The sequence below is a fragment of the Lissotriton helveticus genome, chromosome 2_1 (assembly GCF_964261635.1).
Source record: "Lissotriton helveticus chromosome 2_1, aLisHel1.1, whole genome shotgun sequence".
Classification (NCBI taxonomy): Eukaryota; Metazoa; Chordata; class Amphibia; order Caudata; family Salamandridae; genus Lissotriton; species Lissotriton helveticus.
The window spans coordinates 19,614,111-19,864,358 of record NC_136059.1 but is presented as its reverse complement, the minus strand read 5'-3'; the positions used below and the strand labels follow the sequence as shown (position 1 = coordinate 19,864,358).

The 250,248-nt window shown below is 46.0% G+C and overlaps 1 protein-coding gene across 1 annotated transcript; it reads left to right on the top strand.

Annotated features, from left to right (window-relative positions):
• The first annotated feature begins 107,732 nt into the window (after positions 1-107,732).
• Positions 107,733-243,558, top strand: LOC144819182 (avidin-related protein 7-like). The gene is made up of 4 exons (XM_078677154.1): positions 107,733-107,827; positions 122,137-122,332; positions 168,998-169,115; positions 243,266-243,558. The coding sequence occupies exons 1-4, from the start codon at positions 107,756-107,758 to the stop codon at positions 243,303-243,305; spliced, it is 426 nt and encodes a 141-aa protein (XP_078533280.1). The 5' UTR covers positions 107,733-107,755; the 3' UTR covers positions 243,306-243,558.
• Positions 243,559-250,248: the final 6,690 nt, after the last annotated feature.

Genomic DNA, 250,248 nt, shown 5'->3' with positions numbered 1-250,248 from the left:
TATCGTATCAGCTTGTACAGAACTAACAATATTTATGTATCCCTGTATCCATTGTGTACTTGAGAAGTCAGGACATATTAAGTTGTAGAATGGTTTAACTCATTCTGCGTAATCTGGAGTTTATGTTCTGCCAAAACGTAGGAATCCCAATATAGATTGTAATATTTTCAATGTTGTAGGTGGTTGAAGGAACACACATTTCTCTAAGAAGTGTGCTGCAATATATTGCAGAAAAAGGGCACTGAGGTGGGCAATTTAAAAATGTTTAAAGTTGAATTTGTAGCCCATATCAATAATTCCCACAATTATGCAATCTACTCTGTTATGTTTCCCTTAAGGTCATTATCTGTTAAATAAATGTTGTCGACATAGGACAATACCTGATCAGCCAACCTTTGTAACAGCTGTGTTACCCTGGCTGAAAACAGCTGAAGGCTATTCTGATACCTCTGGGGAAATCAACAGATATGCCTCTGAGAGCTTAGCACACTCAAGGGGGCCAAATATCTGCTTCCAGGCACTAAATGATGGGAGCAAAATCAATTCGAGATATCTATTGTTGTTTTCTATTTTTTCCAGCACAATGTTTTCCATTAGTGTGACACAGTGTACATGTTGTACTGCAAATGTGAGAGTAACTGTTTTTAATTGTCTGTAATCTAATACTAGATGGTATAAATGGTCCGGTTTCATTACTGAAAATTGTTCATACAAGACGTGCAACTTCCTATTACACTTGGTATTCGAGTTGGTGTCTCATGCTCCTCCAAACTGTCCTCTAAAGGTCCTCCTCCCTCCGAACGTTTATTGGGTGATTCCTGAAAGGAACGAGGCAAACGTGTATCAGTATTTTGATACCTGTCGGGTGGTGTAAGATTATCACGGTTACGAAGATTATATTTTTTTTCAGTGGCTTACTGTTGCCTATTCTCTCCCTGTGATTAAATCTTGTCTTTATTATTTTTTTGTTCATTGTCCTACTTCTTCTTTGTTGAAGAGTCAGGTTCTTGCTTAGAGTTATCCTTCTCAGAATTAACCTTTACTTGAGGTTTCCCAGGTCTAGCTCCTAAATTATCCCTACCGAGCACCAAGGGTGCCTGTGCCGGCGCATGGCAGAAGTTTGTGCGACGGCGCAGGGGGAAGCACAGAGATGCAACATATTATTGTAGTGTGTGTATTGATAAGAATCCACACACTGAATGATCCAACCCCGGTTACCTGATGGAAAAGAATGTAAGTCTTGTCTGGGTCTGGAGCTGGACACCCTCTGGAGAGATTCTGCAAGTTGCTTGGCTGAAGAGTCAGCATGGAGAGAGAAACCTCGCCAATGTCAGCAAAAGCGCTCCTTTAGCTAAAATCCAGAGCCGCGTGTTTATTTAAAACAAAATGCATCCTTGAGAGTTTTGGGCATGCCAGCATTGTTTTGGTCTATAGATATAGAGGCCCCGTGGATGAAAAATAGAATGACATTTGCACAATATATGTTGGGACATTGTATCTCTTGTACAAGGAATTGTGATAATGTTATCTGAAGCAGAATCTGTACGCAAAGCATTTTCGGAGAAACAAATCCAACATTGTTGTAAATATGTTTCATCCCTGTGCTTTGAAACTAACAGAGTGTGGCCCAGCAAAACGACTTGCGACACTGCGCTGCTTTCGCTTCTTGTAAATCTGCCTCTTCGTTTTTTGTGCAATCCAGAACAGGATCTCCTCCTGTCTGACAGGAACTTTTCCCAAGACTATATTTAGTGTTTGTGAGCTGATGCCCGGGGTAGGCAATTGTGGTTGTGCAGCTTGAACAGAAAAGAATGCAGGCAGCAGTCTGCAAGCAATGTGCACTGTTCCCTGGAAAAAACAATTTTACACTAAAATTAACAAAGGTGATAAATCTTTACTCAGTATAACCTTTTTACTGCAAAAAGTCATCACAATTCAGTCATCACAAAACAAATTCTTCATTATTTCTAAATATACAGTACATTTTGTGTACATACAATCGTGGATACTGAATATCTATCTATCTAAATTAATACATTTGTATGATTTGACATTACGAAACATAAAACAGCATTTTATCACGAAAATCATGTTTGTGAAAAAATCTTCATGTTTGATATGTCAGGGGCGATTTCCTAAAAACAAGAATGAAATCAAATTTGTATCTATGTAGGTAAGAGAGTGAAACTTATTAGAAACAAGACACTGCGGGGGGGTGCCGTTACTGACTGTGAGTAAGAATCTCACATGCAAATGCGTCATAGAAGGAAAACAGGAATCGTGATATAGACGTGTATAGAACACAAAAGAAGTAAGTCGCGAATAAAGAAGCCAATAAGTGTTACCATAAAAGTGGATCTGGGTGCTGGTATTTAGAATTTCATGTGAATGGTGTTCTCGTGTTAAGAAAACCAGTTCCCGTGCTGCCTGTGGTGTTGAAAACTGTGCACCCTTTGTACCTGAACTTGATGCAGCAATAGACAGTCCTCTTATAATACTCTGGTTTCAAAATTGCTAATGCATACAGCAATGTGCTCCTGTAGTGAAATGCAAACAAAGTATAAATAGCTACGAGTACATATGTACTACTTATCTACAATATATATTACTGTTGCCAAAACACTGTATAGCTAGAAATAAGAAGTTGACTAGACCCCCTAATAAATGTATTCTACGTAAACTTTGCAAAATGGAATACTTGCAACCTAGCTAATCAATACTCTTGCGATGGTGACACTTCCACAATGTAAATCAACCCGATGAATCCCACCTTCATGTCATGACTCTACCATCTTTTCATAATAAACATTCACAAAAAGCACACAACAACGCTATCCCTTGGAACCCAAAAAAGATGAATAATCCTCTAGCGGCAATGTCCAGACAAGAAGGTAATCTACAAAAAAATAGCGTTACATCACTGTTATGATAATAAACGTGTGGCTAGTGTTAAGCTGCTGTTAAATGTGCATACCTGCTCAGTACCTTGATGCACAACTTGAGTGGAGGCTGGTGACCTAGGTTACACATCAGCGATGAACTAAGTTCTCCTATTGGTAAAAAATACCATTACTGTCTGTTGCCAGTGCAATGTGCAACCAAACAATCAAGTACATGTAGCTAAGAAATAAAATAAAAGGTGAAGATACCCTTTGTGTGTATTCTCTGTATAAAAAGACGACCACAGTATCCTGGAAACCCGATATCCAATGTTTAAACCAAACATCGTGGAAGGATACCATACAAGAATAAATAAGTGCTAACAAGATCCAGTGAGTGAATTGTGGGAAATGTAGTTTTAGTATGTGTTCAGTAAGCGTAACTTCAAATCAACTTCCCTTAACAAAAACCTTATCAATACAAACCATATACTGGCCAGTACCAACTTCTACCACAATCATGTGCCTGAAATCTGTAAACAAGATGCTAACTATCCAGAACGCGAGTAGTAAGTTTACGGGATATATGGTACTCAAATTCGTGAAACTCCCACTGACAAAAGTGAAGAGCAAAAGGTGTTCTACTACAACAAAATGTTAATAATCGCTGCAAATGATCCTATCAAATATAATAGTATCTCATGGATAAATTGAGATCACCGCGTGCCATAAAGATGGAAAAAATATGTGCGCCCTTATATGTTTAGAGACCCAGTCTTAATAATGTCCAAGCAGTTGGTATATATACGAAGTGGTCAATATGGAATATATGAAAGTGGTTCTAGCCAACACATAATTACTTCAGTTGTACAGAATATACTCGAACAATGTACAAATACATGAAATCCTGTGGATATTGTCTACTCGTGAATACATTACAATTGTCAGGGTTATGTACAATCTGTGGAAATAAAAAAACTAGGTGCAATGTAATTACTTCAGTTGTACAGAATTTACTCGAACAATGTACAAATACATGAAATCCTGTGGATATTGTCCACTCGTGAGTACATTACAATAATCAGGGTTATATACAATCTGTAGAAATCAAAAAGCTAGGTGCAGTGTAAAATAAAAATGTGAAAAGCTTCTCGCTTCGATTATCTTCACTATGCCTCTGTATGTTCCTGTCTGTTCGCATTGAGTCAAGAGTGCTTAAGTATCTAGTGCATTATGAGATAAATGATAGTTTTGGTTACAAGAAACAGCTGAGATCTAGCCTGTCATTCAATCCAGATGGCATTAACGTTTGCAAATGATCTATCCAGTATGCTTCTCTTTGGAGTAGTCTTAAACTATTGTCCTGTCCCTCGATTTTTGGTACTACTTCCACTATCCACGACATAGATTCCACCGCTGCTCCACCAATATAGGAAGCTGGCTCTCCAAATAGCGCACAAAAATGTACACTGCACAGATAGTCCACTGTGTCCCAGATTGGTATACTGAGACCAAAGTAGATAATGCTAACACTCTATTTGTGGTAGTGTGGGTGAGCAGTTAGGCTTATGAGAGAGTAGTGCTACGCATTTGTTGGACTCACAGAGGTGATAAATGAGGCAAACACTCAAAAATAAATCCAAGACCAAAAATAACACTGATTTATAAATACTTTTTAAGACCAAGTACTTCGTTCATAGGTAAGTACTTATTTTGTTCTGAATTTTTAAAGTTCAGAAAATAACTCCAGTTGTGCGAAATTATGCACATTAAAAATCTTTGGAGCAAATAGCAAATATCAATAGAAAATCTTACAGTTAATTGTCGGGGTTGTGCTTCTGGATTTAGGTAAGTACGAAGGCCAGATCCAATATTCCACCAGTGGACTGTCAGGAGTGTCCTGGATTCTGCCAAGAGCAAGGTGCTGAGGCTATTTGTAGCAGGCACTACGGAGACGGGGACCACCCGAAAACAGCCTGAAAAAAGAGACTCAGAGGTAAATCTGGGGGAGCCCAAATGAGGGATCAAGGGCCTCGGGATCACGGGAGCATGGATGGTTCATCATTACCCAAACTGTGGAGGACGAGTGCAGTGCAGTTAGGTCAGCCAGGCTCTGTGCGCCAATATGGTCCTCGCAGTCATGAGCAGGCAGGTTTCAGGGACTATTCCAGGACAGCTGGGCTCCTCACTGAGTAGGTCTCAGGTGTTTTGATGTCCCTCAACTGGTGCTTGCATCCTGGGCTGCTGGAGGCGTGATTAAACTCTTTGTCTCAGTGCCTGTTGCAGAGAGTTCGGTGCCTAGGGTTTTGATATGGCATGCCTCCTGAAGGGCCTGGTGTCCTCTCACTTGGTAGATGGTCAGATCTGACCTTCTGGAGTTGGTGTACCTCATCTGGCTTGGATGCTGTGTCAGAGTCACCAGGGAGCATGTCAAATGTCAAATTTCAAAGGTTCTTATATAGCGCCTTATCACCGCAAGGTCTCAAGGCGCTTGCTTTGGGAACCCGTCCTGGCTTTTTCCCTGTGAGATAACCCGTACTGGGCATCTCCAAGGTGAAAGCCAGGCATCCCGCCGCGGGGGGAAGTAGTGGAGATTAAGCAAGCTATTGCCCAGAGTTGCAGAGTGTGAACCCATGATTCGAGTAGGCACCGAAGCGAGAATTATCGAGTCTGTGGACATTTGGGCTCAAGACCCTGCTGCGTCGGGAATTGAACCCTGGTCCCGGGTATGACCTTTGCTTCAGGGTCTGCCTCCTCTAACCAGTGAGCCACACTTCTCCACATCAAGTCAATAAACCGGATTCTGCGATATTGGTGCCTGCGGACTGAAGGAGAGTAGGTCTTCCAATCCACATGAGTTCTCTGGTGATTACAGAGTCAATAGAGGCCTCAGGCAGCAGGATGAGACAGCTCACCATGATGGCCGTGTCCTTAGGGCAGCAAGCAGGGTTTTCTGCCAACATCAGGTCCTCTGTTCTTGTGTCAGCAGCTCATCTTTTTCCATTTTATTCTTATTTCCATCGAATCTGAAGTTCAGGGTCCAGGGGCCCTCCTAAATACAAATTATGGGGCACTACAGGGAAAGATGGGTAGTATCCAATGGGCTAACAACACCTATGTGACCACTTTCTTTGGGGCGTGGTTCAACCCTGACCCTAATTGGCTAGTTCCCTCTAAAGCAAGATGGAGAGAACTGAAAAGGGAGGTCCACATCATCGGGCCACCTTAGGGGTGGTCCTGGCTGAGGGTGGGCCCAACTCTGAATTTAACTAATGTTCCCGGCTGTCCTACCGGCAAGCAGAGAGCAGAACAGGGGGACTGGCATCCTACACTATCTGGAGATGGCTGGGTTGCATTCCAAAGGCAGCATCAACTTTAAAGCTTCCCATGTTGGAATTCCATTCCTGCCTGTGGAGGCGGGAAGCACCTACGCCCAGAGCAGGCTCTGTTTCTGGCCTCTGGGAGCACTGGCTCTCAGCTCATGTAAATGTAAATGTCATGGTACTTATAGAGCGCACTGTCACCAGACGGTCACCTTGCGGTGTCGCCTATTCGGCTTCCGGGTGCTGATACTCATACAGCTGTGGAACCCCTCCTGGCTTTCCCTGTGAAGTGTCCACTCCTGGGCACCCCCAGGGTGAAGCCAGGCATCCTCGCGCTGTTGGGGCCGGTGTGGAGGCTAAGCAAGCTATTGCCCAGAGTTGCAGCGTGGGGCCCGTGATTAGAATAGGCACTGAGGCGAGAATTAGCAGGTCCGAGGAAATTGAGCCCGAGACCCCGCCGAGGTGGGAATCGAACCCTGGTCGCTCGCCAGAACTCTGCATCAGGGTCTGTCGCTCTAACCATTGAGCCACACTCCTCCACTCATGAGGTCAGAAACCTGTTTGGTGGTGGATGGCAGGCACCAGTCAACCAACACACTAGAAGTTTGTCTTTTTTCAGGCCTGGAGGAGGTTTGAAGCACCGCCGCCCAAAGCAGGTTTTATTCTTGGCCCCTTAGAGCGAAGATTCTGACCACATGAGGACAGAAACATGTCTGGTGGTGGCAGGCTAGCTAAGCCTTGTCAGAGACCACACCAGTCCCGGGTAGGTTTTCATGGAACCCTCTGAAGTGTTCCCAGTGTGCACTCATTAATAGAATAAATATGCCACTGACATCAGTGAGGATTTATTAAGACAAGATGCTTGGTACCAAACATCCCTGGGTGCATTGATGCCATCATGGTGCTGGGAAACTTGTAATGATGGGCGTCCAGCCCATGTACTCTCTGTGGCTACCCCGGTCACTTGCAATGTCCAAGAATAGACTTTCACATTGCAGGGCCATATCTGTTCAGATATTTCCACAGAAGGGATAGAGTGCACCCTGCCATAGGGCTGTAAAGCCTGCATTAGGGGTGACTTATCTATGGCCACTGGAATTATGCGATTGCTGCAATTTTCACATAATTATAGATTTGCCGCATTTGCTAGATAATCCATCATCTGCTACATAATCTGCAGATTTTACCCCAAAAAAATTGTTTCTAGCTCAAATGGTTCAAACGCTACTAAAAACACAGCGACACATGTTGCCACTCAGAGAAAGGCGGTTTGCAAAGTTGGACTAGTTACATTTCTGTATCTTATTGCTATTTTTGGGTGTTACATGGGCACTAAAAAGGTGCAACTAATGCCCCGACTATGTTAACAAGTTTAAAATGTGCCACATAATGCCACATAATTTGGCTTTTCTTGTGACATAATATACTCAACCTTGCTGCATAATTTGGCCCTCCTTGGCTGCATAATTCCAGTGGCCCTGCCTATACCTATGCAATGTCAGTGGGCATGGCCATGGCGACTCTTCATTTTTCTTCGCACCAAGACACGCAGCATGGACAGTTGTCATGGTCTTGCTGAGGGGTCCCAAGGGTGGCCCATTTGTGCTGCAGTCCTTGAGGACCTGCTTCAGTTCCAAGGTCCTAGGTACCAGGGAACCACCTACTAGGGTCTTAGATGGAGGCTGAATTTCTGCCATTAGTGGTACAGTTTTAGGGAAAGAACACTGGCACTGGGAACCTGGTTAGCAGGGACCCAGTATACCTCAGTTCACGTTTCATCAAAAAACAGGCAAAAAGTGTGTGTGGGGGTGCTGCAACCAGAACCAACTTTCCCACAACATTCATGCACATATGTTGTTTGCTTGTGTTAGCATATTAAAACCACAAATATTGGCAGTGTGTGCTCTCATACAGGCTCTGATGATGTTTCTACGCACATTGTGTGAAAAGTGTGCCCTACCAGTGTGGCTTAAAGAACTGCCCCACCTAAAGTTCAGATTTAGTTGCGACCCTTGATGCAAGAAACCTGGACCATTGATAAAAAACTATTTCCTGTCTGCATGTTACTCCCACCCAAGGATACAGCAACTGGTGATTTCAACTCTTTTTAGGTTTATTACAACACCACTTTCCCACTTAGATATTAAAATACTTTTTCCAAACATTTCAATTTTTTTATTATCCATTTCTATAATGATTTACACGCTAGGCATACACAATGCACTATCTATGGTTTATTTTCTGCATTAGAGGTGCCAAGGCATACCTCTAACTTAGTTTTGAGTTATTTTAATGTTATTTTAAGGAGTGAGTTTACAGATAAAGTGGACTTTGTGTCCAATTTTTCAGCTCAGTTTCAGGCAGAAATCGTAGCTGTTGGTATAAGCAAGTGTCTCTGTATATACTGGACCAAAGTGAGGTACAGTGTGCACAGAGTCCACAGGCCCCAGAGTTTTTGCAGAGGCTAAAGATAGATATGACCTTACTCTCTAAAGAGGTAGCTTGGTCGAGCAGTAAGGCAGGAACAGAGGACAGTGTAAAGCATTTGTTGTACACACTCAGTCAGCAAATGGTCTCACACACTCAAAGACTAAACTCTAGGCTAATTATTTTGTATATAAAAAGATATAGTTACTTTATTTTAGAACCACAGTAGGTATCATAAATACTTTCTCAGAATGACATGTTGCAATTGAATACTTTCAAGTAGCAATAGACTTTTGAATGCAATAGTTACTTTTTGCAAAATGCAACACAAGTTAAGCACAAAATAACTTTGAGCTCAATGGGAAGTTTTAAGTAAATGCAATAAAATCACTTTCCGAATGTTTTTCTTACTCCGGTCTGGATCCTGGATCCAACCCTGGTGCATTTCCTGTCAACAGTTGAAAGAAATCGTTTTTGTTACACAGGCGATTTTTAAGAAAAATGTGTATGTTTTGAAAATCGACACTTAGAAGAACTTCTGGTAAAAACCAAGCAATGTATCCCTACGGGAGAAAATTGGGTTAACAGTAAATCCGTTATAATTACTTTTTAGGTTCAGTGCTGGGCTCAAAGACACAGCACTGGGATCTCTCCTGATTGCAGGTGAGTAATCTCATTTTTGATGTTCCGACGATTTTTAAGGAATATTTCAAAGTTGTGAAAATCGACACTTAGAAGAAATTCCAAGTGAAACCAGTCAATGTTACCCTACGGAGAAAAGCAAGTTATCGGTCTTGGGGTATGTACTCGGCTGGCAGAGTTAAGGTTCTGGGGGTAGACTCAGCATCTCCCAGGGTCATGTAAGTACAGTGGTTACACCCTCAGCGGCACAGGGGCAGCCGGGTGCAGAGTGCAGAAGCCCAATGTTATTCTATGGAGGGTAGGGGGCCTTCGGTTGGTGGCTGCTATCAGGCAGGCCACGCGGCTGTGGGAGCAGAGCTCCTGTTCATGTATACAGGGCAAGGGGGAAGTAGAGTAGGATAGTTGTTGCACTCCCAGTGGCACTCGGGCAGCTGGGTGCAGAGTGCTTTTGGGCCTTCGGGCGCCCAATGTTATTCAAAGGTAAAGCTGGAAGTTGAACAAAGACAGAGATTCTTCAGGTGCGATCACCACTTCGAGCGGCTGGGTGTGGGGTGTCTTTTTACATCGGGAAATCTTACCCTCAGCTGGTCACAGTTGGAGGAGTCCCTTGTTGTGAAGCTGCAGGCGTCATCAGGAGCATCGAGGAGGGTCTTTGGGCTCTGGATTCGTGGTCACAATGACCGGAGGGATATCCTTGTGGTCTTTGTTCACTCAGGCACAGGCCGGGCTCGGCGGGTGCAGAGTGTTCTGGATTTGCGGTTCCTGGCTGACACCAGGGGATGTTGCTGTTTGAGCAGAACCACTGCTCATGGGAGTCCAAGTCTTTAGATGAGCAAGGCAGGCAGGTCCTCTGGGGTTTTCGAGGTTGCTGTCCGCAGGAGACTCCGGGATTTAGCAGGAGCAGGTTCAAGGATTAACAGGCCAGTAGGGCTGGGGCCAAGTCAGTTGGTGTCATCCTCTTGTTAGCAGCTGCACAGCAGGTCTTCTTTCTTCTTGTTCTTCTTGTAGTTTTGAAATTGCGATCTGAGGGTGGAAGGTTGAGGGTGCCCCTAAATAACAATAGGTCCCTGTCCTCGGGTGAGCACACCCCCTGAGCACACCCCCTGTCCTCCTCCTGTCCTGTGGGAGGGGGCAGGAGCCGATCTCTGATTGGGCAGGGCTCCTCATCCTCAAGATGAAGGGAGCCCGGAGTTGTACTTCACCTCGCCTTTCTCACCTGAGGTGTGGGGTTGGCAGAGGCTGGCACACCCCCTTTCCTCACTTAGGGTTTCTCTCCTGTCTTCCCACCAGAGTGGGGATCAGAACCGGTGGGGGCCAGTTGCTTAGTACAGAAATTGGCTTGGAGAAAGCTCACAAAAGGCAGCATGCCTTTGAAGCTTCACCTGCCCATCCTGGGGGAGGAGGCTCGGCATCTCGTCCCAGGATGTGCATTGTTTCAGGCCCTCCAAGCAAGCCAGGGGTCCAGAAACATGTCTGGTGGTGTCTGGTGGTGGCATTCTCGGTAGCCACGCAGTCAGGACACTGGGAGGTGGTTAGGTTTCAGGGGGTATCTCTAAGATCCCCTCTGTATTGCATTTTACATTGAATACCATACTCGCATCAGTGAGGGTTTAATGTGCTGAGAAGTTTGATATCAAACTTCTCAGTTTGCAGTGTAGCCATTATGGTGCTGTGGAGTTCGTAATGACAACCTCCCAGCACCATATACTCTTAATGGCTTCACTGCACTTACAGTGCCCAGGAATGGCCTTGGGTACTGTAGGGGCACAGGGCTCATGCACCTGAGCCCACACCGCTGGCATAGGGCACCCAGCTAGAGGGCTGACTGAGGTATGCTAGGGCAGTGTGTTTGTGGTCATGGCACACAGGGATGTGTAGTGAACAAGGGGGTAGTCACTAGCACACCTCTTAATAGGTGATAATCAAACTTATAGTGAGGTCAAGCTAATATTCTGTCTTTAGCGTGCTTCTTGGTGTCATAGGGCTGCCTGTCCCTAAGGTATCTAAATCAAAGGATGTGGGTACAAGAGCACAGCTTGGGTGAATCTACATAACACTTCTTGCACAAGTATTTTTGTAAAAATTCAACTTCTTACATACAAAAGAACGCACATTACAAATAATCTTTGGGGTTCTCAATGATTTTGTAATTCCGATTTTCATTGATAATTATTTTTTCATATATTTCATATTTAGATATTGTTCAATCAAGTCACTCCTTCATGACTAACTTAATACATGACTCAATGATTCATAAACATAGTACAATAGTAACATCAGTTTTGTTGACATGAATACACCGATGACAGCTATTGGTGATGGTTGGCCCGATGCATTTCAGGACGTGTAGTCCCTTCCTCAGGGGCCACTGTAAATGAAATAATATTGAAAAACAATTCAATTACAAATTCCATGATAACATTATTTTGCTTCTAAATATCTGCTGGATAAAGTTATACACAGCCAACATTAAACAATCGAGTCTCACAAATTAAACGGGCTGAATCTGTGTAACAAGACAAAGCTAGTGAATTTTCTTTTTTCTACCCCTTCAATCTAGAAGGCATAAAACCAACGTAATAGTTTAACTATGCTGGACTGTTATACAAAAAGTGATTGTGACGCTGCAAACGTTAAACGCACATCAGAGAGAGATTGGGTTGCTTATAAAGTTACATCTATGAGGAAGCTACTGTGTGTAACGACGGGTGAAAAGGCAGCGGTACTTCAGTAAAAAAATAGATTATACGGAAGTCAAGGCGAAAACGAAACGTTTTCGGTCAACATGCGAGTGAACCCCCATAAACGTAGAAGAATCACAAGTGTGTGAGTATACAAAGAGTAAGCATGTGGGTGAGAACAACGTGTTGAAATACAACCGAAGGGACCATGAAGGAATTCATAAATAAAGCCAACAGGGGCTGACCTGCTATATAGACGTTTAACGTGGTGGAACCACACGGTAAAAAGAATATTGCCAAACTGTCTAAAAGGGAAAATAGATCGTCGGATTGAAAGACATGTGTAATAAAGCTGGGAACATCAAATGTTGATTGAAGGAAGTAATATATTTATTCTTCAATTAGATCTAAGGTAAAGTAACGTCCTATCCACACAGCATCATATGAGTAACTGTCGCAAATAACATTCTGAAGGTATTACCTCATATTTCAGAACACACAAGTATTAGGTTCTAAAACAGAACAACTACAAGTAAGGAATAATCAAGGATAAGCAAATACAAATAGAAGATATTACAACATGCTGCCCAAAAAGATGTAAAAGGAGGTCGATAAAACATGTAATGAAGGTACCTGTGCAGGTCTTGGCTCGAAGTGACAAATCTGCCAGAAAGGCATAAGACGGGGTGATTACTGCATGCGGTAGAAAGCGTGAGTATGAAAACATGGAGGAGGCTCGGCAAAGACACTCACCTGTACTGATGAGGCTCATGGAAATGTTCAGAAAAGTACTCCTAGCTTGATCAATCCGGTGTTCGGGTGCGGGTGAATTACCCGCAAACTATAAACTTGTTACTGATCATGTGGGAAGTGCTAAACATAAAAGAAAGGAGTACAGGATGATGGTAGATACGCGGTGGCCATCTGGGTGAAGTGAATTAGGTGTAAATTTGGGTGTAGGTTTAAACGAATACTCAAGCTACGACTAGTATGAGAAAAATGTTTTAACAGTCCAAATTAAAACAGTACTATACAGGTTATAGATAAACAGTGGAGTGAAACAATTGACTCATATTACCAGCTATGGAACCTCGATACATGAGTAAGTAAGTAAGTAATGTTTATTGTTTAGTTAGTTAAAACCATAACAATTTAAAACAAGTAGCAAAAGCACAACATTACGATAAACAGTTAAAAGCAGAAATTTAAGTATAAAATCATTTTGTTTCTTAAAAGTTCAATGCAGAAAGTTAGAACTCGTTTGCCCAGCTTCCGACCCTTTTAAAAAAGCTTTTTAAAGGCTTTAAGAAATTTGATCAGTCTGCCATGCAGTGGGGGGTCTGAGGGGCTTAGGCACGCCACTATTGCGGCTCTGCAGGTTCTAATACCTCCTTTGTAGAAACTTGTCTTTAGAAAGATTACACGTTCAGCCCGCAGTTTTTTACATGTGCAAATTATATGGATAAAGTCTTCTTTGTGATGATTGCACAGCCGGCACGATTTAGGGCCTGTGTACAGCCAAGCTGGCTTCTCAGCCTGGGATGGTAGCGTTCCAAAACGCAGTGCCATAAGTTGTTTATTTACGTTAATTGAGTAAGTTTCGCATAAATAAGCCGCCGGTGCAAGGGACTTATAGTGGTTTATCACCATCCAGGCGTGCGACCTTGATCTTAGGATATTTTTGTCCAGTAGCAGTGAATGGGTTTTTGATGCTTTATTTACAGCTTGTTTAAACGATTGGTACGGCAAGTTTTGGTTCCATATTTCCGTCGTACATGTGGCCGAAAGGGATTTGCAAAGGTATTGATTGAAAGGAGAAGATTTGTCTTGGTTTAGTTCAGACCAGATGGCCTCGTTGATTTTTGATGTAGCAGAGTTTAGCATGAAGCGATACCAGGTTTTCACCGTCGCGTACATTCTGCCAACTTCTTCATAAAGTAAACATGATCTATGTATCTACAATGACAGAAAGAGACTAAACTCTTAGTGAATGTATCAACAAAACTCATCATGTAAGGAATCAACTATTGCCTGCAGGAAGGTCAGATGTTAAAGTGGAGTAAAACTCATGAGATAGGTACAACATATATATGAGTGTCACTAAGGTAGATGTGCCTGCGGCTAAGTTAGAGGAAACAACTCAGATCCATTTTATCATTCAATCCAAGGGGTTCCATTGTTTGGTATTTTTTGATTAACATAACATTATCACTTCGCGTTGTGATAGATGCTGGCTGGAGTCCTTCCCTTACTAACTTTTCAATCACCATGAATCGAACTTGAGAGATTTTATGTTGGTGATTAAGCCAATGTTCTACAAGATTGGAATTTGTGTTTTGGTTGCGTATCATACTCTTGTGTTCTCCAATTCTTACTTGTATTTCCCTTTCTGTTTTCCCTATTTACACAGGTCCACAGGGACACTTAATGCTGTAAATTACGAAACTTGAATTACAGTCCGCTGTAAAACATAAGACCATCTTTTCTCCAGTCCTTGGGTGGGTTATGAAATTTTGCTGCATTAAATTGTTGCAGTGAGTGCAATTGTTGCACTTCCTCATGCCTTTATGTTGAGTATTGTCGATGGATTTGGTGAAGGACAATTTTTCCTTAAGGTTGAGACTCCTAGTATATGCAAAAATGGGTGTCTCTCTGAAAATGTTGTTAAAGTCTTCATCTTTTTGGAGCAGCTCCCACCTCTTCAGGGTGATTCTTTCAATATTCATAGATCTAGTTGAAAATTTAGACACAAAAACAATCTGATTGATAGTAGTTTGTTTAGGTTTTGTCACTAACAGGTCTTTGCACTCAATTACTGGTACCCGAGATTCAGCTTTGTCAATGCAGTCTGGGGATAATCTCTTTCATGAAATCTTGTTCCTAATCGTTCATTTACAGAGGCCCCTGAGGAAGGGACTACACGTCCCGAAATGTATCGGACCAACCATCACCAATAGCTGTCATTGGTGTATCCATGTCAACAAAACTGATGTTACTATTGTACTATGTTTATGAATCATTGAGTCATGTATTAAGTTAGTCATGCAGGAATGACTTGATTGAACAATATGTAAATATGAAATATATGAAAAAATAATTATCAATGAAAATTGAAATGACAAAATCATTCAGAAACCCAAAGATTATTTGTAATGAGCGTTCTTTTGTATGTAAGAAGTAGAATTTTTACAAAAACACTTGTGCAAGAAGTCTTAAGTAGATTCACCCAAGCTGTGCCCTTGGTCCGATCTTGACAGTGTGTCTTGTACCCACATCCTTTGACACAGGGATGTGAGCCGTGTCGGCTCTCTGTTTAGTTCTGCACCAAGACACTCAGCCTGCAAAGGCAGTGTGTGTGTGTCAGGGTACAGGGCCCCCAATACGTGCTGCAGCCCTTAGGGGCCTTCTCTGGTCAAGGGCCCTGGGTATCTAGGGTACCATTTACCAGGAGCTTACCTGTGGCCAGAGATGCCAATTGGGTTTTAGTTTCAACACAGTTTTAGGGAAGGAACACATGCCCTGGGCACCTGATTGGCAGGAGCCCTGGGCACACTCAGTCAAAGTACATTAGCAATTCAGGAAAAAGTGGGGGCATACCATGCACGAAAGATGGCACTTTGTCACACTTAGTCACCGAACTAAACTGCAACCTTTTTTAGGATGAAGTCACTAAACTGCAACCTTTTTTAGGATGAAGTCACTAAACTGCAACCTTTTTTAGGATGAAGTCATGGGACAGTAATTGATTCTATTTTTCGGTCTTGCGGTGCATATATATTCTTGTCCAGTCTTGGAGAAGTAGGGAAACTGGAAATAATGATCACAACCCCAACGAGATGGGACTTGGGATACCAGAGGACATCCAGAGGCCTCCCATAAAGGGCATCACTGACTTAGAAGTGAGGGTTTGAGGCTCAGATGGAAGACCCTGGACATTTCAACACTGAACACGAACGCTAATGTAGACCAGGTAAATGCTTTCACTCATCTTTGTCTTATCTCTTGTAGCCCCTTGGCCATCACTACTTGCACTATTGCAAACCTTGAAATTAGCAAGAGTGCACAAGGTACTGAATAAATGAGACACCCAGGGGAAGGCCATCTGTACTCAGGTCCTGATCTTTCAACATTGTGTGCCGGTGCAAAGTCACCAAAAGTGATGCACAGCTATTCAGGGAGCTGACATGGGATTCTGTACAGACAAAACCAGCTTCATGCTGGAAATGTTTCTGAAAGTAACTCAAAGTAGTGACAGATGTTACTCAGCGCTCATGTGACCACCCACAGTTTTTTACATCAAACTCTTTTTCACTAATGTTTGAAAGAGAAATGTTTTCTTTTCTCCAAACCTTTCTAACTTTGCTTGTGTGCTGCTCTGTACAACACAAACACAAAGTGGGAAATATTTACAAGAAAGTCTAAGGATAGTGTTTTCTACGATTCCAGAACACATCCTTTGTTAGACTCACATTGACACTTTTACACTATGATACAAAGGTGTGTGCTTGGAACAAGGCAGCCAAGTTGTGCACTAGCGCTTAGGTACTGAGCAGCTGTACTCACATACAGTGCTGTCCTGTGTGCTAGCTCTCGCGCAGCTCTGATATATGGCGCTCTCCTGCGCTCTCCCTGTCGCGCAGCCCAGGGTACTGTGCTGGGCTTGGTGGGATTTCGGTCACTCCGCCCCTCAGTGTCTCTGGACCGTCCTCTCACGGCTGCTCAGGAGCACACGCAGGTCCCTCCTGTCAGCGTTGCACCAGTGCCCGCTGAGTCCTCCACATGTGACTTAGATGCCATTGTAGGACCACTGTGCACAGCCTCGCTCACTATCCTCAGGGTCCAGAGCCGGTAGGGACAGCTCGCGCCCATGGCTGCAGTCATCTCCTCAGTGCCACAACCAAGGAGTGGCGAACAACATGCTAGCGGAGGGCGTGTTGCTCCATCGACATGTCTGGTGCACGGCGATAGGAGGTGAGCCTGTAGTGGAGTCACTGTCACCCATGACGGTTTGAGGAGGAGCCTGAGCCTCGCTCCTCTTCCTCTTCCCTCTGCAGTCTAATGTCTTCCAGGTCACTCCTTCTAGCAGGGGGCTGCTGCTGTTGCTTTGTTCTTCTTCTGGAGTCTATCGAGTCTGCCTTCCTTGCTTAGAATGGCTGTCATACTCCTTGAAGACTTTCTGAGGGGACTCCAGATGTTCTAGTAGAGCTCTGTGCTGGGGCTGTACCCAGACCTTCTTCGTGGATGATATATACTACTGTCTACTTCTGTTGTAAATCAGTTTCCACACTTGCATCAAGTTCACAAAGCCATCTCATATTGAACTCTTTCCCCACCGGAGGCTCATGGGAGCCTGCCTCAGGAGCTGGTGACGTCAGGTGGGGAATCTTCAAAGACTTCGACCACATCATGCTTCACGTCCCTCACTACTCAGTCGTGACTCCATCCTATTCCAGTGAATGCAAACACATACACAAACACACACACACATGCAGACTCAAAACACACGCATGCATGCACACACACACATGCATGCATGTAGACACAAGAACACATACAATCGTACACACACATGCATGCATGAACACACAAAAACACACACACATGCATGCATGTAGGCACAAAACACATGCATGCATACACACACATGCATGCATGTAGACAAAAAACACATGCAAGCATATACACACACAAACACATGCATGCATGTAGACACAAAAACACACATGTATGCATAGAGGCACAAAACACATGCATGCATACACATGTAGCAATGTAGACACAAAAACACATGCATGCATACACACACATGCATGCATCTAGACACAAAAACACATGCAAGCATACAAACACATGCATGCATGTAGCCAAAAAACACACATGCATACACACATATCCATGCATGTAGACACAAAAATACACACATGAATGTACAAACACACACACATGCAAACCAGTGATGTACTGTCCATCAAAAGAAGTCTACATTTTTGATCTGTATGCCATGATAGCGAGCACTACTGCGGAGGACGATTGAAGAGGCATTATCAGTGGTAAATGTATTAAATTCTAATTTTGCACGCAAAAGGTCTGGTGAAATATGATTGTCTGATGAAGTATAAAACGTATGTTGCAGGGCTTCAATATGTGTTAGAGAAGATTTGCGTTTCTGAAGATAATATTTCTTTTTCTTAGATACAAAGTCAATAATGAATCCCCTTGCAGAGGCTTTAAAGGAATCCCAGAGGATATAAGGAGGAGTTCTAAGGTCGGAATTAAATAGAAAAAAGTAATTAGTAAAGGAATGAAATGAAGAGGAGAAATTAGGATCAGTGTGAAGCGTGCTATTAAAACGCCAGCGAGATGGCCTGGGACGCGGTGGAAGCAAATCAAGATCCATTACAATGGGAGCATGGTCCGAAATAACAATTGGTTCAATAGAAGAAGAAAGTAAGTTTTGAGATAGAGTTTGAGAAAGGAAAATGTTCTACAGTCGAGAGAAAGATGTGTGAGGAGGAGAGAAAAAGGAATAATCCAAAATATCAGGATGGGAAAGTCTCCAACAGTCAGTAAGATGTGATTGTGAAATAGTGTCAAGAAACTGTTTATGTGTTTTGTGAGGAATGAAACGTACTGAGTGTGAGAAGTTGGCCTGATATGCAGTGCTCACTATTCTAGTGATCACTATGTATCAGTCCAAACAACCCTTATTGATGATTGGTTGTAAGTCAACCTTATAGACCAGCTATCCTAGTAGCATGGATACGAGCAGTCTAAGGCTAAGACTCTAGAGGGCGTGTTAAGCCAGCTGTTTTACCATCACATTACCCCTTGAACACCAAGTGAAAGGACACCACACAAGTTGTTATCAAAAATAAAGTGTATTTATTTATAACAGGACTACCCTGGCTCTTTATGAGACAGGGAGCTAAGCACACAACAAAACTCTTAAAGAAACACCGAAAGTCGCACAATTTACACAGATGCCCGAGGGGCACGAAAAACCATATACTATGAAAGTGGAATGCGAAATTACTAGCAGGTAAGTAATACTTTTCTAGACTTTAGAATCGCTAGGCCTACAATACTAAACACTTAGGTTAGGAGCAGGAGGCCTGTGGACATCGTGTGCAGAGTGGGAACTCTCACGCGTAAGGCAGGAAAAAGTCTATGGATGCTAGCAATTGCAAAGTTACTGTTCTCGGGCGAACCCGACTAGGTGGGTCGAAAACGGGAGTGGATCCGAACACCTAGGGTGTTGGACTATGCTGGAGCACCGGAGTACTCAGTTTACCTAGCCCAGAGGCTGCGGCTGCATAAGGTTGAAGTTGCATCGGAAACCCTCGTTGAAGAACCAGGAGCCTGAAGAAGAAAGAGTTGCTGGCAGGCGGCCAGTGAAGAAAGTTCGTGGAGATCCAAGCCTGGATCAGGGAAGAAGAAACCTGTAAGCAGAGGGGACCAAGTTCTGAATCACTAGCCAGTGATTTGAGTGGGCACCAGGATGGCACCGGACGAAGTCACCTCAGCCAGGTGAGTGGGCGCTGCTGGGCTCTGCAGTCTCTCGGACCAGGAGGCGTTGTCGGCGACCAGGATGGAGGTGCGAGCTGTCCCACGTAGGTACTTGCTGTCGACGTCGCTGGACCCAGGATTGGGGCAACAAGTCTTGGCAAATGCAAGGCCCACGCGGTGGACCTAAAATGGCGTCTTGAGTGGACCAGGAGGGTCCAGGGTGCTTCTCTGAAGTCTTTGTCGTCGTGGAGCGTCGTAAAAGGGCCACTAGACAACGGGCAAGTGACCGGGACAACGCGGTGAGCAGCAAAGAGCAGAAGGGCCCCACGCAGATCTCGTGGATGCAGGGGGGCTGAACTTCGGTGCTGGAGCTGCTCAGGGTCGGGGCTTCTCTCACCCCAAAGCACTCGGTCGAGGGTCACTCGGTGGTCGTGCTGGACAAGCGTCGTGCAGTTCTGAAGATGGCCGGTCCCTCGAGGTCTCGTCGCACCCACGGATCACAGCTGGGCTGATGATGTAGGTTGAGGTCAGAGGTGCCAGGGAAGCCAGTTCTCGTCGTGCTGGAGCAGTCTTGATCCGAAGGAGAGACTGGCAACAAACCGCGATGCTTGGTTGGTGCCTGCTGCTGCAGGGTGACTACTCCTTAGTCACAAGGGAGAAAATCTTGAGAAGAGTCTTGAGTTCTTCGGGTAGAAGGTCGGTTCAGGATTCAAAGATTGATCTAATTTGGAAGGGGGCCTGCTCCTACCTTTATCCTGAAAAAGGGGGCTGGCACGCGACTAAGTCCTGCCCTATGGGTGGGACCAGGAGGGGGGTGGTTACACCCCTCTCCTTTGGCGGGCTTTCCCCAGCTCAGGGTCTGGTGTGCCCCTGGAACTGGTTCAAGCCGGCCTATGCACAGTGAGCACCGGGGTGCCACTTGCAGTCACCTTCCTCTAAAGCCCTGCCTACCTAGAATACACAAAATCCTGTCTGGGACGGTGCTGGCACCGCCCCTGGCAGGAAACCCTTTGTCCTTGCCTCCTGCTCTGGGAGGACTCCCAGCAGCAGGAGGGCAGACTTGTGTCTCGGTGGCAGCATCCATTTTGTGGAGCTAAGGCTCTGTCTGACTTTAACCGGGGTTATAGGTTACATACATGTCGTGTCCCTCTAGAAGGGTGGAATGCTAACCCCGTCGCCAGAATTGGCGAGGGGTTAGTATTCCAATTCGTATGACACCTTACTCGACATGTTTTGATAAAGCGATACCAGAGTTGGCATATAACCGCGAGGATTATAATGCACTTAAGAGTATATGTATGCGATATCATGGAAACGGCTAAGGGATGGATCCCGAAAGCCGCAGACAGGCTCAGCTCATGCCAGAGCACCATCTCACACGATTCCAAGCACTCTGCCTTCAGGATTGTCAAGGCCTGCCATAGGAGTGACTGATAGGAGATCTGTGTGTCCATTTAGGTTTAGATATAGGTATACTATATCTAAAGCAAAGGGTGATTACACCACCTTGCCCCAGCTGTCAAGCAGCCAGTTGTGTCTGTTTAGTTAGTCAGCCCAGGGGTGGCATAATACATTCTGCAGCCCCTGGGAGACTTCTGGGTGCACCTCAGCCCTGGGTACAGGGACTTAGAGAGGGCCCAGTGCCAATTCAGTACCTGGGTACAATTTGGAATAGAGAGAACAGCTAGGCTGTGGGTCTGATTAGCAGGCCCACAGCCAGGGAAGTCGTAAACCAGTGAAGCAAAAAGCAAAAAATCTGGGTGATCATAGGATTGTAGACCCTACTCTCCTACTCCTACATGACCCCCCCCCCCAAACTTTGGGACAATAAACTAACCTTGACCAGGTGAATCTTCTTGCTCTAAGTGGAAATACCTGGAGAGCCCATCAGCATTGCCATGATCAGTACCAGGTCTGTGCTCCACTGTAAAATCCATCCCCTGTAGGGAAATGGACCACCTAAGTAGTTTGGGGTTTTCACCCTTCATCTGACTTAGCCATAAGAGGGGCTTATGGTCGGTCTGAACTGTGAAGTGAGTTCCAAACAAGTAGGACCTCAGCTTCTTCAGGGCCCAAACCACAGCAAAGGCCTCCCTCTCAATAGCTGACCAATTTTTCTCTCTGGGGGTCAGCCTTCTGCTAATAAAAGCAATGGGCTGGTCGTTACCATCAAAATTCTGAAAATACTTTATTCGAAACAAGTTTCATAAAAGTACAACACACAATAACAAAAATAAGCTATACACAAAAATAAAATATTCCAGCAATAAACAATTTTAACATAAAAATAATTCAGACAGTGGGCAAGAATTTCGACCTGATGAACCAAGCATTCGCCACATATTTAGCCACCCCACAAATCATATTCATTGAAATGACATTTGTTTGTAAAATACGCATGGCCAATCTATGTTCCCTCACCCCTAAATTCCTACAAACCGGTTTCAACCACCTATCTCTTGGTTTTTTGTAGGCTACACAAGCAAAAAGGAAATGTCCTAATGATTCTTTCGGACAGGGACAACCTGGACATTTAACCCCTGTTCCACTATATCCCTTCCAACCTTCTTTGAATGTGTTGAGAGGTAAAATACCGTATCTGAATTCCAGAAACAGTGTTCTATCTCGAGGGACCTGGATAAAATCCAAAAAGGGCTCCAATTTTCCAAGGGGCTTATGGTCAAGAAAGTTGCTGGTTAATTTACCCCAATTTTGGTTCCTAAGATCTTTTGCAGTAACCCAATCCCAATATAGTTTTTTTACAATTGTTTTTGGGGGTGGCATTTGAGAAGACCAGCTCTCCTCCAGACCTATGGATTTCACGAGCCTCTTTAGGTTATTCAACCATTTAATTTTGTTGGCTACATTCAGGCCAATAAGCTCATCCAAAACCTTGGCATAATTAGAGAGTTCTGGGGTCCTTCTAAGACGAACCCAGAATAACAAGGGGCGAATTTGCACCAGATCTACTATTGATTTTTTGCCCAGGTCTAAAAATAAAGGTTTCAAGGGGGACGATAAAGGTAGCGAAACCATATCTCTAATAAACTTATTTTCCGCCACTAATAAAACTTTTGTATTTTCCGCACCCCAAAGTTCTGAACCATAAACTGCCGCCGCCAGTGCTTTCCCTTCATATACTGCCAGGGTAGGGGCTATGGGTCTACTAATAGAACATCGCTGGTTTTTAAGAATCACTCCTGCCACCCTTTTAAGGTTTAAAACCATTTTAGTAATATGGGCGGACCAACTCAGATTGTTACAAAGTCTTACTCCTAGGTAGTCAAATTCTTGTACCACCTCCAACGCGGTGCCATTCAACAAGAGGTTAACCTTCCTATGTTGCTTTTTCGATGTTAACACCATCAACTTTGTTTTAGAGGTATTTATTGTCAACCCTCTTTCTTTACAAAAACTGCAAAACCGATCAAGCAGTTTCTGCAGACCCATAGGGGATTTAGACATGAGAAGAGTATCGTCGGCAAAGAGGAGAGTAGGTGTTTTCTCACCCGCAAGGGTGGGGGCATCAGCCTGGTCCTCCCTCAAATGGTCTACCACCCCATTAATGAAGAGGGAGAACAAGGTTGGGGCCATCACACACCCCTGTCTCACTCCCCTATTTACCGGAATCTTCTCAGTCAATTGGCCCTGAGATCCCCAGCGGATCCTGGCATAATTTCCTTCATGAAGTTTAACAATAAATTGTAAAAGGTAACTAGGAAATCCCATATCGGATAAGACCGACCAGAGTTTAGTCCGTGGGATGACGTCAAATGCTGTCTTCAAGTCTATAAAGGCCAAGTATAGACTACCCTTCATAATTAGCACTGACTTCCAACAGACTGCACAAAATCTGAAGACCTGATCTATTGCACCTATATTACTTCTGAACCCGGCCTGAAAATGGGACAAGATGTCATTATCCATGAGCCACGATTCTGTGCGATTTATGATCACCCTTCCTACCACCTTCTGAATGGTGTCTATCAGACTTATTGGTCTATAATTGGAGGGGTCATCCCTTTCGCCCTTTTTAAAAATAGTTATCACCTCAGCGCCTTTCCAGGAGTCTGGAACAGGGTGACCAGCCTGGATCGAGTTCATCAGACACACAATATATTTGGACCATACATATGGATCATGTTTTAACAAATCCCCTGGGAGACCATCTTGACCAGGGGCCTTCCCGGGCAGTAATTTAGAGATAGCATCTAATACTTCTCTCTGCGAAAATGGATCTAAATTGTGGATCAAAGTTTCACAGAGCATATTTCCAGGGGTATTAGCTGGTTGTAGTAGCAAACTATCCACGTTATCATCACAGTACAACTTTAAAAAATGGGAGTACCATTCCTGCTCCGTTATATGATTTAAAATCAATCCTGCTCCCTTGCTATCTAAGATATTAATTAATTTCTAGAAAATTACAGCATTTTTCCCACATGCTGCTTCCTTGAGCTGTTGCCAGTGCTCTTCCTCCCAGGCTCGTTTAGCCAAATTTATACTTCTTGTATAATCTTTCCTGGCAGCCCTAACGGACACAGAATCCTTGCTTCGTATTGCTTTAGTTATTGCTTTCCTCTTGATTCTACAATTACTTGTATACCAAGGGTTACTTGTGGTTTTAAAACCAATAAGACCTGATTTTGCTGGTTGCTTTTTACAAAAATGGGCTCCTATTTTACTTATTAAGTTACTGTAGGATACCGATAAACTGGGACCAGCTACATTAACTTCAAAGTGGGGCGAAGCAGTCAAACTACTAATCTCTTTGGATACTAAATCCGTGATATTTTGAAGCTTCCCCTCATCACGTTTGACTACATTCCATTTTAACCTCCTGTTATTATTTACAGGGAAAATTTCTTTGGTTAACATCTCTGTTACCCGGCTAGGTTCACGGCCACATACCCACCTGAGCTGCATACATAGGGGGTTGTGGTCACTATATGAAGACTCCCTGACCACCATGTCTATTACGTCGGGCCATGAGTGCGCATCTAAAAGGATGTAGTCGATGCGTGAGGGGCATCCCACCCTATTAAAGGTCATAGCACCTGCGCTATCTGATTTTGTACGACCATTTAAGGCCCAGAGATTATGATCTAGCACCAGGGCATTCAGCTGGATAACTCTTGATGACCATTTCTTAATTGGGTTAAGATTTAGCAGGGGTATACCTTGTCTACCTTCCCCAACGTTCGGACCCAATACCTCTTCCACATCTAGGGGTTCGAATGTGCAGTTGAAATCCCCCCCGACCAGTATTTTAGCACTGGTCGGGAGTTTTGACAATTCCACATCCAATAATTCCAGTATCGGGGAAATAAGCCCTCCCTGAAGACCTCTAGCATAAATACAAAAAATTTCATATGTATAGCCCCCTATACTATTCTTTAGAGTGATGTGCAAGATGTCATTAGAAATGGGTTTATTAAAAATAACACGGCAATTCAGAGATATTTTCACCCAAATCTGTAACCCACCCGAAGGGCGGCCTCTTCCCAGTGAGACAGCTGGAACATAGAATGTGGAATAACCATTCATATATTCGGGGGATAGGCACCACGTTTCTTGAAACATACAGATATCAAAGGTGTTAATAAAATTGTTCCAATCAGGATTTACTAAGTTTTTCTTTAGACCTGCAATGTTCCATGATAAAATATTAATGAGGGGACCCGGGGGCTTGGGATCCAATTGACCTGCGGGTACTATATCTTGCATACAGCTACCGACTATAGCTGTTGATGCAACAGAATCTGTACCAACACCGGTTGAGCCTACCATAACCACACTATCTACCGGTACATTAACTTCATCTACAGGTAAAGCCTGCACCACCCTACTACTTAATCGATCAATAGGCTGCTTTGTAAGTCAATCGACTTCCTCCAGACCATTGAAACGATTATAACATTGAATCGGGTAGTCCAACTGTGGGCCCAGCCATCCCTCCTTAGGCCTATTACCACCATGGTAGGTTCTACCTCTACCTCTACGCACTTCTTGCCAATCTCCTTTTCCATCATTTCCCCAATTGTCGAAACGATGATTTCCCTGGGATTCAGATCTCCTCCAACCTTGTATATGCGGGGTGGGTCTTAGCCAGCTCCATCTATTATCATGGTTCCCCGTGGGCATATAAAAGTATGACAAAGGTTTAATTTGAATCTCGGAGTCATTAATGCGGCTAGGCCCAGAGCAAATAAACTCAACAATACAAGGGTCTTCAAATGTAATTACCACACAATCTCCTTTAAGATGTTTCTTTTTCTCTCCCACCCATGGTGTTCTCTCTACCATCAGAATATTCTTATTCAAATTGGGTGGGGATGGGAGGTTTCTGTCCAACCAATGACAAACTTTATTTTTAAGCCCCCAGAATGTTTCGGGGATATCTGTAGTGAGCTCAGGGACACCTGTTAAGACTACCACGAATGGGCAGGCGTCAGATGGTAAATTAATATTCCGCCGTACCCGAGGAGTCTTCACAACGGGTTGGCGCTGAATAATACCAGACGCAGTTGCGCTGGCAGTTCCTGTTTGTTTATTACCATCTACAATAACTTGATTAGTAGTCACTTTACCAACCTTCTGCACCATAGTAACGGTTGGACAAGTCTTAGTTTGCGGAGTGGGTACTATTGGAGGGATCTTAACTAATTGGTGTGGGCTTCCCATTGTACCAGGGGTATTCTTCTTAGTTTCTTGATTTGCTTTAACCCCCTTACAGTTTAAATCATTTGATATAATTCCCAATTGGTTTTCTATACCCTGGAGTCTAGCTTCCAAGGGCGAGAGCAAGGACCTAATTAGGGTTGCTAGGGTATCAAAAAAGGGCGCATCCACATCCTCTTCACTCTCTCCAGACTCATCAAGACTACCATTATCAAGAATGCTAGCCAGACTTGTGTCGGAAACAGATACATCTGGTAACTCTAAGGGTAGGGGGTGTGAAGCACGAGATTGCCTAACAGTGGTTACTGGGGCATCCACACTTAAATCTCCCTCCTGTAAACCATTTCCCCCACCAACCGTATAGCCCATACTAGCTGAGATATTTTGACTAACTACAACAACACCAAGCCCTTCTGTAGCAGATGGTATTGGAGGGGGTGTTTTCCCCACAATAGAGGGCCCCTCTAACTCCAGGGGGTCTGAGTGTATAATAGCTGTAGTAGCCATAGGTGTTATAAGAGTTACAGACTCAATTGTGGGTACTGGTAATGGAGATACCGTGGACAATACAGGGGTCATAAGAGTAGTTGGTAAATGGGACGTGTCCGATAAACGCGTTTGTTTAATCGGAGTACGAGCCATGGCTATATTACCCAGTGATGACCTTTTAGCCTGGAGCAGATCTTGAGAAACCCTCCGTTCCATCAATATAATACCCTCATCAATTAGGGTGTTTGTACGAAGGATAAAACTATCCAGAGTACTAGTAAGTTTTTTGGTTTTTGTGTTTTTTATCCCCGCTACCGCCTGGCTTCTCGTTTTCCTTGTAGACATTATATGGCACCAGCAATAACTAACACAGAATACTATAATTGATGATAAAAGGGCGTAACTTAATTAACAACCCTATAAGTACTGACAAACAAGGAAAAAAACTAATCAACTCAGTAATACCAATAGCCAAACAATAAAATCCAGTACAAAAAGGGATCACAATAGAAACAATTACAAATTTAGAAAAATTTACGAGGGGGTATGGCCAGTCCAGTCCTCTCGGTCCTCGGAGGGCCTCAGAGGGCCCGCCCTTTGCCCGGGCTTAGCCCCGGGCTATGTCCCGCGCGCGTCCCGCGTGCGCGCTCACCTCTAAGCTTAAATAGGAGGGCTGTGGGCGGGAAGAGACACCAGGTGCGCTGGGTTGTAGAAGCGCTGAGCAACCTGGGTCTCGCAGTCCCGGCCCCGGCAGCGTCCGCTTGTGTCCTGGGTCCTAGTATCTTCAGGAAGCAGGGTGCAGGGCAGCAAATAAAAGCGTTCTTCAATTAAAAAAACAAAGATCCACAAATGGTCCCAAGGCTGCGAGCGGCTCCCGCGAAGCGGGGGCCGCGAGCCTTAAATGCGAGTAAGCAGCAAGGGGCGGAGGGCTGGGGGCGGGAAGAGACACCAGGTGCGCTGGGTTGTAGAAGCGCTGAGCAACCTGGGTCTCGCAGTCCCGGCCCCGGCAGCGTCCGCTTGTGTCCTGGGTCCTAGTATCTTCAGGAAGCAGGGTGCAGGGCAGCAAATAAAAGCGTTCTTCAATTAAAAAAACAAAGATCCACAAATGGTCCCAAGGCTGCGATCAAAATTCAGTTGAGATAGAACAGCTCCCACACCCAACTCAGAAGCATCTGTTTGGACAATGAATGGCTTGGAGTAGTCTGGACTCTTTAGGATAGGTGCTGTGCACATGGCCTGTTTTAGGTCATTGAATGCCTTTTGACAGCCTTCTGTCCACTGAACTTTCTTTGGCATCTTCTTACTTGTCAGGTCATTAAGGGGGGTCACTATGGACCCATAATTTCTGACAAACTTCCTATAGTAACCAGTCAGGCCCAAGAAAGCTCGAACCTGAGTCTGGGTGATTGGAGGAGCCCAGTCCTTGATGGCCTGTATTTTACTCTCCAATGGCTGAACCTGGCCTCCACCTACAAGGTGGCCCAGGTATACAACCTATGTCTGCCCTATCTGGCACTTAGTGGCCTTGATAGTGAGGCCTGCCTTTTGCGGAGCCTCTAACACTTTCCTCAGGTGGACCAGGTGATCCTCCCAGGTGGAGCTAAAGACAGCAATATCGTCAAGATAAGCTGCACAGAAGTCATCCAACCCAGTGAGGACTTGATTCACCAACCTTTGGAAGGTGGCAGGGGCATTTTTCAAACCAAAAAGGGCATTACCACAAATTGATAATGCCCACCAGGGGTAGAAAATGCTGTCTTGGGTTTGGCCTCCTCAGCTAACCTGATTTGCCAATACCCAGCTGTCAAATCAAATGTACTTAAGTAGTTGGCAGAAGCCAATCTATCTATAAGTTCATCTGCCCTTGGTATTGGGTGGGCATCAGTCTTAGTGACTGCATTGAGGACTCTGTAGTCTACGCAAAACCTCATCTCTTTCTTACCACCCTGGGTGTGAGGCTTTGGCACTAGTACTACTGGGCTAGCCCAAGGGCTATCTGAGGGCTCAATGACTCCCAGCTCTACCATTTTCTGCACTTCAGTTTTGATGCAGTCTCTAACATGATCAGGCTGTCTGTAGATTTTACTCTTGACAGGCAGACTGTCCCCAGTGTCAACCTCATGGGTACACCAATCAGTTTGGCTGGGTGTCAGAGAGAACATATGTCTAAAGGATTGCAGAACTTGTCTACAATCCTGTTGCTGATGTTCAGAGAGGCTGCCACAAAAGACAACACCATCTACTGATCCATCATCAGGATTCTGAGTGAGCAGGTCTGGGAGAGGGTCACTCTCTTCCTCCTGTCCCTCATCTGTGGCCATGAGCAAAGTCATGTCCTTCCTATCGACATATGCCTTGAGCCTGTTCACATGGAGCACTCTGAGAGGGCTCCTGGGAGTTCCAAGGTCCACCAGGTAGGTGGCCTCTCCCTTTTGCTCAATGATGGTGTGGGGCCCAGACCATTTGTCTTTGAGTGCTGCTGGGGCCACTGGCTCCAGCACCCACACCTTCTGTCCAGGCTGGTACACAGTCAGGACAGCCTTCTGGTCATGCCAAGCTTTTTGGAGTTCTTGGCTGGCCTCTAGGTTTTTAGATGCCTTCTCCATGTATTCAGCCATCCTGGAGCGGAGACCAAGTACATAATCCACTATGATGGTTGCAGGCTTTTTGAGAGGTTTCTCCCATCCTTCCTTCACCAAACACAGGGGTCCTCTTACAGGATGCCCATACAGAAGTTCAAAAGGGCTGTAGCCAACCCCCTTCTGTGGGACCTCTCTGTAAGCAAACAGGAGGCAGGGTATCAGGACATCCCATCTACGCCTGAGCTTTTCAGGTAGTCCATGAATCATCCCTTTGAGGGTCCCGTTGAATCTCTCAACAAGCCCATTGCACTGTGGATGATAGGGTGTGGTGAACTTGTAGTTTACACCACACTCCTTCCACATTGCAGTCAGATATCCTGACATGAAGTTTGCACCTCGGTCAGAAACAACCTCCTTAGGGAAGCCCACTCTGGAGAACACTCCAACTAGGGCCCTTGCCACTACAGGTGCTGTAGTGGTCCTAAGTGGAATAGCTTCAGGATACCTGGTGGCATGGTCCACCACCACCAGTATAAACTTGTGCCCTGATGCTGTCTGGGGTTCCATTGGACCAACAATGTCAATCCCCACTCTTTCAAAGGGAACCCCCACCACAGGTAGTGGTATGAGGGGGGCCTTTGTTGTGCCACCTGACTTACCACTGGCTTGGCAAGTGACACAGGAGCGACAAAACTCCTTGGTATTCTCATTCATGTGGGGCCAGTGAAAGTGTGAGACAAGCCTGTCCCACGTCTTTGTCTGACCTAAATGACCTGCAAGGGGAATCTCATGGGCCAAGGTGAGAAGGAAACCTCTCAGAGACAAGGGGATGACCAGCCTCCTGGTTGCACCAGGCTTGGGGATCTCTTGACTCAGAGTACAGGAGTCCATCTTCCCAGTATACCCTGTGGGCACCTGTGGCATCCCCTGCAGCCTCGATACAGAAAAGGGGGTGGTGATGAACAGAGTGTCTGAATTAAGCAGACCACTCTTACCCAGTCCAAAGATCAGGGCTTGATCCATCACCGTTATTTATCTCACTGCACCATCCCAGCTCAGAACCTGGCTATATGCAAATTAGTCTGTCCCTGGCCCAGTGCATCATGGGAACAGGGCAGACCAAACTACCAAGCCAATTCTTCACCAGAAAGGAGACAAGCTACCGGGGACCGGTTTCTGGCATTTCAGCCTCTTCGGCCCGGCTTGCTTGAATCCTGATGGAGCAGTGAGAAAGGGACTCATGTCTGAGTATACCCTGCCACACCTATAGTGGCCAAAATCGATACAGAAAAGGGGGTGGTGATGAACAGAGTGTCTGAATTAAGCAGACCACTCTTACCCAGTCCAAAGATCAGGGCTTGATCCATCACCGTTATTTATCTCACTGCACCATCCCAGCTCACAACCTGGCTATATGCAAATTAGTCTGTCCCTGGCCCAGTGCATCATGGGAACAGGGCAGACCAAACTACCAAGCCAATTCTTTTCCAGAAAGGAGACAAGCTACCGGGGACCGGTTTCTGGCATTTCAGCCTCTTCGGCCCGGCTTGCTTGAATCCTGATGGAGCAGTGAGAAAGGGACTCATGTCTGAGTATACCCTGCCACACCTATAGTGGCCAAAATCGATACAGAAAAGGGGGTGGTGATGAACAGAGTGTCTGAATTAAGCAGACCACTCTTACCCAGTCCAAAGATCAGGGCTTGATCCATCACCGTTATTTATCTCACTGCACCATCCCAGCTCAGAACCTGGCTATATGCAAATTAGTCTGTCCCTGGCCCAGTGCATCATGGGAACAGGGCAGACCAAACTACCAAGCCAATTCTTCACCAGAAAGGAGACAAGCTACCGGGGACCGGTTTCTGGCATTTCAGCCTCTTCGGCCCGGCTTGCTTGAATCCTGATGGAGCAGTGAGAAAGGGACTCATGTCTGAGTATACCCTGCCACACCTATAGTGGCCAAAATCGATACAGAAAAGGGGGTGGTGATGAACAGAGTGTCTGAATTAAGCAGACCACTCTTACCCAGTCCAAAGATCAGGGCTTGATCCATCACCGTTATTTATCTCACTGCACCATCCCAGCTCAGAACCTGGCTATATGCAAATTAGTCTGTCCCTGGCCCAGTGCATCATGGGAACAGGGCAGACCAAACTACCAAGCCAATTCTTCACCAGAAAGGAGACAAGCTACCGGGGACCGGTTTCTGGCATTTCAGCCTCTTCGGCCCGGCTTGCTTGAATCCTGATGGAGCAGTGAGAAAGGGACTCATGTCTGAGTATACCCTGCCACACCTATAGTGGCCAAAATCGATACAGAAAAGGGGGTGGTGATGAACAGAGTGTCTGAATTAAGCAGACCACTCTTACCCAGTCCAAAGATCAGGGCTTGATCCATCACCGTTATTTATCTCACTGCACCATCCCAGCTCAGAACCTGGCTATATGCAAATTAGTCTGTCCCTGGCCCAGTGCATCATGGGAACAGGGCAGACCAAACTACCAAGCCAATTCTTCACCAGAAAGGAGACAAGCTACCGGGGACCGGTTTCTGGCATTTCAGCCTCTTCGGCCCGGCTTGCTTGAATCCTGATGGAGCAGTGAGAAAGGGACTCCTTTTCTGAATCATTTTGTCCACCATAAGCGTGGAAGGGTATACTCAGATGTGAGTCCCTTGCTCATTGCACCATCAGGATTCAAGCAAGCCGGGCCGAAGACGCCTGAAATGGCAGAAACCGGTCCCCGGAAGCTTGTTTCCTTCCCAGTACAAGAATTGGCTTGGTAGTTTGGTTTGCCCTGTTCCCATCATGCACTGGGACAGGAACAGACTAATTTGCATATAGCCAAGTTCTGAGCTGGGATGGTGCAGTGAGCTAAAAAACGGTGATGGATCAAGCCCTGATCTTTGGACTGGGTAAGAGTGGTCTGCTTAATTCAGGCACTCTGTTCATCACCACCCCCTTTTCTGAATCATTTTGTCCACCATAAGCGTGGAAGGGTATACTCAGATGTGAGTCCCTTGCTCATTGCACCATCAGGATTCAAGCAAGCCGGGCCGAAGACGCCTGAAATGGCAGAAACCGGTCCCCGGAAGCTTGTTTCCTTCCCAGTACAAGAATTGGCTTGGTAGTTTGGTTTGCCCTGTTCCCATCATGCACTGGGACAGGAACAGACTAATTTGCATATAGCCAAGTTCTGAGCTGGGATGGTGCAGTGAGCTAAAAAACGGTGATGGATCAAGCCCTGATCTTTGGACTGGGTAAGAGTGGTCTGCTTAATTCAGGCACTCTGTTCATCACCACCCCCTTTTCTGAATCATTTTGTCCACCATAAGCGTGGAAGGGTATACTCAGATGTGAGTCCCTTGCTCATTGCACCATCAGGATTCAAGCAAGCCGGGCCGAAGACGCCTGAAATGGCAGAAACCGGTCCCCGGAAGCTTGTTTCCTTCCCAGTACAAGAATTGGCTTGGTAGTTTGGTTTGCCCTGTTCCCATCATGCACTGGGACAGGAACAGACTAATTTGCATATAGCCAAGTTCTGAGCTGGGATGGTGCAGTGAGCTAAAAAACGGTGATGGATCAAGCCCTGATCTTTGGACTGGGTAAGAGTGGTCTGCTTAATTCAGGCACTCTGTTCATCACCACCCCCTTTTCTGAATCATTTTGTCCACCATAAGCGTGGAAGGGTATACTCAGATGTGAGTCCCTTGCTCATTGCACCATCAGGATTCAAGCAAGCCGGGCCGAAGACGCCTGAAATGGCAGAAACCGGTCCCCGGAAGCTTGTTTCCTTCCCAGTACAAGAATTGGCTTGGTAGTTTGGTTTGCCCTGTTCCCATCATGCACTGGGACAGGAACAGACTAATTTGCATATAGCCAAGTTCTGAGCTGGGATGGTGCAGTGAGCTAAAAAACGGTGATGGATCAAGCCCTGATCTTTGGACTGGGTAAGAGTGGTCTGCTTAATTCAGGCACTCTGTTCATCACCACCCCCTTTTCTGAATCATTTTGTCCACCATAAGCGTGGAAGGGTATACTCAGATGTGAGTCCCTTGCTCATTGCACCATCAGGATTCAAGCAAGCCGGGCCGAAGACGCCTGAAATGGCAGAAACCGGTCCCCGGAAGCTTGTTTCCTTCCCAGTACAAGAATTGGCTTGGTAGTTTGGTTTGCCCTGTTCCCATCATGCACTGGGACAGGAACAGACTAATTTGCATATAGCCAAGTTCTGAGCTGGGATGGTGCAGTGAGCTAAAAAACGGTGATGGATCAAGCCCTGATCTTTGGACTGGGTAAGAGTGGTCTGCTTAATTCAGGCACTCTGTTCATCACCACCCCCTTTTCTGAATCATTTTGTCCACCATAAGCGTGGAAGGGTATACTCAGATGTGAGTCCCTTGCTCATTGCACCATCAGGATTCAAGCAAGCCGGGCCGAAGACGCCTGAAATGGCAGAAACCGGTCCCCGGAAGCTTGTTTCCTTCCCAGTACAAGAATTGGCTTGGTAGTTTGGTTTGCCCTGTTCCCATCATGCACTGGGACAGGAACAGACTAATTTGCATATAGCCAAGTTCTGAGCTGGGATGGTGCAGTGAGCTAAAAAACGGTGATGGATCAAGCCCTGATCTTTGGACTGGGTAAGAGTGGTCTGCTTAATTCAGGCACTCTGTTCATCACCACCCCCTTTTCTGAATCATTTTGTCCACCATAAGCGTGGAAGGGTATACTCAGATGTGAGTCCCTTGCTCATTGCACCATCAGGATTCAAGCAAGCCGGGCCGAAGACGCCTGAAATGGCAGAAACCGGTCCCCGGAAGCTTGTTTCCTTCCCAGTACAAGAATTGGCTTGGTAGTTTGGTTTGCCCTGTTCCCATCATGCACTGGGACAGGAACAGACTAATTTGCATATAGCCAAGTTCTGAGCTGGGATGGTGCAGTGAGCTAAAAAACGGTGATGGATCAAGCCCTGATCTTTGGACTGGGTAAGAGTGGTCTGCTTAATTCAGGCACTCTGTTCATCACCACCCCCTTTTCTGAATCATTTTGTCCACCATAAGCGTGGAAGGGTATACTCAGATGTGAGTCCCTTGCTCATTGCACCATCAGGATTCAAGCAAGCCGGGCCGAAGACGCCTGAAATGGCAGAAACCGGTCCCCGGAAGCTTGTTTCCTTCCCAGTACAAGAATTGGCTTGGTAGTTTGGTTTGCCCTGTTCCCATCATGCACTGGGACAGGAACAGACTAATTTGCATATAGCCAAGTTCTGAGCTGGGATGGTGCAGTGAGCTAAAAAACGGTGATGGATCAAGCCCTGATCTTTGGACTGGGTAAGAGTGGTCTGCTTAATTCAGGCACTCTGTTCATCACCACCCCCTTTTCTGAATCATTTTGTCCACCATAAGCGTGGAAGGGTATACTCAGATGTGAGTCCCTTGCTCATTGCACCATCAGGATTCAAGCAAGCCGGGCCGAAGACGCCTGAAATGGCAGAAACCGGTCCCCGGAAGCTTGTTTCCTCCCCAGTACAAGAATTGGCTTGGTAGTTTGGTTTGCCCTGTTCCCATCATGCACTGGGACAGGAACAGACTAATTTGCATATAGCCAAGTTCTGAGCTGGGATGGTGCAGTGAGCTAAAAAACGGTGATGGATCAAGCCCTGATCTTTGGACTGGGTAAGAGTGGTCTGCTTAATTCAGGCACTCTGTTCATCACCACCCCCTTTTCTGAATCATTTTGTCCACCATAAGCGTGGAAGGGTATACTCAGATGTGAGTCCCTTGCTCATTGCACCATCAGGATTCAAGCAAGCCGGGCCGAAGACGCCTGAAATGGCAGAAACCGGTCCCCGGAAGCTTGTTTCCTTCCCAGTACAAGAATTGGCTTGGTAGTTTGGTTTGCCCTGTTCCCATCATGCACTGGGACAGGAACAGACTAATTTGCATATAGCCAAGTTCTGAGCTGGGATGGTGCAGTGAGCTAAAAAACGGTGATGGATCAAGCCCTGATCTTTGGACTGGGTAAGAGTGGTCTGCTTAATTCAGGCACTCTGTTCATCACCACCCCCTTTTCTGAATCATTTTGTCCACCATAAGCGTGGAAGGGTATACTCAGATGTGAGTCCCTTGCTCATTGCACCATCAGGATTCAAGCAAGCCGGGCCGAAGACGCCTGAAATGGCAGAAACCGGTCCCCGGAAGCTTGTTTCCTTCCCAGTACAAGAATTGGCTTGGTAGTTTGGTTTGCCCTGTTCCCATCATGCACTGGGACAGGAACAGACTAATTTGCATATAGCCAAGTTCTGAGCTGGGATGGTGCAGTGAGCTAAAAAACGGTGATGGATCAAGCCCTGATCTTTGGACTGGGTAAGAGTGGTCTGCTTAATTCAGGCACTCTGTTCATCACCACCCCCTTTTCTGAATCATTTTGTCCACCATAAGCGTGGAAGGGTATACTCAGATGTGAGTCCCTTGCTCATTGCACCATCAGGATTCAAGCAAGCCGGGCCGAAGACGCCTGAAATGGCAGAAACCGGTCCCCGGAAGCTTGTTTCCTCCCCAGTACAAGAATTGGCTTGGTAGTTTGGTTTGCCCTGTTCCCATCATGCACTGGGACAGGAACAGACTAATTTGCATATAGCCAAGTTCTGAGCTGGGATGGTGCAGTGAGCTAAAAAACGGTGATGGATCAAGCCCTGATCTTTGGACTGGGTAAGAGTGGTCTGCTTAATTCAGGCACTCTGTTCATCACCACCCCCTTTTCTGAATCATTTTGTCCACCATAAGCGTGGAAGGGTATACTCAGATGTGAGTCCCTTGCTCATTGCACCATCAGGATTCAAGCAAGCCGGGCCGAAGACGCCTGAAATGGCAGAAACCGGTCCCCGGAAGCTTGTTTCCTTCCCAGTACAAGAATTGGCTTGGTAGTTTGGTTTGCCCTGTTCCCATCATGCACTGGGACAGGAACAGACTAATTTGCATATAGCCAAGTTCTGAGCTGGGATGGTGCAGTGAGCTAAAAAACGGTGATGGATCAAGCCCTGATCTTTGGACTGGGTAAGAGTGGTCTGCTTAATTCAGGCACTCTGTTCATCACCACCCCCTTTTCTGAATCATTTTGTCCACCATAAGCGTGGAAGGGTATACTCAGATGTGAGTCCCTTGCTCATTGCACCATCAGGATTCAAGCAAGCCGGGCCGAAGACGCCTGAAATGGCAGAAACCGGTCCCCGGAAGCTTGTTTCCTTCCCAGTACAAGAATTGGCTTGGTAGTTTGGTTTGCCCTGTTCCCATCATGCACTGGGACAGGAACAGACTAATTTGCATATAGCCAAGTTCTGAGCTGGGATGGTGCAGTGAGCTAAAAAACGGTGATGGATCAAGCCCTGATCTTTGGACTGGGTAAGAGTGGTCTGCTTAATTCAGGCACTCTGTTCATCACCACCCCCTTTTCTGAATCATTTTGTCCACCATAAGCGTGGAAGGGTATACTCAGATGTGAGTCCCTTGCTCATTGCACCATCAGGATTCAAGCAAGCCGGGCCGAAGACGCCTGAAATGGCAGAAACCGGTCCCCGGAAGCTTGTTTCCTTCCCAGTACAAGAATTGGCTTGGTAGTTTGGTTTGCCCTGTTCCCATCATGCACTGGGACAGGAACAGACTAATTTGCATATAGCCAAGTTCTGAGCTGGGATGGTGCAGTGAGCTAAAAAACGGTGATGGATCAAGCCCTGATCTTTGGACTGGGTAAGAGTGGTCTGCTTAATTCAGGCACTCTGTTCATCACCACCCCCTTTTCTGAATCATTTTGTCCACCATAAGCGTGGAAGGGTATACTCAGATGTGAGTCCCTTGCTCATTGCACCATCAGGATTCAAGCAAGCCGGGCCGAAGACGCCTGAAATGGCAGAAACCGGTCCCCGGAAGCTTGTTTCCTCCCCAGTACAAGAATTGGCTTGGTAGTTTGGTTTGCCCTGTTCCCATCATGCACTGGGACAGGAACAGACTAATTTGCATATAGCCAAGTTCTGAGCTGGGATGGTGCAGTGAGCTAAAAAACGGTGATGGATCAAGCCCTGATCTTTGGACTGGGTAAGAGTGGTCTGCTTAATTCAGGCACTCTGTTCATCACCACCCCCTTTTCTGAATCATTTTGTCCACCATAAGCGTGGAAGGGTATACTCAGATGTGAGTCCCTTGCTCATTGCACCATCAGGATTCAAGCAAGCCGGGCCGAAGACGCCTGAAATGGCAGAAACCGGTCCCCGGAAGCTTGTTTCCTTCCCAGTACAAGAATTGGCTTGGTAGTTTGGTTTGCCCTGTTCCCATCATGCACTGGGACAGGAACAGACTAATTTGCATATAGCCAAGTTCTGAGCTGGGATGGTGCAGTGAGCTAAAAAACGGTGATGGATCAAGCCCTGATCTTTGGACTGGGTAAGAGTGGTCTGCTTAATTCAGGCACTCTGTTCATCACCACCCCCTTTTCTGAATCATTTTGTCCACCATAAGCGTGGAAGGGTATACTCAGATGTGAGTCCCTTGCTCATTGCACCATCAGGATTCAAGCAAGCCGGGCCGAAGACGCCTGAAATGGCAGAAACCGGTCCCCGGAAGCTTGTTTCCTTCCCAGTACAAGAATTGGCTTGGTAGTTTGGTTTGCCCTGTTCCCATCATGCACTGGGACAGGAACAGACTAATTTGCATATAGCCAAGTTCTGAGCTGGGATGGTGCAGTGAGCTAAAAAACGGTGATGGATCAAGCCCTGATCTTTGGACTGGGTAAGAGTGGTCTGCTTAATTCAGGCACTCTGTTCATCACCACCCCCTTTTCTGAATCCCCTGCAGCCTCAGCAGCAGCCTGCTGTCTGAGGGGTTCAAGGGAAGGGCAGTCTAACTGTGCCTTCCCCAGGTCTTCTCTGGAGGGTCCCCCTGAGCCCAGAAACTCAACTTGATCAAGTTCAAGCTCTTTAGGCTCAGTTTCCCTCAGCTCTCTCAGATCAGCCTCCTCAGAGACTTGATCCTCAACCTGGGGCAAGGGGGAAGGCAAAGCCTTAACCCTACTGCTCTTCTTCTTGGAAGGTGTCTGGTCCATTCTTCCAGTATCCAGCACCTGTTCAGTGGGGCATCTTCTGGCCTGTGACCTAGTCACAGCAAGCACATGTGCTGGCAAGCCTAACATTTCCATGTGAGTCCTCTGCTCCACTTCTGACCATAGTGATGACTCCAAATCATTGCCCAACAAACAATCCACTGGGAGGTCTGAACTAACCACAACTTTCTTTTGGCCACTTACCCCTCCCCAGGAGAAAGCAACAATCGCCATACTATGACTGGTAGTGACGTTGCTGGCATTGGTCACCAGGAAATCTGTACCTGGCATGATCTGTCCAGGGTCCACAAAGTTTGGTGTCACCATGGTGACACTGGCACAAGTGTCCCTATAGGCCTGAGCCATTTTGCCATTGATCAAGGGTGTCTGCCTGTATTTGCCCAAAGTATTGGGACTTGTGTCAGGGGATATATCCATATCCCCTCTACAGACAAGGACAGCCTGAGTGAGTGTGCCAACTAAGTTGTCAGACCCCTCAGTTCCCAAGGTTAACCCAACTAATGCCTTGGGAGGTGCACTACCACTACTGACTGTACTAGGGGGTGCAGTTGCCTTAGGGGCTGTAGTGGTAGGAGTTTGCCCTCCTCTTTTGGTGCACTCACTAAACCAGTGAGACTTACTTTTACAGTACTGGCACCACCTTTTTGACTGGCCTTCTTGAGTCTTCTTCTTCTGGGAAGCCTGACCCCCACCCTCTTTGGTTTGTTGGGGACCTGGTGAAGACTTCTGGTCATTTTGTTCATTCTTAGTATTACCCTTCTGGTCTGCTTTCTTCTGACCACCCTGGTTCTGGTTCTGGTTCTGCTTGATCCTTGTTCTGACCCATTTGTCTGCCTTCTTTCCCAATTCTTGGGGAGAGGTCTGATCTGAATCAACAAGGTGCTGGTGCAACAACTGGTTCTGACAATTGTTTAAAATGTGTTCTCTCATCATCAGATTATACAATCCTGTGTAATCAGTAACCTTGCTACCCAGCAACCAGCCCTCCAAAGCCTTAGTGGCACAATCCACAAAGTCAGACCAGTCCTGAGACTGAGTTTTCTGGGTGTCTCTGAACAGCAACCTGTACTGCTCAGTGGTTAAACCAAACCCATCAACCAGTGTATTTTTCAGGACCTGGTAATTGTTAGCATCCTCCACTCTTGTAGTGAGGAGCTTATCTCTACCTTTACCATCAAAGGAGAGCCACAGTATAGCTGCCCACTGACTCTGGGGAATGCACTGCACAGTGCAGGCCCTCTCCAAAGCAGCCATCCATTTCTGGATGTCATCCCATTGTTTAAAGGGGGGCACTATTTTTGTCAGGTGTTTAGTATCTAAACCCTTCTCTCTATCTCTTGGGAGATTGCTGCCACCAGTGGGAACTATCCCACTCATCTGCTGCTCTCTAGCAAAGGCAAGCTTTTCTTTGGCCAGGGCAAGTTCTTCCCTTTCAATCCTCAGAGCAGCCTGTCTCATTCTAGCTTCATGCTTTATTCTCTGGGGGGAAGTCAATCTCCTCTGGGGAGAGTTCCTTCTCCTCTGAGAAGAGACATTAGAGTGCAGAGATCTATTGGAGTCCCTAGAAAGAGATCTATCTCTCCTAACTCCAAGGTTAGGCCCACTTCGGGTCAGTACTGGGGGTGCCCCAGATCCTAGCCCAAGTAAGTCTAAGTTGGCCCTAGTTAGCCTTCTGACTACCTCAAGACCTTTGTCTACCTCATCCCCAGAGAGTTCCTCTTGATCCTCCTCCTCAACTGCATTTGCAGTGTTGGGGAGGTCTGGATCCCCAGAGGTACCCTCTAAGGCTGGCATATTCCCATCTAGCTGAGAAATCTTTCTCGCATCATAAGTCTCTAAGAGACCTATCAGAAAGGGAATGGTGGGGTTAGACCCCTGTTTCAGTTTCCTGGAGGTACACACTTGTCTCATCTCCTGGAAACTGAGAGCTGCATATCTTGAAGTGACCTGTGGAGGGTCAATAACCACAAGGGGGGTCTCAGTAGACTCTCCCTGGGTAGACATGCTTTTCTAGTGAGGTGTAAGTGGTGCACTTACCTACACTATATGTTTGCCTACTGATCCCTTGCTAGAGTTGTAGTTTAGGGTGTGCTAGGCCCTAGGAGCTACAACAGCTGGTTCAGTAGAACTCAGAGTATTCTAAGCTAAGTTATATGTACCTCAGTACTTATGTGATCTTTCAAATGATATTCTTAGGATATGTGTGGCAAAACAACAGCAAGCTCAAATCCCAACCGCTGCTCACCAATGTGAGAAGTTGGCCTGATATGCAGTGCTCACTATTCTAGTGATCACTATGTATCAGTCCAAACAACCCTTATTGATGATTGGTTGTAAGTCAACCTTATAGACCAGCTATCCTAGTAGTATGGATACGAGCAGTCTAAGGCTAAGACTCTAGAGGGCGTGTTAAGCCAGCTGTTTTACCATCACATTACCCCTTGAACACCAAGTGAAAGGACACCACACAAGTTGTTATCAAAAATAAAGTGTATTTATTTATAACAGGACTACCCTGGCTCTTTATGAGACAGGGAGCTAAGCACACAACAAAACTCTTAAAGAAACACTGAAAGTCGCACAATTTACACAGATGCCCGAGGGGCACGAAAAACCATATACTATGAAAGTGGAATGCGAAATTACTAGCAGGTAAGTAATACTTTTCTAGACTTTAGAATCGCTAGGCCTACAATACTAAACACTTAGGTTAGGAGCAGGAGGCCTGTGGACGTCGTGTGCAGAGTGGGAACTCTCACGCGTAAGGCGGGAAAAAGTCTATGGATGCTAGCAATTGCAAAGTTACTGTTCTCGGGCGAACCCGACTAGGTGGGTCGAAAACGGGAGTGGATCCGAACACCTAGGGTGTTGGACTATGCTGGAGCACTGGAGTACTCAGTTTACCTAGCCCAAGGGCTGCGGCTGCATAAGGTTGAAGTTGCGTCGGAAACCCTCGTTGAAGAACCAGGAGCCTGAAGAAAGAGTTGCTGGCAGGCGGCCAGTGAAGAAAGTTCGTGGAGATCCAAGCCTGGATCAGGGAAGAAGAAACCTGTAAGCAGAGGGGACCAAGTTCTGAATCACTAGCCGGTGATTTGAGTGGGCACCAGGATGGCACCGGATGAAGTCACCTCAGCCAGGTGAGTGGGCGCTGCTGGGCTCTGCAGTCTCTCGGACCAGGAGGCGTTGTCAGCGACCAGGATGGAGGTGCGAGCTGTCCCACGTAGGTACTTGCTGTCGACGTCGCTGGACCCAGGATTGGGGCAACAAGTCTTGGCAAATGCAAGGCCCATGCGGTGGACCTAAAATGGCGTCTTGAGTGGACCAGGAGGGTCCAGGGTGCTTCTCTGAAGAAGGGAAGCAATGGCCAGTCTGGAGCAACCAGACCAGCAGTCTTTGTCGTCGTGGAGCGTCGTAAAACGTCCACTAGCCAACGGGCAAGTGACCGGGACAACGCGGTGAGCAGCAAAGAGCAGAAGGGCCCCACGCAGATCTCGTGGATGCAGGGGGGCTGATCTTCGGTGCTTGAGCTGCTCAGGGTCGGGGCTTCTCTCACCCCAAAGCACTCGGTCGAGGGTCACTCGGTGGTCGTGCTGGACAAGCGTCGTGCAGTTCTGAAGATGGCCGGTCCCTCGAGGTCTCGTCGCACCCACGGATAACAGCTGGGCTGATGATGTAGGTTGAGGTCAGAGGTGCCAGGGAAGCCGGTTCTCGTCATGCTGGAGCAGTCTTGATCCGAAGGAGAGACTGGCAACAAACCGCGATGCTTGGTTGGTGCCTGCTGCTGCAGGGTGACTACTCCTTAGTCACAAGGGAGAAAATCTTGAGAAGAGTCTTGAGTTCTTCGGGTAGAAGGTCGGTTCACGATTCAAAGATTGATCTAATTTGGAAGGGGGCCTGCTCCTACCTTTATCCTGAAAAAGGGGGCTGGCACGCGACTAAGTCCTGCCCTATGGGTGGGACCAGGAGGGGGGTGGTTACACCCCTCTCCTTTGGCGGGCTTTCCCCAGCTCAGGGTCTGGTGTGCCCCTGGAACTGGTTCAAGCCGGCCTATGCACAGTGAGCACCGGGGTGCCACTTGCAGTCACCTTCCTCTAAAGCCCTGCCTACCTAGAATACACAAAACCCTGTCTGGGGCGGTGCTGGCACCGCCCCTGGCAGGAAACCCTTTGTCCTTGCCTCCTGCTCTGGGAGGACTCCCAGCAGCAGGAGGGCAGACTTGTGTCTCGGTGGCAGCATCCATTTTGTGGAGCTAAGGCTCTGTCTGACTTTAACCGGGGTTATAGGTTACATACATGTCGTGTCCCTCTAGAAGGGTGGAATGCTAACCCCGTCGCCAGAATTGGCGAGAAGTTAGTATTCCAATTCGTGTGACACCTTACTCGACATGTTTTGATAAAGCGATACCAGAGTTGGCATATAACCGCGAGGATTATAATGCACTTAAGAGTATATGGTATGCGATATCATGGAAACGGCTAAGGGATGGATCCCGAAAGCCGCAGACAGGCTCAGCTCATGCCAGAGCACCATCTCACACGATTCCAAGCACTCTGCCTTCAGGATTGTCAAGGCCTGCCATAGGAGTGACTGATAGGAGATCTGTGTGTCATTTAGGTTTAAATATAGGTATACTATATTTAAAGCAAAGGGTGATTACACCACCTTGCCCCAGCTGTCAAGCAGCCAGTTGTGTCAGTTTAGTTAGTCAGCCCAGGGGTGGCATAATACATGCTCCAGCCCCTGGGAGACTTCTGGGTGCACCTCAGCCCTGGGTACAGGGACTTAGAGAGGGCCCAGTGCCAATTCAGTACCTGGGTACAATTTGGAATAGAGAGAACAGCTAGGCTGTGGGTCTGATTAGCAGGCCCACAACCAGGGAAGTCGTAAACCAGTGAAGCAAAAAGCAAAAAATCTGGGTGATTATAGGATTGCAGACCCTACTCTCCTACACTGAGGATTTGCGATCAAGAAATGGATCCATAACCTGGTTACAATCTCCACCTAAAATGAAAAAATCATCCTTATGTTGAGTACATTTATGTGTAATTAGAGGCCAAAAAGAACAGTCAGGTTGAGTTGGGCCATAAACATAAAAAATAGTTAAAGGAATGGAGTTGATGAGCAGCTTAGTCAAAATCCATCCACCATTGTCGTCGTTCTCTTGTGTTAAAACTTTACATTTCAGTTTTTTATGACATAAAATGGCAACACCGTTCTTTTTGTTGATAGAAGGGGAAAATAAGACCGCTTCTACCCAATGTCTTTTTAATTTAAGGGATTCATTTTCAGTAAGATGAGTTTCTTGTAAGAGGACTAAATTAGGATTGTAAGATGCTAAATGGGAAAGGACTCTCTGCCATTTAATAGGACTATTAAAACAGTTTACATTCCAAGAGATAACTCTGAATGCAAATAAAATACAAGATTAATAAAAACAAAAATTGCAATAACGTATATACATAACAAATAGCCGAAGTGTAAAAGAAAATATGAAAGGAAGTGAATAAGAAGAAATGTAATAAAAATAGATTTAGAGCAAAGAAGAGAAGAGAAGAGAGAGAGAGGTCTGTACAAGTAGCAGAAATAATGATAAGAAAATAACACTGGAAGAAAAATACATAGAACCAAAGATTAAAGGAGGTAAACCAGTGAAGAGGTAAAAGGGGAAGAAGAGAAAAGGAAGGGGGAAAAAGGAGAAAAGAGAGGACGAGACAGTACATATCCAGATGGATGACTGAAAATAACGTACCTGAGGGGAACATACAAAGGATGGGTGGGATAATGGCGACACTCAACAAGAGGAACTGCTCGACGGACGGGACTCCTATTCGCACAAGGACAAAATTGAAGAAAAGGAGTCACATGGAATAGGGTAAGAGCGACGCGAACTTGTGGTGGATATAAGAAGGTAAATAACTAGAGAGAGATCAATAGGGACATATATTGTAAAATACCTATAAAAAAAAATTAACATGGTAACAAGAAAACAAAATATGAGCGGGGAGGATTCCCACAAGAGACGCCAATTGACCGACCAATCAATCAATCAATCAATCAATCAATCAATCAATTTGTAAAGCTCGCTACTCACCCTTGAGGATCTCAAGGCACTGAAGGGGGGGGGGGGGTGCCGCTACTGCTCGAATAGCCAGGTCTTGAGGTGTTTCCTGAAGGTGAGATGGGTCAGTCGTAGGTGTGCGGGGAGGGAGTTCCATGTCTTGGCTGCCAAGTAGGAGAACGATCTTCCTCCGGTGGTGGTTCTGCGAATCAGAGGGACGGTGGCGAGTGCGAGGCTGGTGGAGCGGAGCTGGCAGGTGGGAGTGTAGAACGACAGGCGGTTGTTGAGGTATTCGGGGCCCGAGTCGTGGAGCGCTTTGTGTTCGTGGGTGAGCAGCCTGAACGTGATCCTCTTGCTGACGGGGAGCCAGTGTAGGTTTCTCAGGTGGGCAGATAAATGGCTGTGGCGAGGGATGTCGAGGATGAGTCGTGCGGAGGCGTTCTGTATGCATTGAAGGCGTTTCTGAAGTTTGGCTGTGGTTCCTGCATACAGGGCGTTTGGTGACGAGGGTCTGGGTGACCGTCTTCCTGGTTTTAGTGGGGATCCACCGGAAGATATTTCGGAGCATGCGCAGGGTGTTGAAACATGAGGACGAGACTGCGTTGACTTGCTTGGTGATCGTAAAGGAGGAGTCCAGGATGAATCCCAGGTTGCGTGCGTGGTCCGTGGGTATCGGTGCGGTGCCCAGCGTCGTGGGCCACCAGGAGTTGTCCCAGGCGGATGGGGTTTGCCGAGGATGAGGACTTCCGTCTTGTCCAAGTTGAGCTTCAGACGGCTGAGCTTCATCCATTCTGCGACATCTTTCATTCCGTCCTGGAAGTTGGCTTTGGCGGTGAGGGGGTCTTTGGTGAGGGAGAGTATCAGTTGGGTGTCGTCGGCGTAAGAGATGATGTTGATGTTGTGTTTGAGTGCGATGGCAGCGAGGGGGCTCAAGTAGATGTTGAAGAGGGTAGGGCTGAGTGAGGAGCCCTGGGGTACGCCGCAGATGATCTTGGAGGCCTCGGAGCAGGAGGGTAGGAGGCGGACTCTTTGGGTTCTGTCGGAGAGGAACGATGTGATCCAGTCTAGGGCCTTTCCTTGGATCCCAGTGTTGTAGAGGCGGGTTATTAGGGTGTGGTGGCAGACGGTGTCAAAGGCTGCAGAGAGGTCAAAGAGGATGAGGGCGGCTGTCTCTCCGTTGTCCATCAGGGTCCTGATGTCATCGGTGGCTGCGATGAGGGCTGTCTCGGAGCTGTGGTTGGCTCGGAATCCGGACTGGGATGGGTCGAGCGAGTTGTTTTCTTCGAGGAGTGCTGTCAGCTGTTTGTTGACGGTCTTCTCGCTGACTTTAGCCAGGAAGGGGAGGAGAGAGATGGGGCGGAGGTTCTTGAGGTCTTTGGGGTCCGCTGTTGGTTTCTTCAGTAGGGCGTTGATTTCTGCGTGTTTCCAGCTTTCAGGGAATGTGGCTGACGTGAGGGAGTTGTTAATGATGTTCCGGAGGTGGGGTGTGATGATGGTGTCGGCTTTGTTGAAGATATGATGAGGGCATGGGTCGGAGGGGGAGCCGGAGTGGATGCTGTTCATGACGCGGGTGGTGTCTTCGGTGCTGATGGGGGTTCATGCGTTGAGGCTGGAGGTGGATGTCGTTGGTTTGGTGGTTGGGGGTGGGGTATGGGGTCCGAAGCTGTCATGTATGTCTGTGATCTTGCGGTGGAATAATGTGGCGAGGGAGTTGCAGAGGTCTTGCGACGGTGAGATGTTGTTGTTTCTGGCGCTGGGATTGGAGAGCTCTTTGACGATGCTGAAGAGTTCCTTGCTGTTGTGGGCGTTGTTGACCAGCCACTCTTTGAATGATGTCCTTTTGGTGGTGCGGATCATCTGGTGGTATTCGCGGGTGGCGTTCTTGAGGGCTGTCATGTTTTCTTGTGTCCGCTTGTGGCGCCAGGCTTTTTCGAGGGTTCTGCACGATTTCTTTGCGATTTTGAGGGTGTCTGTGAACAATGCGGTTTTTCTGTTGCTAGTCTTGCCTGGGCGTCTCTTCAGAGGGGCGAGGTCGTCGGCGCAGTTGGTGATCCACTGTGCGAGGTTGTGCGCTGCATTGTTGGTGTCGGCAGGTGGGTTCTGGCTCAGCGATGCGGTCAGTTGGTCTGTGGTGACTTTGCTCCAGCATCTGCGGGGATCTGTGGTGTCTGGTGGTGGGAGGTGGTCTTTTTGAAGGTGAAGTGGATGCAGCTGTGGTTGGTCCAGTGTAGTATGGAAGAGTGAAACACTCGAAAGGGGTTTTTAGAGAATCAGATTATCGAGGCGCGCTACCTCAGTTATACGTTACAGGGTTTGGATTGACATGTAGGTATGTAGTGCGTGAAGAGCAGACGGAAAAACACCCTTAACCGTCTAAAAAGTCAAGGGACTAAGCAAATATATACAGTTACGCTCTCGCTACTACAGTAATTTATCACACAGACAGTACAGTACAATGACTGGTAGTTATTCGTAGAGACAGAAGCAGATTCTTTGGTGTGTTCTTGGTTACAGCAAGAAGATGTTTATTTTCTCCAGACTCTTGAAATTTCATACAAAGCCAGCCGACACGTGTTTCGTCGTGTGCAGTTGAGTCAACACGACTCCTCAGGGCTTAAAGCTCAGTATAATCTTGGCGATTAGGTCTGGACTGGTATTCAATTGTTAGAGGATTATGTCATAGAGAGACGATGTTTAGTGTAACAGTGACTAAATAGAAACTGTGCGTTCTTTGAGGGTAGTCACGAAGAAAGTACTAATGTTTTAGGCAGTCTGCCTGGTTGATTGTCAGGAATCTTGGACTCTCTGACTATTGGTGTGCGTCAGGCAGAAACCGGGAGGGGATCCTTCTGGTCGCAAGAACACTGGAAACGGGTGCGTTTCTAGTCAGGCGGTGCGCCGTATTTTGGTCTCCCTCCTCTTTAGGTTCCCGGTCGCCGTCTCTCGGTAGTATGGAAGAGTGGCTGAAGGAGACGTGGTTGCTGGCGGAAAAGATGGGGTCGAGTGTGTGGCTGGTGAGGTGGTGGGCGTGTCCACCAGTTGCTTGAGTCCGAGGTTGGTGAGGATGTCGAGCAGGGTGGTGGTGTTGCTGTTGTTGTTTTTCTCCAGGTGGAAGTTCAGGTCCCCTAGGAGGATGTACTCTGGAGAGGCTAGGGCATGCGGGCTGATAAAGGTTCCTCTGAGGGTGGTCTGGGAGTCAGTGTGGTTCTGGAAGTGTAGGTGTTCGGCGGCGGTGAGTGTGTCTTCGGCATTGGTCGTGACGCTGATGGTGGTCCTGTAGATGATGGTGACTCCTCCTCTGGTTTTGTTGACGCGGTCCTTCCGGGTGATTTTTTAGCCGTCCGGGATGGCTATGCCGATGTTGGGGGCCGAGGAGGCGTTCATCCAGGTTTCTGTGAGGAAGGCGACGTCTGGAGCTGTTGTGTCGAGTAGTTCCCAGAGTCGACGGCGTGTTTGTGGACGGAGCGGGTGTTGAGCAGGATGCACTTGAGGTGGTTGTTGTTGTCGTTGCTGTGTATGGTGGGTGGGGTGCAGGTACGGAGTAGGTGAATTTGCAGGCTTGGCAGGTGAAGGGTCCATGGGTGCGCTTTGGGGTGGCTTGGTAGCAGGCGGGCGGTCGTCCGGTGTTGAGTGCGTTGAGGGAGGCGGAGTCGTATCTCAGTCGGGCAGCTTGGCTTCGGCAGGGGCCAGGGGTTCCGGCGCTGGGCGCGGTCCAGGCACGGACGGGCGCAGACGGGCTTGCCTTTGGTGCACCAGCGGCGCACCCGCTGCGCGCATCCGCTGCACAGCCGCGCAGTGGCCTCCATTAAGAAGGGCCGAGGGAGGAAGGAGCAGGTGGGAGGGGGAGCGGGGGTCCAATCAGCCGAGGGGGGCGGGGCCGTATGGGAGGCAGCGGCGGGCGCGGGAGGCGGGAGAAAAAACGGCGGGAAGGTAGAGGCAGCAAGGGGGCAGCAGGGGTGGTGCTAACGCGGTGGGGGAGCGACCTGGCCTGTGACCAGGGCCGACAGTGAAACCTAAATATATAACATCAATAGGAACACAAAAAAAGAAAAAGATAAACATGCACAAGTGAAATACTTAATCAACCACTAGACGACATGAAGGCATCCATGGCAACGCAAACTTTGGTAATAATATAAATGCAAACCTCCAAAGGTAACCATAAATATTAAGGACTAACAGGGGCGCACCTAGGTGCTGTGAAGAAATAAACCCCAAAGCACATATTAAGTCATTCATCCACTAGAAGAAGTAGAAGTGTCCATGCAACTAGTGGATTGAAGGTGAATAAAATGCTTAAGTTCACCATGATCTTGAAAGGTCCATGTTCGATTTTGGTAAGTGACCTTGAATATACATGGATGAAACAGTCCATATCTAGTTCCAAGAAAACGTTAAGGTGCTCGAAGGTTGAAAAACTCTTTTCTTCTTGATGCAGTGGCATTGGAAACGTCTTGAGAGAGGTATACTTTCTGGCCTAACAATAGGACTTGATGTTTGGATCTCGCTGCGGAAAGGACTGAGAGAAGATCTGTAAATTTCAAGAATAAGATAATAACTTCTCGTGGCTTAGTAGAAGCAGGTGCACGCGGACCCAGCTGATGTGCCCGCTGGATGGAAAGAGAGGTAGTAGGAGGCATGTCCAGTAGTTTCGGAAGAAAAGAGGTGAAGAAAGGAACAGGATCATCACCTTCCAGGGATTCTGGCAAACCGTAAATACGAAGGTTATTCCTCCTGTTTCTATTTTCCAAATCTTCAGTGTGTTGCTGGAGGGTCAGGACCGACTTTTCCAATGTTGAGATACGTTGGGAATTAGATTGTATCTCTGAAACATGTTGCTCCACAGATGTGATTCTTGAGTCCACTGTTGACCATTTTTCCTTCAGGAGAAGCATCTCATTATTGGTTTCCTAAACAAATGGTCGCGAAGCGCGGATCTCTTACAGAATGAATTCCATAGAAATAGGAGAAGACGGCCTATCTGGTGAAGGAGGATCATGTTTCAGTCTTTTGGTTGAAGATAGAGGAGGAGACGACTTGGATGTTATGGACTGCACTGAGGAAAACGGTTGGGTGTAGCACCAGCCATTTGCGTCACAGCAGTAGAAATGTGGGAAGTTGAAGAAGAAGTCGGAACTTGAGCACTCTTAGAAGAAACAAAAATTAATTTTGGTTTGCGCAATTTTCCCATAGAGATAAAGGCAGATGAAACCAGTGCATTAAGCCTCAGCAAATGACAATTGTCCACAGGCGATTAGTCATCAGAAAAACAAGCTCAGTGGAGTACCAAAAACACCAGTAAGGCATCTACCAAAATGAGAATGCCCCTCAAAGGTTTTGTCCTGGCCCAAAAGTCCTGCCAATGGCACATTGTGAGCCAGGAAGGCTCTGAAGCTCTGGGGTACCACCAGCACACAGGCTGATCCAGGCTCAGCAACCTTAGGCTCTGAATACAGGAGGTTGTTCTCCCAGTAAATGAAAATTGTTCCAGACTGATCACTGTTGGCCTGGTCTGCAGCCTGCTGCCGCAGACCCATGAAAGAAGGACATTTTCTCTGCCCTCTACAGAATTCCTCCCTGGAGGGGCCTCCTTCCTGCTGCCAATGGGTTAGCTCAGGCAGGCAGTCCAGCTATCTGCTCCCCTGTAGGTTCCAGGGCATCCCCCTCAAGGGCTGCTTCCTCCTGGACTGTGGAAACTACAGGGGCCACTTTCCCGCGCCCCCTGCCTCTTCTCTCTAAGGCCGGTCCCTGCGCCTCTCTCTCAGGCTCCAGGACCTCCTGAGCACCCCTACAGGCTGCCATTGACTGGGTGGTCACGCACGCCCAGTCAGGCAGACTCTCCATCCTCAGGTGAGTACTCTTCTCCACCTTTTCCCAAGGTGAACTCTCCAAATTGTTCCCTAACAAACAGTCAACAGGCATGGCGGTCCTCACAGCTACCAGAAGAGTACCAGAGACCACGCCCACACTGAAATGGAACCTGAGCCATTGGACACTGACTCTCAGTGTTGTCGGCGTTAAAAACTCGGCAGAATGCATGTGGGACAACCTGATCTTGACACCTTTATATAAAAGCTAACTATGTTTGATGTACTACCAGTGTGGTGTGCATTTGTAGTGTTGTCACTTGATAAAAGCAGGCTGAGCGCCCTACTCGCGAGATTGTAGCTGTAAACGCCTGAGGCTTGAGCCGGGCGGTATCTTCCCTGTCCTCATTGAATTCTTTTACTCGTTAGCACTTGCCCCATGTGTCCTCTCCCCCCCAGCACTAGCGCGCCGATTTAGGGTGTCGTTTGTTGCTTCATCGAGTTTATGGTGAAGGCATCTTTTAATTGGTAGTTTTTAAATATACATTTGGCACTCACTAAAGTCAGCGCTGTCTCCCCACAGAGTGTCCGGCCGATATTAGGGCTGAGATACCGGGGACTCGGGCGGAGGGCTAGCGGCGGCCATCTTGGGTGAGTCAACAACATAAAAGCATACGGCCATGGCTCCGCGCAGCTGACGCGCTCAGCGGTCGCGCCGTTTTAGCGCCGGAGTTACGCCAGAGTTCAGCCCGTCTGCGCCCATCCGCGCTGAGGACGGGCTACAGGACGGGCTGCATACCGGGTTCCCTGACTCTTTCCCTCAGGTATCACACTCCTATACCTTGGAGGAAATGCTGGCTTGGAAACCGATTGACTCCCTGTGCCACCATAGGTATACCCCTGAGGAACTACTGCTCATAGCCCCACATAATATACGTACCCGGAGCCCTGACACATTCCCCACGATTAACCATTCACCTATTAATTTACACTCCTCACCTAAAAATATTTGCTCGGAGAAAGGATACCTTATCAATGTTCGCTCTATAATCAAAAACAATGTAGCCTTTCATGATTTTGTGTTGGCTAGAAGGCCTGCCTGGGTCTTTGTCACGGAAACTTGGGCCTCAGAGACCTCAGGACACGACCTCCTAATGGCTATTCCAGAGGGTTATGCAATACACAGATTTGACAGAGTTAAGCGAAGGGGAGGAGGATTAGCTATTCTCTATCAGTCGCATCTTATCTGCCGCATTAATGCCCTGTCGGCACCATCCGACCCCTTCCAGGTCCTACATTTCTTTATCTCTTCATCTCCTTCAGCTTCCTTTGTTGGCCTTCTTGTGTATAGGCCTCCAGGCCCCAGATCCAAATTCAGCAGTGACCTGTTTAGAATCATGGAGCCATATGTTGGCCATCCCCACTTCACTATTCTAGGTGACTTAAAGTTCCACTTAGATGACCCCACCTCTAAAGATACCTCCTCCTTGGTCGATCCCCTTGAAGCCTGTGGCTTTTCCCAACTGGTAAAAGGCTCAACTCACCAGGCAGGCCACACACTTGACGGAGTTTTCTCCAACGACCCCAGGGTTATGACTGGCACTCCAGAACCGCTGGTCTGGTCAGACCATCTGGCAGTTCCTTTAGTACTGACCCTTCCTCGTTTAGATCCATCCATGAAAGGTCAGACTCAAGGAGAGGGCAAAAGGAACTATAAAAACATTACCAATGACCCATGCCATCAGACCCAGAGAAGGCAGCACAAAATCTTGCCAACTCCATCTCTGGGGCTATAGATACCCTAGCTCCAGTCACACGCCGATATTCAGCGAGGTTCACTGAGCCTCTTAGGTTGATGAGACAGGGGTGCAGGAGACAGGAGAGAAAATGGAGGAAATCGTGGGACACTATGGACAGAGAGATTCACAAACGACTGTTAGGGGAATATAAGTCCACTGTCATTAAGACAAAGCAACAATACTTCTCCGACCTTACTACCTCCCTCACTTCATCAAAGGAGCTGTTCAAAGTAGTGGACTCCCTCTGTTCATTACAAGTTCCAGACCCAGTCACTGGATCACAGGAGCTCTGCGACAAGATTTCAACCTTTTTCTACACTAAAATCGATGAAATTGCTTCTCATTTGGAAACGCAGAAACAATCCCTAGGGTATCACACTATTCAGGCTCTTACCAATTCAGAAGCCTGGCATAAAGATCCTACCAAGACTTTATCTAACTTTCCGCTGATCACACTTGACAACCTCAACTCTTTGCTAAATAGGATCAAATCTTCCTCCCCTCTGGACCCCTGTCCTCTTAGAGTAATGAAGGAGTGTAGGGACACACTACTTCCCCCATTGTTGGAGGTAATGAATAGTGCCCTGTTGCATGGGGTTTTACCGTCAGCCTGGAAGAAAGCGATTGTTAAGCCACTACTGAAGAAACCCTCTTTAGACCCCACCATCTTAAAAAATCTCAGACCCATATCTCTACTTCCTGCTCCCTCCAAAATGCTTGAGATCCACCTGAATTCACACGTGTCTGATTTCCTTGACTCTACTGGGTTCTTAGATCAGACCCAGCATGGGTTTAGGAAGCTGCATAGTACGGAGTCTGCACTTACCATGGTGACAAATAACATCAGAATGAAGGTGGATCAGGGACAGACAACGCTGCTGGTTTTACTCGATCTGACCGCAGCATTTGACACCCTATCTCCCTCAATCCTAACATCTCGTTTGAGGGAGATAGGAGTGGAGGGGCCCGCTCTGAGCCTTCTGTCCTCCTTCTTAGATCTTAGAGAACAGAGGGTCAAGCTTGGAGAATACCTCTCCCCTGCTACATCATTGCAATGTGGGGTACCACAGGGGTCGGCTCTAAGCCCCACCCTATTTAACATTTATGTGGCCCCACTAGCGAGACTAGTAAAAGCACATGGTATGGAAGTAGCGTCATATGCAGACGACACTCAGATCATGGTGTCACTGGCCCAACCGGTCAGCACCTCTGCGTCAAGCTTCAGGAGTTGCATGCAATCAGTCTCTGACTGGATGATACTATACTCCTTGAGGCTGAATGGCGATAAGACCGAGGTGCTGATCTTTGGAAGGGACCAGGATGTATGGTCGAATGAATGGTGGCCGCCTTACCTGGGAACATGCCCGGTCCCCTCTCATTCAGCCAGAAATTTAGGGGTTATCTTTGACACCTCGCTGGCAATGACCCTTCAGGTCAACAGAACGGTGGCTACTTGCTGGGGAATTATCAAAATTCTCCGACGAATAGTGCACTACCTTTCTCCCCAAGCTAGGAAACAGACAGTAGTTGCGCTGGTCGGGTCAAGATTGGATTACTGCAACTCACTATATGCAGAGATTAATAAGGGACTGATCCAATGCCTCCAAACAGTACAGAACGCGGCCGCAAGATTTGTATTAGAAATTCCCCGCTCCTCCTCTGCGATACTAGCCAGAGAGAGCCTTCATTGGATTCCTATAGAGCATCGTATCTCCTTTAAAATCATTTGTCTGGTGCACAGGGCTCTGAAAGCTGGAACATCTGATGGGCTGGGTTCTCTTCTTTCTGGCTATAACTCTAGCAGATGTCTACGTTCATCACAACATAATCTGTTGGTGATCCCTCGGACTAAGAAGTCCAGATGGGGAGGAAGAGCCTTTTCCATAGTTGCCCCGCGTCTTTGGAATGTACTTCCATTGGAACTTAAGTCCCTATCCTCTCTGCCTCTTTTTAAAAAGGCTCTAAAAACATGGTGTTTCAAGAAAGCCTACCAGTAATTCAACTCTTGGGACATGGAAATATTTTTGGTTAGGCGCCTTGATGCCCGACGGGCTGAGTCTGCGCGTTATACATTTGCTTTCATTTCATTTCATTTCATTACTGTATGTGTTCACAAATGCTTTACACACTGCCTCTGAGATAAGCCTACAGCTCGTGCCAAGCTACCAAGGGGGTGAGTAGGGGTTATTTTGGAAGTGTACCCCCTTACCCTGACTAGAGGAGAGGGTCCCTATTTGCCAGGAGTACCTACCTGTGCCAAGTAGAGACCCCCAATTCCAACACCATCCGGGCCCGGGGCTTTACTTCCTTTACTCAAATTAATAGCCATCAAAACTTCATCTTGTGTGATCTCTATGTCAATCGGAAATTACGGTAGTTGGCCTCCAAGCTCCTCCACTGGGTCTTAGTTGCTTATGGGTTCTTCCACCTCAATGCTAGTGGAGAATCATAGTGGAGAAGTGTGGCTCAATGGTTAGAGCGGCAGACCCTGATGCAGAGGTCTAGCCCGGGACCAGGGTTCAATTCCCCGCCTCGGCGGGTCTTGTGCTCAAAAATTCCACGGACCTGATAATTCTCGCCTCGGTGCCTATTCCAATCATGGAGTCTCACTCTGCAACTCTGGGCAATAGTTTGCTTAATCTCCACAACGGCCCCCACAACGCTAAGGATGCCTGGCCTCCACCTTGGGGGTGCCCAGGAGTGGACACCTCACAGGGAAAGCCAGGATAGGTTCCACAGCGGTATTCGTACAAGCGCCTTGAGACCCTTGCGGGTGAGTAGTGCGCTATACAAGTATCAATTTACATTTACATTTACAATGCTATAGACTTTAGAAAAGAAGTTGACCCATGTATTGTCATCAATCACAACTTCTACCTTCACCCTCACCTTATTAGTAAAAAAAGGGGCATGCCAGAAAGACTGTGAGTGTCTACGCTGAGCGACCTCATGGAGATTATCCCATGCCTGCTCCTTTATTTCCTTTTTGCGGTTTTTCCTGGCTAGGCTATAGGCCTTCCTACAGTTTTTAATTTCTATATAATCTCTTAATGGCTTGCTGAGGGCGACCTTAAGGCGGGCATAGGTCTTTGTACATTTTGCTGTCAAACCACCCGTTACTCCTATTCTGCTGTTTCCTATTTGGGACGGACAGTATATTCTGTACCTCATATGTAACCTGCATAAAAGCATATAAAATAGAATCATAGGGAGTATCTTCTCCTAAACACATTAAGATCGGTGTTAGGGCCCTAGATATGATTTTTCTATTCAAGGTTCTCTGATCTTTTTTGCCCCACCGCAGGGAATAGCCATTTTGGCGGGCCAGCACGATCTCTTGAGACCACGCCAGACTCTCTATGGCGGTAGGGGCATTTTCGTCAAATACAGTTAAAATAATACTGAGTGGTAAATGATTCGTAAACTTTGTTACCCTATCTGCATATTGTGTAGGAATATTAATACAATCAATCACTGATTTGAATCCTCGTCCTATGTATGTTGGATCAAAATTCACCATTGGGGAACACATCATATTAGCGAAACCCAGGTCATGTATGACCATCATTTCGTTAAACTTTTCCCCTCTATCAGTATGAATAAAGTGCTTTGAGCGGCCGTTTTCTTCTTGTTCATTGTCCCCATATTCACAATCAAAGTTGTTACACACACTAGTATTAAAATCCCATCCCCATATTAAAATCACATCACTCCCTTTAGAAGGACTCTGGCTATTTAAATCCATAATGAAACTGTTCATAACACCCACAAAGTTAACTGTATCGATATTATTGTAGAAATTTACAACCAACAACTTATCCAATGAGGGCAAACAGATGGTGACCATTTGATAATAAGCAGTACTTTTCAACATCTTAATATCCATTAACCTCAGCATGTTAGATATATAAACACAAATGCCCCCTTGTGTCTCCCAAGAGGTGACCAAATTGCAGGGATGTGGAATGTTTTATATCCATCCAGATGTATCTCATTTATTGACCACGTCTCTTGGAAACAGAGTATGTCAAAATTATGGATAAAATCGCCCCATGTTTCACCCGGAACCTTCGAATGAAGGCCACAAATATTCCAGGAAGAAATTCTAATCATCCCTAGCACTAGAGATGATTGACAGTCTGTCTCACAGACTTTGTCTAACAAAGCACTGGGTACACTTTCCTGTGACGGATTTTCCCCACAATCATTAACTACAGGTAAAAGGTCAACAGGTTCTATAGTTCCACTATTTGTCAATTTAGGCAGGGTAGTTACCATGGTTGCTATAAGGAGTGGGTCAATCTCACTACGTGGCTCTGGGTGACTTTCTAATTTTTGCTGGTTAGGTGGTACTACACTTAGTGCTTCTCTTCTCATCGAATCTCCAAGGTCTTGAAGAACTTAGCAGTGGTTGCCCCAATACATGGACATTGATCATTTTTAGACTCCCACTCCAGGTTTCCCGTGTTCCATGTCCTCACAGGTTTCCCCTTATTATGGCCATGACTATAATGTCAATCCATATCTTCAAGATATTCTAAAGGTTCAAACCTATTTCTCACCCTTAAGTTATACCTCAAGTTATTAATGGGGTGAGTAATGCCATGGTATGGATGTTGCTTTCCTGGGAGACACGGGCGGTAAAAATAGCCCAGGGGGAGAATGTTGATACTATCCTTTCTCACCTCTACGGTGCTAGAGAGAAATAGAATTGCTTGAACCAGCATTGGGGAACTAAGAGTCAAAACCACACAGTCCCCCCCTAAGGTTTTTTTATCATTACCAATCCATGAGACATGTCTCACCATCTTAAATGTATTAAGCATCTCCTGCGCTAGTCCTGTCTTAGGGCCCAGATGGTGTATGATCTTATTCGGTAAAGAAGCCCACATTTCTTTAACATACTTTTTTAACGGGGGGACGTTTGCTAGGACGATGGTGTCAGGGGCCGTAGCTGGAGGGTTGTTTAAAGTAATAGGCTCCAGAGGAGCCTCCTTAGTGGGTGCTCCTATAAGCATATGAGGTGCATGAGCTTTCGCAATGGGTAACAACCCCCCATTCTCTTTATCACTGCATGCTGCTCCACTTTTGGCATCTTTCCTATTTAACCCCAGGCCACCTGTTGATACACCTTTTATGTTGGATGTATTTTCCTTCTGGGGGCTGGCGTTATTACTTTCTCCCTGGTTAAGACTACATCGGATCTGCCCACAGATTTTTTCTCCATCCTCATCCCCGCCTATCTTAGGTAATCTTGAAACTATTTAATTTAATCTGCTCATTATTAGCACTTGACCTGCTTCTAATTGGTTTAATCTAATCTCATGCAGTCCAATTAGCGATTTTACAGTGGAGTTTAATTCAAGGAGGGAACTCTTAATTTCAGGGGATACGTTATTATGTGAACCTTTAGCATTATTTACGCTCTTTGTTTTGTTACATTATATTCCAATATACTTTATGCAGATATTCATAGGACAAAACAAAACCCAGCCCACAATTAGCGAGATTCAAAGATAAACATCATACACACTATATATCCGACAACCAAGAAATGAGTACATGAAACACATGCAATAAATCCAAAGCACTTTAACTTAATAAAAAGTGAAAAAAACAAACATTACAAAAAGACAAAAACAAAAAAAATCACAAATGCACAATACAAAAGCACAAAAAAAACAAAATCACCAACGCGCGTATCGAAAAGTACCCCAAAACAAGTTTTATACATATTCCTTCCTCAGGGCGTGCATTTCATGCTTTAGTCCATGTTCGTGACCCAGTGGTGGTCATCAAACTATATATGTGTAAGCTACAGTGTGCAAATAAGTATGCGGATTGCGCACTCCTCTATTTTTTCCAAACTGAAAAAGGTGTGGTGTGCTCCAAGGATTTCACTCCCTGACATCAGAAGTGTAGTAATCAAATCAATGTCCGTGGCACTTAACGTAAGTGCCAACTCCTTGGGCACAACCTTTAAGAATCTGTTCCTTTTTGTTATCCCAAAATTAAAGAAAAATTTTCACTCAAGTTATTGTTTCAAATTTTTTCTTTTCATTTATTTCATGTTGTCTTCACATGAAAACGATTTCTCATTTGATTATAATCAACAGGTTTCATGTTTTAACGTTGGTATAACACATATAGGTACATCACTACCCAATGCATTTCGGACGACTGTCCTTCGTCAGGGGTATTCTGTAAACAAAATAAACATTCTATGTATCAAATCCTCACGAGAATGCCTAATAACATATGTATCCAACATAGGTGCAACGAGTTTTGAAAGTGCATTCAAATTGCTTCTTATATCCCAAGACATGCTCAGTGGTTATTTAATGTGCTCTGTACGGTGTTCGAGTGTTTATAAAAAGTGACGAACCCAGTTACGTGTCTCAACAAAAAGAATACAGCCCATAGTTTCAGTAGCCCAACCCTTCAGGTGCTCATTTCACGTGGCAGAGTGTATAAAGATTAAGTTACGGTCGAATTATGCGACTCAAAAAGAGCCAGTAACATGCATATGCATATTCGTTCAAAAACTTACTTGTGTGATAATGTAGACCCAAGCGTCTACCTCGTTCGCCCTTCGCTACCGAGTGCAGAAAGTATCTCAATATATGCGGAAGTGAATTCACCCGTGTGTTACCAACATAAAAAAAGGACTGTGTAAACGGCGGCCATCTTATAGTGTGCACAACAGGGCGGAAGAGACTGTCTTACAATTCTAGTGGTACAGGTACCTCCTAAACCTGGAGATTCAAAGGCGTACGATAAGCATCCTAAAAGACTTGGATTCCTTAAACTCAATAAAAGGATCGGTATATTCTAAAGGCAGGTTTCTAGAGCAAATGCAGGGAAGTCACAAAGCTATTCGTTGAGGCCACCCCGTCCGGTAAAACCGGAAGTGGCAATGCTATTTGCCCAACAAGTATGTGCTGAAGTCCTGGGTAGTCAAATCGGCAATACGTCTTTTTCGCTTTAAGCAATGTACGAAAATCACCAAAAAGTAAAAGTGTGTAGGAGCGATTATATTCAGGACCTAAGCCTTATTCAGAGGTTCCTTCAAAAGGAAATAGACCAAAACGTCCCGCCAACGCAAATGTGACTACATCCACAAGATTGCAGGGCCTCCACCACGAATGTGGAGAGTCCCCCAAGACTTCTGTGGGGCCTCTGCCATGAATGTGGAGACTCGGCCCCGAACTGTGGGTCCTCTGCCATTAGTGCAGTGATTCCCCATGACTGCGGGGCCTCCACCACGAGTGTGGAGACGCCACCCAGAACTGTGGGGCATCCGCCACGGGTGTAGAGGCTCCCCCAAGACTGCGGGGCCTCAGTCACGAGTGTGGAGACATCCCCAAAAACTGTGGGGCCTCCACCAAGAATGTGGAGACTCACCCCAGAACTGTGGTGCCTCTGCCACTAGTGCAGAGATTCCCCATGACTGCGGGCCTCTGCCATGAGTTTGGAGACTTCCCCAAGACTGTGGGGCCTCCCCATGAGTGTGGAGATTCCCACAAGACTGCAGGGTAACCACCATGAGTGTGGATACTCACCCAAGACTGCGGGGCCTCTGACACAATTGTGGAGACTTCCATAAGTCTGCGTGCTGCCCCCGCAAGTATGGAGACTTCCAAAAGACTGCATGGCTTCCCCCACAAGTGTATAGACTCTCACAAGCCTGCGGGGCCACCACCATGAGTTTGGAGAGTCCCCCAAGACTGCATGCCTCTGCCACGTGTGACAAGACTCCACCTAGAACCGCGGGGCCTCTGCATGAGTATCAAGACTCCCTCAAGACTGTGGGGCCTCTGCCACAAGTGTGGAGAGTCCCCCAATACTTCTGGTGTGGAGAAACCACCCAGAGCTGTGGGGCGTCTGCCATGAGTGTGGAGTCTCACACAAGAATGCGGGGCCTCTGCCACAAGTGTTGTGACTCCCGCAAGTCTGAGGAGCCTCCCCCACAAGTGTGGAGACTCCCCACAAGACTGCATGGCCTCCGCCACCCTAAGATGGCAGAGCTTCTGCCACGAGTGCAGCAATTCCCCCAACACTGAAGTGCCTCCCCCACGGGTGTAGAGACACCCAAAAGAGACACCCAAAAGTCTGCATGGCCTCCACCAAAAGTGTGGAGACTCCTCTAAGTCAGACGGGCCTCGGCCATAAGTGTGGAGACTACCCAAAACTGCAGGGTCGCTGCCGAAAATGTGGAAAAGCCCCAAGACTGCAGGACATCCCCCAGAGTGGGGAGAGTCCCCCGAAACTGTGGTGATTCTGCCACGAGAATGGAGACTCCCCCAAGACTGCATGACCTGATGCCACAAGTGTGGAGACTCCCTCAAGACTGTGGGCCTCCACCATGAGTGTCGAGACGCCGCCAATAACTGTGAAGCCTTCGCCACAAGTGCTGTTACTCCCACAAGACTGCAGAGCCTCAGTCACAGTGTAGAGACTCATTCAAGACAGCTAGGCCTCTGTCAAGAGTGTGGAGATACCCCAAGACTGCAGGGCCTCCACCGCACATTTGGAGACTCCTCCAAGACTGCAGGGTCTCTGCCATGAGTGCAGCAATGCCCACACGACTGCGGGATCTCTGCCACAAGTGTGGAGAGTCCTCCAAGACTGCAGGGCCTCCCCAACAAGTGCGGAGAGTTCCCCAAGACTGCCACGAATTTAGAAACTCTGACAAGACTGTGGGCCTCTGCAACAAGTGTGGAGATGCCCCCAAGACTGTGAGCCCTCCTTCATGGGTGTGGAGGTTCCCCCCAAAACTGTGGGGCCTCTGATGGGAATGTGGAGACATGCCCGAGAACTGTGGGGCCTCTGCCACTAGTGCAGAGATTATCCAGGGCCTCTGCCATGAGTGTCGAGAGTCACACAAGAGTGCGGGCCTCTGTCATGTATGTGGAGACTACCCAAAGACTGTGGGGCTTCTGCCATGAGTGTGGAGACACCCACAAGACTGCAGGGCAACCACAATGAGTGTGGAGACTCCCCCCAAACTGTAGGGCTTCTGCCATGAGTGTGGAGACTCACCCAAGGCTGGGGGCCCTCCACCTTGAGTTTGGTGAGTCCCCCAAGACTGCGGGTCTCTTCCACGAGTGACAAGAAAACCCCTAGAACTGCGGGGCCTCCACCATGAGTGTGGAAACTCCCATAAGAATGTGGGGCCTCGGCCATGATTGTCAAGACTCCATCAAGACTGCGGGGCCTCTGCCACGAGTGTGGAGAGTCCCTCAAGATGTCTGGGGCCCGATTCACAGAATGAACTTAAGACTAAATCCTAAACTTACTACTATTTGGTATTCACAGAATGCACTTACTACTTTCGGGATTCACAGAATAAACTTACTACTTTCGGTATTCACAGAATAGATTTAAGACTACTAACTCTAAGTCCGAAATCGGGGAGTAAATTCCGGCCCGGAGGCGGGGCTTACGGCCCGGAGGCGGAGCTTACGGCCCAGAGGCGGAGCTTACTGCCCGGAGGCGGAGCTTCCGGCCCAGAGGTGGGGATTTTTGCCATGCTGAAATCTCCAACTCCGGGCCGCAAGCTCCGTCTCCGGGCCGGAAGCTCCGCCTCTGGGCCGTAAGCTCCGCCTCTGGGCCGTAAGCCCCGCCTCCGGGCCGTAAGCTCCGCCTCCGGGTCGGAATTTACTCCCCGATTTCGGACTTAGAGTTAGTATTCTTAAATCTATTCTGTGAATACCGAAAGTAGTAAGTTTATTCTGTGAATCCCGAAAGTAGTAAGTTCACTCTGTGAATCCCGAAAATAGTAAGTGCATTCTGTGAATACCAAATAGTAGTAAGTTTAGGATTTAGTCTTAAGTTCATTCTGTGAATCGGGCCCCTGGTCTCTGCCATGAGTGACAAAACTCCCCCTAGAACCGTGAGGCTCTACCATGAGTGTGGAGACTCCCACAAGAAAGCGGGGCCTCTGCCACAAGGGTGGAGAGCCCCCTAGTACTGCCGGGCCTCAGCCCCAAATTTGGAGACTCTCACAAGACTACGGGGCCCCTGCCGTAAGTGTGGAGATGCCCCCAAGCCTGTGAGCCCTCCACAGCAAGATTGGAGACTCCCTCAAGACTGCAGAGCCTCTGCCACAAATGCAGTGACTTCCACAAGACTGCAAGGCCTCCACCACAAACGTGGAGAGTCCCTCAAGACTTCTGTGGGGCCTCTGCCATGAATGTGGAGACGCCACCCAGAACTGCGGGTCCTCTGCCACTAGTACAGAGATTCCCCACGACTGCTGGGCCACTGCCATGAGTGTGGAGACTCACACAAGAATGCAGGGCCTCTGCCATGAGTGTGGAGACTACCCCAAGACTGTGGGGCCTCCACCAAGAGTGTGGAGATTCCCCACTACTTTGGGGCCTCTGCCACGAATGTTGAGACTCTCCCAGAACTGTGGGGCATCCACCACAGGTGTGGAGGCTCCCCAAGACTGTGGGGCCTCAGCCACGAGTGCAGTGACTTCCCCAAACACTGTGGGGACTCTACCAGGTATGTGGAGACTCGCACCCCGAACTGTGGGGCCTCTGCCACAAGTGCAGAGATTCCCCACAACTGCAGGTCCTCTCCCATGAGTGTGGAGATGCACACAAGAGTGCAGGACAACCACCATGAGTGTGGAAACTCCATCAAGACTGCAGAGCCTCCGATACAAGTGTGACAGCTCCCATAAGACTACATGGCCTCTGCTACAAGTGTGGTGACTTGACAAGACTCTGGGGCCTCCGCCATGAGTATGGCGAGTCCCCCAAGACTTCGGGTCTCTGCCACAAGTGTAGAGACTCCCACAAGACTGCTGGGCCTCTTCCACAAGTGCTGTGACTACCACAAGATGTGGGCCTCTGCCACAAATTTGGAGACTCCCCCAAAACTGAGGGGCCTCTGCCACGAGTTTGGAGACTCCCTCCAGTACTGTGGGGCTGCTGCCACAAGTGTGGAGACTTCCTCCAGAACTGTGAGGTCTCTGCTCGAGTGCTGAGACTCCCCATGATTACGGGGCCTCTTCCACAAGTGTGGAGTCTCCCCCATAACTGTGGGGCCTCTGCTACAAGTGTTTAGACTCCCCCAGAACTGTGGGGCCTCTAACAGGAGTATGGAGGCTTGCCCCAGAACTGTGGGCCCTCTGCCATTAGTACAGCTATTCCCCAGGACTGCACGGCCTCTGCCATGCATGTGGAGATACACACGAGACTGCGGGGCCTCTGTCACAAGTGTGGAGACTACCCGAAGACTGTGGGGCATCCGCAATGAGTGTGTAGACTCCCCCAAGACTGCGGGGCCTCCGCCTCAAGTGTGGAGACTCCCCCATGACTGCAGGACCTCTGCCACAAGTGTGGGGACTTGCCCGGAACTGTGGGGCCTCCACCACAAGTATGGAGTCTCCCCCAAGACTGCGGGCCTCTGCCATGAGTGTGGACACTCCCGCAGTACTGTGGGGCCACTGCCACAAGTGTGGAGACTTCCCCTAGAACTGTGAGGCCTCTGCTCTAGTGCGGAGACTCCCTACGACTGCGGGGCCTCTGCCACAAGTGTGGAGACTCCCCCATAACTGCGGGGCCTCTGCTACAAGTGTTTAGACTCACCCAGATCTGTGGGGCCCTTGACATGAGTTTGGAGACTCCCCCTGAACTGTGGGACCTCTGCCAAGAGTGTGGAGACTCCCCTAAGACGGCAGGATCTCTGCCACAAGTGTGGAGACTTCCCTCAAAACTGTGGGGCCTCTGCCATGTGTGCAGACTCCCCCCAGAACTGTGGGGACTCTGCCACAAGCGTGGAGACTCCCCATGATGCTGGGATTCTGCTCCGTGTTTTGCAAACCTCCAGCCGGCATCCGCAGCAGCACGAGGAGTAAGCGTGAGGAGGACGCCGCTCAGCTCCACCGCATTGCCGCAGACAGGATAACAATTTCAAAGACACAGACTTAAACCCAACAAATCAGGCTCAACCGCTACCAGTCAATCCCAATCAGATTATGGCACAGGTAATAGTTACAAAACAGTTATATCGAATAAAGACACATCCCGACACAGGAGTAGGATCCAGTCAAACAACTCTACAAAGGGATAACACAGACCAAACAGAAATAAAAAAACAAGAGCCTACCATCACTGCGCCATCTAGACTATCTGTAAGAGGTGCTAACGGTCAGCCAATAAGCAGATCAGATCTGAGGTGTGAACCTATAACACCACAAAAGGCTTGTGGAGCAGGTTGTGACTCAAGGGCCTCAAGTTTTACAGCAAGGAAACAAATATCCATCAACACGAGCCCTATTATCGAGCCCTGGAGAAAAGATTGCGGAATGACAGATTTGCTAGACAAGGCCTCACCGGCCAGGGAGACTAAAAAGCTCTGCACCCCCGCGCCGCACGGCCACCAGCTGCTGCGTGTGCTCCTCGCCTCGCTGCTGCCCGCAGAGCCCGCCTCGCTGATCCCGACCCTCTGACTCGCTGATCCCGACCCTCCGCCGCATCTGCGTGTGCTGTCTAATCTTTCTCCCCATTTGTGCCGTTTCATATTTTCTGTTTCCCATTGTGCTGTTTATTCTTTGTTCCCCATTTGAGTTATTGGCCTTAGCATTTTTGTTATCACAGTGCTGTGTCTGTATTGTTATTAGCCCCCTGTGCCTGCCCGCCCTGCTCCCCGCTTCCCGCCGCCGTGCTAGCGGCCACGCCACCTTTTTCCTTCTGTGCCCTCCCCGCTCCCGCCTCCCAGCTGCTCCTCCCTCCCTCCCACTTCGCCATAAATGGTGACCGCGCGGACGCGCAGCGGTCACGCGCAGCGGGCGCGCCGATTGTGCCCCGAAGGCGCGCCAAAGGTAAGCCCGTCTGCGCCTGGACCGTGCCCAGCGCCAGGACCCCTGGCCCCCACTGACGCAAGACAACCTGACAGACCACGGCGCCGCCGCCCTCAACGCACTCAATGCCGGCCGGAACCCCGCCTGCTGCCGGGCCGCCCCGAAACGCTTCCACGGACCCTTCACCTGCACAACCTGCAAGTTCACCTGCCTCCGACCATGCACAGCGCCCGTCAAGCCAAACCCCAGCAGCGACCTCAAGTGCATCCTGCTCAACACCCGCTCCGTCCTCCACAGACAAGCCGTCGAACTCTGGAACCTGTAAAATTGAAACTTGTATAGCGCACTACTTACCCGCAAGGGTCTCAAGGCGCTTGTACGAATACCGCTGTGGAACCCATCCTGGCTTTCCCTGTGAGGTGTCCACTCCTGGGCACCCCCAAGGTGGAGGCCAGGCATCCTTAGCGTTGAGGGGGCCGTTGTGGAGATTAAGCAAGCTATTGCCCAGAGTTGCAGAGTGGGACTCCATGATTGGAATAGGCACCGAGGCGAGAATTATCAGGTCCGTGGAATTTTGAGCCCAAGACCTGCCGAGGCGGGGAATTGAACCCTGGTCCCGGGCTAGATCTCTGCATCAGGGTCTGCCGCTCTAACCATTGAGCCACACTTCTCTACCTGCTCGACACAACATCACCAGACGTCGCGTTCCTCACTGAAACATGGATGAACGCCTCCTCAGCCCCCGACATCGCCATCGCCATCCCGGGTGGATACAAGATCACCAGGACCGTCAACCAGACCGGAGGAGGCATCGCCATCGTCCACAAGAACACCATCCGCATCATGACCGATGCCGACGACACCTACACCGCCGCCGAGCACCTCCACTTCCAGATTCACACCGACCCAAAGACGACCCTCAGAGGCACCCTCATCTACAGACCCCCGGGACCACGCACACAATTCAGCGAAGACATCACGGACTTCATCAGCCCACACGCCCTCCCCTCTGCCGACTACATCCTCCTGGGGGACCTCAACTTCCACCTGGAGAACAACAAGGACCGCAACACCGTCACCCTGCTGGACAACCTCGCCAACCTCGGACTCAAGCAACTGGTCAACACCCCCACCCACTACGGCCACACGCTGGATCCCGTCTTCTCTTCCAGCAAGCACATCGCCTTCAGCCACTCCACCGGACTTCACTGGACAGACCACAGCTGCGTCCACTTCAGCTTCAGAAAAAACACTACCCACCACCACCCGCAGCAGGTTCCTCACAGAAGCTGGAGCAAGATCACCGCCGACCAACTCACCACCTCCCTCAGCCAGAACCCACCGGCCAGCACACCGGACCCCAACGAAACAGCCCTCAACTTCACGCAGTGGCTGACCACCTGCGCCAATGACCTCGCACCACTGAAGAACCCTCCCAGCAAACCCAGAAGCAAGAAGGCCCCCTGGTTCACCGACGAACTCAAGGACTCCAAGAAGACCTGCCGCACCCTCGAGAAAGCCTGGCTCCTCGACCAGACCACTGACAACATGACCGCCCTCAAACACGCCACCCGCAAGCACCACCAGATCATCCGCGCCACCAAGAAGAAATCACTGAAGGATCGACTGGACAACAACGCCCGCGACAGCAAGGAACTCTTCAGCATCGTCAAGGAGTTCTCCAACCCCAGCACCAGCAACAACAACATCACCCCATCACAAGATCTCTGCGACTCCCTCGCCTCGTTCTTCCACCGCAAGATTGCCGACATCCACAACAGCTTCGGCGCACCATTCCCGCACCCAACCGGTGAACCAACGCACCCCACCGCCACCCTCCGCACCTGGTCCGCAGTGACCACTGAAGACACAGCCCGCACGATGAACACCATCCACTCCGGATCTCCGACTGACCCCTGCCCCCACCACGTCTTCAACAAGGCCGACTCCACCATCGCACCCCAACTCCGAGACATCATCAACACCTTCTTCGACACCGCCACCGCTGGAAGCATGCCGAGCTCAGCGCCCTACTGAAGAAAACAACAGCGGACCCCACCGACCTCAAAAACTTCCGCCCCATCTCGCTCCTCCCTTTTCCTGCCAAAGTCATTGAGAAGGTCGCCAACAGACAGCTTGCCGCCTTCCTCGAGACGAATGGATCCCTCGACCCTTCGCAGTCCGGTTTTAGAGCCAACCACAGCACCGAGACCGCCCTCATCGCAGCCACTGACGACATCAGAGCCCTTCTCGACAACGGGGAAACAGCGGCACTCATCCTCCTGGACCTCTCCGCTGTGTTCGACACTGTCTGCCACCGCAGCCTAGTCCAACGCCTCAGCAACACCGGCATCCAAGAGAAGGCATTGAAGTGGATCATCTCGTTCCTCGCTGGAAGAACACAGAGAGTCCGTCTCCCCCCGTTTCGTTCCGAGTCCACCGAAGTCATCTGCGGCGTCCCGCAAGGATCATCACTCAGCCCCACCCTCTTCAACGTCTACATGAGACCTCTCACAGCCATCGCACGCCAACACAACCTCAACATCATCTCCTACGCCCACGACACCCAGCTGATCCTCTCCCTCACCAGAGACCCCGACACCGCCAGAACCAGCCTCCACGAAGGGATGAAAGACGTCGCCGAGTGGATGAAGAACAGCCGCCTGAAACTGAACTCAGACAAAACGGAAGTCCTCATCCTAGGACCATCACCCACCGCCTGGGACGACTCCTGGTGGGCCCCAGCCCTGGGCACCGCCCCCAAGCCGACAGACCACGCACGCAACCTGGGCTTCATCCTGGACTCCTCCCTCTCGATGACCAGACAAGTCAACGCCATCTCCTCTTCATGCTTTCACATCCTACGCATGCTCCGCAAGATCTTTCGATGGATCCCGATCGAAACCAGGAAGGCGGTCACCGAGGCCCTCGTCACCAGCCGGCTGGACTACGGAAACACCCTCTACGCCGGAACCACAGCCAAGCTACAGAAAAGACTCCAGCGCATCCAGAACGCCTCCGCCCGACTCATCCTGGACATCCCTCGACGCAGCCACATCTCTGGCCACCTAAGGAACCTGCACTGGCTCCCCGTCAACAAGAGGATCACGTTCAGGCTCCTCACCCACGCACACAAGTCTCTCCACAACCTAGGCCCCAAGTACCTCAACAGCCGCCTGACCTTCCACACGCCCACCCGCCAGCTACGGTCCGCTAGCCTCGCCCTCGCCGCCGTACCACGCATCCAAAGAGCCACGGCCGGGGGCAGATCCTTCTCCTACCTGGTGGCCAAGACATGGAACTTCCTCCCCATCCACCTTCGGCTGACCCAGGACCACCTCGCCTTCAGGAGACAACTCAAGACCTGGCTGTTCGAGCAGTAGCTGCCCCCTTCCCCCAAGCGCCTTGAGACCCTTCCGGATGAGTAGCGCGCTATACAAGTGGTATGATTGATTGATTGATTGACTGCACACCAACTAAGCTGAGCCCCAGATACAAACTACTGGAAAAAAGGGCCCAGACTGGGGGCCAAGAATCAAAACAAATAATTAATACACTCACAAAACTAAAACCGACTAAAATGAACCACATGGTAGAAGGAACAAGAAACCAGCTGGAGATCCAACCAGCAAAAGCAAATATCTTTACATCCTCACTAGAATTATCTGATACTACAAATGTACTGTCAACACAAGTATCAGGAACCAGACAACATGAAATAGAGACCTTGGTCTTTTATCCGCTATTTACCTCAAAGGGTCACCAGGACTCATTAAATCGAGGAAATATTCTAAGACTAATGAAGTCCATTCCAAACTTGGCTAGTATAACTTCAAAGGATCTACTGTCTGTAGAATTTATATCCCCTACCATTTCTACTAATCTACAAAGACAATATGGTCCACAACTAGAACTACAGATATAATTCTAGCTGAACTAGAGGAATTCCAAAACTGGGGTATTGATATTACCCCCCTACAAAAACCACCCTATCCATTTCCGCTACTGAGTACTACAAGCCCGGCATTGACAAACACAAAGTATATGCAAAGAGTGTGCTTAGAGGAGCACAGGAAAGAATGGGTCAAGTAAATACAAGCAGCCAGAGGGATCTATCAGATGCACGGCTGGAAGTAGCTTCCTATCCAAATCAAGGCTCAAGCAGGGAAACAATATCCCGCACAATAACCATGCATCTACAGGACGATTGACGCAACATACGAGATAGAGCTCATAGTAGGCCTATGGAATTGCCCCTTAGCTTATGCTCATGGAATATCAACTGACTAGCAACAAAAATAGAGGACCTTGACTTTTTGAATTATGTTACCACCTTTGACATAATTCTGCTGCAAGAAACATGGCTAACAGAGCCACAGCACATTAAGGGCTTTACATGTTCCGCCATCCCAGCAGTAAAGATCGGAAGAAATGGCCACTGCTCGGGCGGGCTGATTACCTACATCTCTGCAACAGGCATACCCTCAGCAACCCCCATGGACTCGATGCTAAGCACAACATTAGCAATCAGAATTAGGATCAAGCTGGACAAAGAGGAAAAGGAGGTCTGCATAATTAATTCATATATCCATCCTAAATGAAAAGCAAAGGACTCTACTAAAATAATCAATCTTTTGTCTGAGTATGCAGCAGAGATGGAAAACCCAATATTCATTCTGTCAGGGGACCTAAATCAACATCTCCTTGCTCCTCTGAAGGGGAGGAGGTAGCAGCTCTAACTAGAATTTTTAATATTCCTAAGCAATCGGATCCATTGCATGTAAAGAAGAAAGACCACCGTAGCCGCTTCCTTGATGATCTAGAACATCACAATCTCCGACCATTGAACGGAAGATTTCCGGAAGACTGCCCTCCAGTCGAATCCTTCTATTCCATCTCTGCATGTTCTATTCTGGATTATACTTTTGTTAGTTTCGAGCTGTTCCCTTATATTCTTGGGTTCAGAATGGGGGATAAGGGTAATAGTGACCACCAACGCCCCCAGGAAATTCAGATAACAGCTACTGTACCTACTTCAATAAGGCCAGACATATCCCTGGGGCTCGTTCACACCCAAGATCAAAAAAGGATCAAATGCACAATGTACAACTCCAATTTGTTGTCGGAAGCCGCAATAAATCTCTTCAACTTGCAAACTCTGAGCTCAGTTGACTCAATAGCCCACTGGGAGGACTTCACAGCCACACTGCCACAAAAACTTGCAGGCACTACCCTAAGCATGGGCGGATTTTGCGCATTGGCAATCCGCGAAATTGCGTATTTACGGATTCGCAATCCGCAAAATCCGCGAATTCTCGCGAATTTTGCGGATTCCTTTTTTTTTGTGTTCGCAAGTGTTTCTGCCATTTCGCAAGGGTTTTTTACCAGTTCGCAAACGCGAACTTACTTGTCGGGTAGCAACGGTCGCGACCATGTTTTTTCAATGTCTGGTTCATCACAGAACCCTCATTTTCACCACTACCACCCTCTGTTTCACCACTGCCACCCTCTGCCTCACCCATGTCACCCTCTGGCTCACCCATGCCACCCTCGAGTTCATCACTGTAGATTATGGGGGAAAAGTACACCTGCCCTGCCTCAACTGACATGAATGAATTAGGGGCTGATTAATGTGTCACTGAATTTGAACTTCCAGGCTGGCACCTGCTTCCTTATCTGTAATTGCTTTCTGTTGCAGTGTAATTTTTTTAACAGTATACTTGTAGCTATTCTCTGATGCTGCTGTGAGGGTCAGAGCAGGGTCATAGAATAGTTGCAAGTAGGCAACTGAACTCTGAAGGGGCCCCTCAGGAAGCACTACAGGGAATGGTTACTAATGATAAGATTGAACTTTTGCACCTGCTGAGTGCTTTCAGTTTTGCAAAAATCCAAATATCCAGCAGCATCCACAAAAAGTAATCCTTCCAGGCACTACAGGGAATGGTTACTAATGATAAGATTGAACTTTTGCACCTGCTGAGTGCTTTCAGTTTTGCAAAAATCCAAATATCCAGCAGCATCCACAAAAAGTAATCCTTGCAGGTCAAGATCCAAATCAAAGTGACCAGCACATGAAGAAAGCACTGGGAGGAGCCTGCTGGACAGGAACAGGAAGTTGGAGACTGTGGGGCACTTCCTTCCTCCCACCCCCCCCCCCAAAATGGACTCCTTGCAAAAAAAAAGTGCAGGCAAATGTCAACCTGAGGAGTTATTCTGATAAAAATCATAATTTTCAAGGTTTATGCTGCCTGCTGGTGGATTTCTTGTGCGAAATTGCAAATTTTGCAATCTCGCAATTGCGAGATTGTCGTTGCCCGCCGCCTCTATGTGTTCGCAAGTGTTTACTCCCGCGAAATTGTATAGTATTCTAGTTGGCAAGTGCGACCAAGCAAAAAATCCGCTTCGCACGGATTTACGAATTTTCGGCAAGTTCGCGAGAGATCGCGGATTGCGAATTTGCCGAAAATCCGCAAAATCCGCGAGCGGAACGGATTTTACGCCCATGCTTACACTACCCCCACTAAAGTTAACTTTCAGGTAAAAGGGGGAAAAACAAAATACAGAAAAAGCATAGAGTACAGCTCAAGACATTGAAAAGATCAATAAACTCAAGCATGCGCAGGCTGAGAAGTTCGCCAGGAAATGTCAATGCACGAGCTTCCCTGTATCAACAGAGGGCAGCCCTAAAAAGATTAAAATGGGACATCAAGAGAGACTATGAGAACGGAATCTGGGCAAAACACTTATATGATATAAACAGCAATGATAGCGCCCGTTTTTGGAAAACTACGAATGGGGTATTGTGCACAAAATCTGAGGATATTGGGTCACATATCTTAGAAGGAGCCTGGGTAAAATATCTTACCAGCCATTTTAACAACTGTACGGAAAACACAGGAGAACGAACGGCCAACCGAGGCCCCTCAAAGGGAACAGCTGTAGCTAGTATATCTGTAGCTAGTATACCTGAGCTAAGGGTACAGCAATGTCCAGTCATAGGAAGCAAACCACTGGGCATAACAAACCATCCGCAGTCACTCCAAATACAAAAACAGATTGCTAAAGGGAGGAAAGAAGGTGCCCCAGACCAAATGGCATACCACCAGCTTGTTCAAAGCAAAGTGCAAAGAATGGGCAGATATTCTACAACCTCTGTTTTTGGAAATTAGGTTGCAAAATAGAATACCAGAAGCCTGGAAGGGCTCAACAATAGTCCCAATACACAAAACAGGTGACAAGGCCGAGCCCAACAACTACCGCCTAGTTGCGCTAATTGACAACGAAGCGAAGTATTTTGCAGGGATTATTTTAGAGGAGCTCACACTCTGGGCAGAGACGATCCATATGATGCCATTGAATCAGACCGGTTTCTGTAAAGCGACCAGCACAGCTACAAATATCCTTGCAATTTCACTAATAATTGATGCAGCAAATACTTCCAACTTACCACTATACCTATGTTATATTGGTTTTAGTGTTGCTTTTGATAACATCGAGAGAGGCAGACTATGGGAGAAATTGGCACGATGGGGTATTCCCCAGTCTATTTTAAACATGCTGATGCTCCTACATTCGGACACCGGGGTACAGGTGAAACTAGGTGGAGGGACTCATCTTTCCTCGAAAGTACCAACCACAAAAGGATTGAAGCAAGGTTGTGTGCTTGCCCCAACCCTGTTTAATTTATTTATGGCTGACCTTCCTAATAGGCTGGATGCCTGTAACTCCCATGCTCCCAGGTTGGGAGGGAAAACTCTAACCAATCTCATGTACGCAGATGACGTAGTTTTGCTAAGTCATACTTATGTTGGCCTGCAACATCTACTAATTGAAATGCAAATCTACGCAAAAGAAAATAACTTAAAATTAAACTTGTCCAAAACAAAGACAATATCAATCAACAGCAAAAGAGCATACAGAAACATTGGGTCCTTGGTGGCATCAAAATCGACCATGCCAGGGAGTATAAGTATCATGGGGTTGTATTTGACAAGGAAGGCTCCTTCTGGCGCCAAAAAGAGGAAATAAAAAGGAAAGGTCTGTTAACTGCCTTAACGATGAAAAATCTTGCAAACAAACTGTTGGGACCGACATTGATTCCCCTATTGAAGATAGTTCAGGCGAAACTTCTCGCCTTGATAACTTAAGGCAGCGAGGCAATGCGGGGAAGAGATGCTAAAGAGCTGGATAGGACGTTGATCAAAGCCTATCGAACTATGTTTTGTCTTCCGTCTTACACGTCAGCAGCACAAATAAGGCTGGAGTTTGGCCTTCAAAACAAGTCTTGGCTAGATATGGTGCTTATATCATATGTTGGCATAAGATAAGTAAGGCCAATCCTGACACGCTTAACTATCTGTTGTGGCATGACATACAACACAGGGAGTTTTCCCAAGCGAGAAACAACCTCAAACTAGCCTTAGATTCCACCAAATTGTCTGGACTATAGGAGGCGCAACTCGGCCAACTTAATTAAAAAAAATTGGTCTGGAAAAACATAAAACTATCCTCCCTATTGGAGGACAAGGCAGCCTTCTCGAAAAGATCACATGCCTGGATGACCCTCAGCTCCTATAAATCACTTACCCCACAACCATATTTCAATCAGGCCTACCCTCGGGTGATAAAAATGAATTTCCTAAGGTATAGACTGGGGATCCTTCCATGTTCCCAACATCTACCACCATGGTTGAGGACCAAAGGCCAAGATACTTGTAGGTTGTGTAACAACAAGAATGGTGATACTCTGCACTTAATTTGCCTATGTGAAGAACTGCACCAAGCACGGACACAACTTCTAAAAGATTCATTTAAACAGAAAGGTATCCGCACCAGAAGGCAAGCAGTGCTGGCCTGCTTAAACCCGGCGACCATTCAATTAAACTGCAGACTGGTGAAATTTCTGAGGATGGCCGAACAAAAAAATGCAGCTAAAGTTTGCTCTCAAAGCCCAACTGTGTGAAACAGCTATTGGAAGTGGATAAGGAGTAACGGCGGGAACTTAATTGTAACAAGCAGAGACAATCTCACTAGGATATCTGAGCATGTTGTGAACGTATCTAGGACCCTATTTAAATATTCCCGATTTATGCCCTTATGTGGTTATATAAAATCATATCCTTATAAAGGCATAAGAATCATATCCATATTAAGTCATAGCCAATGCAGTCCAAATATGGCAAGGCTACTCCCATAGACTCCTAGAAAGCACAACGTGTTCTTAAACAAACCAAGCCTCCAGCAGCCCGGGAATTCCCCCTGCTTCGGTATTGATTTGTCCTAGAACTCCTGGAGTCCTGAAAGAACTGCGAGTTCTTAGTGACGTCTTATGTCCAACCTTACGTCACATTCGGCACCTTCCAGGTATAAATATACCAGCAGCTGCCCTAGCAAAACACATGGTGGTTTGGAGCAGATCAGCTATCTACTTGCCCGACCTCCTGCTGTGGAAAGTTCCGAAGGAAGCAGACTCTCCCAATGACGCACTGAGAGAGACGCTGTCTTTTCTCCTGCCGGGAAATCCAGCTCCAGTGTTTCCAGTCACCCTTGCGGGTTGCTGGGAGATCGAGTTCTGAGAGAGAGATACAAGACCTCCTTCATTCTATAACCAAGGTACGGAGCAGATAAGATCCTTGGAGGATTCTTGATTCAGATTCTTGGCAAAAACTATCTTAACTTAAACTGCAGCTCACGTACTCCTTCCCACGTACTAGGCTTAGGTTAGGTACACTGGGGTAGGCATATCTTAGAAGCACCAGTTGAGTACGTTTAGTCATGGTTTTATCTATGTATATATTTTATCTATTTTAGATACCTTATGGCTTAGAAACCATAACATGCATTTACAGTATTATTTTATAATACTCCTTTTACTGTACGCACTTTACTGCATGATAAGTATTGCAATTGTGGCAACTCATTTCTCTTGCATGAGAAAGAAGACTGCTCAATAAATAACCACTTTTATTGAAAATGCCCGTCTCTCTATTTCTCTGCGCTTCTGGTGAAACTAAGTATGCACGATTGACTGAGTGAAATAGTTATCTATTGTTTCCGCGGCTCTGGAGATATACTCCTTATTCTGGAGGGAGCAAAGTTGTCATGTTTATGCGGTTGTCAGAAACTAATCCCTTCTTGTCTATTCAGGAAAGTAAACACCTTCCTGTTTACTCGAGAAAGTTTCTAGTGACCTCTGAGCTAGCTGGCATTCATAATTAAGTCTAACATATTCAATAGAGACCTAGTCGACCTAAGTCCTACGTCTAAACTATCGTTGGTGTTATTCCAATGCCTATTGGGAATATAGGAACTACACTACAGCATGGCTGCTGCCCAGATTTCCGAATCAAACAAAAGTCACAGTATCCTGAGATCCATCGACTGTTCCAAATACCGTAATCCAATCCTGGTTTATTACAATGTATTTTCTATTTTAACTTTTAAAATGATTTTAACTATGTTACATGAATTTTGTAGTGCTACTTTTGCAATGGTTTTAATTAACTATGCTAATAAACTTAAACTTAAACCATGACTGTGGTAGAGGTAGATGTTCCAGAGGTGAAAAGCCAGGAACTAGAGGATAGCAGCCTGTGTGTGACCTATTGCTTATTTTAGAAACTTGGCGAAACGCTCGTTCTGCACAGTAACACTTTTTATGCTTGGCATGCAATTTTATTAAAAATTATATACTCCGCCCTACCTACCCCACTTGCTCTCCCCGAGGGTCAAGCACTCCCAGGCAGCTGATTTTGGGCTTACCTGGATGCGGGATCCCTCTCACGGACGCCTTTCCACGGTCACCATCTCAGGTGAGGGAGGTCGGTGGGCTAGTGTTGCGCCGGACGCTCGCCTCACCCTTCAAATGAACCACTCCACCCTTACGCGCAGCGGACGAGCGCAGGGGCGCGCCAATGGCGCGCCAGAGGCAAGCCCGTCTGCGCCCGTCCGCGCCAGACCAAGCCCTTGCCCTGGCATTACCACCACCAATACCTCCCAACCTCTTTTCTACACTAGGGATTCTCTTGTGCAACTTAGGCAGACTTCTCACCTCGTTTCTACACTAGGGATTCTCTTATGCAACGTAGGCAGACTTCTCACTCACTCTGCCATCATTGATCCCCCACTCGTTGTCCCAGCTGCCTCTTTCAATTTGTAGGACATGATACCCCTGTACTTTCAGAGGTCCCACTTAACACGGCCTTGCTTAACTGTCACTCCCTGCCAAAAAATGCCCTTGAAATTAACATGCTTTTACAAGATGGCTACCTGGAAATCTTGTTCCTCACAGAAACCTGGCTCACACCTAATTCCAACTAAGATATTTTTCAAGCCCTGCCATCTGGCTATCAGATCCAACGTCTGGACAGATCCTCAGGAAGGGAGGAGGTATCGCAATAATACACAAAGATCACCTGTCCTGCAGACTCACCGAGAGCCCGATCTCGGATTGCGAAAACGTCCTGTTCCTTATTCTAATCTCCCCCTTGAAATCTTTATCAGGGTTTCTTGTCTGTCGTCCCCCGTGCCCATTACGGCAATTTTGTAGCTCTCTCTTAGAAGCCTCATTCGCTATGGCCAGCATTTCCCCCAACTTCACTATATTAGGCGACCTAAACCTTCACTTTGACAACCCTGAGATTAAAGGGGTGTCTGAGTTGCTACTTGACCTTGCAGCATATCAAATTCATCTGATTAATGACCAGCCTACACATATCAAGGGTCATCTCCTCGACCCCCTCTTCTCAAATATCCTGGATTTGAAGGTGCAAAACTCTGTCCCCCTTCCCTGGACAGACCATACCCTAATTCCTTTTAGTTGGCACATCCCAGCGTCCTATCGGCCCAAATTGTGCCCTAACATCCTTGAACGTCGCTGGTCGAAACTGGCTATAGAAGAGTGGAGGCAGCTTCTAGAATGCACTCTTCCACCTCACGATCCCTGTACCCATGCAGCAGACACTAAGTTCTCTGCTTGGATTGAGGATTCTCTAGACTTAATTCTCCCCAAGACACCGGCTCATTCCCCCTGCGGGAAGCCTAAGTCTCCCTGGTTTAATAATGACCTCCGCTTGCTAAAAAAGCTCTGAAAAAAAAATGAAAGAGCCTGGAGGAAAGAATTTGCCCCCCAAAAAAAGAGAGAATATAGCCAATCATTTCTATCCTATAAAAAGGCCCTTAAAACAGCTCAAGCTGTTTTCTTCGAGGAAAAAATCAGAACCTCTGCTTGTTCATCCAAGGAAATTTTCCGGATAGTAAATAAGCTTATGAAAACTCTAGATCCTTCCTCGCCGGCTGACCTTATCGGCGACCGCTGCAACGACTTCGCTGAATTTTTCAATGCAAAAATCCAAACCATCCTAAATTCCCTCCCTCTTCCCACAGGAGAAACCCCTTCAGATCCCCTCATTTATACACAGCAACAAAACAGTCCAGGCCTAAACTCCTTTTCCCCCACTACACTGGAGTCTCTCCTTCCCATCTTCCTTTCCATCAAAAGAGGCTCCCCACTCGACCCAGCACCACCTAACACGTTAAAGTCAGTTGCCCCTACCATTCTCCCCCCGCTGGTCAAACTTATTAACACCTCTCTACGACAAGGCCTTGTGCCTCCTGGTTGGAAAAGGGCCATAGTAAAGCCCCATCTAAAGAAACCAAATCTCAACCCGGCAGATTTGGGGATTTACCGCCCCATCTCGTTGCTGCCCATAGTCAGCAAAATTGCTGAAAAACTGGTCAATCAGCAGCTTTCAGCCCACTTAGAATCCAATGGACTCCTGTATCCGTCTCAGACGGGTTTCCGCCCGGGTCAGGGTATGGAAACAGCCATGATTGCGGTTGTTGAGGAGGCTAGAAAGATCCTTGATGCAGGAGGATCAGTGGCAGTGATCCTCCTGGATTTGAGCGCAGCCTTTGACACAGTGAATTATACCATTCTGATTCACCGACTCAGGGAACTGGGAATCTCGGGGTCCGCACTGGCTTGGTTGAAATCCTTCCTCCATGACCGCTCCTTTCAAATCCTCAAGGGAACTTCTAAATCTCGTGCCACCCCTGTACATTGTGGGGTTCCTCAGGGCTCGTCTCTGAGCCTTACTCTTTTTAATGTGTACATGGTCCCCCTGGAGAAAATAGTCACCCCCCATGGGGTCAAATTTGTGAGGTACGCTGACGACACTCAACTTGTCGTCTCTCTTAGCCATGTCAACCAGCCCCCTAATAACCTTCACTCCTGCCTCCAAGACATATCACACTGGATGGACGGTTCCCATCTTAAACTTAACAGAGACAAAACGGAGGTGCTGGTACTAGGGAACCAATCCCATTTCATCCCAAAGACTCTGTGGCCGTCTTGCATGGGGCCTGCCCCGGTCCCAAAACAAGCCATTAAAAGCCTGGGTATGTGGCTCGACCAGGACCTCTCGTTTACTACCCAAGCCAGGAAGTCAGCAGGGGTCTGCTATGGCATTCTCAGATCTACCTGGAAAATTCTCCCTCTGCTTCCCCAAGACTCCAGGAAGATTCTTGTCCAGAGCCTTTTATTATCTAGACTGGACTATGGCAATGCTTTGTATCTTGGTGCCCCTAAGAATGTCATCGCCAAACTCCAGGTGGTGCAAAACTCTGCAGCCAGACTCTTAACTGGTACCAAGAGTCGGAGTTTGGAAAACCGGCCCTCAGACTGCTCCATTGGCTGCCCATCCAGGAGCGAATACACTTTAAATCCCTCTGTACGACCCATAAGATCCTCCATGGAAAGGGACCTCAGATCCTGAAAAATCTGGTAAGACGCCCTGAAACATCCAGAAACCTCTGCTCAGCACATCTACATCTGGCGCACATACCCAGGATTAAAAAGGCTCACACAGGGGGCCGTATCTTTTCCTATAATGCCCCCAAACTGTGGAATGCGCTACCCCCCACACTGCACGCGGAACCTAACCTGTCCACCTTTCGCAAGCTTCTGAAAACATGGTTGTTCCCATAACCTTCTCCTTTCCTCCCCTACCTCTCTCACCAGCGCTGGGACACTTACGGGTAGCCATGCGCTTTATAAATCCCATTTTCATTTCATTTCTGCCATGAGTGTGGAGACTCACATAAGGACTGCAGGGCCTCGACCACGAGTGTGGAGAGTCCCCAAGAGTCCGAGGCCTCTGCCACGAGTGTGGAGACTCCCCACAACTGCGGGGCTACTGCCACAATTGTGGAGACTACCACAAGACTGCAGGACCTCCCTCCACCACAAGTTGTGGAGACGCCCTCAAGACTGCGGGCCTCCACCACAAGAGTGGAGATTTCCCCAAGACTGCAGGGTCTTCGCCATGAGTGTGCAGATTTCCCCGCGAACTGTGGGGCCTCCGCCTAAAGTGTGGAGACTGCAGGCCTCTGCCATGAGTGTGGAGACTCCCCCAGGACTGTGGGGCCGCTGCCAGAAGTGTGGAGAATTCCCCTAAAACTGTGAGGCCTCTGCTCGAGTGCGGAGACTCCCCACGACTGCGGGGCCTCTGCCACAAGTGTGGAGACTCCCCCATAACTGCGGGCCTCTGCTAAAAGTGTTTAGACTCACCCAGATCTGTGGGGCCTTTGCCATGAGTTTGGAGACTCCCTCACGACGGCAGGACCTTTGCCATGAGTGCATAGACTCCCCCAAGAATTGTGGGGACTCTGCCACAAGGGTGGAGATTCCCTACAACTGTGGGGCCTCTGCCATGAGTGTGGAGACTCACACAAGACTGCAGGGCCTCCACCACGAGTGTGGAGAGTCCCCCAAGACTCTGAGGCCTCTGCCACGAGTGTGGAGAATCCCCACAACTGCAGGGCTTCTGCAATGATTGTGGAGACTCCCACAAGACTGCTGGACCTCCCTCCACCATGAGTTGTGGAGACGTTCTGAAGATTGCTGGGCCTCCACCACAAGTGCAGAGACTCCCCAGAACTGTAGGGCCTCTACCAGGAGTGTGGAGACTCCCCCAAGACTGCCCTGCCTCCATCATGAGTGTGGAGGCTCCCTCAAGTCTGCTGGTCCTCCTCCACTACTGTGGAGACTCCCCAAAGACTGCAGGAATTACGTCACGAGCATGGAGATGCCCCCAGAACTGTGGGGCCTCTGCTATGAGTGTGGCGATGCCCGCAAGACTGCTGGGACTCCGCCAAAAGTGTGGAGACTCCCCCGCAGCTGAGTTCTTCCGCCACAAGTGTGGAGAGTCCCCTAAGATTGCAGGGCCTCTGCCACAAGTGTGGATACTCCCCCAAGAACTGTGGGGCATCTGCCAAAAGTGTGGAGACTCCCATGAGACTGCAGGGCCCCCTCCACAAGTGTGGAGACTTACTCAAGACTGCAGGTCTTGCACCATGAGTTTGGAGATTCCCACAAGACTGCTACAAATGTGGAGAGTCACCAAAGATTGCAGGGCCTCTGCCATAATTGTGGAGACTCCCCCAAGAACTGTGGGGCTTCCACCACAAGTGTGGAGACTCCCACAAGACTGCTGGGCCTCCACCACAAGAATGGAGACTCCCCCAAGATTGCAGGTTCTCTACCACGAGTGTGGAGACAACCCTCAGACCTCTGAGCATTCACAATGAGTTTGTAGTCTCTCTCAAGACTGCAGAGCCACTGCCACAAGTGTTGAGACCCCCCAGGAATTATGGGGCCTCCGCCACAAGTGTGGAGACTCGCCCCAGAACTGTGGGCCTCTGCCATGAGTGTGAAGATTCCCAACTACTGTTGGTCCTCTGCCATGAGTGTGGAGACTCACACAAGACTGTGGGGCCTCCACCACGAGTGTGTAGAGTCCCCCAAGACTCTGAGTCCTCTGCCACGAGTGTGGAGACTCCCCATAACTGTGGGGCTTCTGCCAAAATTGTGGAGACTCCCACAAGACTGCTGGACCTCCCTCCACCACGAGTTGTGGAGACGTCCTCAAGATTGTGGGGCCTCCACCACAAGTGCAGAGACTCCCCCCAGAACTGTAGGTCCTCTACCAGGAGTGTGGAGACTCCCCCAAGACTGCCCGGCCTCCATAATGAGTATGGAGGCTCCCTCCAGTCTGTTGGTCCTCCCCCACTAGTGTGTAGACTCCCCAAAGACTGCAGGAATTAAGTCACGAGCGTGGAGATGCCCCCAGAACTGTGGGGCCTCTGCTATGAGTGTGGCGATGCCCACAAGACTGCGGGGACTCTGCCAAGAGAGTGGAGACTCCCCCGCAACTGAGTTCCTCCGCCACAAGTGTGGAGAGACCCCTAAGACTGCAGGGCCTCTGCCACAAGTGTGGATACTCCCCAAAGAACTATGGGGCATCTGCCAGAAGTTTGGAGACTCCCATAAGACTGCAGGGCCCCCTCCACAAGTGTGGAGACTTACTCAAGACTGCAGGTCTTGTACCACGAGTGTGGAGATTCCCATATGACTGCTACAAGTGTGGAGAGTCACCAAAGACTGCAGGGCCTCTGCCATAATTGTGGAGACTCCCCCAAGAACTGTGGGGCCTTCACCTCAAGTGTGGAGACTCCCACAAGACTGCTGGGCCTCCACCACAAGAATGGAGACTCCCCCAAGATTGCAGGGCCTCTGCCACGAGTGTGGAGACCACCCTCAGAACTCTAGGGCATTCACAATGAGTTTGTAGTGTCTCTCAAGACTGCAGAGCCACTGCCACAAGTGTTGAGACCCCCCAAGAATTATGGGGCCTCCGCCACAAGTGTGGAGACTCGCCCCAGAACTGTTGGCCTCTGCCATGAGTGTGGAGATTCCCGACTACTGTTGGTCCTCTGCCATAAGTGTGGAGAATCACATAAGACTGTAGGGCCTCCGCCACGAGAGTGGAAACTCACCCAAGATTGTTGGGCCTCTGCCATGAGTGTGGAGACGCCCCACAACTGCGGGGCTTCTGCCACGATTGTGGAGACTCCCACAAGACTGCTGGACCTCCCTCCTCCACGAGTTGTGGAGACGTCCTCAAGATTGCGGGGCCTCCACCACAAGTGCAGACTCCCCCCAGAACTGTAGGGCCTCTACCAGGAGTGTGGAGACTCCCCCAAGACTGCCCAGCCTCCATCATGAGTGTGGAGGCTCCCTCCAGTCTGCTGATCCTCCCCCACTAGTTTGGAGACTCCCCAAAGACTGCAGGAATTACGTCACAAGCGTGGAGATGCCCCCAGAACTGTGGGGCCTCTGCTATGAGTGTGGCAATGCCCACAAGACTGCGGGGACTCCGCCAAGAGTGTGGAGACTCCCCCACAACTGAGTTCCTCCGCTAAAAGTGTGGAGAGTCCCCTAAGACTGCAGGGCCTCTGCCACAAGTGTGGATACTCGCCCAGGAACTGTGGGGCATCTGCCAGAAGTGTGGAGACTCCCATGAGACTGCAGGGCCCCCTCCACAAGTGTGGAGACTTACTCAAGACTGCAGGTCTAGCACCACAAGTGTGAAGATTCCCACAAGACTGCTACAAGTGTGGAGAGTCACCATAGACTGCAAGACCTCTGCCATCATTGTGGAGACTCCCCCAAGAAATGTGGGGCCTCCACCACAAGTGTGGAGACTCCCACAAGACTGCTGGGCCTCCGCCACAAGAATGGAGACTCCCCCAAGATTGCAGGGCCTCTACCGCGAGTGTGGAGACTACCCTCAGAACTCTGGGGCATTCACAATGAGTTTGTAGTCTCTCTCAAGACTACAGAGCCACTGCCATAAGTGTTGAGTCTCCCCCAAGAATTATGGGACCTCCGCCACAAGTGTGGAGACTCACCCCAGAACTGTTGGACTCTGCCAAGTGTGGAGGCTCCCTCAAATCTGCTGGTCCTCCTCCACTAGTGTGGAGACTCCCCAAAGACTGCAGGTATTACGTCATGAGCGTGGAGATGCCCCCAGAACTGTGGGGCCTCTGCTATGAGTGGCGATGCCCACAAGACTGCGGGGACTCCGCCAAAAGTGTGGAGACTCCCCCGCAACTGAGTTCCTCCGCCACAAGTGTGGAGGGTCCCCTAAGACTGCAGGGCCTCTGCCACAAGTGTGGATACTCCCCCAAGAACTGTGGGGCATCTGCCAAAAGTGTGGAGACTCCCATAAGACTGCAGGGCCCCCTCCACAAGTGTGGAGACTTACTCAAGACTGCAGGTCTTGCACCACGAGTGTGGAGATTCCCACAAGACTGCTACAAGTGTGGAGAGTCACTAAAGACTGCAGGACCTCTGCCATAATTGTGGAGACTCCCCCAAGAACTGTGGGGCCTCTACCACAAGTGTGGAGACTCCCACAAGACTGCTGGGCCTCCGCCACAAGAATGGAGACTCCCCCAAGGTTGCAGGGCCTCTACCATGAGTGTGGAGACTACCCTCAGAATTCTGGGGCATTCACAATGAGATTGTAGTCTCTCTCAAAACTGCAGAGCCACTGCCACAAGTGTTGAGGCCCCCCAAGAATTATGGGGCCTCCACCACAAGTGTGGAGATTCGCCCCAGAACTGTTGGACTCTGTCAAGTGTGGAGGCTCCCGCAAGTCTGCTGGTCCTCCTCCACTAGTGTGGAGACTCCCCAAAGATTGCAGGAATTACGTCACGAGCGTGGAGATGCCCCCAGAACTGTGGGGCCTCTGCTATGAGTGTGGCGATGCCCACAAGACTGCGGGGACTCCGCCAAAAGTGTGGAGACTCCCCCCAACTGAGTTCCTCCGCCACAAGTGTGGAGAGTCCCCTAAGACTGCAGGGCCTCTGCCACAAGTGTGGATACTCCTCCAAGAACTGTGGGGCATCTGCCAAAAGTGTGGAGACTCCCATAAGACTGCAGGGCCCCTGCCACAAGTGTGGAGACTTACTCAAGACTGCAGGTCTTGCACCACGAGTGTGGACATTCCCACAAGACTGCTACAAGTGTGGAGGGTCACCAAGGACTGCAGGGCCTCTGCCATAATTATGGAGACTCCCCCAAGAACTGTGGTGCCTCCATCAAAAGTTTGGAGACTCCCACAAGACTGCTGGGCCTCCGCCACAAGAATAGAGACTCCCCCAAGATTGCAGGGCCTCTACCACGAGTGTGGAGACAACCCTCAGAACTCTGGGAAATTTACAATGAGTTTGTAGTCTCTCTCAAGACTGCAGAGCCACTGCCACAAGTGTTGAGACCCCCCCAAGAATTAAGGGGCCTCCGCCACAAGTGTGGAGACTCACCCCAGAACTGTTGGCCTCTGCCATGAGTGTGGAGATTCCCCACTACTGTTGGTCCTCTGCCATGAGTGTGGAGACTCACACAAGACTGTGGGGCCTCCGCCACGAGTGTGGAGAGTCCCCCAAGACTACGAGTCCTCTGCCACGACTGTGGAGACTCCCCACAACTGCGGGGCTTCTGCCACAATTGTGGAGACTCCCACAAGACTGCTGGACCTCCCTCCACCACGAGTTGTGGAGACGTCCTCAAGATTGCAGGGCCTCCACCACAAGAGCAGAGACTCCCCCCAGAACTGTAGGGCCTCTACCAGGAGTGTGGAGACTCCCGCAAGACTGCCTTGCCTCCATCATGAGTGTGTAGGCTCCCTCCAGTCTGCTGGTCCTCCCCCACTAGTGTGGAGACTCCCCAAAGACTGCAGGAATTAAGTCACAAGCGTGGAAATGCCTCCAGAACTGTGGGGCCTCTGCTATGAGTGTGGCGATGCCCACAAGACTGCTGGGACTCCGCCAAGAGTGAGGAGACTCCCCCACAACTGAGTTCCTCCGCCACAAGTGTGGTGAGTCCCCTAAGACTGCAGGGCCTCTGCCACAAGTGTGGATACTCCCCCAAGAACTTGTGGGGCATCTGCCAGAAGTGTGGAGTTTCCCATAAGACTGCAGCGCCCCCTCCACAAGTGTGGAGACTTACTCAAGACTGCAGGTCTTATACCACGAGTGTGGAGATTCCCATAGGACTGCTACAAGTGTGGAGAGTCACCAAAGACTGCAGGGCCTCTGCCATAATTGTGGAGACTCCCCCAAGAACTGTGGGGCCTCCACCACAAGTGTGGAGACTCCCACAATACTGCTGGGCCTCCGCCACAAGAATGGAGACTCCCCCAAGATTGCAGGGCCTCTACCACGAGTGTGGAGACTACCCTTAGAACTCTGTGGCATTCACAATGAGTTTGTAGTCTCTCTCAAGACTGCAGAGCCACTGCCACAAGTGTTGAGACCCCCCAAGAATTATGGGGCCTCCGCCACAAGTGTGGAGACTCGCCCCAGAACTGTTGGACTCTGCCATGAGTGTGGAGATTCCCCACTACTGTTGGTCCTCTGCCATGAGTGTGGAGACTCACACAAGACTGTGGGGCCTCCGCCACGAGTGTGGAAACTCACCCAAGATTGTTGGGCCTCTGCCGTGATTGTGGAGACTCCCACAAGCCTGCAGGGCCACCACCATGAGTGTGGCGACTCCCCCAAGACTGTGTAGCCTCCACCACAAGGGATTTTACTCCCCCCAGAACTGTGGGGCCTCCTCCAAGAGTGTGGAGCCTCTGCCCAGAACTGTGGGGGCGCTGCCACGAGTGTGGAGGCATCCTGAAGACTGCGGGGTCTATGCCACTAGTGTGGAGACTCCTCAAAGACAGCGGGGCTGAATTCACGAGTGTGGAGATTCCCCCCAGAACTGTAGGACCTCTGCCAGGAGTGTGGCTTGCCCACTAGACTGCAGGGACGCCGCCACAAGTGTGGAGACTCCCCCAAGTCTGAGGGGCCTTTGCCACAAGTGTGGAGACTCCCCCAAGGACTGTGGGGCATCTGCCATGAGTGTGGAGACTTCCCCAAGACTGCAGGGCCTGCACTACAAGTGAGGAGACTCCCACACGACTTCTATAAGTGTGGAGAGTCACCAAAGACTGTGGGCCTTTGCCATGAGTGTGGAGACTCACCCAAGAACTGTGGGGCCTCCACCATAAGTGTGGAGGCTTTCCAAAGACTGCAGGGCCTTTGCAATGAGTATGCAGACTCCCCAAGAACTGTAGTGTGAAGAAGGACAAGGAGACAGGATAACAGCAAAGTAGATCTTCTTTATTTCAGGTTCATGGTACAGCAACGTCCTAGCCACAGGGCACCCAGCAGCAACTGACTCCGAGCACTTGGCAACAAGACCAAGCACTGTTTACATTCTAGAGTCCTAAGGATAGAGTGTTCCATGTGAGAGCAGCTGGCTAGCACAGAGTAACGCAAAGGCAAATACCACACACCTTCCACTAAATGCAAAATATTGTACTGGGAGAATAGAAAGTACGTTAATTTCAAAACATAGTTAAGAAGTTTCTGTGGAGTTTTACAAGTGCGAGTGCTCCTACGCAGAGGAGAAACAACCCTAGAAGAAAGAAGTTTTTCATCTCTGCCATCAATAACACAGGGACACACAGGAACAATCCTACTCAAATTCCAAATACGTCCATCATCAAGTTTGACAGCATCAATAAATAGTTTAGTCACAGTACGAGGAGGTGGGAATTTTGCACAACCACACTTCTGGGGAAAGCGTACCCTCACATGGTCACCCAAGCTAACTATGGTGTGAGAAAACGCATGTCTGGTATCAAGGTTGACCTTTCTTTTAGCTGACTTGAGATCCTGACGAACGCCCCATTGAGCATCTTCACAAGACTCAATGTCAGCACCTTTCACTCTCATCCAAGTCTGGAACATGTAAGTATAGGGAGTGGGCCCCCTAAACAACTCAAAAGGGACTTTGATAGATGCCCAACCTTTCTACAGTTGTGACACTTACAAGTGAGAGCAGGACATGACTTGTCGTTGGCAAGGTGACCTAACATGTCACAATGGTAGCATTTTATTCCTGTGTTTCCCTTAAATTTGGAGTCAGAAGACGGCGCAGTTTCAAATTGCTTCCAAACCGGTTTGAGGTTGTTTTTGTAACACTGTGAACCTTTTCTTCCAAAACACCATTATCTTTTTTAATAACCTCTACGCAAGCAAGGGAGTGTTCTATTCTCTTGGCTATCCAAAAACCTCATCAACCTTTGGGTCATCTTTTTGCCAAAGCTCACCTTTAATTTTCTCAACAGTGCTACCTAGCATAACTGATCACAAACACATTCTTCAAGAGATCCATTGAATTTACAGGTGGCACCCAATTTACGCAGAGTGGTAATGTATGCTTCAACAGACTCATCATATTTTTGGAACTCGCTTTCCAAAATGGTAGCGTTCGAGGATGGTTTTAATCTTTGGGAGGTAGTGCTTATCGGGTTTCTTAATACTGATTTCAAATTCATTGACACCATCTGACTAATCATCATTCAGGTTTGGAAGATGTTCAAACACTTCTTGGCCTTCAGAACCCAGGCAGTGTAATAGTAATGCTGATTTTCTTTCAGCACTCAGAGATACCCCGCAAACCGTTGCATAATTAAGTAAAACCTTTTTCCATTTTGACTGTTAGACCTGGCACCATTGGCGTGGGTCTCCCTTCCATTTTTGCTTTTGCCTCGTGTATTTTTCTGGTGATAGATGCTTGGGGCACTGTGCCACTGCTGTACAGTGCCACAGTGTGAGTTTTCCCTACTGTAAATTGATGTATTGATTATTGGTTCCATGATTGGATATTTGGCTTACTTGTCGGACCCCAGTACAGTGCACAGAGTGTGCCCAGGGCATGTAAATCCAAATGCTGCTAGTGGGCTTGCAGCACTGGTTGTGCCACCCACAGACGAGGCTTTGTAAAACATGTCTAAGGTCTGCCATTGCAGAGCCTGCATGCAGTCTCGCACTGTCATGGTGACTGGGCAAGTGCACCCACTTCCCAGTCCCTAAACCTTCCCCTTTCTTCATATTAGTCACCCCTATGGTGGGCCCAAGGGCAGGGTGCACTGTAAGTATAAGGTAGGACAAGCCCTGATGAGTGCGGCATGTCCTGATAGTGAATTAAAGCCATCTGCGTTTTTCACTATTGCAAGCCTACCTGTTCGCCATAGGCTAGAATGGGCTGCGGGATTGTTAGATGTTTATAATCCTAGCAGACTCAGAAAACATGATAGAAATTCGAGTTTAGTATGCCTGGACTCAGAATAATAAAAGACATCTTTTAGTAAAGTTTATTTTAATATTCCGTGTTTGCAAATACCACTTTTAGAAAGTAGGTATTAGGTTGCCTAACCATTTGAGCCCCCCTCTGTTAAGTTGTGTATTCCTTGTTGTTTGTGTGTGACAGGACTGGGGAATTCCCGGAGACAGGCTGGGGCTGCCCGGTGGTGAATAGGGAGATCTGCATCTAAGATGGGAGGGAGGAGTTGCACCTGGGACCTGAATATGGCTGGGCCTTCCCTCTACAATGCTTTCTCCATCCCCTGTGGTGCGTCTGATTTCTCTGCCCTGCACACTGAAAGAAGAGAAGGAAGACTGTCAACAAAGTGCTCCTGGACTGTACTTGCCTTCCACAATGCTGGCTCCACCTCCTGTGGGACATCTGATGTGCCTGCACTGTGCTGTGAGAGGAAAGGAGAAGTCTGGTAAACAGAGTGCTTCAGAACTGGCTTGAACTGGACACAGGCCCCTCTCCCCTCAGAGAACAAAGGATTTCTGGGTATAAATATTGGGACCCTGAGCCCATGAAATTAGATGACTCCAGAAACTGACAAGACAAAACCTCTGCTGAGGAGAAGGAACCTGAAGAAGCTGAGGAGAGATTATCCCAAGCTGAAGTGCTGCCTGGGGGATTGGCCTGCAGTGGTTGCCTGAACTGCCTAGAGAGGAGGAAAGACTTTGTGGCTTTACCTTTATTTTCAACTTGTGCAAAAGATCTCCAAAAGCTTGGAAGATAGCTTGCCCCCTGACCGAAGTCCCAGGGCCAGTGGACTTCACCAGCCTTTGTGAATTGCTGCTGGAAACAAGTGGCTACAGAGGTAAGGAGCTGTGACCGACTCTTCCGACCAGCCCAGTGTCCTGTTGACACCGCACTGAGCAACTTCCGCCTTGAACAACACAAGCTTTGCGCTCACCAACGCTGTCAACGAGTATATAAAACCTTGTGTGGTGACCATGTGTAGTGCTGTCACTGGGTTACTGTATGTGGTCACAACTGCCTAACTTACATCGCCTCTGAAATAAGCCTTGACTGCTGATGATGATGATGATAATGGCATTTGTAAAGCGCCTGGTTACACTTTACTAGTGTGTCCCCGTGCTGCGGTACATAGGCCAAGGAGAACATCATTCTCAGGTCCCCTCCCCATCAGAGTTTTCAGCTTTTTACGGAAGGTCACCTCCGATGTCTCCATTCGCAGCCCCGGCGGGAGTCTATTCCATTGCTGAGCCGCCATAAACCTGAAGGAGCGCCCGCCCATCCTTTCCGTCCTGACACTAGGGACACTAGTAACCTGCCCCATCCCACTAGATCTAAGTTGGCGGGAGGGGACATATGGGCTCAAAAGATTACATAGGTAGGCGGGCCCCTTCCTTTGAAGGATACGGTGGCACACACAGAGTGCTTTGAACTGGATGTGCTCCTTAATCGGGAGCCAGTGGAGATCAACTACCGCCTTCCTTGAGGATGCTCTCCTGGGCAGCGTCAGAACCAGACAGGCAGCTGCGTTCTTTATATGCTGAAGCCTTTCAACACAGCTAACATTGCCCCCAGGTAGAGCACATTCCCGTAGTCCAGCCTAGCGGTTACTAAGGCATGGACCATGGTCTTCCTAGGTCCAATAGGCAGGATGTCCAAGGTCTTGCGCAAACTACGCAAGATACCAAAACAAGTTCCTGCCACTCGCCTTTCTGAAGCTCAAACGAGAGCTTGTGGTCTAACCACACCCCTAAGTTCTTGACTTACTCACTATGAGCCGGGGCGGGACCAAGGGTCTGAGGCCACCACGCCGATGACCACGCAGAGGGTGCCTTTCCAACAATCAAAACCTCTGTCTTACTCCCGTTTAGTTTAAGGCAGTTCTCACCCATCCAAACCGCCAGTTCTTGCAAACAGGAGTTAAAGTTGGAGGCTGCCTTCTCATTCGATTGTGTCAATGCCACCAGCAGCTGTGTGTCATCAGCGTAAGACACTCCTTTGACCCCGTACCTTCCGGTATTGTCTGCCACTGGTGCAACATATAGATTAAACAGGGTCGGGCTGAGGGTGGTCCCCTGTGGCACCCCCTGTTTAAGCATAACACGCTTTGACTGAAACGGTCCCTGAGCCACCCGAAAACTGCGATCCTGCAGAAAGGATCCCATCCATGCCAATGCCTTTCCACCCACCCCTCCCTTCCTGAGACACTAGGAAGCGTACAGTGAGCAACAGTGTCGAAGGCGGCACTCAGATCGAGTAAAATTAAGGCCGCCGTCTGACCTTCATCTACGTACTTCCGAATGACCTCCGTGGAGAGGAACAAAGCAGACTCCGTCGAATACAATGCACGGAAACCAGACTGAGTGGGGTGGAAAAGATCATGTTTACCAATATGATATGTTAACTGGATGTTCACCACCTTCTCTGCACTTTTCTCAAAATAAGGGAGTAGCGAGAAGGGGCGAAAATTGTCTTACCGGTCCATGCTGACATTCAACTTCTTCCTCAATGGAAGGACCACGGCTTCCTTCCATCTTCTAGGCACGATGCCTGAGCTAAAAGAGAGCTCTAACAAATGCCTAATAATGAGTTCAAGAACCTGCATACTACCTTTCAGCACCCTAGCAGGGTTCAGGGGAGAACCCGATTTGATGTTACAGGCTATCCTCATTAGGATCTCAGAATTAGGGATGCTAAAAGCATCCGGAGTCTCCTCACCCTTACATAATATAATATCCACATTTGTAAAGCGCACAATCACCCGTTAGGGTCTCTAGGCGCTGGGGGCCGTCGGGAAGATTAAGCAAGCTATTGCCCAGAGTCACACGGTGCTGGGCTAATCTGCCGCCGGTGCCGGGGATCGAACCGTGGTCCCCAGATTCCAGCGTCAGTCGCCCTGGCCGCGGCGCCACCAGGCTTCTATTGTCAAACAATGGAAGCATCCGTCCTAGCATACCCCTCTCTTGCGGAGACCGGGAAGGTGGCGTAAATATTCTCCACCTTCTCTGCAATCCGATTACATGATTCCACTGAGCCGGCAATCGAAGCTGAGATCTTATCCAAAGAAGAGATCTCCTTATAGACAGTGAACAGCTCTTAGGCTGAGTTTTCCGCTGCCTCAATTCTCTCCTTGTAATAAGAGGCTCACGTCTTCCTAATGAGGGAGTGGTAGAGCCTAAGGCTCACTTTATATTCGGCCTTCAACTGGGCCGAGAAATCCCTTCTCCACCTTCTTTCAAGGTGCTTACAGGCCGCTTTCGCATGTCTCAGTTCGTCTCCGAACCAGGGGGCGGATCTAGTTTGTCTTTTGGAAGCCTTAGCTGCCCAGGGTGCGCAGATATCAAGTGCCTCCAAAATACGCCTGTCTAGGGCCTCACACGCCGTGACAATACTCTGACCCTCTGGAGGTCCCCCTGAAGAAGGATCTTACTGAAGTTGTCTTGCGAGAAGGCCGCCCACCTCCTATATTTCTGCCTTTGTACCACTATTACTTGAGTCTTTCTGAGCCAGTATCCTCACCCTGAACGGAACCACATAGTGATCCGACCAAGGGACCGGCAGGGGTATCTCAATTTGAAGAGCATCCCAGTTAGCAAAGATTGGGTTAAGTAAATGACCCTGTCTATGCGTAGGGTGTTCCGACTTAAGTATCACCTGGAATGCTTCCATTTCCTGGCAGATCCCCTGAGCTCCCAAGTCAGAGGCATCGTCAAAGAGCATATTCAAGTCTCCAAGCACCAATTGTTACCGGAGAGCCGGATGGATTAAATATTCACTTAGGCTGGACGTAAACTGTGTGAAGGGACCTGGAGGTCTATAAACCAGAATCCCTTTTATCACATAGCTTTTGGAGACAGTTATCGAGAAGAAGCCCACTTCGCTGCCCACGATCTTAGTGGGTTCAAGGGAGCATTGTATAGAGTGTTTAAAAATCATCACAATCCCCCACCTCTCACTGGTTCTGGCAACCCTACTGATACCATAACCACTAGGAAGGGCCTCCAGAGTATCGGAGGCTGAATCCTCATTGAGCCATGTTTCCGTGAGGAACAGGGCATCTAACTGGCCCTCTAACAGCAGGTCACGGGTGTCCAGTTTGTGCTTTCTCATGGATCGGCAATTAATAAGGGAGAGGCTCAAACTGTAGCCAACCTCCTTAGCTTTAAACTGCGGAATTACTCTATACACACAGTGGCTGCACTTCCTGCTACCATCATCTGCCTTCATACTATGTTTGCACTCCACATTCATCTCAAGGCATAAGGCATGGAGTTGTTGTGAGCTATACAGCCGACCTGGGAATCGCCCAGCAGGGGTTCTGATGCCAGGCCCCAGCTGGCCGCGGGCGGGCGCAGACGGGCTTGCCTTTGGCGCGTCTTCAACGCGTTGACAGCGCTCCCGTTGCATGCATCTGCTGCGCGGTTGCTGAGGCAGGAGGGCTAAATAGCCCATCTCAGCCTCCAACTAGAGCGCTAACCGCTCCGATGCGAAAGTACCTGGCTCTCCCTGTCCCGCCCTCTGCCCAACGGTACTAGCTACCGCATCGGACCGGGGCAGGCAGGAGCAGACACTGAGCCCAGGCTTCCACGCTAAGAAAGTAACAGCAGCCCCTCTTAAGATTCCAAATTAAAACACAAATCAAAGTTACAATGTTTAAAAGCAACTCGGCAACGTGAGATAAAGAATGCTGCCTTGGGCTACTGTACCGCACAAACAGATTGGGAGAGACACTGCCACCGTCCTCCCTACCGCGCCATGCAACCTAGAGGGTGTGCAGGGGTTATTTTAAGGGGGTAATTCCCTTGCCCTGACTAGAGGAGAGGGTCCTTGCTTGTCACAAGTACCTACTTGTGCCAACCAGAGACCCCTGATTCTAACATTGGTAGGCAGCGGAAGGGATTTCGAATTGGCATTTGTGAGTGCAGACCATAACGCAACCACGTACTTTTGATGCTTGCTTTTGCCAGGGATCTCCATTTTTGTAATCATGCCTGGTTCAGTCACAGTGGAGGAGACAGCCTCCCTTGCATCTGATGACTGTGATTGGGAGGCAGAGAAAATAGAAAGCTACACCAACAAGCAGCTCAAGAGCTTCTGCAAAAAGTTTAAAATTTCCACATCAGGAATCACCAGTAAGGAGCTATTCCACAATGTGCTTAGGGCCTGGATGGAGGCAAGAAATGCCACTGGTGATTTAGTGGGGTTTGAGGAGGCAGAGCAGCGGCTTGATGGGCCACTGGTTCTTGAGAGGAGGGGGGCGCCCACCCCAGTGGGTAGCAGTGTTTCTGCCAGAGGTCTGTCCCCAGAAGAGTTGGCGGACAGGAAAGAAAACAGGATGCATGAAATGGAGATGGCCAAGCTCAAATTGAATGGGCAACTAGAGCTAGAAAGCAAGAAGATGTCTCTAGAGGAAAAGAGATTACAGATGGAGCATGACAAAGTTTTGAGGGAGCTAGATCTGATGGTAGAAGTCTAGAGATTACTCCCTCTGGTGGCAGCACACCGTCAGTGCTTGTGGAAGGTAGAGTGTACATCCCCAAAGATGTGGTGAAGAAGTTTTTTAAGGACGATATTGGACAGTGATTCAGAGCCTATGAGGTAGCCATGTCTTCCCACCTGGTCCCTGAGAGAGATTGGGCAGCGGGGTTGTGGGGAAGGTTCCTTAGTGAGGGGTGGGACACACTGTTGGACTTGCCTTCTGAAGTCCATAATTCCTATAGCCACATGAAAGAGGCACTCATGACTAGGTATGGTTTGACTCCTGAGCTCTATAGGAAGCGGTTCAAAAAGTGCAAGAAAATAGAAGGTAGTACCTGGGTAGAGTATGTCAATTTCTTTTGCAGCACTGATAGGGGGGTGCAGGTGCACACCTGTATGTAGACTTTAAGTGGGTTTCTAGTTTCTTATGAGATATTTGGTGGGTTTGTAAAGAATGTGCGTGCAATTCCCGGTGGGGAAATGACCCTAATTCCCCATGTTAGAACAGCAAGGCAGGCTGTGGGAGAACCCACAGTTAGGGGAATGCACAGCTCAAAGACAATAATGTCTAAATCAAATTTATCAATGACAGTTTAGAATTCTTATGAAAAGCTCTGAGGCCAACAATTATATGTTTCATCACATATGTTTTACTGTTATCGCATTTTACAAATCACAACTCAAAAAATTATTAGCATGTATATGTCTACAAACTGTTCGTATCAATTGTCAAAATAATATCAAGTCAACAATGCGTTTGAGCACTTAAGAGGTACATAACATTCTTATTTCATCCATCCCAATGCATTTCGGGTTACGTGGAACCCTTCGTCAGGGGAAAGCGTTCGAGAGTGAAGTTTTCTCATTCAATGTCGCCACTGGAAATTAAAAACACAACAACATGCAGTAAAAATACTGCTCGGCTATTAGGATTTGCACCCCAAGTTGTGCATTGAAATAAAGAGTGTTGGAGATAAGCCAGTATAGTAGTTGAATGAAATGAATCCTCCAAGCAAGGAGAGTGAAAAGGGTCCAATCACCATAAGGTGAAAATAATATAGAATAGAAATAATAATAATATGGTGATAACGTCTTGGTGATACCTTGCAAAAAGTGTTGATCCGGACAAGAGATCAGGTGCTAAGGGTTTCAGTGCTGAGCACTACTGTCTGTAAATACAATGATACAATGATGTATTATAATGGAGACTGTCCTGTGGCAGTAGAGAGAGGGCAGAGACCGTGAATGAAACGTGACATTCTTGTACTCGCTTACCGGAAATGTAGTTATGTGAGCACTAGCGAGAGTGCTGGTAATCCGGAGTAATGGGGAGAAGGAAAACCCTCTGTGTGGCTCGGCTGCAGGTCACCGTACTATAAAGATAAACATGGGGAGCGAAGTTAGACTCCTCCAATTATCGATGTTTTCACTATAGACATAGCGTCTACTAAAGAATAAGGAGCGGGATAAACATACCGGAGGTTTGCCAAGTTCTCAGACCGTCAGTTGCTTCGAACGCGATGAATGGGAGATAATCCAGGGTGCAATGCGCGACCGGGGAGGTTCTATACAGAAGGCAGTGGGAGGTCTACTGTGCGTAAAAATAGACCCAAGGGTGAACAACGATGTGGAAAACGGAATGGAGCAGTGTCCCCAAGGATCAGGAAATGAAACGAAGGATCAAGTGTATAAAAGATAGAGATAATTATGAAAATAAAATGAAAGGGGTGAAAAGAACACAATATGTGATGTGTGGTGTTGAAAAAGATAAATAAAAACAGAATCTAAAACGAGAGTAATTTTAGGGAAAGACATATTTTAGAAGAAAGAAAAAGAAGAATGAAACATTTGTGAACAAGCAGTCAAAGTGGAAAACAAGATAAGAAGTGGGTGCAGATCCTGTACAATATTGAGCTGAAAGGAATACTTTATACAAAACACAGCATCTCATAATGGTCATTGAGCCCATTTGGGGCTATCGTTCTCAGTGTTTTTATCCAATGTGGTTCCCTACGAGCTAATGATGTGTTGATGTCAGTGCCTGACACCTTTTTGACTCTTTCTAGTATGGTAAATCGTAATTGGGGTATGGTGTGACCCGATGTCTCCCAGTGTGTTGCCAGTGGGGATGTGGTGTTCTTGTTCCGAATCCGGCTTTTATGCTCTATTATGCGAGTTTTTATCTTTCTGCTTGTTCTGCCTACGTACACTAGGCCACATGGGCATTTAATTGCGTATATCACTTCTTCAGTGTTGCAATTTGACGTATGATGAAGTTTTAGTTTGGTGCCCGTTTGTATCATTGTATTTACAGACAGTAGTGCTCAGCACTGAAACCCTTAGCACCTGATCTCTTGTCCGGATCAACACTTTTTGCAAGGTATCACCAAGACGTTATCACCATATTATTATTATTTTTATTCTATATTATTTTCACCTTATGGTGATTGGACCCTTTTCACTCTCCTTGCTTGGAGGATTCATTTCATTCAACTACTATACTGGCTTATCTCCAACACTCTTTATTTCAATGCACAACTTGGGGTGCAAATCCTAATAGCCGAGCAGTATTTTTACTGCATGTTGTTGTGTTTTTAATTTCCAGTGGCGACATTGAATGAGAAAACTTCACTCTCGAACGCTTTCCCCTGACGAAGGGTTCCACGTAACCCGAAATGCATTGGGATGGATGAAATAAGAATGTTATGTACCTCTTAAGTGCTCAAACGCATTGTTGACTTGATATTATTTTGACAATTGATACGAACAGTTTGTAGACATATACATGCTAATAATGTTTTTGAGTTGTGATTTGTAAAATGCGATAACAGTAAAACATATGTGATGAAACATATAATTGTTGGCCTCAGAGCTTTTCATAAGAATTCTAAACTGTCATTGATAAATTTGATTTAGACATTATTGTCTTTGAGCTGTGCATTCCCCTAACTGTGGGTTCTCCCACAGCCTGCCTCACTTTCTTTTGCAGAGCATTGGATTGTTGGGTAAAGGGCAGCAAAGTTGATGATTTTCAAGGTCTCTTTGATTTAATTGCATGGGAGCACTTGTCTGATAATTGTTTTCCAGAGCTGCGCCAGCACCTGATTGATAGCAAGCTGACTAACCCTAGGAAGCTTGCTCAGGAGGCGGACCGCTGGTTCAGTACCAGGGTCCACCAGGGTCACATGGGAGACTTAGCCAAAGGTGGGTAGGTTCCCCAGCAGAAGAGTGGGGGGACAAGGGTAAACAGAGGGAGTTCCGCAGAGGGCCCCAAAGTAATTCCCAAGGGAACCAAGGGAAAGGTTCCCAGCCTCCCCCGGAGAAAAAGCCCATGGTCCCGATAGGTAATCCTGTTACACAGGGACCCCTGAAGTGTTACTGATATGGGGACCTGGGTCATAAGGCGAATGATACCAGGTGCCGCCTCTTTGGTAAACCAGCACCCACTGGTGCTCCGCCCCAGCAGATGGCTAGTGAAGCCTTTGGGATGGAGGTAGAAGTTCAAGGTGGGTGGAAGCCCGCAGAGATGTCCCTTGTCTCTTTAGGGGACTGTGAGGTGGTCCCAGAGAACCAACTGCCCAACAACACTAAGAAATATGGGCAGTGGCTGACCATCAATGGCCAAAAGTGGAGGCTCTTAGAGACACAGGAGCCAGTGTGACAGCTGTCAGGTGTCACCTGGTGTCTCAAGAGCAGGTTGTTCCACATGCATTCTGCCGAGTTGTTAATGCCGACAATACGGAGAGTCATTGTCCAATGGCTCAGGTTCCCATTGAGTGGGAGGGGGTCTCTGGTACTCTTCAGGGAACTGTGAGGCCCGCCATGCCTGTTGACTGTTTGTTCGGGAACGATTTGGAGAACTCACCTTGGGAGGAGGTGGAGAAGAGTACTCACCTGAGGATGGTGGGTCTGCCTGACTGGGCGTGCGTGACCACCCGGTCAAAGGTAGACAGTAGGGGTTCTCAAGAGGACCTGGAGCCTGAGAGGGAGGCCCAGGAACCTGCCTTGGAGAGAAGTGGCAGGGGGCGTGGGAAACCGGCCCCTGAATTTTTCTTGGCCCAGGAGGAGGTAGATCCTGAGGGGGATGCCCTGGAGCCTACCCAGGAACAAGTAGCTGAACTGGGAGACCTGCCTGAGCTGACCCATTGGCAGCAGGAAAGAGGCCCCTCCAGGGAGGAATTCTGCAGAGGGCAGAAAGAATGTTCTTCTCTCGTGGGTCTGTGGCAGCAGGCTGCAGACCAGGCCAACGGTGATCAGTTTGGAACACATTTCATTTACTGGGAGAACGGCCTCCTGTATTCAGAGCCTAAGGTTGCTGAGCCTGGGTCAGCCCGTGTGCTGGTGGTACCCCAGCGCATCAGAGCCTTCCTACTGGGGCTGGCTCATGATGTGCCATTGGCAGGACATTTGGGGCAGGACAAGACCTCTGAGAGGCTTTTCACCCACTTTCATTGGCCCCAAATGCGCAAGAGTTCAGACACTTATTGCAGGACCTGTCAGACGTGCCAGGCAAATGGAAAGAGTGGGAGGAACCACAAGGCTCCTCTCCAGCCATTCCCTGTGGTCAGTACCCCCTTTGATATGGTGGGGATTGACATTGTTGGGCCACTGGACTCCAAGACAGACATGGGCAACGGTATATCCTGGTCTTGGTGGACCATGCTACCTGGTACCCGGAAGCCATACCTCTGAGGACAGTGATGGCCCCCGTGGTGAGACGAGCACTGATGGGAAATTTCTCACGAGTAGGATTCCACCGCGAGGTAGTGTCTGACCGGGGCACCAACTTCATTTCTAAGTACATGAAGTCCCTGTGGCAGGAGTGTGGGGTAACCTACAAGTTCACAACCCCTTACCACTCACAAGGAAACGGGTTGGTTGAAAGGTTCAACCGAACCCTGAAGGGCATGATTATGGGTCTTGAGAAACCTATGAGGCGTAAGTGGGATGTCCTCTTACCATGCCTGTTGTTTGCATACCGGGAGGTGCCACAAGAATGTCTAGGGTTCAGTCTGGTTGAGCTTCTCCATGGACACCCGGTCAGAGGACCTCTGAGTCTGGTCAAAGAAGGCTGGGAGCAATCTCCAAGGAAACCTCCCCAGGATGCATATAGCTACATGCTGGCCTTCAGGAACCAGACTAGGTGTTTCATCAACTCGATAAGGCGAATCTGGAAGCCAGCCAGGATGAGATGAAGCGGTGGTACGACCAGAATGCCACTCTGGTGGAGCTTCAACGTGGCCAGAAAGTGTGGGTCATGGCCCCAGTGGAGCCCTGCGCACTCCAAGATAATTGGACCGGACCATTTGAGGTTGTGGAGCGCAAGAGTCCATTTACCTACGCGGTGGTCTTGTGGTCTCCCAGGAACCCATTGAGGGCCCTGCATGTCAACCTCCTTAAGTTACCCTTAGAGAGGTCTGAAGTGGGCATGCTCTTGGCGACAGATGCTGGAATGGAGGAGGAGACTGAGCCTCTTCCTGACCTCCTGGCAGCCACAGAGCAAGATGGGTCAGTGGATGGTGTTAACCTCTCTTCCACCCTGACCCCTGAGCAACAGAATGACTGCCGCCAGTTGCTGGGACAGTTTTCTGATCTGTTCTCCCTGGTTCCTAGTATCACAGATTGGTGCGTCCATGATGTGGATATAGGAGACAGCTTACCTGTGAAGCACAAGTCTTACAGGGTAACTGACAGGGTAAAGGCTTGCATAAAAGAGGAGGTCTCAAAGATGCTTGCACTTGGGGTGATTGAGTCCTCCAGCAGTCCTAGGGCCAGCCCAGTGGTCTTGGTCCCGAAGGCTTCAGCGCCGGGTGCCCCACCTGAACTCCGGTTCTGTGTGGACTACCGAGGGCTCAATTAGGTCTTGAAGACCAACGTGCACCACATCCCCAGAGCTGATGAGCTCATTGATCGGTTAGGGGCTGTCCGATACCTCAGCACATTTGACTTGACATCTGGGTACTGGCAGATCACCTTGACTGATGGGGCAAAGCAGAGGTCAGCATTCTCCACACCAGATGGGCACTTCCAGTTCCGGGTTATGCCCTTTGGGATGAAGAATGCCGCTGCCACCTTTCAGATGTTGGTCAACCAGGTGTTGATTAGACTGGATGAGTTCAATGCCGCCTACCTGGATGACATTGCAGTGTTCAGTGTCACTTGGGAAGAACATCCGTGCCACCTCTGGGAAGTGTTGTTGGCACTGCGGAAGGCAGGCCTCACGATCAAGGCAAGTAAGTGCCAGATCGGGCAGGGTTCTGTGGTGTACATGGGACACAAAGTGGGGAGCGGCCAGGTAGCACCTCTACAATCCAAGTACAGTGCACTGAGTGTGCCCAGGGCATGAAAATCCAAATGCTGCTAGTGGGCTTGCAGCACTGGTTGTGCCACCCACAGCAGCAGCCTTGTAAAATATGTCTAAGGTCTGCCATTTCTGAGCCTGCGTGCAGTCTCGCACTGTCATGCTGACTGGGCAAGTGCACCCACTTGTCAGTCCCTAAACTTTCCCTTTTCTTTGTATTAGTCACCCCTATGGTAGGCCCAAGGGCAGGGTGCACTGTAAGTATAAGGTAGGACAAGACCTGATGAGTGCGGCATGTCCAGATAGTGAATTACAGCCATCTTCATTTTTCACTATTGCAAGCCTACCTGTTCGCCATAGGCTAGAATGGGCTGCGGGATTGTTAGATGTTTATCATCCTAGCAGACTCAGAGAACATGGTAGAAATTCGAGTTTAGTATGCCTGGACGCAGCATAATAAAATACAGCTTTTAGTAAAGTTTTTTTTAATATTCTGTGTTTGTAAATACCACTTTTAGAAAGTAGGTATTTGCTTACCTAACCATTTGAGCCCGCCTCTGCTAGGTTGTGTATTCCTTGCCTGGGTTTGTGTGTGACAGGACTGGGGAATTCCTGGAGACAGGCTGGGGCTGCCCAGTGGTGAATAGGGAGATCTGCATCTAAGATGGGAGGGAGGAGTTGCAGCTGGGACCTGAATACGGCTGGGCCTTCCCTCTGCAATGCTGGCTCTACCCCCTGTGGTGTGTCTGATTTCTCTGCCCTGCACACTGAAAGAAGAGAAGGAAGACTGTCAACAAAGTGCTCCTGGACTGTATTTGCCTTCCACAATGCTGGCTCCAGCTCCAGTGGGGCGTCTCATGTGCCTGCCCTGTGCTGTGAAAGGAAAGGAGAATTCTGGTAAACAGAGTGCTTCAGAACTGGCTCGAACTGGGCACAGGCTCCTCTCCCCTCAGAGACCAAAGGATTTTGGGGTATAAGTATTGGGACCATGAGCCCATGAAATTAGATTACTCCTGGAACTGACAAGACAAAACCTCTGCTGAGGAGAAGGAACCTGAGGAAACTGAGGAGAGATTATCCCAAACTGAAGTGCTGCTTAGGGGATTGGCATGCAGTGGTTGCCTGAACTGCCTAGAGAGGAGGAAAGACTTTGTGGTATTTACCTTTATTTTCAACTTGTGCAAAAGATCTCCAAGGGCTTGGAAGAGAGCTTGCCCCCAGACCGATGTCCCAGGACCAGTGGACTTCACCAGCCTTTGTGAATTGCTGCTGGAAACAAGTGGCTACAGATGTAGGGAGCTGTGACAGACTCTCCCGACCAGCCCGGTGTCCTGTTGGCACAGCACTAAGCAACGTCCGCCTCGAACAACTCAAGCTCTGCGCTCACCGATGCTGTCAATGACCCGTAGCCTGCACCGCGACTGGAAGGACACAGCAACAAACAGGTCTGACCAACGTGGTTACTGCTCCTGACTTCGAGCCCTGGGACACCACTGGAGTTGGGCACTGCCTTGCACATTTCGCGATGCACTGCCCGACTTGTACCGCTGTCCGGACTGATCGATGCCAGCTCCCGAACTCCAGCTCGACCGCGGCACCGTAAAGCTGGAAGCCCCGTAAAGCTGGAAGCACGCAACAAGCAATGTCCGCCCCCAACAACGCAAGCTCTGAGCTCACCGACGTCGTCAGCGAGCCGCAGCCTGCACCGCGACGGCAGGGACACCGTGACCTGCAACGCTTTGATTTTGTACATTGCGATGATCCCCGGAACCGGCTCGCACATCTGTGCCGGCCGCCCCAAGGAAAAGGTACTGTGTTTGAGTCTGTCGACATTTGAGTGGGCCCGGACCACCGCGGTCCGCTGGATTTGTTAGACTCGCTATTCTTTCAACACTCTGTAGCCGGACGAGGCTCCTGACTTGCACAGAACTTTGATTTACACATTTTTAACCAGAACTCTTGAGGTTTAATAGTACTGTGGATTCTTTTTGTTGTTTATTGGTCTCGTGGTAACTGTATATAAAGTATACGTATTTTTGATATCAAACCTTGTGTGGTGTCCATTTGTACTGTTGTCACTGGGTTACTGTATGTGGTCACACCTGCTTAACTTACATCGCCTCTGAAATAAGCCTTGACTGCTCGCGCCACATAACCTAGAGGGTGAGCAGGGGTTATTTTAAGAGGGTAATTCCCTTGCCCTGATTAGAGGAGAGGGTCCCTGCTTGTCACAAGTACCTACCTGTGCCAACCAGAGACCCCCGATTCTAACATTGACCAATGTAGCATTGGATCGCCAGGGTTAGAGAGGAAGAACGAAGGAGTAGTTACATTTTGCATATTGTATCAAGAAACTGCAAAATAATTACAATTGTAAAGATAGACTAAAGTGTGTACACAAGTATGGCAAGAGGAAAGTACACAAGCAAGTAAGTACCTAAAGTATTTTGTCATTTTTTTTAACACTGCACAAGATTTAAGCTGTGCATGTCAGTGTAGACAGCACAAAAATAAAATCATAAAGAAGAAAATGTAATCAATGCTTGAATGTTCAGTAAGTAAGTAATTTGAGTTGTGATTATCAGCGTAATAAAGAAGCAGTGATTATTCTAAGAAATGAAAGGTAAGCTGTGTGTATCAGATCAGAGTGAAACAAAAGATACACGTTTCAAATGTTAAACCCGCTGCATAGAGGGTGCTTGAGGCATGCTGGAAAACTTAGAAAGAGTGAGATAAAGCTTTAAAAAAAAAGCAGCGCACACTGTACCTTATGGTTTTTGAAGAAAACTCAGTTGTGTTAGGAGGTATGCTGTAGGCAGACTGGCCTTACAGGGGCTCCTTCTGGTCGTTTTAAGAGATGAACCTGATGGATACAATCCCCTTGTCTCAAGGTCTTTAAAGATGAGCTCACTGGGTTCAATCTTCCTTGCTCGTCGCCAGTGTGAAGAAGTACAAGGAGACAGGATAAAAGCAAAGTAGATGTGTGATATTCTGCATGTTCTTCAAGTTCTCAGCTTTTCTATGATAAGGGAAGCTTTTCTTCTTCATTCTCTATGGTTAGTGCTATGTGTATTCTAGACCTTAGGCTTATGAGAAGGTTAAGGGTTCAGATGACTTTTGAGTGTTAACCTGTTTGGATGGTATTCTTTTGTGAAGATTGAACTTCAATTCAAGATCACCTTTTATGAGACTGAGGATATTTATTTGCAAATATTACAAGATCTTCTTTATTTCAGGTTCTCGGTACAGCAACGTCCTAGCCACAGGGCACCCAGCAGCAACTGACTCTGAGCACTTGACAACAAGACCAAGCACTTTGTACATTCTAGAGTCCTAAGGATAGAGTGTTCCATGTGAGAGAAGCTGGCTACCACAGAGTAACGCAAAGGCAAATACCACACGGAGACTCCACAACTGCATGGCCTCTGCCACAAGTGTGGAGACTCCCTCTAGACCGCTGGGCCACTAGTATAGAGACTTCTCAAACACTACAGGGCTTGCGCCATGAGTGTGGAGACTCCTCCCAGAACTGTGGGGCTGCTACCATGAGTGCGGAGACTCCCACAAGACTGCAGGGCCTCTGCCACCAGTGCCGAGACTCCCCACGGCTGTGGGGTCTCTGCCATGAGTGTGGAGACTCCCCCCAGAACTGGGGTGATGCTGCCATGAGTGCGGAGACTCCACACGGCTGCGGGGCCTCTGCCACGAGTGCGGAGGCTCCCCCCAGATCTGGAGGGATGCTGCCATGAGTGTGGAGACTCCCACAAGACCTCAGGACCTCTGCCACGAGTGCAGAGACTCCCCCCAGAAATGTGGGGCTGCTGCCTTGAGTGCAGAGACTCCCACTAGACTTTGGGGCCTCTGCCATGAGTGCAGAGACCCCCACCAGACTGTGGGGCCTCTGCCATGAGTGTCGAGACTCCCCCCGGAACTGTGGGGTCTCTGCAATGAGTGTAGAGACTCCCCATGGCTGCGGGGCCTCTGCCATGAGTGCAGAGATTTCTCCCTGGACTGTGGGGATGCTGCCATGATTGCGGAGACTGGGGCGTGGCTTGAAAACCAATGCAAGCGGAGGCATGAGCGCTAAGCTCCGCTGCAGGGTCCCGATATTATTCTGAATAAGAGACACCTTGACCCCCCCTAAGGTCCCATGGCGTTTGGGGACGGTGGGGATACCACATCAGAAAACTTTAGCCCCCCAAACGGGGAGTTTTGAGGAGTTGTGGCGTCTCTCCGGGAAGCGTTGCTGCCTAACGGCATTTCCAAAATGGCGATGCTGTGCTGATCGGTGACTCCCAGGCCCCACTGACGAGGAGGCGGACTACGGCCTCGAGTGCTGGTGAGAAGAGGGTACGTCTCTGTGGGGGAGCAGAGCTGGTCAAGGACTACAGAGGCGGAACGAAGTGAGGAAAACTGCCCATCCCGGCGGAGGACTAGCGGAGTTTCCAAAATGGCGACGCTGCGCCGATCGGCGGCTACTGGGCCGCACTGATGAGGAGCAGGACTACGGCCGTGAGAGGAAAACGGAGGCCCAGCGGTGTTGCCGATACCTTGCAGGGTGCTGTGGGGGCGATCTGAGGGCTAAATTACGTAACATCGGGGACATTGCCCTGCCCAGCCCTGTACTGTTGGCGGGGCTGCCCTGCACTGTGGTGGTGCTGAACTGGGATGCGCCAGCAGCGGAGCGCTGACTCTCTTGTGACCCAGGAAGAACTGAACCTTTTGGAGGCAAACTGCAATTGCACCTTGGGGCATACAGTGGAAATCCTGCCCCTCAATCCCTGTGGGGGGGGGGCCTGGAACCTGGAGCTCTTCGACATGGGCAAAACCAATGGCAAGAAAGATGGAATGCAGCAACAGTCGGATACGGAACCCCCGCCTCAACCAGAGCAGGAGACACGCGATCTCCCGCAGGACTCTGTGCTGCAGGGCCAGCTGGATAGGATTTTGGCGGCCATTGCAGATTCTCGTGCTGCCCTGCAGCAAGACATTGCAGAGGTGGCGACAGGCCTTGGCCTGTTGCGGGCAGATCACTCTAAGTTATCAGACAAGGTGAAGAACGTGGAGACGGTGGTCCAAGAGGTGGAACCTGCACAGTAGGCACTAGCTGCGACCATGACATCTGCTTTGGATTGTATAGCGCGCTGGAGAGGCGAGCTGAAGACGCAGAAGGGAGAAACAGGTGGAACAACATCCACGTGGTGGACCTGCCGGAAAAAGCGGAGGGATCAGATATGATTCGCTACTTGGAGTACTGGCTGAGAACGGTGGTGGCGCCTGAGGGTCTATCGACTTTTTACACACTAGAGCGGGCACATCGAGTCCCGGCGAAATCGCTGTGGCAAGGGCGGCCTCCCCGACCTGTGGTGGCCCGACTGCTGCACTTTAGAGATAGAGACTTGCCGCTCCAGAAGGCCCGTACTGATAGGCCGCTCCATGTGGGTAACAGTAGAGTCACTCTTTTTCCGGACTATGCATTTGAGATTCAGCTGCGCCACACGTCCTTCCTGGCTATCAAGAAGGAACTGCAGGCGGGGGGGCTCCAGTACTCCCTGTTGTTCCCTGCCAACCTCCGAATAATCCTGGATTGAAAAACTTACTACCATGAAACGCCGGAAGATGCGTGGACATGGCTAGAATCTTATAGAGCTGGCAGGGGTGGATCAGATCACAACTCCCAGGGCCTCGCTGGGCCCTCACAGGTCCAGAAGTCACAACGGATACGGCATTGTCAGTGAGATCTGCAGAAGCCTTCTGTTTCACAGACCAAAGTGGAGCGCAGTAGTGCGTTGGCAGCGGTATCCACCATATCTGGGGACCTGATAGCAACTCAGCTGCTAGAATCAGATGTGGAGAAGAACGGAGAGCGGTCGGGAGCTGAGTCCACAGGATCAGACAATGTACACTTGCCGCTGGTCATACCTGGAACGGCAGACAATCTCATTGATGAGTACATTTGCACTTTCAGTGGTGGGGAAGGGACTGTTGAGACCAAGAACAGACAAGCAGACGGTACTCCAAACTTAGTGTGATGATCCATGTGGCTGTGGCTAGGGGGAGGTCCAGGTTTGATCCTCAGATGACATATTTAGATGTTAGCTGAATGTTGGGGGGCACTAATCGCAAGCAGGAGGGGGGCTTGAATTGTCACATTATACGGGAACCTCGGGCGATGCTTAGGTGTTGTTTTACCTGATTGATTGCCAGGCTCTATCCAGCCCCCACCGGATGGTCCCAGTTAGTCCAGATAAAGGAACCTGTCTCTTACATTGGTTCCCCCACACTAGCAAGACAAAATTGACAAGCAAGTTTCTGGACTTGGGATTGGAGTAGGCCAAAAGAGAAATGATGTCCCATTGGAAGACCCCGGGAGGGCCCAGCTTTATCGGATGGAGGGCTGCATTGATTACGTGGGCGGGCATTGAGAGTGTGGTTCTTCTGCAGCAGGCTCAAAGGTCCCACAATGATAAGGCACTAGAAGCAGCGCCGACATGGGAGGCCCTGGTCGCAGAACTGAGGACAACTGAGGCAGACTCTGATTCGGAGCTGAGCGCACCTGTGGGGAATGACGAATTGTAGTGTAGCTGTCCTATGGTAGCGACGTTGAGGTGCACAGAAAGGGGTTTCCCCCCACTTTCAACATAGTCACAAGATTCCATATTGCTGCATGTCTGGTATGATGCCTATGCTCAGTTGAATCGCCTATTGAATTACTAAAATGTGTTGACTTGATTGACACACCGGTGAGACGGGGTGGGAGGTGGGAGGACTGAGGGGGGGGGCAGTACAAGTTGACCTCTTTATGATAAGGCTTTAAGATGTGATGTACGGGGTAAGCATGAATATCCCAATGTCCCAATGTTAATGTGGAATAATTCGCAGTATGAGCAGACTGTTACCGATTATTTGAATCTACTGTTTCGAATGTACTGTTATGAGTTATGTATCGAGGCCTGTGCCCCGACGAGGCCACGCCCATGTGTAATTTGAATTGGTCATCTTATACGCTAGTTGTGTATGAAAAACAATAAAAATATATTTAACAAAAAAATGATTGTGGAACTCCCCCCAGAACTGTGGTGCCTCTGCCATGAGTGCGGAGACTCCCCCAAGAACTGTGGTGCATCTGCCATGAGTGCGGAGACTCCCCCCAGAACTGCGGGGCATCTACCATGAGTGTGGTGACTCCCCACGTCTGCGGGGCCTTTGCCTTGAGTGTGAAGACTACCCATGACTGTGGGGCCTCTGCTATGAGTGTGTAGACTCCAACTAGACTGTGAGGCCTCTGCCATGAGTTGCGCAGACTCTCCACAGAAGTGTGGAGCCTTCACCACGACTGCGGACCCCCTTGCATACCACTGTTGTGCCTCTACCCAAGTGTGGAGACTGCCCAAGACTGTGGGGCCTCCTCCACAAGTGCAGAGACTCTGCCCAGAACTGTGGGCCCTCTGCCATGATTGTGGAGACTCCCAATGACTGCGTGGCCACCACCACGAGTGTGGGGGCCCTATGGCAATCAGGGCTACAGTCTTTAAGGTTCTGGAGGGTTCAGGAGATTCCGGTGGTCGTCCTAAAAGTCACAGGTGCCCTCCGTATCATTATTTTGATTTGAAGTGGCATGTATTTACTGACAGTGTGAATTTCAAGTAAAATTTCCAAAAGAATTGAGGTTTTGTATTTCTTTCTCCACCTTACCTTCAATGCCTCAGTTATTCGTTAAACGTAGTTGTTCTTAATTTATCAGGTAGTTTCCACTTTCTAAAGGAATTGCAAGTTGTTCTGAAACCAGACCCAGGTCTATAACTTTAGCATTAAGAAGACAGGTTTGTTTAATAATTGAAATGTTGGATAAAAACGTGGGAGAGGCGAGAGTTAGTGTGCTATTGTTTGCTCTTCCTGCACACCTGCTGACTTGAGTGTTCCTTGTTCAGGTCAGCGTGGACTGCTTGTACAGGACAATCCATTCCCAGAAGAAGGGCGTATTTGATTCTGAGCCTGTTTTTTCCCCATCCCTGTTCCCAGCAGCCCCCCTCTCTGCATCACAGGAGGGGCACCCGGCCCTGCTGCACACCAAGCAGCAGGCAGTATAAATGTCAGCAGCTCTAGGGCCCAGAGGCAGACTTCTGGTAGCTCTCTGGACCTGTAGCTGGCACCATGGGTCTTGGCGCTGTCTCTGGGGTCACACTCCTTCTCCTGGGGTTCTTCGCCGTGTCTGCCTCTGCTGTGGTAAGAGGGCCTTAATACCTGCTTAATGTGAGCTGGTTGCAATGCTTTGGCTATGGGCACCGCGTGACGGGGGCTTCCAGGTGAGACCATGTCACTGTATAGGCAGGGGAACTGCCTACTGGCCTCTCTGTGCAAAAGGCCTGTCGTTTTGCACCTATGTTGGATCCTTTACCCCAAATGGTTCCGACATGTATGATCCTGGTAGTATGGTCTTGTATGGATTGCGCTGGATGAAGAGGAAGTCTGTGTGAATGTCTGGCCAAGACCATAGCAGAATAATGTGCTGAATTCCATCTGTTCCAGGACCCCTCATCCATGGCTGTGCTTTGGGAGGCTGCTCAAGCCTCATGGAAGGGAGCCTTGTCTCTGGCACTCTTAACCCCCTGCCTGGCAGACTCATTCAGCAGGAGGGAGTGCCAGGCTTCTCATCTCGAGGATCAGGGATTGGACTTTGCAATTGCTGCATGGCTTCTTCCAAAGTTCTCCCAGTGGCTTCAAGAGATGCTGGCTGCTGTCTGGCCCTTCAGAAACATTGCACCTGGGCTTTTTGGAACCAGCCCGGGAGAGGCTCCTCCCTCATATGACCCCTGCAGACTGGGACCATGCAGGGTCCACGCATGCTATGTTTGGAGGAGCCCCTGGAATTCACATGTTGGAAGAGAGCTGGTTGTCTATCAGTGATCCCACAGACCAGCTAACCTGGTCAGTAAGGGACAGATGTGTTATGGTTGCACCACTTTTGTTGCACATGCATTATGCCAAATGCTAGTTAATAATTGCAGAATCATGCATGGGGCGATCTGCCCGCCATCATAATAACCCCCTTAGTAAGAGGTTAGTGTGCACAATTACGTTCCTTGTGAAGTTGGCACCTGGGAAAGATACACGGAGTAAAAATAGATATTGACTGATACATCATTGGTTAGGACAAAGCAACACGTTGTGCAACCACTATCATCATCACTTAGTGCACCACGTTGTGCCAACCTTGCCTAAAGGATAAAGAGACAAACAGACTCCAATGATGAGAGGGAGAGGGACGGCAATGGGAAGCCTTCCGTTGTAGACTAGCTGGTGGCCATACCAGAGTCCAAAGTAGCATTGGAGCACCAAATCAAAACAGTGTCAAAATATGTCAATTTGCTGTGTGCTGATTTGCAAAAAGTAGCCGATAAAGCAGCAACACCGGAGGGAGACATTGTGGAGTTCAAGGGGGAGGTAGCTACTCTCAAGCAACAAATGGCCCAGATGGCCTGGACCGCAAAGTGTCGGGAGTGTCAAGCAGTGGATGAGGAGGGACGTGACAGATGCACCAATATTTATGTCTTAGGATTCATGGAAAGGCTGGAGAAGGGGTCTGCAGGATTACACGTAGATGCGTACACAGGGCCTGTTAGATTTGGGGTCTCTACTTTACTCCCCAGCTCCCCAGATTCTTTGGAAGTACCTGCTACTGTTTTGGGCCCTTCTGAGGGACTGCGAGTCGCAAGGAGCTGGAATCGCGAATCAACAAGGAAGAAGGATGTCGCCATCACTGCTGCTGCCATCGCATTTTAAATGTCGGCTGTTAGATTTGGGTTGTCTCTAATTAAAATAATAATAATAAAGGAGTTTGTAGAGCGCCTTGTGACGCCATCCCGGCGTGTCCCCGCGCTGTGGAGAGAGCAGCAACAATGGAGTGGAGAGCCTAAAGGGTAAACAGATGGGTTTTTAGAAGTTTCCTAAATGTTGTTTCTGACTCTGCTAATCTGATGTTCGTTGGGAGGGAGTTCCAGTGGTTGGCTGCCATCACGCAAAAGGAGCGGCCTCCCATTCTGGCCTTCTTTATCCGAGGGACTTTAAGAAGACCCGTGCTCTGTTGGGCTCGTAGGGGATGGCAAGATCCTTCAGATATTCAGGGGCTTTCAGCGAGGTTATCCTATAGCAGATGAGAAGCGCTTTAAATAGGATCCTCTTTTTTATGGGAAGCCAATGAAGAGCAGCCAAAGTGGGTTTAGATGCTGCTCTTTTGGGGAGTCTGAGGACTAGCCGCGCTGCCGTATTTTGAAGAACCTGCAGCCTTCTAATGTTCTTTTCTGTTGTCCCCAGCAGTAGCACATTTCCGTAATCAATACGGGAGGTGACTAATGCTTGGGTCATGGTGTGTCTGGCCTCTAAAGGAAGGAGGTCCAGAGTACGATTTAAGGTCTTCAATACCCCAAAACATTTCCCTACTACTTTATGGAGGTGGCTCTCAAAAGAGAGTTTGGGATCAACCCAGACCCCCAGGTTCTTTGCCTCCTTGCACGGGATAGGTAGAGGACCCAGACAAGGAGGCCACCATGCCTGAGTCCAGCTAGCATCATTGCCCCCTATCACTAGAACCTCAGTTTTTGAGCCGTTGAGCTTCAGGCAGTGTTGATTCATCCAGCCTGCAAGCTCCTGCATACAGGTTTTAAAGTTGGCAGCTGCTAAGGTGGGTGCCTGTGATAGGGAGATGAGCAGCTGAGTGTCGTCGGCATAAGATACTAATTTTATGCCGTACGATTGGACCACTTCTGCCAGCGGGGCCATATAAAGGTTGAACAGGGTGGGGCTCAGGGCAGAGCCACAGGTAGGTACTTGTGACAAATAAAGACCATTGCCTCAAGTCACGGTAAGGGGGTACACTCCTAAAATAACCCCTGCTTACCCCCTTGGTAGATTGGCATGAGCAGACAGGCTTATCTCAGAGGCAGTGTGTAAAGCATTTGTGACCACATACAGTAACCCAGTTTTAGCTTAGTTCAGTTCAGTTCTTAAGATGCAACACTTGTGTCAATGTACCTTACGATGCATTGCACTTCCACAACAAAAGAAAGTTCCTGTGCAAAGACATCAAGACGTGAAGATCTTCCCGACGCAATGGGGAAGAAGCGTATCACCATTGCTGTTGTTGCCGTCGCATCGTGGATGTCTGCGCTTTAGCTGTCGTATTGCACCAGGTATACAACGGTAACCACGCATTTTTTACAACGCGGTACCGTTACCACGCTACTTTTACCACGCAAGTCGATACAACGACTTGCGCTGGGGGGCGCTCCAGGATAGTAAATATATTAATTTACTATCCAACTCCTTTCCCTAGAGTCCACGGGGACTGGAGTTGGAATAGTAAATTAAAAAATGTACTATCCACCGCCCCTCCACGCAAGTCGTTGTAACGACTTGCGTGGTAAAAGTAGCGTTGTAACGGTACGCGTTGTAAAAGTACGCGTGGTACCGTCATATATCCATTGCACCACATCAAGAAAAGTGCCTCGCATCCCCGGAGTAGCACACCGCCATCGGAGCTGCTGCCGTCACATCTTGGATGTCACAGCTGTAGTTGTCGCATTGTGCAGGACCCTCTGGCAACGTTGGAGAAGAGTGCCACAGACAAGGCTGTTGCCGTCGCATCGCTGAACAAGGGTGTCGCCGCTGCAGCTGCAACTGATGCATCGTACCGAGACTTCTCGCATCGTTGGAGAAGCATGCCACATCTGGAAGATCTTCACGTCTTTATTTCTTTGCACCGGAACTTTGCGGCATTTCCATCGCTGCAACATTACTTGTTGTGGAAGAGCAACGCATCGTAAGGTACATTGACGCAGTGTTGCATCTTAATAACTGAACTGAACTAAGCTAAAACTACCATCTTAACTATAGTATTGTGGATTTTTGTCATTTGTGGTCTTGTGTTAAGTCTATATAAAGAATACTTATTTTCAGCATAAACCTTGTGTGATGTCCATTTGTAGTGTAGTCACTGGGTTACTGTATGTGGTCACAAATGCTTTACACACTGCCTCCGAGATAAGCCTGTCTGCTCGTGCCAAGCTACCAAGGGGTTGAGCAGAGGTTATTTTAGTAGCGTACCCCCTTACCCTGACTAGAGGCAGGGTCCCTATTTGCCACAAGTAACTACCTGTGCAACTAGAGACCCACGAAATCTAACAGCCGACATTCAAGATGCGATGGCAGCAGCAGCGACGGCGACACGCTTCTGTTATGTTATGTTATGTTAATATATTCTTGTATAGAGCAGGTTCACCATCAGGTCTCTTCGCGCTTCTAGAGGAGATTGTTACAAGAGGCAGTGCATGTGAGCTAGTGTGGGCGAGATTATTTCGTGGTCAGTGCCTCCAGAAACAAGATAGTCTTGAGTTTTTTTCTGAACGAGAGGAGGACAGGTTCCTTGCGCAAATTTTCAGGTAGGTTGTTCCAGAGCTGTAGAATCAAGGTGGAGAAGGCTATGCCCCCTTTACGAGACAAATGAAACCGGGGAGTGACCAAACGGCATGCTGCAGAGGAACGGAGGGTCCGAGCAGGGATGTAGCTCGTCAGGCGATCCTTGATGTAGGCTGGGGCATGACCGTAGATGCCTTATGGGCAATGCAAAGGCCCTTGAAAGATGCTTGCTGCCTGATAGGAAGCCAATGTAATTTCAAGAGCATGGGAGAGGCATGAGTCCGTCTGGGTAGATCAAAAATGAGGCGCGCCGCATTGTTCTGCACAACCTGTAGTCTTCTTGTTAGTTTCCATTGGAGGCCGATGTAAAGGGCATTCCCATAGTCCAACCTGGACAATATTGTGGCCGAAACGATAACCTGAAGGGAAGTTGTAGTGAGGAGGGGGACAAGTTTTCGTAAACACCTCAGTAGCCTTGTACAGGGACCAACCACTGCCGACACTTGGTTGTTCATAGAGAGGTCGGCGTCAATTTTGATGCCCAGGCTTCTAACCACTGGGACTGGGGTAGGGATAACTCCCAGTTCCCGCGGCCAAAACAGTTCACATCAGGGGCTGTTGATGTATGGGACAGCCAAAATTTCCGTCTTATCTGGATTTATTTTAAGTGAGTTATCAGTCACCCAGCTCGCTGTGAAGTGCAGCACCTCCTGTACGTGTTCCTGAGTAACACTGGCGTTGTTAATCCGTGCAAGTAGCTGGGTGTCGTCTGCATAATTGAAGACTTGGCAATCCAATTGGGCCCGGATCTCCACCAATGGTTGTAGGTATAGGTTAAAGAGCAAGGGGGACAACGCCGAGCCCTGCGGGACACCACATACCAAGGGACCGGTGATCGATACCTGATCACCTAAATGTACCCTCTGCGTCCGGTTAGTCAAGAAGGATTCAAGCCATTGATAGGCAGGTCCCTCTATACCCACATTAGCAAGACGGGACAAGAGGGTTTTATGGCTGACCGTATCGAATGCTGCTGACATATCTAGTAAAATCAGGGCACTTGATACTTTCTTGTCAGCCATGACCCTCATCTCATCCAGAACAGATCCAGAACAGATAGCATCACCAGTTCTGTACTATGATGAGCTCTAAAGCCAGCTTGTCTAGGATGTAGCAGTCTATGTTCCTCAAATAAGGTGGAAAGTATTCTGAGGACATGTTGTTCAAGTACTTTAGCTAAGTACGGGAGCTGGGAAATTGGCCTATAGTTTTTAAGGATAGAGGCATCTCTCGCTGAGTTGCGCTTCCAGCTCCTTGCAACACGTAGTGCCTCAGAAGGCCCCAAAACAATAGCAGGTACTTCCGAAGAACTCTGGGGAGCTAGAGGGTAACGTCTGTTGTCCCTGAGACTTCAGCAGGAGGCAAGCACTGTTCAAAGTCCTTGGAAATCCTACACAAGTTGAAAATAAAGCACATAAAGTTCTCCTTTCTTTGGCAGTCAGGCAACCACTGTAGGCCAATCCCCCAAGCAGCACTTCAGCTTAGGGATAGTCTCTCCTCAGTTTTTTCAGGTTCCGCTCCTCAGCAAAGGTTTCTTCTTGTAGTCCAAAAGTGATCTAATTTCATGGGATCAGGGTCCCAATATTTAAACCCCAAAATCTTTTCTCCTCTGAGGGCAGAGGGGCCTTTGCCCAGTTCAAACCCGTTCTGAAGCACTCTGTTTACCAGACTTCCCCATTGCTTTCACGGTGCAGGGCAGGCACATCAGACGCCCCACAGGAGGTGGAGCCAGCAATGTGGAAGGCAAGTAAAGTCCTGGAGCAGTTTGTTTATAGGATTCCTTCTCTTCTTTCAGTATGCAGGGCAGAGCCATCAGCCGCTCCCCAGGAGGTGGAGCCAGCATTGTGGAAGGCAGGCACAGCCCTATTCAAGTTTCAGGTGCAACTACTCCCTCCCATCTAGATGCAGATCTCTCTATTCACCACTGGGTGACTCATCCTGTCTCTTGGAATCCCCCAGCCCTGTCACTCACAAAACCAGACAAAGGAATACACAACCTAGCAGAGGCAGGCTTGAATAGTTAGACAAGCAAATACCTACTTTCTAAAAGTGGTATTTGCAAACACAAAATGTTAAAACCAACTTCACTAAAAGATGTATTTTATCATTCAGTTCAGGCACATGAAACTTGATTTTCTACCATGTTCTCTGAGACAGTTAGAATTATAAAATGTAATAACTCTAACAGCCCATTCTGGCCTATGGAGAACAGGTAGCCTTGTATAGGCATTTGCAATAGTGAAAAATGAAAATGGCTGTAATTCACTATTAGGACATGCCGCACACATCAGGGCTTGTCCAACCTTACTTTTACAATGCACCCTGCCCTTGGGCCTACCATAGGGGTGACTGATATGAAGAACAAGGAAGGTTTAGGGACTGGCAAAAGGGTGCACTTGCCCAGTCAGCATGACAGTGCGAGACTGCGTGCAGGCTCTGCAATGGTAGACCTTAGAGTCATTTTACAAGGCCGCTTCTGTGGGTAGCACAACCAGTAGCGGCATTTGGATTTACATGCCCTGGGCACACTCTGTGCACTAGACTAGGGTCTGACAAGTAAACCAAATAACCAAACATGGAACCACTTTTTAATGCATCAATTTACAAATCAAATCAAATCAAACAGCTTTATTCGGTATGAGAAAAACATCCATAAAATCATACTAATATTCTTTTTCTGTCTCAAAATGTTACATTATTGCTTTGATCCTAAAACATTTTTTAAAAACATAGACAGCAATAGAAAGGATAAAACAAGACAGCAATATTCCATAATCAGTCTACTCATCGTAATAGAGCACCAATTTACAATAGGGAGCACTTGCACTGAGGCACTGGATAGCAGTGGCACAGTGCCCAAAACATCTAACACCAGCAAAAACACATGAGGCAACTGCAAAAATGGAAGGGAGACCCACGCCAATGGTGCCAGGTCTAACATAAACCAATAAGGGTCGTCTGGAGTTTATGCATGGTGTGCCCTTACTCTGGCATCCCTACATAAAAAGCCAGCTTCATACATTTGGTGGATCAGCAGTTGGATACAAGACTTGCATTTGCTGTTACCACTTGGTCAATAGGTGATTTCACTAAGAAATCCTCAATTGACATCAGTTAAAAAATATTTTTTAAATCTGTGGATTATTTTTTTTTACACATTTTATAATTGGAAGTGTTTAGGAGCTTGTGCTAAGGCCTCTACCTCGTGCCATTACCCATTAAAAACAACACTGGTCAGTTAGGCATTTAAACGTCTTTTAGAATATTTTTGCACAATTTTCCTAAATGGTCCTAAATATACTAATTGTGTCTGGCCCAGAGGTTTTATTGCAGGAACTCAACCTGAGCCCTTATCTGCAGCTTAGTATGCAACAGGTAAGGACTCTCTGTAAAGCCAATACAAATGCTACTGGCTCAAATCCTACCAAGGTAATCTTCCAGGAGGCCCTTGCAGACATTGATGCAGCCCAGCTGGCAACAGATCATGAATGAATGAATAAATACACACTTATATAGTGCATGGCTACTGAATGGGCATCCCAGCACATACTTTAACACCAATCATTCATCAATAATCAAGCAAAGAGGGGGAGGAGCTACGCCAGCAACCAAGATGGCCGCGTAAGCTCCCGGCTCCGCCGACCTCCGCCAGCAGCTCGAATATCCTGCCTTAAATCCTGAACTCACGCCAGACTCCCGTGTTCGTGAAGTTTTTCTGCTTCTAAAGGTGCAATCCCGAGTTTTCTACCTTATTGGCTGACGATGATACGCCGCGTTTCCATTCTCGGCCTAACAACGTGTGGAAGCCGGGGACTCGATTTCTAGCCTACCCGGGTCGGAATTGATCAACATCGGCCACGAGACCTGGACTGAGCCCGGTCTCCCGAAGTGTGCCGTGAATTGTTGATTCTTGGTGACGACCCGGTTAACGGACTACACCATGGACGCACCAGCATTCCACACCGGCTGCCGTGGTCGGGGTCCGGTGCCCAGAGACCTTGCTACCCTCTCGGGGTCGACGGGCTGGGGCCCTCGCCATCGGCGAAGGTGTATACTGCACGACGAGGAGCGCCCACTGCTCGACATCGGATTTGCGTGGCACTTTACCCCGGAGTAGCTGGCCTCCGGGGCTCAACTCCGTCTCTATCGCCTTTTGAGAGGGATGGGGCGGACGGCAGGCATGCCATCGCTGCAGGCCGTCATGCCGCCATTGGGGCACTCCATTCGCACACTATCGCTGTGTTCCGGACACTGCTTGTGAAAGTGGACGGTATCCTGGGACCGGAGGGTGATTCTTCATTCAGTTCCCAGCTAGCTACGGCACCAGCGGTGCATTGCACGCCTGAGATCGAGGTCCCTGTGCAGATCCCGGATTTAATGAGCCTTGGCGGTTCCCAATTAACAACAAGCCAGTCTGTGCTTATCGCCAGCGCCCCCTGCACGATTCTGCAGACGCCTAATACGTCTATAGACAGTCTTTTGTGTGGTGACAAGTTCCTTAGTGACTGTTGGACATACTCGCTGTTCTTGGACACCTTTCCTCGTTCGCTTGGTGGACTTTGTGAACTTTTATCCTGTTTTCGATCCTGCAGCACCGACATGAACTTTTGTGAACGCTTTGCCTTTTCCATCAAGATGGCGGCTCGAGTGAGAAAGACTCTTATGAAAAACCGTACTGGCCAGGGCTGAACTTGATCGCTTGGGCTTGATACAATAGCTTTATGTAAGGCTGGGGTTGTGCCTATACTGTGACGGGAGTCGGGTGGTTTTTGACTAAACTCCCCCGACTGGTTTGTATATTTTACTGCATATTGGTTTTACTTCGTCTCGGAGTGGTCGCTATTGGCGGGGGGTACGGGAGACCGGGAGTGTATTTGCTCTCTCCTCCTCCACTTTATCTTTTTCCCTTCCTTTAGGTAGTTCTTGGGCGACAGGCACGCTGCTAGCGGGGTTAGGCCGTAGCCATTGCAGGGGTGCAGGGTGGGGGGTTAGGGGAGGCTTTTTTTATTTTGCCTTTGTTTTTTTCTATGGCCCCTTTGCTTTCTCCTTTTTCCTTCTACGAGAGGTGGACTGTTTATTCTACGTGGATCCTTTATTGTCCGGGTGTCCAAACTGGTCTTAATTATCCTGTCTCATTTAGGACGGGGTCTCGCGGGTGGGATGGTTTTGGATCGTACGATAGACTGTCTATTCCCCAATCTCCAATATCCGTAATTCTGATACGCTATGTGTTCCTTATATTGATGTTTTATCTGTATTACTCCCCCGCCTGTCCCTGCTCTGCATTTAATTGTCTGACACCTGATTTTTGTACTGCCTCCTCTTGTCTTACTGTTAAATAAAAAAAAATATTAAAAAAAAAATAATCAAGCAAAGAGAAAAGTCTTCAACTGTTTCCTGAACCTAAGATGGTCAGATTTAAGGCGGATAGAATCTGGAAGCGGATTCCAAAACCTGGCCGCATTATTGGAGAACAGCCGTCCTCCAGTCCGAGGCCGTTTGATCCTTGGAACTGACAGCATATGTTTATTGTCAGATCTCAGAGTCCTCTTGGTGTCATATAAATGCACCATGGTCTGAAGCAGGGCTGGACCCTTACCCGAGATACACTTGTGAATGATACACATTGCTTTGAACCTGACCCTTTCAGCAACAGGAAGCCAATGCAGTCGTCTAAGCGCCAACTTAGCCGACTTACGCATTGGGATACCCATCAAGAGACGGGCTGCGCAATTCTGGGCTATCTGGAGTTTCTTAATAATTCCCTGCGGTGCACCTAGATAGACTGCATTTGCGTACTCCAACCGTGATAAGATCGGGGATTGAACCACCATGCGCCTGCCGTCAAATGGAAGAAGGGGAAGAACCTTCCGCATCATCCTAAGCGTGCCATAACATTTTGTGGCCACTTTCCTTGCCTGGGCCTTAAGATTCAAGTTACAGTCCAGCCAGACACCAAGACTCTAGATTTGTGTCTTAGGGACAGGTGGCACACCAAGGCAGGTTGGCCACAAAGAATCCAGTTTATTAGGTGCTGCATGACCAAGAACCATAATCTCAGTCGTTGTGCCGTTTAGTTTAAGAAAAGACAAATCCATTCATTCAGAAACCTTGGCAAGGCATGCCCGCAGGCCTGAGTCAGATCTGTCTTGCCGATTAAGACACACCACTAATTGGGTGTCATCAGCATATGTAACAGTGTGAACGCCCCAGGGAAGTACCACCTCAGTCAATGGCCTCATATAGATGTTAAATAAGGTGTGACTCAACGAAGATCCCTGAGGGACTCCACACTGCAACGGCCTCTGGTCAGAGAGAGCACCCTCCTCAAAGACCACAAAGGACCTGTCTAAGAGAAAGGACTGCAACCATTCTAGGGCAGTGCCTTCAACACCCACCTCCCCGAGTCTTTGAATCATTAAATGGTGATTCACAGTGTCGAAGGCTGCGCTGAGATCTAATAAAATAATTGCAGCGCAGCCGCCATTGTCCAATATCTTACTTGACACTTCAAGCACCACAAGAAGGGCAGTCTCCGTGACCTGATGATGCCTAAAACCGGTCTGAGTCGGGTGGAAGTAATTATTCTCCTCAAGATGACCTGACAGTACCCAATTAACATGTTTTTCTGACAGTTTGCTCAGTCCGGGCAACAAAGAGATGGGGCGATAATTAGACCAGTCATCAGGGTCTAGATTATTTTTCTTAAGAAGGGCTTTAACTCTGGCTTGTTTCCAGGGACCAGGGACGGTCCCATTAGAAGAGGCGCATTTATCATATCCAATATCACAGGGCAGACTATCTCTGACACTAAGTTAAGAGTAGCCGGGGGGGCTGGGTAAGCTGGTGAACCAGATTTTAACTGGTACAAAAAATCCTTTAATGAAGTAAGGGTAAGGGGAGGAAATGTTTCTAGCACAGCTTGTTGCACGGGTAATAAGACATTAGTATCCAATGCCCTATGCTGAAAACTAGAATAGATGGTATGAACTTTGGTGGAAATAAAATTGGCTAATTCCTCACAGCGCTTTGAGGCATTATCATCATCATTAGGAGGAACGGGGACTATAAGAAGCGATTTTACATCTTTAAAAATTTCAAAAGGGGAGTTAGAGGCTGCAGTTATTTTTCATGGTAATACCTAGTTTGGGCAGCATTTATTTCGTTTTTGTAGAGCTTCATAGGTTCTCTATAATTGCTCTTACTTGATTCTGAGAAGTACTTCCTCCATCTCCTCTCAGCTTACTTACATGACTGTTTAAGCTGTCTCAAAATATGTGTATACCATGCTTTCTTATTTGAACCTATCCGGTGGCAAACCTCTTTTTTCGGAAGAACAGCATCAAAAGAGGCCTCCAGCCAGTTATTAAAATTCTCATTTGCTACCATAGGGTCCGGGTGAGAGACTGGAGTAGCATTTCTAAGATTGGATGCCCAGCCATTAACCGGATGTTTAGACCATGTACAACCAAGTTTTTTTGCTTTAACAGAGGGTTGAGGGAACTCTTGAGGAGTCTACCTAAAAGATAACAATGAATGGTCGCCGTGGATTCCACAAAGATAATGCCTGTAATATTAGTAAACAAAGGATCAAGCAAATGTCCCAACGTATGTGTGGGACCCGTTACTATTTGCTTGATTTGAAAAGTTTCCAGACAATCAATAAGATCCTGCACTAAGGAAGAATCAGGATCATCGAAATGTAAATTCAAGTCACCCAGGATGGAAAAATTAGACGAAAGGATAGAATCATGAGTAACTACCTCTGGCAGATCTTTACAAAAGTTGCCTAGTGATCCAGGAGGGCGATATATTAGGATGCCTGAGAAGGTGCAGGTTGGGGAAAAGCTTAAACCAAATACTACATTTTCACAGTCAGCTACTTGACCAATAGTGGCTCTACATTTATGCACATCTTTGTAAATAATAGCAATTCCCCCACCCCTCCTGCCGACACAGTCTAACCTGAGTATGGCGTAATTGGATGGAAGAGCTTGAACTATCTCAGGAACAGAGTCCTGTTACCCCTGAGGAGGAGGATGACAGTGAACATGGGACCGTAGTCAGCTTCCGAGGGTGTAGCCCCCAAAATTAACCCAAGAGAATGCAGACCATATCTAAAACCTCTATCTTATCCCTGCACCTTATTTATAAGCCCCCTGCACCACCGGAGCATCAATTTGTGTGACACTGTGGCGGACGTCTTACAAAATCATGTCTATGAACCCATGCAAAGCCGCTGTGCGTGGCTTTGAGTGGCTTCATAGACATGGAGTAAAGGAAGGGAGCTCGAAACGCTGCGTTGCCTTACTCTACATTTGAGAGGCGTTCCATGGGCGTTGAGGTTGATTTTCCCTTGCAATGCCCATGGATTTTTACACTGCCCCAGATTTACAAGAGCATGTAAACCTGGGGAAGTGCCCAAACCTTACACCTCCATGGTGAGGCGTAACCAGGCAAAATGTCTTCATTCCTCCTCATCCTTTCCTCTTTCAATATGTGCTGCATTTTGCATAGGAAGCGGAAAACACCTGTCAGGATTGTTTCTGTGCAGAAAGGTGCCCCTTTCTGCACTTAACCCCTCCCATGCTCATGACGAGCTCAGCTCTTCATGAGCCACGCTGGCCGTGTGCTCATGGCGAGCTGAGCTCGTCATAACGACCGCAACGCTCGCACGCGGGGCTAATTCCCCTGCTGTGCTGAGCATTCTAAAGAAATGGGTGTGGCCATGATGAGCTCAGCTCGTCATGAGCACACGGCAACCGTGGCTCATGACGAGCTGAGCTCGTCATGAGCACCGGGACGCTGTACGCTCCCCCTTCCCCCCAGCACAGTGGGGGAATTTGCCCCGCAGGGAAGGGGTTGAACAATCCTGCCAACAACACAGGCCCCCTTGCAAAGTGCTGCACTGGTGCCTGCGTTGGAGTTAGATAGGCAAAATAACAACATAGAAGGAGGAAAGGACAGGCATGCTTTGTTTTTACCTAAATAAGTTGCATTCCTGTCCTTTCTTCTTGCTGTAGGGCAGCGCAGCTAGCTAACTTGCTCAGCAGCCCTGCACCAAATCCCCGTAAATGAGGGCCTAGGTGGCTGATTGAAGGGCGGTAATATGCCTGATTATGATGGGCTCTATCATTTGTGATGAAGGAGCATCTGTTGAGTAATTGTACATTTGAGAAATTGCATGAGTGCCTGGTGTCAGTCTTTCCTCAGGATCTGGGGAAGAAGGCTGACCATTCGGTAAAAACAAGGGTGTTCATAAAGGCCCAGGGTGGGGGTGACCAAAAGAAAGAGGTTACTGTTCACTCCAAGGAGGAAGAGGTGTAAGTGATACCAAAATGAAAAATCAAAAGAGTCTTCCAAAGGCCCCCAAAAACCTGTCCCGGAGGGTGGTTCCAAGACTCTTCCCAAACCATGGGTATCAGGTTAAAAACTGGGATTCTAAATAGGCTTGGTGCCATCTCCGATAACAGAATGAACACCTATTTGGGGAAAAGTGTTCCGTCTAGTGCAGCAACTTCAGGGGTTGCTAATCTGCAGATAGGATTCCTGCTGTGCCCAGACCAAGTTCAAGAGCACACTGAAGATATTGTAGACTCAGAGGGTGGGGTGGCTACGGCTACCCTAGCAGACTGGCCCAGTAACATGGAGAAATACTCACATTAAACAATTATTAATGGGTTTGGGGTAGACGCCCTGAGAGATAAAGGTACAAGTGTTACCATGGTGACTGAAAAACTGATATCCTCAGAACAGTACTTAACTGGACAGACATATCCAGTTTATCAATGCTCTCACTATCACCAAAGTTCATCCCATGGCTTGGTATGAACAAGTATCCCCTTTTCTTTCCTTCATTGGATGTGGCATTTGTTCAGTGTGAACACATTGTTGTTCCTTTCTTCATGCAGGTGACATGGCTTCAGTCTGAACATGTATTGCCTCTTCTTTCCTACAATGCAGGTGTCGTGGACTTGAGGTGAACATGTGTTGTCTGTCTTTACTTTACTGAACCTGTAATGTGTTCAGTGTGAACATCTGCTGTCTGTTCCTTTCTTCAGTGCAGGGTGTCTGGACTATGGGAGACAATAAAAAACTCCAGCAGACTCACAAAAATGACCATTGATCTGAACAATGATGGCTTATTTAACGGCACCTACTGGGAGGCAGGAGCCAGTATTCAGTCCAATCTGACTGGATATCAACAAGATGAGGAGCTGCCAACCTTTGGATTCACTGTGAAGTCTGTGAACTCAGGTATCGCACCACCAACTCAGTTTTACTTTTATTCTTTATGTTACCCTTTTCGCTTAAATCAATGTAGCTCTTGCTCTGCCTTCTCTCTATGCATATCCACACATCATTTACCTCTTTGTTTTTCTTTTCTCTATCTATACATTTTCTCTTCAGCAGTTTAACTTCATTCTCTTTGCGTTTTTATTCTCCCTTAAGTTCCCCTCTCGCTACATTTCAATTCACCTAGTTCCCATCTGTTTCCTCCCAGTAGGCCTTTCCATTATCCCTGTGTGCACCTATTTAGGAAAACCACCTTTTAGTGTGGTCTCCCGGGTATCTTTGGTTTTTTGGGATGGGATTGCTGGATCAGATTGACAACTCAGGGTAGTGGCCTAGCCCAGCTGCATTTGCACTACCTCTAAATTATGGAGTAAATGCACATTGGGGTATTTGACGTTTAGGCAAATCCACAGTCAAAGTATGAAAAAGTACTCCAATGACATGATAAAAGTTAAATGTACAATCTAGTGTGCCATGTGCCCCTCCGCCATCCAAATAAGCAAATTAAAAAACATAGTACTTGGATTGAAATGTTGCTTTGCCACAATGGGTTTCAGCACTGGCATTAAAGAACCTGCTTTAGAGAGAGGTATTAATGTGGGATGTTTAAAGATTGAACAGATTATTATCATACAATGTTGATGAAATGAGGTATTTGACCCAAGGAAGCAGCAAGATATAGAAATGAGGCACATGACAAACTTAGAGAATTGGCTGATGGAGAACGTGAGGACAGATTACGAAATGGATCTGACCAATGATGTAAGAAAATAATTGGGTTTAATATCCATAAATGCTCACATTCAAAATTTAGTTGAAAGGACAACAGAGTGGATTGATTTAAGGAAAGACAGAGACATGTGGAAAAAGGGAATTGCTAATAACAAAAAGGTTTCAGAGACAGGAAAGAAAGCAAAGAGGTTAAATAGTGATTTGGAAATTAGGATAGTTTCAGAATTGCCATTGAGAGAAGTTTATGGAGGGAATTATGTGCACATTTTCTGAAATAATAAGAAGAACATGAAGAGTGGTACAAGGTAGTTCATAGGTTGATTACTACTTCAAAAATATTCTGGATTGATTTGAATTTATTGCTTGAGTTTGTCGCTCCTATTGATTTATGGGGTGTGAGGTTGCTGTTGTTAGACTAACTGTTGAACCTGCTACGGTTGCACATATAAATGCTCCTTCAGATGTAGTTGTTGAGAAATAAAAGGATGTGATAGGTGATTTGTAAGTTACTTGTAGAGTGGTATACTATATACACAAGGCCTAAAATAGTCTCAATGCAAGCTTGCAATGCCATGTTGTGTTGACATTTAAATAAAACCCTTGCCAAGCCTTAAACAACCATTTCATTACATATAACACACCCCTAGGGTAGGACATAGGTTGCTCATGGGGCAGGGTGCTATGCAATTAAAAGGTTGGATATGTATTCTTGTAGTTTCCATGTCCTGGTAATGAACTACTCCTAATTTGGTTTTACACTAGTGTGATGCCTACCCCCTCTTCAGGATTACATTGGACATTTCTTATTACATTTAAAAGGTTGTGGTTTCAAATGGGGAGCAAATAGCTATGTCATGTTTGATATCTTGGAATTGTAAAAACATACCTTATTCACTAGCAACGTTGTATTTTTGTTGAAATGTATTTTTAAATGCCACTTTAAGAAAGTTGTACTAAAGATAGGTGTACCCACTATACCATTGATGCAACCTCTTTTAATGTATCAGAGACCACATCATTTATTTGTGTGTCATTTGTCCATGGTGATTGCTTATTACTTCATATACTTTAGTCCTGCTCACCCTGACATACCTGTAGTATTAAACAATAAGCAATAGCTTTACATGTTCAAGTGGAAAGGCATATATATGTATATCTATATATATATATTACCTACTGGCGGTCGCCAGTAGGTAGTTATAGTTAGGACCTACTTTCCATATGAAATCCACAACATTCTATTTGGAATAACTTTGGCGCGGTGGATGAATCTTCGTGAATTTCTCCAAGAAAATGGCCTGCTCGGCTCTGCTCCTTCCATGAAAGTTTGGGGGTGATTCGCCAAGTGGGGGCCGAGAAAAAAGGGGGGTCCCAAAATGTGTTTTCCCCATGCAATTTTCCATAGGGACCTTTAGCCAGGGCTACAGCCCGAACGGCTGAACGGAATTGCACCAAATTTGGCAGAGAGGTAGAGTTCGGTTCGCAGATTGTGCTTTTTGTTAAATGCTGTAAATCCGTTTAGTAGTTCCTGAGAAAATCAAAAGTAAAATCATAGCGATATCTAGAGACAGAGTTCAGAACTATGTACTGTACTCTGTACCTTCCTGAGCACGAGCTGCATGCTGATTGGCTGTCAACTGTCTGTCAACACTCCAAACCAGGAAGTGTTGGCAGCCATCTTGTGCCTCGGTAGAACCGAGGCACAAGAAAATAGAAAAAGAAACGCAAACAACGTGAAAAGGGGGCAGGGTAGGAACACCCTGACCCCCTAGGCCTGCTTAGGGGGTCCCACAAGGACCCCCAAGTCCCCAAAAAGTATTATTATTTTATTTTTAAAATCACGGGGTACGCGTACTCTGCCGATCCCCAAAAAACATTAGGGCACCACTCTGCAAACGCGCCCCCTGGTGCGTTTGCAGAGGGGGAAATAATTCCCCTTGAATACTCGGGGTCCCTGGGGGCCAAGTAGCCCACCAGGAACCTTCAGTATGCTTCAGGGGGCTGCCTTGCATTGACGTGTCAAGAGGCCATGGCGCTTTATACACCTCTCTGCAAGGCAGCCCCCTGATGCATACTGGAGGTTCCTGACCCCCTAGACCTGGTCAAGGGGTCCCACAAGGACCCCCAAGGCCAAAAAAAAGTATTTTTTTTTAAATCGCGGGATACACATACCTTGCCAATCCCCCCCAAAAAAACAAAGGCATCCCTCTGCAAACACGGTCCCTGGCACATTTTCAGAGGGGGAAATAATTCCCCTTGAATACTAGGGGTCCCTGGGGGCCAAGTAGCCCACCAGGTAACCTCCAGTATGCACTAGGGGGCTGCCTTGCAGAGATGTGTAAAGAGGCCACGCCCCTTTTTACACCTCTCTGCAGCGCAGCCCCCTGTCGCATACTAGAGGTTCCTGGTGAACTAGTTGGCCCCCAGGGACCCCAGTATTCAAGGGAAATTAGTTCCCCCTCTGCAAATGCACCAGGGGGCTGCATTGTAGAGATGTGTAAAGAGGCCACGCCCCTTTTTTTACACCTCTCTGCAACGCAGCCCCCTGTCGCATACTAGAGGTTCCTGGTGAACTAGTTGGCCTCCAGGGACTCCCAGTATTCAAGGGGAATTAGTTCCCCCTCTGCAAACTCGCCAGGGGGAACATTTGCAGAGTGGTGCAATCTGTCACCTCAAACCCCGCCCCCTCCCTGCACCACTCTGCAAACCCCCCTGGTGCGTTTCCAGAGGGGGAAATAATTCCCCTTGAATACTGGGAGTCCCTGGGGGCCAAGTAGCCCATCAGGAACCTTCAGTATGCGCCAGGGGGCTACCATGCCCCTTTTTACACCTCTCTGCACCGCAGCCCCTGTTACATACTGGAGGTTCCTGGTGGACTAGTTGGCCCCCAGGGACCTCCAGTATTCAAGGGGAATTAGTTCCCCCTCTGCAAACGTGCCATGGGGCTGCCTTGCAGAGACGTGTAAAGAGGCCACGCCCCTTTTTACACCTCTCTGAAAGGCAGCCCCCTGGCGCATACTGGAGGTTCCTGATCCCCTAGGCCTGCTCAGGGGGTCACACAAGGACCCCCAAGGCCCAAACAAAATGTTTGTTTTGTAAAAATCCTGGGATAGTTTAGGGTACCACACCCTGCCAATCCCCCCCAAGAAATTAAGGCACCACTCTGCAAACACGCTCCCTGGCACATTTGCAGAGGGGGAAATAATTCCCCTTGAATACTGGGGATCCCTGGGGGCCAACTCGTCCACCAGGTTCCTCCTGTAAGCACAACAGAGCAGCTTTGTCGAGTGTTTTAAAAAGGGCCATGGCCTCATTACACCTCTCTTCAATGCAGCCCCCTGGCGCATACTGGAGTTCCTGGTGGGCTAGTTGGCCCCCAGGGACCCCCAATATGCAAGGGGCATTAGTTCCCCCACTGCAAACGTGCCAGGGGGCTGCGTTGCAGAGAGGTGTAAAAAGGAACGCGGCCTCAGAACACCTCTTTGCAACGCAGCCCCCTGGCGCATACTGGAGGTTCCTGGTGGCCTAGTTGGCCCCCAGGGACCCCCAGTATGGAAGGGGAATTAGTTCCCCCTCTGCAAACACGCCAGGGGGCTGCATTGCAGAGAGGTGTAATGAGGCCACGCTCCTTTTTACACCTCTCTGCAACGCAGCCCCCTGGTGCATACTGGAGGTTCCTGGTGGGCTAGTTGGCCCCCAGCGTCCCCCAGTATGCAAGGGGACTTAATCCCCCAACTTAGAACGAGCTACGGGCCGCGTTTAGACCGTGGTGGTAGGTAGGGGGCGGGGCTTGACGTGATATGTGTGCAAACATGCCCTGTGGCGTGTCTTAAGTTGGGAATTAATTCCTCTTCACTCCATAGGTCCTCTTGTGGCCAACTAGTCCAACAGGTACCTCCAGTAAGCGTCACGGAGCTGCTTTGCAGAGTGTTATAAAAAGGGGGCATGCCCTCTGAACATCTCTCTGCAACGCGGCTCCCTGACGCATACTGGAGGTACCTGGTTGGATAGTTTGCTCACAGGGACCTCAGGATTGAAGAGGAATTAATTCCCCAATGTAAAACGCGCCACAGGGCATGTTTGCACACATTTCAACTCAGGCCCCGTCCCCTTCCTTCACTATTGAGCGCAATATTCCTCTAAAATCAGCGGAACTACGAATTCCGATTTACTCACCTGTTATCACGAGAGATGTCAGTGCTGCATCTTTCAGCCCAATACTGATCCTGAAAAGTAATTCTAATCGTAGTTACAGTAACTTGAATTTCCTTCTATAGGCTAACATTTACTGGTTTCACTTGGAAGTTTTTTTTAAGTGTGGAGTTTAGGAACTTAAAAAAATTCCTCTAAAATCAGCCGAACTACGAATTCCGATTTACTCACCTGTTATCAGAAGAGACCTCAGTTCTGCATCTTTCAGCCCACTACTGATCCTGAAAAGTAATTCTAATTGTAGTTACAGTAACTTGAATTTCCTTCTGTAGGCTAACATTGACTGGTTTCACTTGGAAATTCTTCTAAGTGTGGAGTTTTGGAACTTTCAAAAATTCCTCAAAAATCAGCCGAACTACGAATTCTGATTTACTAACCTGTTATCAGGAGAGACCTCAGTGCTGCATCCTTCAGCTCACTACTATTCCTGAAAAGTAAATTTAACTGTACTTACCGGTAACTTGAATTTCCTTCCATAGGATATCATTGCTTGCAATATAAAATATATATCAATTAAAAAAAAAGTAAAAAATATATTACAATTTTAATATTTTTTAAAAACATTTTTTCAATTTACATTAAAAATATGTAATGTAATTTAAAAAATAAAATATCTAAAAATAAATACTTTAAAACAATGTAGTAAAATAGTATAAAAAAATAACAATATATACATTTAAAAATTATCATTTACAAAACCTTTGAAATTCACTGAAAAAAACAATAGGTTTCAGCCACGTTATAGTTAGTAATTAGCATGTAAAAAACCTTAGAAATTCACTGAAAAAAACATAGGTTTCACACATGTTATACTTAGCTGGACATTTCACTCATACAAAACCATTGAAATTCCCCCGTTATAGTTAGTTCAGCTAACTATAACTCGCGCGCCCGCAATGCACTGCTGAGGACTTCACATATTACATCACTCATGGCATGGTCAGTGACATCACTCATGACATCACTATTGACATCACTGATGACTTCACTGATGACATCATCCTTGTGAAAGAGTGGCAGACCTCCTCTCAGCGTAATATAACCTTTGATACACACATTGAAAAATAGAAACTAACAATTTAAAAACAATGGAGATACCAATACCAGTTACAACAACCTATTCAGTAATTCCAAAATCTACATACACATCCACTCATTCACCAACAGTTCTATATAGTCACTCACACATGTACTTATTCATCATATGTACTCATACACCTATACATCCTGTTACACACCGACACTCATCCATAGAGTTACTCACACACATACTCACACATGCAAATAAACTATAAAACATCCATTTGCTTGCATATACAGCTATACAGATGATATATATATTATTATGATATATATATATATATATATTCCACCTGAACTTGGGAACTATCCAGAGTTCTCTCCTTCTTTTTTGCATAATGTATGCGTCACTCTATGCCTGCAAGGGTATTGTTTTGATATACATATATAATGACAACACTTTTCATTGGTTCAGAACAGTTTTGTTTTCCAAATGATGAAAGCCCGGGTCATGTGACCTGAAAATAACACTTTTCACTGGTTCAAAACAGTTTTGTTTTCCAAATGATGAAAGCCCCCACCTTTTTTCTTCATTCTCACTTTGTTCTTTGAGTGAGGAAGACCTGTTTCTATTCATTGAGAAATGGCCACAGTAGCAGCAGCAGCAGGAGCATCTGCACCACCACCACCACCACCACCACCACAAGGACCACCACAACATCACATTGGTGGTGAAGAAGAAGAGGAGGAGGAGGAGAAGGAGGAGGAGGAGGAGGAGGGACGGTTCCTGCCGGAAGATAATATCCCCTATAAACCAAAGGAGCACTTTGTGTGGGAGTTTTTTAAAATCCCAAAGGACCAAAAGAAAGTCACTGCGCCAAAAGTGACATGTCTGATCTGTGGCACTGTACTTTCCAGCGGGAACCCTGCAAAAAAATATTCATTTGGGAACCATACAATGCTTCGCCACATGCAACGCAGGCATCCAAATAACTATGCTGCGGCAGAGGTCAGAGAACTGACCAGAAATCCTCCCCAATCTTCTCCGAGCACCTCCAAAAGCAAACAACCCACTCCATCGGGTCCTGAGACAAGGGAGATGGTCCCAAACATCCAACGCCAGTTTGGAGATTACAAAATAGTTTGTATATTTTGTGGGACTACAATCTCCTATGGTGAGCAAAGCATCACACTTATCAATCGTGCTGGAGACAACCACAACTGCAGAAAGAAACCTTAATTTTTTTCTGATTTTTTTTGCTCCAGTTGAGCCATTTACAATTCCCTGTTTTTTGTTTGTCCCCATAAAAACTACAAAAAAGTATAAAATTGTTCATAAAAGCCAAAAAAAGTAAAGAATGTTCAAAAAAACAATAAAAAAATATAAAACACCAAAAAGAATAAAACAAGCATTTGCAATGCAATAGGTCTCGCCTTAGTTAAGATTAAGCTATTAACATTGCAAATGTTTTATTTTTTATTTATGTGTTGTTGTTGGTATTCTGCAAATTAATAGTTATGTTATTGGTAATGGCATTAGTTTTATTTTTTGCATATGTTACATATATTGTAGTTGTTCTGCAATATATTTTGTATTTATGTGATTTACATACATTTATTTCACACATTTATGCAACAATTATATAGATATTATATAGTTAGCATTTTCTTTGTAGAAAATAATCAGGCAAACTACAGTGTGGTATAAAAAGTTCTTTTTTTATGATACAAAGAAATATATACTCAAATGTACATATAATTGGTATTATTTTGTAAATAATATGATAATCTGATGTACATTTTTTTTTCAAAACAAGTAGTAACAATGTAACAAGTATTTATTTTGTAGGATATGAAGTAAAATAAACGTAACAATTATATCAAAAGATAGTGCAATTTTTTGGTGTTTTGTAATATACACTTTACTAACAATTTGTTAAGGTATGACGATAAAGTGCAGATTTTTAAATTATGCAACAAGTAACAAAGAAATGCACAGTTTTGCAAACGAAAATAGTATTTTAGCACTGTTACATGAACAAGTAATGACATTTTGTATACAAAAAAGTCTCTGAAAAATCAAACATAAGTTATCAGTAGTATCATGCAAATTATTCTTGTCACTGTTAGTATTTTTTGTAGTGGTATGGCAACAATTATTTAAGATTAATTATAGCAAAAGAGAGTGCAATTTTTTGGTGTTTTGTAATATACACTTTTGTAAGAATTTGTTAAGGTATAATGACGATAAAGTGGAGTATTTTAAATAATGCAACAATCAATAAAGAAATGCACAGTTTTGAAACAAAAAAATATATTTTAGCACTGTTACATGAACAAAAAATGCAATTTTGTATACAAATAACTATCTGAAAAAGTGAAACATAGGTAATCAGTAGTAGTATGCAAACTATTCACGTTACTTTTTAGTATTTTTTGTACGTGGTATGGCAACAATTGTTTATATTGCAGTTATATTTCTCTAATTATGTCTGTAATGCAACCATTACAAAACAGTACACTAAGTGTTATTGGCAAGAATGGCATTAAAGCATTTTCAAAATCTTCTGTGTCAGTTTCAATGCCTAAGTAGTCCATCAAAGGTGTATTATGGATGTCCATTGATTGCAAGTTTTCATTATTTTCTATTTGCACCACCATTGTGCTTTGCTCCTGGTAAGTTTTTTCCATTCCAAATAACGTTACAGTTATGTTTTCTTTCGGTGGTTGTATGACCTATGGAAATAGTGTTTTAGTACACTTTTTAAATGTTCTGATTGCATCATGATATTGCTATAAATATTTACTTACTTGTATTGTAGTGTGTCTAGTTGTGTTCAATATCTTCTCTCCATTGAACTCATGTACATCCATATGTGTAAGCTGTACATATTTCCCAATTTCAATCGTAAAATCAGTGGCGTCTCTCCATAGACTTATCTTCACTGAATCTGTTGCATCATTAATTGTAATGCTCCTTATTTTAGTTTCTTGACCTCCAACAAGTATATTTTTAGTATCTTCTGCCTGTGGTACGTAAAGTAGGTATTTTTTGCAGTTTTTTATACTTTAATGAATGTTAAACAATAAGTTTGTGCTTTGTGGTATATGTACAGTTAGAATTATTCGAAAACATACTATAGACATTTTTTATATGTTCAACATAAAATTAATGGAAACAAAAATTATTAATTATTTGGTATGCTAGTATTGCTCACTTTTGAACTTTGTACAAATGCTAATGTATATATTTTTTGTTACTTACTTTGTATTGCTGTTGATAGTTTATTGATCCATGGGTGTATTGCTAGTATATTTTATCTTGCTTTTGATTAAACTCTCTTTTTTTTCTTTTTACATTTGTACTTTGGGTATTCAGCAAGTCCATTGATGGTATACAGAGTTTTCCATATGCTGATATTATACTATAATAGTATCAATGTTAATACATCAGCTGGAAAGAGCTGGAGTGTAGAAGCCTTTGCTATTTTGGGTAGAAGCCGCCATGCTTCTTGTTCTGTTGGAGTTGTGTTGGATACCTTTGGGTTGAGTGGAACACAGGAGCTGTCAGCAGGGTGGGCAGGGAAGAGTTGGAGGGCAGGAGTTTCTCCTGCTTTGGGTAGAAGTCTGCTATGCTTTTTGCTGTTTTGGAGCTGCATTGGACACTATTAAGTTGAGTGTAATACGTGAGCTCCTAGCAGGTTGGGCAGGGAAGAGTTGTAGGGTAGGAGCTTTTCCTGCTTTAGGTAGAAGTCTGCCATGTTTCTTGCTACCTTGGAGCTGTGCTTGCCACTCTTGGGTCGAGTGCAACATAGGAGCTCCCAGCAAAGATGGGCAGGAAGTGCTGGAAGGTAGGAGCCTCTTCTGCTGTGGGTGGAGCTGTTAGTAGGGTTGGGGGGGGGAGGTGGCAGCGAAGTGCTGAAGGGTAGGAGCTTTCCTGCTTTGAGTAAAAGTTTGTTATGCTTCTTGCCCTCTTGGAGCTGTTTTGGACACCCTTGGGTCTAGTGCACCACAGGAGCTGTCAGCAAGGGCAGGTGGGGGGGGGGTGCAGTGAAGTTTTGGAGGGTAGGAGCTTCTCCTTCTTTGGGTAGAAGTCTGCTCAATAAAACATGAAATAGCTACGGAAAATTGTGTGAGTACTCAAGTTGTATGTATAGGTACATAAAATTGTCCCACAAAGCTCATACAATTGCAACATGTCCCATTGAATTGTAACAGCCACTGTGAGTTAGGAACTGTCTCTTCAGCTAGGAGTTTTCCCCATAAGCTAAGATTGCCCCTACTTACACATATAATGAAAGGGAAGTTATAGGGGTAGAAAGGGAGATGGGAGTTAAGAGGAACAAAATAGAGCAAAAAGTACAATAAGGCCAGCAAGAGGTGATAAGCTGTTGATGGTGTACTTGATATATTTTACAACTTAGCTATTGGGGAACATGCAGTAATTACTTGTTTCAGATATTATTGTACAATTTTATTTGTGGTACAAGTATCTATTTGAAACAAGTAAATGCTGTTTGTTAAAGTTGTATCAATATTAGTAATATTTAAGTTTAACTATTTTTAAAAAAAACTTTTGAGTTGTTCTAGTATTAAATGTGTTACTTACTTTGTATTAATGGATAATACTTGTCTCACATATTTTAATATCTTTTTTTACTGTTCTATCTAAACACAGGAGTTGTCAGCAGGGGGGACAGAGAAGAGTTGGAGGGCAGGAATTTCTCCTGCTTTGGGTAGTAGTCTGCCATGCTTCTTGCTGTCTTGGAGCTGCATTGGACACTATTAAGTTGAGTGTAATAGATGAGCTCCTAGCAGGTGGGGCAGGTAAGAGTTGGAAGGTAGGAGTCTCTACTGCTTTAGGTAGAAGTCTGCCATACATCTTGCTATCTTGGAGCTGCGCTTGACACCTCTGGGTCGAGTGCAACATAGGAGCTTCCAGCAGGGATGGGCAGGAAGTGCTGGAAGGTAGGAGCCTCTTCTGCTGTGGGTGGAGCTGTCAGCAGGGGGGGGGGGGAGGTGGCAGGGAAGTGCTGAAGGTTAGGAGCATTCCCTGCTTTGTGTACAAGTCTGTTATGCTTTTTGCACTCTTATAGGTGCGTTGGACACTCATGGGTCGAGTGCAACACAGTAGCTTTTAGCAGGGGGCGGGGGGGGGTCAGGTAAGATTTGTATGGTAGGAGCCTCTCCTGTTTTGGGTAGAAGTGTGCCATGCTTTTTGCCGTCTTGCATCTGCAATGGACACTTTTGGGTCTAGTGTAACACAGTAGCTCTTAGCAGGGGGTGGGGGGCAGGTAAGTGTTGAAGGGTAGGAGCTTTCTTGTTTTAAGTAAAAGTTTGTTATGCTTCTTGCCCTCTTGGAGCTGTTTTGGACACTTGGGTCTAGTGCATTACAGGAGCTGTAAGCAAGGGCAGGGGGGGGGTGCAGGGAAGTTTTGGAGGGTAGGAGCCTCTCCTTCTTTGGGTAGAAGTCTGCTCAATAAAACATGAAATAGCCACGGAGAATTGTGAGTACTCAAGTTGTATGTATAGGTACATAAAATTCTTCTACAAAGCTCATACAATTGCAACATGTCCCATGGAATTGTAACAGCCACTGTGAGTTAGAAAGTGTCTCTTCAGCTAGGAGTTTCTCCATAAGCCAAGATTGCCCCACTTACACATATAATGAAAGGGAAGTTATAGGGGTAGAAAGGGAGATGGGAGTTAAGCGGAACAAAATAGAGCAAATAGTACAATAAAGCCAGTAAGAGGTGATAAGCTGTTGATGGTGTACTTGATATATTTTACATCTTAGCTATTGTGAAACATGCAGTAATTACTTGTTTCAGATATTATTGTACAATTGTATTTGTTGTACAAGTATCTATTTGAAACAAGTAAATGCTGTTTGTTAAAGTTGTATCAATATTAGCAATATTTAAGTTTAACTATTTTTTAAAAATAACTTTTGAGTTGTTCTAGTATTGAATGTGATAGTTTGCAACAAAAGACATGGTATTTATACAGTAAATAATGGAATTGGGTAAAATTTATAAGTTAACATGTTGTTAAAAAACATTGGACAGTTATATTACTAAAATAATAAAATAGTTATTACTTGTTTTAGATAGACAGTACAATTTTTTTGTTGTACTTGTATTTTTAAAACAAGTAAATGTTGGCAGGTAAGTTGTATTGTGCATTCCAATTTTATTTTATTTCTAACATATATAAAAACATATACTATTTCGTATTAGTTTGCGATTGCTTGATATGGAGGATATAGGCAACTTTATAAAACAGTTTATAAATACAATGTCTTAATAGCAAGTAACTTGTATTGTGCGTTGGTATTTTTCGGATTTCTGTAACATATATAAAGTTATTTACTTACTTCATATTAGTAGCTGTTTTTTGCTTTGGAGGGTATAATTAACATAATAAAATAGTTTCTATTAAAATTTGGTAAGAAAATAATTGTATATTAATTACTTGTTGCAGATAGCATTGTACATTTTCTTTTTTGTACAAGTAGTTATGTGAAACAAGTAAATTATTTGCAGGTAAGTTGTATAGGTTATAGTTTTTTTTTGTAATTTTTGCAATGTATATAAAGAATGTACTTACTTTGTATTAATGGATAATACTTGTCTCACATATTTTAATGTCATTTTTTACTGTTCTATCTAAATATTGGCATGTAAGCAATAGTAATATCATAAAACAGTTCTTTTAACCCCTTCAGTGCTAATGACAAGGGTAACTCGTCATGGAGTTTCCATTGATTTCAATGGAAAGTCAATGGGAAGAGGGGGATGTACCTTAGCAGCCAAGTGGTTAATATGATTATATCAAAATTATAAGTTGTAAAATTGTATACATATAAATATAGCATTTTATTTATAATAATGATAATTACTTATAACTGTACAATTGCAAACATTTTGTAGTAAAATTAGTTACTAAGACAAATAGTTGCATGTAAAATAGTAATAAAATACTGCTTACTTCTGTAATTGTTCCTGACACACTCAGGAGTGTCTTTACAGCAGCTCCTCGAACAGCTTTTATCGGAGATACTGGTGGGGCTAGCGGCTATAGGATGCATTCTGCTTCTTGTATAATACCTGCTGAAATTGTAAGTGGTGGCATTCTTGCTATTTTCGTTTGCTTTGTCAACAGTAATATATCATTTTTGAAAATGTAATTGCGAATAATTAATCCATTTTGTTCTTTCGTTTGCATATAGTAATCCTCATTATAACATGTTGCTTTAATAGTACTAGTTTCATCAGCTAATGCCATATGATACAAAACTTTATTTTCTTGTTTTGAATTGCGATAATAAGTTTTTGCTGAACATTTGATGATGTTGACTCGTAGTGCTTTCTGGTATGGCTTGGAATCAAATTGTTTGGTGCTCTTTAATTCTTCAATGGAAATCATCTGTAAAATAATATGTAAATATTAATAATCAATATTGTTATTTATGCAAAGATAGTACTTTGATAGGGTAACATTCTTAAGCAGTACATTCAATGGAAATCATCTGTAAAATTATATGTAAATATTAATAATCAATATTGCTATTTATGCAAAGACAGTACTTTGATAGGGTAACATTATTAAATAGTACATTAAATAGCTATCCATATTGGTTTATGATCACTGTAATATGATTCTAATGTTCCGTAATTTGTAGGATGTGCATTTGTAAAAATGTGATCTAGTAAAGAGTTGTAATCTGTTGTAGGTGTGTTAATTTTCTGCTCACAATTAAAATTTGTTTTCATGTAGTTTTGTAGTAATTTGCTACTGTATGTTGTTTGTTGTAGGTCAATGTTAAAATCGCCCATTATGACATATTTATGATGTGGATATGCATTTAATGTAGAACTTAAAATTGCTAGTAATGTTTGTATTGCAACTTTTGGTGGTTTGTATATAATTAGTATTAAGTATTGTGTATTGTTAATTGTTTGTGTGAACTGTAAAATGTCAATTTGTTCTTCTGTTGTAAAAATTGGATTTATAATATGTTGTTTGTTGTAATTTATAGCTATTCCATGTTTTGTGTGTATGTTGTAAAATTTGTCAAATAATAGACAATTGTAATGATCAATATTATATGTTTCGTTAGGTGTTTTGTGTGTTATATTTATTTCAGTTAAACACAACACGTCTGCATTTAATATATTAGTATCAGATTTTATTGCTTTGAAATGTTTTTGTAGTGATCTTATGTTATGTGCTATTAGTGTGAAACTTTTGTTGTATTGATGTATTTGTGGTATTGAAATTTGTAATAACATATTTGTTCTCATGCGAAACATTTCCTCGTGCACTTTAAAGTGTGTTAATATTTTATCTTCTTTAAAGTTTTTAATATATATGTTATTTAAAGACTTTGCTCTGCTAATTGCTACATAATGTAAGTGATGTGTTTTGCTATTACCGAAATGTATATATAATGGTTCTATTGTTTGACCTTGAGTTCTATGTATAGTACGTGCAGATGATTGTCGTAATGGAAACTGTTTTCGTACTATTGTTATTAATTTTTTGCTATATTGAAAATTACGAGAAATCGGTAATATTGGTGTCCAACTTTTAGAAATATTTATTTTGTAAAGGTGTGTATTTTGTTGTCTTGTTTGTGTGCCTATTTTTTGATTGTCAAAATGCATCCAAACAATAATTGGGATATTATTTGTAGTTTCGACATATTCAATTATACCTGTTGCACCATTAGTTAAACCATCATTCACATTAATATTAGAAGTTACATCATAACATAATTTAATTGCAATATGTAATATCTTTGCCAATGACATAGTTTGATTTGTATTAGTAGGTAATTTTTGTAAAATTGCTTCTTTTACTTCTGGACTTAAGTCTCCTGGTACTGTGTCTATAGCTATTGTAGTATACATTGGATAATGTTTGATATGTTGCATCAAAACATTATGATTTATTTCATTAACTTCATTGTTAGTAAACATTATATATGGTATAGACTGTAGTATACTTGAATCTGGTTCTATTTCACTTGATTTCAATTTTTGAATATCATCAATTGTTTGCTCACCAGTCCTTAGTCTATTTAGCAGTTGTGCAAATGGCATATCATTTATTTGCCTAATGATTTTGGTAAGTTCAAATATTTTAAAATGTGTTTGCCATAAGTTAGTACTTAATGGTCCATACATATTTTTTGAGTTTTCAAATATATATGTATCAAAAACTGGTTTCAATTGGTAAAAGTCTCCAATGGCTAATATTGATATACCTCCAAATGGTTCATTTGATGCTTTTATTTCTTGCAATCTATTGTGTATAAAATTTAACATATTTGTGCCAACCATTGATATTTCATCTATTATCAGAACTTTTAAATGCATTAATTTACATTGTAATGTACTTCTATTTTCATGTGTTAATTGCTTATATGTTAATGCTTGTGAGATTGGAATTTTAAATGTACTATGTAAAGTTTGACCATTTATATTATGTGCAGCTTGCCCTGTTGGTGCTGTAAGCAATATATAAATGTTATCAGGATTTTCTCCTGCTTTTGTATTATAGTATCGTACTAAAGTTTGATATAGTGCAGTAATTATATAACTTTTGCCTACTCCTGCACCGCCAGTACAAAAAGTAAAAAAACATTCTGTTTTTGTTTTTAGCCAGTTTAAGTGATGGTAGACAAAACTTAGTTGTTCCATTGTTAAATCTTGCATAATACTACTGTACTCCTCCTGTGGTAGTATATTGTTCACTAATAATTCTTCTTCTGCAATTGTTCTAATTCCTAAATCTAGTCCTAGATCATATTGTGTATCTGATTGATATGCAGGTGTTGTTGTTTCTTGATTATCTATAACTATTGATATTGTAGGTGATGCTGGTGATGTGTCCATTTCTTCATCATTATGTGTTTCTTCAGTATTAATTATTGTATCTTGCTTATTATATAATTTATAGTTAGTATCTACTTCTATTTGTACTTGTAGGTATTTTTCATAGTATGTACTTTTTGGTGAAATTATATTGTTTTCTATTCTCCAAGGGTAGTATAGCATTAGTAACTCTCTGTATTAATTTTCTGTGTCGTTAATTTTATTGAAACGTCTATATCTAATTATTATTTTTTTCTACGTTCAGTGTACATTTTGCTGTGTTTGTTACTTATCAATTCATCTATTTGAACTTCTTCTTCATCTGAACTATAAAAGTTAGTTTCTAAAAGTAAGTCATCATAAGTATTTTTTTTTTTTTTGGGTGTTAATTTTCTGTTTGGTATTATAGTTTGATGCATAATCAGCTAAAGTACATTCTTCTAATGTTATTGGCCGTTTACTGTACTTGTTAATAACATTGTCAAATTGTATTTTTGTTGATGTTTCTGGTAACATATTTATTGTATTAATGTATTTCATTAAATATGTACGCTGCTCTGGCATACTTGTATTAATAAATACAAATGATCTTGAACTTTTCCTTAAGGGTATTTGCAATATAAGGTAAGCAGCTTCTTGTGCACTAATTTCTGTGCAATTTATAAATTTATTACCAATGTACTTTAATTGCTCTTTCATCTTTACATTATGGCCAACTTCTTTTGCAGCTTGTGCTAATATTTTACTTAAGCCACGCTGAGATTTACTAATATATGATACAATATATACAGCACAAGCATATGCATCTAAAACATACTGTATATCTATGTTAGCTTGCCATGCTTTTAAAATTACTTTATTGTAATTATTAATAAAACATTCAGCTGGTGTTCTTTTTAAAAATATAGTAGTTTTAGTTATTTGTAATTGTATGCATGTTATATATTGTTCTTCTGTTATTTGAATGTGTTGTAAGAATTCTTCATATGTGTAATTTGCAAATTGTTCTGTATTCATTGTAGCATGAATAATATCTATGTGTTGCTTAAACATATTGTTTGTGTTTTCTAGTTGTAATGGCTTTAACCCCTTCGACGCTCATGACGAGCTGGGCTCGTCATGAGGTAGCCTCCTCGCACGCTCATGACGAGCCCAGCTCGTCATGTAAAGTGCGAATCCGTAAATCCCAGCGTACGGGCGGAAATCCTACCGCACGCATGCGGTTAATATCATTGTGCATGCCATTGGATATCTTGGAAATTGATATTTGCATTTTTTTTATGTTTGATGCGGCAATTTTTTGTATGCCCATGTTTTTGTAATGGAAGTAAACTGTTTAAAGGTGTGTCTTCTGTTTTTGTACATGTTATGTGCTTATTTATAAAAGTTATAACTTCATCATCTTTGTGTATGTTATATTGTGGTGCATCATCAATCCAAAGTAATGCATGTATATGTGGTGATCCTCTCTGTTGAAATTCAACTCTGTAAAAATAATCTATTACTTTACCTACTGGGTTTGATTTGTGAAGTAAAATACAATTGAATAATTTTCTAACTTGATAATCGAAATGTCGTGCACATGTTATTGGGTCTTGCTGTATTAAACTGCATTTTGTTTCCCATGTCATACTTTTGAATTCATCTCTTGTACATTCTTTTTGTTTTTTTATCCGTAATAGTATATTAATCAAATGGTACCATTTTGTTTCTGCTGCTGATAAAGTTAGAAAAAAAGTTGGGATACCCAATTGCCTTATCATTGCAAATAAATCTTTCTTACAATTTTCCCAATATGGGGGAGAACTCCGTATTGTTTTCAATATTTTGTAACCTTCATTGTATTGTAGTATGCTGTCTAAGTTATCTTTTATATCTTTCACTGTAATAACTTTCCCATTAGTAAAATACTTTCTAAGTGATATAAAAATGTTGTCTTGTATTTGTTTAATTTGCAATCTTTTTAATTTAAAAAACAGATTTGTAACATTATTAGCTACTCTTTTGTCAAAACTTCGTAATTCCCATTTACATATGGTACTATAATGTACTGGTACATGTCTATTTTCATTAGCTGTTCTACGTTTACCACAAAAAATTGTTGGAAATGCTAAGTATTCAGAATCTTTGTCTTCATATAATCCACGCGGAGTATTATGTTCAGCAGGAGCTAAACTTAATACATTAATGTTTTCTGTTGGAATAGTTTCATTTATTAATAATGTATCTAAATTACCTACAGGTAGTTCATCTGTACTACTTGAAGTATTGTTAGTTTCAGACATATTTGTATCATTTGTTTCTTGATTTGGTGTATAGTGCCAATCTGAGTTTATAGTTATACCATATTCTTTAAATAATTCACTATTGCAAGCTAAATATACAGCTGCATTTTTTACTTTATTAGGTCTTACATTTTCATAATGTGTGTATGATTTATAACGTAATTTTCTTTTTAATTTTATAGGAATTGTCATATTATCACTTATTTGTCTTGGCAACATTGTAATCGTGGTCATAACATCAGCTGGTACATTAACAACAGCACCTGTTAATGCTTTTTGAAATCCACTTGGCAATGTTCTAATTTGCAAAAAAGGTATTCTTGGAGATATTAATCTCTCCTCTAAATTATGTAAATATAATTCAGATGGTATATTAGGGAAACTCATTCCATTGTAAACAGAACACGGTGGAATTTTTTTTTTAGTTATGTAGTGATAGCATGTTTCACATATATAATTAGTTTGATAATCACTAATGTTACATAATAGAAATGTTGTTTGGTTTGTGATATGTCCTATATTTTTTACTGTCTGCTTATGCCACATTTGATTACAAATAGTGCATATATATTCTGGACCATATTGTATTTCATTATGAAAATTTTCTATTATTTTTGATATTGTTAACATATTTGTATCTTTATTTGGTATTGCATTTTTATTAATATTATTAATTGGGATATTTTCGTTTGCAGTGCTTTCCTCAAATGTTAGATTATGCATATTATTACTATCTATTTCTGGTACTATGCTATTCTCACTGTTACTATTTATTTGTATTTTATTTGTATATTTTTTATTTTTCCCATTTTTTTTAGTAACTGCAGGTTCAATAGATGTTTGCGAAGTAGATAGTTCTGTATTTGTATTATTTTTTAGTTCTGTAACTTTTTTTGTTATTACTGCAGATTTGAAAGTGGTAGGTGAAGAAGCTAACTGTGTGCTATAGTGTATAAGCATTTGTTTATTATCTTCAACACTTTTTTTTAAAGCTAGTCTTTTTTGAGTTTTTTTAAAAGAAGACTTAAGAATTTTAGTCACTGTTAAAGGTATTACTTTTATTAATAGTAATTCTTCATTAATGACTAGCATATCTTTACATATAGTCATTAAATACTGCATTAAATCTGTATATGTTTTTATTTCTATACTGTTTGGAATGTAGTCAGTAGTATATTTATGACTACTTTTTGATGTTTGTGAGTAATAAATGCAATAGGTATCATGTCTATTAATAATAATAATTACAATTGAATGTAAAAATATTATATTACAATAATGTTTATCTAAAGCTTTCGTTATAGTTAAGTGTATGTTTTTTAGTACTGTATTATTTTTTACTATGCTATAGAACTGCTCTTTTTGCATCTTTATTGAATATATTGTATTATCATATTCAATATAAGTAGGGATATTTTCAAAGTGTATGTTTTGTTTCTTATAGAAAGTTGTCATATCTACATACATGTTTTTGCCAAGTTGCATTATATTATGCATATCTTGTGCAGTCCATTTTGTTGGATTTGTATTTTGACTATAAATAATAGCAAAAAGTAGATTGCAAATGTATGTGTTATCTATTTTTATTCCTTGCAATTGTGTATTTATTAAATTACAGTTAACTTCTATTACTATGTTACTATTGTCATTTTTACAATTAATAGTATTTATTTCATGTGATTCCAATTTATGCATAGTACATTGTAATAATGCATTTTTATTTAATTTCTTTTTATTACTTTTTTTGAGTTTTTGATTACTATTATCTGTTATTAAACTTGCTTGTAATGACTTTTCAATAATTGTATGTTCTTTAATGCCCTTTTTTTAAGTACTTTCTTGTTACATTTTTTAGCAATTTGCAATTCTTTTGTTACTGGTAAATTTGTTGTAGCTACATTAATATGTGTCTGCTGATCTACATTTTTTTGCTCAATTTTTTCTGTTTCTAAAAAAGCACTAATTTTAGCTGTTTTAGCAGTTTTAGAAATAATTTTATCTGTGTTGCACCTTTTTTTTTTAATGTCTCTTTTGTAACATGTTCAGGTGCTGCATGTGTTAATGTGCTTGTAACAGTACTAGTCTGTTCAAATTGTAACTTAGATGTTGTTGCTCTCTCAACTGTGCTACTATTGTTAATTTCCTGCTCTAAAATGTTTGCATCATGTACTAAAAGTGTACTTTCATCTTTTCCAACTGTATGTTTTTTTTGTAATGGTTGTCTAAAAGATTTTTGTTGTATTTTTATAACATCTATTGGTGTTAATTCAAATTGTATATCTACTGCATTATCTGGTTTTATAAAACTTGCTAATCTCCAAATATGATGCATTATATCCTGAAAACTTTTTTTTATGATTACTACACATGTGCCATTTGTATGTGGCATACCATTATGATCCCGACTATGTGAATCAAAGATAAAGTATGTATTTTCATTTTTAAATATAGAAATTACATATACATCCATGCATAATAAGACTCCAGAATGTGTTATTGATATATTTAATGCTTCTTGAATGTCTGGATATGACAAATCAAAACGTTCAAATATGTTACCATAGTATGGTTGGCGAAGATGAATTGAATATATATTATTTTCATGCATTACATATTTTGGTAGTTCATCAGGATGCATAAATTCTTGTTTATTAATCTGATGCATATGTAAATATAATGCATTTCCAAGATCCATTATATAATGCAAATCTTGTGCATCCCATATGTTTGCTTGTTTATTGTAATTGTGAATTATGGCAAATAGACTATTTGGTAAGCATTGTCTACCTCTAGAAGTTTGTGAAAATTTGTCATGTGCTTGATTGTAGTGAGCTTGTATGTTACTATACATCATGTTGTCTCTTTGTAAAACTGTAGTCAAGGATTTATATGTTATTCTGTTACTTTTTTTTATTAACTTGTATATGTAATTTTGCTAATATTACAGTCTAGTTATGCATACATGACTAATATTTTTGTTTTATATCATGAAAAAGTAATTTCTTACTAGTAGTGTTTTGATGAACTATTGTAACATACTATGAAAAGCAACTTTAATAATGTATGCATTCAATGATATTAGTCATATTTTTAAGAAAAACTTGAACTAAGTATATTACCTTGTTGTTAGCTTCTTCTTTTTAGAAGAACCTGTAAAAAAATAAATAATGTATATGAAATTTTGTATTTATGCATACTTTTTATATGTCAGTATCAACAGATAGTTACTTATGTGTCTAAACATTTTCTAGTGCATAGTGCATAGTAGTGAGGGCAGAGTGCATAGTAGTGAGAGCAGAGTGCATAGTAGTTATAGCAGAGTGTAGAGTATTAATGGCAGAGTGCAGAGCAGTGAATGCATAGTGCAGAGCAGTGAGTGCATAGTGCATAGTAGTGAGGGCAGAGTGCAGAGTAGTGAGGGCAAAGTGCAGAGTAGTAAGTGCATAGTGCGGAGTAGTGAGTGTAGAGTGCAGAGTAGTGAGCGCACAGTGAATAGTAGTGAGGGCAGAGTGCAGAGTAGTGATGGTAGATTGCAGAGTAATTAGTGCAGAATGCATAGTAGTGAGTGTGGAGCAGTGAGTGCAGAGTAGTGAGGGCAGTACTACTGTATTGGCACAGTGCTGAGTAGTGAGTGCAGAGTGCATAGTAGTGAGGGCAGAGTGCAGAGTAATTAGTGCAGAATGCAGAGTAGTGAGTGCAAAGTGTGGAGCAGTGAGTTCAGAGTAGTGAGGGTATTACTACTGTGTTGGCACAGTGCCGAGTAGTGAGTGCAGAGTGCATAGTAGTTAGGGCAGCTTGCAGAATATGAGTGTCGAGCATAGAGTAGTGAGTGCAAAGTGCAGAGTAGTGAGGGCAGAGTGTAGAGTAATGAGTGCATAGTGCATAGTAGTGAGGGCAGAGTGCAGAGTAATTAGTGCAGAATGCAGAGTAGTGAGTGCAAAGTGTGGAGCAGTGAGTGCAGAGTAGTGAGGGCATTACTACTGTGTTGGCACAGTGCTGAGTAGTGAGTGCAGAGTGCATAGTAGTTAGGGCAGATTGCAGAATATGAGTGTCGAGCATAGAGTAGTGAGTGCAAAGTGCAAAGTAGTGAGGGCAGAGTGCAGAGTAGTGAGTGCATAGTGCATAGTAGTGAGGGCAGAGTGCAGAGTAGTGAGGGCAAAGTGTATAGTAGTGAGAGCAGAGTGCATAGTAGTTATAGCAGAGTGTAGAGTATTAATGGCAGAGTGCAGAGCAGTGAATGCATAGTGCAGAGCAGTGAGTGCATAGTGCATAGTAGTGAGGGCAGAGTGCAGAGTAGTGAGGGCAAAGTGCAGAGTAGTATGTGCATAGTGTGGAGTAGTGAGTGTACAGTGCAGAGTAGTGAGTGCACAGCGAATAGTAGTGAGGGCAGAGTGCAGAGTAGTGATGGTAGAGTGCAGAGTAATTAGTGCAGAATGCAGAGTAGTGAGTGCAAAGTGTGGAGCAGTGAGTGCAGAGTAGTGAGGGCAGTACTACTGTATTGGCACAGTGCTGAGTAGTGAGTGCAGAGTGCATAGTAGTGAGGGCAGTGTGCAGAGTAATTAGTGCAGAATGCAGAGTAGTGAGTGCAAAGTGTGGAGCAGTGAGTGCAGAGTAGTGAGGGCATTACTACTGTGTTGGCACAGTGCTGAGTAGTGAGTGCAGAGTGCATAGTAGTTAGGGCAGATTGCAGAATATGAGTGCCGAGCATAGAGTAGTTAGTGCAAAGTGCAGAGTAGTGAGGGCAGAGTGCAGAGTAGTGAGTGCATAGTGCATAGTAGTGAGGGCATCGTGCATAGTAGTGAGAGCAGAGTGCATAGTAGTTATAACAGAGTGGAGAGTATTAATGGCATAGTGCAGAGCAGTGAATGCATAGTGCAGAGCAGTGAGGGCATAGTGCATAGTAGTGAGGGCAGAGTGCAGAGTAGTGAGGGCAAAGTGCAGAGTAGTGAGTGCATAGTGCAGAGTAGTGACTGCAGAGTGCAGAGTAGTGAGTGAACAATGCATAGTAGTGAGGCCAAAATGCAGAGTAGTGTGGGTAGAGAGCAGAGTAGTTAGGGCAGATTGCAGAGTATGAGTGCCGAGCATAGAGTAGTGAGTGCAAAGTGCAGAGTAGTGAGGGCAGAGTGCAGAGTAGTGAGTGCATAGTGCATAGTAGTGAGGGCATAGTGCGGAGTAGTGATAGCAGAGTGCAGAGTAATTAGTGCAGAATGCAGAATAGTGAGTGCAGAGTGCGGAGCAGTGAGTGCTGAGTGCAGAATAGTGAGGGCAGTACTAGTTTGTGGACACAGTGCCGAGTAGTGAGTGCAGAGTGTATAGTAGTGAGGGCAGAGTAGTGAGTAGTGACTGCAAAGTAGTAAGTGCAGAGTAGTGAGTGCAGAGTAGTTACTGCAGATTGCATAGTAGTGATGACAGTACTACTCTGTAGGCAGGGTGCAGAGTAGTAACTGCAGACTGCATATCAGTGGATGCAGAGTAGTAAGCACTGCGTAGTGAGTGCAGAGTGCAGATTACTAAGCATAGAGTGCAGACTAATGAATGTAAAGTGCAGAGTAGTGAGTCCAGAGTAGTTACTGCAGAGTGCATAGTAGTGATGACAGTTCTACTCTGTAGGCAGGGTGCAGAGTAGTAACTGCAGACTGCATATCAGTGGATGCAGAGTAGTAAGCACTGCGTAGTGAGTGCACAGTGCAGAGTACTAAGCATAGAGTGCAGACTAATGAATGTAAAGTGCAAAGTAGTGAGTGCATAGTGCATAGTAGTGAGGGCAGAGTGCAGAGTAGTGAGAGCAAAGTGTAGAGTAGTGAGTGCATAGTGCAGAGTAGTGAGTGCAGAGTGCAGAGTAGTGAGTGAACAATGCATAGTAGTGAGGCCAGAATGCAAAGTAGTGTGGGCAGAGAGCAGAGTAGTTACGGCAGATTGGAGAGTGTGAATGCAGAGCACAAAGTAGTGAGTACAAAATGTAGAGTAGTGATGGCAGAGTGCAGAGTAATGAGTGCATAGTGCATAGTAGTGAGGGCAGAGTGCAGAGTAGTCATGGTAGAGTGCAGAGTAATTAGTGCAAAATGCAGAGTAGTAAGTGCAGAGTGTAAGCAGTTAGTGCAGAGTGCAGAGTAGTGAGTGAACAATGTATAGTAGTTAGGGCAGAATACAGAGTAGTGAGGGTAGAGAGCAGAGTAGTGAGGGCAGATTGCAGACTATGAGTGCAGAGCACAGAGTAGTGAGTGCAGAGTGCAGAGTAGTGAGGGCAGAGTGCAGAGTAGTGAGTGCATAGTGCATAGTAGTGAGGGCATAGTGCAGAGTAGTAAGTGCATAGTGCAGAGTAGTAAGTGCATAGTGCTGAGTAGTGAGCGTACAGTGAATAGTAGTGAGGGCAAAGTGCAGAGTAGTGAATGCAGAGTGGAGAGTAGTGAGGGCAGATTGCAGAGTAGTGAGTATAGAGTGCAGAGTAGTAAGTGCAGAGTGCAGAGTAGTGAAGCCAAAATGCAAATTAGTGAGGGCAGAGTGCAGAGTAGTGAGGGCAAAGTGCATAGTAGTGAGGGCAGAGTGCATAGTAGTGAGAGCAGAGTGTAGAGTATTTAGGGCACAGTGCAGAGCAGTGAATGCATAGTGCAGAGTAATGAGTGCATAGTGCATAGTAGTAAGTGCAGAGTGCAGAGTAGTGAGAGCACAGTGTAGAGTATTTAGGTGAGAGTGTACAGCAGTGAATGCATAGTGCAGAGTAATGAGTGCATAGTGCATAGTAGTGAGGGCAGAGTGCAGACTAGTGAGGGCAAAGTGCAGAGTAGTAAGTGCATAGTGCGGAGTAGTGAGTGTAGAGTGCAGAGTAGTGAGCGCACAGTGCTGAATATTGAGGGCAGTACTACTTTGTAGGTATAGTGCCGAGTAGTGAGTGGTTAGTACATAGCAATGAATGCAGAATAGTGAGTGTATAGTACTGAGTGCAGAATAGTGAGTGTAGAGTAGTAAGCGCAGAGTAGCGAGTAGTAAGTGCACATTAGTAAATGCAGTGTACTCAGTGCAGAGTGCAAATTATCCTACATGTAGCAATTAAGGTAATTGATTCTTTTTAATTACAATTAGTGCAATTACTTTGTACTGTTATCAAAAAATTGAAATTGAAGAAACTAATATCCTGGCAGCAAAAGTAAAATTAATTTAGTTGTATTAATATAGACTTCAAGTTAGGTCACCTTAGCATACATTACAAAGGTTGGAATATATCTTTGTTGCAAACAATTAGGCTAATGAACACCACTTGTAAGCAGACCTTCAAAACAAATCTTAAATATTTCTCCTTGTAAAGAAACTTGTAAAATTAAGACATCAGTTATTATGTCTGTTACGACTGCTTGACATTTTTCTGATGGTATAAAGCTGATTATGTAATATACGTTGTTGTATTGTAAAATATTATGACACAAGTGTGTAAAGTGAGCACTATATAAAATTGCTATAGTATGCATAATGCATAGTAGTAGTAATGCATAGTAGTGAGGCCAAAATGCAGAGTAGTGTGGGTAGAGAGCAGAGTAGTTAGAGCAGATTGCAGAGTATGAGTGTCGAGCATAGAGTAGTGAGTGCAAAGTGCAGAGTAGTGAGGGCAGAGTGCAGAGTAGTGAGTGCATAGTGCATAGTAGTGAGGGCAGAGTGCAGGGTAGTGAGGGCAAAGTGCATAGTAGTGAGACCAGAGTGCATAGTAGTTATAGCAGAGTGTAGAGTATTAATGGCAGAGTGCAGAGCAGTGAATGCATAGTGCAGAGCAGTGAGTGCATAGTGCATAGTAGTGAGGGCAGAGTGCAGAGTAGTGAGGGCAAAGTGCAGAGTAGTAAGTGCATAGTGCGGAGTAGTGAGTGTAGAGTGCAGAGTAGTGAGTGCACAGCAAATAGTAGTGAGGGCAGAGTGCAGAGTAGTGATGGTAGACTGCAGAGTAATTAGTGCAGAATGCATAGTAGTGAGTGTGGAGCAGTGAGTGCAGAGTAGTGAGGGCAGTACTACTGTATTGGCACAGTGCTGAGTAGTGAGTGCAGAGTGCATAGTAGTGAGGGCAGAGTGCAGAGTAATTAGTGCAGAATGCAGAGTAGTGAGTGCAAAGTGTGGAGCAGTGAGTGCAGAGTAGTGAGGGCAGTACTACTGTTTTGGCACAGTGCTGAGTAGTGAGTGCAGAGTGCATAGTAGTGAGGGCAGTGTGCAGAGTAATTAGTGCAGAATGCAGAGTAGTGAGTGCAAAGTGTGGAGCAGTGAGTGCAGAGTTGTGAGGGCATTACTACTGTGTTGGCACAGTGCTGAGTAGTGAGTGCAGAGTGCATAGTAGTTAGGGCAGATTGCAGAATATGAGTGCCGAGCATAGAGTAGTGAGTGCAAAGTGCAAAGTAGTAAGTGCATAGTGCAGAGTAGTTAGTGCATAGTGCCGAATAGTGAGCGTACAGTGAATAGTAGTGAGTGCAAAGTGCAGAGTAGTGAGAGCAGAGTGCAGAGTAGTGAGTGCATAGTGCATAGTAGTGAGGGCAAAGTGCATAGTAGTGAGGGCAAAGTGCATAGTAGTGAGAGCAGAGTGCATAGTAGTTTTAGCAGAGTGGAGAGTATTAATGGCAGAGTGCAGAGCAGTGAATGCATAGTGCAGAGCAGTGAGTGCATAGTACATAGTAGTGAGGGCAGAGTGCAGAGTAGTCATGGTAGAGTGCAGAGTAAATAGTGCAAAATGCAGAGTAGTAAGTGCAGAGTGTAAGCAGTTAGTGCAGAGTGCAGAGTAGTGAGTGAACAATGCATAGTAGTTAGGGCAGAATGCAGAGTAGTGAGGGTAGAGAGCAGAGTAGTGAGGGCAGATTGCAGACTATGAGTGCAGAGCACAGAGTAGTGAGTGCAGAGTGCAGAGTAGTGAGGGCAGAGTGCAGAGTAGTGAGTGCACAGCAAATAGTAGTGAGGGCAGAGTGCAGAGTAGTGATGGTAGACTGCAGAGTAATTAGTGCAGAATGCATAGTAGTGAGTGTGGAGCAGTGAGTGCAGAGTAGTGAGGGCAGTACTACTGTATCGGCACAGTGCTGAGTAGTGAGTGCAGAGTGCATAGTAGTGAGGGCAGAGTGCAGAGTAATTAGTGCAGAATGCAGAGTAGTGAGTGCAAAGTGTGGAGCAGTGAGTGCAGAGTAGTGAGGGCAGTACTACTGTTTTGGCACAGTGCTGAGTAGTGAGTGCAGAGTGCATAGTAGTGAGGGCAGTGTGCAGAGTAATTAGTGCAGAATGCAGAGTAGTGAGTGCAAAGTGTGGAGCAGTGAGTGCAGAGTTGTGAGGGCATTACTACTGTGTTGGCACAGTGCTGAGTAGTGAGTGCAGAGTGCATAGTAGTTAGGGCAGATTGCAGAATATGAGTGCCGAGCATAGAGTAGTGAGTGCAAAGTGCAAAGTAGTAAGTGCATAGTGCAGAGTAGTAAGTGCATAGTGCCGAATAGTGAGCGTACAGTGAATAGTAGTGAGTGCAAAGTGCAGAGTAGTGAGAGCAGAGTGCAGAGTAGTGAGTGCATAGTGCATAGTAGTGAGGGCAAAGTGCATAGTAGTGAGGGCAAAGTGCATAGTAGTGAGAGCAGAGTGCATAGTAGTTATAGCAGAGTGGAGAGTATTAATGGCAGAGTGCAGAGCAGTGAATGCATAGTGCAGAGCAGTGAGTGCATAGTACATAGTAGTGAGGGCAGAGTGCAGAGTAGTCATGGTAGAGTGCAGAGTAATTAGTGCAAAATGCAGAGTAGTAAGTGCAGAGTGTAAGCAGTTAGTGCAGAGTGCAGAGTAGTGAGTGAACAATGTATAGTAGTTAGGGCAGAATACAGAGTAGTGAGGGTAGAGAGCAGAGTAGTGAGGGCAGATTGCAGACTATGAGTGCAGAGCACAGAGTAGTGAGTGCAGAGTGCAGAGTAGTGAGGGCAGAGTGCAGAGTAGTGAGTGCATAGTGCATAGTAGTGAGGGCATAGTGCAGAGTAGTAAGTGCATAGTGCAGAGTAGTAAGTGCATAGTGCTGAGTAGTGAGCGTACAGTGAATAGTAGTGAGGGCAAAGTGCAGAGTAGTGAATGCCGAGTGGAGAGTAGTGAGGGCAGATTGCAGAGTAGTGAGTATAGAGTGCAGAGTAGTAAGTGCAGAGTGCAGAGTAGTGAAGCCAAAATGCAAATTAGTGAGGGCAGAGTGCAGAGTAGTGAGGGCAAAGTGCATAGTAGTGAGGGCAGAGTGCACAGTAGTGAGAGCAGAGTGTAGAGTATTTAGGGCACAGTGCAGAGCAGTGAATGCATAGTGCAGAGTAATGAGTGCATAGTGCATAGTAGTAAGTGCAGAGTGCAGAGTAGTGAGAGCACAGTGTAGAGTATTTAGGTGAGAGTGTACAGCAGTAAATGCATAGTGCAGAGTAATGAGTGCATAGTGCATAGTAGTGAGGGCAGAGTGCAGACTAGTGAGGGCAAAGTGCAGAGTAGTAAGTGCATAGTGCGGAGTAGTGAGTGTAGAGTGCAGAGTAGTGAGCGCACAGTGCTGAATATTGAGGGCAGTACTACTTTGTAGGTATAGTGCCGAGTAGTGAGTGGTTAGTACATAGCAATGAGTGCAGAATAGTGAGTGTATAGTACTGAGTGCAGAATAGTGAGTGTAGAGTAGTAAGCGCAGAGTAGCGAGTAGTAAGTGCACATTAGTAAATGCAGTGTACTCAGTGCAGAGTGCAAATTATCCTACATGTAGCAATTAAGGTAATTGATTCTTTTTAATTACAATTAGTGCAATTACTTTGTACTGTTATCAAAAAATTGAAATTGAAGAAACTAATATCCTGGCAGCAAAAGTAAAATTAATTTAGTTGTATTAATATAGACTTCAAGTTAGGTCACCTTAGCATACATTACAAAGGCTGGAATATCTTTGTTGCAAACAATTAGGCTAATGAACACCACTTGTAAGCAGACCTTCAAAACACATCTTAAATATTTCTCCTTGTAAAGAAACTTGTAAAATTAAGACATCAGTTATTATGTCTGTTACGACTGCTTGGCATTTTTCTGATGGTATAAAGCTGATTATGTAATATACGTTGTTGTATTGTAAAATATTATGACACAAGTGTGTAAAGTGAGCACTATATAAAATTGCTAAAATAAATAAGTACATAAATTTGCAAATTAAGTACTACCCTCACTTTTTACCTAGTTCAATATGTAATGTACATACCGCATTTATATTTGACATACACTAAATAACAGTCAGGAAAAATTCACGATGTTGATAAATGTTACATTATATTGCTAAGCAGTTATTAGGCTCGCACAAAAGGTGCACGTGGCATACAGTGAAATGGCAAGCTGATTACCCAAGGCACTTAATTTTGAAAAGATAAACTAAACATAAATTATTTCCTAACTTACTCAATTTATAAAACACATATGTTACGTTTGAACACACGCTAAAGACTGACATTTTACCAAGTATCATAATAGCGCTATTTATCTAATGTAAAAGAATTTGAACATAATGTGAATACCGAAAATATAGCCTGTGCTGAGAAATAAAGAACTGTTTACGTGCGGTTTATTTTTAGCTATGAAATAGTTAATACTGTTGTTTGAACGTTAGGATAGGGGTTTGGTAAGGACCAATAGGAATGCAGTATTGGTATGAAAGGAGGTAACTGAAACATTGTTGTATGTATGAGCAAAAGCTGCTTGGTAGCCATTGCAGAGGGTGTTCAAGTGATGACAAAGCTAGCTCGAAAAGGTAATTTATAATTAATCGCAAACAGCACCAAAAATATAGTTATAACAAATAAGAAAGTGGCAATGTGGTATACTTTTACAAAGATGTTCCCATGTTTACGATAATTGTTTATATTAAAAGAAAATGAGTTTTTGATGTTATAAAGTTTGCTGCATACCGCGAGCAAGTCTATGTAAAGGGCATTTTAGCCATGGCATGTTATCTAATATGGCAGAGTTTTAAAAAGAGTGTGGTACTGAATATAATTTGTTATCTAACTACTGCTTATATTATGATAAGTAATATTATGTATATTCAAAGGCAGAATGATACTTAATTGAAACAATCCCAGAAACTCAAAATAGCGGCTGAAAGTTGTATGTACATGAATGCTGCAAACCTTACTTCGTATGCATTTCCAAGTACAAATAGAAATGGAATAGCAGAATGATTTTTAATAAAAACAATAACAGAAAATGTAAAATGCCGGTAGAAAGTAGAATGTACACGAATGCTGCGAACTTTACTCTGCATATAATAACGCGATATTGCAATTTGTAACTTAATAAACATGACTGTTGCCATTAAGAAAGTGCGCACCATTTTGCAAGTTACTCCATTAAACTGTAAGTTAATACATTGTAAAATGGTGGTGTTAATTTAGAGCGCGCGTGAACAGCAATACTTTATAAAGCGTAAAATGCCGGCCGAAAGTTATATGTAAACGAATGTTGTTACTCTTACTTTGCATATAGTAACAACGCGATATAGTAATTTATATTTTATTGTAATTTATGTTCCCATTAAAGTTGTGCGCACGCATTTGGCCACTTAATTAACAAAATTGTATGTTGAAACGTTGTAAAATGGCGGCATGATTTTTATGCGCGCGTGAACAGAAAGACTTTTACGGGGGCTCGCCTAAGGAACACAAACGTGTACTTTTAAGAGCGCGCGAACAGCAAGACTTTTTCGAAGGCCAGTAAATTAAATAGTGTATTGCAAAGCCGATTTTGCAAATAACTGCTGGGTAATTTATTAATAATAGTCAAGCGCTATTCTAAAAACAGCATTGAGTAAATTACACTAATTGCAGCAAAACAGAATATATGAAATTAAAAGATAATGCATATGAATGTGCTACATATAATGCATACGCACTTGGGAAGTTACTTAACACTAATGCACTCTAGCTTGTGTAATGGCGGCCTGAATTATAACATCGTACGTAAACAGCAAGACTTTTTTGGAGGCCAGTAAATAAAATTATGCATTGCAAAAGCCGATTTTATATATAACTGGTGGGTAATTTATAAATTGATGGCTAGCGCTAATATAAAAGCAGCATTTCATAAATTACATTGACTGCAGCAAAACGTTAAAAATACGGTAATTTATATGTATGTGGACACAAATAATATGCGCACGAATTTGGCAAATTAGTCAACACTTTTGTACTTAGGAAGCTTGTAAAGTATCGGAATGAATTGCAACGTAAGCAGCAAGACTTTTTGTATGTTGTTCAATGAAACACGGCTAAAGAATACAAACGTATGCTACTGAAGCCGCTTTTTAATATTATTGCTGCTTTATTTCCTAATAATACGTGTTAATTATGCAACAGCAGTATATAATTTAATTGAACGTTTAAAGGCGTGTAACATGTTCCCATTAAAGTTGTGTGCACGCATTTGGCCACTTAATTACCAAAATTATATGTTGAAACGTTGTAAAATGGCGGCATGATTTTTATGCGCGCGTGAACAGAAAGACTTTTACGGGGGCTTGTAAATTAAATAGTGTATAGCAAAAGCCGGTTTTGAAAAACAGAACTGCTAGGTAATTTATTAATAAAAGCAGCATTTAATAAATTGCAATGACTGCAGCAAAACGTAAAATATAAAATTACGTTAATTTACATGTATGTCGACACAAATAATATGAGCACAAATTTGGCAAGTTAGTGAACACTTGTACTTAAGAAGCAGCAAGACTCTTTGTATGTTGTTCACTGAATGACGGCTAAGGAACACAAACGTGTACTTTTAAGAGCGCGCGAACAGCAAGACTTTTTCGAAGGCCAGTAAATTAAATAGTGTATTGCAAAGCCGATTTTGCAAATAACTGCTGGGTAATTTATTAATAAAAGGCAAGTGCTATTCAAAAAACAGCATTGAGTAAATTACACTAATTGCAGCAAAACAGAATATATGAAATTAAAAGATAATGCATATGAATGTACTACATATAATGCATACGCACTTGGGAAGTTACTTAACACTAATGCACTCTAGCTTGTAAAATGGCGGCCTGAATTGTAATGGCGTACGTAAACAGCAAGACTTTTTTGGAGGCCAGTAAATAAAATTATGCATTGCAAAAGCCGATTTTATATATAACTGGTGGGTAATTTATAAATTGATTGCTAGCGCTAATATACCAGTAATTGAAATTATGCATTGCAAAAGCCGATTCTATATATAACTGGTGGGTAATTTATAAATTGATGGCTAGCGCTAATATAAAAGCAGCATTTCATAAATTACATTGACTGCAGCAAAACGTTAAAAAATACGGTAATTTATATGTATGTGGACACAAATAATATGCGCACGAATTTGGCAAATTAGTCAACACTTTTCTACTTAGGAAGCTTGTAAAGTATTGGAATTAATTGCAACGTAAGCAGCAAGACTTTTTGTATGTTGTTCAATGAAACACGGCTTTAGAATACAAACGTATGCTACTGAAGCCGCTTTTTAATATTATTGCTGTTTTATTTCCTAATAATACGTGTTAATAATGCAACGGCAGTATATCATTTAATTGAACGTTTAAAGGCGTGTAACATGTGAACGATGACGATTGAAAGTTAAATGCAAATGAATAGTGCAATCTGCAGCCGTGATTTAAAATGTAACGTTTAACTATTTATTATTACGCACTTTCAGTGTATACCAGCGGAGCATACAAAGAAAGTGCGCAGGTTACCAGTATGGTTTTCTTTCGGTTAACTTGTATATTGGTAAAACGAATGCGTAAGATAACGAATTTATAGCAAATAGACTTAAATGTTGCCAGTAAATATATGCACAGGTATTAGCAAATCGAGCAAAAACAGATTAACAAAAAAAAGCATGACAAAATTTCCCAAGGCACATTGATGTATTAGGATAGTACTTACGTTGATATTGCGAGTTCAACTGCAAACTCCTATGTCTATGTATGTATAGTCTTCTCCGTCAACAATTTTAAGAAGTGTGCAGGAAAATTATTCTGTGAAAGAAGCAGCAATATATTATATTTGTACATAAAAGAGCAATGGAAATGTATACATTGTGTGTTTAGGAAACATTATATAATGTGATGCTAAAATTAAGTACATAATAATAATAAAACTAATAATAATCCACATTTGTAAAGCGCACAATGACACGTAAGGGTCTCTAGGCGCTGGGGGCCGTTGAGAAGATTAAGCAAGCTATTGCTCAGAGTCACATGCTGCTGGGCTAATCTGCCGTTGGTGCTGGGGATCAAACCGTGATCACCATATTACGAAGGTAGTTGCCCTAGCCGCGGCGCATTAATACTTTGAAATAAATTGTAAAATTAGCGCAAACAATACATTAACAAATGTTAATAATGAAGGACAAGTACGTACCTTTTGCAAAGAGATGGCAAACGTGGAAAAGTTCAGCGGTGGCCAAGTAGCGATGTAGAAGAGAAACGTCTCTAGTTAAGTACGTTTTTTTTTTCTCATTAGATAAGATCTTCCAGGCAATAAAATGCAAGGGAAGCTAACAAAAGCATAAATCTGTTGTGGAAATGTCAACGTGTGACAGAAAGTGGTCTGCTAAACGTCAATGTCAATCAAAGATCAAAGGTCAGCTATAGTATCTAAAGTGTTTCGGTTTCGTTTCTTGAAATGTAGTGAAATGCTAAGAAACGTATAGCGGATGAAAAAAGCACAATGTTAGCGTAAAATAGCAATCGAAATTTTAAATTTGCACAAATGTAAAAATATGTAAAAGGACACAACGCATTTTTATTTAAAAAGTGCTATAACCTTTTAGCCGCAATGTTAAACAGCATAAAGAACGTATAAATTATAAAAGCGCCTCCTTTTCGCTATTGCGCTGTAAATCTACCCACCACGCTGAACCCGCAAAACTGAACAAATATACTGCGCTCCCACGCCATGTACAGTGTTTCCCACAACGCTATGTTTTTTTTTTTATTAAAACAAATACAGACATTATAGCGCGCCTGCCTACTTGTTTATTTTGTTGCTACTGGCGAGCCAAGCGTCCGCAAACACGAGCCACCCTTCTTGTCTCCGGCGTGGACTGAGGTGCTAGCCGCTGGTTTATTTTAAGCATGCTGTTTCTGGTAATTTACTGGTCAGGATGGCGAGCCCAAGAGGGTATTGTTCTGACAAAGAAAGCAATGTCGTATGTTCGGCAGGTGTATACAAGAGACAATGAGAATATTGGCAATAGGTGTGAACTTAAGTATTAGAAATTGAGTGGGCCTGTGAATTCAGTGGAGTGACATTCTAAGGAGTCTCGAACACTGAAAAGTGTGATGGGAGTTCGGGGGTAAGATAAATTGTTGTTCAGCACTTCGTGCCACATTAAGGATGCTTTAAAGTACTGAGGGGATCAGGAGAAATTCGAAAAGGATTAGCACTGGGTGAAGTAGAGAAGAAGGTAGAGGCAGTGAGGAACGAGCTTTGTGGGTTTAATGATGTTCCCTAAAACGTTTGCTTCTCACAAGGTCAGGGCAATTGCACATTGTGGGTTAAGCATCTTATTGCCCTTCGGGCATCCAACGTAGGTCCAGGAGGGACAAATTCTTGCCAAGTTTCAAGATAAGCTGTGCTTTTGTAAATGACTCCAAACTAGATGTGTTGTAGTTATATCGTATGTGGCTATCATGAAGCTATATGCAAAAGAAACAATTGATGGACGGAATGCTGGACTATGCAAACATTCACCCCCAGTCACAGATCTGGGTTTAATGTAAACATCTTTTTTGTGTTCCTATAGTATTTTAAAACAGATATTGAAATGTGTCCCTATCAGGGCCTATATTCATGGCCTTAACTTTTAATGGGGAAACACTGGTGATTTCTCAACAATTAATGTAATGAGTGTTGATGTTATTCAGGTCAGTGATTTTGTTCCTGTTCATATTTCACATATTGTACTGAATCTTACACTCCATTAAAGAGTTAGCTATTTTCGAGATGATTTACACAAATAACAGATACAAATTACCACCAGTCAAATACATTTAATATTTTCTTATACTTACTCGCCACTAATTCTTTCTAAGTTTCGGAGTAGCATGCTACTTACCGAAAAGCGCTTCAACGCCTCACCAGGGGTAGTAAGCACTATATGAATGCAATTACAATCACAATATTACTCTTGTACAAGTCATGATTTGAAATGAGTCCCCCCTTGGTATTAGAACGGACACAATTGAGAGCTCTAGAGTTGGGGCTGAAGTCAGTGTGAGTATATGTCAGGACATATCAGCTGGTCAAAGGGTGTTAAGAATACATGGTTATTTACTTGTTGGCTTCTGTACAGAGCGCATAAAGACAACCACTGACAAAGCCAACAGCCCAGGCTGGTTTTAAGTGTAAGTCAGTTGTGTTATTGTATCTGAATGCAATAACAGTATCTGCGAGAGAAACAAAAATACTAATTTCGTAGCACAGAACGAGACTCAGAGAAACTGAGTTTACATGTTTAAGCCATGCTTTTACCTACATAGGTCATGCCCCTTTTAGAGACCTCGCCACCACACACACACTTTCTTCATCCCACTTAAAGCCCTGATCAAATGTCTCCCAATCCAATACTCTGTATAAGTATTCATTTGTATGCATAGTATTTATTGCCTTTGCTGTAATTTGAAGAACTCTGTGCATTACCAACTGCATTAAAGTAAATTGTGAGGAAATGCTTACCACGTGACAGAAAGTTACATGCCAAGATGCTCATTTAAAACCTCCAGTGATGCTGCTTTATTGGAGTGCGCCATGGATTGGTTTTACGGATAACAACACGTAAGATCTTTGTCAGATGAAGGGGGAGGAGGTGAGTCATCGGAATCACTTTCTCCCTTCAGTGGCAGCGACCAGTGCCATAGTCTCCCGCCCCAGTTCTACATTAGACTTTTTGATGACAAGAGCTGGCAGCTTCCGGGTCTTTCATCTCCGACCCTCTGAGAAGGAAGTGCAGGCGCTGATCTTTTTATTGGGTTTGTTACAAAAGAATTGGACCTGCATCACACTACCGGGTGGTTAGCTTGTTTTATGGTAAATAGTACTAAGGGGAATTACCATTTGGCTAGCGAGCAGAGAAATCGGATTTTGATTTTTGCATTTTACTCCCTTCCAACTCCTAACTTTTTCCTTTCTGTCCTATAAAGTGCAGGGCCCAGTATACACAATATCAAACAACGCTCCCCACGCCATGTACAGCGTTTCCCACCACGCTATGTTTTTTTATTAAAACAAATACAGACATCATAGCGCGCCTGCCTACTTGTATGCATTTAACCCGCAAAACGCATTTAGCCCGTAAAACTGAACAAATATAGTAGATAAATTAATAGCTTTGGCATTTACAATGTTAATAGTTGTAACTTTTGCAAATCTGACATTTATAGCTTTTGTAATGCAATATGTGTTGCATTTCTGTTATAAGAGGTCTATTTCACGCTATATGAAACTCTGCAAAATAAACTTCACAGTTTTTAGCATCTTGATTATGCCATTTCATGTCTAACTTGAAAGTGCAAAAGGCACGGGCTAATGTGAATTGGAATGTAACTTTTTTTTTTCTCTATTTTGGCAGTGAGAGTGACTCCTTAACTCTCATTCTGTGCTTGCCGGCTGCAGAGCACTTCACTCGGTAGTTTGCACAATTAAGTTGTATTACTTTTAGAAGTTACGAGCTGCCCTGCACTTAACGTGCTATGAACCTCGCCCCCAGATTAAGGAAATTCACACAATCAGAATTATTCTGTTAATTGTTAATAGCGGTACTGCACTGTAGGCTGCAGCAGTGTTAAGGCAGTTGCTTGTAATGAGCATACTAAAAAACACTAGTTTGGGCTGTTTTTGGTAGGTTGCAGGCGGGTTGTGCGACAATGTGCGCATTTTTTTTTTTGCATTGATACCACGCTGTAGCAAAACCGCGACAGCAGGCAGCTCGCCACGAGAGTAGCATCGCATGAAATCTGCGTGCTTACTTGACTTGACTCGACTTGACGACGACTCAGTGTGGCGTTGAGGTAGGCATTGATCAGCACATCATTGACCAAATTTTAGTTGTATGCAAGACTAGTATCTGAGTTGTAGTAATTAATATTATAAAGCACCAGCTACGCTGGTAGCCTGTGTCTAAGAAAGTATCATGGCTGCGTATTTTGTTCTGAGCCAGATTATGGTATATAAGACTTGTTTTGCAGTACGGCTGCGTTTGTAGTCATGGCGCATTTGTACAGCACTAAGTAAATATTGACAAAGGCTAATTGAACGCTAATGTATTATAATTACCGAACAGCTTATTACTGCAAGAAAATACGTTATTTATTAGCATTTGCTATCGCACTTTGAGGTGGCAAACTTTCATCATAGACAACAGCGCTCAACTTTAAGCTCGGAAAACCTAGTTCGAGTGTGAAGAATGTTGCTAAAAAAGTCTCTTGTAATTTTGGGCAAATTACTTCATTTTCTTGCGCTTAACAAAATCAATGTGTGTCTTTGTGTAACGTAAGTAGTGATATGTAAAGCGCTCTGAAACCCAGTTCAGTTTGAGTCTCGTTCGCGCAATATAAAACTCTGCAAAATAAACGTTGTTTCTTGCGTTAACCGCAAGCTTTAATTAGGACTTAACATGAAGTTTTTGGAAAGTTCTTTTACCATATGCAAGAAAATACGTTATTTATTAGCATTGGCTATCGCACTTTTACGTAGTAAGCTTTCATCATAGACTAAAGCGCTTTACTTTAAGCTTAGGGAACACAGTTCAAGTCTCAGTAATGTCGCCAAAAAGCCTCATGTGATTCTGGCCAAATCGCTTCTTCTACCTGTGTCTAACAAAATAAATGTGTGCCTTTATGTAACGTAACTCATTGACCAAATTTTAGTTGTATGCAAGACTAGTATCTGAGTGGTATTAATTAATATTATAAAGCACCAGCTACGCTGCTAGCCTGTGTCTAAGAATGTATCATAGCTGCGTTTTTTGTTCTGAGGCAGATTAAAGTATATAAGACTTGTTTTGCAGTACGGCTGCGTTTGTAGTCAACTGGTGCTATGTAAAGCACTGTGATACTACGTTGAGTGCAGGTCTATTTGGCAGTATAACTACTGTGATTCTGGGCAAATCAATTAATCTCCCCGTGCCTAACAAAATGAATGTATGCCCTTGTGCGATGCAAATTACATATGCTGCGCTAAAATTTGCAAAATAAATATGCTGAAGATACTGCATGTGACATGTAATGCGTAAAAAGCGCTCAACTTCAGCCTTGAAAAGCCAGTTTCAGTCTTAGTAATGTCGCCAAAAAGCCTCTTGTGATTCTGGGCAAATTACTTAATCTCTTCGTGCCTAACAAAATGAATGTGTAGTTAACAGCACCTTCCCAGTATAGAAAAATACATTATGTGAAAGCATTGGCTATTGTACTTTCAAACAGCAAGCTTTTATAAAAACTTTCACATGGAGCAGTTTTAAACTTTAGTTCTCGCGCCGACGGCACACTTTTATAAAGACTTCACATGAAGCATCTTTAAGATCTCTTTTTACATTTTGATTAAATCGTGACACTTTATTTGCTTAAGGCGAATAAGCTGAACATTTGCTAACTGTTCTTAAACTGAAAGCAGACATGGTGGCGCCTGCTAAGCATCCTGTAAAGTGTCCCTGTGATTTGTAACAGTTTTTATCTAATGAAAGACAAACCGTGTTAATGGCTGTAGGGTGGGGGAAAGGATGTCTTGAAGTGCCTAAATGCAAGCAAATGGCTCCAGGCTGGGGGAAGGGTGTGCTACACTAAACTGCGTAGGTGTAAGCAAAGCGAACAAATACAAAGGCAAAATGGGATAGGGAACACGTACAAATCTGCTGAATTGTTAGAGGTGTGATAGAGGAAAATGCAATGGCTGAAAGTTCTAAATACAAAGGTGAAATAAGATAGGAAACACGTACAAATGTGCTGAATTGTTAGAGGCTTGAAAGCGCCCAACTTCATGCTTGAAAAAATCAGTTCGAGTCTCAGTAATACTAACAAAAAGACTTCTGTGATTTTGGGCAACTCAATTAATCTCCCGGTGCCTAACAAAATGAATGTGTGCCCTAACCTAGTTTGAGTCTCAGTAATGCCTACAAAAAGACTTCTGTGATTCTGGGCAAATCAATTAATCTCCCCGTGCGTCACAAAATGAATGTGTGCCCGTGATTCTGGGCAAATCAATTAATCTCCCCCCGCGTAACAAAATGAATGTGTGCCCTTGTATGATGCAAATTAAATATGCAGAAGATACTGCATGTGACATGTAATGCGTAAACATTTAATTGAGAAAAGCAGCACGTACAAATGTGCTGAAATGTTAGAGGCTTGAAAGCGGCCGGCTGCAAGCTGTTTTGTTTGCGATGCAAATTAAATGTGCTGAAGATACTGCATGTGACAGAACAACAGCGGACAGCACTCCACGCGCTCTGAAAAGAAAAAAAAAGCCATTTAAGTCAGGCTTCCTTAGTAACTAACAGACGCATCGACGCCAGCCCCTTTCGAATACCTCCCCCACAAATAAATGAACATGTAATGCGCGCCCGCCCCTTCACACGGTACATCAATCCCCAAATCCCAGACGCATTGACGCCAGCCCCTTAAAGCGAAAAAAATGACTGAAGCAACCCCCGGACCACGTTAAAAAAAAACCACACACATTAGATGCAGTGAAAGCGCGCTCACGAGGTCAAAAGGCACTCCACATGAACAACTACCAGACCCATTGACGCCTGCACTTAAAAGTGAAACTGACTGAAGCAAGCGCCCGGCCCACGTTCAAAAAAAAAAACACACACGCATTAGATGCAGTCAAGGCACGCTCACGAGGTCAAATCTCCAGCAGAAGAAATTCGTAACAGTCTGCTGTCCACATTCCCCTTCATTCCCCAGAAAGCGGCAACATAAGTTGTCTCCCTAGACAGCAAAAGCTTTGCTTTTGCTTTCGTCTAGGCGAGACCTAAAAAACCAGTTCTTTTTAGAACTACCTCCAATTTATAAAAAATGCTACATTTTAAAAAAACTCTGTCATTCTTTTTTTTCCATGGTACGCTCCCCGGTACGCTCCCCGGTGCGCATACCGGGCGCTCCCCCCCGCGAAAATCGAAAAAACCCCCCAACTTTTATGGCCCCCACATCAAACCTAGGAGGTCAGGGGGGGTCTACCCTGCCCCCTTTTGGTCATTTCCCCATTTGTTTTTGCCACCTCTTGTGTCTCGATCCTACCGAGGCACAAGATGGCGGCCGCTCCGGACTGTTTGGAATGTTCACAGACACCTGAGAGCCAATCAGCTTTACGCTCGCGAACTCGCGTTGTGCGCTGGTACACGCCCCGGTGCGCGTCCCGGGGCGCGCTTATAGATATATATATATTTTTGAACCTAAATTACTCAAAATCCACTGGAGAACATATCTTGAGACATAGCAAAGGCACAATGGGCTACCAGTCCCTACAATTTTGCCAAGTTTGGTGGAAATCCATTCAGCCGTTCGGGCTAAAAGTGAGTCCAACCGCCCTATAGAAATTAACATGGGGAAAACACGTTTTGGGACCCCCTTTTATCTCCGCCCCCGCTTGACGAATCCCCCCCAAACTTTCAGGGAAGGAGCGGAGCGGAGCTGGCCATTTTCTTGGAGAAATTCAGGCAATTCCGTCCATCAACGCCAAAGTTATTCTCAATAGAATGTTGCGGATTTTCTATGGAAACTAGGTCCTAACTATAACTACCTACTGGCGACCGCCAGTAGGTAATATATGTATATATATATGTATATATATGAAACATACAAATGTAAAGGATACTCATGCTACTTTCTAAGGGTATTTTCACTTCAGAAACCATCGAAGATAAAGCATACTTTGTGGGACAATACAAAACAGGTGCAAAAATAAATCAACTTGAATATCACATAAGGAAGTACATGAAATACATTCAGTACAACAATACCACATGGTGGAACGTGATGACTTGTATTTTTACATGTAAACACATGTTTAACATATATCCTTACATATAATAATCTTTGTGAAATAGTGTCCCCAGGATACCCCTGATTTGCATACTTCCAAAAATCTACACAGATTGTAGTCAAGTATGCAGCTGTATTTCTCAAGCCTCTCATCTCCACTCTCCCAAGTTACCTCAGGAATACCATGCATGCGATCACCACATTGCAAGGCTTGACATTGGATGAGTCAACTGAGACCTTCCTCACATTGAATATTGGCAGTCTCTATACTATCCTCCCCCAAGAGCGGGGGCCGGGAGCGATGGAAGTAGTGCTGAATAAAAAACAGCAAGGATGTGAGGTCATGACTGAATATCTACTGAAACTTGTAAAAATGTGTATGAAGGTTAACTTCTTCAAATCTAACAAGCAGTTATATCTACTGTAGGAAGCTGGTGTAGCATTCTCTCTCTCTCTACTCTTGAGTGTTCTCTGGAACTTAGAATGCTCTTATGCTGAATATTCCTTATGTCTCAGTTACTTCCTGGTAGCTGATGGATGGGGTGTTATTAAATAAACCTCTATGTTGAATCCAACATTTATCTGTATTTATTACAATTTTTCATTGGTGACGAGGATGGGATGGAATAAAAGACAGAGGAGAAGAACACCTCAACATCAAGCTAAGTGGAATGGAGTGTGATTGACTTATAGAGACTTTAAGGAAAAAACATATTTGTTGAAGGAAATTGACAAAAAAAGAACTATCAAAGTTAAAAGGAGAAAGTTAAAAGGAATTAGAAGTGAGAATAATTTAATATAATCTTCCCCAGCGGCTGTTGTTTTAATAAGGGAAGTTTATATGCTTCTCCGGCGGCAGTAAAAATTATTTAAGGACAGAGTGGGAAGGTATATGCAGAGCGATGCTGTTTCACGCTTAATTTGCGAAGGTATATGCAGAGCGATGCTGTTTCACGCTTAATTTGGGAAGGTATATGCAGAGCGATGCTGTTTCACGCTTAATTTGGAAAGAGAAAGGAATTTCCCTTCTCCAGCGGCGGTTGTGTGTGTTGGGAAGTTTTTAAAAAATAATAAAACTTCTCCTGCGGCAGATAACGAGAAATTAAGTTTTGAGAAGGAATAAAGATTGGAAAAGTAAATTGAAGATTGACGTGTTAAGGAGGAATGTAACAGACTTGGTTGTGGCGGTTTTAACGAGACATGAGGCATTCGTTACTGTTTTAAGTGCAAGCGGAGTTCCTCGCTGTAAGGCGGCTGCTGTTGAATGATGACGCATTAGAACGCATATAAGGGAGTCGGCGAAAGGCACAGAGGAAGCAGCGCGAGAGGGAGTCGGCAAAAGGCACAGAGGAAGCAGCGCGAGATCTGCCGAGTGTGATTGTCATCTGCGCATGTTCGAATCTGTCTAAAGTGGAGCTGACAGAAAGCGTCGTTTGTAGTACGTGTATGGAACTGATGAAGGAAATAAACGAAGCAATCGGAGGGTGTTTTCTGCGCATGTTTGTATCTGACATTGCAGAAATAACAGTGTCTGGTTGCTAACGAACGTGTAAACTGCAAGTTAAAACGTTAACTATAAATGTATACATTTTTATTTATGATATAAAAACTGGCAAATACGAATTCAGATTTGTTTGGAAACTTTATCTGTGCATGAATATTTGGTACATGTTTATTTATTATTCAGTATAAAAGATTTTTAGTATTAGTATGTGATAGTAGTATAATATTTTAGTTGCTAAAAATTTTAAGTGAGGAAAATGTGCATACAGGTTTAGATCAATTTCAATATTTAAATAGTATTGGGTAGGTACAAAGAATATCGAGCATATTTAGTGATATTCATCTAATTTAGTTTAAGATTTAAGATGCAGAACGTGACTACACCACCATTTTTTCTAAGTGATCCTGGGGAACCAAAAGTTAAATGGAGTAAATGGAAAAAGATTTTTGCACATTATTCAAGGGTTTGTGGCACTAATTTAAGTGCGGAAAGAAAATATTCATTATTAAAGCACTGTCTTGGTGGAGAAGGTCAAGAAATGCTTGAAAATCTACCAGATTTATCTCCTCAGGAGCAAAGAGGTTTAGATGAATCTGAGTTATGTTTGTTACAACTTGACAAACGTTATTTACCTCGTGTGAGTACTATAATGGAAAGGTACCATTTTGGTAGAAGAGAACAAGGAAAGTACGAATCAGTTGAGGAGTATTTAACTGCTTTAAGAAAGTTATCAGCTACTTGCAAGTTTGGTGCTGCAAATGAAGAACGTTTAAGGGATCAGTTTGTCTTAAAGTGTAGAGAAGACAAGATTAGGGAAGAATTGTGGCTTAAGGATGAGCCGCCTCTGGAAGAAGTTATAGGTATAGCTAAGAGGGTTGAGCATATGTTGAAATGTGTCAATGAGTTAAAAAATGATAAAGGGAAAAATGAGGAAAAAGTGGAAGAAGTGAAGGAAAATGTTTCTCAGGTAAAAGATGTGAAGACCTTTGTTAAGGATTTAAGTAAAGAAGAATCTGCATCGACTTCTATAACATGTTTTAGATGTGGTAAGTCTGGTCATAAAGCCAACTCAAAATGTTGCCCAGCATTGACTTTTGTGTGTCATGGGTGTGGGAAAAAAGAACATTTTGTAAAATTTTGTAAATCAAAGGATAAGAAAGTAATTAAGAAAGAGATAAAGGAAGTTATATGTCATGTAAAGGAAAAGAACGGAAATGATCATCCTACTGGAATGGTTAAGATTGATGGCACTTTATTAGAAATGAAATTTGACTCTTGCTCACACATTTCTATTATTTCAAAAGAAATTTATGAAGAATGTTTTAAAATAAAGAATAATCTTAGTAAAATGGATGTGAATCCAGGGAGTTATGGTGGTTCTCCAATAAGTATGATGGGTTATTTTAATGCTTCCATTGAAATGGAGAAGAGAATAATTGTTGGAAAGATCTATGTTTCAAAAGTCGGTGATTGTTTAATTGGGTGGCCTCATCAACGTTTATTGGGGGTGATGCTGAATCCTAATTCTAATCCTCAGGTTCAAATTCAAGACGTTGAATCTAATGGTAACTCCTTTATAGAGGAGTTTCCAAGATGTTTTGGGCAGAATTAGGTTGCCTTAAAGGTTATAAACATGGTTTCAAGTTAAAGAAAGATGATGTACCTGTAATGGCTATGGTTAGAAGAATTCCGATAGCTGTACAGAAAAAAGTAGAACAAGAATTGAAGAAGTTACAGGAACAAGATATTATTACCTCTGTAGAACCAACAGAATGGTTGGCGCCAGTTGTTGTCGCAAACAAACCAAATGGCGAGATAAGATTATGCTGCGGTTTAAGATCACTCAATAGGGAGGTTATAGTGGATAAATTTCCTTTACCTAATATAGTTGAATTATTAACATCTTTAGGTGATTCCAAGGTATTCACAACATTGGATCTTACTCAGGCTTATCATCAGATTGAGTTGACGCAGGATTCACAAGACCTAACGGCTTTTATTACACCGATGGGTGCATTTAAGTATAAGAGAATGCCATTTGGTCTTGTTTCTGCTGCGTCAGTGTTTCAGCGTATCATGGCTTCAATTTTAAAAGGAGTAAAATCTGAGAAATGTTATCAAGACGATTTATTGATTTATGGTAAAAATCAAGAGGAACATGACAAGACTTTGAAAATTGTTCTTAAAAGATTAGAAAATTGAAATATGAAAAATGTAGATTTTCAGTCAACAAAGTAAATTATCTAGGACATAGCATATCAGCTGTTGGGATATCACCTAGGAAGGATTTGGTTGATACTATAGAACAACTCCCTATATGGAACTCCCTCCCTCCTGACATCAGAAGAATCCCCTCCCTGGCACGCTTAAAAAAAGAGGCTAAATCCTTCCTCATGGGTAATTTTCTTGGATAAACCCGTTCCACAGCTTCCTGAGAGACTATTGCCTCATCCTGTGACCCGGTACAGGACTCGTGTGATATCCTGCCTATTATATGACTCTGTCTCTGTAAAATGCCCTGATGTATAGTTTCCCCTATCCCTAATGTACAATACTTGTGTGATATCGTGCCTTCCTCATGACCACTCGACCCTGTAAGCTCTCTGATGTACAGGTCTCCTGTGATGACCTGTCTTCTGTATTACCCTATGAATATGTAAAGCGCTCTGATACCCTTACGGGTCAAGTTTGCGCTCTTTGAAACCTTAAAATAAATAAATAAAAATAATTAAAATAAATTACAGCATAGTACCTTGTAGAACCTTTACATTTTGAGTTACACTTTATTAATGTGTAGCCCTGCATTCTAAGACACCAAAGGTGTGATGCTTTAACCATTTTTACCACTGCTTTTCTGCACTCTTTGTCGCCGCACTACATTATAGTGGTGCTTCTGCGTTGTGGACATTCTTAGCTGCCAAGTGTCCCTATGCCAAATATTTCACCTTAAGCCAGTCTTGACCTTTTAAAAGATTTCACGTTGTATTTTGGGAGTTTCAATCTTGCTGTTAACACTATAACTATGTGGCTCAAAGGGACCAGCAAAGTGCATTTAGGTAGAGGGACAGGGTGAGCTGAAGGGATAACTCAACAATGGGACACCTTATAGATGTCAAGTTTGTTCATTTGTGGAAAGTCTTGTGTCATGTTTTCATCACAATCCTTTGTGCAATGTGACAGCTCTATTTCACAGGCACCTGTTTCTACAACTTGTACTGAATGTTTAAAGCCTTGGGTGTTTGAGAGTTGGCATACTCTCAATACTAATTTGTGGTAAAACAGGCCTGAAATATCAAAGGGTTTTACCAAATCTGTGTCTGTGGAGAAATGTGATAGTATATATTGGCAAAGATTTTTATGAGCCATCAAACATGACTGTAATATTCCCTGATTCTCTACAGTGTATAAAATAATTAAGTCAGACCAAAGCTTGCACCTTTAATTTAAGCATACAGAACTGGAAGGAACAAAACAAAGAAACAACTATGTTTCAGTGACACCCCTAAAGAGCAAAACTCAAGCATACTAATATTAAACGAGTCGTCCTTGCTGCTACCCAGTGTAACAAAATTACATTGTGTTGATCCCTTCAGGAAGAAATGAAAAGGATTCATTCTCTCTCAATTTTCAGTCTTTGAATGGGACTTGAGTTTGTTGTTGTGCAGATGTTTATCAGTGTTTTATGGTTACACTGATGAGGGCTGCATCTATTTCAGTGGGTTTCTTTCAGTTATTACAGGTTTAAGCCAAAATCAGGGTAGCCTAAATTTTAATTGCCTGAATAAAATTAGACAATAGAATGTAATCTGAAAACTGACCGCTGTTTGTGATGATCTATGCCATGTCCAGCCAACCCAGCCAGCTCGCAGCGTAGGTGCAGCTCTTTCACAAGTGAGTCTCCCTTTCCCATCATATTAAGGATTGCCTCTCAGCACACACACTACTTTGTGATGTCAAGAAGGATTGCTTCTAATGTATTGAATCTTTATCTTTCAGCAAACACTATTGTGTACGTAGGGCATTGCTACTTGCCACCGGGTGGAGAAGACATTCTCATCACAACAAGGATTGTAAAGGAGCACTCTTTAAACCCGACAGATTTCCGGAAAATGAAGTAAGTGACAGGAGGATGGTATAGCAATACCACAGCACGTGGGCAGTTGTCTCATTGTGTGATAGGCACATTTTTCCCCTTCTGGCTTGACCTTTTGCTGGTGTGTTGATCCTGATCTTTGCATAGAATGGTATTGTGTCTTCTGTTCTTTTTCTGTTCTATGCATGTTGACCAACATCTATGTGCATGGCCAGCAATGTCTCTGGCTCCAAGGTTGTGGTGGCCCAACATATGTATGCATGGCTAGCACCGCCTCTGTCATGTGATACGGCTGTCAAACATCCATGTGCACTGGCACTATGTTGCAATTGGTAAACATTCCAGTGCAGTGGCCACCACTGCCTCTTGCTCTATGTTATGGATGGCCAACGTCCATGCGCATGAGCTGCCTCTATCATGCTCATGTGCTGTTCATGTGCACACCTATCCTTACCGTTGGATGCAATCCCGCTCCTCCGGTCTCTTGGCGGTGGTTTGGTTTTCCTAGAAAAGCTGCATTTTCAATATCATCTAGTGTGACTGATAAAGAATATTGTAATATTTGCAGAGAGATGGCATGATGCAAAGTTTTATTTTGTGCAATGCGTAGTCTTAACTTCCCTGCAGGGTTCTTTGTGAAGTTATAAATGGTCTCATCAGTGAGGTAGTGTAGGATGAGCTGTTGCTATTTTGCTATTTGCGTTTAATAGGTTGAATAAGATTATGGGGCCGATTAGGATGGCGGACGGATCGCCACCACCATGCAGGCGGTGGCAATCCATCCGCCATCTGTGCCCGTCTGCCACCAATTTCCCCCGCCATATTACAATGACAGGGGGACCACGGCGGACAGGAACCCCGTCCGCCGCTTTTTCACCCAGGTCGCCTTGCGGCTGGGGCGGAAAAGGGTTCATATGGCTGGTGGTGTCTTCCAGACACCGCCAGCCATATTATGATGGCCAGATGCAGATGCCTTCCCGTGGCGGCAATGCCACCACGAAAAGGCATACGGGCTTTGCTTTGGGGCCCGTTGCTGGCCTCCAGGGTGAAGGGGGGGTGGGGGGTGCGCACATGAGGGGTACCTATGCGTTTCGCAGTACAACATGGCAGGCCCCGCGCGGTGCCTGTCATGTTGTGCTGTGAAACGCACAACATGCATTTTTGACATTGTGGCGGACGGTGCTTTCAGCACCGTCCACTGCAATGTTAAAAATGCGGAATGCACCAGCCAGTGTGGCAGGTGCATCCTAATTCGGGGCGCTGTACCTCCGCACTTGTGGCGGACGGTCCCTGCTCCAGACAGGATGGCGAACGGACTATGTCCATCTGCCATCCTAATCGACCCCTTGGTGTGTTTTTCAGTTGTAGCTACAGCCCCACTTTTGATGATTATGTGGAGCTAACCATTTCTTTGTATGTTTTATAGTCTTCAATCTGATGTGGTGAGAAAAGCTTAAACTAACACTTGAAAAGTTGACATGACAGATAAAAACTGCGCTCAGACACTACAGTGGCAGATCTGAGATCCCTTGGAAAGGTTGCTTGTGTGGGAGCCACAACCAGTGATGTGGGCCCACTAGCAGCATTTGAGTTACAGGCCTTGGGTACACGCAGTGCACTGTACTAGGGACTTAGTAGTACATCAAATCATCCAATTATGGAAACAGCAATGCAAAAACACAATTTACAGTGAGGGCACTTGCACTTTAGAACTCATCAGCAGTATTAAGGTGCGCAGAAAAAGTAAAAACAGTAAAACAATGTCCAGCAAACCATAAAAACCAGGAGTTCAGAGGCAAAAAGTCATGGGAAACGCTAAAAGATGCTGGGACTCACAAGGTGTAATTACAAATGGCACTGTCAACCTACCTGTAAGTCTATAGTATATGGTATGACGTGTAGGTTTTGTGGCACAGTAGATTCCATGCACTTAAGTGTGCACTTCTGTGCGGCCTGCTGTCATTTTGAATGTCAGCTCTGCAAACTGTCTTTAAACTGAAATTATATGCAAATTTGACTTTGGATTTAAAGCTAGTTCTTAAGTTTTAAACAACGGTATTTTTACATATGTCACCCTTAAGGTCTACCCAAGGTGTCCCCATGGTAGGGTGCCATGTAAAAATACGCTCGGACATTATAAAATATGTTTTATATGCCCATGTGAGGGGAAAACCTCCAATGTTTGTTTTCCCCATGACAGCATTTCAGCTAACATTGCAATACTGTAATAGAGTGTAACTACTGACAGGAATGAGCTGACATAATATTTCAAGTACTTTAAAGATTGGTAATGATAAATTCAATAACTTACCTCTGTTAAATGTATCATAACTAATACAGAAAAGAAATGAAGAAATGTTCAGCCCTCTCTCAGGCTCTCCTGATTGGCCAGTCTTACCAGGCTGAGTTAAACTGCTTTGATGAGGTGATGGGCGGCCCGCATAGAGACAGCGGTTATTGGCTGCGGGGAGATATGCAGAGAACAGGCCAGAAAGAGGGCTGGGTAATCAAACTGATCTTCAAAGAGAGAATGACAGGAAGGATGAAAGCCGGTACAACCCCCTCTTCCTGTATCCCCCAGCCAGACGGGATCTCCCCCCCCCTCTGAAATGGAATTTGCTGGAGGTCTGGAAGGGGAGTGTTACAGGGAATGAACCACACCAGTAGATTGGTTTAGCCAGATCTTCACTCCCTGGAGAAAGCTTCTCCATTTTTAATTTTAAAGTGCAGTGCTTTGGGGACAAGAATATGCCGAACTTTGGAGGAAGCTGTTATGCTTTTGGGTGGCACCCTGTACCTAATTTGTCAGGGCTGCCCCACTGCCTGTTACTGCAGCAAACTCGATAAATATGAGCGAGCTGCATAGCAGCACGGCTCTATTGCTTGAAACTACAAAAAGTAGAAGAACTGTCCTACTGGATCCTTGGCCTGCACCAATAGCACTGCACTCTGAATGACTGCGCATGCTGCACACTAAGGAACTACACCCCAAAAGACTTTGAAATGGCCCAGAAGGACTCTCTCAAAGCAACAGGTCTAAAAGAGCATCATCTCCAGCACGATGAACCCAGCGGACCACCTTCAGCTGCACTTTAAAGGATTTGGACAGGTGCATTGTGGGAACTGTAGCCCAACTTCCAGGGAGCAACTCAAAGACTCTGGAACCTTGGAGTTGATCTTCACGATGAAGTTCCAGAAGTTTGGAACAACTTTGGGAAAAAGCAACATAAGATGAGCGACCTGGCCTGGATTTCAGGTTTGCCCCACTGAAAGCTCCAGAGCTCAAGACTTTCAGGAGTTGACCAGGGGCTCCTGCTGAACTACGCTGGTGAACCCACTGCAAATACAGCCTGACAATGTGCCTTGCATGACTTTGAGAGAAAAAGCTCCAGAAAATGTGAAGGTAAAATTTTAACTGAAGCCTCTCACTTGGTGCATCCAACCAAGGCTCCATTTATGCCCAGCCTTAAACTTTGACTTGCCCCAGCAAGCATGACCAGTTGTCTCAATTTAGCACTTTTTGATTTTTTTTTTCTTTAAAAAAAATACCTCATTTCCGACATTGGATTTTTGTTGTTTCAGTGTCATTTTAAAGATAAAAATAGTTCCTATTTTTCTAAATTAGTATTGAATTTCTATTGTATGTTGTGGCTTACTTATTTTGTCAATTGAGTTTTTAAATGCTTAACACACCTATCTCATAAGTCAAGCTTGCATGCTCGTCGCCAGCTATCAAGGGTTGAGCAAGAGCAAGGGAGTCTTTTATTGAGACCTTATATTGTGTTGGAGCCCTTATTGCGAGTGGTAAGTGGATACTTACCCCTCGTAATAATGCACCTTAAATCATATATTGGATGGTGTTTTAATTCCTTGTTATATCGATGTGAAAAATAAATAAAGATACAAAACAGGGTTTCAAAAATCGAGAACTGTGATATATATTAAACGTGTACTACTATCTAAAGACATGCACCAAGGGATTATACTATTTTTAGGGTTCGCGTTTACCCTGTTTCAGACTGTAGTATACGCCCTTGTGGCACACTGCAAGAGCAAATATCTCAAAACAAGATTTAAAACAAATCAGAACATTGGCTGTGTAGAACAGTCTAGGAAAGTGCCTTTTTGGACATGGTTAGCCTCTCACTTTCTTCCTGGTGCAGGATATAATATGGAATTGTAAGTGTTCTGGGTTCCTGCTAATAAGGTTTCCTGTGGCAGATCTTTTTTCCTAAAACTGTAACACGATTGGTGCCACTTCAGTGACCCCTGTAATTCCATAGTGAATAGTACCCCTGATACCCAGGGCATGGGTACAGAAGAGGGTATTCAAGGGCTCCAACATTAATTGTGCCACAGTAAGGATCCCTCGCCAAGACCATGCAAACTGCCAGTGCATGCTGCACGTCTTGTTGTAAGCAAAACCGAAGAGTCAACATGGCGCACCTCCCTGTGTAATAAAAATAAACCTACAACAGATGTTATAGACACTGTGCAATGCTATGCAATACGGCTGCTGCATCATCCTAATGGAGCACACTGATTCAAACATTTTTCTTGTAATAATACAATCAATCAAGACACTTATAAAGTGCATTACATACCCGTTAGGGTCTCAAGGTGCTTAGGGAGGGGGGCTGGGGGGGCTGCTACTGATCGAAGAGCCAAGTCTTGAAGAGTCTTCTGAAGGCCAGTAGGTCTTGGGTTTGCCGTAGTTTTGTGGGGAGGGTGTTCTAGGTCTTGGCGGCGAGGTAGGAGAAGGATTTGCCGGCGGCGGTCATTCTTCGGATGCGAAGGACTGTGGCGAGGACGAGGCCTGCGGAGCGGAGCTGGTGGGTGGGGGTGTGGAAGCTGAGTTGTCTGTTGAGGTATGCTGGGCCGGTGTTGTTGTTGAGAGCTTTGTGTGCGTGGAGGAGGAGCTTGAAGGTGACCCTCTTGTTGACGGTTTAAGGTTTAAGGTTTAAATTTATTGCACAGTTAATAAAAACTCACAATTATTAAAACAAGCATATTATAAGACAATCACTAATTACAATTTTTTGTCATTAAAATAACGGGTGAGTTCTCCTTGTTAGTTAATAAAACACATTTTGGTTTGTTGCTGTCCGTTGGGTCACCTGGGTGCTAACAGTATTTTTTATTTTTTATTTATTTAAGCAGTGCTTCCAGTTGGCCCGGCCACTGTTTCTTTTAGTCTGTTAGTCACAATGTTGAAGAATTTTGTTGTTCTACAGTTTAACTGGGTTTCGCCTGGGTCAAAGCAGAGCATCACAGCCTGCCTGCAGCTTGTTATTCCCTTCTGAATCCATAAGGGCCGAAGCAGGTAGCGTCTTATGTCCAGAAGTTTTGTGCAAATGCAGATTATGTGCGTCAAGTCCTCTTTTCCAGTAGAGCAAAGTCGGCAGCAGTTTGCTACGTTTTCTCTTTTCCAGGGTGCTAGGTGAGGCATTATGGGTATATTGCCAAGGCGCATGTTAAGGAACTTATTTTTTGTTGTCTGTGTAAGACCCGTTGTTAAGTACTGTTGTGGCTTAAGAGCTATGTAGCCTTCCAATACCACCCATCCATGTGCTCTCCTAGCAAGAGTTGCTTTGTCCTCAATAGATGAGACCATCTTGGTGACCTTCAATACCATTTTTTTAAAAGTCTTTGGGTCAGTTGCTGACTCCCATAAGCTTGTTAGACCTAGGGTCTCCAATGATTCCATTAGATATTTTCTTGCTGGTGAATTTTCTCTAATGGATAGTTCCGTCCACAGGTGAATGTTTAGGGATCCATACTCTGCGTCTCTGATTTTCCGCCAGCTTTTGATGTATGCGCCTCTTCTCTCCACAGAATGTTTCTGCAGCCCAAATTCAAGGCGGATTTGGGCAGGCGAGGTGTAAGTGGGCAGATGGAATATTGCCCTGTAAGCTCGACTGATGGTGTTGTCTAGCGTTGTTGCGTCTTTACCACGCATAGATTCGCTGCCGTAGGTGAGCATTGGCTGTAGGCGAGCTCTTATTACCTGTAGGAGGGGGCCCAATGTCCGGTCAGGAAGAGCTTTCTGCAACGGCTTTATCGACAGGTGGAATGTCGTGCCCTTCCGCCGGATAGCCTCTAATTGTTGTTTAAATGAGCCGTTGCAGTCTAGTATGACGCCTAAGTATTTATAGGAGGTTACCTGTTCTAACTTCTGTCCATTCAGTAGCCATGTACAATTCCGTTTTCTGTGGTGATTGATTGTCATGATTTTTCTTTTGTTTAAGTTAATTGTCAGTGAGTTATTTTTGGAAAACGTGTTAGTTTTGTCCAGCAGATGTTGAAGGCCTATAGGGGACCGGCTAATGAGAACTAAATCGTCTGCATAAAGAAGATTTGACAGTGTGGTGTTGCCCAGCCGTGGTCCATGAGATTTAACTGCTTCTAGCTCTCCAGGGAGATCTGCAAGGAAGAGGTTGAACAACATTGGGGCTAGGACGCAACCTTGCTTCAATCCTTTGCTGGTCCCAATTTCTCTTGAAAGGTGCGTCCCCGGTCCCAGTTTTATCCTGACCCAGGTGTTGCTGTATAGCAGTATTAACTGCTGTAGGAGTGGGCCTGGGATTCCCCAGTCGCTCAGTTTCTGCCAGAGTTTGTGACGGTTTACGTGATCGAATGCGGCGCTGTAATCGATGAAGCACAGACACAGAGAAGTCTTGGTGGCTTTTGCCGCGTCTGCCAGGAGGGTTAGCGCCATGATGTTCGTCGTAGTGCCCTGACCACTGCGAAATCCTGTTTGGGTTGCTGGGATGATGTTCTTTGCGGTTGCCCAGGCTGTCAGATCTTCTAGGATGAGGCCCGCGTAGTACTTTGCCTCTGTATCCATCAGGGCTATAAGGCAATAGCTGCTTGGGTCATTCCTGGGGCCCTTTTTGTAAATCGGACTTATTATCGAGCCTCTCCAGGATGTTGGTATTGTTGTTGTTTCCCTTATTTTTAGAAAGACCGGGCCCAAGGTGCTGCTCCAGTAGCCAGCATCATTTTTATATAGGATTGACGGGGAGCCAGTGCAGGTCTCTCAGGTGGGGGGTGATGTGGCTGCGGCAGGGGATGTCGAGGATCAGGCATGCCGAGGCATTCTAGAAGCGTTGCAGCCATCTAAGGAGCTTGGCCGACGTATCTGCATAGAGGGCGTTTCCGTAGTCCAGCCTGCTGGTGACAAGGGCCTGGGTGACTGTTCTTCTCGTTTCAGTGGGGATCCACTTGAAGATCCTGCGGAGCATTCGGAGGGTGTTGAAGCATGATGAGGAGACGGCGTTGACCTGCTTAGTCATGGAGAGGGTGGCATCGAGGATGACCCCTAGGTTGTGTGCGTGGTCGGTGGGTGTCGGTGCTGTTCCCAGTGTTGTCGGCCACCAGGAGTCTTCTCAGGCTGGGGGGGTGGGGCCATGGATGAGGACCTCTGTCTTGTCTGAGTTCAGCTTCAGTCGGCTATTCTTCATCCATTCAGTGACATCCTTCATTCCTTGGTGGAGGTTGGTTTTGGAGGTGTTAGGGTCTTTAGTGAGGGAGATGATTAGCTGGGTGTCGTCAGCGTAGGAGATGATGTTGAGGTTGTGCTGTCAGGCGACGTGGGCGAGGGGTGCCATGTAGATTTTGAACAGCGTCGGGCTGAGGGAAGAGAACAGGGGTATGCCGCAGATGACCTCGGTGGCTTTGGAGCGGAAGGGAGGGAGGCAAACGCTCTGAGTTCTGCCGGAGAGGAACGACGCGGTCAAGTCCAGGGCCTTCTCTAGGATTCAGGCGTCATGTGAGCGTGTTCGTAAAGTGTTGTGGCAGACCGTGTCGAAGGAAGCTGACAGGTCCAGGAGGATGTGGGCCGCTGTTTCTCCATTGTCAAGCAGGGTCCTGATGTCATCGGTGGCTGCAATGAGGGTGGTTTCAGTGCTGTGGTTGCTGCAGAAACCAGATTGGGGATGGGTCCAAGATGTTGTTCTCCTTGAGGTAGCGGGTCAGTTCTTTGTTGATGATTTTCTCGGTGACCTTCACTGGGAAAGGAAGCAGGGAGATGGGTCGGAAGTTCTTGAGGTCCTTGGGGTCCGCCAAGGCGTTGATCTCGGTGTGCTTCCAGCTCTCTGGGAAGGTTGCTGTCTCGAAGGAGATGTTGATTATTCTCCGGAGATGGGGTGCGATGGCTGTGCTGGCTTTGTTGAATATGTGTTGAGGGCATGGGTCTAATGGTGATCCGGAGTTAATGGTGTTCATGATTTTGATGGTGTCCTCATCGTTGACGCTGGTCCAGGATAGCAGGCGGTTGGTACGGGTGGTGGTCATGGGGGTTGTGGTCTGAAGCTGTCATAGATGTCAGTGATCTTGCGGTGGAAGAAGATGCCCAGTGAGTTGCACAGGTCTTGTGAAGGCGAGATGTCGTTGGTGTTGGAGTAGGTGTTGGAGAGTTCCTTCATGATGTTGAAGAGCTCTTTGCTGTTGTGTGCGTTGTTATCTAGGTGGTCCTTGAAGGCGGCCCTCTTGGTGGCTCTGATGAGTTGATGGTGTCTGTGGGTGGCGTTCTTGTGGGCTGTGTAGCTGTCCGGTGATCGTTCGCGGAGCCAGTTCTTCTCCAATTTTCGGCATGTTCGTTTTGAGGCCTGGAGGTCTTCGGTGAACCAGTAGAATTGTACTGCATGGAATTATAACAATCAATTAATTCTGTTCTTTCAATTCTGTTGATTGTAGATAAGAAATATAAGTACACTTCCTCCCTGAGCACTCTTAAAGTAAACAAACTTCAATAACCATCATTTGGTAATAAGTTTCCATATAAATCCACGTATCTAGCATATAGGTACAGTCGTATATACAATATGCACAATTCAGCAATCAGTCCTTATTGGTAAATCAAATTACACACAGTTCAACAATGAGTCCTTCTTAGTGAATCATATTATCAAAGTAAGGCCAAATCAAACAAAAGTTCTTCCCCTAAATACATGGATTTATGTGGGTATTGTGGGGATGTAAGGTCACCAAACTCTCTTCCCTTTGAAGCACTGCTAATTAATAAGTGTTTGTTAACTTTGCCCGGATTAACAGTAGTGCGCCCAATTCTAAACCTGTTTACCAGGACTGTTCGTCTAGTTTTAGATAAGAAATATGTAGTAGTTTCTTATAAACATGTTGCTCTTACATACTCCTAGCCTTATGATGTCAATGTCATGGCAATGGTATGTTACTGTTTGAATCCAGGAGGTTGTCAGTTCCTGGAAGCTGTGGAGATGAGCAGTCAATAAAGTACGTGCTCTTACACTTACCTTGCTTGGTGTAATCACTACAAAATTGGCGACAAGTTGGACTGTTCCTCTCTCCACCCACATGTGCAGCGACGTTCTCCAGATTTTCCTGTTTCCTGGAGCGGTTTCTTCAGTCAGCCACACAGTGAAGTTTGGTGTTTCTCCATTATGGTCGTCCAGTGTGACCATCTGTCGTTTTCCCATTGGATTCACATTCTACACTTCTGGTGAGTGTGTTTGGAGTTCACAGTTTCAGTTCTCCAACGTGGCTGGCACTTTGTTTTTAAGACTGCGGAAGCTGATTTTCGTATTGACTTGACTGTGGAAGATATTTTGAGTTGGCGCTTGTCTAAGTCATTTCATTCTGGCTCCTTTAAGGGTTTTAATTGAGTCATTTGGATACTCCTTTGCCAAGGGTGTCCGTTTGATTATTTCAGCGATTCGATCCTCCTCTTGTCGGAGCTTTTCTTCTACTGATGACGCAGTAGAATCCTCATGAGGTGCTGGTGAAGTCTGTGTTCCACCGGTGAGGACAAGAATTCTCCGTGATGACAAGGATGCTCCAAGTAAAGTGTTCTTTTTATGACGCGCCACTTGAGGCTTGAAGATCACCGTGTCAGCCAAACCAGCATGTCGGTCAAGCCCTTATACTTTCTTTTTGCCAACATTTACGTGTCTCATGTCTGCGGCAAAGTATTTATTTTCCAGTGAGCATTTAGTTGTTTGACTGCCCTGTGGAAAAGCTTACGCTGCGTTCTGATGCATCTGTTTGTTCGTTGTCATAGTTTCCCTTGAAGCAGCACCTCAGCGGTGCGTGTCTTCCTGTTTCCTTGGTTACCTCCTGGAGACGACCCACTAATACCACTTTGTTACGCACGAGCTCTTTCATTACTGTTTTTTTTTAACGCGTCATATGAGGTCGGTGTACATTTTACAACTAAGCAGCGCTTCAGTAGTGTTGTTGTTTAGTGTTTCAGAGGTTGGTGCGCCCTCTTACACAACTAAACAGCGTGTCAACAGGATTGTTGTTCAGCGTGTCAGAGGTTAGTGTGGGTATACTGCTTACAGAGCTACGTGTCAACACTACATTCATTTCATCTTCTGACTTTAACACGGCGGTGTGTGAACTGTGAGAAACTGACTTTCTCCATTTATTTGAATTGCATGTTGTTAGGCTGTTGAACGGTTCAAATGTTGTTTGTGGGGGAAAACTTTTAATCTTCTTACTGACCACAAGCCCCTCATTCCTATTTTGGAGGGTAAGATTGTCAAAGACCACACGCCCAGAATTGCTAAGTTCGAAAATATTGCAATACAATTTTGGTGTTGCACATATTCCTGGTGGGCGTAACACACAAACTGATTATCTTTCCAGGTCTCCTCTACCCTTAGGTAAAATTGAACATGACAATGATGCTCATGAAGACTGTTTGATTGCTGTGGTCGAAGTATGTTTAGTGAGTTGTTTCACTGAAAGTGATTGGCTTTGTTCTATAGAGTCAGACCTTTTGCTAAAAAGGGTAAAAGAATCCTTGTCTGGTGTAATCACTACAGAATACTTTTCACAAATGTTATCATCACATATGTGTCGTCTAACATGAAAGTTCAATTATTCTCTTGTTCTTGTCCTTTGAAAAAAAAAAAACAATGCATTTTGGGTCTGAAAGACCTTTTTTCAGGGGTCATTACAGAAATTAAATACTTAGATTCCTAAACTCAATACATTAAATTCATTGTTCACAATTTGTCATGCAACTCATCATATAAGGATATCAAAGTGGAAAATAGATTGCTGAAGGTATAAAAAACAAACCAGTGGGATTGTCTACGACATCTGTTTCTAGGTTTCTTTTATTTCATATCGTATTGGGTTAGGATGGAACCCTTTCTACCATGGGTTCTTTAGATAAATGTTCAGAATACAGCGACCACAGATTTCATTACTATCAACCTCCAAAAGAATACACAAACTTGTGTGCTATGTCCACGGACATCACATGAGGTATACGCAGGTCACCCCTACTGCAGGCCTTACGACCCTAAGGCAGGGTGCACTATATCCCATGTGTGGCCATATCTGCATGAGCAGAAATATCCATGTAATATCTAAGCTATTCTAGGATATTGCAAGTGCACAGGGAAGCCATAGAGAGTGCATGGGATGGATACTTGTAATCACAAGTCTCCTAGCTCCATGGTGGCTTCACGGTACCCAGGGATGTTTGATACCAAATATCTCACCTTAATAAATCCTCACTGATGCCAGTGATGGATTTATGTATAAATCCACACTGGGGACACATTAGAGGATACCCTGAAAACCTACAAAGCACTAGTGTGGTCTCCGACTAGTCTTCACCAGACATGCTTCACACCTCATAGGCAGTGAACCTGTGCTCTCAGAGGGCTGGAACAATGCCTGCTCTAGGTGGAGGGGCTTCGTACCTCTTCCAGGCCAGAATGACCTTCCAGAGTGGGTAGTTTCAAAGGCGGTGTCATCTTTTGAAATGCAACCCAGGCAGCCCCAGATTGTGGAGGATTCAAACACCTCTGTCCTGCTCTACATTTGGCCGGAGAACAGTCAAATAAAATGAGTCAGATTAGGATGTTTGCTCACATTCAGCCAGCATGGCCCCTAAGGTGGGGTAGGCGATGTAGATACTACTTTTCCAGATCCTTTATCTTATAATGGCAGAAAAATAACTTATTAGGGCTAGGGTAGCACCCCTCTCCACAGGAAGTTGTCCCTTAGAGGGTGTAAGCACCCTAATGGTAGTTAGCTTATTGGCCACTACATGCCACTATTTTAACGCCTCTACATTTAGTATTTAGGTGGCAGCCCTGGACCGTGCAACTTAGATTCAATGCACACTAAGAAAATACAGAATTAGAAGAGCTGCGTACCCAAGAACCATAGGCCTCATGCGTAGAATTGGCACTAAACCCTGCCTGCCTCATTAAGGACTCAACAATCGTGGTATGCTGCCTTACCTTGCAATTGCGAGGCCTCCAAGAGCCCCAGATCACCTATAGCCTTGGACAAATTGCTAAAGAACCTCTCTTTGAGTAAAGGCTCTACTTCCCTGCAGCATGCAGACACCAAATTGCAGAATTTGTTTTCCCAGCTCCGAGACAAAATCCAAACCAAAAGTGGTGAACCGGCTCAGGTGAGTCAGATCTGTTCCCCTACCAAGTGTGAGGACACCAGGACCTACCGGAGCTATGGTGCCCAATTACCCGGGATACCAGACCCACAGCAGCATATATCAAAACTAAGTGCCCAATCCAGACTTCAGCTGCCTAGTAAACATGCATCCATTGAGGGACATTGAGATTCCTAAGACCCACTTTGTGAGAGGCCCTGCTGTCTTAGAATCATCTCTACAACCTGTATACTCATGACTGCAAAGACATTTTAACGCATGACACCAGGCTGACTTATCTGCTCTTCATCCAACCCACCCATCCTGGGTACAGACAAAGCAGCTGTGCCCCTGTGGTCCTGAGAACCATGCAACCTGCTCACTCACATGGCCCCCCTCAGACATACCTTTAAGTACTCTTGTGCAATTGTTTTCCAAGGGCCCTCTTCTCTGTATTGCAGCAGCTGACAATGGCACCAGCACCCTACTCCCGGCCAAATCTGCAGGCAGAACCTTCGGATTTTATATGCATTTTTCCAATTTTCTCTTATTGACTTCAATGGTGCGTAATTGTGCACATACGTAATTGATTCTGTGAACTTTGAAATTTCATATCTGAAAAAGAAGCTGGGTGGAGTTCGCAAAGTTTTACAATGAGGAACTCCTCGAAGTACCAGAAAAACTCAACTTCGCTCCCTGGTCTATTGAGTCACTCTGCTCACACTGATGTTTAGTGCCGGGAGATTGTTCCTTGCTGTAAAATGGTTAAGCCAGTAGGTGCTGCAGCTTTCCCCCACTCAAGTAGACATTCTACTCAAGAGGTAGCCTCCTCAACCTGAAAGGCCGATTTCTCAATGTGAGCGGTCGTGACCTGCTACGATCACCCGCACTTTTAAATCTCGCTGGGAGGTAGTTTCCGTGCCTCCTGAGGGCCTCTGGACTAAAGTGGATCTCTACCCCACTAGTAGTGTGCCACTAGTGGCATTTGCAGAGTGGTGGTGAAATGGTGTGGCCAGTGAAGACTGATTAGCAATCCAGCTATTTCGATCCTACTGGAGTTAACATGAGGGGTAGTTTGCCCCAAGGACCCTAAAGAGGCAAAGGGACTTCATCCCCAACTAGTAGTGCACCAGATGGCATGTTTGCACAGTGGTGTAGAAAGGGGGTGTGACCACTGGAAACCTCACAGCATACAACTGTGTAAGACTTACTGGAGGTAATAGGAGGGGTAGTTGGCCCCCAAGGGCCCTTAATAGCCATGGAAACTTCACACTTCTTCTACTAATGCACCAGGAGGCACGTTTGCACAGTGGCAGAGAAAGAGGTGTGGCCTCCAACAACCTCTCAGAAATCCTGCTGTGTGGGAGTTAATGGAGTTGACAGGAGGGTTAGTTGGTCCCCAAGGAAGCACTTTGGGGCCAACTACCGCTCCTGTTACCTCCCGTAAGTCCCACACAGTGGGATTGCTAAGAGGTCTTCGCAGGTCTGCCCCCTTTCTCCAACAATCTGCAACTGCAACTACTGCTTGAAAAAAACATAGAAATTCACTGAAAAAAAACAAAGGTTACAGGGACATTGAAGTTGGAAATTAACATTTAAGGTTGTTATTTTTAGGCTCAGATTTCACTCGTACAAAACCAGAGCATTTCGGCCATTATGGTTAGTGAACGGAGATAGGTCTACACACATATCCACTCTCTCAGTCATATAGCTACTCTTACATCCACTCATTCACTAATACTGCCTCTGAAATATCTACTCATACACCCATACAGCCACTCACACAGTCAGTTATTCATAGAGCTACTCCCACACCTACTCATCTAACCATAGTCAACCACAGAGCCACTTACTCACCCATTCTGTTACACACATAGCCACTCACTTACTCATTCAGATATTAACACATTCTCTCTTACCTTTATAGTCACTGATGCAAGCACACACTAACCCATAGACCAACTCTAACAATCACTCTCTCATCCACTCAGTCACTCATATACTCCAACACTCACATATACTGCCTTTTGTACATAGAGTTTCTCACCCATATATCACAGACATATCCACTAACTTATCGATACAGCCATGCACACACAAAACCACTCATACAACCCCTCACACATGCACTCACTAATCCGTATAGTCACTGACTCACCCACTCACTCATCCATACAGGCAGCAACATACTTTCTCACCCACCCACACAAACATTCATACACTCATACCAGTCCTCAGACAATCAATGAATCACCCATACAGGCATTCATGTATTCTCTCACCAACCCATACAGCGACTTAGATACCAACTAAAAGACAGATACAGATACTAAGACAACCTAGTCACTCACCCATACATTCACTGAGACACCTAATTGCTCACTTATACAGTCAGCACATACCCACTGAATTATCAATACAGGCACTCATATACCCACTGATTCATCAGTACACCTTGGTATATATATTTAACACTCATAAACTTTCTAAAACACTCAAAGTCACTTGAAGTCATTAGAGTGAGCTGGTGTCTGAGTAGCCGTATGGGTAGATGGGGGGGTAGACCTAGGAATCAGTAAGTGGGTGTGTACGTTCTGGTATGGGTGTGTCACTGGTTCTAATAATGATAGTGTGGAAGTTGCAGTTGATGTATGAAAGGTCATATTGGGGCGTGAATGGGTACATTAGAGATTCTGTGGATGATTATATCAGTGATGTCATCAGTGATGTCATTTGAGATGTCATCAGTGATCTTTTCAGTGATGTCACTGACCATGTCATTGTGGAAAATTAGTACGTTTTGGTGAACATTATCTGCGCCATCTTGCCTCTTCCCCTGATGCCACACTTTTGTCGTGCGCGCCCGCCATTTTAAGATGCCCCGATCAGAACAAACCCTTTTGCATGCCGCTGGCCCCTGACATAGCCCTTTGCCTTCACTAAGCCTGCACGCTGACCACCCCCTGCTTGCACCTGCCTTGAGTCATAAACCCCTCTTCGGCGCTGCTCTGCCCCAGGCCCTCATCCTGTTCCCAGCACGACACCTCCCTGCTTTCCTTTCATGATCTCCGGCCCTTAGATGCAAACCCCCTTTTTTCCCCGTGTGCCCGTTTTGTCCTCCCCGTTCCCAAGCCGACACCCAGCTCTGCCGATACCATCCTTGCCCCTCCCCGTACAATAGAAAGCTTCCCCCATCAAAGAATCCCCGGGTTGATCAAAGCCCCCCACCCCATGAGATCCGATCAAACTCCCCACATTCCGTGAATCGGCGGATTATCCAGCTGCGCGATGCTCATCACCTGTTGTGACTAGGGTGGGGACTTCAACTGTAAATGTGTGTGGGAACGGGCCCAAAGGGGAGTTCCGAGAATGTCTTTTCCGTACATCAAAGCTTTAACATGTATGTGTAATCTACAATAAAGTCATAAATGTGGGTATAAGAGGCCAGGCCTCAGAAAATACAGTTAGAGCACCTCAGAACGATACCTTCTGTCCGTTTCGTTGTGTTCTCCTCCGGAGAGAATAAAAAAAACCTTGTTTCCTGCTTTCCAGTCTCCAGCGCCTGCCTCTTCATTGATTTAAATAACTAGGGGGTCACAGAGGCAATACCGCCGGGCAAATATCGATTGTCCCCGACCCGATTGAACTTTTTACAATTGGCGTCCCAAGCGTGGGGCCCATCAGCGACTCGTGGATCCAGTGGGAGAGGTCCCGACGACAGAGTGAACGACTGCAACGATCGGGAGAGCTCTTGCCCAATAGACCCTCGTCTGGCAGCCGATCATCCGAACTTCACTAGTTCCGAACAGACCTCTCTCGAGTGATCTACGGTCCTGACTGGGAACCATCAGGAGTGCCGTGAGAAATACGAGAAAAAGAGGACGATCGGGCGCTGGATTCGGAAGACAAGAAACTGTCCACATGGTCCGGGTAAGGTCGTGTTGCCACGACAAGTTGCGAAAAAATTTGTTTTGATTGCTTGATTGTTCAAAATACTAGTATTGCTCTGTTTATTTTTATTTGGAGATTCACTGTCTGCAAACGGAGAAACAACAGGCTCTCTCTCCCTTTGCAAGCAGTGGAGGATAGGTAGGGTAGCAGCCGTGCTTGTTCTTTTTCTCCCCCACTCAATAATTGCTTGAAACTGAACTGTTGTTCACAAAACTATTGTTTCCTGGAGATTCCCTGTCTGCAAGCAGGGAAGAGACCACCCTTTTTGCAGATAGTGAAAAGGGTAGGTAACGCAGATCTTTGCGGACCTACTCATTCTCCCCATTGTTATTTATTGGTCGTTTGGTTTTATATTTTTTTTGATCCATGAGGTATTCACTACCTGCAAACAACGTAGAATAGAAATATTCTGTCTAGTCTTTGCACCTAGTGATAAGATAGGCAGTGCTGACTTTTTAGTCCCTCGTTACGAGCCGTCATGTCTGTCTTCTCCCCACTGATAAATAGCCTGTTTAGCCCGGACCGGGTGTTAGAGGTGGACCATATAGCTCCACTAGAAGGCACCCCTAATAAGGACATGTTCATAAACTATGGGTTAGTCACCATAGCTTATAATAAATTATGGCACAGGTATACCGAAGATAGCCAAGACAAACAGTGGCCACTGGCAGGATCCTTTGACCTCGATAAAATAGAAACGTTAGAAATAGCCCTTCGAAATAATAAGACGACGCCAATTATGCTCGATAGTCTCGGTATGTGGCGCAGAGAGGCTACGAAACGACAGAGAAAAGACGAGGATAAACCAAGTAGGGAAATATACCGACAGGACAACCCCAGGACACCGCTACCCACAACTTATCCCCCGACACTATGCAAAGGACGACCAGACTTAGGGTCAGACCAATGCGCTTTTTGTAGGTATGTCGGACACTGGAAAGCCCAATGCCCGACTCTACTGAGCGTGAGTAAAGGCAAAGGGCCGACAAGAACGACAGACCGACAGTACGAGAAAAGGCGCGAGACAGAGAAGAACCCGACTTACATAGACAGACCAGACAGAACCACCACGTTTGATTATGCCCGATGGCACAGATTTCGCCAGGAAAATCTCAGCGGCATGCTCAAGTTCTCCTAGGTCGGGCAATGTCAAGACGGGAACCCAGCCTCGTTTAAAAATCACAGACGGAAAGAGATAATTATGACCAATAACTGTTTTTATATTTGTCTTGGGTCTTTGTATGTCGTACTTGTACTGTCCCCCGTCTGAGTTTGTGTGTATGTAATGTACAAATCTGCGTCATCCCTCTACACGTGTTTCCGTGTTACTCGACCTCTGTTAGCAGAAACTTAGCATAAAAGCAACCTGGAAAGAAAGAAATGGTAAAACAAAATCCGTAGACCATTAATAAACTTGAACTTTTAATTTAACACAACAAACAAGGAATAATAACGATAAACTGTAGAAAATGAAAGTCAAACAGAACATTCGCCCCCCCCCCCATTCTGGAACCTTCCAAAGTAGGGCAGGGTTACGGCTACGCCCAACCAACGGCAACCCATATAAGGCGAGCCCCGCCGCCAACTCTTGGTCAGGAAATCTTAACGTATGGGGGAGCCGGAGGAGAGGCAGGAGCCCGCAGCCTGGGCATTTGCAGGTAGTCCCGCCACATGTCTCCTTGGCCGGCCGCACCGGGCCTGGAAAGACTAAGGTAGTCCCGCCACATGTCCAGAGGAGAACGAGGCACCTCTTCCTTTTCTCTTCCGTCACAGCCGCAGCAGTCCTGGACGGCGGGATGTCCTGCACGTACCTCCACAACAATTTGTCCAAGTTGGGCTGGGAGGGAGAGGCGACGCGGACGAGCCTCTCCCACCTCCACCGGTAGGAGGTTTCCCAGCCCCCAGCCCGACGCCGAACATCCCCAGTCAGGCGATGGTGCCCATACTTCCACAGCACCGAACACACCATGGTGGCACCCCAGTACTTGCGCAGCACCAAACGTACAATGGTGGCACCCCAGTATTTGCGCAGCACCGAACGTACAATGGTGGCACTTGGGGAACACCGGATGTGGAGAGGCCTTCATGCGGGGCGATGAAAAGGAGCGGCATGGAGTGCACCGGGAGAAGGAGACGATGTGAACGAGTCTCCCTCGCCCCCCAGGTGGGGGCATCACAGCTGCACCCCAGCTGAACGTCCCGCTCTCACAAAACAGGGACCTCTTCCTTTCACTCCGAAGGGTCTCTTCCATTCTTGCAAACTCGACGAGAGTGGCCCCTGTAGGGCCTCAAAATGGCGTCTGGATCCGCTGGAAGGCGGGCCCCGGCCACTAGAGTAACTTTGGCCAGCCGTATAACTCGAACATTTGTCCCATGGAGCACGAGCCCCCATCTCCGACAGCATCTCCGCAGCCTTGAAGATCATACAAAGGTCCCCGGCGGAACCTTCGGCCTTTGCAGGTTTCCGGTAAGGGACGGCTGCCTTGATCGCCAACGAAACAAACATGACATTGCCACACCTTCTGTTAGCGTGAATTCTAGAACTGCCGAAAAGGACTCTGGTCCAAACTGCCAGTAATGGAAACATTTCCCCCTGATGCTGCTTCCGGACTGTGCCGGCCCCGCCCAAAATGGCGCTGGTATCAATCGGAACTTACGAACACCTCGTGGTGTTCCTTCGCACTAATATAAACTTGATGTTCTGAGATTTTATATGATCCTTTGTACACTTGGCTAGAAAAGACGAAGAGAACTCACTCGACGAATAGTGTGAAAAGATCCCCGTTACAAATGTTGATTACGAATGTACAATGTATTATATTTTTATAACTGATGTAAACCCCATTTACGACGCACACGTACGGTATGCATATAGGAAATCTGATTACAACTGTTATGATTATGCTTCTAAATTATGAAAATATATGCCCCCGAACCCCCAGCCAATTAATAGACGTTTTAGTCTCTTACAAATGAATGAGTAAAACTTTCCGATGTTTTTATTGCTGCAAACGACACCCCCCACTGTACGCACTTTAGCCATTGCCACGACCGACCAAATACGACCGCACCCTCATAATCCATATGCTGAAATGATTTTGCAAAATAAAGTCTTTGAAACTATGGACGGGTATTGCATGCTTTATTTTAAAACAATATGGGATGGGTGGGAAAGTTCTTTTCTGTGCACCCTACTCTGCTCTCTCTTTAAGGTTAAAGGAAGATGGTTACCCAGCCCTGGAGGACGGATCGGATCAACAACACGACACTCCGCCTTCAAAGTACGCAACTGGCTCGTGAACTCTCGCGTAGAGGAAGACCTTGACTTCCAAGGATGGGTAAAACGAACGGTGTAAATGAGGGAATGTAAAAGGAGGGTGAAATGAAATAATGTAAGTGTTAGACAGTACAACGTTCCAAAGTATCAGGGAACGGAGCTGACCCAAGAACCGAAGAACCTTAGAACGCCACAGCGTTGAAAGAGGTTTAAGGACCCCGATAGTAAGATACATCCTTTGACTAGATACCTCGCACTAGGCACCTCTGGTTTCCTTTTTATGTTTCCCCGCACACGCCCTACATGAACGCACTACCCCCCCCTCGACTCCGGAAACCATATCCCCGGGGACCCTGCCCCAAGGAGGAAAGACGAGTAAGAGGTAAGTAAAGGACTTATGAATCCATGTATTTGAATGCGCGCGAATGCTGTCTCCCCCACCCCCCCCCCCTTTTTTCCTCCTTCTGCAGGTTACATCAGAGATTACAGCTGAGGTGTGGCGAAGATCTGAGACCTTGCCATGTCTAAATACACGAAACGGACTAGCGCCGCAAGGTGGTGTCTAAGCACGCCTGCAAGCTACTCACGTATCGAACAAACCCGAAAAATTAGCACAACCTGATAAAAAGTGATCACCCTTAAACCAGACCGGACGAATGAACCCATGTCACGTATGATGCGAAACTGTGAGGGAATGTGTGTGTGTGTGACTGAGGCGTTGACCCAACTGGTCAAAGGACCGAGAATGCGAGAAAGTGCGACAAAATGGTACCTCCTTTTTCTTTCCTTTTTCTCGAGGCACGTCCCCTCTACCCTGTCTAATGCTCAAACTGCATGATTACAAGATTCTAACGCAGACTCGTGAATGCCCTTTACTGTGTAATGCACTAAATAGCCTTTCTTGAATACACTGCCACCCTCTCTGTTGCACGTGTACTATTTAGCCTGCCGTTGCACTCTCTCTCTCTCTCTCTCTCTCTCTCTCTCTCTCTCTCTCTCTCTCTCTCTCTCTCTCTCTCTCACTCTCTCTCTCTCTCTCTCTCTATTTTTGCACTACCACTCTTCCGAGTGGTTAGCCCCGAAATTGGCAGATTGCCACCCCTAGCACACCACCTAATTGGCTTCAAATACCGTCAGTATTTGCACAAACGCTTGTCTTTAATACAATCACCCTGAGGCCGCGTCATTACCTCTCCTTTTCCGCTAGAAGTCAATGAACCCAGGTTGGGCCGTAAGGGAAAGGACAGGTAAGACGACAGAGGTTCCCTAATCTGACCCGAAATAAGGGAACTACATGTCAACGGCTCCTATAGTATAAAACAAGGACCTCAGAATACGCGACCCTCCCCTCCCCGAATTGTCGCAATACCCAAACCAGAAAAACGATCACCCCCGTTACCTCCCCTGTCTATGTCCCTGGTTGTTTCCCATAAAACCCCTGTCCTTCCTAGTTAAGTAACCGGGCTGTAAAAGGTTACGTAGGACCCAGAATGATGTTTTACAAGGTTAACAGACTAGACCAAGGTAAAGAAATCATCAAAATGAACCCCGCAGTAGTTGAAAAACAGGATGCACCGATAGAAAGGAAATGTTTAGCCATGTTCGTCTCTCAGCAAAATACCTATGTAGTATCATGTTGACGACTCACTGTACCCTTTTGTAAATGTAAAACTCTAGAGAACGGCATATCTTTGCCAGATTTGTCTCCCGAAGGTGGGTTACCATCAGATGAACTGTCATGCCTGTAATAAATAATTCTGAAGGAAAGTCATAGTAAATCCAACAGGTCCGCCACCGGTCATTCATATGCCAGTTGTGAACATTAAATATAACGGACATTTTCATTCTTTGCCTGGAGCTGGGAGAGAAATAGACTTTTTGATTATCTTCATCTGCAAATTTTCTAAAGACTGTCTTTTCAAACTTGTTTAAGGGTACTGCTATTGGAGGAGAGAAGGACCGGATGTGGGAGCACGAGGCCCGACTGCAGACTAAGGAACACCTGCGACATTAGCCAAGGCGAGACCACGACTGAAAAGAGCTGCAGGACGAGGCACTGTTTTCGACAGCATGAAAAGAAAGGGTCGACCTGATGCCCCTGCTCGACGTCCAGTGCCTGTCGACAAGTCCCCGCTCTCTGAATTCCGTCACACGCCCGCCTATTTGAAGTCTCTCGTTCCCCTAGTTTGTTCCCAATTTGGCCTTGCTCCATCCCCCTTTTTCCTCTGACCTACCCTATGGACTGTTTTGAACGCTCTTCTTCCATCGGAACTTTCTGACAATCACCTCAAAGGACACAGGGCGAAAAGGACCTTTCCGACCAGAAACGCGAGGAAAGGGTCGTGCCCTGCAACGCAGAACTTAGAACAGAGCTGGACTTGTAGCTCCACCGCCGGTGCTCAACAGCGCCAACGAAAGACCACAAAGAACAATGAGAACTCATAAAACTTCGAACATTTGACATCCTCAATCACCGTTTTTTTTGCCTCATTTCTCTCCCAGCCGCCATTGTATTGATCCCGCTCCAATCCGAATCTGAAATATGTATTAACCTGCCAGTTCACGTTATGATATGTACTTGCTGCTCGCCGTTTTTGTATTTCATTCCTATGACTTTCCTGCTGAACAAATTTATCAGAGTTTATCAAATAGGTGCACCTCCTAAAAACTAGAAACCTCAAAATGTATCGTTTACAACTCTTTTTCATCTAGGGTTCCTACCGTTTTCTTTCTCATGCTCACTACAGTAGAACCGAATAGAAAATGAACCAGCAAGATGTCTTGAATATGTTAAAGGGAGGACTGTGGAAAATTAGTACGTTTTGGTGAACATTATCTGCGCCATCTTGCCTCTTCCCCTGATGCCACACTTTTGTCGTGCGCGCCCGCCATTTTAAGATGCCCCGATCAGAACAAACCCTTTTGCATGCCGCTGGCCCCTGACATAGCCCTTTGCCTTCACTAAGCCTGCACGCTGACCACCCCCTGCTTGCACCTGCCTTGAGTCATAAACCCCTCTTCGGCGCTGCTCTGCCCCAGGCCCTCATCCTGTTCCCAGCACGACACCTCCCTGCTTTCCTTTCATGATCTCCGGCCCTTAGATGCAAACCCCCTTTTTTCCCCGTGTGCCCGTTTTGTCCTCCCCGTTCCCAAGCCGACACCCAGCTCTGCCGATACCATCCTTGCCCCTCCCCGTACAATAGAAAGCTTCCCCCATCAAAGAATCCCCGGGTTGATCAAAGCCCCCCACCCCATGAGATCCGATCAAACTCCCCACATTCCGTGAATCGGCGGATTATCCAGCTGCGCGATGCTCATCACCTGTTGTGACTAGGGTGGGGACTTCAACTGTAAATGTGTGTGGGAACGGGCCCAAAGGGGAGTTCCGAGAATGTCTTTTCCGTACATCAAAGCTTTAACATGTATGTGTAATCTACAATAAAGTCATAAATGTGGGTATAAGAGGCCAGGCCTCAGAAAATACAGTTAGAGCACCTCAGAACGATACCTTCTGTCCGTTTCGTTGTGTTCTCCTCCGGAGAGAATAAAAAAAACCTTGTTTCCTGCTTTCCAGTCTCCAGCGCCTGCCTCTTCATTGATTTAAATAACTAGGGGGTCACAGAGGCAATACCGCCGGGCAAATATCGATTGTCCCCGACCCGATTGAACTTTTTACATCATGAGTGATGCAATATGTGAGGTCATAAGCAGTGCATTGCGGGGGTGCAAGTTATAGTTAGCTCAGGTAACTATAACTGCTGCATTTCATTAGTTTTGTATGAGTGAAACTTAAACCTAACTATAACGAACCTGTAACCTTTGTTTTTTTCAGTGAATTTCAAATGTTTTTAAATGCTAATTCCTAACTATAACATCCCTGTAACCTTTTATTTCTCAGTGAATTTCAAATGTATTTTGAATTTTATTTCCTATCTGTAACATGTAAACTTTGGGAGAGGGTGTGCAAGTGGTTGTATAGATTGGTGACTGGGTGTGTGAGTGGCTGTATGGGTCTGTAAGTGTCTGTGTAATGTCTGGGTAATTATGTAAGTGCATGAGTAGTGCCTGGATAATTGTTTGAGAGTATAGGTAGTACTTGTGTGATTCTATAAGTGCAATTGCCATGGACATACTGCGAATACCGGGTATTTTTGACAAAGTGTAAAAAACATATATTGACCAATTTTACATAGGGGTTTCAGTGTAGATATTTAGTAAGATAATAATTGAATTTTCCCCTTTGTATCCATTTGTCAAATTAACTACATCAAAAAATGCAATTTTCTTCTTCACAGTCAATATCAATTTCAAAAGACTTTATTCGGTTTAAAAACAAAAACCATAAAAGTTATACAGCACCATTAAAAATATAAAAACATACAATTCATGGTATAAATTGTAATAGACACTCCAATAAAATACACAAAAATATAAACATCAGGATCAATATAAAAAAAGGGGGAAATAACGAGCTGTCAGTAATTAAACGTACAAATTCATAGCTAGTAAATAAGAGGCTGTCTACTGGTGTTGGGGAATTATTAATTTGCCATACAGTTTCTAGATCTCAGTGAGGATTTCAAGAAGCCTACTACAAGTGGAATACATTTAGGTTTCAACAGTTGTTGGTAAAAGAAAGCTGGGCGTACCTGTATGAAATTCCGCCTTTTTAACAAAGGGATTAAATAAAATCCATTGGGGCACTTCATAAAATCTACAGAAAAACATAAAGTGCAGCAAATCCAGTGGAGACAGACCGTTGCAGCCACAGGATGCTAGCATTTGGCCTCTACAACTCCCTTTTGGGACAGCAAGTAAAAAATGGAAATAATCCAAATGAAACCTGATCAATAAAGAGCACTCATGGGACGATAAAGGGGACAAAAGATATGGTTCAATGGATGGTGTGATTTTTAGCATCCCAAGTTTATGGACGCTCGGTTTGCACAGTTCTACCCCATCTCTATCGAGCCTTTTAAGGGAGGAAAAAGACTTCCTTACAAATTCTACATCCGCAACGGTAATAAAATGAGGCTTTAAAGAAGGTCTGGACGCCCCAGCTCTTCAAAGCATCCTTTTAAATACTGTAACCATGAAATGAGTAACATGTGTTCAAGACTCAGAACTTCTCGCAAAATCTGGTGATTAAGAACTAGGGGGTCGATTAGGATGGTGGACCGCCATCATGTCTGGGGCAGGGACTGTCCGTCACAAGGGCGGAGGAACCGTGCCCCCAATTAGGATGCACCCGCCACAGTGGCGGGTGCATCCCGCATTTTTAATATTGAGGCGGACGGTGCTGAAAGCACCGGCCACCGCAATGTCAAAAATGCATGTTGTGCGTTTCACAGCACAACATGACAGGCACCATGTTGTATTGTGAAACGCAGGGAGGTACCATAGGTACCCCCCATGTGCACCCCCTCCCCCCTCTTCACCCTGGGGGCCCGCAACGGGCCCACAAAGCAAAGACCGTTTGCCTTTCCATGGCAACAATGCCGCTGTGGAAAGGCATGGGACCGCCGGCATCATAATATGGCTGGCGGTGTCTCGCAGACACCCCCACCATATGTATGCACTTTTTCTTCGTGACCGACGGAAAAGCGGCGACGGTCTTGCCATCCGCCGCGGACCCCCCAGCTATCCTAATGTGGCTAGGGGTATTTACGGTGGGGATGGCGGTTGGATTGCCTCTGCCGGGCCGGCGGTGGCTACCTTCGGCCTGGCGGAGACAATCCATCCGCCATCCTAATCGACCCCATAGTCTTAGTTTAGCCAACTTTTAAGCCAAAACAGCAGAATGGGCAAGGTCAGAATATCAGAAATAAATGGTAACCCCGTTTCTTCATGTACCACCAAATTTGAACATCCTCTAGGCACCCCAAGAAACACCGGAAGGCGCAATGATGTCAGTGGTCAAGAATACAAATGACAAAGTGTAAAAAAGATATATTTTACAGAAAGTTTGAGTCTAGCTAGTTAGTAACATAATGGTTTAACTTTATTTTAACAACATATTTGTAATAAACAACAGTTTCAAAAAGTAACTTTCAATATTGGAACTCAAAATTAGATCATAACTACCAAACAAAGGAATTTCATTGGCCTACTCAGTTTTACAGGTAAATATAGCATATATGACTAGACATTTTCTGGGGCACAGAAAAAAATATTCATGTGGTACAACAAGTATTTTTTTGGTGAAGAAGTTTAACACATACTTATACATATTAAATTGTATAATTCTACATTTGGGGTTTAATATCAGTCGATTAGGACTTGTGTTCGAGTACTTATTTTCAAATAAAATATTATTCAGTTCAATTCCGGTCTTTGCGAAAACGTCAATCAGTGCAAAGCTCATTCTGAGCAGCTCACTACCATTTGTTGGAGTGTTTTTTTGCATAATTTGGCAAAAAAGCAGCAAGAAGGCAACACTAGGCTGAAGGCCCCTAACTTCATTAGCAGCTGCAACAACACCGGGGCTGAGAGCCCCTTCAGAGGATTGTTGGGTTGTAGTGAGTGCTGGAGAGCAGTCCATAACAGCCCTTCACAATGCTGCAAATAAATCATGAAGGTTGATTTTTTTTGGCCCTTCATAATTTTTCTGCATGAGCAGGCATTTTATTATTGTCTAAATTGTAACAGTGCTCACATATAACTTGCAATATGGTCAAGGAAAAGTGTTTCTCTATAAATAACTACACAGCTATCTTTAGGAAATTATCCTTATTTTCTTTTTCACTTTTTAAATAAAAGTTAACAGTCCGTTTTTGAATCATGGGTGCGTCATTAACATATACAAACATTCTCTAGTTTTTCAGACCACACTGTATTACATTTTGTAATCTCTTCCTCAAAACAATTAATTTTCATTAGAATTTTGCTCAGGACCTAAGAAACAAAACTGCATATCAGCACAAACCTTTTCTACGTCTGTCTTAGTACCATGCAAAAGTGCTCTATTAATATCTCCTAAAAACAAAACAGGAGTTTTCACATAGTACAGCCTCCTACTTAACCCCTTCGACGCTGATGACGAGCTGGGCTCGTCATGAGGTAGCCTCCTCGCACGCTCATGACGAGCCCAGCTCGTCACGTAAAGTGCGCTTTTAAAAAAGTCAGCGTACGAGCGGAATTCCGCCCGCACGCATGCGGTTAAAGTGTGCACTGTTGAGTGATGTACAGCTAGCATTCTGAAATAATGGAAGGTGCTTTGGTACACTTGCTCTGATAAACAAGCTAGTGAGGGTCCCTGCAGACATGTATGCTTTCTAATCTTGCAAGGATCCAATCCTTGTAAAGTGCCTATTTTGAGTTTTAAACCTTGCCTTGGAATGATATATGGAAATTTCCTTAATGTATGTCAATAATAATAATAATAATAATCCACATTTGTATAGCGCACAATCACCCGTTAGGGTCTCTAGGCGCTGGGGGCCGTCGGGAAGATTAAGCAAGCTATTGCCCAGAGTCACATGGTGCTGGGCTAACCTGCCGCCGGAGCCGGGGATGGAACCCTGATCCCCAGATTCCAGCGTCAGTCGCCCTGGCCGCGGCGCCACACCTCAATGGATTGTTGTTGAATACTACAAATACTGCTGCAATTCCATTTGTATACAAGCGCTTGACTCCGCCTTCCTTGTACCTCTTCTCCAATAACTTGTTCTACATTTCTGGGAACCATCATCTCTTTCGCTATAGGAGTGCCGTTCTTCATTTCAGAGGAGAATTTCATCCATCTCCTCTTTCAAACAGGAAGCCAAATCTTTTTATATCAGTAAATATCTCCCTTAATCTCAACAGTCACTCCATTTTCATTCATCCGCCAAGATCCTACTAATGCGAATTCTTAGTGAACCTTATCCTAGTTGAGGATCGTACATATGTATATTATGCCTCAATGTTATGTGTTGTGGATCGTACATATGTATATTATGCCTTAATGTTGTGTGTTGTGGATCGAACATATGTATATTATGCCTCAATGTTGTGTGTTGTGGATCGTACATATGTATATTATGCCTTAATGTTGTGTGTTGTGGATCGTACATATGTATATTATGCCTCAATGTTATGTGTTGTGGATCGTACATATGTATATTGTGCCTTAATGTTGTGTGTTGTGGATCGTACATATGTATATTATGCCTCAATGTTATGTGTTGTGGATCGTACATATGTATATTATGCCTTAATGTTGTGTGTTGTGGATCGTACATATGTATATTATGCCTCAATGTTATGTGTTGTGGATCGTACATATGTATATTATGCCTCAATGTTATGTGTTGTGGATCGTACATATGTATATTATGCCTTAATGTTGTGTGTTGTGGAACGTACATATGTATATTATGCCTTAATGTTGTGTGTTGTGGATCGTACATATGTATATTATGCCTTAATGTTGTGTGTTGTGGATCGTACATATGTATATTATGCCTCAATGTTGTGTGTTGTGGATCGCACATATGTATATTGTCCCTCAATGTTATGTGTTGTGGATCGTACATATGTATATTGTGCCTTAATGTTGTGTGTTGTGGATCGTACATATGTATATTATGCCTCAATGTTGTGTGTTGTGGATCGTACATATGTATATTATGCCTCAATGTTATGTGTTGTGGATCGTACATATGTATATTATGCCTCAATGTTGTGTGTTGTGGATCGCACATATGTATATTATGCCTTAATGTTGTGTGTTGTGGATCGCACATATGTATATTATGCCTCAATGTTGTGTGTTGTGATCGTACATATGTATATTATGCCTTAATGTTTTTTTAAAAAACAATGGACAACTACGGATTTCTGATGACTTGACTGGTAACTTAACTGTTTATTGATAGGTAAAATGTAAAGCGCTCCGATACCCTACTCTGGGTCATGTCCGCGCTATATAAAACTCTAAATAAATAAATACAGGAGTAATGACACGGAGCACTGAAACTTTTCAGACACTAAACCTCAGTCAGAGATCTGGGTTGAATCCATCAACGTTCTTTAGCTACTTCGCCGCCCCAGTTCAGACACAGTTCTATGCAAATCAGTCTTGACTCTTTGCCTCATGGGAACGGTCCAGCCTGAACTGCCAATCCATGTCTTCCTTGGACCTGAAACAAGCATCCTGTGGCACTGATAGAATTAGTGTTTCACTACTTTTCTATTTCGATTTGTCAGAGTTAAATTTTGAGAAACACTGCATATAAGAAACTGCACTTTAATGTGTATCAGAGCATATAGCTCACTAATTATTCAGAGCACACCCAAACAGTGTGTGACACGTTGCATATATAAATCACCAGATGGTTCTAAGAGAGCACATATTGCTCACTAAGGGCCAGATGTAGGTAAATATAATTTACTGATTCTAAAATACCGAATGTTACCGATTCGGTATTTTAGAATCGGTAAATGATATGTAGCTAATGATTCGGTAAATATTACTGAATCAGTAACATTCGGTAAATACCGATTCGGTATTTACCGATTCGGTATTCCCCATTCATTCCTATGGGCCTGGAGGCCCATAGGAATGAATGAGAATTACTGATTCGGTAAATACCGAATCGGTAAATACCGAATCGGTAACATCTGATTCGGTATTTACCGATTCGTATTTACCGAATTGGTATTTTTTGGCCTCCTACATCATAAATTCCCAATACTGGTCGGTAACGGACGAAATTTGGTAATTCCGGACGTTACCGACCGGTATTGGGCGACCTACATCTGGCCCATAATCTTGTAAATACATGCGTCTGTGGTTGAGCACAACAATACTCCCTGGATGATTGAATGAGTGCACAGATAGTGCCGAGATGATTCCCTCAGAATAGAGATTGTGCCTGGATGATTCCCTAAGTATGTAGGAACAACATAGGTGGTTCCATATCTGCATAGTTAGTGACTGTGCTCGAATGACTATATTGCTGCTATGTGGGTGTTTGGATGAGCATGAGTACTACCTGAATGATTAGGTGAGTGTATAACTAATGCCTCAATGATTCAATATATGCATAGATAGTGGTTGGAGGATTAAATGAGTGCTACTCTAGTCCCTGGGTGATAACAGGACTACATGTGTAGTTTAAGTGTGATTTATTCAGTGCATGCATAGTGCATTTGTCATTGTTTAAGTACATAGGCAGCACCTGGCCGTTTGCATGAGTGCACAGTGGTGTTTCAGTAATTAAATGAGTACATAACTGATGTTCATGCGTTTTTGGTAAATTGAACAGGTGGGACTTGGATGATTACAAAACTACATGCGTATTGCCTGGATATTTGAATGACTGCCTCAGTAGTACCTGGCTGATCACATGAGTGCATGACTAATCCTTGAGTAATTGTATACGCCCATTGTTAAAGCTTGAGTGATTGGATTAAAGCACGTGTGCTGCTGTGGTGAATATATTAGTGCACGAGTATTGCCTCAGTAATTGGATGATCGCATAGATACTGGATGGGTGATTGGTTCACTGCAATGGTAATTCCTGCATAATTGGATGAGTGCATGACTAGTATCTGAGTGTTTGGATGAGTGCATGAGTTATGAGTGAGTGTTTGGATAAGTGCATGGGTTCTGCATGGTTGTTTGAATAGCTGGACAGCCCAAAGTCTTCTACCCATGTGTTTTGCTTTGTAGTGGGGAAAAAAACAAAAAAAAGGAGGGACCTGTGTTGCACTGTTGTGGGTGTGCTGGGGAGGCGGGGGCAGGAGCAGGGATCACCTAATATCCACACCAACTCTCTCCACCCCACTCCTTTAGCATAGTGCCTCGCACACCCACGCAAGTGAGAAGGCGGCCAAGGGATACTCCGCACTATAGCTGAACTAGTGTTTTTGTATTTAATCAAGCCCACCCCGGCACATTTTGTGAGCGGCACTAACTCATGATACTTAAATGTGCTTCAAAATGCCATCATTATGAAATTGTTACTGTGAACCTAACCTTCTCGGGGCCTGTGGAAAGCATAGTGGCCCCACATAGTCAGAATCACTCCATCATTCTGACTAAAAGCTTAGGGGTGTGGCTTGAGCAGGACCTCTCCCTTAAGACACAGGCCAAAAAGACTGCTGGCACCTGTGTGGGCTTACTCCGCTCAGCCCGTAAGATTCTCCCCCTACTTCCGGCACAATCCAGAAAGTTGCTCATTCAGGGTCTAATCCTATCCAGATTAGATTATAGCAATGCCCTTTTTTTGGCCGCTCCAGAATCAACCATCAACATCCTTCAGTGTGTCCAGAACTCAGCGGCTAGGCTGCTGACAGGCACCTCCCGGAGATCATCGGCTAAACCGGCACTCAAGGCCCTCCACTGGTTGCCAGTCCGGGAAAGGATCAAATTTAAGTCCCTGTGTATCACCCATAGATAAGTCACAAAAAATCTCTGAGGACAGAGATCAAGAACCCAGCCGGTAGGAGGGTGAGCCCTAGCCTTTCTCCCTCTACCTTCCTCTTTTGTTAATATCACCCATAGATCCCTTCAGGGCAAAGGGCCCCCTATCCTTGGAAATATGCTCTATCCCTACAAAGCCACCAGGACTCTGCGCTCCTCCCATGGTAATCTGGCCACTGTTCAAAGAGTTAGGAAGGCCCGAACCGGAGGGCGCCGCTTTTCGGTCACTGCCGCGACCCTGTAGAACTCCGATCCGAACCGAGCTACCTGAAATTTCGTAAACTCCTGAAAACGCTCCTGTTCCCACAGGATCTATAATAACACCGTTTTGCCCCCCGCAGTTCCCCTCAGCTTTCCTCTGTACTCCAGCGCTGGGACGCTCCCGGGCAGCCATGCGCTTTAGAAATCCTTTTTCATTTCATTTCATTTCATCATGTAATCACTCCATTATGTAGACTCTATGAGCAAAAGATATGCCTTTCTTATCTATATGTCCCTCTTTGACATATATATTTTTATATTTATTTATATTCTCACCTGAATTGCGGTTGGCCTCAAACTTTGACTTTGTTACAGTCAAGTGCGACCAGACATCTCACGTTGGTGCTTTTTTTTGGGATGCCCAAGTATTTAATCCATAAAGTTGACATTTTCTGTTGCTTATATTTTTTATTTTTATAAAAAATCCTTTTGATCCTAAAATATTTAACAATTTTATTTGTGAGCCAAAACCTCACTCAACCCACCTCAGCTCCATCCACCTGCGGTGCGACCTCACTCTGCGTTTGCATCTGTTGAGTTAACTGGTGTAGGAACAGCACCCATGCCTTTGCAAATCGGCCAGTGCACCCTCCAAAACAAGGGGGACCCCCACGGCAAAGCCCACTGGTGGCACCTTGCAGCTAACAATCAGAGAACCACCTGATACTGTCAACATGGATGTATGACGTTACAACGCATGCTATTACAACGCATGCCTTTACGAAGCAAGTTTTACCACGCAAGTCGTTACAACGACTTGCGTTGGGGGGCACTGGATAGTGAATAGTTTATTTTACTATTCCAACTCCAGTCCCCGTGGATAGTAGGGAAGGTGTTGGAAACTATTCCCTATCCTAGAGTGCCCCCCAGCGCAAGACGTTGTAAAAGTTGCGTTGTAATGGTTGCGTCGTAAAGGATCTTCGTTGTAAAAGTTGCGTTGTAAAGGAAGTTCCCCTGTCAACATAAACCCGTAATGTTATACAAAAAAACATTTGTTTTGTATGCACCGGGATATTAAGGTATTTGCCCAGGATCACAGAATGTTAAGCCAACTCCAAAACTGGAAACCCTGGGGCATGTTAGCAAGAACCACGACACCTATCTCCTGCCTAAATGATAGCTTAGGAGACTTTGATTTATATAAACTAATCAGTCTGCCTTCTTTATATGTTTTTGAGAAAAAAGTGTCCACAATTGCAACTGAGAAACATATGAAATGTATATACAACTGTACTTTCCGGTGCATTGTATATATTATGATTGTGTACCCTTTTTCGTGACTTTTTGAAATGAGATACATTCCATTACCTTTATTTGAATATATACACTTGTGTCTTTGATATATTTTCATATTTTAAAGTGAATGAAAAAGCATATTTTTTGTTGTTTTATTCAAGCATCAATTGTTGATATTATAACTTGTTATAAGAAATTATTCTGCAAGTAATACTTTTAAAACTTGTCTTTAATTCAGAACAATAATTTAACTTCAAACAGTTTATATTAAACAAATCCCTTGTATGCACATCTACCCGATCATAGCATATCGCCCAAGCCTCCAAAGGTTTATTGAGTTTCCCATTGTTACTTAAACTAAACCTGTGTACAGAGCCCTCCTCACTTCCTTGACAGGATGGTGCTAGGCACATAGCCTTGTGTTTTCCACTCACAAAGATACTGCACTAGATTATTGAGAGACTCAAAGAAACCTTACTAACTGTGATCCAGTGGACATCCAGTCTGCAATTAAATCTTAAGGTCTTCGGCCCACTAGTTCAGCTCAAGAAATTCCAACAGTCTCTCTATTTTATCCAGAGTTCACGTCCAAAGGCAGCTGGGACATTCTAAATCGTAGGAATATTATGAAACTGATAAAAGTCATAGGGCTGTCAAATGAAGTTACATCACAGGATATTATCTCTATAGAATTTATTGAATCAGGCCAGGGACAATCAAATGGTCTCACTCAGGTCACATGGTGCTCTGAGGAGCCGTCAAACAAAATCCTGAGGCATATGGAAACCTTTAAACAGTGGGGCATTCCCGTAACCCCTGGTAAGGAACCAGGCTACCCACACGTCCTTCATAACATTCTGGCCCCAGTACCCATCTATTCAGTCCTGAGGAGTACCGGTCCATTCAGTCCTGAGGAGTACCGGTCCATTCAGTCCTGAGGAGTACCGGTCCATTCAGTCCTGAGGAGTACCGGTCTATTCAGTCCTGAGGAGTACCGGTCTATTCAGTCCTGAGGAGTACCGGTCTATTCAGTCCTGAGGAGTACCAGTCTATTCAGTCCTGAGGAGTACCCGTCTATTCAGTCCTGAGGAGTACCGGTCTATTCAGTCCTGAGGAGTACCGGTCTATTCAGTCCTGAGGAGTACCGGTCTATTCAGTCCTGAGGAGTACCGGTCTATTCAGTCCTGAGGAGTACCGGTCTATTCAGTCCTGAGGAGTACCCGTCTATTCAGTCCTGAGGAGTACCAGTCTATTCAGTCCTGAGGAGTACCGGTCTATTCAGTCCTGAGGAGTACCGGTCTATTCAGTCCTGAGGAGTACCGGTCCATTCAGTCCTGAGGAGTACCCGTCTATTCAGTCCTGAGGAGTACCGGTCTATTCAGTCCTGAGGAGTACCGGTCTATTCAGTCCTGAGGAGTACCGGTCTATTCAGTCCTGAGGAGTACCGGTCTATTCAGTCCTGAGGAGTACCGGTCCATTCAGTCCTGAGGAGTACCGGTCTATTCAGTCCTGAGGAGTACCGGTCTATTCAGTCCTAAGTCCCCACCTCTAGCTCAAAAAAAGCAAGCGATGGTCAACACATACACAATATGGGACTGGAACAGGCCAGCACATGGTCATGGTTTGCGGGGTCACTAAACTCAACCAGACTGCTACGATGACAAAATAATGGCCAAAGGGCTCATGAAGGCAGCCCACTAAAGATATGTCCTTGGAACATAAATGGGCTAGCAAACAAAGTGGCGGATGAGGCCTCGGTCTCCTACATACGGTCCTTTGAGATTATTCTACTGTAAGAGACATTACTTGTGGAGCCGCAGCACCTTGAAGGGTTTAACATTCATCATTTTCCAGCAATCAAACTGAAATGCCCAGGATGACGTAGCGGCGGCCTTGCTATCTATATATCAGCTAACACCGCAAATGCTTCCTGGGTTCTAGCATGCTGCTTCCGGGTTCTTCAGCCAGTGGGTATTTCACTTAGAACTTTCAAAGGTCAGTTTAGGACCATAATTTTACTGAACGTGTATATCCATCTGAACTCAGCGTCAGGGCTATCCCTATCTGACGAGGTGACTGGAACAGTATTATATATGAGATATGGGTTCCCAAATACAGACATCATATTATCTGGAGATTTCAACATGTGGCTGATGTCTAACCTACAAAAGAATGAGGTAATAATGATGCAGGAAAGCGACTGGGCCATACCACCGCAGGATCATCCTGGATGGGGCAAGGAGGACCCAAAGAGCCGTGCCCTCCAGGGCAATTTGGAACATCTAGGCCTTAGAGCCCTTAACAGGTGTTTTCTTCCTGATAAGTTGCCTGGACTCTTATTTCTATCTAAAACTGGCACATCTCTCATCGACTACTCTTTTGTCAGCCTTTACCTCTTGATTCATGTCTCTGGCTTTGGGTTTGTCTATAGATTGGACAGCGATCACAGCCCTCAAGAAATTTCCCTCAGCATTAGGCTGATGCAACATGATCAGGCAGTGTCACAAGCCTTTGAAAGCTCCACTATCAACCTAAAATGCATTAAGTGTTCAGTCAATAACTTACAGCTCCTGGTGACAGAAGCAAAGCACATTATAAGGAATACTTTCAGGCCAACGGAGGACCCAATATCAAACTGGATAAGTTTCTAAAGAAACTGGAGAGCCAGGCACGCAAAACCAAAAAAGCACACAAAAGCGACTGGGTCCCAACAGCCGACCCCCTGGGATCCTGTGATATGGTCTGCCAAACGCAGCATGAACCGGCTATGGCGGGAAAATAAAAGGAAGCCAATGGACCCAATAATAATAACCAAATTAAGAGATGCCCGAAGCCATTTGAAGGCTGCTAAACGGGAACAAAAAGGGACTTATTGGAATTCCTTCTGGGCCCGACTATACCACAACATAAGGTCAAACAACTCTGCAAGGATTTGGCACACTATAAATAGCTCAGGGGGCAGAGTCCCTAAAGTTTCCTTGTCTAACATATTAGAATCTGAGTTGTACCTCTTCCTGTATAGTAATTTTAATGACACACAAGACTACAGCTACAATCAGGTTAATGGTATAGAGGGCAGCAAAGCTCCGTAAGCCCAACCTTGGATTGAAGACAATTTACCTCTAGAGCACTTCTATAAAGTGCCAAAAATCGAAAAGCAAATTTAAAGGAATGATCAGGCTACTGGTATAGAGGGCAGCAAAGCCCTGGAGGTCCTAATCCAAAAGCAGATTGAAAAGGGATGAAAATATGGGGCCCCAGGACCAGGAGTTAACCATTCAGCCCTGTTAAAGGATAATCCTGCTTTTTGGGCTTCTCAGCTAGCTCCTCTCTGTTATACCATCCTAGAAGGGAACATGATTCCGCCTTCATAGCAAGGATCCATTCTCGTCCCAACATTTAAAGGAGCAGATAAAAATCCCCAGGCAGCTACCGGTTGATTGCCTTAAACAACAACGAAGCAAAGTACTGGGATACTTCTATACTCCCTTCGGGCATGGGCCGAGGCATGCTCAATAATTCCACCAAACCAAACTGGATTTACAAGCAATACTGATACAATGGTCAATCTTATGGCACTTTCCTTTCTAATCGACCAGACAGAGACCAGTACCAACCCAATCTATTTGGGGTTTATTGATTATAAATCAGTGTTTGACAACGTCAACAGGTCAAATTTGTGGCAGAAGCTTTCCTTATTGAACATTCCAAACTCACACAAACTAGGTAGTCTCCACCTGTCAAACTTACGGTATGCTGAACACGTGGTTCTTTTAAGCCACGCAAACATAGGTCTACAATGGCTCCTGGATGCAACCACTGTATATTCAAACAGGAATGGGCTTCAGATTAACAATAAGAAAACTAAAATCCTGGCGGTTCTTTAGGGAAGGCCCAAGAAGCTGGCATGGGTCTTAAACTCGGAAAGAATTGAAGAAACCAGCTGCCAAAAGTACCTAGGAGTCTGCTTTAATAATAATGGCAGATACAAGAGCCAATTGGGGGAACAAAAAAAGGAAGGAACTGCATTAGTATTTGGTCTCAGCTCCATTCACAAGAAATTATTTGGCCCAACCTTCACTCCAACCCTTCAGGCGGCCCAGGCAAAAGTCATTCCAACAATAACATGTGGAAGTGAGTTGCTAAAAGGGGTAGACTGTGGCCAACTAGATGAAATAGTCGCAAGAATTTTTAGAACGACCGTCCGGCTACCTTCCCACACTTCTCCAGCACAAATCAGGCTGGAATTTGGCTTCTGCAAACAGTCAATGGGCCAAATGGCAAAATTTTTAATGAGCTGTCACAATGTGGGGGCGTCAAAGGAGGACAGCCTGGCTCACCACTTATGGGCCCAGCTGAACACAAGATGAAGGCTAGCGGTGTACCGCTATTTGTCTTGTGGGCTCAGTATCCTCGGCCTGAGTAAGCTCTGGGACTTGCATGTAAGCCAAAATGAATTTAAGAGGCTAGCAAAACTCAGTGCAAAAAGACTTTCCACAGCAGAAGTCAGGGCTAGCCTCTCCGCTAGGAGTCACAGTTCAGCACTTACGCGCAGCTTAAACCTCATAGTTATCTAATTCTCAACTTCAGTGCACGCACCAAGCTTCGCTTTTTAAAACTGAGAATGGGGGTGATTCCATTGATTTGCCACCTCCCCAAATGGAAAAGAGACTGTGCCCTGTAAACATGCCAATTTTGCGGCCAACATAGGGAAGATCTAATGGATGTACTGTGTTTGTGTTCTAACATCTTGATGGATGTAAAGGCTCTTCTACTAAGGGGTTGGATTGAGAAGGAGGTCAGATCATGTAGAGGTGCAGTGTTGGCCCGCTGTGATCCCCACTACACCATCCTAAATTGCCCACTTGTTAGGTTGATGGATCGCGTTGTAAAGAAAATTAGGGGAGGGCTTGCTTGAATCCAGTGGCAAAGTGAGCAAGCGACTCACGTCTGAGCATGCCATGCCAACTTATGGCAAACAAAATGGTACAAAAGGGGGTGGTGATGGACGGAGAATCTGAACCAATCAAAGACTCACACCCATTTAACAGATCTGGGTTTAATCCATCACCGTTCTTTAGCCCACTCTGCCACCCCAGTTCAGACATGACCATACGCAAATCAGTCAGACCCTGTGCCTCATGGGAACAGTCCAGCCCGAACTGCCAAGCCATGCCTTCCCTGGACCGGAAACAAGCTTCCAAGGACCGGTTTCTGGCATTTCAGCCGTCCTCAGCCCGGCTTGCTTGAATCCAGTGTCAATATCTGGAAGCACTGTGTCCCAAAATTCCTGTACTTCCACACATTCCCACAACAGATGTATCATGGTCGCCGTTTGGCCGCAACCCCTCCAGCATGTTGGATCTCGACGCGGGTTACCTTAGTGTAGTCTTGCCGGAGTCAAGTGCCAATAGTATACCACCTTAACCGCGGATTCCCGACTGGCCACATTCCTGGATGTGTGATGAGCTCAGAAATAAATATCTTGCCATTCCTTGTCTGTGAGTGTGCGCCCTATCTCTCGCTCCCAGCATCGTTGACCTGCAGATCACGTAGTGAGGGGGGGGGGGCAGCAATTTGTACAGCTCTGTGATGGCCCGTGCATCCGTATTTTTTGTAACAAGCCATTTTTCGTACTCAGTAAGGTGCCGACTAACGTGTGGCAGCGTGCCCTTATTCGTGAGCCAGTGTTGGAGCTGGAAGTATTGGAACTTTTGCGGTTTTTCAATCCCGTACATTTCCTGCATGACGTCCAGTTGCATAAAGCCCTCTTTGTCAAACAGATGTCCGGCTGACCTGCAGTCCGTCTGTCGCCATTGAGCGAATGATTTGGAGGCCGTCCCGGGCGGGAAGGCTGGATTGTCCAACAGGGGAGTCATCGGTGACGGGAAAGTCGTGAGGCTTTTGGGGACCGCCACTGCGTCCCACACCTGGAGGGTTGTCCGGGTGATGGGCAATTTTTTCATGTATGTCGGCCTGTCCGGCCGCGACAGGAAAGGGACTCTCCACAATGGCATGACGGCCATGGCCCTGTCCTGGAATAACCAGCATTTTTCAGATGTCAGACAGGACCATTCTAAGAGGTACCTGAGTTGTGCCACCTGAAAATATCTCTGCAGGTCCGGGATGCCAAGACCGCCTTCCACGGGCGTTCTCATGGCCAGGTCTCGGCGTAGTCGGGGGCGTTTACCATCCCAGATAAACTGTCTTAGGCGTCTTGCAATTTTTTAAGCATCCCTATCGGAGGAGTGATTGGGATGGTCTGAAAAAGATACAGCACTTTAGGCAGCAGGGACATTTTGATTGCTGCTGCTCACTCCAGCAGGGATAACCGTTGTAGGCGCCATCTGTGTAAGTCCCCCTGAAGCTGAGTAAGAAGCTTCGTATAACTTTGGTCCACCGTTTGGGCCATACTAGGTGTCAGGGTGACCCCTAGGTAAGGTAGAGACAGGCTGGAGGGGAGTCCCCCTATTTGTAACAGCCCTCTGTTGTCTGAGCGAGTGTTACGCCCCAGGGGCATAATCGCCGGCTTCCCGACATTCATTTTAAAGCCGGAGACCCTCCCGAACCTGGTCATCTCATCTAAGAAGGCAGGGATCGACTGCCTAGGGTTTTCTACGGCCACTAAGATGTCATCTGCGTATAGGCTTATAGTCTGCCTCTTGCCCCCAAAACTGATGCCGACAATGGACGAATTGTCTCGTACGCCTTGTGCGAATGGTTCTATGTAAAGGGCGAACAGGAGCGGCGATAGTGGGCATCCTTGTCTGGTGCCCCTCCTGATGTCAAAGGGTTGTGATCCCACTCCATTAACCCTGATGGTCGCCCGTGGTGCCGCATAGCAACTGGCGACCCAGGAACAGAATCACTCCCCTATACCGAACCGCACTAGCGTTTGATCCAGATGTTTACAGTCCACCCTGTCAAACGCCTTTTCAGCATCTACCGAGAGAAGGGCCGCGTCCGACTCTTGGAAGTGGGCCTTATCTATGACATGCAATAGGCGTTTAGTGTAGTCTGCGCATTGTCGGTGCGGTATAAAACCTGCTTGATCAGGCTCTATGATGCCTGGAAGGCAGGGGCAGAGTCTTGCGGCCAGAATCCCAGTGAATAACTTGAGGTTCAAGTTGAGTAATGAGATCGGTCTGTATGCTGCGCACTGGGTTACGTCTTTACCCGGCTTCGGCAAGACAATAATGTCTGCTTCTAGCATGTCCTGAGGGATGGATCCGGGACCTTGGAAAGAGTTGAACAGTCTAATCAGTACTGGGGCCAAGAGGGGGCAAGATGTTTTGTAAAACCCCGCGGAGAAACAGTCCGGGCCTGGGGCTTTTAGCGGTTTGAGGCGTGCTATCGCCGATATACCTTCCTCCACGCGTATCGGGGTGTCTAGAGAATGAGCGCTTGTCTCATTAAGGGCCGTAACCGCTGCCTCATCGAGGTATGTTTCTCCAGCCTCGGTGTCTAGGGTCGAATCGGCTGTATACAAGTCGGCATAGAATGCTCGGAATGCCTCCGCGATTTGATCATCCTCTCTGAGCTCCCTATCTCCCTCTCCTCGGATCACGGGAATCGTGGATCTGAGAACCTTGGCTACACATAATATGTGTGGCGAAGGCGCAGTGCTGCGTATTCCGCACGGTCGAGGTCCAGGCTCGAGAGTTGGGCCCTGGCCGCTTTAAGCTTACGCCATATTCTGGGGGCCCCCGTCCGTCTATGGACCCGATCGAGATCTAGCACCTGCTCCACTAACGCCTGGCGTCTGTCTTTGCGTTCTAGGTTGTCCGCCGCTGCGATCGCGATTATCTCACCGCATACCACCGCTTTGAGTGCTCCCCAGACCGCTGACATCGTCACCTCACCATTGTCGTTTATACGCAGGTAGTCAGTGATACTTTTAGAGAGTTACTGTGTGACCCCTTTACGTTAAAGCAGGGTTTCTCGAAGGCGCCACTTGCCTTTGCTTATCCGCACTCGCCAGAACTTCCAACCAGATCACGACCGCGTCGTGGTCCGATAGAGCCGCCGGAGCGACCTCGATATCTTTGACCAGGGGGGCAAGGGCGGTGGACCCTAAGAAATGGTCTATGCAGGCGTATGTGCGATGTACGTGTGAGTAGAAGTTATAACCCGGTGTTGTGGGTGGGCCCCCCTCCAAAGGTCTATACACCCCCTACTGGACAGCCACTGTCCCCCCTCTTTGGAAATTGCCCCCGTATAGCCAAACCGCTGTCCTGATCTATCTTTCATAATCTCCATTACCAAATTGACATCTCCACCCACCAATGTGTAGTCCGTATGTGTTGCCAGAACATCCGGTAATGCCCCTGCGAGGAAGGCTTCTTGTTTAGTATTGGGGGCGTATAGGGACCCTACAGTAATTAACAGGTCCCCTATGAGGATGTTGTACGCTACGAGCCTGCCTTATGTTTCTGCTACCTTATCACCCACCCGGACCTTGAAATGACGTGCGAAGAGCAGGGCAACCCCCGCTTTTTTCTCTGTGGTGGAAGAATAAAATTGTAGTGGAAAGGCCCTGGACCTTATACAGTGCCAGTCCTTGGAGAGTTCTCCAAGAATGATAGCACCGCCCATCCTTTTGATGGGGTTGTTTAGGCCCTTGACATTTAAGGTAATCACCTGAATTGTTTCTTCAGCCATGAGTGTGCGTGGACCCTAAGCCGCTGCATCGCAAGAGGATGTTGTGATAAGAGTCTCTGCCTACTCCCTTTTCCATCGGAACACACCAGCTCCCACCTCCCTCCCTCAACCCTGGCCCCCCCTCACCCCTCCAACCCCACCCTGCCCAAACCCCAAAACTTACCCCCATGTCCAAACTTCCCTTGCCCACTCCGCCCTCCCCCCCTGCTCCCCTCCCTAACCCCAACCTCGAACCCCCGACTAGCAATCATAGTCCCAGGCCTATGCAAACTCAGTCCAGGCCTGTGGTAACGTTACGGAATGAGGGAGTGTGTGGCAGTGGCGACCTCGTTGCCCCCCTATCCCGCCCCCCCCAGCCCATTGCTAAGATGGTGCACAGGAACCCCCCACATGTGCTGCATCAAGTTCCATTTATCGTGTCTTTAGAGATTTCTTGTATCGCTGCTGCCTGTTCTTCAGCCATGGCCTTGGGATCCAGCTTGAGGTTACTTCTGGGCGATCGCTGGCGTCCCACGCATTGCCAGCCATCTCGCGATGTCTGGGATGATCTCTTCTGGGAAGGTTGCGTAGAGGTCTCCTCTTCCCCTGCATCATCCTCGTGAGCAATGCCCAACAGCTCACATGTTTCTCGCAGGGACCGGAGTTGGTGGAGGGCCCCTTTCCATTTGAAAATTAGCCTAAAGGGGTGGCCCCAAGAGTACGGGATTCCATTGTCTTGTAGGAAAGTTGTGGCCACCTTGAAAGCTTTCCTCTTTTGTAAGGTGATCGCCGCCAGATCCTGGAAGAGCCCCACCGATTGTCCCTGGAATTGGAGGGGTTGCTTTTGGCGCGCCGCCTTCAAGATGCGCTCCTTTAGGGGGTAGTCAGGCAGGAAGGCTAGTATGTCGGGTGGCGGGGCCGGCGCCCGGCACCCCAGGCCCCGCCCTATCTATGCCCTATCTCTATGCTTTATCTATGCGGATCTCAAAGTCTTCAGGCTCTCCCAGTATCTCCCGAAACAATCTTTGTAGGTAGTTCATAACGCTGTCCCCCTCCCATTTGGATGTCACGTCTTGGATCCGTATGTTATTGCGTCGGGAGCAGTTCTCGAGATCCTCAGCGTGTGCCTGCAGGTCCGTCTGTTGTTTGTGGAGCCTGATGATCTCTTGTTGCAGGAATTCAACTTTCTCGCTCCTAGCATGCTCATTGTCTTCTATTGCCGCCACGCGCTCTCCAAGGCCGTCAACATCACGACGCAGCTCTCTGTGCTCTACCGCCATATCCTGCTTGGGGGTCTGAAAGTCCTCTCTTAGGGAGTTGAACAGGGACTCCATGCAGGCTTTGGTGATGGGGGCCTCTCCCTCTCCTTGCTCCTTGGGGTGTACTGCTGGCGCTGCTGTTTCGGGGCTCTTTTCTCCTTTAGGGGTGCCTCTAGCCAACATGTCGGGGATGGTGCAGCCTCCTCTGCGGTTTGAGGCTGACATGTTTCACCCCGCGCGTGTTCCTTGTGTGCCCCCCCCCCCGCGTGGGTCTTTTCTGTAACGGGCCCTCTGTCGAGAGCGGGTCTATGTGGAAATCCAAGTGCTCTGGGGAAAGAGGGCAGGCTGTCCCTGGTGCTGGCTTCACGCGCGGGCTGGATTTGGGGACTCGGCGGGGGGGCCATCGACAGTCCGTGCAGTGCTATGACCGGTGTGAGTCCTCCGGTCGGCCTTGTCTCCTCACGGTGCCTCGGGCACTTGTCTTGTGACCCCTCTAGGGCCCACACTTTGCTCTGTCTCTGGCCTGCTGGCCGCCCTGTTTAGGCCCCTCCGACCGTGGCCCCTGGTGCTGCTGCACGGCGGTCGCCCTCTCTGGGCGTGTAGGCGTTTGTGCTCCGGTCCCCAGGCTTCCCCTGCCCAGCGCTGCCTCACTGTCTCTGCGCTGGGGTTGTGCGCCTGGTAGGCCTTGCTAGGCCCAACGCAGGGGGCTCGATTATTGCCCCCGAGCTCTCCACACACACTGGCCCGGTGCTGCACTCCTCACCTCTGTGGTGGGCCCTGTGGGCCGCGGCTCAGCCGGCTCCTCCTGAAGGCCTCCAGGACCCGGTCTCACTGTCTCTCCGCCTTCTGAGGCGCTGGAGGGCACACGCACCGTCTTCCTTGTAGGCCCGGACCGGGGCTTCAGTTACTGCTCCTTCCTTCCGGCTCACTCGCCCTCTGCCACAGGCGTCGCACCGATTGCCGCTTGCTCCTCTCACCGCTCGCTCCCGCCCTCGCCTCTGTTTCCGTGGTCGAGGGTCGCAGGCGACTCAGCTCCATGGTGTATTCCGGCCTGCAGCGGGGGATGAGGCCGGTCGCGATCACTAGGAGGGCCCGGCCGCCATGCTCTCTCTCTTCGATCCGGGCTCGTCCCTCTCGGCAGGTGAGGGTCCCGGGGGATTTGCGGACTGGCGCTAGATCACACCGGGACGGCAGCCAGATGCGCCCCCCCGAAGCAGTCGGGATTTGAGGTGTGAGCGGGGCTAGATCAGCTTTAAGAGAGGGCACCAAGGGGGAATGGGACGAGGATCCACTCGAGCAGACATCCTCACAGGTCGCCATCTTGGCCACGCCCCAGTTTTAATATTTTGTTTAAAATCTAAAGGTAAGTACACAACTCTTCCTTTGAGACCATTTTGTAAATCTGTTGGTGGCAGCTTACCTGTCTTAGTCTCCATACAAACTACGGCCTGGAATGGGTGTACAGATTAGAAAAGAATAGACTCATATACATGTAAATCTTCCATCCAGTTCTTGAAGAATAGGTACCAACTTTAAGTTGCTATGTACTGCTCTAGCTGGCATTTTGTTTTGTTCTAATTTGTTGTGACGGTACTTACATTTAACTTGATCACTGGACAGCTCAAGTTGTTCTTCTACAAACAAGTAAATAGCAAATTGCTGCCACTTATTATTGTTTTCTATTTCACTTTTTAAATATAAGTCAACATTCCTAGTTTGACTTCTATAGGGAGTACGTCAACAACAAATACAAACATAGTTTGGTTTTTCAGTGGAAACAGTGTTAAACTTTGTAATGTCTTCAGCAAAATAATCAATACTAATCTCTTATTTGTATTCTACTACACCTAAAGTTATTAAGTCCTAAGTTTCTGTACACTCCTCTTCAGAACCATAAAAACGAAACTGTACATCATCACAAACTTTCTGTACATCTGCCACACAACCATGCAAAAGAGCTGTATTCATTTCACTTAAACATGATGCAGGAGTATTTACGAAGTAAAGTCTCCTTAGTAACTTCAGCATTTCAGAGTGGTGTACAGCTAGCATTCTATAATGACGTAAAGTGCTTTGGCACACTTTTCTTCAAAGACAAGCCAGAGAGTGACCCTGCAACTTAGTATATATTCTACGTTTACATCGATCTAGTCTGTGCAACATTTTAATCTTCTTTTTAACAGTTCTATTTGCACATTATCTTAAAAAAATTCAGAATATGTCAATAGACTCCTGTCGAATACTGAAAATATAGCTACTATCCCTCTTATATCCAGGAGTGTATGTACGCCTTCCTTGAACTTTTTCAGCTATTACTTCTTCTACTGTCCTAGGAACCATTTTTTCCTTTGGAATGGCAATGCCATCTTTCACCTCATAACATCGACCCCTCATATCAACTGCATGTACCATTGTGTTCTCTTGAAAATAGCTTTCTTCATAATAGAAAGGCTCAGTACTGGAAGTGTACTTCCATTCACCATTAAACGTTTTACAAAAGTTAGTTCTATTAACCACTCTTCTTCTTTTGCTTTTCTCTTTCATAAATACCATTGTTTTAGTTTATGTTCTCATTCTCTTCAATATTAAGATAAAACAATTTGTTTTAAAACAGAAGCTCTATTTACTACACTTTCAATCTCCTGCTTTCTCTTATAAGAGGCTGATCTTCTTTTATATTTGTTTGCATTTGTTATCTATTTTGAATTACTCTACTTTTAAACATTATACTTCTAATATCCTTATGCTGTTTCTGACTACTTGTCAGATGTGTTGTTTTTCTATAATTTGAAATTCTTTCAACGTGACTAATTCTCTTTTGTTACTGATTTGTTGTTAAACTTTTTTTTTCTTTTCAACATTTTCATCAGTTTTTAATCTTGGCAATAGTGTTTTAAGAGACTGTTTACTTCACTTACCAGAAGATTTTTTTTCTGTCTATAACATTGCGTGTGTCATTTAATTTAGTCTTTTTACTATTCTTTAAATAGTACAGTTTTTTTGTTCTCTACTCTTTTAATGTTTTCTTGCCATCTTCAAGTTTTTATTAAATAAACTAAATATCTATAAAACAAAGAACAGCTTCAATAGTATGTTACATAAATTAACAATTTTAAATATGCATTTACAACACATGCCAATACCAGGCATTTAGAGTAAGTTGAGGGGGTGGGGGTTCTCCTCCCACAAGCACATTGTTTTTAAATCTAAAAGCAAAGCATGGTATTGGCATGTATTTTAAATGCATATTCACGGTAACAACATGCACACCAACAAATGCATGGCAAAGTCATGTGAAGTAATTGCCTTTACTGTACCATCGGACAACACTTTTTTACTTACTGTAATCAGTTTTATTATACATGTCAAACTAAACATACAAGTAGAGATATACCTAACACGTGGTAAAAGTCAGACATTCACATTTGACCAGTATTCTTATAGTCTCAAGCATACAACTCACTATGTACAACATACTATCATTGTACTATTGCAGAGACTTGTGTGCAGTAGGAAACACGTAAGTACATCCAGCAACATATCACATTTAAGCGTATTTACAAGCCCCTATTACCACTGGAACATCATTATTTACAAAGTTCCTGTGGCAAAAGGGACTTAGCGTGGCTTAACTCTGCCTTGTAAATATGACCCCTTTTATGTTATGCTTAGCGTGAAAGGGGAGGGCAGTGGGTGTTCCAATAGGCGTTCCTCTGCAACTCCCTTTGATTCTGACGCTGCCCCCTATTTACAAGTGAAGCATAAATATTAGACAGCACCAGAATTAAGACCCGGGAAAACGTAATCTTACCCTGGGGCAATGAGGAGAAATGTTTCATTTCTCCTTGTTTTAGCTATTTTCATGTGTGCTGCATTGTGAGAAGTTGGCCTGGTATATGATTTCCACTAATTATAGTGGGCAGGTTGCTCTGGTCCAAACGACCCTTATCGTGATTTAAGAGGTCCAATATAACCTTAGAAAGCTATCCAAGTGGTAGCTGTGAAGAGCTTCAAGGAAGGTAAGCAGCTTGTTTCACCATAATGCAACCTTATTGTATTTGTTAAATGAAAGGAGAACCACAGAGTAGCCATAAGAATTTATATTTATTATTATAATACCTCACAGTACCTGCTACATGCAGATAAACACAAAGCACACAATACTGTAGTACAGAAATAATCGTAAGTATCTGGGCTCCCGGGAAGACCAACCCATGTACTAAAATAGTGGTATAAGAACCACGACTCGAGTCAAGACAGTGCCTAGAGAGTAGAGAATCACTGTGGCCTCAAGGGGAATAAATAGGGACCCCACAGACAGACAGAGGCAGTATGAGAACACAACCAGGTTCTACGTACAATTTAATGGGAGAGTCACATTTGCATTTTTAAAGTTTAGGACCTTTCTTAGTGGATTACAAGGAAACCCTTTAGACCATAGAAAGTTGGATTGCCACCCCACCCAAGGATATGGAATTACCAGAGTTACCAATCACAGGGAAGCCGGGTGCATAGAGCTGAAGTGGCATCAGAAACCGCCATTGTTTTCAATGGGAGTCTTCGAAGAAATGCCACTGCTGGAAAGAAGAAAACTGTCTTGTGGAATCCACAGGTAGATTCTTGATGGATGGAACCTGAAAGCAGTGTAGACAGAGTCTGGGTCACTAAGTAGTGACCAGGGGCTCGGTAGACGATTGCCCACCGATATATGGTGATTCAGGTGTGAAGAAGGATATCTTGACTCTGCAGCTGCAGGGACCAGGAGAAGTGGAGGACAACCAGGAGCCAGAGACGAGCTGTCCCACAAAGGATGTTAAGTGCTGAGTGGTCAATGTCCAGCGAGAGAACCAACAAGCCTTGGCAGCAGCAACCCACAAAGAAGGTCAAAAACATTTGTGGTCTAGCCCAGCAAAGACTAGAGTACTCACCACAGCAAGGGGAGTCAGGACAGGCCTGGAGAAACCAGAGAAGCCTAATAAAATCAGGATTTCACCTCAGATAGATCCACAGGCCGAAGGCACAGGAGTCGCGAGGGGACCTCTAGCTGTTTTGCAAAACAACAGCTTGCAGAGCACAGAGTGTGAAGAGGCCAAAGTCCTTTGTAGAACATGTGTGTGGAGGTTGGGGCTATCAGCAGCCAAATGCAGAAAGTTGGGGAATACCAACAAGCATATGCACTTGCAAATGTACTGGTTGCACAGGGGTTCGGGTTATGCAATCTCCATAAGGGATACTGGCCTCAAACTTGGTGAGAGGGCAGCACAGCCTCAATAAACATAGGAACCCACCTCCTGTGTTGCTGGAGTGTTTGTAGTCTACAGGAGCTCAGCATCAGCAGACTGGTCAATTGCATTACAGTGCCAGTGAATGCAGGGGATGGACTCCTTCACCCCAAAGGAGATACTTCAATTTTTTTTGATGCTCCAAAAGTCATGCATGGAACCTGTATGGTGCACAGGCACAGACAAGGCTTTGGACAGAGAGGGTGACGAAGTAACGAGGAGTAACTTGGTATCCAACCTGGAGTGTACTTAAGTACGTGTAATTACATTTTAGGGAGAAAGAAGATAGACTGGGGTCCTGATTACTAGGATCCCAGTCCGACTAGTCAAAAACAGTGTAACATCAAGCAAAAAGTGAGGGTTACCATAAGAAGCCGATCCTAGTTTTCTACATGCATTAGGTAGCATAAATAGTAGTTTCAAAATTGCATTTCAAGATTGTTTACGTGCAGAAAGGGGGACCCTCCTGTACATTAACAATGTTCTTCATGCAGAGAGCCTTGCACTATGGTGCAAGAGTGCCTGTGTTGGCTCTAGCTTTCTAGGTGTAGCACCAGGGCTGGGGGAAATGCAGAGCTGCACCATATTTTTGTAAATATGGTGCAGCCCTGCGTTTCTGAAGTGGCAGAGTGAGGCCTTAACACCTCACTCTGCCACTTCCCTGGTAAATATGCCCCTCAGTTTTTTCTAACATTTCATTAGAGAGTCAGACCTCTCAATGCCAGGCACATCCCAAAATGAGAGGCCAACTACCATCATGACACACTTCTGAGTGTCAGAATCTATCTAGAGACCTCAATAAGTGTGTCACTGTATTTTTAGAGGCAAGATAATACTTTCAAACAACTGTATGCGTACCACAACACTCATTGGCAGTCTTCTAAATGTGTGTTAGAAGAAGCTCAATCAATTTAAAGTAGACACTTTACTATCTGCAACCTACTCCCAGAATAACTCTGCAGAGACTTATATGGACTTGAATAGAGGTAAACACATCAATGAACATGCAGAAAACCTAATGTTTCTCCACCAGTTTAACTGGAGAGGCAGAAGTCACAATGCCAGGCTGCGGCCAAAAGAAAAGAATAACTCTTGCTATATCACTCTAATAAATGTAAACATGTTTCTAGAGACCTGAATGATGAGTGTGTCAGTGTCTTTCTAGAGGCACACACTACATCCAAACAACCCTGTACATACTCTACTACCCACATGCTTTACAAATGCATGCAGGAAAAGCTGCATGAATCACTTTTCCTCATTACACAGCGCAGCTGGGTATAAAGGTGCGTGTTCAAGATTTATCATTAGGCCTGCCTAGATAAGGCATCTGTGCTTATGCCACTGCATGTTATAGGGGTTCTGACAACATTTGTGAAGCTTTAGGATAAGCTATATAGGGGTAGATTTACAAGCCCCTTGCATCACTTTACGCCACCGTTGCGTCACTTCTGTGACGCAGCAGTGGCGTAAACCATGCACCACTATGCAACAGATTTACAACAGGGCGCATCTAGGGCCAGATGTAGGTAGGCTTTTACCGGGTGGTAACGGCCGAATTCGGCCGTTACCACCCGGTAAAAGCAATTTGACATGTAGGTCCCTGTAATTTACAGACTCGGTAAATTTACCGGTAGGTAAATTTACCGAGTATGTAAAATACCGAGTCGGTATCATTACTGATTCCGGACAATTGGTATGTAGGTGGGACTCTTCTGAGTCCCACAAGCAGTACCACATCGGTATTTTACCATCAAATACTACTTGATGGTAAAATACCGTTTCTTGTGTGCATGCACATGTGTGCATGCACACCTATGCCATATGACAGGCAGACCTGCCCTTAGGGCAGGTATGCCTGCCACATGGCACCCGAGCCTCTTTTGGGGGTGCCAGAGGGTGTCAAAGTGACACCCCCTGCACCCTTGTGACAGTCGGTATTTTCCGATGTGGTAAATACCGACCGGTATATGCCCAATCAATCCTATGGGCTTCAAAGCCCATAGGAATGCATGGGCATTAACTGGTCGGTATTTACCACATCGGAAATTACCAACTGTTTCCGATTCGGTAATTGCACATCTGCAATTACCTACATCTCGGTATTTTTATTTTCCGACCTCTTAAATACCGAGTCGGTGTGACTCGGTATTTAAGAGGTCGGTAAATAAAAATTACCTACATCTGGCCCCTAGTGAGTAACATCTCGCCCGACACCGAAACGAGTCTCTGCGCCTTGGTTTACCGCTGCACTGTCGGCTACGCGGCAGCAGTGCAAGGTAGCCGAAAGAGCCTGGCGGGCACAATATGACACTGTTGCCAAGTTGACATACAAAACGGTGGTCAAGGCTTATCACCGGGACATCCGCCTGGAAAAAAAGGCTTTTCTAGCCAGGAGAATTGATGCTGCTTCCAACTCTTGCAAGGAGATTTTCTCCATTGTGAGAGAATTCACCTCACCTTGGTCTAACACCTCGGACCAAAAACCATCTGGTACCTGGGCCACGGACCTTGCTGACTTCTTTACTAGCAAGATCCAACGCATTCAGGAGTCATTCCTGGTACCAGTGTCTGCGGGCCACACTGAACCGGATTTCACCACACTGCCACGGGCTGGGCCAGGGGCGACGTTGAGTGTGTTTCCTCCAATCTCTGCTCCGGACTCCCTGGCTCTCATGGGCAATTTAAAATCGGGTTCTCCCCTTGACCCATGCCCTGCCAAATTTTTAGCGAAAGTCGCGGAGGTGATCAACCCGCTGGCCAATCCACTCTTAAATCTTTCGCTGAGGCTCGGTGTGGTCCCGCAAACCTGGAAGCAGGCGATGGTGATTCCCCTGCTCAAAAAACCTGGTCTAGACCCGAAGGCCCCGGTTAATTATAGGCCCATTTCTCTGCTGCCGGCCCTCACGAAGATTCTGGAAAAGCACGTCCATGGCGTGCTCTCCAACTTTCTGGAATCTAATGAGATCCTGCACGCTACCCAATCGGGCTTTCGTCCCCATCTCAGTACTGAGACAGCGCTCCTGGAGGTCTCGGAAACCATTAAAGGGGTTCTGGACTCTGGGGGCAAAGTCATGCTGGTGATGTTAGACCTGTCGGCGGCGTTCGACACCGTTCCCCATGATGGTCTTCTCGCGAGACTTTTTGAGATAGGCTTACGGGGGACGGTGTTCGACTGGTTTTCTTCCTTTCTAGCCGGCCACCGGCAATCGATCTGGGCCCCGCCTGATTCCGCCGTGATGCCGCCTCTGGGAGTCGGGGTCCCTCAGGGCTCTATTTTGAGTCCTACCCTCTTCAACATCATTATGACCCCATTGGCGGCGTTGGTGGAGTCGCATGGTGCCCAGATCGTATCCTACGCGGACGACACCCAGCTCCTCTTCTCTTGTAAGAGAGGAGGCGACTTTGATGGGGAGAGTATTCGGAATTGCCTTGGGGCTGTTTTTCATTGGTTCCATCTAAACAGCCTTAAGTGCAATTCCGACAAGTCCGAAGTACTTTTCTTTGGGTGCGATACAGAGCCTGATTGGCAGACCTGGTGGCCACTGGATATGTTCCCTCCGTCCTGCTCCTCTCAGGTTGCTAAGAATCTGGGGGTGAAGATGGATAACAGGCTTACCTTGAAATCCCAGATCTTGGGGGTGTCGGGCATTTGCTTTGGCATCCTTAGGATGTTGCGGAGGTTCCTTCCTCTGTTATCCGTGGAACATAGGACGCTGACAGTCCAGGCTCTGATTGGGTCCAGGTTGGATTATTCCAACGTTCTTTACCTGGGCCTTCCAGAGTACTTGCTGCAGCGGCTCCAAGTGGTACAGAACGCCGCTGCCAGGGCAATCTTTGGCCTTAGTAGGCGCTCCAGGGCCTCGGGCTTGCTGGCTACCTTACATTGGCTTCCTATCCGCAAGAGGATCGCCTTTAAGGCGCTGACCTTGGCCTACAAAGCTCTTCACAAGGAGGGAGCCAAGTACCTCCAAAAGAGGCTGGTCTTTTATCATCCGGCCAGGTCTCTGAGGTCGGAAGCCCTGCTCCTTGCTGTTGTCCCCCGGGTAAAGAAAGCGCGCCTCGGAGGCCGCTCTTTTGGACTGTTGGCATCTCAGTTATGGAACTCTTTACCACTGGCCCTGCGGGGAGCCTCCAGCCTACTGGCTTTTAGGAAAGGCCTTAAAACTTGGCTGTTCACTCAGTAGCCGGGTTTCCGTGCATTCTTTGGCCCATTTTTCTGTTGGTTTTTATCTGGTGTTATGTTAGTATGATGCAGTTTTGTCTCTTTCTCCAATAAAGCGCCGGGACACTCTTTTTGAGTAGCCGTGCGCTATAGAAATAAACAATTAACATAACATAACATAACATGCATCACGTTGTAAAGCTCTGCGCCACATTATACCTGCGCCAGGTATAATGTGTGCAGGGTGGGCGTTCCGTTGCAAAGAAACCTCTTAAAAGTGTTGTAGGGAAATCTACAAGATTTCACTCAGTCACTTTTACGTTCCTGCAGCGTCAAAACCCTGCACCTGCTTGAAGCAGGCCTAAAGAGTGACACAGCATTGCAAGTATAGGTTGCCCCTGAGCAGTGCTGGGGTTGCGTCCCACTTAAGACACAACTCCAGCACTGCCTCACCTATATGCTGACAGAAGCGTCACACATCTGCTTCTTCTACTCGTGCCACGCCATGTTGGCGCAAGGGGTTCCTAACGTCACGCAAAATAGCTGGCCCATCCCTGATGATCTGCAGGGATGGCCAGTTATTGTAAATATGCCCCATATTTTTTAAGTTAGGGTCATCAGCAATGCCACACATGTCAGAATGCATATAGAAGTACGCACATACCTGAGACATGGTAGCAGTCAGGCATTCAAACTTGTCAGGAAATGGTTTACATTTTAAGCACACACCTCACTATCTACGGCCTATTTCAATGTACCTTTGCAAATACTTATATAGAGTACAGTACAAACATGTTTTAAACCTCACTTTTCTCTGGCAGGTTGCTTAGAAAGTCAGAGATGACAATGCCAGGCCTACTCCAAAACAAAATGCCAACTCTTCTGATGCCACTCGTCTCAGCATCTTTCTAAACAACTCAAACTTTTCAATACCTATCTCAGTACCTTTTACAAGTGAGATGACACATCTAAAGAAGCCTATAGGTAGTAGAATACCTATGATTCACACTGCATCCTCTCAAAATAGGTATAAAAGAAGCTGTATAGATTACTTTGTGCTTAGGCCATGCATCTGCACAGATGCATATTGAACTCCTTATTTAAGTGCTTCTGTGATGCTTACCTAGGTAACGGATCTGTGCATCTGCGACTGAATGCTGCAGTAGCTGCGACAAGATTTGTGCGGCTGAAAGGTAAACTACATTGTTTTTAAGTTATCGTTATCAACTGCACCACACGTGTCAGCATACATGTAGTAGTACAGAAATACCTGAGACATGACAGCAACCAGAAATTCAAACTTGACAGAGTACACTTTCAGTATAAAGTACACAACTAAATTTCAACAGCCTACTTCAAGTGTACCTTTGCAGAAACTCCTATGGACTAGGATATAGATTAATACACTTCTAATTTCAAACACAAGTATCAGAATGCACAACATACTTGCATTCTTCATTTCAGCACAATTATATAGAATACAATACAAGGATCTAAACCCACTCTACATCACTCTACTGTATGCTGCTCTAGTAAATGGCACTCCACTCAACGTCACCTCAATATACAGTATTAAACACTTCATTTTTCTGTTGACTGTTGTCCCTGGCAGGGGGCTCACCTGGCTACCGCTGTTCCCCAGGCTTAGCTGTCCTCCCTCCCGCCGCCGCAGCCAGACATCTTGCGGCCGCCGTGCGGAGGGGGACTACACTCCCCAGCCTGCACTGCTTCCAGCCGGAAGCCGACGCCGTTGTTCCCGCGCCCGGAGGCACTTGAAATTACCGGCAGCCCCGGTGGAGCGGGTGCTTCATGTTTCTGTTGACTGTTGTCCCTTGCAGGGGGCTCACCTGGCTACCGCTGTTCCCCAGGCTTAGCTGTGCTCCCTCCCGCCGCCGCGGCCAGACATCTTGTGGCCGCCGTGCGGAGGGGGACTACACTCCCCAGCCTGCACTGCTTCCAGCCGGAAGCCGACACCATTGTTCCCATGCCCGGAGGCGCTTGAAATTACCGGCAGCCCCCGTGTCGCGGGAGCGCCCGGGGTGAAGCCCGGGCAAAGAGCGGGTCGTCTGTGGCCGTCCGGGGCTGGCCACGGCTGGGCTGGGCACCTTCTCTTTGCTGTGTTGCATCGGACTACGTTATAAGTAAGGGCCATATTGTCTATTCGTGATGTTCGATTGAACTTCAGGATTCTTGCCGACTATTCACCAGGGTCTAGTCTATGATATAAGTTTGTCCTCCTGGTTTCGTTTTTATCTTTTTAGCCATGAGTGGATTGTAGTGCTCCGGACCAATTAACTGTATGCAAAATCTTCTTCTTTTCCCGTTTTCCCCTCGTGACTCTGACGTTCAAGGAGCATCTTTCCTGTGTCCCTGTTGCTCCTAGGAATCGTAGCAGTGTTAAAACTGGTCCCCAAATCAATATCTCTAGGCTGTTGAGGGGACAGGACTGCGAGGACCAGCACTCTGTGCGGACTGTTTAGGTTGTAGCTGGTCCTCTTCCCGCTCCTTCTCATATTAAGCCAGAAACCCCGTTTACTCACACTGTTATTTTTAATAGTTATTTATTGTTTGTACTAGTGACAGTGGATCTTCTGCTTTTTAGACCATGAGCACGCGCGGAAGCTGAAGTAAAACGGCGCAGGGGGAGCCTCTTTAATGGGCACACTGGATAATTTTATAATCAGGGCAAACACATTTATAGACCAAGAAATTGTTGATTTGGAGCGTAGAGTGTCTCGGGATTTGACTGCGGCGAGGAGATCCTCTCTGGGCCTCCTCGCCGCAGCTAAAACTCCTGAGCAGCACAGGGTTACCAATTTGACTGACACTCGTGCTGTGCGTTATAGTTTGCCCAACACGGTTGATCTGTCAGCATCCCATATACTATCGGACTCCCAAATCAGCTTGGAATTAGAAAAAACTCCGACACTGGACCTAAATCTCACTCAAGAGGAGAAAAGCCCCAGCCAGCTGAGGCAGAGGAGGGAGGGGGCCATTCCTAAAAGGCCCAAAACTCCTAAAATTCCTAAGCCAAGAAAACCTAAGGGCAGGGGCGATATACGTAAAGGAAATCGGGGTGAAACTGTCCAAACGCTGCAGGTAGATAAAAATCCCCTAGGTACCACTGCCTCAAAAGAGGGCACCACCTCTGAAGCGGTAGTGGTATCAACCAACTTAGCTGAGAGGAGTGTTAATGGTAATGTTGATAAGGATGATAGTTTACTCTTGTCAAAGATGGGGGAGCTCTTCAAACTCCTTTTATCCCCGCTTGAGACAAGATTATTGTTGGACTGGGCCCTTCTGGCCGGTCCACCCCTGAAGTTTTGCTTGTTAAATGTGACCTGGGGATGGTGATTCCCACTCGGAGTGCGTGTAGATGGGTGAGGACTGCCCTCCCATAGGAATGCATGGGGAATGTGTCCCTGATAGTTCCTGGTGCGTGAGGGGTACAGGCTCGAGTCTGGTATGTGTGGACTCGTGTGATTGAATGCTACAAGATGATGTATGCCGCGTGTGTGTGTCTAGAAGGGAAGTGCCACTTCTAGACATCGGTGTGTGTGTGCAGTAAGTATGCTGGCGCGTGATTGGCTGAAGCCAGCTGGGGAGCCTGGCTCCAAGAGTCTGTGTGGGTCTGCCCCGGTTGTGAATGGAGAGATTAACATGCTGATGTGAGGGAGGGGATGTGCCTGTGTCCTGTATGGGTCTGGGCTTTCCCCCACAATGCTAGCCCCACCCACCTGGGGTGCATCTGGTGTCCTAGCCTGGCCAGTAACAGAAAATTCCTTATAACCAGTTCTAGCTGGTTCTCATCCTGCCTGCCCCTTTTTAGACAAAGGGATCTCATGTATAAAAGGAGGGTGTGCCCTCTTCTCTCTCTCTTTCCTGCTTGTCCTGACTGAATCCTGCCAGGGGCATGCTGTGGCTTGGGCTCAGGGGAAAGGCTTGCCTCATTGAGCCCTGCCCTGCTCCTGAACTGCTGGGATCCTGGACTTCCTTTGGACTCTGCTATCTATGGCCCTAGCGCTTGGGAGAGCTTGCCTACTATCTTAGCGCCGTGGGGCGCTTCCTTCATGCTTCTAGCGCTTGGGAGCGCTTTCCTGCTGTCCCAGCGCCTTGGGGCGCTTCATCCCGGCTTCTAGCGCTTTTCTGCTGTCCTAGCACCTTGGGGCGCTGCGTTCCGGCTCCTAGTGCTGGGAGCGCTATATTCCACCAGCCGGTGCCCACCCGGCATTTGCCCCGTTTGTGTGAGGGGGCCCGAGCCCCCAGCGAGTGCCCACCTCGCTTGCCCCGTTATTGCTGCCCGTATCGAGGGAGCCTGGCCCTCGTCAATTTCCCCCTGAGTTCACCGCCGCAGCCCGGGACCCCTCGTGAGGCCCGCCCCCGGGCCGCGCTCCGACTGGCTGCCGGCCCGGGCTGGGCTGATGACGTCTCCCCGGGCCGCGCTCTGATTGGCCGGTGGCCCGGGGAGCTGTGGAGGCGGAGGAGAGAGCCGAGAAATGCAGGGGGCGGCGGGAGCCTACTCCGCGCCCCTGCGTCCTCCCAGAAGACTGGCCGCTTCCCCCCCGGGGCCCCCAGGAGCGAGAGGGAGCCCCGGAGAGCAAGGAGAGACCAGCACGGCCGCCGACCGGTGAGTGCTGCCGGAGGGGAGGCGGGGCGTCGGGGCACATTGTCGGTGCCCGCCCCTCCCCTCCAGCGAGAGCACGCATGTGCTTGAAGGCCCGTGGGGCCCCCAGTGTTGCCGGGTCCCCCGAGGGGGGCCCCGCCTGGCTACATCTTACCCCCTGAGCCCGAGAGGCTCCACCTATATTCCCTGAGCCCCGAGAGGCTCCATCTACATCTTACCCCCCTGAGCCCGAGAGGCTCCACCTATATTCCCTGAGCCCCGAGAGGCTCCATCTTTATTTGAGCCCCCGAGCCCCATCTGTATTTGAGCCCCCGAGCCCCATCTGTATTTGAGCCCCCGAGCCTCGAGGAGGCTCCCCCACGTGGCCCAGTGTCCCGAGCCCCGAGAGGCTCCACCACGTGGCCCTTGCCCATCTCGAGCTTGCGAGGCTCCGCCCAGTTGTCTCGAGCCCGAGAGGCTCCCCCGTTTGGCGCCTTTTTCCTCCGAGCCTGCGAGGCTCCCACAATGGCCCCATCCTTGCTCTACAGCTGCCCAGCACTTCGTGGGCAGCTGCTGCGTTTAGGTTTATTGTCCCTGGCTACCTGCAGCCTGCCCTGAACATCGTGACGTTGGGCGTCCTAGCCCCCAGAAGGCCAGTTGGCCTGTGAACGCTAATGGTTATTATTAATGTGATTGTGGGAGTTATTACGTGTTGCCTTGCTGATGATGCCTCTGTTGTGCTATGTACCTTGTCCTTCCTTCCCTCCTGAGTATCCGGGGTCCCAAGTATGTTAATCCTGGTTAGAGTGAGTTCTACCGCTAGTTCCCTGAAGCTCCTGTGTGTAATGTGTTCTAGTGCTAGTTCAAGGAAGCTCCCAGGGATTATGTGTTCTAATGCTAGTTCCATCATGTGCATACCCCTGGCAGTGGCCCCCGGGCCCTGCCCTGTATATAGTCCCTTGTAAACCCTGCCCGTGCCCCTGGCACCTTGTAAGTTGTGTATTCCTGTCTAAGTGTGTTCTTCAATACAAGAGCTATTTTCATATATATCTTGTGTGGAGTTTCTTTTGTGGGGGGCCCGGGAGGTTGTGGCTGGGGGTGCGTGCGCAAATGCTTTACACATGACCTCCGAGATAGGCCTGACTGCTCGTGCCAAGCTACCAAGGGGGTGAGCAGGGGTTGTCTTGGTGGGTGACTTCCTTACCCTAACTAGAAATGGCGATCTCTGCCTGGCCTTGGCGCAAGCCTTGGCCGACCAGGGATCCCATTTCTAACAATTATCTAACATCGAAAAGCTGATAGCCAACTTGGGTGTCCTGCCTAAAAATACTTTACCCCAGGCAGCACCCAAAGTAGGGGGCACCAAACAAATCAATACTAAACCTGTAGGCCCTGTAGCTAAAAATTTGTCAGCCCCAGCAACCATTACCAAATCTAAAATTATACCAGCGCCCGAGAAGATAACTGCAGATAACCCCAAAGTTTGTGATCTTCCCCCACGAGTGGCGATTACATCACCGAGGGTGAACACCTTACAATCTAGAGAGGCCAGGAATCAAGGGCCACAGGACAGGGCGCAAGCTGTAAATTTGCCACCTGAGGCAAACCCTTATGTTGTAGTCATGACCGGAGTACCAGAACTGGGCGACCCTGCTGAAGAACCAAATTGGTCTCTAGTAAATAAAGTACAATACTGGCTCAATTCAAACCGCCCTCTACCTCCCCACCGCACAAGTAAGATCCTGACGGTACGTAGGGTACCTTGGGTGGGACATGAGAGGAAAACGGTCCAGGGCGATTGCGTCCTGATCAATTTTGAGGACCCGTATGTGGCCGAGCACATATGTTCTTGGAACACGCAAAACAACCTTGAGGGAATCCAAACTAAAAGACTTTCTTCCTTTTACCCCTCAAGAAATCGCCGTACCCGTGAGGAAAATTACCATTATAACTGGCACAGAATAGGGAAGCGTGAGCGGGGAGGTGACTGGAGGGCAAGGGGGAGGTGGCCCAACAGGGATTTAGATCATAGAGAAGACTGGGAAGGATTTATGACCACAAACAGGTTTAGCTGTTTGGATATGGTCGATTGACGGTCATCAAATATTAGCCAGACAACAAGAAAGGGTGTACGTACTACAAAATCAAATAGTACAGCCTCCGGCTTCATAAATGCTTGTTTAAACACTCAAAATGTGCAGTTGTCGAAAGACAAATCTGTTATCCTAAATATAAGCCCAATAACAACAGAGTCAAACATCTTTGCTGACCCACCGACTAATTTTACTGTAGAAACAGATGAAACTTCTACAATCAGCCCTAATTACCATGATGAACTAACGGTGGGAGATGGAACAATAATAGGAGACGTTTTAGAAATCCCGCCTCTGAGGAACATAACCCCATCGTTGGGTGCAGAACTTCCACCAGATGTAAATAGGGGTAGGTTGACTTTGACTTCCTGGAACACAGCGGGCTTGTCGAGCAAAGTAAAAGATCCAATCTTCCTAGCCTATATTTATAATTTTGATATAATTTGTCTCCAGGAATGCTGGGAAAAGTCTGAGATCCACTTAAATGGGTATCCAGTATTATCAGGCACTTACTCTTAAGGTAGGTGGGAAGCAGCTTATCAGACTGATTAATTTATACAATAACATCACTGGAGGTGATTGTATGCGGGTTTTAGACGAGTTAAACACATAATTACGTGGAGAAATTGGCACAGCGCAAGAGGAAAGGTGTACTGTGGTGACAGGAGATTTTAACTGCCATCTCTGCCCCCACAGAAACCTAAATATATGTGGCATGGTTAATCTGAAGGGAGATCCATGTTCCCACTTTGAGCACTCCACGTTGGGAATTTTGATCAATAATTTGATATTTGAACAAGACTTAGGTTTTGTAAACGAGCTTTGCATCCCCCAGGAAAAGTTTCAACCAACCTTTTAGCGGTAGGGGATCCAAGTCAGTGATTGATTATACCCTGATCACTACAAGCTATCACTGCAATGTTATAACTATTAAAACAGAGGATATCGCTCTTAGTGACCATTTCCCTATTAGCTCAACTTTTAGTTGGGGCGAAAAATGTGGCCAGCAATCTAATGTAATAGATAATCTGTATAGCCATGGTATTGCTTTGAATAGAATAAACAGCTATTCAATAAAGTGGAGCAAGGTGGACCCCATAGGGTTTCTTGAAAGTCTGTTAACAGACCATCAATCAGACTTTATGATTTGTCTCGGGGAAAACTTAAATCCCAAAGAGGTTACGTTAGCTTTTCAGAACATCACTCTACATATTAGTAGTAAGCTAACAGGAACTATACGGGGAGGGGGTAATCCTAAGGCTGAAGGGTGGTTTAACTCCGAATGCAGTAGGGCACACTCCCAATTAAAGAATACCCTAAAGAGCGTCCCTAGAAATTCCCAAGCTATTAAGTCTGCAAGAGCAACTTATAAATTAGTATTGCAGAAACGAAAAAAGGAATTAAAAGAGACAGCTTGGATAGCCTTGCTCAAGGCATCCTCCTTGAGGGATAATACCGCCTTTTGGGGTGCAGTAAATGCCCCTTTCTTTCCAGAGAGGAAATGCGATACCATTGAGATCGCTATTGAGGAGACCCTCTGGGTTAATCATTTCACAGAGCTCTACAAGAAGGATGATCTGGTCATCCTTGGTAGTACTAGTATTGACCAGTTTGACATTCTTGAACCTGCCACCCAATCTTCCTTCCCATTCGATATAGTTTTTTCTTTGGAAGAGGTAGAGTTGGCCGGTGCAGACAGTTCAAACTGTAAAGCCCCAGGCCCAGACGGCATTCCTATTGATATTTATGAGGCAAACTCGGCTCTTTGGGCACCGCTGCTGACCAACGTGTTAAATAGCTACAATAAAAGCGTTTTTCCTTCCACTTGGCAGGATGCGATTGTAGTACCCATATTCAAAAAGGGAGATCGAAATGTCCAAAATATTATCGCCCCATCTCCCTGCTCGACTCTTTAATGAAAATTGCAGGTCGAGTTATTTTAAACAGATTACAGATATGGGCCAACGAGGAGAGTATATTATCTAAATTCCAATATGGTTTCAAGCCTGGTTGGGTACCATCGAACAAGGACATAACTTGTTGATGTTGATAGAAAAATACAAGTCGGCCAAAAAGGGAAATTTATATATAACGTTCATTGATCTCAGTTCGGCGTTTGACTGTCTGAGCCACAAAGTTTTATGGGATACCTTGGAAACTGTGGGAGTTGATGTAAATATTTTTAACTTTCCCAAGGAATTATACAGGGGGGCTGGGGCAAGGGTGCGCCATGGCAAGAAAGGTGAATGCGCCAAAAAATTTTTAATCAAGAAGGGTGTACGGCAGGGCTGTATCCTTGCTCCCTTTCTTTTTAACCTCTATATTAACAGCGTAGCTGACCATCTAAGAAATTTGGCTGTGGATTTTCCCCAAGTTGAAGGTGCCGCAGTCTCTATTCTGCTTTACGCAGATGATGCGGCTATTATGGCAAGAACCCAATTAGAGAAAAAACATGAGAGGGAAGTTCCCATAACTCTAGAGGACTAAGCGTTCAAAATCATTTTGACAATTGCCCACAGAAAACTAATACGGTATCAAATCATTTTATTTAATGTTCATGTGTTAATCACTAGAAAAGCATTCATAAAAGGTTTTTTTCTTTTTCTTCAAATATAATTTTTTGAATTCTATTTGAAGAAAAAGAAAAAAACCTTTTATGAATGCTTTTCTAGTGATTAACACATGAACATTAAATAAAATGATTTGATACCGTATTAGTTTTCTGTGGGCAATTGTCAAAATGATTTTGAACGCTTAGTCCTCTAGAGTTATGGGAACTTCCCTCTCATGTTTTTTCTGTGATTGAAATCCCTGGTGGGTTGTTCCCCTTATCCTTGCTTGAGGTTCAGGGTCCCTTGTTTTTTTTCTAACAAGAACCCAATTAGGCCTCCAGCAGGCATTAGTTAGTTTCTCAGAATTTATGGGATCTAGGGGCCTAAAAATTAATATTGGGAAAACCTTTACCATGTGCTGTACTTCAAAAAAAATGGTAGCTTGTAATAGCTTTTTAAACCAGTCAAAGATAGCAAATACGAGTACCTTTTCTTATCTGGGGGTTGTTTTTAACAATAAGGGGACTTGGGTTACAGCTAAAACCACCAGGTGCCTAGCTTTCTCACGTGCCATTGGGGCACTCATACAGTTTGCTAACAAATTGGGAGGTAGACCAACTCGCATTCTGCTCGATATTTATAGAGCTAAATGCGTGTCGACTGTTACCTATGGAGCTGGTATCTGGGGCATTGCGAACTGCCACGAAATTCAGTTGAAGGAAAATATTTCCTTAGATACTTGTTAGCTGTCCCCAGATCTACCTCAACTTACGTTTGCCATATGGAACTGGCCACGCCTTATATATCTGATATTATTAAGACCAGCCCTGTGTTGCTGTGGCACAAAATTTGGACCTCTGTTGAAACTGATTTTAACAGGGCAATTATCAGAGACTGTATGCGACAAGATGGGTCCAAAAATATCCAATGCTTTCTTATGTGAAGGATTTCCTAACAAATATAGGACATCAGGAATTTTTTAACATGCCAGCATCTCTCTCCTCCATATCGAGAAAAATGTTAAAAGAACAATGTTTTGTCTATCTGGCTGATCAACGTTGGACAATGGAGGGGAAGAAGACCTCAGTCCTGCATCATCACTCACTAATGCAGGATTCTGGCTGTCAGCTTTATCTGTCTCCTGGGTTGGCCAGTTATGATAGAATGCTATTGGCACGTTTGAGAATGGGTATTTATTTTAGGATGGTCACCTTCCCAACATTTAATGATTGGTCAAAAAACTTACCAAATTGCCCATGTGATAGTCATTCTGTACAGTCCACAATTCACTGTATTATTTTTTGCAAATGTTTTGAATAGGGTCAAAAAAAAATACCTAATCCCACTGTTAAAACTTTGGGGATTGAGACAGTGCAGACCGGCACTTTTTAAAATTCTTTTACTACAGGATGAAATGACCATAAGAGCTGTATCTAAATTCCTAAGATTTATAATTAGATGTAGATCTTCCATGGTTTGAATGAACTCTGCATTGCACTCTTGCACTTTGACTATAACCGTATTATACCCTATTATTGTGATAAAGGAACTTGGATAGAGAAAGCCTTACCTTGCACCTATTTCTTGCCCCCATATTTTTAATACATTTTTGAATGTATTATCTTATAATTGTAACCATCCTTTGTATTATAATGAAATTGTATTTTTTTTAAATTTTGTATGCTTTTTATGTCGTGCTTATATGATCCTTTTTATGGTATCGAATAAAGCTATCTTTGACTGATTGATTGACTGAGTATTAAACACAACATTATTTGTACACCACTCCACTGTGTGCTACTCCACTCTATGCCACTAAACACTATGCTATACCACTGTACTACAATCCACACAACACCACTCCACTATGTGCTTTTGCACTGGTCGCCACTACGGTCTACCGCACTATCTTCTATCCAGCTCCACTCTACAACACTCCACTCGACGGTATTCCACTCTACAGGACTGTACTCTATACCACTTTATTCCACTCATTTGTATCTCACTTCACTCTATGCCCCCCCATTCTATGTTACTGCAGTGTACATCACTCCATTCTACACTATTCCACTCTAGCCCACTCAACTCCAGGATTTGCCATTCCACTGTTAGCCACTCCACTGTAGGCTATTCAACTGTATGCCAGTGCACTCTATGCTTTTCCACTTTATACCACTACACTGTCCATCACTCCTGTCTTCACCAGGCTACTCTCCATTACTCCACTGAATGTTACTCAACTGCATGCTCTTCCAATAAATGCCACACCACAGTATGCCAGTCCTCTCTATGCCACTCCACTGCATGCCCCTCCACTATATACTATTCCACTCCATGCCACTGTACTCTACAGCAGTCCATTCTAAACTATTGTACTGTATGCCACTATAATATACCTCACTCCACTGTACTCTTCCCCACTCTACGCCACTGCAATCTATGGTGCTCCACTGCATGGTATTACACTCTACCCCACTTATTCTACGGCACTCCACTCTTTACCACTTCATTCTACACCATTCGATTACACGCCACTCAACTCTATCCCACTCCACCCTGCAAAACTCCTCTGTATGCTATTGCACTCCACGCAAATCCACTGGATGCCATTGGACTCTACACAATGCCACTTGACCCTGCGCCACTCTGCACTGATCCAGTATACACTCTTCTACTGTATGCACCTACACTTCATGCCATTAAACTCTGTGATCTTTGCCACTCCAATTTACCCCACTACACTGTGCGGTATTCCACTTTACAATCCACTGACCTACACTCCACTGTACTCCAATCCACTCTTCACCCATGCACTTTCAATACACTGTACTCTATTCCAGTCTATGCCACTCAAGTGTATACCACTACAATGTACACCACTTCACTGTATGCCACACATATCCAACTACTCCACTTTACACTTTACTGTATGCAACTCTACTGTATGCTACCCCACTATATCAGAGTCGCCAACCATTTCTATAACTAGAGATACTTATGTTCAATGAAAGCTATCCCAAGCTACTAATGCTATTCGTGTTGTAATAGCGACCTCGTTAGTGGCCACCCCATGCAAGATTACAAGCAGTGATCACCTTAGTACACCATGCACTAATTAAAAAAGATTTTCAATATGGAATTCCTCTACATGGGTAATACTGGGCAGTAATAGTTGGAATGTCCCAGTCACCACAGTAATATTGGTAATATTGCATGATTTATCACTCAAAATAAGCTTTATATATATTTTGGAAAACAATTGTTCTCTAATCATCAGCTTGTGAGCTCTGGAAACGTACACATTTTCATCGCAAAGACACACCTTTCATTTTTGGGATACATATATTACTTCAACCCAGAAAACGTTTCGAATTTAGAGTGGTGGCTGTAAACAGGAGAGCTACTTCCAGGTAGATGTAAAGCTACCATTAGTCTACAAGCTGCTCATTGGAGAAACCTGCACTATATACTTCTCTAGTTTATGCTACCATACACTACTCTACTCCACTGTACGCCACTCTGCTATTCACTATTACACGCTATGCCATTGCACTCTACGGCACACCACTGCATGCACTGCATATTGTACTGTATGCCACTGCCATGTACTTTACTACGCTGTACTCCTCTCCACTCTACGCCCCTGCAATTTATCCCTCTACACTGTATGCTATTACATTTACCACACTCAATTCTACGGCACTCCCCTCTTTCCTACTTCATGGTACACTATCCTATTGCACGCCACTTCACTCTATCCCACTCCACCCTTTAAAACTCCACTGTATGCTATTCTACTCTATGCCAATTCACTGTAAGCCACTTTACTCTCCCCCACGCCACTGTATCCTACTCCATTCTACACCACTCCAGCATACACTCTTCCACTGTACACACCACTTTATTGCCACTAAACTCCATGCTATTCGATTTTTTGCCATTCCACTTTGCTCCACTACACTGTAGAGTGTTCCACTGTATTCAATTCAACTGAATGGTACTCCACTGTACCCCAATCCACTCAACACCACTGCACTGCCAATGCACTGTACGCTGCTAGTTTAGCCTATGACTCTCCATTGTATACCACTACAATGTACACAACTTCACTGTATGCCACACCTCTCTTTACTACTCTACTATACGCTGTAGTGTATACTACTCTGCTGTAGGCTACTCCACTATTTCAGGGGTCTCCAACCTTTCTATAACTGGAGCTACTTATGTTCAATGAAAGTGATCCCGAGCCACTGATATTATTAGTAATGTAATAGTGACCATGTAAGATAAGACTACTCTAGTGGCCAACCCATGTAAGATTACAAGCAGCGATACCCTTGTTGCACCATGAACTAATTAAAAATAAATTCAACTTGGAATTTCAGGGTTATACTAGGCAGTAATAGTTGCAAATAAGCCTGGGCAAAGCGCTATGCTATGCTCGCGTAGTTTGAGAAGTTTGCACTACTTCGCACTATGCAAATTGCACGTAGCACAGTGCAAACATGTATAGCATAGCTTAGAGTAGTGCAGCGGTCATTATTTTCTTGCTCCCGGTCCTCAACGTCAAGTTGGCACCCGCAAGCAAGCACAATGACATCCAGGCAAGACTTTTTCCTCGTTCATCATCAGCAACATCAGTTGTTGATCGCGAGCGTGAAAAATAAATCTCCCTGCGAGATTCTCAACGCGGGGAGGCCAAGTTTCTCATTGAGAGTGGTCGCTTATGCTTGCGACCGCTCGCGATGAGAAACTACCAGTCTGCGTTGAGAAAGCTGCTGCTCGAGTAAAAATCTACTTGAGCGGCAGAAAACACAGCTCGCACTGTGCAAGATGCTGTTTTCAATGATTGCACAGTGCGGATAAGCATCCGGCACTGTGCAATCATTGCAAACAGAGCACTACGCAGTTCGCGTAGTGCTACGCATAGCTCGTGTAGTGCAAAGTACACTTCCCATAGCTATGCGTATCGCTGCTTGGCCAACTATGCCCAGGGTTAGGTGCAATGCCCCAGTCACCAGGGTAATATTAGTACTATTGCATGATTTATCTCAAAAATATAAGCTTTACATATATTTTGAAAATCCATTTTTCTCTTAACATCAGCTTATGAGCTCTGGAAACACACACATTTTCATTGTGAAGACATGAAGACACACCTTTCATTTTTGGGATACATATAATGATTCAACCCAGCAACCATTTCTAAGTTAGTTGGGGGCTACACCCAGGAGAGCTACTTTGAGGTAGATGGAGAGCTACCAGCAGCTCATGAGCGACTCGTTGGAAAAGCCTGCACTATATACCACTCTAGTTTACACACTCGACTCTTCCCCACTCCACTCTATGCCACTCCATTATACCCTATTGCAGTCTATACCACTCCACTCTATGCTATTCTACCATGCCACTGCAGAGTACCTCACTCCACTGAACATCACTGTATTCTATTCCACTACACACTACAGTGCTAGTATGTTTTTGCACTCTGCCACACTCCATTCAATGCCACTCTACTTTGTGCCACTCCACTTTACGCTACTCTACTTTATGCTCCCCCACTGTATCCCATTCCGCTGTTTGCCACTCCACTGCATGCCACTGAACTCTATGCCTCTTCACTGTACGCTACTATGATGCACGCCACTCTAGTGGACGCCCCTTTACTGAACACCACTCCACTTTTTGCCACTCTACTGCATGCTACTCCACAGTGATGTATGCTATTCAAGATTATTCTAGTCTACTCTATGCTATTATTTCACTGGAAGCTACTACTATACGCCACACCAGTTGAAACGACTATACTCTATGCCACTCCTGTGTATGTCACTCTACTTTATGCCAACCCACTGTCAGAAACTCCACTGTGGCCACTCCACCGTATGCTAATCCACTCACGCCATTCCAATCTTCGACACTACACTGTATACTACTTCAGTTTTTGCAAATGCACTCTTTACTATTCTACTGTATGCAAATCTACTCTACACCTCTCCAATTTATGCTATTTTACTCTTCACTACTCTACTGTATGCCACTCCAGTGTATTTCAATAAAGTTAAAACCAATCAACTGTACGCAACTCACTGTACATTATTTCACTCTATCGCAGTGCACTGTATGCCAACTCAATCTATGCTATTGCATTGTATGCCACACCCCTATACACTATTTCAATTTAAGCATGCCACAGTAAGCTAGTCTGCTCTGCCCCACTCTACTATATACAATTCCACTGTACCCCACTCCACTGTACATACATTCAATCAATCAGAATCAATGCCAATATATGTAAACATACTGCATTCTACTTCTCCTGCATGACCGAAGTCGCAAGATGGATGAACAACAAATGCCTAAAGCTCAACACAAGCAAGGCTGAAGTAGTAATCTTCAGCAAAGACACCTCATCCTGGGACTTCACCTGGTGGCCTATTGAACTCGTACCTATATCCTTCCATGCAACCTACACCAAGAGCATCGGAATAGTAATTCACAACCAACTCCTAACGGCTAGGGCGTCAACCTCAAATGTGAGGTACCGAGTTTGAGTCTTGGTAAGGATGCCAACATCCTGTGATTCTGGGCAAATCACTTAATCTCTCCGTGCCTAACAAGAAAAAAAGAATGTGTCCTCATGAAACGCAACTGGTGCTCGTGTAAAGCACTCTGATTCCTTTGGGTAAGGTTTGCGCTATATAACACTCAGTGGAAAAAAATACTCACCATGGCCAGCCAAGAGCATGCAGTATAGTCTCCTGTTTCCATACATTCAAGATGCTCAAAATGACTCCCCACCAACACTCACAGAACCATCATCCAAGTGCGCATCACCAGCAAGCTGGAATACAACAACACACTCAATGCTGACATCAGCACTCACCAGACAAGAAGATTCCAGACACTACAAAACTCAGTGGCCAGGTTCAGCTCCCAGCGCACACTCACATCACCCAGCACCTCAAAATGTCCACTGGCTTCCATCCACAAATCAGCACTCTTCTAATTCCTGACTGTAGGAAAGTGCCCCTTTTTGCCTGGCCTCTGATGTCATTTTGACAGGAGTGCACTGGATTCCTGCTATTCAGATCCCTTGTGCCAAATCTCGTTCCCTGATACTACATGAGTGGACATATCTGCATGAGCAGGCATGCCCCTGCGGTATCTAAGTTAATTCATAGATATTAAAGGTAAACAGCGATGCTATTTTTAAGGCATCTGCTGGATACTGGTGAAAATGAGTTTCTCAGCTACATGATGGCTGAGAAAAAGCTTTACTTTCTCCTTTAAATTGATATGCATGTACATTAGGTACACTCCTGCTTGAATTCTGGGGTACCCTTATCAGTCCCTAGTATTTTGTACACCCTGTACCCAGGGCATAGGTGCCCCAGAGGCCTCCCATGGGCAGAATCATGTATTATGCCATCCCTTAGAGGCAATGGAAATTGACACATTAAGCCTACTACTGCAGACTGTATAAGCTGGTGCTTGCACCACTTAGATAAGATATAGCTTCACCATATCTATCTGAATCACTACACTTAAAAACCTACCAGTCACCCGTATGTCAGGCCTTAACAATCCTGAAGGCAGGGTGCTGGGTTTTACGTGAGAGGGTGCTCCTGCATGAGCAGAGCCCGTCTGCAGCCTTCAGAGACCATTCTCCGGGGTTGTCTGTGATGCAGCCAGACATATATGTTTAAGGGCATTATAACCTCGCATTAAATGCTAACTTTAAACCGGCTGCTTTGAAACATGTCGTGTTTGGTGTCAAACACCTTGGAATCATATCTCACTGCCAGTAACTGGGGGGAGGTATGATTCCACCCTTCTAAAAGGACTTATGTGAACCACCGGTACACCCAGTACCAGCTTTCTCAAGCTGGGCAGCACAAAATGGATGCTGCCAGTCACAGACATGCGTCTGCCCTCCTGCTGCTGAGCCAATCTAGCACGAGGAAGGCATGACAATAGGTATCTTGTCACAGGGAGGTGTCACCACCTCCCATACACGGTTTAGTGTATTGGGGCTGGGTGGGTACACTCTGAGAGTGCCAGAAAGTATGCACTGGGGGCTCATTCGGGGTCCCTGTGCATAGTCCAGATCAAACCAGTTCTGGGAGCCATTTGCTCCTGCTCTGGTATGAAACTGGACAAAGGGCATGGGTGTAGCCACCCATCTGTCGTGCCCCTAGGAGGGTCCACAGAATCTTTTGTACCCCTTCCCATGGGTATAAAGTAGATTACCTGACAACAGAACTTTAGATTTTATCTGGATAAGATTCTGCTAAGAAGAAACCAGGTGCTTCGACTGCTCGTACAATGCTGGATGACTGAAGAATCTCCCTTGGAGTAAAGGAGTTACTCCCCTGCACAAGCAGGCACCTAAATGCATCTGACCAGTTTGCTTCTTCCTCTGAAGATTTCAGCACCAAAGGAGGTGAGTTCCCGAAGGTCTCAGAGGTTGATCTGCCCTCTCAGTGATTCTTAGATCAGTATCCCTTGTGGGGATCACACAACCCAAACCCCTGTGCAAAGCATACATTTGTAGTTGCATATATTAGTGATGATTCCCGAGCTTGTGCATTGGGCTCTGCGTAGTCCTGACCCCGAGCAGTATTTGCACTGAAGCTTTCCGGCCTCCACTCCACGTGTGTCCTGTGGGCTGATGCTTTGCAGACTTGCTTGAGGTCTCCTTGCGATCCCAGGTCCATTGGCCTGTGGGTCCTGGTGAGGGTCACCATGCTAATTCTTGGGCTTACCTGGTTGCTCCAGATGTGCCCTAACTCTCCATTGCTTGGAGATTCCCTTGGACCTTGTGGTCCTCACGTAACCTGTTTCCTCTGACCGCGTGGTTTGCATTTGCCAAGGCTTGTTGGTGCCCCAGCCAGATACTGTCCCCTTAGCACTCAACATCCTTTGTGGGAAAGCTCACCTCCAGACTTTGGTCATCCTCGTCATGTCCTGGTCCTCCTGGCTGCAGAGTCAAATAACCCTTCTATCCTGAAGCACTCAACATCGGTGGGCATTCAACTACCGAGCCCCTGGACAACGGAAGTGGCACAGACTCTGTCCCCTCTGCTTTCAGGTTTTTCTCACCTCAAATTCAGGCTTGTATTTGGACATACATTCTTCACCCTGCTGGCAGCTGGACTTCTTTGCAGCTCTCCATTGAAAACGTTGAAGGTTTCTGACATGACTTGAACCCCTATGCACCTGGCTCCTCAGGGATAGGTAACACGGGTACTTCGGTACTCACCAGTGGGTTGACCTAAGAATCTCCCAAATTCCAAAGGGTTTGCTCTAAGCCCTCTTAGAAGTGTCCTTAACTTGTAAATTTCGAACCATGACTTTCCCATTGATTTGTATGGAGCACGCGTCTGTGTTTCCTCACTGCACCACCCTCCACGGTCTCCCCCTGAGCCCGCTTTGTATTACGCTATTCACGAATGTTCTATTAAGTATTGTGTGCTTTGTGCCCTAGTCTCGTTAGAGACTAGTAGAGTGTTATATTAACCCTTTCGCTGCGGTGGCAAATCGCTACAGCGCTAAGGGGCCAGGGGGGCCATGTGGCGCTCCAACGCTACTGACGGAACCGCTCCGTCACGCCCCTCGGGTGGGCTGTGCTTATCACGGAGCGGTTCCGTCATGGCCCCGCCCGCTCAATAGAACGCGCCGCACAGGCGCGGTGAGCGGGCCATGACGGAACCGCTCCGTCACCAGCACAGCCCACCAGAGGGGCGTGACGGAGCGGTTCCATCACCAGCGAGGGAGGGGTTAATAAATACATATTTTTATATCAACACTGTGTGGTTTTACTTTCATTTAGTCATTTAGGAGGGGGTATTCTGGTAAAACAAGCTGCATTACATTCCTTCGAGATTAAGCCTAAAGGCTGCTCTCCATAGCTACCACTAAGATAGCTCGCAATAAGGGGTATCTTTGACCTCAGACTTCATGAGGGTCATTTGGCCTAGTACAAGGTGCCCACTTTAACTAGAAACAGCACATACCAACCCTCCTTCCCACAGTCAGAAGGCCTGTCCCCTCTTAGGCTGCTATCACACTGAAGGTGGGCTACCGCATGTGGACACAACTTTTAGACTTCCCCCATCTTAGTGTTAGCAGAACAAGGCTTTCTGGGTAGGATTATGCCCACTTCACATACCAAGTGGTCATTTAGAGGGTATAGACACCCTAAAGATAATAAGCACATTGGCTACTTATTGTCACTCCCTGTAGCACCTCTAAATTGAGTATTTAGCAGGCACACCTGTCACCAGGAACTTAGATTCGATGGATCAAGAATGAGAGGACAAAGAAGAGCCACGAGAAAAGCGAGTACTGAAGAGTACTGTGGACTTTTTGCACCAACCCCTGCCTGCCTGCACCACGGGTCAACAATCGTGACCAGCAACTCGTTCTCAGCTGAGCAGCATCCAAGAACCCCGCTAGAGTGATAGCTCTTTGCAAATTACCAACAATCTCCCGCAAGTCCACAGGCACAGAAAACCAATGGTTTCGTTTAATGAGTTGCCACTACCCTGAAAGCTCAATGCAGCAGCTTCCCAGGAAGGGGACCCGGTGCTCCTGAAGGTCAGATCTGTACCCTCAACGAGCGAGAGGACACCAGAACCAACCAGAGCCATGCAGGACAGAAACTCAGGCTACCGACCTATTTCTGCAAGCAAAGACTGTGAGTCTAATCTGGACTCCAATGACAATGAGACCGATAAGCCATTGAGGAAAGTAAGCGCAGCAGAGACCCACCTTCAGTGTGATTCAGGTGTCTTGATTTTGCACCCTCATCCTGCAAGTTTGACAACGGCAAGGCCATAGGATGCACAGAGTCCAGCTGACATTCAAACCTATCAATGTTGCGCACCCAGCTACCATCTCGACCAGTACTTCTGCACCCCGATACCCCAAGGTAGATAACAAGTAACTGCTGGCGGTACTGTGGACTTTGGCCGCCTTCGCTTCTATGTCCAGAAGGAGACCCACAATCAATCAATCAATCAGCAAATTTGTAGAGCGCGCTACTCACCCGCTAGGGTCTCAAGGCGCTTGGAGGGGGGGGGGAGTCCCTACTGCTCAAACAGCCAGGTCTTGAGTTGCTTTCTGAAGGAGAGATGGTCCTGGTCCATCCGAAGGTGGGTGGGGAGGAAGTTCCATGTCTTGGCAGCCAGGTAGGAGAAGGATCTTCCTCGAGCGGTGGATTTGCGGATTCGTGGGACGGAGGCGAGGGCGAGGTTGGAGGATCGGAGCTGGCGGGTGGGTGTGTAGAATGTGAGGCGGCTGTTGAGGTATTTTGGGCCCGTGTCGTGGAGAGCCTTGTGTGCGTGGGTGAGGAGTCTGAAAGTGATCCTCTTGGTGACGGGGAGCCAATGCAGGTCTTTCAGATGGGCAGAGATGTGGCTGTGGCAAGGGATGTCCAGGATGAGTCGTGCAGAAGAGTTCTGTACGCGCCGGAGTCTTTTCTGGAGTTTGGCTGTGGTTCCGGCGTAGAGGGTGTTCCCGTAGTCCAGACACGGCTAGTGACGAGGGCCTGGGTGACCGCCTTCCTGGTTTCGGTGGGGATCCACCGGAAGATCTTTCGGAGTATGCGCAGGGTGTTGAAGCAGGAAGACGAGATGGCATGTAAATGTAAATGTAAATGTATTGCGACTTATATAGCGCACGTATCACCCGAAGGTATCAAGGCGCTTGCTTAGGGAACCCGTCCTGGTATTCCCCTGTGAGATACCCCGGCAGGGTATCCACAAGGTGAAAGCCAGGCATCCCGCCGCGAGGGGCCGTAGTGGAGATTAAGCAAGCTATTGCCCAGAGTCGCAGAGTGTGACCCCGTGAGTCGAGTAGGCACCGGAGAGAGAATTGTCGAGTCTGTGGAATTTTTGAGCCCATGACCCGCCGAGGCGGGGAATCGAACCCTGGTCCACGGCCAATCTCAGCTTCCGGGTCTGCCGCCTCTAACCACTGAGCCACGCTTCTCCACCCACAGACCCACAGACACCAATTACAAATAACTGTATGCAGCATATGCCTGTTCTCCCATGGAAATGCATTGCTGCATAAAGATGCATTACAGTAACCTATTTGCAGACCTGTAAAAATTCTTATTTGAAAATGTACTTACTTGATAATAAAGTTATTGGTATCAAAATTTAAATAAAAATACAGCCTTACTTTCTAAATTGGTTTCAGATTTATTCTTAAGTGTGTCTCATGTATTGCCTCTGCAAGTACAACAGATGCTTAGCACTACTCTGAGATAACTGATCACTCACTACCACAAAAGAGAATTTGGTTTATCAGTTTTGCTTCGGTAAATCAATTGGGGTTTGCCTGGACTCTTCACACAGCATACCTCTGCTTGTCCACTATATAAAGAGCTAGCTTCCTACACTGAAGCACTCATAAAACCAGCATTGGTCCCACATATATCAAAAGCTGCATAAACGTCCACACCTCTGCTGAGTTGACAATATACACACACCCCACAGAACCAGATCCAGCAGTTGTGGCTTCTCACAGCTACCTCTGTACAGCAGAGTCTTCTCCTCAGTTCTCACATCTGGCTCTTCACATAGATCCGACCTTGCTCGGCCCATACAGTGCCTGGTTTAGAGTCAGGATACACTCCTGTGTGAGTTGTCCACGACATGACATAATATGATTTCCGATGATGTTTTACCATTCAGGGTCTAAAAACACAAACTAATACACCACTGTGATTAGATTTCTGTTGATTTCTCTTGAGGTTACATTTATCAAGACCATTTGTAAACCTTGTTTTGTTGAGTAAAGTATGTAGAAGAAAAAAACGGTTGCACTCACAAGCAATGCAAAACCAATAGGGTGAGTTTACAGATGTTGACATTATTTGTGCACGTGGGTGAATGCAGATATTTACCTGTTTTGCAAGATGTGCCTGTTAAGCCTGCATTAATCATTGTAGGTGTTCTGTACTTTTTCACGTTCTATTGATAGTTGGACTGAGTGAAGCATTTGTCATGTCTTTTTTCTTATTTCTCTATCACAGGGCAAATCAAGTAAACTTCACCAGGATCTCTGTTGTATAACCTTCAGTAGGGTTCCTACAAGATGGGCTACCAGCAGAGGACATTGCCACAGAGGGGAATAACTTTACATTTGTATGGAAATGCCAGGATGTCCTGCAACCAGCCACCTTACAGTCCATGTTAGGAATCATAAACAAATGCCTTGTCTGGCCTGTCTGTTTACCCCACTAGTCTGTACTTCCTGACCACACATTATTGCTGTGACACAACTTGATATACATATCAACTTCTTGATAAACATTTTTATCATCAATAAATTTGTCCCTGAATTATTTTGTTTTATGTGGTAGTATGAAAATCAATAAAAGAGTTTAAAATGTTCAGCTGCCCAGAGCAAATGTGGGATGGGGTGTCATTAGCCGTGCCATGGCCAGGAGCCCCACCTTCTACAGCACATACAGACATCGAAGTGTTGTTCTGTGATGCCACCATCAGGAGGTGCAGAGGGTTCAAGGGGATATTTTAACTGACTCGTCACTGGAGAAGCCCTCTTTTGCCCCTTCCTTGTATTCATTGTTATTTTGCAGCTGCAGTCGCTGGCTGCAAGCCTTCCCAGGTCTAGCCTTCAGTTAGCAAAGCTTTGCTTTTGGGATTGGACATATGTTATGGGGTTGCCGCTGTGTCCCCAACATGCATGATCATTTTTTAAGCTTGTTGGGCTGTTTGGTTGCTGCCGGTGAATGATGGGGAGTTGGAGGTTATCTCCTGGATGCAGCATGCCTCACTCAAGGGCATGTTCCACTTTTGTAGGCTTTGTTGATTTCTTTTGATGTGCCATTTGGATTGGGTGAGTCTCTTTCCAGCCATGGCATGATGGTGCTGAGTGATAATGTGGTGGTGCTGAGTGATGCTGTGGTGGTGCTGAGTGATGCTGTGGTGGTGCTGAGTGATAATATGGTGGTGCTGAGTGATGCTGTGGTAGCGCTGAGTGATGATGTGGTGATGCAGAGGGCAGAAAGGCACAAAAAGCAGTCTAGCAAAGGGCAGAAGGGCAGAAAAACAAGGGACAAACGAGTCTAACAGAGGGCAGAAGGGCACAAAAAACAGTCTAACAGAGGACAGAAGGGCAGAAAAACAAGGGAAAAAGGAGTCTAACAGAGGGCAGAAGGGCACACAAAATTAGCCTAACGGGGCAGAAAGGCACAAAAACGAGTCTAACAGAGGGCAGAAGGGCACAAAAAACGAGTCTAACAGAGGGCAGACGGGCACAAAAACAAGGGAATAACAGAGGGCACAAAAACAAGGGAAAAATGAGTCTAACAGACGGCACAATGGCACAAAAAACGAGTCTAACACGGGGCAGAAGGGCAGAAAAACAATGGAAAACGAGTCTAACAGAGGGCAGAAGGGCAGAAAAACAAGGGAAAAACAAGTCTAACAGAGGGCAGAAGGGCACAAAAAACGAGTCTAACAGGGGGCAGAATGAATCCCGCCCTGCGTGTTTGTCCACGAAGATGCCACCTTTTTGTGCAATACCTCTACTCAACTGCGGCGCACCATGTGGCAAAAACGGCAGAGATGCATCACGCATCTCTGCCGTAAAAGCAGCGCATTGCTGGAGCTGCGTCGCGCTTGCGACGCAGCTCCAGCAATGCTCTGGGGCCCTATCTCCCCAATGCTGCATCAAGCCTTGCACCTGCTTCAAGCAGGCGCAGGGTTTTGACGGAGCATTGGCCTACAAGTGACTGAGTGAAATCTTGTAGATTTCACTCAGCCACTTTTAGGAGGCGTTCCTGCGCAGGAACGCCCTCCCCTGTGCCGGAACGCCTCCTGATGGCGCAGGGCTTTACAACGTGGCGCATCTCTCAGATGCATCACATTGTTAATACCTAGCACCATGGCGCATCTTTTGTGCTGCCGCTGCGTCACAAAAGGTCTCGGTAGAGGGTGGCAGTGGTGAACCAGAGGGTGGCAGTTATGAACCAGAGGGTGACAGTGATGAACCAGAGGGTGGCAGGGGTGAACCAGAGGGTGAAAGTGCTGAACCAGAGGGTGGCAGTGCTGAACCAGAGGGTGGCAGGGGTGAACCAGAGGGTGTCAGGGGTGAACCAGAGGGTGGCAGTGATGAACCAGATGGTGGCAGGTGTGAACCAGAGGGTGGCAGTGGTGAACCAGAGGGTGGCATGGGTGAACCAGAGGGTGGCAGTGGTGAACCAGAGAGTGGCAGTGGTGAACCAGAGGGTGACAGTGGTTAACCAGAGGGTGGCAGTGGTGAATCAGAGGTGCTGTGATGAACCAGAGGGTGGCAGTCATGAACTAGAGGGTGGCAGTGGTGAACCAGAGGGTGACAGTGCTGAACCAGAGGGTGGCAGGGGTGAACCAGAGGGTGCTGTGATGAACCAGAGGGTGGCAGTGGTGAACCAGAGGGTGGCAGGGGTGAACCAGAGGGTGGCAGTGGTGAACCAGAGGGTGGCAGTGCTGAACCAGAGGGTGACAGTGGTTAACCAATCAATCAATCAATCAAAGCATTTATAGAGCGCACTACTCACCCGTAGGGTCTCAAGGCGCTAGGGGGGGGGGGAGTGCCGTTACTGCTCGAACAGCCAGGTCTTGAGCTTCTTCCTGAAGGAGAGGTGGTCTTGGGTCAGGCGCAGGTCGGTTGGGAGGGAGTTCCAGGTCTTGGCGGCCAGGTAGGAGAAGGACCTTCCTCCTGTTGTCGCACTTCGGATGCGGGGGACGGCGGCGAGGGCGTGGCTGGTTGATCTGAGGTGGCGCATGGGAGCGTAGAAGTTGATTCGGTTGTTGAGGTAGCTCGGGCCTTGGTCGTGTAGGGCTTTGTGTGCATGGGTGAGGAGGCGGAAGGTGATTCTTTTGTTGACGGGGAGCCAGTGCAGGTCTCTCAGATGTCCGGAGATGTGGCTGTTTCGTGGGATGTCGAGGATGAGTCTGGCTGAGGCGTTCTGGATCCGCTGGAGTCTCTTCTGGAGCTTGGCGGTGGTTCCGGTGTAGAGGGCGTTGCCGTAGTCCAGTCGGCTGGTGAGGAGGGCCTGGGTGACAGTCTTCCTGGTCTCGGTGGGGATCCACCAGAAGATCTTCCGTAGCATGCGCAGGATGTTGAAGCACGACGAGGAGACGGCGTTGACTTGTCTGGTCATAGAGAGGGAAGAGTCCAGGATGAAGCCCAGGTTGCGTGCGTGGTCCGTCGGTTTGGGTGCGGTGCCCAGGGCGGGGGGCCACCAGGAGTCGTCCCAGGCGGAGGGCGAGGAGCCCAGGATGAGGACCTCCGTCTTGTCTGAGTTCAGTTTCAGGCGGCTGGTCGTCATCCACTCGGCTACATCTCTCATCCCTTCGTGTAGGTTGGCTCTGGCGGCGGCGGGGTCGTTGGTCAGGGAGAGGATTAGCTGGGTGTCGTCGGCGTAGGAGATTATGTTGAGGTTGTGTTGGCGTGCGATGGCCGCGAGGGGGCTCATGTAGACGTTGAAGAGGGTGGGACTCAACGAGGATCCTTGAGGGACGCCGCAGATGACTTCGGTGGCCTCTGACTTGTACGGTGGTAGGCGGACTCTCTGTGTTCTTCCGTCGAGGAAGGAGGTGATCCATTCCAGTGCCTTCTCCTGGATTTCGATGTTGCCGAGGCGCTGCACTAGGGTGCGGTGGCAGACAGTGTCGAATGCCGCGGAGAGGTCCAGGAGGATAAGGGCCGCTGTTTCTCCGTTGTCCATCATGGCTCGGATGTCATCGGTGGCAGCGATGAGGGCGGTCTCGGTGACGTGGTTGGCTCGGAAGCCAGACTGTGAGGGGTCGAGGGATCCATTCGTCTCGAGGAAGGCGGCCAGCTGTTTGTTGACGGTCTTTTCGATGACTTTGGCCGGCAGCGGGAGGAGCGAGATGGGACGGTAATTCTTGAGTTCGGTGGGGTCCGCTGTAGGTTTCTTGAGTAGAGCGCTGAGTTCTGCGTGCTTACAGCTCTCCGGGAAGGTGGCGGTGTCGAAGGAGGTGTTGATAATGTCCCGCAGGTAGGGTGCGATGACAACGTCGGCCTTGTTGAAGACGTGGTGAGGGCAGGGGTCGGTCGGAGATCCGGAGTGGACGGAGTTCATTGTGCGGACAGTGTCTTCGGTGCTGATCGGAGTCCAGGCGCGGAGGGTGGTGGTGGGTGGCGTTGCTGCGGTTGTGGCGTGCGTCGGTTGGATGCTGAAGCTGTTGTGTATGTCCGCGATCTTGTTGTGGAAGTAGGAGGCGAGGGAGTTGCAGAGGTCTTGCGACGGGGTGATGTCGTTGTTTCCGGCGTTAGGGCTGGAGAGCTCCTTCACGATGTTGAAGAGTTCCTTGCAGTTGTGTGCGTTGTTGTCCAGCCGGTCCTTGTATGCATTTTTCTTGGTGGCGCGGATCAGTTGGTGGTGTTTCCGGGTGGCGAGCTTGAGGGTGTTCATGTTGTCCATTGTTGGTTCCCTTCTCCAGGCTTTCTCGAGGGCTCGGCAGTTCTTCTTGGAGCTCTTGAGTTCGTCGGTGAACCATGGGGCTTTTCTGCTGCCGGGTCTGCTGGGCGGGGTCCTCAGCGGGGCGAGTTCGTCCGCGCAGTTGCTGATCCACTTCGTGAGGTTGTCGGCGGCCTGGCTGGGGTTCGCTGAGCCGGCAGGAGGGTGCTGGCTCAGGGAGGCGGTGAGCTGGTCGGCTGTGATCTTGTTCCAGCTTCTTCGGGCAACCTGTTGCTGGTGGTGGTGGATCGTCGTTCTTTTGAAGGTGAAGTGGACGCAGCTGTGGTCCGTCCAGTGGAGTTCTGTTGCGTGGCTGAAGGCGATGTCTTTGCTGGATGAGAAGATGGCGTCGAGTGTGTGTCCGGCGAAGTGGATGAGGGTGGACACCAGCTGCTTGAGTCCGAGGTTGGCGAGGTTGTCGAGCAGGGTGATGGTGTTACGGTCGCTGTTGTTCTCCAGGTGGAAGTTGAGGTCCCCCAGGAGGATGTAGTCGGCGGAGGGGACGGCATGCGGGCTGATGAAGTCGGCGATGTCCTCGCTGAATCGTGTGCGTGGTCCCGGGGGTCGGTAGATCAGGGTGCCTCTGAGGGTGGTCTTCGGGTAGGTGTGGATCTGGAAGTGCAGGTGTTCGGCGGTGGTCAGGGTGTCGTCGGTGTTGGTCGTGATGCGGATGGTGTCTCTGTGGATGATGGCGATGCCTCCTCCCGTCTGGTTGGCGGTGCGGTCCCTCCGGGTGATCTTGTAGCCCTCTGGGATGGCGATGGCGATGTCGGGCGCTGAGGAGGCGTTCATCCAGGTCTCCGTGAGGAAGGCGATGTCAGGGGCTGTGGTGTCGAGAAGGTTCCAGAGTTCGATGGCGTGTCTGTGGACGGAGCGGGTGTTGAGCTGGATGCACTTGAGGTGGTTGCTGCTGATGTTCGGCTTGGCTGGTGCAGGGTAGGTCCGGATGCAGGAGAACTTGCAGGCGTGGCAGCTGAAGGGTCCGTGGGTGTGCTTCGGGGTGGCTCGGTGGCACCCCGGGATGCCGTCGGTGTTGAGTGCGATGAGTTCAGCGGTGTTGTAGGTTCGTCGGGTCGTCTTCCGTCGGTGGGGGCCTGGGGTCCTGGCACTGGGCGCGGTCCAGGCGCGGACGGGCGCAGACGGGCTTACCTTTGGCGCACCTTCGGCGCTCAATCGGTGCTCCCGCTGCGCGCGTCCGCTGCGCGGTCGCTGAGGGGGCGTCATAAATAAGGAGCCGGGAGGGAGGGTCAGGCGGGGTGGCCAATGGGCAGGGAGGGGAGGCGGGACTGGAGGCGGAGGAGGAGACTGGGGCGGCGGCGGGAGAACATGGGTCAAGTGACCGGGTCAGCGGCGGCGGTCAGCGCGTGAGGAGGGGGCAGCGGCGGCAAGCAGAGAGCGTCCGGTGGTTCCTGCGAGGCAGGCAGGCTGTGGGCAGAGGCAGCGACTCACTCACCACACACGGCGGTAGGCAGGCAGCGGCAAGCAGGCAGGCGGCAGAGCAGTGGGGAGGAGCGACCGGCTGTGGGGGCACAGTGGTGAACCAGAGGGTGGCAGTGGTGAACCAGAGGTGCTGTGATGAACCAGAGGGTGGCATTCTTGAACCAGAGGGTGGCAGTGGTGAACCAGAGGGTGGCAGGGGTGAACCAGAGGGTTGCAGTTGTGAACCAGAGGGTGGCAGTGATGAACCAGAGGGTGGCAGTGGTGAACCAGAGGGTGCTGTGCCCATACACGACCGCATTGGTAACTTCGCCATGCAAGCGCGCCGCGAACACGCAAAAAGCCCAGCGAACACGTAAAAAACCCGCGGACACGCAAAAACCCCGCGAACACGCAAAAACCCCAAAATCCGCAAATTTGCACGAATTCACGGATTGCGAATTTGATTTCGCGTGAATTCACGGAACGCGAATTCGCAATTTTCGCCCATACTTAATATTAAGCTGGAGAGCATCTGCGAGTCTCTTAGCAGTTTTTACTATCAAGAAAAGTAGGTCTTTGGTGCATTTCCATGATATCTGGCACCAGTCTTGTTTAAATGGGCCATCCTTAAGGAAGATCCTTGGTATGATATTAACTATCAAGCCATGTGGAGCGATTTTAGCTCTAAGGTATTCTGTCATGAGGGCTCCATGGATGGTAATCTGGAGCCAGTCTTTTTATATTTGAGTTATCGTAACCCACTCGTCAGGCGATGAATCTGAGGCAGCAGCCCCCCCAGCTCCAAGGAGCGAGGGTGCTGATCTCAGGGCCTATTCTATAGCTTCCTCGTCGAAGCTCAGGCCTGGAGTGTCTTCCAGGATCAGGGAGACAGGTTGATTTCAGTGTAGCGGTATATAACTGTATAGCAGGGTGGGCCAGGACGTATAAGATACTGCTGGTAACCTAATTAGTCCCACGGGGGTTGCCCGTGCAAGCTATGAGTAAACAAATGGAGGGAACTAAACAGGGCAATTTTTAACGGGGTCCTGTGTATACGCCCATGAACTATAGCAACAAAATGAAATACACTGTTCCCCAAAAAAGGG

Bases quoted from the DNA above. Each gene is read 5' to 3' on its own strand.
- LOC144819182 (XM_078677154.1), top strand. From the start codon at position 107,756: ATGGGTCTTGGCGCTGTCTCTGGGGTCACACTCCTTCTCCTGGGGTTC. The intron at 122,333-168,997 runs GTATCGCACCAC...TTTATCTTTCAG, and splicing joins TGTGAAGTCTGTGAACTCAG to CAAACACTATTGTGTACGTA. The intron at 169,116-243,265 runs GTAAGTGACAGG...TCTCTATCACAG, and splicing joins ACAGATTTCCGGAAAATGAA to GGCAAATCAAGTAAACTTCA.